The sequence below is a fragment of the Rhinatrema bivittatum genome, chromosome 16 (genome assembly GCF_901001135.1).
Source record: "Rhinatrema bivittatum chromosome 16, aRhiBiv1.1, whole genome shotgun sequence".
NCBI lineage: Eukaryota > Metazoa > Chordata > Amphibia > Gymnophiona > Rhinatrematidae > Rhinatrema > Rhinatrema bivittatum.
The window spans coordinates 3121560-3408439 of NC_042630.1; the positions used below are offsets into that span (position 1 = coordinate 3121560).

Sequence of the window (286880 nt, forward strand, 5' to 3'; positions counted from 1 at the left end):
AATGCATGGAACTGGAAGGGGAATCTTCAATTAATGACATACGTGCGATGTTCTAAAAAACACAAAGCAATCAAAGGTTTTATCGCGAATACCAATTTCAAATAATTGATTAAGCAATATTTGGTGGGGAAGCGCTTGAACACTGCACTCATATCCAGAAGACTAGTGAGGCAGCACATAAGCCAATGTCATTGATCAGACCTACAAGACCCTTTTCAGCTTTGTGCCCCTTTCTGTATAAGCAAACCAAAAGGCAAAAAGAAATGGGACTCAAAAGCATCAACTATAACAAGATCCATTCAAACGTGCAAAGCTTACAGCAAGTTGAAAATAAGCCTGATGGCGTGTCAGGCCCAGACTAATCAATCATCCACCTTCAAAGAAATAGTTTTTTTAATTTTTTCAAAAGCAAATAAAAGCAAAAAACAGAAGTGTGATCCTTTAGTGAACCCAACAACATGGCCAGTGTTTCACTGAGAAGCTTCTTCAGGGGTAAATTCAAATTTATAATTCACTGTGACTATAGAATGTAAATAAAATGGAAAATTCTACACATATCACCAAAATAATTATAAAAACAGTACGTATCTGTGTGCAGCCTCAAAAAGCCTCAAGAGGAGTGTCTCCAAAAAACCACTGAAGCCAGAAACAAGGTCTTCATATAACGCACAATCAAGACGTCACAGCCTCTTCACCTGCAACAATCACAACATGTAGTAATAACGACAGTGACACACAGTGTCAGCCTAAAAGTACACTGAGGTCTCATTTCCAGTGGTGAAACAGATTGCAATTTAAATATCCATTTCTGTTTGAGTTGTAACAGTTCTTGATTTAAGTCCCCACCAAGCCAAAAGCAAATAATTGGTCTATAAGACAAAACTGTAAATCATCGAACCTGCAATGTGCAACCAAAGGTGCATTTGGGCGATGATGAAGTAAGCTCAATCATGTGGATTTTAACCATCTGCTTGGTTTTCCCCCCACATAAATCTTGTCACAAGAGCATTTAACAAGATAGATGACATTCGATGACAGATATGAGATCTGATGCTTAAGCTTAAAGATAAAATTGTTAGTGGGTACAGTTATAGAGGTGACCCTCATAGACACCTGACAGACCAAGCAGTGACCACAAGGACGATGGGCACCACTGGAAGAAATAATTAGATCAAAAGGTTTGTATGTAAAATCTGAATGGAGTAACAGATCTCTCAAGGGTCAAGCGTCCAACACGCTTAAGGCGCTTCTCCATGGACACAAGGGTACCATACCAAAATTTGTAGAAACAAATATCCATTTTTTATTGCATATCAATAAGCAATACAGGTACCCTTGAGAGGTACAGAGTCGCAGCAATTCTCTGGCAAAATGCTCAGGAGAAGCGCTGCTCTCTGTCTCAGTTTGTACATTAGCTACCTCTTCTTTTATAGGTGAAATAATCAATCTGAAGTAAATAAGTCCCTGAATTGCATGAACCTATGGGAGTATCATGTACACAGTTTCTCATGTCAAAAAGAAGATAAATTAGGCCTATGTTACCCTGATCCCTTTCCCAAAATTTCCCAAATTGGGGCCTACTTGCCTAGTGGTCACATCAATCTTGTGTTAGTCCTTTGTCCTGTCATTTTTTTTTCACCCTCAGAGAGATCTCCAAGACTTAAACTGTTTTCACAGGTGCCACTGTAATTGAAATGTTAGCCTGTGAGATTCTGACCTTTCCCTTCTGCTCATTGTGACCCGATGACCCTCCATCACAAGTTTTAGACAGCTCCGGCTGCTGTCCAGATTTCTCCTGTAATTTCTCCAGGTCAGGCTCAGTAGGGCATTTAGAGTTCACATGGCCAGAACTGCAAGCAGGCCAAAGCAGCAGAGGATTCTGGGTCAATCACAGTCTCCATGTTGGTCTCAGACTCAGGCCCACGTATCACAGGTTACTGATTCTGGTGTATGCAACCTTTGCAAAAGTCTCAAAGACATCGTGTGCCTGTAGTATTCTCCAATTACATAGAATAGATGCATGCACTGCATGTATTTGTTGGGAAAATCGGAGAACTGATTGTGGGAGGAAAAGCCATTCTCAGCGGCTAAACCTCGCTCTCAAATAGGCTTTCCACACACAAGATTTTGGGTAGCCTCTAGCCAAAAAGTGATTACTGACAGTCTTGCCTTACACTTAAAATCAGCTACAGATGAACAAACTTGGCACAGTCTAAAAAACTGACTCACTGGAAGATTTTCTTTTAGAGTCTGTGGATGACAACTAGAAAAATGCAAAAAGGTATTAGAACTAACTGGTTTGGGATTCAATGAATGAAATAGTGAACCCAGTGGAAGTTTTACATATCAGAAAATCCAAAAAAGGGATCCAATCTGAATGTATTTAGCTGTAAAATCTAGATGACAGTCTAACAAGTTCAACCAGATAAGGGAATCATTAAAGCCAGATGTAGTGCCTTTCCATAGTTCAAAAATATCATTGATGTAGCGTTTCCAAGGGAGGATATTGGTTTTAAAAGGGAAATGAATAAGATAACGGGCTTCAAAATTCCCAACGTACAAATTAGCTAAATCGGGGGCCATGGAGGCCCCCATTGTTGTGCCACAGGTCTGTTGGTAGAACAGTTTTTTAAAGGCAAAAAAATTTTTTAAGAGCTAATTCTAAAGGCTGGACTAGATAATAAGTTGGTATCCGATGTGGTCATGGCCACTGATTGAAATAGCACGTTACTATAGCAATGGCCTCATTTTGTGGTAAGTTGGTGTAAAGAGCTTCAATATCTAAAATGATGAGAAACGCATCCATGGTGTCCAACTGTAGCTTGAGAGTCCCAAACTTAAGATGGAAGCTGAGGGACAAATGGTGCCAAAAAAAGTCTATAAAACGTGAAAGAGGTTCCAGCAAAGAATTTTTGCCAGAAACTATAGGACATCCTAGTGGACCAATAAGTCTCTTGTGAATGTTAGGAAGCACATAAAATACTGGAGTTACAGAAAATTATTTCAATAAAAAAATAATCCTCCTTAGATGTAAGATACCAGCATCACAGGCAGAAATGACTTGCTGTAATGTAGAGGTGGGATCTTGTGCCAAAATTTTGTAAAACTGGGTATCGTTAAGTTGCTGGAGTATCTCACACTCATATTGTTGTCGGTCAATGAGAACAATCTTTACCTCCCTTATCAGCTGGTTTAATAAGATCATCAGGAGCTCCCTGAAGCTCATGTAATGCAGAAAATTCATCTCGATTGAGATTACAATGCTGACTCTGCAATGGTTCAGCAGCTACATGATGGAGGTCTGTAACACCAACCAGTGAAAAGTCTTAACAGCGGCACCCTCAGCTCCCCTATGGATTATCTAGAGAAGGCAGGACTTCAGCAAAATTTATTTTTATTTATTTATTTAAAATCTTTTCTATACCGTCGTCTAGGAATGCACATCACAACGATTTACAGAGAGGCACGTAAATTTAAATTTGGTTGAGATCTTTCTAACAAGGTGCCAATAAATTTTTCGGTTACATGTTTTCATAATATAAAGTATATGATGAGTGATCTGGATCTTGTCCATTTATATGATTAATAGGATAATCCTACAAGAATTGTACTTTATACTGCAAATCTCTTATATTAGTATTTAATTATGAATAAAAAATAATAAAATATACAAGAATGCTACTAGGTGACTTTGTGCTGTGTGTAGATGTTCTTTTGCTTGTTCATTTATACTTCTTATTCTCCGTTCTCACAGTAAAATGCTTTTTTGAAAAGAGAATGAATGAACCTAAAAAGGCTGACTTCACAGGAAAATGCATCAAAACGGGGAATAGGCACAAATGAAAGCCCACATTCTAAAACCCGTACATGCAACTCAGGGAGAGGGGAAGATGGCGCCTTCCAAATGAGAGCGTCCTGGTGGTTTGTGACCTGGTCTGCTGTGAAGAAAGATTCGAGGGTCACTGGATTCGAACCAGACTCGATGAGTGCATCGAGAAGTTTTCATCCATTGTCCTAAAAAACAGATGAAGTCTGATTCGGCTTCTGAATGTCATCACGAGGGAGTGATTATTGGTCCATAAACCTGCATCGCCACTCGAATCAAAAGTCAAATTCCTGAGGGAACCCTTGGAGGAGCAATTACCCATCCAAGGGTAACCTGAACCCTTAGAATAATCATGTTCACCCTGGCAGAACTTATCAAATTTAATTTTCTATATACCCAGACTGGCTTGGTTGCAAAGCCATGGTTTTGTCTGGAAAACAGGAAAGCTAGGATTCAGGTATCTTCTCAATGATCTGGGTGAGCGCTGGTAAGTTAGAGATGGGGCGGTAATTCTTTGGAAGATCTGGATCAAAGTGTGATTTTTTAAGAACGGATCAAACAATAGCAGATTTGAGTGAGGGAGAGAGTGTACCTGTTTCTAAACTGGATACAAATCCTTAGCACTCCTCCTGCCCCTCTCTCTCTCCTCTCAGCACTTCCTGTATCTCTGCCTATTGCCCCTCTTCTATTTATTCACAAACATTTGAGCTTCTGCCTAATACTAAGAATGGCCTCAAGGCAGATTGCAATCAATTTAAATCAACAACTACAATTTGCGTCAGTTCCAGTGGTGGCAGATTCACAGCCATTACATAACTTCAAGTCCTTAGTCAGAGGTAACGGGAGTTACATCAGGGTGAATGGGGTCTCTGCTTAAAAATGCTGAGCTCTTCCCCTGCCCCTCTCTCAATCCTCAGCCATTCTTGCATCTCTGGTTACTGCCCCATGCTATTCCCTTTCCTGACTCGCTTCCCCATGCCATGCCTGCATCTTTCATTATTGCCCCTGCTTCTCTCCTCCCTGCCCCTCTCTCTGTCCCTCAGCTGTTTCTGTATCTCTGGTTGTTGCCCCTGCTTTCTTCCTCCTGCCCCTCTCTCTGTCCCTCAGCTGTTTCTGTATCTCTGGTTATTGCCCCTCCTTTCTTCCTCCTGCCCCTCTCTCTCTCCCCCTCAGAAGTTCCTGTATCTCTGGTTATTGCCCCTCCTTCTCCCTTCCCTGCCCCTCTCTCTCTCCCCCTCAGAAGTTCCTGTATCTCTGGTTATTGCCCCTCCTTCTCCCTTCCCTGCCCCTCTCTCTCTCCCCCTCAGAAGTTCCTGTATCTCTGGTTATTGCCCTCCTTTTCTCCCCTCCTGCCCCTCTCTCTCATAACATAAGAACATAAGATATACCATACTGGGTTAGACCAAGTGTCCATCAAGCCCAGTTTTCTGTCTCCAACAGTGGCCAAGTGACAAGTACCTGGCAGGTACCCAAACATTAAATAAATCCTTTGCTACTAATGCTAGCAACAAGCAGTGGCTATTCCCTGTTGAGTAATAGCAGATTGTGGACATCTCAAGAAACTTATCTAAACCTTTTTTAAACCAAGCTATTCTAGATGCCTTAACCACATCCTCTGGCAAAGAATGCCAGAGCTTAATTGTGCATTGAGTGAAAAATTATTTTCTCTGATTTGTTTTAAATGTGCTACTTGCTACCTTCATGGAGTTGCCCCCTATTCCTTGTATTATCCGAAAAAGTAAATAATTGTTTCACATTTACCCATTCAAGTCCTTTCATGGCTTTGTAGACCTCTGTCATATCTCCCCTCAGCCGTCTCTTCTCCAAGCTGAAGAGCCTTTCCTCATAGGAGAGCCGTTCCTTCTCCTTTATCATTTTCTTTGCCCTTCTGTGTGCTTTATCTAGGGTAACTATATCTTTTTTGAGATGCGGCAACCAAAGCTGCTTAAGGAACTCAAGGTGCACCCTCACCATGGAGCGATACAGATGCATTTTGACAGCCTTCATTTTATTTGCCATTCCCTTCCTGATAACCCTAAAATTGTGTTGCTTTTTTAACCACCACAGCACACTGAGCCGATGATTTCAATGTAATATCAGCTATGAAGCTCAGATCTTTTTCCTGGGTGGTAGCTCCTACTATGGAACCTAACATCGTGTAACTACAGCAGGGGTTATTTTTCCCTATATGCATCACCTTGTAATTGTCCACATTATATTTAATCTGCCCTTTGGATGCCCAATCTTCCAATGTCGCAAGGTCCTCCTGCATTTTATCAGAATCCACTTGTGATTTAAAAACTCTGAATAATTTTGTGTCATCTGTAAATTTCATCACCTCACTCATCATACCTCTTTCCAGTTTCCTAATGCTCAGATTATTGCATTGGCCTGTAAATTTGTAGCCGAGGCTATGGAGGGGGCTTGGGGTGTGAGGGATTGTAGGGAGAGTCTGATCAATAAATTCTAGCTAGGTCAAAGGGCTTGTGTTTAGCTGTGAGAGAATTCACTGCTGACTGTGCACAATGTGGATCAGATATTAACACTATCACCCCACCCCCCACCCCACCCCCCTCGGCCATCCCAGCTTTAATGAATTTACCTGACAAATATTTGGGATTTACCATAAGATCCTCCTTCTACAAACAGCTGAGAAGCAACATTTCCCCTGAATATACCCGGATAAGTCCAGACTCCTGGATTTTGCCTCCTCTCCAGCAGATGGAGACAGAGAAAAAGCACTGGGCCAAGTACAGATCCCTGAGGCACTCCAATGTTTACCCTTTTCCACTGAGAAAATTGCCCATTTAATCCTACTCTCTGTTTCCTGTCTTTTAGCCAGTTTGGAATTCACGAAAGGACATCGCCACCTATCCCATGACTTTTTACTTTTCCTAGAAGCCTCTCATGAGGAACTTTGTCAAACGCCTTCTGAAAATCCAAATACACTACATCTACAGGTTCACCTTTATCCACATGTTTATTAACCCCTTCAATAAAATGAAGCAGATTTGTTAGGCAAGACTTCCCTTGGGTAAATCCATGTTGGCTGTGCCCCATTAAATCATGTCTCTCTCTTGGGTAAATCCAAAATCTAATAGCTTCCATGATTTTTCCCAGCACCGAAGTCAGGCCTTCTGGACTGTAGTTTCCCAGATCATCCCTGAAGTCTTTTTTATATATTGGGATTAAATTGCAGTCTTCCGATCTTCAGGTACAGCGGCTGATTTTAATGATAGGTTACAAGTTGCTAGTAATAGCTCTAAAATTTCATTTTGAGTTCCTTCAGAACCCTGGGGTGTATACCATCTGGCCAGGTGATTTGCTATTCTTCAATTTCTCAATTTGGCCTACTCATCTTCCAGGTTCAGAATGATATGGGTCACGTCATCTGAATCGTAATCCTTGAAAACCACATCCGGAACGGATAACTCCCCAAATTCCTCTTCACTCTCCTCAGCTGTTTCTGTATCTCTGGTTATTGCCCCTGCTTCTCCCATCCCTGCCCCTCTCTATCCCCCTCAGCAGTTCCTGTATCTCTGGTTATTGCCCCTGCTTCTCCCATCCCTGCCCCTCTGTGTCTCCCTCAGCAGTTCCTGTATCTCTGGTTATTGCCCCTGCTTCTCCCCTCCCTGCCCCTCTGTCTCTCCCTCAGCAGTTCCTGTATCTCTGGTTATTGCCCCTGCTTCTCCCCTCCCTGCCCCTCTCTCCCCTCAGCAGTTCCTGTATCTCTGGTTATTGCCCCTGCTTCTCCCCTCCCTGCTCCTCTCTCTCCCCTCAGCAGTTCCTGTATCTCTGGTTATTGCCCCTGCTTCTCCCTTCCCTGCCCCTCTCTCTCCCCCTCAGCAGTTCCTGTATTTCAGGTTATTGCCCCTGCTTCTCCCCTCCCTGCCCCTCTCTCTCCCCTCAGTAGTTCTTGTATCTCTGGTTATTGCCCCTGCCTTTCCCCTCCTGCACCTCTCTCTCCCCTCAGCAGTTCCTGTATCTTGGGTTATTGCCCCTGCTTTTCCCCTCCTGCACATCTCTCTCCCCTCAGCAGTTCCTGTATCTCTGGTTATTGCCCCTGCTTCTCCCCTCCCTGCCCCTCTCTCTCCCCTCAGCAGTTCCTGTATCTCTGGTTATTGCCCCTGCTTCTCCCCTCCCTGCCCCTCTCTCTCCCCTCAGTAGTTCCTGTATCTCTGGTTATTGCCCCTGCTTTTCCCCTCCTGCACCTCTCTGCCACTGTCTCTTTCCTCCCTGCTGCCCACCTCCCCCCTTACACAAATGCTGCTTCCCAGCTGTTTGCAGAAGGAGGATCTTATGGTAAATCCCAAATATTTGTCAGGTAAGTTTATTAAAGCTGGGATGGCCGAGGGGGGTGGGGTGATAGTGTTAATATCTGATCCACATTGTGCACAGTCAGCAGTGAATTCTCTCACAGCTAAACACAAGCCCTTTGACCTAGCTAGAATTTATTGATCAGACTCTCCCTACAATCCCTCACACCCCAAGCCCCCTCCATAGCCTCGGCTACAAATTTACAGGCCAATGCAATAATCTGAGCATTAGGGAACTGTGTGCTGGTTTTTAGGGCACAGATTTAATTCTCAGGTTAAGATTGTTTGTAACTCTGATGCAGTAAACTAATGCTGTGCGACTGCATCGGGACTTTAGAAAAGTGCATTGAGTGTAAAATGTGTGTTCGGGAAGACGGATGGGGCCTATTATCCAGCTAAGTGGCAGCGATAAGTCCGAGATGTCTAAACTACTATTTTTCCTTTCTAGAGGATTTTAACTGCTAAGTAGTGCTGGAAAGTTAACCTGACCTCTGAGCCCGGAATTAAGGTTTCAGTTTTTGGTTATCATCCCTCTCTGCATCGAGGATACTGCTTAAGCCCTAAGGTAGAAGGTCCTATATATGTATAACCTCGAGGAGAGGAGGTGCAGGGGAGATGTGATACTGACCTTCAGATACCTGAAAGGTTTAATGATGCACAACGGTCAAACATTTTCCATTGGAAAGAACTCAGTAGAACTAGAGGTGACAGACTCTGTATCCCTGCACCCATCCCCTGATCCCTCCAGTCCTAGAGGTGACAGGCTCTGTATCCCTGCTCCCGTCCCCTGATCCCTCCAGTCCTAGAGGTGACAGGCTCTGTTTCCCTGCTCCCATCCCCTGATCCCTCCAGTCCTAGAGGTGACAGGCTCTGTATCCCTGCACCCATCCCCTGATCCCTCCAGTCCTAGAAGTGGTCTGTGCCTGTGACATGGTGAGGTGAGGGGACTGGGATGGGGGGTGGGCCTTGTTTGCTTATCTAGCCAGGATGGTCAAGGACCAAGGCAGGAGGTGTTTTTGAAGAGTGGCCGGAGGGCGAAGAGGCACCATTCAGAGTTTGCACTTCTCAGGCCAGTCATGTCTGGGGATGCTTAAGTCATAGTCTTGGACAGATATAATGAGGCAGACCAGATGGGCCAATTGGTCTTTAATTGCTAACTTCTGTCATGTCTTAGTTTCTCCTTTTCTCTGACTTTTCTTCTTGGCTTTCCCTTTCATTCTCTTGTCTCTCTGTCTCTCATTGACTGATTCCTCTTGCTGTCTCTCTCTCGATGCCAATCTATTTCTCTTGCTGTCTCTCTATTATGAGGTTTCTCTCTTAGTCGGTTTGCATTTCTTCTAGAGTCTCACTATCTTGATTTCACTCACTAATCCCCTCTCCACTAGGGCCTTTGCTTCCATTATGCAAACTAGACCATCACCTAGAGTGCCAAACGTTTGGAGGCAGCAATAGCGTGCCAGCATGAGGCCCAGAAGGGTACTGTGCCCGAGCCAATACACCAAACATAGGAACACGGTTTTGGAGTCACTGTCACCCGAAGGAGGAAATACTGTGCTTGTACTGATCTCAAAAAGTAAGTTGCAGGTGGGAGGTTTATGACCGAAGATTTGCCTAGGGCATTAAATACTCTTCCACCTTACTCTCCAGTCTCTCCCCAAAGGATACTCCACCTTTCCTCCAGGCACATCCTTGATCTACATTTTTTACCCACTCTAACGTGGGTCACTAATCCCTCCATAAGCAGAACTGTTCCATGACAGAAGGTCTGTTTGCCAAATATCAAAGAACTGCAACCAGGCTGATGTCAGCAGAGGTGGAGTCTCCCACCAGTTGCAGCTATAAAACCAGCCAGAGTTCCCACTACCAATCTACAGTCAGGAAGTCACTGTTCTGGAGCCTCTTGCCTGCTGATCAGTGTCAACAATGCACTCCATCCTCATCATCTCAGCCCTGCTAGCCATGGGACTGGCTATCCCTTTGGATACAAGGAGTAAGTAAAGTCAACGGCCACCATAGTGGAAAATATAAGGACGCAAAGAATAAAGGTGGAGGAGAGATTACAAGGGGAAGAATGATGGTTATTGGTGTGATGAATAATTGGAGGGGCCTGGGTGATGGTTCTTACTATAGAGGATATGGGGTGAGGAGTGATTGGAGGGGGCTGGGTGATGCTTATTTCTATAGAGGATATGAGGTGAGGAGTTTTGGGAGGGGGCTGGATGATGGTTCTTACTATAGAGGATATAAGGTGAGGAGTGATTGGAGGAGGCCGGGTGATGGTTATAACTATAGAGGATATGGGGTGAGGAGTGATTGGAGGGGGCTGGGTGATGGTTCTTACTATAGAGGATATAAGGTGAGGAGTGATTGGAGGGGGCCGGGTGATGGTTATAACTGTAGAGGATATAAGGTGAGGAGTGATTGGAGGGGGGCCGGGTGATGGTTATTACTATAGAGGATATGAGGTGAGGAGAGATTGGAGGGGGCTGGGTGATGGTTATTACTATAGAGGATATGGGGTGAGGAGTGATTGGAGGGGGCTGGGTGATGGTTATTACTATAGAGGATATGGGGTGAGGAGTGATTGGAGGGGACCGGGTGATGGTTATTACTATAGAGGATATGGGGTGAGGATTGATAGGAAGGTCAGGGTGATGCTTATTACTGGAGATCTGAAGGACATGGATTGAGGAGAGGGAGCAGGATGACGGATATTACTGGGGTGTAGAGAACACAGGGTGAAGAGTGATAGTAAGTGGCAGGTTGATGGTTATTTCTCAGGGTGTATCAGATATGGCGTGAGAAGTGATAGGAGAGGGCAGGCTGATTCCATTCTAGTTTTGTCCATGTGCATGCTGGGACTTGTAATTTTGCTCTAAGAAAAGCAGAAACTAGAAGACTAGAGATACTCTGAGGGGCAAACTCAGGCTGGCTCAGCCCATTATAGATGTTCTGGAGCTTGTCATGGAGGCAATGTCTTCCTCATGGGTCCTTAAGATAGCATTGTTCTCTCCCAGGGAGCAAACGGGGAGCTGAAAAGGCAGAGGGAATTCATAAAAGAGGTGAAGACAAGTCAAGGAGCAGTGAGGATCAAGGGAGGGGGTGCAAGCTTCCTGGGCTACATGCTTAGGGTATTCTAATCTTCACTTCTCTCACATTAGGTTGGAAATTTCACCCACATAGATGGATGATGACACTACTCGAGAACATAAGATGTCCACAATCTGTTTATCTCTCTTTCTTAGAGCATAACTGCTGTAGAATAGCATAGGGGAGGATTATTCTATCACAGGCACTGATCGGGCATGTCTCTCCTGGTATCTGTGCTAAAGAATAGAATAGTGGATAATTCTATTACATATACTGACCAGCACGTTTATCCTGAGGATGTAATAGATCAGAGTGATAAACTAAAACTCATCGGGACTGGATGGTATCCACCCAAGAGTTCTAAAAAACTAAGACATGAAATTGCTAACCTATTATTAATAATCTGTAACTTATCATATAAAACACTCTTGAGCCTTGAAGAAGAAGAAGGTGGCCACTGTCCCATGTGATGCCAATTTTTAAAAAGAGCTCTAGGGCTAATCTGGGAAACCATAAATTGCTGAGCATAAAATTGGTGCCATGCAAAACGGAGCAAGCCATGCTTATAAAAAAATCTCTGGCCATATAAATAAACGTAGCTTTATGAGTAAGAGCAAGGCTTTAGCAGTAGAAAATTGTTACATTTCCCAACTCACGGGCCATCAGTGCACTGGATCAGTAGATATAAGACTGGGTCGATAGATTTTTGTAACTCTCTTAGGATATAGATAAGTGAGACATAAATACTTTTTAGAAAATAAAATTAAAAAATCCTCACTGCATGTTGAGGTAGAATAGAATACTGGATAATTCCATTGCAGGCACTGATTAGCGTGTTCTCCAGGTCTCTTTGCTAAAGAATAAAATCCTGGATTGTTCAACCACTGGCACCTATGAGGGTGTTTCTCCCGACACCTTTGCACTTGAATAGAATAGCAGATAATTCTATGCCAGATACTGAGCAACGCATTTCTCTCAGTGCCTGTGGTGAAGAATAGAAAAGTGAAAACAAAAATTAAATAATTACTCTCAGACTTTACAAAAGAGGATGTTGGAAACATGCATTCTCATGAAATCTGCTTTAATGGTTGAGATTCTGAATAACTAAAACAATTAACTGTGACAATCGAGGATGTAGAAGATCAGATTGATAAACGAAAAATCACTGGGACCGGATGGCATTCACCTGAGTTCGAGAGGAACTAGTAAATGAAATTCCTAATCTATTTCTAGCAATCTGTAATCTATCAGTTAATACAGACATAAATACTGAAGACAGGATGGTTTCCATTATGACACCGATATTTAGAAGGGCTCCGGGGCGATCTGGGAAACCAGAGATCGACGAGCCTGAAATCTGTGCTAGGCAAAATGTTAGAAGCCTTCTGAAAACCAAACTCACTGGCAATTCAGATAGACATAGATTATTAGGGACAAATCAATATGGTTGTAGCAGGAGGAAGTCTCATTTTACCAAGTCTTGCAGGTAAAATAGGCATAATCTGCTAATCTCTCTCTTTCTTAAGGCGTCTGTGCAGTACAGTAGAATAGTAGATTATTCATTTATAAACAGTGATCAGTGCATTGCTCCCAGTATCTGTGGTGAAGAATAGTAAGTGAACAGAAAAAGTATATTCCTTGCCTTAGATTTTATAAAAGAGGATGTTGGAAACATACATTCATCTGAAAGCTTCTTTAATGGTAGAGATTCTGAACAACTTAAACAATTCTCTGTGAAAATTGAAGATATAGATCAGGTTGATAAATGAAAAATCACCGGGATCGGATGGCATCCACCAAGTTTGAAAGGAACTAGTACATGAAATTGTTAATCTGTTACTAGAAATCTGTAATCTATAGTTTAAAATAGCCATGATTATTGAACATAGGAAGGTTTCCAGTGTGACACCCATATTTAAAAAGAATTTGGGGCAATCCTGGAACCAAAGATCGGTGAACCTGAAATCTGTGCTAGGCAAAATGTGAGAAGCCTTTCCTAAAAACAAGCTCACTGGCAACATAATTAGACATAGCTTATTAAGGAAAAATATACATGGTTATAGCAGGGGGAAGTCTTGTTTTACCAATCATTCAACTTTTTCTGAAGGTGTAAATAAATATAGATACAAGAGATGTTCTTGATACCTTGTATTTGTATTTTCAAAGGGATGCGAGATTCCATGTGAGACTCCATGAGAGAGTGCTCAGGAAACTAAAAGATCATGGGATAAGAGGCAGTATCCTATCATGGATGGGTAACTGGCACAAAGGATGGAAAAGAAAATGGGAGCTGTATTGACATAAAGAGAGGTGCAAAGAGGGAGAGAAGTCTAAGATGGAGATAAAAATAAGCTAGAGAGTAGTGAGGATCAGGAAAGGGGTCAGGGTGATGGTAGGGGAAAGATCCTTCGGCCATAGCCTTACAGTTTTCTCATCTACTGTTCTCCCCATTAGGCAGAGTTTCAGCTGCCAGACCAAGCCTTGCAGGTAAGATGTCCACAATCTGCTAACCTCTCTCTTTCTTAAGGCATCTGTGCTGTACAGTAGAATAGTTGATTATTCATTTATAAACAGTGATCAGTGCATTCCTCCTAGTCTCTATGGTGAAGAATAGAAAAGTGAACAGAAAAATTAGATGAATACGTTGCCTCAGACTTTACAAAAGAGGATGTTGGAAACATACATTCACATGAAAGCTGCGTTAATGGTAGAGATTCTGAACAACTATAACAATTGTCTGTGACAATTGAGGATATAGATCAGATTGATAAATGAAAAATCACCAGGACCAGATGGCATCCACCTGATTTGAAAAGAAACTAGTACATGAAATTGCTAATCTGTTACTAGGAATCTGTAGTCTATCATTTCAAACTGCCATGATTATTGAAGACAGAAAAGTTTCCAATGTGGCACCGATATTTAAAAGGGCTCCGGGGCGATTCAGGAAACCAGAGATCGACGAGCCTGAAATCTGTGCTTGTCAAAATGTTAGAAGCCTTTCCTAAAAACCAAACTCATTGGCAATATAAATAGACATAGATTATTAGGGAAAAATCAGCATGGCTGTAGCAGGGGGGAAGTCTAGGATGGAGGTAGAAATAAGCTGGAGAGTAGTGAGGATCAGGATAAGTGATCTGCTTGATACAGGGAACTTTGATTTTGAAAGGGATGAGACACTCCATGCAAGACTCCATGAGAGAGTGCTCAGGAAACTAAAATCTCCTGCGATAAGAGGCAGTATCCTATCATGGGTGGGTAACTGGCACAAAGGACGGAAAAGAAGATGGGAGATGTATTGATATAAAGAGAGTTTGAAAGCATGAGGGAAGTCTAAGTTGGAGGTAAAAACAAGCTAGAGAGTGGTGAGGATGAGGAGAGGGGGATAGGGTGATGGTAGCGGAAAGATCCTTGGGCGAAGCCTAACAGTTTTCTCATCTACCGTTCTCCCCATTAGGCAGAGTTTCGGCTGCCAGACCAAGCCTTGCAGGTAAAATAGCCACAATCTGCTAATCTCTCTTCTTCTGGGCTATGGAACAGATTAGTAGATTATTCATTTATAAACAGTGATCAGTGCTTTGCTCCCAGTGTGTGAGGTGAACAATTGAAATGTGAACAGAAAAATTAAATTATTCCTTGCCTTAGGCTTTACAAAAGAGGATGTTGGAAACATACATTCACCTGAAACCTTCTTTAATGGTGGAGATTCTGAACAACAAATCAATTGTCTGTGATAATCGAGGATGTAGTAGATCAGATTGATAAATGAAAAATCACTGGGACCGGATGGCATCCACCCAAGTTTGAAAGGACCTAGTACATGAAATTGTTAATCTGTTACTAGAAATCTGTAATCTGTAGTTTAAAAGAACCACGATCATTGAAGACAGGAAGGTTTCCAATGTGATATCCATATTTAAAAAGAATTTGCACCAATCCTGGAAACAAATATCGGTGAGCCTGAAATCTGTGCTAGGCAAAATGTGAGAAGCCTTTCCTAAAAACAAGCTCACTGGTGACATAATGAGACATAGCTTATTAAGGAAAAATCAGCATGGTTGTAGCAGGGGGGAAGTCTAGAATGGAGGTTGAAATAAGCTGGAGAGTAGTGAGGATTAGGATAAAAGAGATTTGCTAGATACGGTGTATTTGGATTTCCAAAGGCATGAGAGATTCCATGTGAGACTCTATGAGAGAGTGCTCAGGAAACTAAAAGATCATGGGATAAGAGGCAGTATCCTATCATGGATGGGAAACTGGCACAAAGGATGGAAAAGAAGGTGGGAGCTGTATTGACATAAAGAGAGGTGCAAAGTGAGAGGGAAGTCATAGGGGAGGTAAAAATAAGCCAGAGAGCAGTGAGGATCAGGGGAGGGGGGACAGAGTGATGGTAGGGGAAAGATCCTTGGACCACAGCCTAACAGTTTTCTCGTCTACTGTTCTCCCCATTAGGCAGAGTTTCAGCTGCCAGACCAAGTCTTGCAGGTAAGATATCCACAATCTGCTAATCTCTCTCTTTCTTAAGGCATCTGTGCTGTACAGTAGAATAGTAGATTATTCATTTATAAACAGTGATCAGTGCGTTGCTCCCAGTGTCTGTAGTGAAGAATAGAAAAGTGAACAGAATAATTAAATGAATACTTTGCCTCAGACTTTACAAAAGAGGGTGTTGAAAGCATAGAATCACCTGAAACCTTTAATGGTAGAGATTCTGAACAACTAAAACAATTCTCTGTGAATACTGAAGATATAGATTAGATTGATAAATGAAAAATCACCGGGACCAGATAGCATCCACCCGAGTTTGAAAGGAACTAGTACATGAAATTCATAATTTGTTACTAGCAATCTGTAATCTGTCATTTAAAAGAATCATGATTTTTGAAGACAGGAAGCTTTCCAATGCAACACCCATATTTAAAAAGATTTTGGGGAGATCCTGAAAACCAAGGATTGGTGAGCCTGAAATCTGTGCTAGCCAAAATCTGAGAAATGTTTCCTGAAAACAAGCTCACTGGTGATATAGTTAGACATAGCTCATGAGGAAAAATCAGCATGGCTCTCTCAGAGGGAAGACTGGTTTAACAAATCATTCAACTTTTTCTGAAAGTGTAAATAAATGTAGATAAAAGAGATCTGCTTGATATGGTGTATTTGGATTATCAAAGGCATGAGAGATTCCATGTGAGACTCTATGAGAGAGTGCTCAGGAAACTAAAAGGTCATGGGATAAGAGGCAAAGAGGGAAGTCATAGGGGAGGTAAAAACAAGCTGGAGAGCACTGCGGATCAGGGACAGGAGACAGCTGGGACAGCAAGATACTTGGTCCATAGGCAAAGAATATTCTCATGTACTCTTCTCCCCATTAGATGATGTTTCGGCTGCCAAACCCTGTCTTGCAGGTAAGATTTCCACAATCTGCTAATCTCTCTCTTCCATAAGGCATCTGTGCGTCTTGAGGTGGAATAGAAGAGCAGATCATTCTATCACAGGCACTGATTAGCGAGTCTCTCTAGGTGTCTGTGCTGAAATATAGAAAGTGGATTATTCCACAACCTGAACCGAATGCCATCCACTCCCGAGTTCTAAAAGAACTAATACATGAAATTGCTAACCTGTTACTGGTAATCTGTTACCTATTATGTGAAACAGCCATGGTTCTTGAGGACAAAAAGGTTACAATGTGCTGCTGAATTTTAGAACTGGTTCCAGCATGATCCTGGAAACCATAGACGGGTGAGCCTGAAATCTTAACCAGGCAAAATGTTGGAATCCATTCTTAAAAACAAACGCACTGACCCTATAGATAAACATAGCTTAGTATCATTGTAGTGGGAGGGATTCTTATTTTATCAATCACTCAGCTTTTTCTGAAGGTATAAATAAATATGCAGATAAAAGTGAGCTGGATGAATCAATGTATTTGGATTTTCAGAGGGCATTTTAAAAAGTCCTCCATGAGAGATTACTCAGGCAATATTCTATAGCGGACGGGAAGTTCATTTTAAGGCTGGAAAGAGAAGATGGGAGCTGTTCTGCCATAGAGGGAGATGAGGAAAAGGTCACAGAGGAGGTAAAGAAAAGCCAGAGAGCAGTGAGGAATGGGGAGAGAGGACAGGATGGTACTGGGGGGCAAGATCCTTGGGCCACAGCCTAACAGTTTTCTGATCTACTGCTCTCTCATTAGAATTCGTTTCAGCTGCCAGACCAAGCCTTGCAGGTAAGATATCCACAATCTGCTAATCTCTCTCTTTCATAAGGAGCTGGTGCTGTAGAATAGCAACGTAGATTATGCACTGATAGGCAGTGATCAGGGCGTTATTCCCCGTGTCTGTGATAAATGATAAAATAGTGTATTATTCTATCAGAGGTAAAAATCAGGGTGTTTCTGGGTTTATTTTCATATTAATCGATCACATTGACAATAAAGAGTTGTTTACATGTCCCTAAGATTACTAGATCTATATATGTCAGTTCTTTCTGTTTTGTTTGTTTTATTTTTAATGTAGATTTTGGGGTAGGTTTTTTAAACTCTGAGGATATAGATAAGCGAGACAGAAATACTTTTAAGAAAATGAAATTCAAATTTTATATTGCATCTTGAGCAAGAACAGAAGAGTGGATCTTGCCATTGCAGCACCGATTAGCGAGTTTCTCCAGGTCTCTGAGCCAAAGAATAGAAGAGAGGATTAATCCACCACTGGCACCTATGAGGGTGCTTCTCACGACATTTATATCCTTCAAGCATTATATACTTTAAACAAGCATCGGGGTAACTTTGCTTAATGCGGCTGTTACTACCCTTAACCATTAAGCCTTAAGCTCACCTTTGATGCAACTCCAACAGGGGAGGGCAGGATATTTGAGTCTAGCGGTTACCAACAAGGGCCCTGAATTTGGTCGGTGAAACAGATAAGTCTGGGAAAATAAGTGTGGGAGCTTGCTGGGCAGACTGGATGGGCCGATTGGTCTTTTTCTGCTGTCATTTCTATGTTTCTATAATAGAATAGCAGATTATTCTATTCCAAACACTGATCATTGCATTTCTTTCAGTGTCTGTGGGGAAGAATTGAAAAGTGAACAGAAAAATTAAATGAATACTTTGCCTCAGAGTTTACAAAAGAGGGTGTTGGAAACATACATTCACATGAAAGCTGCTTTAATGGTAGAGACTCTGAACAACTAAAACAATTGTCTGTGAAAACTGAGAATATAGATCAGATTGATAAATTAATAATCACTGGGACCAGATGGCATCCACATGAGATTGAGAGGAACTAGTACATGAAATTCCTAATCTGTTACATGAAATCTGTAATCTGTCATTTAAAAGAACCATGATTATTGAAGACAGGAAGCTTTCCAATGCAACACCCATATTTAAAAAGGTTTCGGGGCGATCCTGAAAACCAAGGAATGGTGAGCCTGAAATCTGTGCTAGCCAAAATGTGAGAAGCCTTTCCTAAATACAAGCTCACTGGTGATATAGTTAGACACAGTTTATTAGGGAAAAATCAACATAGTTCTAGCAGACGGAGGTCTTCTTTTACCAATCATTCAACTTTTTCTGAAAGTGTAAATAAATGTAGATAAAAGAGATCTGCTTGATACGGTGTATTTGGATTTCCAAAGGGGATGAGAGATTCCATGTGAGACTCCATGAGAGAGTGCTCAGGAAACTAAAAGATCATGGGATAAGAGGCAGTATCCTATAATGGATGGGAAACTGGCACAAAGGATGGAAAAAGAAGATGGGAGCTGTATTGACATAAAGAGAGGTGCAAAGTGGGAGGGAAGTCATAGGGGAGGTAAAAACAAGCTGGAGAGCACTGCGGATCAGGGACGGGAGACAGCTGGGACAGCAAGATACTTGTCCATAGGCAAAGAATATTCTCATGTACTCTTCTCCCCAATAGATGATGTTTCGGCTGCCAAACCCTGTTTTGCAGGTAAGATTTCCACAATCTGCTAATCTCTCTCTTCCATAAGGCATCTGTGCGTCTTGAGGTGGAATAGAAGAGCAGGCACTGATTAGCGAGTCTCTCCAGGTGTCTGTGCTGAAATATAGAAAGTGGATTATTCCACCACCTGAACCAAATGGCATCCACTCCCGAGTTCTAAAAGAACTAATACATGAAACTGCTAACCTGTTACTGGTAATCTGTAATCTATCATTTAAAAGAACCATTATTATTGAAGACAGGGAAGTTTCCAATGTGACACTGATATTGAAAAGGACTCCTGGGTGATCCGGGAAACCATAGATCAGTGAGTCTGAAATCGGTGCTAGGCAAAATGATAGAAGCCTTTCCTAAAACCAAACTTACTGGGAATATAAATGGACATAGATTATTAGGGTAAAATCATCATGGTTGTAGCAGGGGTAGGTCTCGTTTAACCAATCATTCAACTTTTTCTGAAGGTGTAAATAAATGTAGATAAAAGACACCTGCTTGATACAGGGAACTTGGATTTTCAAAGGGATGAGACACTCCATGCAAGATGCATGAGACTGCTCAATTCACAAAAAACTCCTGGGATAAGAGGCAGTATCCTATCATGGATGGGTATCTGGCTCATAGGATGAAAAAAGAAGATGAGAGCTATTTTGACATAAACAGAGTTGCAAAGTGGGAGGAAAGTCTAAGATGGAGGTAAAAACAAGCTAGAGAGTAGTGAGAATTAGGAGAGGGGGGACAGGGTGATGGTAGGGGAAAGATCCTTGGACCACAGCCTAACAGTTTATGATCTACTGTTCTCCCCATTTGATATAGTTTCGGCTGCCCGACCAAGTCTTGCAGGTAAGATTTTCACAATCTACTAATCTCTCTCTTTCTTAAGGCATCTGTGCTGTACAGTAGAATAGTAGATTATTCATTTATAAACAGTGTTCAGTGCTTTGCTCCCAGTGTCTGTGGTGAAGAATAGAAAAGTGAACAGAAACATTAAATAAGAACATAAGAACATAAGAAAATGCCATACTGGGCCAGACCAAGGGTCCATCAATCCCAGCATCCTGTTTCCAACAGTGGCCAATCCAGGCCATAAGAACCTGGGAAGTACCCAAAAACTAAGTCTATTCCATGTTACCATTGCTAATAATAGCAGTGGCTATTCTCTAAGTGAACTTAATAGCAGGTAATGGACATCTCCTCCAAGAACTTATCCAATCCTTTTTTAAACACAGCTATACTAACTGCACTAACCACATCCTTTGGCAACAAATTCCAGAGTTTAATTGTGCGTTGAGTAAAAAAGAACTTTCTCCGATTAGTTTTAAATGTGCCACATGCTAACTTCATGGAGTACACCCTAGTCTTTCTATTATCCGAAAGAGTAAATAACCGATTCACATCTACCCAATCTAGACCTCTCATGATCTTAAACACCTTTATCATATCCCCCCTCAGTCGTCTCTTCTCCAAGCTGAAAAGTCCTAACCTCTTTAGTCTTTCCTCATAGGGAAGCTGCTCCATATGATAACATAATAGGGGTTAACATAATGATAACATAATACGGGCTAGCTACATGGTTGCAGCAGGGGAAGTCTCGTTTTACCAATCATTCAACATTTTATGAAGATGTAAATAAATGTAGATAAAAGAGATCTCCTTGATACACGGAACTTGAATTTCCAAAGGCATGAGAGATTCCATGTGAGACTCCATGAGAGAGTGCTCAGGAAACTAAAAGATCATGGGATAAGAGGCAAAGAGGGAAGTCATAGGGGAGGTAAAAACAAGCTGGAGAGCACTGCGGATCAGGGACAAGAGACAGCTGGGGCAGCAAGATACTTGGTCCATAGGCAAATAATATTCTCATATGCTCTTCTCCCCATTAGATGATGTTTCGGCTGCCAAACCCTGTCTTGCAGGTAAGATTTCCACAATCTGCTAATCTCTCTCTTCCATAAGCCATTTGTGCTTCTTGAGGTGGAATAGTAGAGCAGATCATTCTATCACAGGCACTGATTAGTGAGTCCCTCCAGGTGTCTGTGCTGAAATATAGAAAGTGGATTATTCCACCACCTGAACCGAATGGCATCCACTCCCGAGTTCCAAAAGAACTAATACATGAAACTGCTACAGAAAAATGTAATGAATACTTTCAATCAGACTTTGCAAAGCAGGGTGTTCGAAACTTATTCACACCCGAAACATTCTTAAATGGTGGAGATTCTAAACAACTAAACCAATTATCTCTCACAACTGGGGATGTAAGAGATCAGATTGATAAAGTAGAAATCACCAGGACCGGATGGCATCCATCTGAGTTGAAAAGAAACTAGAACATGAAATTGCTAAGCTGTTACTAGCAATCTGTAGTCTATCATTTAAAAGAACCATGATTATTGAAGACAGGGAGGTTGCAGCAGGGAAAGTCTCGTTTTACCAATCATTCAATTTTTTCTGAAAGTGTAAATAAATGTAGATAAAAGAGAACTGCTTGATACGGTGTATTTGGATTTTCAAAGGGATGAGAGATTCCATGTGAGACTCCATGATAGAGTGCTCAGGAAACTAAAAACTCCTGGGATAAGAGGCAGTATTCTATTGTGAATGGGTATCCGGCTCAAAGGATGGAAAAAGAAGATGAGAGCTGCTTTGACATAAAGAGAGTTGCAAAGTGGGAGGGAAGTCTAAGATGGAGGTAAAAATAAGCTAGAGAGTAGTAAGGGTGCTGCTGGGGGGCAAGATCATTGGACCATAGCCTAACAGTTTATGATCTACTGTTCTCCCCCATTCGATATAGTTTCGGCTGCCAGACCAAGTCTTGCAGGTAAGATGTCCAGAATCTGCTAATCTCTCTCTTTCTTAAGGCATCTGTGCTGTACAGTAGAATAGTAGATTATTCATTTATAAACAGTGATCAGTGCGTTGCTCCCAATGTCTGTAGTGAAGAATAGAAAAGTGAACAGAAGAATTAAATAAATCCTTTGCCTCAGACTTTACAAAAGAGGGTGTTGGAAACATACATTTACATGAAACCTTCTTTAATGGTAGAGAATCTGAACAACTAAAACAATTGTCTGTGAATACTGAAGATATAGATTAGATTGATAAATGAAAAATCACCGGGACCAGATGGCATCCACCAGAGTTTGAAAGGAACTAGTACATGAAATTCATAATTTGTTACTAGCAATCTGTAATCTGTCATTTAAAAGAATCATGATTTTTGAAGACAGGAAGCTTTCCAATGCAACACCAATATTTAAAATGTTTTTGGGGCAATCCTGAAAACCAAGGATTGGTGAGCCTGAAATCTGTGCTAGCCAAAATCTGAGAAATGTTTCCTGAAAACAAGCTCACTGGTGATATAGTTAGACATAGCTCATGAGGAAAGATCAACATGGCTCTCTCAGAGGGAAGACTGGTTTATCCAATCATTCAACTTTTTCTGAAAGTGTAAATAAATGTAGATAAAAGAGATCTGCTTGATACGGTGTATTTGGATTAACAAAGGCATGAGAGATTGCATGTGAGACTCCATGAGAGAGTGCTCAGGAAACTAAAAGGTCATGGGATAAGAGGCAAAGAGGGAAGTCATAGGGGAGGTAAAAACAAGCTGGAGAGCACTGCGGATCAGGGACGGGAGACAGCTGGGGCAGCAAGATACTTGGTCCATAGGCAAAGAATATTCTCATATACTCTTCTCCCCATTAGATGATGTTTCGGCTGCCAAACCCTGTCTTGCAGGTAAGATTTCCACAATCTGCTAATCTCTCTCTTCCATAAGGCATCTGTGCGTCTTGAGGTGGAATAGAAGAGCAGATCATTCTATCACAGGCACTGATTAGCGAGTCTCTCCAGGTGTCTGTGCTGAAATATAGAAAGTGGATTATTCCACAACCTGAACCGAATGGCATCCACTTCCGAGTTCTAAAAGAACTAATACATGAAATTGCTAACCTGTTACTAGTAATCTGTAACCTGTTATGTGAAACAGCCATGGTTCTTGAGAACAGGAAGGTTACAATATGCTGCTGATTTTTAGAAATGGTTCCAGCATGATCCTGGAAACCATAGACGGGTGAGCCTGAAATCTTAACCAGGCAAAATGTTGGAATCCATTCTTAAAAACAAACGCACTGACCCTATAGATAAACATAGCTTAGTATCATTGTAGTGGGAGGGAGTCTTATTTTATCAATCACTAAGCTTTTTCTGAAGGTATAAATAAATATGCAGATAAAAGTGAGCTGGATGAATCAGTGTATTTGGATTTTCAGAGGGCATTTTAAAAAGTCCTCCATGAGAGATTCCTCACACAATATTCTATAGCGGACGGGAAGTTCATTTTAAGGCTGGAAAGAGAAGATGGGAGCTGTTCTGCCATAGAGGGAGGTGAGGAAAGAGGTCACAGAGGAGGTAAAGAAAAGCCAGAGAGCAGTGAGGAATGGGGAGAGAGGACAGGATGGTACTGGGGGGCAAGATCCTTGGGCCACAGCCTAACAGTTTTCTGATCTTTTGTTCTCCCCATTCGATATAGTTTCGGCTGCCAGACCAAGCCTTGCAGGTAAGATGGCCACAATCTGCTAATCTCTCTTTCTTAAGGCGTCTCTGCTGTGGAATAGAATATTAGATTATTCATTTATAAACAGTGAGGAGTACGTAGCTCCCAGTGCCTTTGCTGCAGAATAAAATGGGGTATTATTCTATCATTTATGTGTTTCAGGGTTTACTTTGATATTAACATATTTTATATCATTAAAGTAATGATTAGGCAGTTGTAATGCAGGCATTTCTTTGTGCTAAAATGAGGCAGCTAAGCAATAGTGATGAAAATGCAGTAAAATTGGACACAATCACAGGAATGAGGACACAAGGTAAATCTACTGCAGCAGCATAAACTTTAAAAAGGGAAACTATGGTAGAATGATAAAATTTGTTATAAAAGAAAACTAAATGGAGCGATTGCAATGATTAAAAGTTTCCATGAGGTATGGACATTGTTTAAGGTAGTTCAGATAATATATACTGCCTGCGTTAAAAGATCAAAGCAAGCCCAAACATCTAACATCGTGGTTTCATAGTGAGGAAAATGTGTCATATAAAGCTGAGGCAACCTTCCAAATATAGAAAACAGAAAGAAATGATAAAAAGAGGCACGAGCAGAAGCACTGGTAAGTTAGATTTAAGAGAAGTTAGTCCAAGAGGGCCTTTGAGTAAAACGTTACCAGTGAGGCAAAAACCAATAATAAAACTTTAATATACTTTCCAAGTAAAAAGCCAACGAGAGAATCAATTAGGCTGCAAGATGACCGTGGGATAAGGAGTGTTCAAGGAAGAGATGTAAATAACAGAAAGATTTAATGAATACTTTCAATCTGACTTTGCAAAGCAAGGGTGTTCGAAAATTATTCACACCTGAAATCTTGGACCGGATGGCATCCACCTGAGATGAAAAGGATCTAGAACATGAAATTGCTAATCTGTTACTAGCAATCTGTAATCTATCATTTAAAAGAACCATGATTACTGAAGACAGGGAGGTTTCCAATGTGACACTGATATTGATAAGGACTCCTGGGTGATCTGGGAAACCATCGATCAGTGAGGATGAAATTGGTGCTGGCAAAATGTTAGAAGCCTCACTGGCAATATAGATAGACATAGATTATTAGGGAAAAATAAACATTTATTTATTTATTTAATAACTTATTTATACCGACATTCATGGATACATCACATCAGTTTACAAAGAACCAAAAGAAATACAGCGAACAAGGTAAAGGGGAGGGGTGCAAATAACAATAGATATAGATTAACTAATAAGGATATAAAAAAGTAAAAGAAAACAGTAATCAGATAACAGTAAACATAATGATAACATAATAGGGGTTAACAAAATGATAACATAATAGGGGTTAACATAATGATAACATAATACGGGCTAGCTACATGGTTGCAGCAGGGGAAGTCTCGTTTTACCAATCATTCAACATTTTATGAAGATGTAAATAAATGTAGATAAAAGAGATCTCCTTGATACACGGAACTTGAATTTCCAAAGGCATGAGAGATTGCATGTGAGACTCCATGAGAGAGTGCTCAGGAAACTAAAAGATCATGGGATAAGAGGCAGTATCCTATCATGGATGGGAAACTGGCACAAAGGACGGAAAAGAAGATGGGAGCTGTATTAACATAAAGAGAGGTGCAAAGTGGGAGGGAAGTCATAGGGGAGGTAAAAACAAGCCAGAGAGCACTGCGGATCAGGGACAGGAGACAGCTGGGGCAGCAAGATCCTTGGTCCATAGGCAAATAATATTCTCATTTGCTCTTCTCCCCATTAGATGATGTTTCGGCTGCCAAACCCTGTCTTGCAGGTAAGACTTCCACAATCTGCTAATCTCTCTCTTCCATAAGGCATCTGTGCTTCTTGAGGTGGAATAGAAGAGCAGATCATTCTATCACAGGCACTGATTAGTGAGTCCCTCCAGGTGTCTGTGCTGAAATATAGAAAGTGGATTATTCCACCACCTGAACCGAATGGCATCCACTCCCGAGTTCCAAAAGAACTAATACATGAAACTGCTACAGAAAAATGTAATGAATACTTTCAATCAGACTTTGGAAAGCAGGGTGTTCAAAACATATTCACACCCGAAACATTCTTAAATGGGGGAGATTCTAAACAACTAAACCAATTATCTCTCACAACTGGGGATGTAAGAGATCAGGTTGATAAAGTAGAAATCACCAGGACCGGATGGCATCCACCTGAATTGAAAAGGAACTAGAACATGAAATTGCTAATCTGTTACTAGCAATCTGTAGTCTATCATTTAAAAGAACCATGATTATTGAAGACAGGGAGGTTGCAGCAGGGGAAGTCTCGTTTTACCAAACATTCAATTTTTTCTGAAAGTGTAAATGAATGTAGATAAAAGAGATCTCCTTGATACGGTGTATTTGGATTTTCAAAGGGATGAGACACTCTATGAAAAATGCCCGAGAGAGTGCTCAGGAAACTAAAAAATCATGGGATAAGAGGCAGTATTCTATTGTGAATGGGTATCCGGCTCAAAGGATGGAAAAAGAAGATGAGAGCTGCTTTGACATAAAGAGAGTTGCAAAGTGGGAGGGAAGTCTAAGATGGAGGTAAAAATAAGCTAGAGAGTAGTAAGGCTGCTGCTGGGGGGCAAGATCATTGGACCACAGCCTAACAGTTTATGATCTACTGTTCTCCCCATTCGATATAGTTTCGGCTGCTCGACCAAGTCTTGCAGGTAAGATATCCACAATCTGCTAATCTCTCTTTCTTAAGGCATCTGTGCTGTACAGTAGAATAGTAGATTATTCATTTATAAACAGTGATCAGTGCGTTGCTCCCAGTGTCTGTAGTGAAGAATAGAAAAGTGAACAGAAGAATTAAATGAATGCTTTGCCTCAGACGTTACAAAAGAGGGTGTTGGAAACATACATTCACCTGAAAACTTCTTTAATGGTAGAGATTCTGAACAACCAAAACAATTGTCTGTGAATACTGAAGATATAGATTAGATCGATAAACGAAAAATCACCGGGACCAGATGGCATCCACCCGAGTTTGAAAGGAACTAGTACATGAAATTCATAATTTGTTACTAGCAATCTCTAATCTGTCATTTAAAAGAATCATGATTTTTGAAGACAGGAAGCTTTCCAATGCAACACCCATATTTAAAAAGTTTTTGGGGAGATCCTGAAAACCAAGGATTGGTGAGCCTGAAATCTGTGCTAGCCAAAATCTGAGAAATGTTTCCTGAAAACAAGCTCACTGGTGATATAGTTAGACATAGCTCATGAGGAAAAATCAGCATGGCTCTCTCAGAGGGAAGACTGGTTTAACAAATCATTCAACTTTTTCTGAAAGTGTAAATAAATGTAGATAAAAGAGATCTGCTTGATACGGTGTATTTGGATTATCAAAGGCATGAGAGATTCCATGTGAGACTCTATGAGAGAGTGCTCAGGAAACTAAAAGGTCATGGGATAAGAGGCAAAGAGGGAAGTCATAGGGGAGGTAAAAACAAGCTGGAGAGCACTGCGGATCAGGGACGGGAGACAGCTGGGGCAGCAAGATACTTGGTCCATAGGCAAAGAATATTCTCATATACTCTTCTCCCCATTAGATGATGTTTCAGCTGCCAAACCCTGTCTTGCAGGTAAGATTTCCACAATCTGCTAATCTCTCTCTTCCGTAAGGCATCTGTGCGTCTTGAGGTGGAATAGAAGAGCAGATCATTCTATCACAGGCACTGATTAGTGAGTCTCTCCAGGTGTCTGGGCCGAAATATAGAAAGTGGATTATTCCACAACCTGAACCGAATGGCATCCACTTCCGAGTTCTAGAGGAACTAATACATGAAATTGCTAACCTGTTAGTAGTAATCTGTAACCTATTATGTGAAACAGCCATGGTTCTTGAGAACAGAAAGGTTACAATGTGCTGCTGAGTTTTAGAAATGGTTCCAGCATGATCCTGGAAACCATAGACTGGTGAGCCTGAAATCTTAACCAGGCAAAATGTTGGAATCCATTCTTAAAAACAAACGCACTGGCCCTATAGATAAACATAGCTTAGTATCATTGTAGTGGGAGGGAGTCTTATTTTGTCAATCACTAAGCTTTTTCTGAAGGTATAAATAAATATGCAGATAAAAGTGAGCTGGATGAATCAGTGTATTTGGATTTTCAGAGGGCATTTTAAAAAGTCCTCCATGAGAGATTACTCACACAATATTCTATAGCGGACGGGAAGTTCATTTTAAGGCTGGAGAGAGAAGATAGGAGCTGTTCTGCCATAGAGGGAGATGAGGAAAGAGGTCACAGAGGAGGTAAAGAAAAGCCAGAGAGCAGTGAGGATCAGGAGAGGGGGGACAGGGTGGTACTGGGGGGCAAGATCCTTGGGCCACAATCTAACAGTTTTCTGATCTACTACTCTCTCATTAGAATTAGTTTCAGCTGCCAGACCAAGCCTTGCAGTTAAGATATCCACAATCTGCTAATCTCTCTCTTTCTTAAGGCGTCTCTGCTGTGGAATAGAATATTAGATTATTCATTTATAAACAGTGAGGAGTCCGTAGCTCCCAGTGCCTGTGCTGCAGAATAAAATGGGGTATTATTCTATCATTTATGTGTTTCAGGGCATATTTTGATAATAACATATTTTATATTATTAATAGAAATGATTAGGCAGTTGTAATGCAGGTATTTCTTTGTGCTAAAATGAGGCAGCTAAGCAATAGTGATGAAAATGCAGTAAAATTGGACACAATCACAGGAATGAGGACACAAGGTAAATCTACTGCAGCAGCATAAACTTTAAAAAGGGAAACTATGGTAGAATGATAAAATTTGTTATAAAAGAAAACTAAATGGAGCGATTGCAATGATTAAAAGTTTCCATGAGGTATGGACATTGTTTAAGGTAGTTCAGATAATATATACGGCCTGCGTTAAAAGATCAAAGCAAGCCCAAACATCTAACATCGTGCTTTACTAGTGAGGAAAATGTGTCATATGAAGCTAAGAGATATCCTTCCAAATATAGAAAACAGAAAGAAATGATAAAAAGAGGTACGAGCAGAAGCACTGGTAAGTTAGATTTAAGAGACCTTAGTCCAAGAGGGCCTTTGAGTAAAACGTTACCAGTGAGGCAAAAACCAATAATAAAACATTAATATACTTTCCAAGTAAAAAGCCAACGAGAGAATCAGTTAGGCTGCAAGATGACCGTTGGGAAAGGAGAGTTCAAGGAAGACAGGTAAATAACAGAACAATTTAATGAATACTTTCAATCAGACTTTGCAGAGCAGGGTGTTCAAAACTTATTCACACCCGAAACATTCTTAAATGGGGGAGATTCTGAACAACTAAACCAATTATCTCTCACAACTGGGGATGTAAGTGATCAGGTTGATAAAGTAGAAATCACCAGGACCGGATGGCATCCACCTGAATTGAAAAGGAACTAGAACATGAAATTGCTAAGCTGTTACTAGCAATCTGTAGTCTATCATTTAAAAGAACCATGATTATTGAAGACAGGGAGGTTGCAGCAGGGGAAGTCTCGTTTTACCAAACATTCAATTTTTTCTGAAAGTGTAAATGAATGTAGATAAAAGAGATCTCCTTGATACGGTGTATTTAGATTTTCAAAGGGATGAGAGATTCCATGTGAGACTCCATGAGAGAGTGCTCAGGAAACTAAAAACTCCTGGGATAAGAGGCAGTATTCTATTGTGAATAGGTATCCGGCTCAAAGGATGGAAAAAGAAGATGGGAGCTGCTTTGACATAAAGAGAGTTGCAAAGTGGGAGGGAAGTCTAAGATGGAGGTAAAAATAAGCTAGAGAGTAGTAAGGGTGCTGCTGGGGGGAAGATCATTGGACCACAGCCTAACAGTTTATGATCTACTGTTCTCCCCATTCGATATAGTTTCGGCTGCCCGACCAAGTCTTGCAGGTAAGATATCCACAATCTGCTAATCTCTCTCTTTCTTAAGGCATCTGTGCTGTACAGTAGAATAGTAGATTATTCATTTATAAACAGTGATCAGTGCGTTGCTCCCAGTGTCTGTACTGAAGAATAGAAAAGTGAACAGAAGAATTAAATGAATGCTTTGCCTCAGACGTTACAAAAGAGGGTGTTGGAAACATACATTCACCTGAAAACTTCTTTAATGGTAGAGATTCTGAACAACCAAAACAATTGTCTGTGAATACTGAAGATATAGATTAGATTGATAAACGAAAAATCACCGGGACCAGATGGCATCCACCCGAGTTTGAAAGGAACTAGTACATGAAATTCATAATTTGTTACTAGCAATCTGTAATCTGTCATTTAAAAGAATCATGATTTTTGAAGACAGGAAGCTTTCCAATGCAACACCCATATTTAAAAAGATTTTGGGGAGATCCTGAAAACCAAGGATTGGTGAGCCTGAAATCTGTGCTAGCCAAAATCTGAGAAATGTTTCCTGAAAACAAGCTCACTGGTGATATAGTTAGACATAGCTCATGAGGAAAAATCAGCATGGCTCTCTCAGAGGGAAGACTGGTTTAACAAATCATTCAACTTTTTCTGAAAGTGTAAATAAATGTAGATAAAAGAGATCTGCTTGATACGGTGTATTTGGATTATCAATGGCATGAGAGAATCCATGTGAGACTCCATGAGAGAGTGCTCAGGAAACTAAAAGATCATGGGATAAGAGGCAAAGAGGGAAGTCATAGGGGAGGTAAAAACAAGCTGGAGAGCACTGCGGATCAGGGACGGGAGACAGCTGGGACAGCAAGATACTTGGTCCATAGGCAAATAATATTCTCATATGCTCTTCTCCCCATTAGATGATGTTTCGGCTGCCAAACCCTGTCTTGCAGGTAAGATTTCCACAATCTGCTAATCTCTCTCTTCCATAAGGCATCTGTGCGTCTTGAGGTGGAATAGAAGAGCAGATCATTCTATCACAGGCACTGATTAGTGAGTCCCTCCAGGTGTCTGGGCCAAAATATAGAAAGAGGATTATTCCACGACCTGATCCAAATGGCATCCACTTCCGAGTTCTAAAAGAAGTAATACATAAAATTGCTAACCTGTTACTAGTAATCTGTTACCTATTATGTGAAACAGCCATGGTTCTTGAGGACAAAAAGGTTACAATGTGCTGCTGAATTTTAGAACTGGTTCCAGCATGATCCTGGAAACCATAGACGGGTGAGCCTGAAATCTTAACCAGGCAAAATGTTGGAATCCATTCTTAAAAACAAACGCACTGACCCTATAGATAAACATAGCTTAGTATCATTGTAGTGGGAGGGATTCTTATTTTATCAATCACTCAGCTTTTTCTGAAGGTATAAATAAATATGCAGATAAAAGTGAGCTGGATGAATCAATGTATTTGGATTTTCAGAGGGCATTTTAAAAAGTCCTCCATGAGAGATTACTCAGGCAATATTCTATAGCGGACGGGAAGTTCATTTTAAGGCTGGAAAGAGAAGATGGGAGCTGTTCTGCCATAGAGGGAGATGAGGAAAAGGTCACAGAGGAGGTAAAGAAAAGCCAGAGAGCAGTGAGGATTGGGGAGAGAGGACAGGATGGTACTGGGGGGCAAGATCCTGTTTTCTGATCTACTGCTCTCTCATTAGAATTAGTTTCAGCTGCCAGACCAAGCCTTGCAGGTAAGATATCCACAATCTGCTAATCTCTCTCTTTCTTAAGGCGTCTCTGCTGTGGAATAGAATATTAGATTATTCATTTATAAACAGTGAGGAGTACGTTGCTCCCAGTGCCTGTGCTGCAGAATAAAATGGGGTATTATTCTATCATTTATGTGTTTCAGGGTTTACTTTGATATTAACATATTTTATATCATTAATAGTAATGATCAGGCAGTTGTAATGCAGGCATTTCTTTGTGCTAAAATGAGGCAGCTAAGCAATAGTGATGAAAATGCAGTAAAATTGGACACAATCACAGGAATGAGGACACAAGGTAAATCTACTGCAGCAGCATAAACTTTAAAAAGGGAAACTATGGTAGAATGATAAAATTTGTTATAAAAGAAAACTAAATGGAGCGATTGCAATGATTAAAAGTTTCCAAGAGGTATGGACATTGTTTAAGGTAGTTCAGATAATATATACGGCCTGCGTTAAAAGATCAAAGCAAGCCCAAACATCTAACATCGTGCTTTAATAGTGAGGAAAATGTGTCATATAAAGCTGAGGCAACCTTCCAAATATAGAGAACAGAAAGAAATGATAAAAAGAGGCACGAGCAGAAGCACTGGTAAGTTAGATTTAAGAGAAGTTAGTCCAAGAGTAAAATGTTACCAGTGAGGCAAAAAACTAATAATAGAGGGAGGGAGGGAGATGAGGAAAGAGGTCACAGAGGAGGTAAAGAAAAGCCAGACAGCAGTGAGGATCTGGGAGGGGGGACAGGGTGGTACTGGGGGGCAAGATCCTTGGGCCACAGCCTAACAGTTTATGATCTACTATTCTCCCCATTCGATATAGTTTCGGCTGCCCGACCAAGTCTTGCAGGTAAGATGGCCACAATCTGCTAATCTCTCTCTTTCTTAAGGCATCTGTGCTGTACAGTAGAATAGTAGATTATTCATTTATAAACAATGATCAGTGCTTTGCTCCCAGTGTCTATGGTGAAGAATAGAAAAGTGAACAGAAGAATTAAATGAATACGTTGCCTCATACTTTGCTAAAGAGATTGCTGAAAACATACTCACACCTGAAAGCTTCTTTTATGGTCAAGATTCTGAACAACTAAAATAATTGCCTGCATTAAAAAGATCGAAGCAAGAGCAGGCATTATCCATCGTGGTTTAATAGTGAGGAAATGGAGGCAAATACAGCTAAGAGGCATCCTACCAAACATAGAAAACAGAAGCAAAGATAAAAAGAGGCAAGAGCAGAAGCAGTGGTAAATTAGATTTAAGAGTAGTTAGACCGGGTGAGACTTTGAGTAAAAGTTTACCAGTCATGCAAAAATTAATCAGAAACCATTAGTGTACTGTCGAAGCAAAAAGTCTACCAGAGAATCAGTTACGCCGCTCAATGACCATGGGGAAAGGAGAGTTCAAAGAGGACAAGGAAATAACAGAAAGATTAAATCAATACTTTGCCTCAGAGTTTGCAAAACAGGAAGTTCGAAACTTATTCACACCTGAAATGTTCTTAAATGGAGATTCTGAACAACTAAACCAATTATCTTTCACAACTAGGGATGTAATATATCAGATTGATAAAGTAAAAATCACCAGGACCGGATGGCATCCACCAAAAGGAACTAGTACATGAAATTGCTAATCTGTTACTAGGAATCTGTAATCTATCATTTCAAACTGCCATGATTATTGAAGACAGAAAGCCTTCCAATGTGACACTGATATTTGAAAGGGCTCTGGGTCGATTTGGGAAAGCAGAGATTGGCGAGCCTGATATCTGTGCTAGGCAAAATGTCAGAAGCCTTTCTTAAAACCAAACTCACCTGCGATATAGATGACATAGCTTATTGGGTATCATCAACATGGTTCTAGTAGAGGGAAATCTCGTTTTACCAATTATTCAACTTTTTTCTGAAAGTGTAAGTAAATGTAGATAAAAGAGATTTGCTAGATACAGGGAACTTGGATTTTCAAAGGGATGCGAGATTCCATGTGAGACTCCATGAGAGAGTGCTCAGGAAACTAAAAAATCATGGGATAAGAGGCAGTATCCTATCATGGATGGGTAACTGGCACAAAGGATGGAAAACGAAGATGGGAGCTGTATTGACATAAAGAGCGGTGCAATGAGGGAGGGAAGTCATAGGGGAGGTAAAAAAAGATAGAGAGCAGTGAGGATCAGGAAAGGGGGGACAGGGTGATGGTAGGGGAAAGATCCTTGGGCCACAGCCTAACAGTTTTCTCATCTACTGTTCTCCCCATTAGGCAGAGTTTCAGCTGCCAGACCAAGTCTCGCAGGTAAGATGGCCACAATCTGCTAATCTCTCTTTCTTAAGGCGTCTCTGCTGTGGAATAGAATATTAGATTATTCATTTATAAACAGTGAGGAGTACGTAGCTCCCAGTGCCTGTGCTGCACAATAAAATGGGGTATTATTCTATCATTTATGTGTTTCAGGGTTTACTTTGATATTAACATGTTTTATATCATTAATAGTAATGATCAGGCAGTTGTAATGCAGGCATTTCTTTGTGCTAAAATGAGGCAGCTAAGCAATAGTGATGAAAATGCAGTAAAATTGGACACAATCACAGGAATGAGGACACAAGGTAAATCTACTGCAGCAGCATAGAACTTTAAAAAGGGAAACTATGGTAGAATGATAAAATTTGTTATAAAAGAAAACTAAATGAAGCGTTTGCAATGATTAAAAGTTTCCATGAGGTATGGACATTGTTTAAGGTAGTTCAGATAATATATACTGCCTGCGTTAAAAGATCAAAGCAAGCCCAAACATCTACCATCGTGCTTTAATAGTGAGGAAAATGTGTCATATAAAGCTGAGGCAACCTTCCAAATATAGAAAACAGAAAGAAATGATAAAAAGAGGCACGAGCAGAAGCACTGGTAAGTTAGATTTAAGTGAAGTTAGTCCAAGAGGGCCTTTGAGTAAAACGTTACCAGTGAGGCAAAAACCAATATTAAAACATTAATATACTTTCAAAATAAAAAGCCTATGAGAGAATCAGTTAGGCCGCTCGATGACCGTGGGGAAAGGAGAGTTCAAAGAGGACAAGGAAATAACAGAAAAATTAAATGAATACTTTACCTCAGAGTTTGCAAAACAGGAAGTTCGAAACTTATTCACACCTGAAATCTTCTTAAATGGTGGAGATTCTGAACAACTAAACCAATTATCTTTGACAACTAGGGATGTAATAGATCAAATTGATAAAGTAAAAATCGCCAGGACCGGATGGCATCCACCTGAGTTGAAAAGGATCTAGAACATAAAATTGCTAACCTGTTACTAGGAATCTGTAGTCTATCATTTAATAGAACCAAGATTATTGAAGACAGGGAGGTTTCCAATGTGATACTGATATTGATAAGGACTCCTGGATGATCTGGGAAACCATCGATCAGTGAGTCTGAAATCGGTGCTAGGCAAAATGTTAGAAGCCTCACTGGCAATATAGATAGACATAGATTATTTGGGAAAAATCAGCATGGTTACAGCAGGGGGAAGTCTCGTTTTACCAATCATTCAACTTTTTCTGAATGTGTAAATAAATGTAGATAAAAGAGATCTGCTTGATACAGGGAACTTGGATTTTCAAAGGGATTTGAGACTCCATGCAAGACTCCATGAGAAACTCTACAGGACACTAAAAACTCCTGGGATAAGAGGCAGTTTTCTATTCTGAATGGGTAACTGGCTCAAAGGATGGAAAAAGGAGATGGGAGCTGTTTTGATATAAAGAGAGTTTGAAAGCAGGAGAGAAGTCTAAGATGGAGGTAAAAGCAAGCTAGAGAGTAGTGAGGATCAGGAGAGGGGGGACAGGGTGATGGTAGGGGAAAGATCCTTGGGCCACAGCCTAACAGTTTTCTCATCTACTGTTCTCCCCATTAGGCAGAGTTTCGGCCGCCAGACCAAGTCTTGCAGGTAAGATGTCCACAATCTGCTAATCACTCTCTTTCTTAAGGCGTCTGTGCTGTACAGAATAGTAGATTATTCATTTATAAACAATAATCAGTGCTTTGCTCCCAATGTCTGAGGTGAAGAATAGAAAAGTAAACAGAAAATTTAAATGAATACCATGAAAGCTGCTTTAATGGTGGAGATTCTGAACAACTAAAACAATTGTCTGTGACAATTGAGGATATAGATCAGATTCATAAACTAAAACTCACCAGGACCAGATGGCATCCACCTGATTTGAAAAGAAACTAGTACATGAAATTGCTAATCTGTTACTAGGAATCTGTAATCTATCATTTCAAACTTCCATGATTATTGAAGACAGAAAAGCTTCCAATGTGACACCGATATTTAAAAGGGCTCCGGGGCGATTCAGGAAACCAGAGATCGACGAGCCTGAAATCTGTGCTAGGCAAAATGTTAGAAGCCTTTCCTAAAAACCAAACTCATTGGCAATATAAATAGACATAGATTATTCGGGAAAAATCAGCATGGCTGTAGCAGGGGGGAAGTCTAGGATGGAGGTAGAAATAAGCTGGAGAGTAGTGAGGATTAGGATAAAAGAGATTTGCTAGATAAGGTGTATTTGGATTTTCAAAGGGATGAGAGATTCCATGTGAGACTCTATGAGAGAGTGCTGAGGAAACTAAAAGATCATGGGATAAGAGGCAGTATCCTATCATGGATGGGTAACTGGCACAAAGGATGGAAAAGAAGATGGGAGCTGTATTGACATAAAGAGTGGTGCAAAGTGGGAGAGAAGTCATAGGGGAGGTAAAAACAAGCCAGAGAGCAGTGAGGATCAGGAGAGGGGGGACAGGGTGATGGTAGGGGAAAGATCCTTGGACCACAGCCTAACAGTTTTCTCATCTACTTTTCTCCCCATTAGGCAGAGTTTCGGCTGCCAGACCAAGTCTCGCAGGTAAGATGTCCACAATCTGCTAATCTCTCTTTCTTAAGGCGTCTCTGCTGTGGAATAGAATATTAGATTATTCATTTATAAACAGTGAGGAGTACGTAGCTCCCAGTGCCTGTGCTGCAGAATAAAATGGGGTATTATTCTATCATTTATGTGTTTCAGGGTTTACTTTGATATTAACATATTTTATATCATTAATAGTAATGATCAGGCAGTTGTAATGCAGGCATTTCTTTGTGCTAAAATGAGGCAGCTAAGCAATAGTGATGAAAATGCAGTAAAATTGGACACAATCACAGGAATGAGGACACAAGGTAAATCTACTGCAGCAGCATAGCACTTTAAAAAGGAAAACTATGATAGAATGATAAAATTTGTTATAAAAGAAAACTAAATGGAGCGATTGCAATGATTAAAAGTTTCCATGAGGTATGGACATTGTTTAAGGTAGTTCAGATAATATATACTGCCTGCGTTAAAAGATGAAAGCAAGCCCAAACATCTAACATCGTGGTTTAATAGTGAGGAAAATGTGTCATATGAAGCTAAGAGATATCCTTCCAAATATAGAAAACAGAAACAAATGATAAAAAGAGGTACGAGCAGAAGCACTGGTAAGTTAGATTTAAGAGACGTTAGTCCAAGAGGGCCTTTGAGTAAAACGTTACCAGTGAGGCAAAAACCAATAATAAAACATTAATATACTTTCAAAGTAAAAAGCCAACGAGAGAATCAGTTAGGCTGCAAGATGACCGTGGGGAAAGGAGAGTTCAAGGAAGACAGGTAAATAACAGAACGATTTAATGAATACTTTCAATCAGACTTTGCAGAGCAGGGTGTTCAAACCTTATTCACACCCGAAACATTCTTAAATGGGGGAGATTCTGAACAACTAAACCAATTATCTCTCACAACTGGGGATGTAAGTAATCAGGTTGATAAAGTAGAAATCACCAGGACCGGATGGCATCCACCTGAATTGAAAAGGAACTAGAACATGAAATTGCTAAGCTGTTACTAGCAATCTGTAGTCTATCATTTAAAAGAACCATGATTATTGAAGACAGGGAGGTTGCAGCAGGGGAAGTCTCGTTTTACCAAACATTCAATTTTTTCTGAAAGTGTAAATGAATGTAGATAAAAGAGATCTCCTTGATACAGGGAACTTGGATTTTCAAAGGGATTTGAGACTCCATGCAAGACTCCATGAGAAACTCTTCAGGAAACTAAAAACTCCTGGGATAAGAGGCAGTTTTCTATTCTGAATGGGTAACTGGCTCAAAGGATGGAAAAAGGAGATGGGAGCTGTGTTGATATAAAGAGAGTTTGAAAGCGGGAGAGAAGTCTAAGATGGAGGTAAAAGCAAGCCAGAGAGTAGTGAGGATCAGGAGAGGGGGGACAGGGTGATGGTAGGGGAAAGATCCTTGGGCCACAGCCTAACAGTTTTCTCATCTACTGTTCTCCCCATTAGGCAGAGTTTCGGCCGCCAGACCAAGTCTTGCAGGTAAGATGTCCACAATCTGCTAATCTCTCTCTTTCTTAAGGCGTCTGTGCTGTACAGAATAGTAGATTATTCATTTATAAACAATGATCAGTGCTTTGCTCCCAATGTCTGAGGTGAAGAATAGAAAAGTAAACAGAAAATTTAAATGAATACCATGAAAGCTGCTTTAATGGTGGAGATTCTGAACAACTAAAACAATTGTCTGTGACAATTGAAGATATAGATCAGATTCATAAACTAAAACTCACCAGGACCAGATGGCATCCACCTGATTTGAAAAGAAACAAGCACATGAAATTGCTAATCTGTTACTAGGAATCTGTAATCTATCATTTCAAACTGCCATGATTATTGAAGACAGAAAAGCTTCCAATGTGACACCGATATTTAAAAGGGCTCCGGGGCGATTCAGGAAACCAGAGATCGACGAGCCTGAAATCTGTGCTAGGCAAAATGTTAGAAGCCTTTCCTAAAAACCAAACTCATTGGCAATACAAATAGACATAGATTATTCGGGAAAAATCAGCATGGCTGTAGCAGGGGGGAAGTCTAAGATGGAGGTAGAAATAAGCTGGAGAGTAGTGAGGATCAGGATAAAAGAGATTTGCTAGATACGGTGTATTTGGATTTTCAAAGGGATGAGAGATTCCATGTGAGACTCCATGAGAGAGTGCTGAGGAAACTAAAAGATCATGGGATAAGAGGCAGTATCCTATCATGGATGGGTAACTGGCACAAAGGATGGAAAAGAAGATGGGAGCTGTATTGACATAAAGAGTGGTGCAAAGTGGGAGAGAAGTCATAGGGGAGGTAAAAACAAGCCAGAGAGCAGTGAGGATCAGGAGAGGGGGGACAGGGTGATGGTAGGGGAAAGATCCTTGGACCACAGCCTAACAGTTTTCTCATCTACTCTTCTCCCCATTAGGCAGAGTTTCAGCTGCCAGACCAAGTCTCGCAGGTAAGATGTCCACAATCTGCTAATCTCTCTTTCTTAAGGCATCTCTGCTGTGGAATAGAATATTAGATTATTCATTTATAAACAGTGAGGAGTACGTAGCTCCGAGTGCCTGTGCTGCAGAATAAAATGGGGTATTATTCTATCATTTATGTGTTTCAGGGTTTACTTTGATATTAACATATTTTATATCATTAATAGTAATGATCAGGCAGTTGTAATGCAGGCATTTCTTTGTGCTAAAATGAGGCAGCTAAGCAATAGTGATGAAAATGCTGTAAAATTGGACACAATCACAGGAATGAGGACACAAGGTAAATCTACTGCAGCAGCATAGAACTTTAAAAAGGGAAACTATGGGAGAATGAAATAATTAGTTATTAAAAAAAACTAAATGGAGCGATTGCAATGATTAAAAGTTTCCATGAGGTATGGACATTGTTTAAGGTAGTTCAGATAATATATACTGCCTGCGTTAAAAGATCAAAGCAAGCCCAAACATCTAACATCGTGCTTTAATAGTGAGGAAAATGTGTCATATAAAGCTGAGGCAACCTTCCAAATATAGAGAACAGAAAGAAATGATAAAAAGAGGCACGAGCAGAAGCACTGGTAAGTTAGATTTAAGAGAAGTTAGTCCAAGAGGGCCTTTGAGTAAAACGTTACCAGTGAGGCAAAAACCAATAATAAAACATTAATATACTTTCAAAGTAAAAAGCCAACGAGAGAATCAGTTAAGCTGCAAGATGACCGTGGGGAAAGGAGAGTTCAAGGAAGACAGGTAAATAACAAAAAACAAATAAATAATTTGCATGAGACCTTACAAAGGAGGATGCTGGAAACATAACTCACATCTGGAACCTTCTCTAATGGTGGAGATTCTGAACAACTAAAACAATTACCTGTGACAAATGAGGGTATAGTAGATCAGATTGATCAACTAAAAATCACCAGGACCAGAAGGCATCCACCCTAGAGTTCTAACAAAACTAATAAAATAAATTGCTAATTTATTACTCGTAATATTTAAACTACCATTTAAAACAGTTGTGATTACTGAAGACAGGAAACTTTCAGAAGTGATGCCGATTTGTAAAAAGGGCTGCAGGGGTAATCTGAGAAATTATATAGAGGTGACCCTGAAGGCAGTACCATGCAAAATATAAGAAGCCATTCTTAAAAACAACCTCAGTGGCCGTATAGATTGACATAGCCTAAAAGGCAAGAACAAACATAGCATTAGCAGGGGGATCTCTGGTTTTAGCAAACATATAACCTTTTTCAAGGTACAAATAAAGAGGTAGATAAAAGTAGGCTGTTGGTACACAATGTTTGGATTTTCAAAGACCACTGGAGAAAATCCTGCATGAGAGGAAAATAAATGTCATGAGATAAGAGACAGTGATCTTTTGTGAACTGATAACTGGTTAAAAGGCTGGAAACAGAGGGTAAGAGCTCTTCTGCCATAGAGAAAGATGAGAAGTCATAGAGGAGGTAAGGATAAGTCAGAGAGCATTGAGGATCAGGGGAGAGAGTCCAACCTAAAGGATTTCTGATCTTCTCTTCTCCTTTTTAGATTCAGCAAATAAAGTTTCAGCTGCCAACGCTGCTCTAGCACGTAAGATATCCTCAATCTGCTAATCTATATATTTCTTAAAGTGTCCAGGCTATAGAATAGAACAGTGGATTATTCATTCATAAACAGTGATCAGCACCTTACTCCCAATGTCTTTGCTAATGTATACATGTGGAATATTCCAATATTAGCACGTATCAGAGTGTTTCTCACGACATCTGTGATGTAGAATAGAATAGTGGATTAGACAGAGAGCACTGAAGATCAGGGGAGAGAGTCCAACCTGCAGGATTTTTGATCTTCTCTTCTCCTTTTTAGATTCAGCAAATAAAGTTTCAGCTGCCAACGCTGTTCTAGCACGTAAGATATCCTCAATCTGCTAATCTATACATTTTTTAAAGTGTCCAGGCTATAGAATAGAACAGTGGATTATTCATTCATAAACAGTGATCAGCACCTTACTCCCAGTGTCTTTGCTAAAGTATAAATGTGGAACATTCCAATATTAGCACTTATCAGAGTGTTTCCCATGACATCTGTGATGTAGAATAGAATAGTGGATTAGACAGAGAGCACTGAAGATCAGGGGAGAGAGTCCAACCTGCAGGATTTCTGATCTTCTCTTCTCCTTTTTAGATTCAGCAAATAAAGTTTCAGCTGCCAACGCTGCTCTAGCACGTAAGATATCCACATTCTGCTAATCTATACATTTCTTAAAGTGTCCAGGCTATAGAATAGAACAGTGGATTATTCATTCATAAACAGTGATCAGCACCTTACTCCCAGTGTCTGTGCTAAAGTATAAATGTGGAATATTCCAATATTAGCACTTATCAGAGTGTTTCTCACGACATCTGTGATGTAGAATAGAACAGTGGATTATTCATTCATAAACAGTGATCAGAACCTTACTCCCAGTGTCTGTGCTAAAGAATAAATGTGGAATATTCCAATATTAGCACTTATCAGAGGGTTTTTCACGACATCTGTGATGTAGAATAGAATAGTGGATTAGACAGAGAGCACTGAAGGTCAGGGGAGAGAGTCCAACCTACAGGATTTGTGATCTTCTCTTCTCCCTTTTAGATTCAGCAAATAAAGTCTCAGCTGTCAAGCCTGCTCTAGCACGTAAGATATCCTCAATCTGCTAATCTATATATTTCTTAAAGTGTCCAGGCTATAGAATAGAACAGTGGATTATTCATTCATAAACAGTGATCAGCACCTTACTCCCAATGTCTTTGCTAATGTATACATGTGGAATATTCCAATATTAGCACGTATCAGAGTGTTTCTCACGACATCTGTGATGTAGAATAGAATAGTGGATTAGACAGAGAGCACTGAAGATCAGGGGAGAGAGTCCAACCTGCAGGATTTTTGATCTTCTCTTCTCCTTTTTAGATTCAGCAAATAAAGTTTCAGCTGCCAACGCTGTTCTAGCACGTAAAATATCCTCAATCTGCTAATCTATACATTTTTTAAAGTGTCCAGGCTATAGAATAGAACAGTGGATTATTCATTCATAAACAGTGATCAGCACCTTACTCCCAGTGTCTTTGCTAAAGTATAAATGTGGAACATTCCAATATTAGCACTTATCAGAGTGTTTCCCATGACATCTGTGATGTAGAATAGAATAGTGGATTAGACAGAGAGCACTGAAGATCAGGGGAGAGAGTCCAACCTGCAGGATTTCTGATCTTCTCTTCTCCTTTTTAGATTCAGCAAATAAAGTTTCAGCTGCCAACGCTGCTCTAGCACGTAAGATATCCACATTCTGCTAATCTATACATTTCTTAAAGTGTCCAGGCTATAGAATAGAACAGTGGATTATTCATTCATAAACAGTGATCAGCACCTTACTCCCAGTGTCTGTGCTAAAGTATAAATGTGGAATATTCCAATATTAGCACTTATCAGAGTGTTTCTCACGACATCTGTGATGTAGAATAGAACAGTGGATTATTCATTCATAAACAGTGATCAGAACCTTACTCCCAGTGTCTGTGCTAAAGAATAAATGTGGAATATTCCAATATTAGCACTTATCAGAGGGTTTTTCACGACATCTGTGATGTAGAATAGAATAGTGGATTAGACAGAGAGCACTGAAGGTCAGGGGAGAGAGTCCAACCTACAGGATTTGTGATCTTCTCTTCTCCCTTTTAGATTCAGCAAATAAAGTCTCAGCTGTCAAGCCTGCTCTAGCACGTAAGATATCCTCAATCTGCTAATCTATATATTTCTTAAAGTGTCCAGGCTATAGAATAGAACAGTGGATTATTCATTCATAAACAGTGATCAGCACCTTACTCCCAGTGTCTTTGCTAATGTATACATGTGGAATATTCCAATATTAGCACGTATCAGAGTGTTTCTCACGACATCTGTGATGTAGAATAGAATAGTGGATTAGACAGAGAGCACTGAAGATCAGGGGAGAGAGTCCAACCTGCAGGATTTCTGATCTTCTCTTCTCCTTTTTAGATTCAGCAAATAAAGTTTCAGCTGCCAACGCTGCTCTAGCACGTAAGATATCCACATTCTGCTAATCTATACATTTCTTAAAGTGTCCAGGCTATAGAATAGAACAGTGGATTATTCATTCATAAACAGTGATCAGCACCTTACTCCCAGTGTCTTTGCTAAAGTATAAATGTGGAACATTCCAATATTAGCACTTATCAGAGTGTTTCCCATGACATCTGTGATGTAGAATAGAATAGTGGATTAGACAGAGAGCACTGAAGATCAGGGGAGAGAGTCCAACCTGCAGGATTTCTGATCTTCTCTTCTCCTTTTTAGATTCAGCAAATAAAGTTTCAGCTGCCAACGCTGCTCTAGCACGTAAGATATCCACATTCTGCTAATCTATACATTTCTTAAAGTGTCCAGGCTATAGAATAGAACAGTGGATTATTCATTCATAAACAGTGATCAGCACCTTACTCCCAGTGTCTGTGCTAAAGAATAAATGTGGAATATTCCAATATTAGCACTTATCAGAGGGTTTTTCACGACATCTGTGATGTAGAATAGAACAGTGGATTATTCATTCATAAACAGTGATCAGAACCTTACTCCCAGTGTCTGTGCTAAAGAATAAATGTGGAATATTCCAATATTAGCACTTATCAGAGGGTTTTTCACGACATCTGTGATGTAGAATAGAATAGTGGATTAGACAGAGAGCACTGAAGGTCAGGGGAGAGAGTCCAACCTACAGGATTTGTGATCTTCTCTTCTCCCTTTTAGATTCAGCAAATAAAGTCTCAGCTGTCAAGCCTGCTCTAGCAAGTAAGATATCCTCAATCTGCTAATCTATACATTTCTTAAAGTATCCAGGCTATAGAATAGAACAGTGGATTATTCATTCATAAAAAGTCATGAGTGCATTCGTCCCAGTGTCTGTGCTAAAGTATAAATGTGGAACATTCCAGCACTAGCACTTATCAGAGTGTTTCTCACGACATCTGTGATGTAGAATAGAATAGTGGATTAGTCATTCATAAACAGTGATGAGTGCATTTGCTCCCAGTGTCTGTGATAAAGAATACAAAGTGGAACATTCTAACATGGGCACTTATGAGATTGTTTCTCACAACGTCTGTGATGTAGAATTTAATAGTGAATTATTGTGGATAGTGACGATCCACTTGATACTTGATGCCATCCACTTAAATGGAGCTTGTCCTACTCACCGTGTGAATGATAGAAGAGGAAGCTGGGAGAAAAGCCAGTGAAGCTAGCTCCAGTATATTAGCCAGCTCCTGCTCCACTGGCAGCCTGCAATCGTCCATGTTGGCAAACCTATCTTTAAGGTAAACATGCTGGGCAGCGCAGTAATACAGACAGGCATTTGGCAGGGCCATTCCACCCTTTGATTTAACTAGGCACAGCCAGGTCAATCGTATCCTACCTTGCTTAATGTTGCCAAATACACTTAGCCATTATATTATGCAATTCCAAAAAACCCTACCTGCAATGTTACAGGAAACACGTTGGAAGAAGTAGAACAGTGGAGGCACATTGTTCATTTTCAGTAGGTTACAACCAGCCGACCAAGTAATAGTTATGTCTTATGGTGAGAAAGAATCTATTTAGTTTGACTAATAGTAACTTCATAGTAGCTATGATAAAGGTTGTGATGCTGCTGTGTAACATAAATACCTCCGGGTCAATATTCAGACCTGATCCAGCAAAGTTACAAGGTATAATCAGAGGCACGGCTATAGCGCTGAATATATGTTTAGATATCTATGCTTAGCTGTATAAGTTATAACCATTAGACCTCGTCTATGGCACATCTCGCTGAGCCAGGTAACTTATGCAACTAAGACTGAATATCATTAGATAGCCACTTAAGTTATGCGGCTAACTTGCTCCTTCCTGATCTGCCCACTATACGCCCACAACTGAACGTAGGCGCAGATTCAGTGGCTGCTACTTAACCACTTTAGGGATATTTATGTGGATAAATAGCATTGAACGTGCTTTCAGTACTGACCTCATAAATAATTAAAGCCATCTTTATAAACACTAAAAAACCCATACTAGGACTAGGAGTAATTTCTCACAATGCCTGTTCTGTAGAACAGAATAATGGATTATTCCGCAACAGAAACTGATCGGCATATTTATCCAGAGTCTGTGCTGAAGAATAATATAGTACATTATTGCATCACATATAGATTAATTTATTATTTTATACAGTCTCCCTACGCCAACAAAAGGAGTGTCCTAAATGGTGTCCAGAAAATTTAAATTTCTCATGGCATCTGCGCTGTGGAATAGAATATCAGATTGTTCTGTCACAGGCACTGATCAGCACGCTTCTCTCAGTATCTATGCTATAGAAAAGAATAGCGGATTATTCCTTCACAGGCACCAATCAGCGCATTTCACATGGTATCAGTGCTGCAGAAAAGATTAGTGATTATCCTATCCCAGCATCAATCAGTGCATTTCACATGGCATCAGTGCTGTAGAAAAGAATAGTGGATTATTCTATCCCAGCATCAATCAGTGCATTTCACATGGCATCAGTGCTGTAGAAAAGAATAGTGATTATTCTATCCCAGCATCAATCAGTGCATTTCACATGCTTAGCTGTATAAAGGCGTTGCCTATATATCCTTGGTTGTAAGTTATCTGTAAACCGGCACGATGTGCAAACGGTTGCCGGTATATAAAAATAAATAAATAAATAAATAAATAAATGGTATCAGTGCTGTAGAAAAGAATAGTGATTATTCTATCCCAGGCATCGATCAGTGCATTTCACATGGTATCAGTGATGTAGAAAAGAATAGTGGATTATTCTATCCCAGCATCAATCAGTGCATTTCACATGGTATCAGTGCTGTAGAAAAGAATAGTGATTATTCTATCCCAGCATCAATCAGTGCATTTCACAAGGTATCAGTGCTGTAGAAAAGAATAGTGGATTATTCTATCCCAGGCATCGATCAGTGCATTTCACATGGTATCAGTGATGTAGAAAAGAATAGTGGATTATTCTATCCCAGCATCAATCAGTGCATTTCACATGGTATCAGTGCTGTAGAAAAGAATAGTGATTATTCTATCCCGGCATCAATCAGTGCATTTCACATGGTATCAGTGCTGTAGAAAAGAATAGTAATTATTCTATCCCGGCATCAATCAGTGCATTTCACATGGTATCAGTGCTGTAGAAAAGAATAGTGATTATCCTATCCCAAACAGCAATCAGCGCATTTCACATGGTATCAGTGCTGTACAAAAGAATAGTGGATTATTCTATCCCAGGCATTTATCAGTGCATTTCACATGGTATCAGTGCTGTAGAAAAGAATAGTGATTATTCTATCCCAGCATCAATCAGTGCATTTCACATGGTATCAGTGATGTAGAAAAGAATAGTGATTATTCTATCTCAGCATCAATCAGTGCATTTCACATGGTATCAGTGCTGTAGAAAAGAATAGTGATTATCCTATCCCAAGCAGCAATCAGCGCATTTCACATGGTATCAGTGTTGTACAAAAGAATAGTGATTATTCTATCCCAGCATCAAACAGTGCATTTCACATGGCATCAGTGCTGTAGAAAAGAATAGTGGATTATTCTATCCCAGCATCAATCAGTGCATTTCTCTTAGTTTCTGTGCTGTAGAAAAGAATAGTGATTATTCTATCCTAGCATCTATCAGTGCATTTCACATGGTATCAGTGCTGTAGAAAAGAATACTGGATTATTCTATCCCAGCATCAATCAGTGCATTTCTTGTAGTTTCTGTGCTGTAGAATAGTATAACAGATCATTCAATCAGAGGCACCAATTGGTACATTTCTCAAGGTGTCAGTGCTGAAGAATAAAATAGTGGATTAATGGATTACACTTAGTTGTTTTTTAACTATATTTCTTTTGATTGTTTCAGGGTAGATTTATAGATTTCTTATCCTTTCTATTTAGTTTCTTAGGTCACACATGAGAACTAAAATGGAAAGTAAGTATAACTATAATTTATTTATTTATTTATTTGATGAGTTTTATATATCGTTATTCGGTTGAGCCATCATAACGGTTTACAAAAGTATACAATATCTTGCAACTGAGCATTAGTAAGAACAGTAAACAGATTCTTAACAAATGTGTAGTAGTATAGAGACATTTGAACCATTGAACAGAATTAGCAAATGGATATCAAGTCCAAAAGGAGATAAAATAATGGTAGAGGGGGAGGGAAGTAGGAAAAGGGGAATAGGGGTGAAATATGGGGTAAGCAATAGGGGTTCAGTTGAAAGAATGATTAGATGGTTGAAAGTCAGTGAGGAACTTGCGGAATAATATAGTTTTAAAGTCAACTTGTACTGCCCTGTGCACACCATCAGTATTGTATAAATATAATAATACCTCATATAGCCCTGCACACGCTGTCAGAACTGTAGAAATATAATATCCCCTCATATAGCACTGCATGCACTGTCAGTGCTGTATAAATATAATAATGCCTCATAACTCTGCACACAGCAGTGTATAAATATAATAATGCCTCATATAATATAATATTATATATATAATGCCTTGTTATCATGTTTTTACTGTTCAATGTAAAGCGCCATGCCGTGCGTTTGTTTTTGCGTTACAATGTGAACCGATATGATATCCTTGATGAATGTCGGTATATAAAAATTTTAAATAAATAAATAAATAAAATATAACTCTGCACACACTGTCAGCACTGTATAAATATAATAACACCTCATATAACTCTGCACACACTGTCAGTACTGTATAAATATAATAACACCACATATAGCACTGCACACACTGTCAGTGCTGTATAAATATAATAACACCTCATATAGCCCTGCACACACTGTCAGCGCTGTATAAATATAATAACACCTCATATAGCCCTGCACACACTGTCAGTGCTGTATAAATATAATAACAGCTCGCATAACTCTGCTCTCACTGTCAGCACTGTATAAATATAATAACAGCTCACATAACTCTGCACTCACTGTCAGCACTGTATAAATATAATAACAGCGTGTATAACTGCACACACTGTCAGTACTGAGAATATGCATAGATATAACATTCATGCAATATTCATTAATTTTTTTATAGAATGATCGGCAGAGAGCAGAAGACCCTGGAAACAGAAATAGAGAATAGAATTTAGAAATAAAGAATAAAGCAAAGAAAGACATTTTGTGTTTGTTTTTTCTTTTATTGCCTCTACTGTATAACATATTTGTTTCTTTGGCCTGATGACAATTCTTAGCCGGGGAACACGAACCTCAATCTCACCATTAAATGTCAGCGTTGTGTGGGGAGCTGAGGACCTCAGTCCCTTGGAAAGATCTTCCTAAATGCTGCTTATTTCCTTTTCTGTACATGCTGTACCTGCCCGAGTGTGTAGCAGTAAGGATAACGAGAATCGGATAATGGAAAAAGACCTTTATTAAAATTTGCCCGACTCTGTCCGAGTTTCGCTCAGGGGCAATCAATGTAAGCAGGACTTATTGTACACCTGCAGGGCCGGTGCCACAGTATTTGTGCATTCAGTATAACGTACAACCTGTTTGATCATAAATCTCTACTTTGAACGTATGGTAATGCCATGTAGCACCAATTGTGAGATCACTTCATTCAATTTATATCATCAAAGCACAGATAGGAAATATGTGACTGCAGGAGTACAATAAGTCCTGCTTACATTGATCGCCCTTGAGGCAACTCTCGATTAAAGAGCGAAACTCGGACAGAGTCGGGAAAATTTTAATAAAGAGCTTTTTCCATTATCCAATTCTCGTTATCCTTACTGCAACACAGCCAACTGGATCGGCTTCCAATTTGTTTTCTGGGTCCTGCCAGAGTGTGGTCACCATTTCCTCCTGCCCTGGGCCGAATACAAATTCTTAGCTCTGTCACTGACTCTCTCTCTGTCTGACATCAGGGGAGTCACTTTATCTCCCTGTGCCTCAGTTCTAATCCCCGGCTCTGTCACTGAGTCTCTCTGTGTGTGACTTCGGGGGAGTCACTTTATCTCCCTGTGCCTCAGTTCTAATCCCCGGCTCTGTCACTGAGTCTGTGTGTGTGTGACCTCAGGGGAGTCACTTTATCTCCCTGTGCCTCAGTTCTATTCCCCGGCTCTGTCACTGAGTCTCTGTGTGTGTGACCTCAGGGGAGTCACTTTATCTCCCTGTGCCTCAGTTCTATTCCCCGGCTCTGTCACTGACTCTCTCTCTCTCTGTGTGACCTCGGGGGAGTCACTTTATCTTCCTGTGCCTCAGTTCTAATCCCCGGCTCTGTCACTGACTCTCTCTGTGCGACCTCGGGGGAGTCACTTTATCTCCCTGTGCCTCAGTTCTAATCCCCGGCTCTATCACTGACTCTCTGTGTGTGACCTCAGGGGAGTCACTTTATCTCCCTGTGCCTCAGTTCTAATCCCTGGCTCTGTCATTGACTCTCTCTGTGCGACTTCGGGGAAGTCACTTTATCTCCCTGTGTCTCAGTTCTAATCCCCGGCTCTGTCACTGATTCTCTCTGTGTGTGACCTCGGGGGAGTCACTTTATCTCCCTGTGCCTCAGCTCTAATCCCCGGCTCTGTCACTGATTCTCTCTGTGTGTGATCTCGGGGAAGTCACTTTATCTCCCTGTGTCTCAGTTCTAATCCCCGGCTCTGTCATTGACTCTCTCTGTGCGACCTCGGAGGAGTCACTATATCTCCCTGTGCCTCAGTTCTAATCCTCGGCTCTGTCACTGATTCTCTCTGTGTGTGACTTCGGGGAAGTCACTTTATCTCTTTTCTGTTCTCCCTGCATGTTTCACTGCTTTCTGTTTTCAACTTCAGATATGCAAATTAACGTGATTCTTAACTTCCAAACATTTAATACAGAACAGTAATCGAATTCACATAGAATTTCCTGTAAAATGAAATGGAATTAAGGTTAAATGTCCAGGTCTCTGAATTATCACAGCGGAGATGAATCTTTCTTAGAATCCTTTAGTTGAATGCAGGGTAAAAATACATTGCTTCTTCTAGGGGTCTCAGAGAGACAGACGGTAGATGCAAGCTCCAACCACTTCCTTTGTCTGAAATGAAAATTTCTCAGCTGAAATGCCCCAGGATCTCTAGGGGTGAATGACTGGGAAAGAAATGATACCCTGAGTCAGAAAAGGGAGCATCTCATGGCACGATATTTATTGATTTATTACTTACAGGATCCTGTGTCTTTCCTGCTTAGTCCCTGCCTATTTCACTGTCACATCTCTTGCTTGTTTATTGATCTTCCTCCTTCCTCCATCACTAACGTCCTTTTGTGTCTATTCCCACGCGCTTGAATTCTGCCACTGTTTTGGTTTCTCCCACCTCCGCTGGAAGCCTCTTCCAATTATCTGCCACGCTCTCAGTGAGGAAGGGTCTTCAGCTTGCCCCTGTCAGGTTTATATGATGACCTCCGTCTATGGTACTTTCTGGTACCTGACTGAAGCCATAGTTGTCTCCCAGTATGGATCTGTGTCTCGTTTTGTATCAGCCTGCCTCCTTGTCCAACCCTCATGGCAGTGTCCAGTCCTCTGTAATGTATTTCTCATTGCACTGAATGTCCAGAACAGGTTCAAGACTCAGGTTCCTAGTCCCTGTAGCCTCATCATCTATTTATTCTATTTATTTATTTAATATACCATCAATCTGTGGACAATCTAGACAGTGCACAATTGGTCGTAAATAGATAAAAAATTCATACTTAAAATACATAGTTAAAAGTAAATCAAGTTATAAACTATGGTTGCTTTCAAGCAAATATAAACTTAAAATAACCTAGCGAATGGTTAGCTAAAAAATAAAAATTAAATTAAATTAAAAGACAGAATAAAATAAATATCAAGTAAAACAACATCATCTCCAGCATGAGGGAAACTAGCATCATCCTGCATGTCTGACAACTATGAATTCTTTCCTCTTCTGAGCAAACGTCTTTCTCCAAGATCACAAGCAGAAGGCAAATATTATTATTGGGTGTATCTTAGTAACCTCCAAATTTTGGTTCACTACCTGGTTCTGCCTCTACACCTGTGTGAAGATGGTCAGCTGCCAATGACCTTTCTTCCTCCAATTAAGAATGTGTTTGCCCAAGATGGTGCCTTGGATTCTCCTTGTAAACCACTCTAGGAACCTTGGCCATCAACTTCTCCGTAGGCTGGAAATCCTTCAGGGAGTTTTCCAGTAACTTAACAGCCAATGTCTCCAACCATGTACCCTATGCTCGGCATTTTTCAAGTGCAGTTAAAATCTACCTCATGTTCCGTGCCTTAGCATTCATCATCTTCTCCTTCTCAGCCATGGGAGTCCTTGCCTCACTCTTTCAGACTATGAGCAGACGCTTCAAGAACCCCTGCTTGGAGGTGCATCTGAATGCAGCCAAGATAGTGACCTCTCTCCTCATCCTCTACATCATACATTTTGTGACTATAGTGATTTGGACTTCATTTGCCAGCAGGAACAAAGGGTTGTGCCACCTCATCTATACTATTGTTAGTGCTCTCACTCTTACACTGGTTTCCTCCATCTTGATCCTTGGGAGTCCAAGACAGAAAAAGGCTCAGATGGACACTCCTCAGCTTTCAACCCAGTGCTATAGACAAGGAACCTGACCTCCAGGTGCATGCTGGGATGTGGTCATGGAGTCAGCCCAGATGCATGCTAGGTATGCAACCATGTTTTTGCTCTTTTACTGGTCAAAGATACAAATTATCCAAAGAGGCTGATGTATGTGAGCTTTCCAGACCACGCAGATCCCTTTTTCAGTGCAGTTCTCAAGAATGAGGCAAATCTAAAGTTATCACAATCGTATATGCCACTCTTTCCAAACTAACGTGTTCAATGTGGATAACAGGTTAACATGCATAATCATATTACAAACACATATTATATTAAAAACATTACGAAAACCACTTTTTCACTCAAGGATCTCCTCCAGCCATAAGGATTGCCACCACCACGAAGGATTGTTTTTTTAAACTACAAGTCCTAAAACGGATGAGACCGCTCCTCCACTTCCAAGATTACCGCACCGTTCTTCAAACAATCATCTTCTCAAAAATTGACTATTGCAACGCGCTTTTTATCGGGCTCCCAGCAAATTCTATCAAACCCTTACAGATGTTGCAAAACGCCACAGCAAGGATTCTGACTAAGACCAATAAAAGGGACCATATCACACCCATTCTACGGAACCTGCATTGGCTCCCAATCAAGTTCAGAATCATGTACAAAGTCCTTATGGTCCTACACAAAGCCATCCACAACACCGCTCCACTGGACCTTACTATCCCACTTCGTCCGCACTTACCCTGCAGACCAGTAAGATCTGCCTACAGAGACACCCTCGTCGCTCCCCCCGCAAAAAGCACATTAAGGAAACGAGCTCTTTCCACAACTGGCCCGCAACAATGGAACGCTCTCCCACCAGATCTTCGGCGCGAACTTTGCCCGATTACCTTCAAAAAAAGACTCAAAACCTGGCTATTTGAGCAAGCTTTCCCTTAATTTCACTCCTGCATTCCACATCCACTCTTCAGAAGATGAGTTCCGTATACAGGTCCACTGTGTACACGACACCTTCAATTTCACAGGTTCCCTAGACATAAGACTCTTTTCAGCTTTTTAGGCACCCTTTAGGTATAGTCAGCTTGTTCAGTTCTTTATCCTCCGGCTCTCCGGAAGAGCCCATTCTTCTTTTCCCCGGTTGATCCCAGTTTAATGTATCCCTTGTTGTGATGTAATGCATTCTTACATGCCAGTTCATGTTCTATTGTAAACTGAAGTGATGTGTCATTTTTTACATGAATATCGGTATATAAAAATGCTAAATAAATAAATATCTGCAACTCTCTGACAACTTATTCAGTTTTCTAGGTTGTAATTACTTTTCCCAGGTCCACTCCTTGGTTTGGATGCATAAAGACCAGTTCCCAGTGGTTGGATTGGGTGTCTGGGGCTGGGATTGTTTGTAGGTTAATGTTCTGTATTAGTTTGAAGGAAGATATTTAGTCTCCTCATTGTTTATTTCTTTCTATTTTTGCTGTATACATTGCTTTGAGTCTTAGGGTTAGGTGAGAGATTCCTAACTAGAGAGCTCTGCATGAGTGGAGTGAGAGGGAGGGCCAGTGAAGAGTTTAAAGGTTCCTAAATGTCTTCCTGATTCCTCTGGCATAATGGTGAGGCCAGGGCGCCACCCCTCCACTAGGGAGCTGGAACTTGCTTCTCCTTCTCTTCCAGGACCAGAACTGAAAAACGAATGGGGGCTTCGTATACTGCCACCTTCTGACAGACCCTGAATACTGCATGCCCAAAGGATGGGAAAGGCTAGAATGCAATTACAGGTCACTAAAGCAATTTTCTGTGTAGTGAGGATAAGGCCCTTGGAAGAGGCATTCCTTACCAGCTGCAAAACCCCACGCTGGGTAAAAGGTGAGGCTTCTGCTAGAGTTGGATCTCTTCTTGTGGCTGAGGAAAATAAAATTATTAATTTATACCCTCCCTAATTTGTCTTCATTTCCTCAAAGCTCTCTGTGCCTCAGCTCCTCCCAGAAGGACCATCCTCAGGGTGCCAGACTGGGGTTCATCCTTTATCTTCAAGCCCCCCTCATCCTCCTCCTGCCGCCCTTCTCCTCCATGTACCCCATCAGCTCCCAGTTAGATCCCATTGCACTCAGCAAATGCATTCATGGTTCAGTTCCACTGTACCTGCCCTTATATACACCCTGGGGGATAAAGAATGGGTGCAGGAGCTCACAGACGAAAAGAAAGAAGTTGAGAAAAACAATATTTTAATTTATACTGCAAAGATAATTCTCAGCAATGTCACTGAAAAATGTCTCATGACAAAAGCTAAGAGTTTACAAAAGGGCTGGGCATTGTTTAAAAATACCACCTTAGAAGCTCAGTCCAGATGTGTTCCACACACTAAGAAAAGTGGAAGGAAGGCGAAACAATTACCAGCATGGTTAAAAGGTGAGTGGAAAGAGGCTATTTTAGCCCAAAGATCTTCATTCAAAAACTGGAAGATGGATCCATCAGAAAAAAATAGAAAAAGTATAAGCATTGGCAATCTAAATGAAAGATATTGATAACACCGGCTAAGAGAGAATTTGAAAAGAAGTTAGCCACAGAGGCAAAAACTCAGAATAAAAACTTTAAAAAATATGTTCGAAGGAGGAAGTGTGTCAGGGAGTCAGTTGGATCATGAGATGATCAAAAGATTAAAGGGGCACTTAGGGAAGATAAGATCATCATGGAAAGACTATGTGAATTCTTTGCTTTGTTGAAAAGCTTTATTTATTTATTTATGATTACTTTTATCCTGCGCCATCCTAGGTTCGGGGTGGGCTACATAGTGAACATACACAATTTTTAAGAATAAAGGAATAGAAAATACATAAATTAAAACACAACAGGTTTAAGACATTGTGATCAATATACAGCGAAGGGTAGAAAGGCGCCACTCCCCAGAAAACAATCACAGTGGAAATGCCTGGGTAAATAGGTAGGTGTTTAGAGATTTCCTTAAGAGATGCCCGTTGCACAGATGGTTTTCAGGAGTAATAATTCAGATGAACTGAACCGACTTACAGTGAACCTGGAAGTTGTAGTATGCCAGAATGACAAACTAAAGAGTAGCAAATCATCCAGACCAGATGGTATGAATCCCAGGGTTCTGAAAGAACTAAAAAGTGAAATTTCAAATCTATTACTAGGAATTTGCAACCTATCATTACAATTGTCAGTTGTACCTGAAGACTGGAGGGTGGCCAATGTAACTCCAATATATAAAAAGGGCTCCAGGGGTGATCCAGGAAATTATAAACCAGTGAGCCTGACTTCAGTGCCAGGAGAAATCATGGAAACTATTCTTAAGAACAAAAACATAGAGCATATAGAAAGACATGGTTTAATGGGTCACAGTCAGCATGGATTTACCCAAGGCAATTCTTGCCTAACACATCTGCTTCATGTTTTTGAAGGAGTTAATAAACATGTGGATAAAGGTGAATCGGTAGATGTAGTGTAATTGGATTTTCAGAAGGCGTTTGACAAAGTTCCTCATGAGAGGCTTCTAAGAAAACTAAAAAGTCATGGGATAGGAGGCGATGTCCTTTCATGGATTACAAACTGATTAAAAGATAGAAAAAAGAGAGTAGGATTAAATGGGCAATTTTCTCAGTGGTAAAAGGTAAACAGTGGAGTGCCTCAGGGATCTGTACTTGGACTGGTGCTTTTCAATATATATATAAATGATCTAGAAAGGTATTTGACGAGTGAGGTAATCAAATCTGAAGATGATACAAAATTATTCAGAGTAGTTAAATCGCAAGTGGATTATGATAAATTGCAGGAGGACCTTGCGAGATTGAAAGATTGGTCATCCAAATGGCAGATGAAATTTAATGTGGATAAGTGCAAGGTGTTGCATATAGGGAAAAATAACCCATGCTATAGTTACACGATGTTAGCTTCCATATTATGAGCTCCCTCCCAGGAAAGAGATCTAGGCATCATAGTAGACAGTACATTAAAATTGTCAGCCCAGTGTACTCCCTTTTCTCCCTGACTTCAAGTTCTGCCTCCAGATATTTCCCCATTTCTACAAAGTCTGTTTTTTGGAAGTTCAAAACTCGGGTCTTTTTTACACTTCTCCGAATCCTATTTGGAATATCAAACCATACAATTTGATGATCACTGGTGCTGAGGTGGGCATCCTCCTGGACATTAGAGACATTAGCCCCATTAGGGAGCACTAGGACAAGTATAACTCCCTCCCTCATGGGTTCCATTACCATTTGATTGAACAGAGTCCCTTGCAGGGCATCCACTATCTCTCTACTTCTGTTAGATTCTGCAGAAGGAATTCTCCAGTCCACGTCTGGCAGATTAAAGTCACCAACAATCAACACCTCCCCCTTCCTTCCCACCTTTATAATGTCTTTGATCAGATTTCTACTTCTTCCATTTGAGTCAGAGTAAAAATGGATGTACCGTCATCTTTTATTAGGACGGCCCATAATACTTCTTCTCTACCCCACTTTCCTTGCAGTTCAGTTGCTTGGATATTATTTTTGACATAAAGTGCTACTCCTCCCCCTTTTTTGTCCTTTCTGTCATTCCTTAACAAGTTATAGTCCGGTGTGGCCGTATCCCAGTCATGAGAATCCATTAACCATGTCCCCATGACAGCAACAACGTCCAAGTCTGCTTCCACCATTGAGAACATAAGAACATAAAAAAATGCCATACTGGGTCAGACCAAGGGTCCATCAAGCCCAGCATCCTGTTTCCAACAGAGGCCAATGCAGGCCTCAAGAACCTGGCAATTACCCAAACACTAAGAAGATCCCATGCCACTGATGCAATTAATAGCAGTGGCCATTCCCTAAGTCAACTTGATTAATAGCCGTTAATGGACTTCTCCTCCAAGAACTTATCCAAACCTTTTTTGAACCCAGCTACACTAACTGCACGAACCACATCCTCTGGCAACAAATTCCAGAGCTTTATTGTGCGTTGAGTGAAAAAGAACTTTCTCCGATTAGTTTTAAATGTGCCCCATGCTAACTTCATGGAGTGCCCCCTAGTCTTTCTATTATGAGAAAGTGTAAATAACCGATGCACATCTACCCGTTCTAGACCTCTCATGATCTTAAACACCTCTATCATATCCCCCCTCAGCCGTCTCTTCTCCAAGCTGAACAGCCCTAACCTCTTTTGTCTGTTGTGGAGCGCTCGGAGAGCGATCCCACTCCTGGGAGATGTGTGTGCCCTTGGGCCGCGGCTCGACGCCAGAGAGGTCTGAAGAGGTGCCGCGGGAGGCGTGGCATGCCCGAGCATGGGGTGGACGGAAGCAGGCTGAAGTGAAGACTGGAAGACAGGCCCTCCTCCGGGCCTGCACGCTTCGGAAGACCCAGCAATGCTATGTTGGTCTTGTGAACAGTCCTCCGACCGTTCCCAGCCCTTTCGGACCTGCCGCAGGGTACGGCATGAAGCAGCAGGCCGGACAGAGGCCAGGGCAGTGAGGACTGGAACATGGATGCAGATAAGACTCAGAGACGAGGTATTGGAAGTGCAGACGTAGACTCAGAAGCGAGGTGCTGGAAGTGCAACGAGGACTCAGAGACAAGGCACTGGACGTGCTGACGTAGACTCAGAAGCAAGGTGCTGGAAGTGCAACGAGGACTCAGAGACGAGGTATTGGAAGTGCAGACGTAGACTCAGAAGCGAGGTGCTGGAAGTGCAACGAGGACTCAGAGACAAGGCACTGGACGTGCTGACGTAGACTCAGAAGCGAGGTGCTGGAAGTGCAACGAGGACTCAGAGACGAGGTATTGGAAGTGCAGACGTACACTCAGAAGCGAGGTGCTGGAAGTGCAACAAGGACTCAGAGGCAAGGCACTGGACGTGCTGACGTAGACTCAGAAGCGAGGTGCTGGAAGTGCAACGAGGACTCAGAGACGAGGTATTGGAAGTGCAGACGTAGACTCAGAAGCGAGGTGCTGGAAGTGCAACGAGGACTCAGAGACGAGGTATTGGAAGTGCAGACGTGGACTCAGAAGCGAGGTGCTGGAAGTGCAACAAGGACTCAGAGGCAAGGCACTGGACGTGCTGACGTAGACTCAGAAGCGAGGTGCTGGAAGTGCAACGAGGACTCAGAGACGAGGTATTGGAAGTGCAGACGTAGACTCAGAAGCGAGGTGCTGGAAGTGCAACGAGGACTCAGAGACGAGGTATTGGAAGTGCAGACGTAGACTCAGAAGCGAGGTGCTGGAAGTGCAACAAGGACTCAGAGGCAAGGCACTGGACGTGCTGACGTAGACTCAGAAGCGAGGTGCTGGAAGTGCAACGAGGACTCAGAGACAAGGCACTGGACGTGCTGACGTAGACTCAGAAGCGAGGTGCTGGAAGTGCAACGAGGACTCAGAGACAAGGCACTGGACGTGCTGACGTAGACTCAGAAGCAAGGTGCTGGAAGTGCAACGAGGACTCAGAGACGAGGTATTGGAAGTGCAGACGTACACTCAGAAGCGAGGTGCTGGAAGTGCAACAAGGACTCAGAGGCAAGGCACTGGACGTGCTGACGTAGACTCAGAAGCGAGGTGCTGGAAGTGCAACGAGGACTCAGAGACGAGGTATTGGAAGTGCAGACGTAGACTCAGAAGCGAGGTGCTGGAAGTGCAACGAGGACTCAGAGACGAGGTATTGGAAGTGCAGACGTAGACTCAGAAGCGAGGTGCTGGAAGTGCAACAAGGACTCAGAGGCAAGGCACTGGACGTGCTGACGTAGACTCAGAAGCGAGGTGCTGGAAGTGCAACGAGGACTCAGAGACAAGGCACTGGACGTGCTGACGTAGACTCAGAAGCGAGGTGCTGGAAGTGCAACGAGGACTCAGAGACAAGGCACTGGACGTGCTGACGTAGACTCAGAAGCAAGGTGCTGGAAGTGCAACGAGGACTCAGAGACGAGGTATTGGAAGTGCAGACGTAGACTCAGAAGCGAGGTGCTGGAAGTGCAACGAGGACTCAGAGACAAGGCACTGGACGTGCTGACGTAGACTCAGAAGCGAGGTACTGGAAGTGCAACAAGGACTCAGAGACAAGGCACTGGACGTGCTGACGTAGACTCAGAAGCGAGGTGCTGGAAGTGCAACAAGGACTCAGAGACAAGGCACTGGACGTGCTGACGTAGACTCAGAAGCGAGGTGCTGGAAGTGCAGACGAGGACTCAGAGACAAGGTACTGGACGTGCTGACGTAGACTCAGAAGCGAGGTACTGGAAGTGCAGACGAGGACTCAGAGACAAGGTACTGGACGTGCAGACGTAGACTCAGAAGCGAGGTACTGGAAGTGCAGACGAGGACTCAGAGACAAGGTAATGGACATGCAGAAGTAGACTCAGAAGCAAGGTACTGAAGATGCAGACGTAGGCTCAGAAGCAAGGTACAGAAGGTGCAGACATGGAGTCAGGAACGGGGTATGATGCATACAGGAGACTCAAGGGCGAGGTACGAGACTGGCAACATGGAGTGCCCTACTCAGCCCGCCCATGGAGCTGGTCACGGACCACGACATGGCTTGCCGCAAGGCACCAGGACATCTTGAAGACACAGGAACGAGGTGCTAGCTTTCAGGAGATTCAGGAACAGGGTAGGGCTTTCTCACAGACTCAGGAACGAGGTGCATGGCTTGCATCATGAAGCGCACTACTCAGCCCACCCATGGGGCTGGTCACGGACCACGACATGGCTTGCCGCAAGGCACCAGGACATCTTGAAGACACAGGAACGAGGTGCTAGCTTTCAGGAGATTCAGGAACAGGGTAGAAGCAGGTTGCTGCACACCGGCAGCCTGAAGCAGGGTTTGCTGCACACCGGCAGCCAAAGGCAAAGTAAGCATCATGTGGAACACGGGTACCGGATTGGAAGACAGGCCAAAGGCAGGAACAGGAACAGGCAAACATCAGGGCTGGTACATCAAGCAGACATCAGGACTGGAACAGCAGGTAGACATCAGACGGGACGAGGAGCTCCAACAGAGAACCAGTAACACTGGACCTTGCAGAAGGCTGGAACACGGACAACTCCTGGAGCAAGGATGGTAAACTCCCAGGAGTGACCAACTCCTTGCGAAGGCAAAGACAGACTGACTGCTGAGCCCTTTAGTAGGGCTGACGATGACAACGCCCAGGGAGGGGCCAGCAGGGGGCCACACCTGGCTGGCCCTAGAAGAGGAGTAGAGAGGAGTAGAAAGGCGCGCGCCCTAGGAAGCTGGAGAGGCAAGCTGGAAGCTGGTGGCGTCCTCCCGGCCACGTGGAGAATCCAAGAAGACAGGCAAGCAGCGGAGCAGCCCTGCCCTGAAGCCGGAGAGGTAGCAGGCTGCTTTAGTGGCTCCCAGCCGCGAAGACTGAAGCAGGAGTGAGGTAAGCTGGCTGCAGGGACGGCTCCATGCCACGGAGGGCCCCAGGGAGAGCTGAGGGCTGCAGGGTCCGAAGCAGGAAGGCAGCCGGCGCAGCCCCGCCACGGGGCCGAAGGGAAGCAGCGATGGCAGGCTGCAGGCACCGGCAGGGACGGCCTTCCCTGCCGGCCGAGGACCCCGGAAGCGGCAGAGGATGCCGGGGAGAGCCAGAAGCAGCAGCGGGGGTCCCGACCGTGAGGGAGAGCTCGTGGCGGGTCGGCCCCGCTGCAGGGAACAGAAGGCGGATGGAGGGGGACCCGGAGGCCGTGGAGAGACAGGCGCGGCGGCAACAGCGTCAGCGGCCCGACTGGCCGCACGAGGTAAGAGCCTGCCCGTGCTCCTCGCAGGCAGGATCGCAACATTGTCTTTCCTCATAGGGGAGCTGTTCCATTCCCCTTATCATTTTGGTTGCCCTTCTCTGTACCTTCTCCATCGCAATTATATCTTTTTTGAGATGCGGCGACCAGAATTGTACACAGTATTCAAGGTGCGGTCTCACCATGGAGCGATACAGAGGCATTATGACATTTTCCGTTTTATTCACCATTCCCTTTCTAATAATTCCTAACATTCTGTTTGCTTTTTTGACTGCTGCAGCACACTGAGCTGACGATTTCAATGTGTTATCCACTATGATGCCTAGATCTCGTTCTTGGGTTGTAGCACCTAATATGGAACCCAACATCGTGTAACTATAGCATGGGTTATTTTTCCCTATATGCATCACCTTGCACTTATTGAATCCTGGCCAATTGCTCCCTAAGATTGAGGCCTGCAGGTCTGGGATTTTATTGCCCAAACTGCGAGCATTTTAGTCATAGCTTTCCAATTTGTCTCCCTTGCTATGTTGCACTTCCTAGGAACCTTTTCTGTTTTTTTGAGCTGATTGATTATGTTATTTTCACTTCGCATGTCCGTCACAGGTCTTACAGTGCCAGAACCTACTGTTATCCAATTGATTCTGTGTTTTTGAATCCTGGACGTCTGATAACTCTGCGGGGGTGGGGGTTGCTGTAAACTTGGGGAAGGTGGGTGCCTGATTGTCCCATGTCTAGTGCTCTCTCATCCCACTGTAAAACTATTTCTTCCTGTGATTCTGTAACCGCTGTGGGAGACGGGTGACAGAGGGATGTTTCAAGGAAGGGGAGGTTAATTGAATCCTGGCCAATTACTCCCTAAGATGGATCAGCTCCATTTTAATTTTAGACAGCTGAAGGCAAAAGGGACAGCCCTTGCTTCTTCAAATGATAATTCTTGCGACATAAGCACTACAATTTTTGCACTGAATTAAAGCCATTCTCTCTGATTAATTAAAATCCTAAAGATATAAGGTAAGTTATGTTTAGTCCCTAGCAAAGATTTTTAGTAGGTATTTGAACTAAAAGTATGTGTTATCCAGTAAAGATTAATAGGCAGAGTATGCAAACCAAATTAACAAGCAATATGACAGTATAAGTTATATCTAAACTGTAAGGAACTACTAAGTAATTGGGGATGAGGTAATTGAAGTTAATTATTTAGGAGACCAGGGAAGAGTATATAGGAAAGTAAAGCCAGGGGTGGGTGGGAGGGAAATAGACAATGGTTAGGAGGGCTGGCTGTTCCTTTTTCTAATTCTTAGCCCTAGAAAGCAGACAAAATAGCTCTTTTTCAGGTTTCAATTTCAAATCTGCCTCTAACAGACAAGGCACGATCTTATGCATATATAAAGCCCTATTACATTAAGCACAGGTAAATAACAAAATAAAATTGCTCTTAGTTTCAGCAAGTCTCTGGTTCATGAAGATCCCAGCTCCAAAAAGATTCAGTTTCTCCAGCACGAGACTGTGGCAAACCAAATCCAATTAGTCAATGGCATGGCTTGACTAAAGGTAATTGTAAATCTGGTGGGCCCTTGCTCTGACTCAGTTTGATAACTTCTTATGTTCTTAAGAAGCCATCCTCAGTGCCAGTATTGATTTTTGTCGCCTTCAGCTTCTCCCGGGACCCTTTCCCCAGGGACATCAGGGCTGTGGATTGCACAGTGAGCAGCAGGTGGCGCCTTCGCTCCGGAGATGACAGAATGTGCCTGCAAAGGCAGGACCAGCGGGTGGAAATGTGAAAAAAAGGATATAGCTGCACTGGAGAAAATACAAAGAAGGATGATGAAAATGATAAGGGGCATGGAACGATGCCCTGTGAGGAAAGGCTAAAGAGGTTAGGGCTGTTCAGCTTGGAGAAGAGACGACTGAGGGGGGATATGATAGAGGTGTTTAAAATCATGAGAGGTCTAGAACGGGTAGATGTGAATCGGTTATTTGCTCTCTCAGATAATAGAAGGAATGGGGGGCACTCCATGAAGTTAGCAAGTAGCTCATTTAAAACAAATTGGAGAAAATTCTTTTTCATTCAGCGCATAGTTAAACTCTGGAATTCATTCCCAGAGGATATGGTTTCATCAGTTATTGTTACTGGGTTTAAAAAAGGTTTAGATAAGTTCCTAAAGGTTAAATCCATAAATTGCTATTATGGTAATTAATAAGCAATAGTAGCTTGTGATCTATTTAATGCTTGGGTACTTGCCAGGTTCTTATGGCCTGGATTGGCCACTGTTGGAAACAGGATGCTGGGCTCGATGGACCCTTGGTCTGACCCAGTATGGCATTTCTTATGATGCATTCATTTCCGGCAGTCTGAATTTCTCCAGTTTCATTAAAGGCAGAAGTTAATGCAGGGGTGGTCGAGGTGCAGCAGTCCGGCAAACTCCCCTGTGATGTGTGCCTGAGCTGGAGACCATCATGGAGACAACAACTGACCCAGAATCCTCTGCTATCTTAGCTTTCCTGGCTATCTGAATTTCAAATGCCCTACTGAGCCTGACCTGGAGGAATTCCAAGGACACCTTAAACATAGAAACATAGAAGTGGCGGCAGAAGACGACCAAACGGCCCATCCAGTCTGCCCAGCAGCTTTCACACCTAATTGTTTTCATACTTATCTGTTACTCTGACCGCTGAGGTCAGGGCCCTTATTGGTAACTTTTTGGTTCCAATTCCCTTCCACCTCCACCATTGATGCAGAGAGCAGTGCTGGAGCTGCATCTAAGGGAAGTATCTAGCTAATTGGTTTGGGGTAGTAACTGCTGCAATAAGGAAGCTACTCCCACACTATAATTACACAATGTTGGGTTCCATATTATGAGCTACAACCCAAGAAAGAGATCTAGGCATCATAGTGGATAACACATTGAAATCGTCGGCTCAGTGTGCTGCAGCAGTCAAAAAGCAAACAGGATGTTGGGAATTATTAGGAAGGGAATGGTGAATAAAACGGAAAATGTCATAATGCCTCTGTATCGCTCCATGGTCAGACCACACCTTGAATACTGTGTACAATTCTGGTCACCGCATCTCAAAAAAGATATAATTGCGATGGAGAAGGTACAGAGAAGGGCAACCAAAATGATAAAGGGGATGGAACAGCTCCCCTATGAGGAAAGGCTGAAGAGGTTAGGACTTTTCAGCTTGGAGAAGAGACGACTGAGGAGGGATATGATAGAGGTGTTTAAAATCATGAGAGGTCTAGAACGGGTAGATGTGAATCGGTTATTTACTCTTTCGGATAGTAGAAGGACTAGGGGGCACTCCATGAAGTTAGCATGGGGCACATTTAAAACTAATCGGAGAAAGTTCTTTTTTACTCAACGCACAATTAAACTCTGGAATTTGTTGCCAGAGGATGTGGTTAGTGCAGTTAGTGTAGCTGTGTTTAAAAAAGGATTGGATAAGTTCTTGGAGGAGAAGTCCATTACCTGCTATTAAGTTCACTTAGAGAATAGCCACTGCCATTAGCAATGGTTACATGGAATAGACTTAGTTTTTGGGTACTTGCCAGGTTCTTATGGCCTGGATTGGCCACTGTTGGAAACAGGATGCTGGGCTTGATGGACCCTTGGTCTGACCCAGTAAGGCACTTTCTTATGTTCTTATTGTTATGTTGTGGAGAAAGTCAATAGTGGACCCTTGGGACGGCTGATATGGACGACGTCCACAGTTGGTAATGAGCCGGGAGGCGGAGCTTAGCTGGAGCTGAAGGATGACGTCTTCACCCTGGAAACCCGAGACCCCCCCAGGAGGGGCCCGTAGGGGTCTGAGTCGCTGGGACTTAGGAGAATCGTGAAGAAATCCGAGGATCGTGGCTGGCTGAAGGCAAGGAGAATCGTGAAGAAGTCCGAGGATCGTGGCTGGCTGAAGGCAAGGAGAATCGTGAAGAAGTCCGAGGGTCGTGGCTGGCTGAAGGCAAGGAGAACCGTGAAGAAGTCCGAGGGTCGTGGCTGGCTGAAGGCAAGGAGAATCGTGAAGAAGTCCGAGGGTCGTGGCTGGCTGAAGGCAAGGAGAATCGTGAAGTCGGAGCTGGAGTCAAGGCGCAGCAGGAACGAGCTGGAACCTGAGCTGGAAGCAAGGCACGGCTGGAACAAGCAGGAACCAGAGCTGGAAGCAAGGCATGGCTGGAACAAGCAGGAACCAGAGCTGGAAGCAAGGCACGGCTGGAACAAGCAGGAACCAGAGCTGGAAGCAAGGCACGGCTGGAACAAGCAGGACCCAGAGCTGGAAGCACGGCACGGCTGGAACAAGCAGGAACAAGGCAACTAACCACTCAAGGAGCGACCACGTTGCAAAGGCAAGGTAAGGCAGTCAGACGCTGGTTTAAATAGCCAGCCAGCGTCTGACGTCAGGAACGGGGCGTTTCAGCACTTCCGGGTGCTGGACCTTTAAGAGCCCCCTCCTCGCGCGCGCGTGCCCAGGCAGTGGGAGGAGTCAGGCTCGACCTTCGGCGGCGTCTCCACGTGGAGGGAGACGCTGCCATGCGGCCCTACAGGCCCCAGACGCGGCGGATCGCGGCAGCCCCGGGGGAGCCGGCAGAAAGGTAAGGACCCGGTCGCTAGCCTGGCGACCGGGACCGCAACAGTACCCCCTCCTTTACGCCCCCTCTTCAAAGGGCTTGGCCTGTCAGGATGGTCTTGATGGTATTGTTGCAGAAGAGTCTTGTCCAAAATGTTGCGGGCAGGTTCCCACGTATTGTCCTCATTCCCACAACCTTCCCAAGCCAACAGATATTCCCAACGTCTGTTGGCGAAGCGCGCATCAAGGACCTCTCGTACCTGGAATGTAGGATCCTCAACCGTAGTGGTGGAACCATCATCGAGCGGTCTGGGGTGAAATCTGGAAAGAATTACTGGTTTCAAAAGAGAAACATGAAAGACATCATGAATGCGTAGAGTGGTAGGGAGTCGAAGGCGATACGAGACTAAACCTACCCTCTCTGCTACGCGGAAAGGCCCACAGAACTTGGGTGAGAGTTTTTTGGACGGTTGTCTCAAGTGAATGTTCTTTGTACTGAGCCACACTCGATCGCCTGGAAGGAAAGTGAATGCAGGTTTTCGATGACGATCGTAGTGGTGTTTAGCAGTGCGTGCGACTTTATGGAGTCGATGTTGAACAGAGGACCAAAGTTTACTCAACTGATCTGCGGTAACCTGAGCGGCAGGTGAGGAGGTTGGTACTGGTAGAGGTAATGGTGGTTTGAGTTGTTTACCATACACGATTTGAAAAGGCGACTTCCCTGTCGCCGTATGTATTTGATTGTTATATGCGAATTCCGCCCAGGGCAAAAGTTCTACCCAATTGTCTTGCTTGTGATTAATGAACGCTCGTAGGAACAACTTCAATGAACGATTCATGCGTTCTGTTTGCCCATTACTTTGTGGGTGGAAAGCAGTAGAGAAACTCAACTGGATCTTGAACTTTTTGCATAAGGCTTTCCAGTACCTGGCTGTGAACTGAGGACCCCTGTCAGACACAATGTCCTGAGGCAGACCATGTATACGAAATACATGATGTGTGAATAGAGAGGCCAATTCAGTGGCGGAAGGTAATTTGGGCAAAGGCACAAAGTGAGCCATTTTAGAGAAGCGGTCCACTGTGACCCATACCACGGTTTTGCCTTGCGAAGGTGGAAGTTCCACCATAAAGTCCGTGGCAATATGGGTCCATGGTTCTGTGGGTATGGGTAATGGTTGCAAAAAACCTCTCGGAGAGCCGTTTAGTGGTTTTTGCAGGGCGCAAGTAGGACAAGAGTTGATGTAGGTGGAAACGTCACGGCGAAGGCCGGGCCACCAATAGTAGCGATTTATAAGGTCCAAAGTTCGTAGCCTACCAGCATGCCCCCCGGTCAGCGAGTCATGTCCCCAAGACAAAACTTTCTTCCGTAGTCTTTTAGGAACAGTAATTTTATTTGCGGGGGCTATGGAGGTGATACTTAGTTGAATACAAGCAGGGTCCAGGATGGTCTGTGGTGAGTCCTCCTCCTCCTCCGGCTGAGAAGTGCGAGAGAGGGCATCGGCCCGCACATTCTTCTCTGCTGGTCGAAACTTGAGGAGGAAATTAAAACGACTGAAGAAAAGTGACCATCTTGCTTGCCGCGAGTTTAGCCGTTGAGCTTGGGCTAAATACAATAAATTTTTGTGGTCCGTGTACACGGTTACCGGATGATTAGCCCCCTCTAGCCATTGCCTCCACTCCTCGAAGGCTAACTTGATGGCTAGGAGTTCTTTGTCCCCGATGCCGTAGTTACATTCGGCAGGTGAAAACTTTTTAGAAAAGTAGGAACATGGCATCAATTTGCCGGAAGCATCGTGTTGACTGAGAACGGCGCCGACAGCCAGATTCGAGGCATCGACCTCCACAATAAAGGGACGTTGTGGATCTGGGTGTCGTAGGCACGAGGCTGTTAAGAAAGCTTGTTTTAACGCTTCAAAGGCCTCCGAGGCGGTAGTGGACCAGTCATGAGCGTTAACTCCTTTGCGTGTAAGCGCAGTGAGGGGAGCTACCTTCTGGGAATAATGCGGTATGAAATGTCTGTAAAAGTTGGCAAAGCCAAGAAATCTTTGTAGAGCCTTCAGGCCAGACGGGCGAGGCCAGTTGGTAATGGCTGCCACCTTTTCTGGATCCATCTGGAAACCAGACGAGGAAACTATGTACCCCAAGAACGGAAGGGACTCACACTCAAACTGGCATTTTTCAAATTTAGCGTATAGATGATTGTCTCTTAACGCCTGCAAAACCCGTTTGACGTGTTGGCGATGGGAGGAGAGATCTTGGGAATAGATCAAGACATCATCGAGGTAAACAATGACAAAGGAATGAAGCATCTCCCGGAGAACCTCGTTCATAAGATTCTGGAAGACAGCTGGGGCATTACATAAGCCGAAAGGCATTACCAGATATAATGTCCATCTCGAGTGTTGAACGCTGTCTTCCATTCGTCACCCGGACGAATACGAACAAGGTTATAGGCCCCACGCAAGTCCAGCTTTGTAAAAATCTTAGCCCCTTGAAGTCTATCGAGTAACTCCGGGATTAGCGGCAAAGGATAGCGATCCTTCTTTGTGATGGAATTCAGGCCTCGATAGTCTATGCATGGCCTGAGGGAGCCGTCTTTCTTGGATACAAAAAAGAACCCAGCTCCTGCAGGGGAATGTGAAGGGCGAATGAAGCCCTTAGCAAGGTTTTCCGTGATGTAATCCGACATTGCACGAGTCTCTGGCAGTGACAGAGGGTACACCCTACCCCGTGGTGGGGTGGAGCCTGGTAAGAGATCGATGGCACAGTCAAAAGGCCGATGGCATGGGAGGAGTTTGGCCTTTTGTTTAGAGAACACGTCAGAGTATTCTTGGTAAGGCTGAGGAAGTTCTAGGACTGAGTGAGAGAGTACTATCTCTGAACTTGGAAGAGGATCCAGGCAATTCTGGAAACAGTGAGAACTCCATTGCACAATCTGGAGGGAGTCCCAATGGATCACAGGAGCATGTTGTTGCAACCAGGGAAGTCCCAAGACCACAGGGTGCACAGATTTCTCAAGTAGTAAAAAAGAGATTGTCTCTGTGTGAAGCACACCAGTTCGTAAGGTGAGAGGCATCGTGATTTCAGAAATGTATCCTGGTAACGGGGTTCCCCGGATAGAGGTAACCCGTAATGGGGGTCTCCGGTGCTTAGTAGGTAGTCCGAGCTGGTGTACCAGTTCTTTCCAGATAAAATTCCCTCCGGCACCGGAATCAATCAAAGCTAGCGTCTGGAAGGAACCTCCAGGATACTCCAAGGTTATAGGAACTGTACATTGAGGAGCAGGATTAACACAGCCTAGGGGAATCTCCTCATTTCTCCCTAGACTCGACCATTTCCCGGTCTTGCAGGACATTGAGCAAGGAAATGACCCTTAGTACCGCAATGTAGGCAAAGACCCTGGATGCGGCGTTGTTTCTTCTCTTCCTCGGTTAGAGGCGCCCTTCCAAGTTGCATAGGTTCCTCCGAGGAACTGCCGGTGGCCGATGATGTTTTGTGAGGTACTACCATAGACCTGGAGAAGGAAGGTGCCAAGGAAACGGGACGACGAAGCACTCGAGCCTCCTTGGTTCGTTGTTGCAATCGTCGGTCTATCCTCCCTGCTAAGTCTATTACCCCATTCAGGGTGAGGGGCAGGTCGCGAGCCATCAACTCGTCCTTGATACGACCTGCGAGTCCTTCCAGGAAAATACCCCGTAAGCAGTCATCCTGCCAAGCGAGTTCCATTGCCAGAGTACGGAATTCAATAGCATATTCTGCTAGTGAGCGGGACCCTTGTCTTAGCTGCAGGATTTCAGTGGTAGCGGTAGCTGCACGAGCTGGTTCGTCAAAAGTCTGTTTGAAATGAGTCACGAAATCCTGTAAGTTGTGCAGCATGGCGTCTTGTTTCTCCCACATGGGAGAGGCCCACAGCATGGCCCTCCCATCGAGTAAAGACAAAATGTAAGCTACCTTGACGGCATCGGACGGGAACTGCCCCGGTAATAAGGTGAAACGGATGAAGCATTGGTTCAAAAACGCCCTGCACGATCTGGCATCCCCGGAATAACGTGTAGGCGCTGGAAGCTGAGTCTGAGCGGGAATCTGAACTGCCGGTGGAGGCAGAGGTTGTGCCACCGATGGAGGATTGGCGTCCAAGCGGCTGGCTAAACGATCCACTGTAGCAGCCAAGACTTCTAGGCATTGCTGTTGCTGCTGGATTCTTTGAGCCATGCCAGGGATGGCCTGCACAGGAGAGGAGTCCGCCGAGTCCATGGCCTTTGCAAACTGTTATGTTGTGGAGAAAGTCAATAGTGGACCCTTGGGCCGGCTGATATGGACGACGTCCACAGTTGGTAATGAGCCGGGAGGCGGAGCTTAGCTGGAGCTGAAGGATGACGTCTTCACCCTGGAAACCCGAGACCCCCCCAGGAGGGGCCCGTAGACCTGCAAGGAATGAGCCTCTTCTGAGTCTAAATAACTAAAAATGACAGTGGGGTGGGTGAGGGAGGGGAGGGAAGGTGGGATAAAATCATATACATTAACATTCCTCCCTCCCTCCTCTTGAACCTTGCATTCAGGTAAAAAATAAAGTCCCTGCCCCCACATGCTCTTTAAAAGCACTTAAACAACCCTCATATCCTTAATCTAAACATACAAATAAATAAATAAATAATGCACAGAGGCACCAGATCATCCAGAGTGGGGTTCTCATATATTGTTACATTTTATATTACTTCAGAAATCAAGAGAACAGCCACTTCTAGGATGCAAGGTTTGACAGAGCCGGGAATTAGAGCTGAGGCACAGGGAGATAAAGTGACTCCCAGAGGGTCACACCCAGAGAGTGACAGAGCTGGGGATTAGAGCTCAGGATCAGGGATATAATTTGACTCTGCAAGGGTCACACATACAGAGAGACAGTGACAATGTTACGCTCTCCTCCTCCAGAGGGGAGGAGTTAGCAATCTGTTATCGCTCACCCTGCCAGGAGGGTGGAGTTAGCAATCTGTTCTGCTTTTCTCCTGAAAGGGGGAGGAGTTAGCAATCTGTCATCATCTGCTCCTCCAGAGGGGAGGAGTTAGCTATCTGTAGTGCTTACCCCGCCAGGAGGCAGCGTTAGTAATCTGTTAGCGAACTGCTGTTAGATGCTCCTGTAAGGGAAGGAGGTAGCAAACTGTTATGGATGAACTCCCCAGGGAAGAGGAGTTGGCAATCTTGTCCAATGCCACTCTTCTGAGGAGAGGAGCTAACAATAGGTATATTGTACTTTGCTACTGAGATAGCAATCTATCATGCCTCCGCTACGGAGTAGCAATCTGTTATATATATAGGCTGCTGGCAAGTCCCATAGAAAGAGGAGTTAGCTCTATATATAATACTTCCGTGAGCGGTGTTAGTGGTCGGTAGTGGTTGGCTCCCACAGAGTGATAGTAGTATAAGGAATGACCACTTGGAGGAAATGGTGAATCCCTGGGCTGATGGCAGCGCCCCCAGGAGAAGATCCTGAGAGGAACCACCGGTTTGGCTAGAATATGAAATAACACAAATAGTTCTTTATTAGACTGGAAGCTGGACCACCAGGGGTGGCAGTAGTGAGTCAATGTGTCCGGCAGGGCTGAAGTCCTTCTAATACTGGAATATAATCTCTGGCTCGCTGAGCTGTAGAGAGAGACTAGAAGTAGTGAGTAGACAGGGTATACTGGATACAAGATGACACACTTACAATAGTAGATGTCTGCAATGGTCTCTATGCCACAGAAAGTCTTCAGTACATTCAGGAACAGGAGCCGTAGGCGAGCACTGGTTCCCACAAACAGTCTGTAATAAGAACTCACAATTGCTGTATATGAAATGGCTTCTAGAGTAGAAGAGAGTCTGTAAAGGATTCTAGGAACATGGGCTCTCGTGGAGCGAGTACCGGTTCCTATCTGTAATCTTGCCAATATAACTCTCGATCTCTGTACCTGCGATAATGTCTTGGATGGAAGGGAGTCTTCAGAGCTATAGGAATGTAGGCCCTCGTGGAGCAAGTACCGATTCCTATCTACAATAGAACTCACTGTGTTTACGTCCACGATCGCTTCCAGGCAATGAGGAGTCTTCTGAGTATTCAGGAACGTAGGCCCTCGTGGAGCGAGTACCAATTCCTATCTACAATAGAACTCACTGTGTTCACGTCCGCGATCGCTTCCAGGCAATGAGGAGTCTTCTGAGTGTTCAGGAACGTAGGCCCTCAAGGAGCGAGTACCGGATCCCGTCTTGGCAATCTGAAATCAAGAAGAGAGAGAGCGGAGCCCCCGTGGAGCGGGTACTCCTGGCAAGTTTGAAAAGGCCGAGCAGTGGAGAAGGATTCCTCTCGCTGACTCGGATCGTTGTTGCAAGTATCGTGGACTGCCGAAGCAAGTCACGATGGAGTTCCTTGCTAACTCGTTAGAGGTTAGCAAACAAAGACCTTTTAAAGTGAAAATGGATGACATCACTATGGGGGGACGCCCCCGATGTTCGCGCCCTTGCTGGTACAAAGTCTGGAGCACACGCGCACGCGCACCCTTGCGTCAGGAACATGGCGGATCCATAGCGTCAGGCCAACCCGGGGACACCGGGACCAAGAGGCAGGGAGAAGCCGCGGCTGCATCTGTCCGTCAGAGCCGAAGGGAGTCGCTCCCAAGGTACAGAGGGTGGAGCGAGGGGCGAGAAGAGGCATGAACGCAACAGACAAAGCCAGGGATTAGAGCTAAGACATGGAGAGATAACTGACTCCTCAAGATGACACAGATGGAGAGTAGAGCTGAGGCCCGGGGAGATACAGTGACTCCCCCAGGGTCACACACAGAGAATGATAGAGCTGGGGATTAGAGCTCAGGCACAGAGAGATAAAGTAAATCCCCAAGGGTCATCTTCCTCCAAACCATGCACTGCTGAGTAATTGTTGGCTTTCCCCCTTGCTCTGGTTAAAAAGCTGCTCTATCTCCGGTTTACTGCCTGCCTTTCTGACTTCCTATTTAATACAAAACACACAAACCTCTGTTTATTACCTGCCTTTCTGACTACCTATTTAATACAAAACACACAAACCTCTGTTTATTGCCTGCCTTTCTGACTACCTATTTAATACAAAACACACAAACCTCTGTTTATTACCTGCCTTTCTGACTACCTATTTAATACAAAACACACAGACCTCTGTTTATTGCCAGCCTTTCTGACTACCTATTTAATACAAAACACACAGACCTCTGTTTATTGCCAGCCTTTCTGACTACCTATTTAATACAAAACACACAGACCTCTGTTTATTGCCAGCCTTTCTGACTACCTATTTAATACAAAACACACAGACCTCTGTTTATTACCTGCCTTTCTGACTTCCTATTTAAAACAAAACACACAAACCTCTATTTATTGCCTGCCTTTCTGACTACCTATTTAATACAAAACACACAAACCTCTGTTTATTGCCAGCCTTTCTGACTACCTATTTAATACAAAACACACAGACCTCTGTTTATTGCCAGCCTTTCTGACTACCTATTTAATACAAAACACACAGACCTCTGTTTATTGCCAGCCTTTCTGACTACCTATTTAATACAAAACACACAAACCTGTTTATTGCCTGCCTTTCTGACTACCTGTTTAATACAAAACACACAAACCTCTGTTTATTACCTGCCTTTCTGACTACCTGTTTAATACAAAACACACAAACCTCTGTTTATTGCCTGCCTTTCTGACTACCTATTTAATACAAAACACACAAATCTCTGTTTATTGCCTGCCTTTCTGACTACCTATTTAATACAAAACACACAAACCTCTGTTTATTGCCTGCCTTTCTGACTACCTATTTAATACAAAACACACAAACCTCTATTTATTGCCTGCCTTTCTGACTACCTATTTAATACAAAACACACAAACCTCTGTTTATTGCCTGCCTTTCTGACTACCTATTTAATACAAAACACACAAACCTCTATTTATTGCCTGCCTTTCTGACTACCTATTTAATACAAAACACACAAACCTCTGTTTATTGCCTGCCTTTCTGACTACCTATTTAATACAAAACACACAAACCTCTGTTTATTGCCTGCCTTTCTGACTACCTATTTAATACAAAACACACAAACCTCTGTTTATTACCTGCCTTTCTGACTACCTATTTAATACAAAACACACAAACCTCTATTTATTGCCTGCCTTTCTGACTACCTATTTAATACAAAACACACAAACCTCTGTTTATTGCCAGCCTTTCTGACTACCTATTTAATACAAAACACACAAACCTCTATTTATTGCCTGCCTTTCTGACTACCTATTTAAAACAAAACACACAAACCTCTGTTTATTCCCTGCCTTTCTGACTACCTATTTAATACAAAACACACAAACCTCTATTTATTGCCTGCCTTTCTGACTACCTGTTTAATACAAAACGCACAAACCTCTATTTATTGCCTGCCTTTCTGACTACCTGTTTAATACAAAACACACAAACCTCTATTTATTGCCTGCCTTTCTGACTACCTATTTAATACAAAACACACATACCTCTGTTTATTGCCTGCCTTTCTGACTACCTATTTAATACAAAACGCACAAACCTCTGTTTATTGCCAGCCTTTCTGACTACCTATTTAAAACAAAACGCACAAACCTCTGTTTATTGCCTGCCTTTCTGACTACCTATTTAATACAAAACACACAAACCTCTATTTATTGCCTGCCTTTCTGACTACCTATTTAAAACAAAACACACAAACCTCTGTTTATTTTCTGCCTTTCTGACTACCTGTTTAATACAAAACACACAGACCTCTGTTTATTGCCTGCCTTTCTGACTACCTATTTAAAACAAAACACACAAACCTCTATTTATTGCCTGCCTTTCTGACTACCTATTTAATACAAAACACACAAACCTCTGTTTATTGCCAGCCTGACTACCTATTTAATACAAAACACACAAACCTCTGTTTATTGCCAGCCTTTCTGACTACCTATTTAATACAAAACACACAGACCTCTGTTTATTGCCTGCCTTTCTGACTACCTATTTAATACAAAACACACAAACCTCTGTTTATTGCCTGCCTTTCTACCTATTTAATACAAAACACACAAACCTCTGTTTATTACCTGCCTTTCTGACTACCTATTTAATACAAAACACACAAACCTCTGTTTATTGCCAGCCTTTCTGACTACCTATTTAATACAAAACACACAAACCTCTATTTATTGCCTGCCTTTTGACTACCTATTTAAAACAAAACACACAAACCTCTGTTTATTGCCTGCCTTTCTGACTACCTATTTAATACAAAACACACAAACCTCTATTTATTGCCTGCCTTTCTGACTACCTGTTTAATACAAAACGCACAAACCTCTATTTATTGCCTGCCTTTCTGACTACCTGTTTAATACAAAACACAAACCTCTGTTTATTGCCTGCCTTTCTGACTACCTATTTAAAACAAAACACACAAACCTCTGTTTATTCCCTGCCTTTCTGACTACCTATTTAATACAAAACACACAAACCTCTATTTATTGCCTGCCTTTCTGACTACCTGTTTAATACAAAACGCACAAACCTCTATTTATTGCCTGCCTTTCTGACTACCTGTTTAATACAAAACACACAAACCTCTATTTATTGCCTGCCTTTCTGACTACCTATTTAATACAAAACACACATACCTCTGTTTATTGCCTGCCTTTCTGACTACCTATTTAATACAAAACGCACAAACCTCTGTTTATTGCCAGCCTTTCTGACTACCTATTTAAAACAAAACGCACAAACCTCTGTTTATTGCCTGCCTTTCTGACTACCTATTTAATACAAAACACACAAACCTCTATTTATTGCCTGCCTTTCTGACTACCTATTTAAAACAAAACACACAAACCTCTGTTTATTTTCTGCCTTTCTGACTACCTGTTTAATACAAAACACACAGACCTCTGTTTATTGCCTGCCTTTCTGACTACCTATTTAAAACAAAACACACAAACCTCTATTTATTGCCTGCCTTTCTGACTACCTATTTAATACAAAACACACAAACCTCTATTTATTGCCTGCCTTTCTGACTACCTATTTAAAACAAAACACACAAACCTCTGTTTATTTTCTGCCTTTCTGACTACCTGTTTAATACAAAACACACAGACCTCTGTTTATTGCCTGCCTTTCTGACTACCTATTTAAAACAAAACACACAAACCTCTATTTATTGCCTGCCTTTCTGACTACCTATTTAATACAAAACACACAAACCTCTGTTTATTGCCAGCCTGACTACCTATTTAATACAAAACACACAAACCTCTGTTTATTGCCAGCCTTTCTGACTACCTATTTAATACAAAACACACAGACCTCTGTTTATTGCCTGCCTTTCTGACTACCTATTTAATACAAAACACACAAACCTCTGTTTATTGCCTGCCTTTCTGACTACCTATTTAATACAAAAACACACAAACCTCTGTTTATTACCTGCCTTTCTGACTACCTATTTAATACAAAACACACAAACCTCTGTTTATTGCCAGCCTTTCTGACTACCTATTTAATACAAAACACACAAACCTCTATTTATTGCCTGCCTTTTGACTACCTATTTAAAACAAACACACAAACCTCTGTTTATTGCCTGCCTTTCTGACTACCTATTTAATACAAAACACACAAACCTCTATTTATTGCCTGCCTTTCTGACTACCTGTTTAATACAAAACGCACAAACCTCTATTTATTGCCTGCCTTTCTGACTACCTGTTTAATACAAAACACACAAACCTCTGTTTATTGCCTGCCTTTCTGACTACCTATTTAATACAAAACACACATACCTCTGTTTATTGCCTGCCTTTCTGACTACCTATTTAATACAAAATGCACAAACCTCTGTTTATTGCCAGCCTTTCTGACTACCTATTTAAAACAAAACACACAAACCTCTGTTTATTCCTGCCTTTCTGACTACCTATTTAATACAAAACACACAAACCTCTATTTATTGCCTGCCTTTCTGACTACCTATTTAAAACAAAACACACAAACCTCTGTTTTATTTTCTGCCTTTCTGACTACCTGTTTAATACAAAACACACAGACCTCTGTTTATTACCTGCCTTTCTGACTACCTATTTAAAACAAAACACACAAACCTCTATTTATTGCCTGCCTTTCTGACTACCTATTTAATACAAAACACACAAACCTCTGTTTATTGCCTGCCTTTCTGACTACCTATTTAAAACAAAACACACAAACCTCTGTTTATTACCTGCCTTTCTGACTACCTATTTAAAACAAAACACACAAACCTCTGTTTATTGCCTGCCTTTCTGACTACCTATTTAAAACAAAATGCACAAACCTCTGTTTATTGCCTGCCTTTCTGACTACCTATTTAATACAAAACACACAAACCTCTATTTATTGCCTGCCTTTCTGACTACCTATTTAAAACAAAACACACAAACCTCTGTTTATTTTCTGCCTTTCTGACTACCTGTTTAATACAAAACACACAGACCTCTGTTTATTGCCTGCCTTTCTGACTACCTATTTAAAACAAAACACACAAACCTCTATTTATTGCCTGCCTTTCTGACTACCTATTTAATACAAAACACACAAACCTCTGTTTATTGCCTGCCTTTCTGACTACCTATTTAAAACAAAACACACAAACCTCTGTTTATTACCTGCCTTTCTGACTACCTATTTAATACAAAACACACAAACCTCTGTTTATTGCCTGCCTTTCTGACTACCTATTTAATACAAAACACACAAACCTCTGTTTATTGCCAGCCTTTCTGACTACCTATTTAATACAAAACACACAAACCTCTGTTTATTGCCAGCCTTTCTGACTACCTATTTAATACAAAACACACAGACCTCTGTTTATTGCCTGACTTTCTGACTACCTATTTAATACAAAACACACAAACCTCTGTTTATTGCCTGCCTTTCTGACTACCTATTTAATACAAAACACACAAACTTCTGTTTATTACCTGCCTTTCTGACTACCTATTTAATACAAAACACACAAACCTCTGTTTATTGCCAGCCTTTCTGACTACCTATTTAATACAAAACACACAGACCTCTGTTTATTGCCTGCCTTTCTGACTACCTATTTAATACAAAACACACAAACCTCTGTTTATTGCCTGCCTTTCTGACTACCTATTTAATACAAAACACACAAACCTCTGTTTATTGCCAGCCTTTCTGACTACCTATTTAATACAAAACACACAAACCTCTATTTATTGCCTGCCTTTTGACTACCTATTTAAAACAAAACACACAAACCTCTGTTTATTGCCTGCCTTTCTGACTACCTATTTAATACAAAACACACAAACCTCTATTTATTGCCTGCCTTTCTGACTACCTGTTTAATACAAAACGCACAAACCTCTATTTATTGCCTGCCTTTCTGACTACCTGTTTAATACAAAACACACAAACCTCTGTTTATTGCCTGCCTTTCTGACTACCTATTTAATACAAAACACACATACCTCTGTTTATTGCCTGCCTTTCTGACTACCTATTTAATACAAAACGCACAAACCTCTGTTTATTGCCAGCCTTTCTGACTACCTATTTAAAACAAAACACACAAACCTCTGTTTATTTCCTGCCTTTCTGACTACCTATTTAATACAAAACACACAAACCTCTATTTATTGCCTGCCTTTCTGACTACCTATTTAAAACAAAACACACAAACCTCTGTTTATTTTCTGCCTTTCTGACTACCTGTTTAATACAAAACACACAGACCTCTGTTTATTGCCTGCCTTTCTGACTACCTATTTAAAACAAAACACACAAACCTCTATTTATTGCCTGCCTTTCTGACTACCTATTTAATACAAAACACACAAACCTCTGTTTATTGCCTGCCTTTCTGACTACCTATTTAAAACAAAACACACAAACCTCTGTTTATTGCCAGCCTTTCTGACTACCTATTTAAAACAAAACACACAAACCTCTGTTTATTGCCTGCCTTTCTGACTACCTATTTAAAACAAAACGCACAAACCTCTGTTTATTGCCTGCCTTTCTGACTACCTGTTTAATACAAAACACACAAACCTCTGTTTATTGCCTGCCTTTCTGACTACCTGTTTAAAAACAAAACACACAAACCTCTGTTTATTGCCTGCCTTTCTGACTACCTATTCGTAACAAAACACACAAACCTCTGTTTATTGCTTGCCTTTCTGTCTATATACTTAAAACAAATCTCACAAGCTTATATTTATTGGCTGCCTTTCTGATTATCTTTTCAATACAGACACATGAGCACACTAAATAATATACCCCAATAATTTACTTCTCCACAATAGTTTTAAGTTTAAAAAATGTCCCCAAGCAGTACATACTGATTCTTTTCAGCCACCAGCAAGGTGATCCTCTCTTCTCAGTGCTCCCACTACATGGACTGTAGATAACCCATTGCTGAGGCAAAGAGATGATGTCCTGGAGGACTCTATATAGGGCTTTAGAGATAATGTCATCAGTGAATGCCATGAGTAGTTTCCGCTATGGGCCCTTTAAGTTGCATGCATTTCAATCTACGCGCATGACTAGGAGAGCTTCAGGGAGCAGAGCAATGGGGCATCCTGCTGTGAAGAGAGGGGCTGGCTGCTCATGGTGTCAGGTGAGTGGTGCAGCTCATGGGATCTACCTGCAAGCCATGAAACATAATATTATGTGTGTGTGTGTGTGTGTGTGTATGTGCATGTGGGGGACCCTCTATGTGGATATGTCTGTTTGGGAGCCAGTGTGTTTGTATGTTTGTGTGTGCCAGTATGAGCATGTGTATGAATGTATGTGTATATAGGAACATATCTGTATATATGTGTCTGTGAGCATGTGTGTCTGTGTGTGTGAACCAGTGTCTGTCTTTGGGGGGGGGGACTGTATGTATGTATGAGTGTGTAGGGGATCCTTTGTATTTCTATGTGTTCTTCTATGTGAGTAAGTGCCTGTGTGTGTGTGTATGAGTGTGTGCCAGTATGAGCATGTGTATGAATGTATGTGTATATAGGAACATATGTGTATATATGTGTCTATGAGCATGTGTGTCTGTGTGTGTATGAGTGTGTGTGCAGTATGAGCATGTGTATGAATGTATGTGTATATAGGAACATATGTGTATATATGTGTCTGTGAGCATGTGTGTCTGTGTGTGTATGAGTGTGTGTGCAGTAAGAGCATGTGTATGAATGTATGTGTATACAGGAACATATGTGTATATATGTGTCTGTGAGCATGTGTGTCTGTGTGTGTATGAGTGTGTGTGCCAGTATGAGCATGTGTATGAATGTATGTGTATACAGGAACATATGTGTATATATGTGTCTGTGAGCATGTGTGTCTGTGTGTGTATGAGTGTGTGTGCCAGTATGAGCATGTGTATGAATGTATGTGTATATAGGAACATATCTGTATATATGTGTCTGTGAGCATGTGTGTCTGTGTGTGTATGAGTGTGTGTGCCAGTATGAGCATGTGTATGACTGTATGTGTATATAGGAACATATGTGTATATATGTGTCTGTGAGCATGTGTGTCTGTGTGTGTATGAGTGTGTGTGCAGTATGAGCATGTGTATGAATGTATGTGTATATAGGAAACATATGTGTATATATGTGTCTGTGAGCATGTGTGTCTGTGTGTGTATGAGTGTGTGTGCCAGTATGAGCATGTGTATGAATGTATGTGTATATAGGAACATATGTGTATATATGTGTCTGTGAGCATGTGTGTCTGTGTGTGTATGAGTGTGTGTGCAGTATGAGCATGTGTATGAATGTATGTGTATATAGGAACATATGTGTATATATGTGTCTGTGAGCATGTGTGTCTGTGTGTGTATGAGTGTGTGTGCAGTATGAGCATGTGTATGAATGTATGTGTATATAGGAACATATGTGTATATATGTGTCTGTGAGCATGTGTGTCTGTGTGTGTATGAGTGTGTGTGCCAGTATGAGCATGTGTATGAATGTATGTGTATATAGGAACATATGTGTATATATGTGTCTGTGAGCATGTGTGTCTGTGTGTGTATGAGTGTGTGTGCCAGTATGAGCATGTGTATGAATGTATGTGTATATAGGAACATATCTGTATATATGTGTCTGTGAGCATGTGTATCTGTGTGTGTGAACCAGTGTCTGTGTTTGGGGGGGGGGGGAACTCTATGTATGTATGAGTGTGTAGGGGATCCTTTGTATTTCTATGTGTGCTTCTATGTGAGCATGCATGTCTGTGTGTGTCTATGAGTTTGTGGAGAATCTGTCTGTGTTTGTGTGACTGTGAGTGTGTGTGTGTGTTTGTGTGGGGGGAACATGAGTGTGTCTGCCTTTGCCTGTGTGTGGAAGCCAGTGAGACAGGACTTTGCAGACGGAGAATTTTGTCTTTGCAGATTGCACCATCCAATGATCCAAGTGCCTCCTGGTGGCCACAAACAGACAATGGAGCGACAGAAGACCTTTCTATATCTTTTATAGAAAATCCATGACACAAAATGAAAAACACTTGATAAAACCAGTCAAGTGCAACATATCAAAAACCAGGAAAAATATCCGGTAGAGAATCGTCCCATCTAATAGTCACAAAACCTTTATTACCATGTGTACATTCGTCATGTAGCAATCCTTACTGACAGGATTAATAACAATTTTTATTGCATAATTATGAAAATATGAAATACAGAAAAAGAAATATGTCATAAAAGCAGAAACAAAAATTCCCAAAATGAAAGCCTTAGTATTATTGTGAACAAAACACCCCAGCTCACTGCTTCAACAGCAGGGGGATGAAGAAAAGAGGATTTATATTCAGACAACAACCAACAAGGATTAAATTGCACAGACTGGGTAAACAAATAAGCGTGGGAGTAGCTTGCTTATTGCGGCAGTTACTACCCCTAACAAATTAGGCTTGATACTTCACTTTGATGCAGCTCCAGCTCTGCTCTCTGCATCAGTGGCGTGGGTGGAAGGAAATTAGAACCAAAAAGTTACCAATAAGGGCCCTGACCTCAGCGGTCAGAGTAACAGATAAGTGTGAGAAAAATAAGTGTGAAAGCTGCTGGGCAGACTGGATGGGCCGTTTGGTCTTCTTCTGCCGGTTTCTCTGTTACATTGCCTGGTTATAGCGGGGGAGTGTGTGGGTGGGGGCGGGGGGGGGGGGGGGTAGTCAACTTTAATGCAAAAGCCCAACCCCACAAATATTAAAGGCAGGGCTACCTAGGACGTCCTATTGGAATGTAGTCCTTTTTATTTCTTATTATTTCTCTGTAAGTTGTGCTTTTCAATTTTCAATTTGTTCCAATGTATTCCGCCCCAGAGGCGACAGTTTCAGTTCCTTGTACACCGGTGCAATATGTATTTTATACAGGAATATCGGTATATAAAAACTAAAAACAAATAAATAAATATAAATAAATAGATGGCTGATATTCTGCCTAATACTAAGAATGGCCTCAAGGCAGATTGCAATCAATTTAAATCAACAACTACAATTTGCGTTAGTTCCCGTGGTGGCAGATTCACAGCCATTACATAACTTCAAGTCCTTAGTCAGAGGTAACGGGAGTTACATCAGGGTGAATGGGGTCTCTGCTTAACAAGGCTGCACTCTTCCCCTGCCTCTCTCTCTATCCTCAGCCATTCTTGCATCTCTGGTTACTGCCCCATGCTATTCCCTTTCCTGACTCGCTTCCCCATGCCATGCCTGCATCTTTCATTATTGCCCCTGCTTCTCCCCTCCTGCCCCTCTCTCTCCCCTCAGCAGTTCCTGTATCTCTGGTTATTGCCCCTGCTTCTCCCCTCTCTGCCCCTCTCTCCCCCTCAGCAGTTCCTGTATCTCTGGTTATTGCCCCTGCTTCTCCGCTCCCTGCCCCTCTCCCTGCCCCTCAGCAATTCCTGTATCTCTGGTTATTGCCCCTGCTTCTCCCCTCCCTGCCCCTCTCTCTCCCCTCAGCAGTTCCTGTATCTCTGGTTATTGCCCCTGCTTTTCCCCTCCCTGCCCCTCTCTCTCCCCTCAGCAGTTCCTATATCTCTGGTTATTGCCCCTGCTTCTCCCCTCCCTGCCCCTCTCTCTCCCCTCAGCAGTTCCTGTATCTCTGGTTATTGCCCCTGCATTTCCCCTCCTGCTTCTCAGCAGTTCCTGTATCTCTGGTTATTGCCCTTGCTTCTCCCCTCCTGCTTCTCAGCAGTTCCTGTATCTCTGGTTATTGCCCCTGTTTCTCCCCTCCTGCCTCTCAGCAGTTCCTGTATCTCTGGTTATTGCCCCTGCCTTTCCCCTCCTGCACCTCTCTCTCCCCTCAGCAGTTCCTGTATCTCGGGTTATTGCCCCTGCTTTCCCCTCCCTGCCCCTCTCTCTCCCCTCAGCAGTTCCTGTATCTCTGGTTATTGCCCCTGCTTCTCCCCTCCTGCCTCTCGGCAGTTCCTGTATCTCTGGTTATTGCCCCTGCTTCTCCCCTCCTGCCTCTCAGCAGTTCCTGTATCTCTGGTTATTGCCCCTGCTTCTCCCCTCCTGCCTCTCCAGCAGTTCCTGTATCTCGGGTTATTGCCCCTGCTTCTCCCCTCCTGCCTCTCAGCAGTTCCTGTATCTCGGGTTATTGCCCCTGCTTTTCCCCTCCTGCACCTCTCTGCCACTGTCTCTTCCCTCCCTGCTGCCCACCTCCCCCCTTACACAAGTGCTGCTTCCCAGCTGTTTGTAGAAGGAGGAAATGCTGCTTCTCAGCTGTTTGTAGAAGGAGGATCTTATGGTAAATCCCAAATATTTGTCAGGTAAGTTTATTAAAGCTGGGATGGCCGAGGGGGGTGGGGTGATAGTGTTAATAAACAAAAGGTTTCCAATAATGGCCAAGAGTAACAGACTGCCCTGCCACAAGGGAAGGAGGGAGTCACATAGCATAGTGACTGAGAGGGGACAGGAGGGGATGAGAGTGAGGGTGGGGAGTGACTGAGGAGGGGAAGGAGTGAGAATGAGGGAAGGGGAGGTGAGAGTGAAGGAAAGGGGGTTTCAGTGAGAGGGGAGGGAGGCAGTGGGAGATAGAGGGTGAATAAGACTGAGGGAAAGGAGTTTGAGTGGGGGCAGGGGAGGGAAGGGAGGTGAGTGGAGGAAGAGGGGTGAATGAGAGAGGGGAAGGGGGAGTGAGGGAGAAGAAATGAGGAAGAGTGCCATTTCTGAAAAGCAAACCGAAAAAAAATGTTTTAATGTAGCCCGTTGTTACGGGCTTAACGGCTTGTATATATATAAACAATGATCAATTTGTTGCTCCCAGGGGCTGAGCTAAAGCATAAAAATGGAGCTAGGGATATGCATTCGGTTTGACGAATTATGAAATTTGTACGATATTTCCTAATTCTTCATGTATCGGTAAACCAAAAAAACGATTGCATTTTCCCCAAATGTTCGTAAAAAATCGGTTTTTGGTTTAGAGCGCACTAACGGGAATTAGCGCGCACGAACTAGGCACGCTAACTCCTATTAGTGCGCGCTAATGGTTATGTCCCATTAGTCCATGCTAAAACATATAGAAACATAGAAACATAGAAATGACGGCAGAAGAAGACCAAACGGCCCATCCAGTCTGCCCAGCAAGCTTCACACGTTTTTTTCAAAATCAAAAATGATTCGCCATGAAAAAAAAATGCCGAACCGTGGGAGATACGAAATTTTCTGCGGTTTTACAAAACCAACAGCAGAAATGATTGCAGGTACAATGCACATCTCTACATGGAACATTCCAGCATTAGCACTTATCAGAGTGTTTCTCATGACGACTGTGATGTAGAATAGAATAGTGGATTACTCATTCATAAACAGTGATCAGTGCATTCCTCCCAGTGTCTGTGCTAAAGTATAAATGTGGAACATTCCAGCACTAGCACTTATCAGAGTGTTTCTCACGACATCTGTGATGTAGAATAGAATAGTGGATTATTTATTCATAAACAGTGATGAGTGCATTGCTCCCAGTGTCTGTGATAAAGAATACAAAGTGGAACATTCTAACATTGGCACTTATCTGAGTGTTTCCCATGGCGTTTGTGATGTACAATAGAATAGTTGTTTAGTCACAGAGCACTGAAGATCAGGGGAGGGAGTCCAACCTACAGGATTTCTGATCTCCTCTTCTCCCTTTTAGATTCAGCAAATAAAGTTTCAGCTGCCAATGCTGCTCTAGCACGTAAGATATCCACATTCTGCTAATCTATATTTCTCTTAAGGTGTCTGTGCTGTAGGATAGAATAGTAGATTATTCATTTATAAACAATGATCAGTGTGTTGCTCCCAGGGTCTTAGCTAATGTATAAACATGGAACTAGGGATGTGCATTCAGTTTTGACGAATTAGGAAATTCATATGATATTTCCTTATACGTCATGTATCGGTAAACCAAAAAACTGATTGCATTTTTCCCGAATTATCAGAAAAAATTGGCTTTCGGTTTAGAGCTCACTAACGGGAGTTGGCACGCACTAATTAAGCATGCTAAATCCTGTTAATGCGTGCTAACTCCCGTTAGTCTGTGCTAAACCAAAAACGATTCGCCATGAAAAAAAAAATGCCAAGCCAGGGAGATACGAAATTTTCCGAGGTTTTACAAAACCAACAGCAGAAATGATCGCCGGTACGATGCACATCTCTATATGGAACATTCCAGCATTAGCACTTATCAGAGTAATTCCTACTTCGTTTGTATGTAGATTAGAATAGTGGATTAGATATTCATAAACATTGATGAGTTCATTGCTCCCAGTGTCTGTGATGAAGAGTAGAAAATGGAACATTCCAATATTAGCACTTATCAGAGTGTTTCCCATGACATCTGTGATGTAGAATAGAATAGTGGATTAGTCATTCATAAACAGTGATCACTGCATTGCTCCAAGAATCAGTGCTAAAGAATACAAAGTAGAATATTCCAACATGGGTATTTATGAGAGTGTTTCTTACAACGTCTGCGATGAGGAATAGAATACTGAATTATTGTGGACAGTGGCGATCCACTTGATACAGTCTATTCTGAATTTCAAAAGGTATTTGACAAAAGCCTCCATTAGAGATTTCTGATGAAACTAAAATGTCATGGGATAAGAGGCAATGTTCTCTTGGGACACTTAACTGCTGAAAAGGCTGAACACAGAGCGTGGGAGCTCTTCTACCATAGAGATAGGTGAAGAGGGGGTGAGAAGTCCTGCAGGATGTAAGGATAAATCAGAGGCACTGAAGATCAGGGGAGGGAGTACAACCTGTGAACCTACAGGATTTCTGATCTATTTCTCTCCCCTTTAGGTTCAGCAAATAAAGTTTAAGCTGCCAACCCTGCTCTAGCACGTAAGATATCCACAATCTGCTAATCTATATTTCTCTTAAGGTGTCTGTGATAAAGAATACAAAGTGGAACATTGGCACTTATCGCAGTGTTTCTCATGACATCTTTGATGTAGAATAGAATAGTGAATTATTGTGGATAGTGGCAATCCACTTGATACAGTGTGTTCTGAATTTGAAACAGTATTTGACAAAAGCCTCCATTAGAGATTTCTGATGAAACTAAAATGTTGTGAGATAAGAGGCAATGTTCTCCTTGGACTCTTAACTGCTGAAAAGGCTGAAAACAGAGGATGGGAGCTCTTCTACCATAGAGAAAGATGAAAAAGGGGTGAGAAGTCCTGCAGGAGGTAAGGATAAGTCAGAGGCACTGAAGATCACAGGAGGGATTGCAACCTACAGGATTTCTGATCTATTCCTCTCCCCTTTAGGTTCAGCAAATAGAGTTTCAGCTGCCAAGCCAGCTCTAGCACGTAACATATCCACAATCTGCTAATCTATATTTCTCTTAACATGTCTGTGCTGTAGAATAGATTAGTCATTCATAAACAGTGTTCAATGCATTGCTCCCAGAATCTGTGCTAAAAAATACAAAGTTGTTACAGGTCCGGCCCGGGGAGGTCCACGGTCCGGCCCACCGCCTTCCTTGGGACGACTCGCAGTGGCTGCAGCATCCCTGTTGCCTGTCCCGGCCTTCCCGGCCCTTTCGCGCGGCGCTCCCTCTGCAAGGTAGTACCAACACGGCTCCTCAAATCACTATACCAGTTACCCTTGAATATCCTGGTGGTTCCTTCGCCACATTGGCATTAGTTGTCTCTGGAGCCGGAGGGAACTTTACTCTCAATGACCTCATTCAGCAATTGCAGCTTGCCGTGCAGCCCCATCTCCCTCCACTCTGAGTTTCTTCGATTCAGGGAACTGCCCTCCAGGGGAGTATCTCCACCAGCACTAAGCCCCTGACTCTCCGTACCGGCCTCCTGCACACTGAAGAAATTTTGTTTCTTGTACTAGAGAGAGCCATTCATCCTATCATCTTGGGCTTGCCTTGGCTTCAGAAGCACTCCCCAGTTATCCACTGGGATACCCTTCAAATTGCATCCTGGAGCCCATCCTGTTTTACCTCCTGCCTGGTGATGGTTCCACAACCCTGTGTTCCACTCTTGACCACACCCGTGACTGTTCCCACACACTATCTGGACTATCTAGATGTCTTCTCTAAGGAAAAGGCCGAACTCCTCCCAGAACTTCAGCCCTTTGATTGTGCCATAAACTTGGTGCCAGGCACCACACCTCCCAAGGGGTGGATACACCCCTTGTCTCTTCCAGAAACTCGAGCCATGTCCAGTTACATTCAAGAGAATTTAGAGCAGGGCTTCATCCTGCCTTCCACTTCCTCTGCCAGAGCTGGATTCTTTTTTGTGGCGAAGAAAGATGGGTCGCTCAGACACTGTATAGATTACCGTGGCTTCAACGCCATCATACGATGCGACAGATGTCCTTTACCATTGATTCCCGAACTTCTAGACCGGCTGAAAGGAGCCAAAGTTTTCATCAAGCTGGACCTCCGGGGCAGGTACAACCTGGTAAGGATACGACCAGGCGACGAGTGGAAAACTGCGTTCAACACGAGAGACAGGCATTGTGAGTACCTGGTCATGCCATTCGGCTTATGCAATGCCCCTGCGGTTTTCCAAAACCTAATGAACGAGGTGTTAAGGGATATGTTACACACTTCCATCATAGTATATCTAGATGATGTACTGATTTATTCCAAGGACTTGGCCACGAACCACCTGCACGTTCGACGAGTGCTACAAAAACTTCGAGACAATCGTCTCTTTGCCAAATTGGAGAAGTTCCAGTTCGAACGAGAGTCCTTGCCCTTCCTTGGATATATTGTATCTTCCATGGGCTTCCACATGGATCCAGATAAATTAGCGGCTGTCAATGATTGGCCTCAACCAAGGGGGGTTAAGGCTCTTCAATGCTTCCTTGGGTTCGCCAACTTTTACCACCAGTTCATACCGCATTACTCCCAGATGGTGGCCCCACTCACCGCCCTTACCAAGAAGGGAGCCAATGCCAAAAATCCATCTCTGGCAGCGCAACTCATGGCCCAACAGTTACGAAACCTTTGGGGATCTACTCAGGAAAAATTACAACGAACTGCTGCTACTGCAAAGAAATACGCAGACCGTCTGCGACGTCCAGCTCCTGTATTTCTCCTAGGAGATAAGGTGTGGTTAAGCACCAAGAACCTTCAATTACGGATTCCTTCCATGTGCCTGGCTCCTAGATACATTGGCCCATTTGTGGTAACAGAGCGGGTGGATGCTGTTTCATACCGCCTATGTCTTCCCTCCACACTACGGATTCATAACATTTTCCACGTATCTCTACTCAAGCCCTTGGTCTTGTCAGTCTTCCACGACAAGTCCCTTGAACCCACCAAACCTGCAGCTCAAGAAGATATCATCTATCCACCTCGTGGATGTTAACCCCTCCCCCAGCTGGAATACGTCACAGAAACTAAAAGAATGTGCTTTTAAATCTCCCTCTTATGCAGGTACCTTCATTTCTGCTTGTTTCTGCTTGCTCAACTGCTCTCCAAGCCAGGATCCAGGGCTTGGATTGAGATTTCTCCTGTACCCAGCCCTCCATTGGACCCTCTCCTCCTCCTCCACCTCGTGGCTGTTAACCCCTCCCCCAGCTGGAATACGTCACAGAAACTAAAAGAATCTGCTTTTAAATCTCCCTCTCACACAGGCATAGCTAAGGAGCGCGACAAAGGGGCCTGCCCCTTAGCGTTGCCCCTCTACAATCCTTACAAATAGCCTATTTTCCTCCTTTCCCTAACCTGCTTTCCTACTTCCCCCTCCCTATCTTCACCCATACCATTCCTATTAAAACTCCATATCTTTAAACATCTCAGTGCATTACTTGCAATATGCTAAACAACCCCATTCCCATACTCAAATATAACTATCGGCCATACACAGACCCACTCATGAAACCTCAACAAATGAACAGACACCTCATCCCAATCATGCTCACACCAATCACACAATTCTTAGGTCTCACGACTCTAGCTATCGTGCTGTTTAATGCGCAATCCATCCCAAAAAACCCAATATACTCCATGATATACTCACTGATATTTGCGCCATAACTGAGACCTGGCTAAAGGAAACTGATACCGCCCTACTTAATCAATTACCAAATGACACCTATGACATCTTCTCAATCCCAAGACCTAAAAAAATGGAGGTGGGTTACTACTCGCTGCAAAAAACGAATTGCAGTTAAGGTCACATCCTGTGCAAATTGCCCCAAAATTTGAGATTGGGTTATTTAAATCTCCTCACTTGCAGATCTGTCTAGTATATATTCCCCCTGGCATTCTTACAAAAAATCCTTCTCCCATAATTGAATTTATTGCCCAGAATATTGACAAACCTGCCATCATCTTAGGAGATTTCAATATACATGTTGACTCCCTCCCACTATCAAATACCTGTGAAACCTTTCTATCATCCCTCAAAGCTATTGGTTTCACACAGATCGTCACTGACCCTACTCATCAAAATGGTCATACCCTAGATCTGATTTTCATTAACAAACCCATCTTCTCGAGTGACCCTATTAGCACTGCTGTTCCATGGTCAGATCACCACCTCCTGCACACTACCCTCACCCTTAAACGAAACACCTCACCCCAACTCCCAGAACCTAAAACTATACAGATCCGCAAATTATGTTCTATCGATGAACTCACTGTTGCATTCAACAAAGAACTTCATAATCTTGAACTAGCTGACATCAACTCAGCAATCACATCATGGTACTCTTATCACTGGGAACAATGCCAACGACCTTTGCCCCTTTCGCACTAAAAAGGTTGGCCACTCCAAATCTTCACTTAAACCTTGGTACACCCCTGAACTGACAGCTCTAAAACGCACCCTCAGGAAATTAGAAAAAGATTGGCGTAACAACCCCTCCCTCACAAAAAGAAATACAGAGCAACCCTACGTATATATCGTGAGCAAACCCTAAACGCAAAAAAAAAATTACCATGCAAAAAAATGACATGACCTGCAATTTAATGCTAATGCTCTCTTCACGTATGTAACACAAATGACTAAAACCAATACCACTCCCACCTGTAATAAAGATACCCAAGCCAAAAGTGAGAACTTAGCTAAATACTTTCACGAGAAAATAGTTAAAATCATGGCACGGTTCCCTGGCAATAATCCCCTGACCGGAACCATCCCACATGATTCCTTTGCTATATTTAATGCCTTCGAACCCACCACGTCCCTAAAGATTCAAAATACCATTTAAAAAAATGAAACCTGCCACACATCCAAGTGACACTATACCCAGCAAACATCTTCTCTCCATCCCTGAAATCATAGCACCCCCAATTGCTAAAACTATCAATTGCTCATTAGCTACCGGAGAAATCCCTAATACGCTTAAACAAGCTATCATCAGCCCAAAAAAAAAAGCCCAAAGCTGATACCTCTGACCTAACCAATTATCGACCTATTTCCAACCTTCCCTTCATAGCGAAAATCCTTGAAAAAATTGTAAACACCCAGCTCACTGAACACCTAGAAAAATTTTAAATCCTTCCACCATTGCAACATGGTTTTCGAAAATTTATGAGCACTGAAACTCTGCTCATCTCTCTAATCAACACCATACTTACTGGATTCGACAAAGGTCAATCCTTCCTACTAGCCATGCTTGACATTTCCGCGGCCTTCGAGTCTATTAATCACAACATTCTCATTACACGGCTCAAGGAAATCGGCATAGCTAACACACCGCTGCAATGGTTTGAAGCCTTCCTACAAGGACGGCAAAACAAAGTCAATTTTGAAAACCATGAATCGCAACCGTACAATATAAATCACGGAGTACCACAAGGATCTGCCCTCTCCTCTACTTTCTTTAATATTTATATCCTCCCTCTTTGTCACCTACTTACAGAACTTGGTCTTATGTACTTCATCTATGCAGATGACGTACAAATTGTTATCCCCATCACTGACTCCCTTAATGATGCTCTTAAAACATGGGATACTGCCCTCACCGCCATTAGTAACCTCCTTACTAGCATCAATCTGGCCATTAACCCCGATAAAAGAGAACTTATGGTCGTTTCCCCACAGAATCACAAAAACACAATTGCTGCCACTCACACATCACTCACTCCTCCTGACATCACTAACACTGTTAAAAACCTTGGAGTCACATTAGACAACCACCTTAACTTTAAAAAGCATATCAACAACACCATTAAAGATGGGTTCTTCAAACTACACACTCTAAAGAAATTAAGACCATTACTCTACCAACATGATTTCCATACTGTACTGCAATCCCTCATTTTCTCGAAAGTTGATTATTGTAATGCCCTTCTTCTAGGCCTACCCAAAACTACCATCCTTCCACTACAAATGCTTCAAAATGCTGCAGCACGCATACTCACCAACACCAGAAAATTGGAACATATTACTCCCATACTCAGAGATCTGCACTGGCTTCCCATTGCGCAGAGAATCATGTTCAAAACCTTATCTCTAATACACAAGACCCTACACAATGAAAACATGACATGGTTCAATAATGATCTTTACTTCCACAAACACTCCAGAACCCCTAGAACACAACATGCAGCCACCCTACACACCCCCACACTTAAAACCACCACTCTTGAGTCGACTAGGAAGCGTGTGATAACATAGCCGGGCCGAGCTGCTGGAACAAAATGACACCGGAGCTACGGCAAGAAACATGCCCAATAAAATTTAAGCAAAAACTGAAAACATGGCTTTTCCTACAGGCTTATACTTAACTTTACGCTCTCCTTTCTCTCTTACTCCACAGCCTTGCCCACTAACTTACTTAAGTGTACATCCCCGTTCTCTCTCACCACACCTATCGTCTTATTGGCAACTACTCATATCTACTGTATTTCAATAGGACATAAGACTTCTATCCGATTTCTTTCTCTCAGGCCCAGCTTCTCTCTTTTCCAATTGTGTTTTATAAAACTCATTCTACTTATTTACAGACATAAGTTCAGCGAGAATTTGCTATGTACCACTATTTGATTTTTCCCTTCCATTGTTTCCACTGTTATCCCTCCCCCCCACCGGTTAAATAAGTTTATTGTAAAGCACTGTTGCATATTTTCATTAACAAGTTTATTGTAAAGTTTATTGATTATTGTAAATGTTTATTGTAAAGCCCTGTTGCATATGTTTGTTCTGGCTTGCACAGCTGCAATGTTTCTGTTATCTGTGAACCGATGCGAGGTTACTAAACAAATGTCGGTATGTAAAAACTGCAAATAAACAAACAAATAAATAAATACAATAAGTAAAGGAGGTGTTAGATGTACGGTTCCATCAAAGGCGATGGGAGTACCTTCTCTCCTGGGAGGGCTATGGTCCTGAGGAGAATACTTGGGAACCTGCCTCCAACATTTTGGATAAGTCTCTTCTCCACTAGTTTCATTTAGACCATCCTGCTAACACAAAACCCCCAGGAAGGGGGCATAGAAGGGGGGGTACCGTCATGGCCCCGGTCCATGGAAGTATGCAGACCGGCCCACCTCCTACCTCGGGATGACTCGCGGCGGCTGAAGCATCCCTAAGGCCTGTCCTGACCTTCCCGGCCCCTTCGCACAGCACTCCCTCTGCAAGGGAGACACCACCGACATTCTCCGGCTGGCTCTGCCCCCCTAGGCGCTCACGCACACAGGGGCTCCGGATTCAAAGAGACCAGCGTGGGAAGAGATGGCTCCGCCCCATGAAGGATGTCAGATGCCGGCAGGGATTTAAACCTTGCAGAAAGCCTAACTCTTCACCTTGAAACGGTTCTTCTCGTTTTGAGTATTAGTTGCTCGCTCCTGACTTCGGCTTTGGCTCCTGAATTCGGCTTTGGCTTCCTGGCTCCTGACTTCGGCACGTCCTTCAGAACTCTTGTCGTACACTTGTCCCCAGGTGACCGTTCCTAAGTCCAAGCAGCTCGGATCCTCAAGGGCTCCTCCCGGGGGGATCTCGGGCTTCCAGTGGTGAAGATTCCGTTGGTGTCCTGGGTTTGATCCACCTCCCGGCTATGACTTCCGCTGAGGGCCTCCCCTCGGTGTTGTATCATCATCTTCTAGCCAGCTCAAGTGTCCGCAAATCCAACAAAAGTAAAACATTCTAACATGGGCACTTATGAGATTGTTTCTCACAACGTCTGTGATGTAGAATTTAATAGTGAATTATTGTGGATAGTGGCGATCCACTTGATACTTGATGCCATCCACTTAAATGGAGCTTGTCCTACTCACCGTGTGAATGATAGAAGAGGAAGCTGGGAGAAAAGCCAGTGAAGCTAGCTCCAGTATATTAGCCAGCTCCTGCTCCACTGGCAGCCTGCAATCGTCCATGTTGGCAAACCTATCTTTAAGGTAAACATGCTGGGCAGCGCAGTAATACAGACAGGCATTTGGCAGGGCCATTCCACCCTTTGATTTAACTAGGCACAGCCAGGTCAATCGTATCCTACCTTGCTTAATGTTGCCAAATACACTTAGCCATTATATTATGCAATTCCAAAAAACCCTACCTGCAATGTTACAGGAAACACGTTGGAAGAAGTAGAACAGTGGAGGCACATTGTTCATTTTCAGTAGGTTACAACCAGCCGACCAAGTAATAGTTATGTCTTATGGTGAGAAAGAATCTATTTAGTTTGACTAATAGTAACTTCATAGTAGCTATGATAAAGGTTGTGATGCTGCTGTGTAACATAAATACCTCCGGGTCAATATTCAGACCTGATCCAGCAAAGTTACAAGGTATAATCAGAGGCACGGCTATGGCGCTGAATATATGTGTAGATATCTATGCTTAGCTGTATAAGTTATAACCATTAGACCTCGTCTATGGCACATCTCGCTGAGCCAGGTAACTTATGCAACTAAGACTGAATATCATTAGATAGCCACTTAAGTTATGCGGCTAACTTGCTCCTTCCTGATCTGCCCACTATACGCCCACAACTGAACGTAGGCGCAGATTCAGTGGCTGCTACTTAACCACTTTAGGGATATTTATGTGGATAAATAGCATTGAACGTGCTTTCAGTACTGACCTCATAAATAATTAAAGCCATCTTTAAAAACACTAAAAAAGTCATACTAGGAGTAATTTCTCACAATGCCTGTTCTGTAGAACAGAATAATGGATTATTCCGCAATAGAAACTGATCGGCACATTTATCCAGAGTCTGTGCTGAAGAATAATATAGTACATTATTGTATCACATATACTGATTCATCTATTTACATTTTTTATATAGTCTCCACATGCCAACAATAGGAGTGTCCTAAATGGTGTCCAGAAAATTTAAATTTCTCATGGCATCTGCGCTGTGGAATAGAATATCAGATTGTTCTGTCACAGGCAGTGATCAGCACGCTTCTCTCAGTATCTATGCTATAGAAAAGAATAGTGGATTATTCCTTCACAGGCACCAATCAGCGCATTTCACATGGTATCAGTGCTGTAGAAAAGAATAGTGATTATCCTATCCCAGGCATCAATCAGTGCATTTCACATGGTATCAGTGCTGTAGAAAAGAATAGTGGATTATTCTATCCCAGCATCAATCAGTGCATTTCTCGTAGTTTCTATGCTGTAGAATAGTATAACAGATCATTCAATCAGAGGCAGTGAGGCACTAATTGGTACATTTCTCAAGGTATCAGTGCTGAAGAATAAAATAGTGGATTAATGGATTACACTTAGTTGTTTTTTAACTATATTTCTTTTGATTGTTTCAGGGTAGATTTACAGATTTCTTATCCTTTCTATTTACTTTCTTAGGTCACACATGAGAACTAAAATGGAAAGTAAGTATAACTTTAATAACAACTTGTACTGCCCTGCGCACACCATCAGTGTTGTATAAATATAATAACACCTCATATAGCCCTGCACACACTGTCAGTGTTATATAAATATAATAACACCTCATATAGCCCTGCACACACTGTCACTGCTGTATAAATATAATAACACCTCATATGGCCCTGCACACACTGTCAGTGTTATATAAATATAATAACACCTCATATAGCACTGTACACACTGTCAGTGCTGTATATATATAATAACACCTCATATGGCCCTGCACACACTGTCAGTGTTATATAATTATAATAACACCTCATATGGCCCTGCACACACTGTCAGAACTGTATAAATATAATAACACCTCATATAGCCCTGCACACACTGTCAGTGTTATATAAATATAATAACACCTCATATAGCACTGTACACACTGTCAGTGCTGTATATATATAATAACAGCTCATATAGCCCTGCACACACTGTCAGTGCTGTATAAATATAATAACACCTCATATGGCCCTGCACACACTGTCAGTGTTATATAATTATAATAACACCTCATATGGCCCTGCACACACTGTCAGTGTTATATAAATATAATAACACCTCATATAGCACTGTACACACTGTCAGTGCTGTATATATATAATAACACCTCATATGGCCCTGCACACACTGTCAGTGTTATATAATTATAATAACACCTCATATGGCCCTGCACACACTGTCAGTGCTGTATAAATATACTAACATCTCGTATAACTCTGCACACACTGTCAGAACTGTATAAATATAATAACACCTCATATGGCCCTGCACACACTGTAAGTATTATATAATTATAATAACACCTCATATGGCCCTGCACACACTGTCAGTACTGTATAAATATAACACCTCATATGGCCCTGCACACACTGTCAGTACTGTATAAATATAATAATACCTCATATAGCCCTGCACACACTGTGGGGCGGATTTTAAAAGCCCTGCTCGCGTAAATCCGCCCGGATTTACGCAAGCAGGGCCTTGCGCGCCGGCGCGCCTATTTTCCATAGGAGTGCCGGCGCGCGTAGAGCCCCGGGACTCGCGTAAGTCCCGGGGTTTTTTTGTCGGGGGCGGGGCCGATCGACGCGACGTTTTGGGGGCGGGATGCGGCGTTTCGGGGGTGGGCCCGGGGGGCGTGGTTTCGGCCTGGGGCAGTCCGGGGGCGTGGCTGCGCCCTCCGGATCCGCCCCCGGGTTGCGTCTCGGCGCGCCAGCGGCCCGCTGGCGCGCATGGATTTACTTCTCCCTCCGGGAGGCGTAAATCCGTGGACAAAGGTAGGGGGGGGGGTTTAGATAGGGCCGGGAGGGTGGGTTAGGTAGAGGAAGGGAGGGGAAGGTGAGGGGAGGGCGAAAGAGAGTTCCCTCCGAGGCCGCTCCGATTTCGGAGCGGCCTTGGAGGGAACGGAGGCAGGCTGCGTGGCTCGGCGTGCCGATCCAGGATTTTATAAGATAAGCGCGGCTACGCGCGTATCTTATAAAATCCAGCGTACTTTTGTTTGCGACTGGTGCGCCAACAAAAGTACGCGAACACTCATTTTTTTAAAATCTACACCTGTCAGTGTTATATAATTATAATAACACCTCATATGGCCCTGCACACACTGTCAGTACTGTATAAATATAATAATACCTCATATAGCCCTGCACACACTGTCAGTGTTATATAAATATAATAACACCTCATATAGCCCTGCACACACTGTCAGTGCTGTATAAATATAGTAACACCTCATATGGCCCTGCACACACTGTCAGTACTGTATAAATATAATAATACCTCATATAGCCCTGCACACACTGTCAGTGTTATATAAATATAATAACACCTCATATGGCCCTGCACACACTGTCAGAACTGTATAAATATAACACCTCAATTAGCCCTATCACACCATCAGTGCTGTATAAATATAATAACAGCTCGTATAACTGCACACACTGTCAGTACTGAGAATATGCATAGATATAACATTCATGCAATATTCATTAATTTTTTTATAGAATGATCCGGCAGAGAGCAGAAGACCCTGGAAACAGAAAATTAGAAATAGAATTTAGAAATAAAGAATAAAGCAAAGAAAGACATTTTGTGGTTGTTTTTTCTTTTATTGCTTTTTATTGCCTCTACTGTATAACATATTTGTTTCTTTGGCCTGATGACAATTCTTAGCCGGGAAACACGAACCTCAATCTCACCATTAAATGTCAGCGTTGTGTGGTGAGCTGAGGACCTCAGTCCCTTGGAATGGCAGGAACATGCATACACTTGAAATATTCACGCCTTTAGTACATCCTTACTTTCTATGAGACTCAAATAAAGTGGATCACACTTGCTTTGGTCAAAGATCTTCCTAAATCGCTGCCCCCACCCTCTGGAACTCCCTCCCCACCCTCCTACGCCAAGAGACGTCCCTGCAAATTTTCAAGAAAGGAGTCAAAACATGGCTATTCCGACAGGCCTATCCCGACACAAACCAAACTTAATTTCTCCCCACCCCCCTCTGTTCGAATTTCCCCCACCCCATCCTAAGTTTCCCCCCGCCCCTCCCATGGATACCCTAGAAGAAACAACATTCCCCCTACGGCTTAATTTAATTTATTTTTTGATCATGATCGGCTAATGTGTACTTTTGTAAGAAATAGTATGTTGTTCCAAGGTTACATTGTTATGGTTTTACTTTATTTTATTCTTCATACATCGTTTTGTTTTAATGTTTTATTGTATCGCCCATCTGAGTTCTTTGTAAACCGGCATGATGTGCTGCACGAATGTCGGTAAATAAAAGTTAATAAATAAATAAATAAATAAATAAATAAATGCTGCTTATTTCCTTTTTTGTACATGCTGTACCTGCCAGAGTGTGGTCACCAATTCCTCCTGCCTGAGCCGAATACAGATTCCCAGCTCTGTCACTGACTCTCTCTGTGTGTGACATCAGGGTGAGTCACTTTATCTCCCTGTGCCTCAGCACTAATCCCCGGCTCTGTCACTGACTCTGTGTGTGACCTCAGGGGAGTCACTTTATCTCCCTGTGCCTCAGTTCTAATCCCCGGCTCTGTCACTGACTCTGTGTGTGACCTCAGGGGAGTCACTTTATCTCCCTGTGCCTCAGCACTAATCCCCGGCTCTGTCACTGACTCTGTGTGTGACATCAGGGTGAGTCACTTTATCTCCCTGTGCCTCAGCACTAATCCCCGGCTCTGTCACTGACTCTGTGTGTGACCTCAGGGGAGTCACTTTATCTCTCCCCGGCTCTGTCACTGACTCTGTGTGTGACTTCGGGGGAGTCACTTTATCTCACTGTGCCTCAGCTCTAGTCCCCGGCTCTGTCACTGACTCTCTGTGTGTGACCTCAGGGGAGTCACTTTATCTCCCTGTGCCTCAGCTCTAATCCCCGGCTCTGTCACTGACTCTCTCTGTGCGACCTCGAGATCTGAGTGATATCCATGAAAGAGTGACCAGATCAACTGAAGGAAGAGTCAAGGGGACCTAGACTTTGAAGGAAAATATTTAAAGGTGCACAGTGACATCACACATCAAGGAAACAAACCATTATAAAGAAGGAGGTAGAGCAGAAGAGTAAGGGCCATAGAAATTCAGCTGCTTTCTCTGAAGGAAAACAATTTTATGGAAAGAGATTCTCAGGGAAGACTGGAGTAATTCAAAAGCAGCAAGTATTTGGAGTCCCAACATACACTAACAGTTCCGTTCCACTAAGTCCCTGAATCAGGATCCATGGTTGTCTTGCAGCATGCTTACCGGGTCAGGCACCATGGTTATATCCTGCACCCAGGTCGCTCTGGTTCTTTACCAGCATTCCCCAGTGCTAGGCTCCTACTCTGCAGTAGCACTGATGAGAATCTCAGACCACGCCTTCTTCAAATTGGTTGCCCAGGATCAAGATGATGCACTTCAGGGCTGGAAAGGCAGAAACAAAACCAAAATAAGAGTGATTGCTTTGTAATAGAGGTTAGGAAAAACAATATTTCAGCTAGATAGAAGAAGTAAAGGAATAGAAGGAAGGTCACTGTTTTGGCTGCACCAAAATGAGCCTCTAGATGGGGTTCCTGAAGCTGCCCACACTCTTCTCTATACACCTTACATGCCTGAAGAGCGAGATGAGGATGACCATGGCTAAGAAGAGAAATATGATACAAGCAAAGGAAGATGCTAGAAGGTACATGATTATTGTGCAGGAGCAGAGGCTCTTCAGCTGGTGCTCCTTCAGCATGCTGCTGGCCAAAACACTGATTATTGAGTTGGTCATGAATGGAGGGCTAATAACCCAGATTACCAGGAAACTGAAGGTGAAAGATACTACTGTGGAAGTCAGTAGAACCTAGGGCTCCATCTTGGGGAATGCCATCCCCAGGCAGAAGAAGAAAGGCTGGCTGCATCTGATGATCTTCAGGAAGTAGAAAATACCAAGGCAGGTGGAGAGGTAGAGGAGAAAGAAGTAAAAATTATGCTCACAAAGGTTCATTGATGCTGTTCTGGAAGAAGAGGTCATCCCTGGCCATAGAGGCAAAAACGCATAATAAAAACATTTTTAAATATATCCAAAGCAAAAAACCTGTCAAGGAGTTGGTTGAACAATTAGATGACAGAGGGGTTAAAGTGGCTCTTAGGGAAGAAAAGGCCATTGCAGAAAAACTAAATGAATTCTTTGCCTCCATGTTTACTAATGAGGATGTTGGGGAGATACCAGTTCCGGAGATGGTTTTCAGGGGTGATGATTCAGATGAACTGAATGAAATCACTGTGAACCTGGAAGATGTAGTAGGCCAGATTGACAAACTAAAGAGTAGCAAATCACCTGGACCAGATGGTATGCATCTTAGGGTACTGAAGGAACTCAAAAATGAAATTTCTGATCTATTAGTTAAAATTTGTAATCTATCATTAAAATCATCCATTGTACCTGAAGACTGGAGGGTGTCCAATGTAACCCCAATATTTAAAAAAGGCTCCAGGGGTGATCCAGGTAACTATAGACCAGTGAGCCTGACTTCAGTGCCGGGAAAAATAGTGGAAAATATTCTCAAGATCAAAATCGTAGAGCATATAGAAAGACATGGTTTAATGGAACACAGTCAACACGGATTTACCCAAGGGAAGTCTTGCCTAACAAATCTGCTTCATTTTTTTGAAGGGATTAATAAACATGTGGATAAAGGTGAACCGGTAGATGTAGTGTATTTGGATTTTCAGAAGGCGTTTGATAAAGTCCCTCATGAGAGGCTTCTAAGAAAACTAAAAAGTCATGAGATAGGAGGCGATGTCCTTTCATGGATTACAAACTGGTTAAAAGACAGGAAACAGAGAGTAGGATTAAATGGTCAATTTTCTCAGTGGAAAAGGGTAAACAGTGGAGTGCCTCAGGGATCTGTACTTGGACTGGTGCTTTTCAATATATATATAAATGATCTGGAAAGGAATACGATGAATGAGGTTATCAAATCTGCGGATGATACAAAATTATTCAGAGTAGTTAAATCACAAGCAGATTGTGATACATTACAGGAGGACCTTGCAAGACTGGAAGATTGGGCATCCAAATAGCAGATGAAATTTAATGTGGACAAGTGCAAGGTGTTGCATGTAGGGAAAAATAACCCTTGCTGTAGTTACACGATGTTAGGTTCCATATTAGGAGCTACCACCCAGGAAAGAGATCTAGGCATCATAGTGGATAATACTTTAAAATCGTCAGCTCAGTGTGCTGCAGCAGTCAAAAAAGCAAATAGAATGTTAGGCATTATTAGGAAAGGAAGGGTTAATAAAACAGAAAATGTCATAATGCCTCTGTATCACTCCATGGTGAGACCGCACCTTGAATACTGTGTACAATTCTGGTTGCCGCATCTCAAAAAAGATATAATTGTGATGGAGAAGGTACAGAGAAGGGCAACCAAAATGATAAAGGGGATAGAACAGCTCCCCTATGAGGAAAGGCTGAAGAGGTTAGGGCTGTTCGGCTTGGAGAAGACACAGCTGAGGCGAGATATGATAGTGTTTAAGATCATGAGAGGTCTTGAACGAGTAGATGTGAATCAGTTATTTACACTTTCGAATAATAGAAGGACTAGGGGGCACTCCATGAAGTTAGCAGGTAGCACATTTAAGACTAATCGGAGAAAAGTCTTTTTCACTCAATGCATGGTAAAGCTCTGGAATTTGTTGCCAGAAGATGTGATTAGTGCAGTTAGTGTAGTTGGGTTCAAAAAAGGTTTGGATAAGTTCTTGGAGGAGAAGTCCATTAATGGCTATTAATCAAATTTACTTAGGGAATAGCCACTGCTATTAATTGCATCAGTAGCATGGGATCTTCTTAGTGTTTGGGTAATTGCCAGGTTCTTGAGGCCTGGTTTGGCCTCTGTTGGAAACAGGATGCTGGGCTTGATGGACCCTTGGTCTGACCCTGCATGGCAATTTCTTATGTTCTTATGTTTAGATCAGGCACTCAGCACTGATTTCCAGCACAAGGCATCTAACCTAGGGGCTGAAGGTAGACATAGTGGGCCTACATCTAAGAGCCTCGGTTTTAGGGTCCTAAAATGTGACCCCTCTTTTCTGATCAAAACATAGACTTCTAGCTTTAAGCTCCCATACTAGGTATATTTCAGACAATTTATGATGTTCTTATGTTGTTAAGCATAGGGAAGTCATAATTGTCACACACTGGAAAAGGACATTGGAAACCCTGAGGCTGTAGAGGCTGCATGGGCCCAGACTTTGGTCTGTTACCCAGCTGTGGAACGTTGCAGACACAATGAAAGTATTCTCTGGCAGGCCACTAGTCAGGGAGAAGACCCATTGTAAGACTAGGATTAGGGTGTAGTTAGGGAGAAACATCTTGTGACACTCCATGTCAATATCCCTGTGGTTTCTCCTGGCTTCTTCAGCTTATTTGTCTAGGGCTGAGCTCTCTTTTTCTTTCTTGCTCCTGAACCTGTATAAAAGGCTGCAGAAGACTTTTCAGTAGTGCTGGCTTCAGATCAATCTCAGAAATGCAAATTCAGTTCATATATCATGTTGCCTTGGTCTGGCTTCCTATGGGTGTGGATTTCATGTAAAGTATTTGAATGCACACCTGGGATGGTCTTTATTCCCTGCACCATGTCATACAGAGAGAAGCCTGGGAATGATCTTTTATTGGCTGAAACTGTGATATCAAAGAAACTGAAATGTCTGAGGATGGACTTTATTCCCTTCACCATGTGATTCAGTGAAGGGAATAAAGACTTGCATCATATAATACATATTATCCTGGAGATAATCTTCATTCCTTGCACCAGTGAGGTAGAATATAATATAAATCTGTGGACCAAACATATGGCCTCCTAGATCTTCCTGCAAAACCTGCTAGACAGATGCAGCTTCAGTATGTCAGTGTGTGTTTCCAGTAGGACTTCTACTTATTTCTGTGTTTGCAGCATACCAGACAGACTATGTCCATGCCTCGTGCTCGTCACCCTAAAGAAGTTTAGATACCTTCCAATCCGTATTCTCTTTGACTCCATCTCTTCCAGGCCCATTTCATTTCTCCATATTCTCCTAGGGATGATATCTGTTGTTGAGGCCTTTGCTAATTCCTATTATGTGTGAGTCTCTTGTCACCTCCTAGGAGAATCAGAATGAGATGCGGAGGAGGTACGGCTCTCGTCTCTACGTTACAGTTGGTTTGAATTGATCCCATCTCATTCTGCATATTCCCATCCAGTGCACATGTACCCCCTTCATTGCTAATCCTAAATGCTCTCACCATCTCCTGACTCAGAAGGGATAGAAGTGGGATGTGACCTTGAAATGAAACTTCTCCCGCTTCATTTAAATGTCTCATTTAATCACTCGTTCCATAGGGTGCATTTAACATTCCCGTAGTTAATGTTTCACCAGGAAAAGGATGGAACAGTTATAAACTTAACAAAGTAACATGATGTAATTAAACTACCTGCTCATACCTGTCACCTCTGACCTCCCAATGGCCCTGGGATTAGAACAGTGTGTTACTGCTAATTGGAAACATTGGAAAACAGGTTTTTATCAAACTTAAAAGCCCAAGGAATTTTGGGGCACTGGAACTGGATAAAAGCAGTCAAAAAATTTCTCTAAAAAGGCAGAGAGCTCAGAGATTGAAAATCCCAAAGAGAAAAAGAAAGGACAAGAGTGACAGAGAGAGGAAAGGGGGGAGAGTGTGTTTGCCAGGGAGACTGGTAAAAAGAAGAGTCATTATCTAATAGCAGGAGCTCAGATAACACAGCTTTAGCTTTCTATTCCATTGCTGATGCATAGTATTCAAAAGTGAAAAATGTAAAAAGTGGTACCAATGAGCTACTGATGGCAGGAAGGAGAGCAGCCAACCCTGGGGTGTACGGTAATGTGTTTCCTTTTCTGCACAGGGGTTTGCATGGCTCAAAGCCTCAGTCAGTTCCTAGAGGCCTCCTGAATATTCATGAGCTGTGTGTAATGATGCAGCGGACACATGTAAGCAAGGCACGACATTTCTCTGGATGACCAAGCAGCAGAATAACTTAATAGCACGATCTACAGTATCTGCTAGGAGATGAGTCCTTTATTCCTGGGCCTCTGCTCACTCCTTTGGGATATGGATCCTTCGCTGTCGGGAGGGCAGTAAATGCTGGTGCAGAGATGGTCAGACCCCCTGCACCTTCTCTCCACTCCTGTGTCCCTCACTGCTCAGAACAGAAACCCTTATACCTTCAGACAGGGAGGTTTGTCCTGAGGTGAAGAGCAGCTTGACCTCTACCTTTAACAGGTATTCAGAGACTGTGAGCGATGGCAGGGGCTGGGAAGTACATGAACTCTCTGGCTTTCTCTCCTGCCTCTCACTTCCTATCTGTGTGTCGGTCTGTTCTTCCCTGACTCTGTATGTATGTATGTGCTTCTCTTTCTGCCTGTCTCCCCTATCTTTCACTCTCTCTCTCTCTGTTTGTCTCCCCTGTCTTTTATTGCTTGAATCTGTGTGTGTGTGTCTCTCTCTCTCTCTGTCTGTCCTGCCTTTCATTGTCTGGATGAGTGTGTCTCTCTTATGCCTGTCTCTTATTGCTCATGTATATGCGTGTGTGTTGTTTGTATGTCTCTCTGTCCCTCCTCTCACTACCTCTGTATTTGTTTCTTTCTGTGTGCCTCTCCACCTGTCTGCATGTGCGTATCTGTCTCTCTCTCTCTGTCTGCCAGTCTTTCATTGTCTGGATGTCTCTCTTTGTCTCCTGTCTCTCACTACCTGTACATGTATGTGGATTTGTGTTTCTCTGTATGTCTCTCTCTCAGTTTTCTTGTGTGTATGTGTCTTTCACTCTAACTTTGGTCCAAATGCACAGCTCAGAGAGCTGCTAATTCAAGATGAAATAGACCCACTCCTCCATTGGTCCCCCATAGAGTTACCTAGAGTTTCTTACTGCACCTTGTTTTCTGATCTCTATACAGCTTAGGGCAAGTGTTTCTTACAGATAAAATTAATCATCATTGTCTAGTAAGGCCCTTCAATCTTTAAGCCAAAATGTGGTACTCTCTATTTTATACCACTGTAAGAGGAGCACTTTTAACTCGGTGTGGGGTTTGGGGGTGGGGTGGATTTGGGGAGGCAGTTTTACTTACATGGTCAGAGGTACGAACAGCAAAGTTGACATCACTGAAGATTTTCTATCAGTTGATGTTTGACGTACCCCCTATTACAGTGGTATGAATAGAGAGTGGCATATTGATTTCTATACAGAGGCGCTCTCTCTCTCCCCCTCTCCCTCTCACCTTGAACGGCATGTGCGGCAAAATGTTTTCGTTGTAACGCTCCTTGTGCTGTATTAATCAGCGCATGAAGTGAAAAATAGCGCAGGTGCAATATATTTATCGCGCCTTGGGGAAATTGCCTATGCGATGCGGGAGCAGGGTAATTAGCCTAACCGTGCCAGTTTTTTCTCATGGGTGCTATTTCCGCTATATTTATAGCATTTTGATAAATCTAAGTCTATGTTTGTTATGTTGTTTGCTATGTTTTATTTAGTTAGTTAGTTAGTTTACAATTATTTATATCCTGCGCCCTCCAAAGTTTGGAGTGATAAAATAAAAACATTCATAAAGTTGAATAAACAAACATACAAAGCAAACAGATAGAAAGGACTGTATGTGTATTGTTTTTATTTTATTATGTATTTTATATTGTAACCTACCCTGAGCTTAGGAGGGTACAGGTAAGAAATACTAAAAACTAAATAATTCAAAGTGTAGACCATTGCCTTTCATTCCATTAAAATACATCAGGAGCAAGGGGCCTGTTGAAAATGGCCCTGTATGTTTGGAACACACTTCCTAGAAAAAGAAATCCAATGGGAATTATATGCTGTTTTGGCACTTGGTAAAAACTTGGTTATTTGACCAAATACTAGCCAACAGTTTACAATGATGTCTAAATGATGTGTGGCATTAGATGGGAATGATCTGTTATGATACTCTATTTTATTACTGTGTTTATTTAGTATATTTTAATATGTTTTTATTTTGCATTTTTGTTTTTGTATTATATTATTCAGTTTTAATGTTTAAGTTGAAATTATATTTTTGATTTAAATTCTTAATGTACTTTTTCTTACCTTGTCTTTAGGTGTTTTTTTTATTTTAAATTATACCGCACTCCAATTGGTACTAATAATGGTTGGAGAAAGCAGAGTATAAATTATTAAATTAAATCTCTCCTGTCTCTGTCTTTCATTGTTTGGACATGTTGTGTGTTTTTGCATCTGTGTTTCCTGTTTATCATTGTCTGAAATATACCTAGTATGGGAGCTTATAGCTAGAAGTCTATGTTTTGATCAGAAAAGAGGGGTCACATTTTAGGCCCCTAAAACCGAGGCTCTTAGATGTAGGCCCACTATGTCTACCTTCAGCCCCTAGGTTAGATGCCTTGTGCTGGAAATCAGTGCTGAGTGCCTGATCTGGCCCCAGCAACTTTATAGATACATACATTTAGGGGCTCAGGGAAAGGACATTTTCATTTTTGGCTGATCTAGGCTCCTAACTCCAGAAGTTATAGGCCTAGATCTTTTGAACAGCTCCCTTTTAGGTATTGCTTTGGCAACATTTTTACCAATTGTCAAGTAAATAAAGTTTCCTGAATTTGAATTTAAGAGAGTGAAGGAGAGAATGCAAGAGACAGAAAGAAACAAATAGAGAAACACAAAAGTAGAAGCCATAGGTCATACAAATTCTTGAAGCTCATTTCTTAGTTTGCAGGTGATTTTAATGTTACAGTTTGTTTAAGGTCCCAGTTCAGTGTAACTCATCTACCTCCTCTTCCCTTCCCAGGCTGCAGACTGATAGCAATGTTCAGACGTTGAAACCACAACTCCTGCTGACAGTGTGGTATAATGCACAGGAGAAGGTGCTACAGTGGGTTAGCAAAGCCATGAGACGGGGCATCGTCATAAGAAGCAGAAAGCCCTCCTCCATCCCCATGGCCCTGATCTACCTCTTCTTGGTTAGTAATTTACCTTGCCAATAATTGTATGACTAGAACTATGGCTCTTAAGTGATTTAATAAATACAAATAAATAAAATAAGAAATGTAATTGTGGTTTAAAATTAGGTCAGAAACAAATGATCTCAATCAACATTCAACCTAAAATCACGTACTCTTTTTAGAGGAGGGACTCCAGGTACTTTTGAAGGTCTAATGGAGAACTGCCTTTTCTGTGCTGTACATCAGACTGGATACAAAGCATGAGGTTATCTCCGTTACCACCAGCGGCTGGAAATGCTTGATAGAAAGCAGCCTGTGCCCTTCAGGAGAGATCCCCAGGAACAGTTATTTCTGAGCAGGCAGAGAGCAGCAGAACAGAGAAATCTGGTGCTCTTCAAGTCCTTTGAATGGATGTCTTGTCTTCTCAGGAAGTTATTGAAAGGATCCGTGAAAAATGAAAGGGTTTTTGTCTCACTGTTAATCCCTTGGACTATCCAGTGCCCCACCATCTCCTTGTTTTAACCCTGGGAAGTTTGTTATTGGAGCAGACAGAAAGGAATAAAGGTGATTAAAATATTTCACCCTCCATGATTTCTTTTTGTAGTTTCCCCAGGTGAGGTGTGGCAGTGGCTGTGAGAACACTGAGCAGTGAGTATAATGATTTATTCCTGCACAGAGCTCTGCTCTTCAGCTGTCTGTGCTGTATTCATGCTTTATGTGTATCAGTGTGATGCCTGCATGGGGCTCTGATGGAGCTCTGCTTTTCAGCTGTCTGTGCTGTATTCCTGCTTTACATGTATCAGTGTGATGCCCTCATGAGACTATGATATATATAAATATATATATCTGCTCTTCAGCTGTCTGTGCTGTATTCATGCTTTACGTGTATCAGTGTAATGCCCTCATGAGACTATGATATACATAGATCTGCTCTTCATCTGTCTTTGCTGTATTCATGCTTTACATGTATCAGTGTGATGCCTGCATGGAGCTCTGATGGAGCTCTGCTCTTCAGCTGTCTGTGCTGTATTCATGCTTTATGTGTATCAGTGTGACGCCTGCATGGAGCTCTGATGAAGATCTGCTCTTCAGCTGTCTGTGCCGTATTCATTCTTTACGTGTATCAGTGTGATGCCTGCATGGGGCTCTGATGGAGCTCTGCTCTTCAGCTGTCTGTGCTGTATTCATGCTTTACATGTATCAGTGTGATGCCTGCATGGGGCTCTGATGAAGATCTGCTCTTCAGCTGTCTGTGCTGTATTCATTCTTTACGTGTATCAGTGTGATGCCTTCATGAGACTATGATATACTGCATGGGGCTCTGATGGAGCTCTGCTCTTCAGCTGTCTGTGCTGTATTCATGCTTTACATGTATCACTGGGCTGGGTTTTCTGCTGACAAGCAGCACCCATACATTTTCTCTGAGTGCAGCTGAGCAGATTTTCAGGAAACTCTATAATGATAAGTTATCTCCTTGGAGAGAGAAGTAAGAATTACTACAATCTTAGTGATTCAATTTGTTCTAGTCATAGCCAAATTATCAAAACATTTTTGATTGCAATAACTGATTTAGATAAAAATTGTGATCGGTAGAAAAGATATGAAAGCCAATGCAGGCAGACTATGAAGACATGGTGTGCAGGCTCTAGGGACCAGAGACTTCTCATTGCTTTCCAGAGTTGAAAAATCCCTCCAAGCAGAGAGAGAAAAATGTAAGGAAAATAGAATGGCAGGAATGTAATTGTTTGGATAAGAAACTGAGGAGTAACTGCATTTCTTCTCTCCCCCTTGCCTGAAATGGCAGCTGCTACAAGACAGACTGGGTTAACCTATGGTACATATGGTAAGTGTCCAAATTCCTCTTATTCAAAGAGATATCTCTACATTTGCTTCTAAGTCACCTCAGGGTGAGGAAAGCTTGTTAGTAACTGAGCAGAGCAGGTCAGCTCTTTCCTGGATGAAATGTTTGGCTGCAACACATGGGGAAGATCATAATCCTCAGCCTCCCCCATATCTCCTTCCTCAGTATACTTTAGAAACACAGACACACAGATCCACTCATTGTGTGCTATGAAGTATCCTCCCTCAACCTCTCCCCATGCCCAGACATTGGGATTATCTGGGGCAGGAAGAGCATTCAAGCTTAAAGAGTAGAATGGGATACAGACCATGTCTATTCCTGTATTCTTCCCACTGGCTATACCACCTGAAACTAAGTCCTTCTGCTGAGATTAAAAGCCATCGCTGCTTTGGAGCAAGGAGAGGGAATCTGCAACGTCCCAATTTTGTTTCCCCCTACTTGAAATGAGACATAAAGCAGTTGCCTAACCTTCCCTTCTGCCTGCTTGCCTGACATCCCGTGACTTGTCCCCCGTCTCCCCCTTTCAGGCTGATTGTGGTGATTGGGGCTCTCCTATTACTCTGTGCCATCACCTGCGCCTGCATAAAGTGCTGCTGCTTGGGTCAGCACCAGGCTGAAGCGGAGGCGGGCACAAGGGCCTACGAGGTGACCGTGATTGCCTTTGACCAGGACAGCACCATCCAGAGCACCATTACCTGTGAGTATGGGAAGCCAGGTCAGGGGGCACGGCTGGGTGAGAGCCGATGGCAGTGGTGGCATTGGAGGTTTTACATTCCCCAGGGCTGAAAGTCGCACAGATAAGGGGGATGGAATAGGGAGCACCTTGGAAACTCTGAGGGATGGGATTTGAAGCTGGGTCTGCACGTTATCATAGCAAACCTTGATCAGGTCAGTTAAATATTTACCTCTTTCCTGTCTCGTTTTTCAGCACTCCAATCTGTATTTGGCCCTGCTGCCCGGAGGATCTTGGCTGTTGCTCATTCTCACAACTCCTGCCAGATGTCTCCAGTTGCCTCCATGCCCACTGGTTTGGAAACCCCTCCCTGCTACGAAGAAGCCCTTCATATGAACAGATTCACTGTAGCCAGGAGTGGCCCAAGAGCCCCAGAACTGGCAACTGTCCTGGAGGAGAAAATGGAGGCAGCAGCAAAGGACCCCATGCAGGAAGATTGCAGAGCGCTCTAATCCCGGGCTGTCTCACTGACACGCTCTGAATGTAACCTCGGGGGAGTCACTTTATCTCCCTGTGCCTCAGCTCTAATCCCGGGCTGTCTCACTGACACGCTCTGAATGTAACCTCGGGGGAGTCACTTTATCTCCCTGTGCCTCAGCTCTAATCCCGGGCTGTCTCACTGACACGCTCTGAATGTAACCTCAGGGGAGTCACTTTATCTGCCTGTGCCTCAGCTCTAATCCCTGGCTCTGTCACTGACTCTCTGTGTGTGACCTCAGGGGAGTCACTTTATCTGCCTGTGCCTCAGCTCTAATCCCTGGCTCTGTCACTGACTCTCTGTGTGTGACCTCAGGGAGTCACTTTATCTCCCTGTGCCTCAGCTCTAATCCATGAGTCTGTCACTGACTCTGTGTGTGTGTGTGACCTCAGGGGAGTCACTTTATCTCCCTGTGCCTCAGCTCTAATCCCTGGCTCTGCCACTGGCTCTGTGTGTGTGACCTCAGGGGAGTCACTTTATCTCCCTGTGCCTCAGCTCTAATCCCTGGCTCTGCCACTGTCTCTGTGTGTGTGATCTTGGGGGAATCACTTTATCTCCCTGTGCCTCAGCTCTAATCCCCGGCTCTGTCACTGATTCTCTGTGTGTGACCTCGGGGGAGTCACTTCATCTCCCTGTGCCTCAGCTCTAATTCCCAGCTCTGTCGCTGACTCTCTGTGTGTGACCTCAGGGGAGTCACTTTATCTCCCTGTGCCTCAGCTCTAATCCCTGGCTCTGCCACTGTCTCTGTGTGTGTGATCTTGGGGGAATCACTTTATCTCCCTGTGCCTCAGCTCTAATCCCCGGCTCTGTCACTGACTCTCTGTGTGTGACCTCAGGGGAGTCACTTTATCTCCCTGTGCCTCAGCTCTAATCCATGAGTCTGTCACTGACTCTGTGTGTGTGTGACCTCAGGGGAGTCACTTTATCTCCCTGTGCCTCAGCTCTAATCCCGGGCTGTCTCACTGACTCTCTGTGTGTGACCTCAGGGGAGTCACTTTATCTCCCTGTGCCTCAGCTCTAATTCCCAGCTCTGTCACTGACTCTCTGTGTGTGACCTCAGGAGAGTTACTTTATCTCCTTGTGCCTCAGCTCTAATCCCCGGCTCTGTCACTGACTCTCTGTGTGTGACCTCAGGGGAGTCACTTTATCTCCCTGTGTCTCAGCTCTAATCCCCGGCTCTGTCACTGACTCTCTGTGTGTGACCTCAGGAGAGTTACTTTATCTCCCTGTGCCTCAGCTCTAATCCCCGGCTCTGTCACTGACTCTCTGTGTGTGACCTCAGGGGAGTCACTTTATCTCCCTGTGCCTCAGCTCTAATTCCCAGCTCTGTCACTGACTCTCTGTGTGTGACCTCAGGAGAGTTACTTTATCTCCTTGTGCCTCAGCTCTAATCCCTGGCTCTGTCACTGACTCTCTGTGTGTGACCTCAGGGTGAGTCACTTTATCCCCCTGTGCCTCAGCTCTAATCCCCAGCTCTGTCACTGACTCTCTGTGTGTGACCTCAGGGGAGTCACTTTATCTCCCTGTGTCTCAGCACTCATCCCTGGCTCTGTCCCTGACTCTCTGTGTGTGACCTCAGGGGAGTCACTTTATCTCCCTGTGCCTCAGCTCTAATCCCAGCTCTGTCACTGACTCTCTGTGTGTGTGACCTCAGGGTGAGTCACTTTATCTCCCTGTGCCTCAGCTCTAATCCCCAGGTCTGTCACTGACTCTCTGTGTGTGACCTCAGGGGAGTCACTTTATCTCCCTGTGCCTCAGCTCTAATCCCCAGCTCTGTCACTGACTCTCTGTGTGTGACCTCAGGGGAGTCACTTTATCTCCCTGTGCCTCAGCACTAATCCCTGGCTCTGTCCCTGACTCTCTGTGTGTGACCTCAGGGGAGTCACTTTATCTCCCTGTGCCTCAGCTCTAATCCCCAGCTCTGTCACTGACTCTCTGTGTGTGACCTCAGGGGAGTCACTTTATCTCCCTGTGCCTCAGCACTAATCCCTGGCTCTGTCCCTGACTCTCTGTGTGTGACCTCAGGGGAGTCACTTTATCTCCCTGTGCCTCAGCTCTAATCCCCAGCTCTGTCACTGACTCTCTGTGTGTGACCTCAGGGGAGTCACTTTATCTCCCTGTACCTTAGCTCTAATCCCTGGCTCTGTCACTGACTCTCTGTGTGTGACCTCAGGGGAGTCACTTTATCTCCCTGTACCTCAGCTCTAATCCCTGGCTCTGTCACTGACTCTCTGTGTGTGACCTCAGGGGAGTCACTTTATCTCCCTGTGCCTCAGCTCTAATCCCCAGCTCTGTCACTGACTCTCTGTGTGTGACCTCAGGGGAGTCACTTTATCTCCCTGTACCTTAGCTCTAATCCCTGGCTCTGTCACTGACTCTCTGTGTGTGACCTCAGGGGAGTCACTTTATCTCCCTGTACCTCAGCTCTAATCCCTGGCTCTGTCACTGACTCTCTGTGTGTGACCTCAGGGGAGTCACTTTATCTCCCTGTACCTCAGCTCTAATCCCTGGCTCTGTCACTGACTCTCTGTGTGTGACCTCAGGGGAGTCACTTTATCTCCCTGTGCCTCAGCTCTAATCCCCGACTCTGTCACTGACTCTCTGTGTGTGACCTTGGGGGAGTCTCTTTGTGTCTCGCTTCCATAGCCAACTGTCACTGATTCTCAGGAGAAGTGTCTCCAAATGGGTTAGTTTTATTCTGTGAGTGATCCTGAGAAGTTACTTTATCTCCCTGTTATCATGTAATTTCCAAGCTTAATTTGTTTAATTTGTTTTATGTAAACCGGTATGATGTCCAACTAATACCGGTATATAAAAAAATTTCAAATAAAATAAATAAATCTCCCTGAGCCTCAGGTTAACCAGTTGTAACTGAAGAATAATAATATCACATATCTGTTCTCCCCTTTGCAAATGTTCTTGTTCTCAAGGCACCGCCTGGACATCTACCCCAGAAGTGACTGTCTGTTGGATCTCTGAAGTCCAGAACTGTTTGTACATCATTTTTGAAAGGCAGACACTGCCCAAAGCTTACCATTAATGTATATCTGTAGTTTTTCATGCCATATTGTCACTGCTGCAGCCACCTAAACTTAATAAACCTCACCTTTGCACTGTGCAAACACCAAATCCAGACTTCAGTTATTTATTGGAAAGTTAATCACTTCCTTGGGGCGGGCGAATACTATGAAAGCCCCTGCAGTTCTGCAAGAGGAAACAGGATGGCAGCAGTGCACCACGCATAGCAGAGCCCGGCCTAAGACCTCCGCAGGGACTAATAGAGAGACGTACAGACAGAAACAGACCCGGGGATGCCCACTCCCACTCATTTCTTTTTGTTCAAGGCTAAGATACTAAGCTCTTTCATGCAGGGACCTCTTCTTACCACCCACATGATTTGTCTTTACAAACTGACAACAGATTTAATATTAACAAGATTTGGTCAAATCTGTACAGTTGCCAGCGTTTGCTGTAAGCTTTCTGGGGAAGGGAACCCCTCCTTGTGGAGATCCTTCCAACCTCTGGCCAGCACCCCATGTTCTTGTTTTCTTTTCTTTTGCTGTATGGCCTTTGTCAGTTGTTCAGGGGCTGCTAGTGTTATCCTTGGGAATAGCCGAGGGGAATTTCCCAATGAGTAAGCTGGTCACAAGACTCCTGTCGCTCTCTGCCAAGCCTGCTCTTGTAATAAACACTGCAAAGGGAAGGGAAGCCAGCCTGGGCAGGAAACTTGCAAAGATCTCCAAAGCTCTCAGGGCTGACAAGAGCAGGGGGAGAATCCAGCAAAATGCGGAGAACCCAGGCGTGAAAATACTAAGGGGCGACGCCAAGAAAATGAAGAGAGTGCAAGGGCTGAAAATAGCAGGAATAGCAGGAAAATAGGGAGGAGGCCAGCAAAATGCAGAGAGTGTAGGAGAGAAAAATACCATGAGAACCACTGACAAAATGCAGAGAGCTCAGGGGCGGAAAATAGCAAGGGAGACTCCATCAAAATGCAGAGAGCATGGGAGCAGGGGCTGAAAATACCAGAGGAGATTCTAGCAACATGCAGAGAGTTCAGGGGCTGAAAATAGCAAGGGAGACTCCAGCAAAATGCAGAGAGCATGGGAGCAGTGGCTGAAAATACCAGAGGAGATTCTAGCAACATGCAGAGAGCTCAGGGGCTGAAAATAGCAAGGGAGACTCCAGCAAAATGCAGAGAGCATGGGAGCAGTGGCTGAAAATACCAGAGGAGATTCTAGCAACATGCAGAGAGCTCAGGGGCTGAAAATACCAAGGGAGACTTTACCTGTTTAAAGTCATTATTCCTAAAGTCCACAGGGGAGGCTTCAGGTTATTTACCACATTTATTTTTGCGAGAGGGAGGGGTAATTTGCCATTAGTGGCCCCTGAGTGGGAATTAAACTCTGTCTTCCCTGGTTCAGAGTCCATTGCATTGACCACTAGGCTACTACTCCACTCCTGCAAAGGGCACTGAAACTAACTACAAGTCCCATCATGCAATGGGGTAAACGCCTAGCTGGCTCAACCTATCCCTCCAGACCCGAGAGCGCCTGGCTGTATTTCTCTGCATCTTTGTTCTGATTATAGCCTCAGCCCCTTTCTTCTTCCTTATGCAAAGAGATTAAGGAAGGGGAGGAGTCACGAAGACATGGGGGGGAGGGCGAGGAGGGGTCCTGGTGGTATTACAAAGCTGCAAGGTTTCATTCAGGAAGATTCCATAGATGTATTTGGGGGAGGGGGGGCCCTTAAATTGCCAGGTGAGGCCAGACATCTTCCTCTAGTACTCCTCCCCTTCTCCAGCCCCCTCTCCTCCCTCAGGAAAGAGGAGGGATTATTGTATGATTGTTAACAGGAAGAGACAGAATAGCAGAAGGAGAAGGACACAGAAAGACAGAGACAGACAAGGCAGAGACGTACATAGAGACAGACAGAGATCCAGACACCTATGTACAGAGAGAGAGAGATGCAGTGACAGAGAGACACAGAGATCAAGACACCTATACAGAGAGAGAGATACAGACAGACAGATATCCAGACACACATATACAGAGAGACATACACACATACATAGGATAATTACCGATCTATACACAGACAGACGTAAAGAGAGAGTCAGAGCGACAGACAGCGCTGTGCGCTGCAGGAGCTGCCATGAAGTTCCAGTATAAGGAGGACCACCCTTTCGAATACAGAAAGAAAGAAGGGGATAAAATCCGGAAAAAGTACCCTGACAGGGTGCCTGTAAGTACCCCAGGCAGCGGCAGAATATTCTGGGGCAGGAGGATGCAGCCTGCAGGGGGATGTCCAGGACTACCATGCAGCTCTGACAAAAAAATGGTTGATTTCTAAAACCCAGGCGAGGGCCAATATGGCCAGGATACAGAAAGAGGAAAGCCCGTGTTTGTCCTTGGTCTTGTGCAGTGAGTCTGCAGAGGGAGGGAGGGAGGGGACTGAGGAAAGGAGAGACAGAGGGAAGGAGAGTGAGAGAAGGAGGCAGAGGACGAGCGATGAGAAAGAGAAATGGAGAGATGGAAACAGAAGGAGACAAAAAGAGAGAGACAGATAGGGAGAGAAATGTTTCCTTACTTGTCAGACAGACTCTGCTGTTTCTTCTGGGAGTCGGAATAATGCAGGAAGATTCCCCGGGAAAGGAGAAGGCTTAAACCCCTCTTCCCCACAAGACCCCTCCTAAAGGTTTTGTGGATGCAGAGTCCGTGTAGGTAGCCTCGGTGTGATGTCCCATGGCATTAAAAAGGGGTTGAGGCGGGGGGTGAGGGGAGCAGACGTTATTCCCTGAGCACCCCCACGTTCCCCAGGGACGTAGGGAACCAGCGAGGCAGAATTTCAGCTGGTAAGACTGGAAGGGGCAATTGTTTGTTATTTGTATGTGTAACCCGAGGACCAGTCCCTGAAAATAACATTTTTTATTCCATTCTTAGCCAGAAATGAATTTGATTTGCCAATGTAAAACAATATTCACCGTGGAGCCTTTCCAGGTCTGCCCGCCTTCTTTCCTATGGCATTTGGATACGGGATTCATGTGTCATAATCATTCCCATGGGATAAAGGGATTTGTGCACATCCATGAACGTGCCACATCACGTTTGCTGTCGAGACGTGGGATGGGGAGGACCTAATTCCCCTTCACCCCCACCCTGTACTTCTTCACGACTGGAACTAAGGATTTTGGCCTCCAAAAAGAGATCCAAACCCAGCTTCAGTGCACCTGATGGAGAATCTCTGTTGACTGATCTGGTAAAGATCCTCTTTATCTCTTTTTCCGGCAGGTCATCGTAGAGAAAGCGCCCAAGTCCCGTGTGCCGGACCTCGACAAAAGGAAGTACCTAGTGCCCTCTGACCTGACAGGTAACCAAGGCTGGACTTAGGAATGTGCATGCAATATAGGCCGTGGGCCTAGGCTGCCAAATTCTGAAGCTGCCCAAAAATTGGAAACTCTCGTCCTGTTCTCTGATTTCCAGGGTCAAAAACCCCCACCTGCAATTTTCTGCCATAGTCTTAAATCCACCCCTGCAAGTACAGCTGCTCCCTTCCTCCAAACAATTCCACTAGAGTTGTGCAGCGAATCGTGATGAATGCAAGCAGCCACCTCCCAGGCAGCCCTCAGTGTCTCAACCCCCACCTGTGTCTCTCATTGAGAGCATACAGCACCTCCTACGGCACATGGGGTGCCTCACATCCTGCATGGATGGCAGCTCACACTCGCTAGGAGTGGCATCTCTAGATGGACACAGTGTCCCCTCTCTCAGTATGATACTCATGGGGGAGCAGCACATTCAGGACATGGCATATCATACTCATGTAACGCCCCCTTCACCACTTACCTCATGGGGCGTTCCTGGGACCGGGACCGACCTAGCGAGAGCCCCCGCTAGGGCAGACTCCATCAGCACTCACTTTCTTGGCGCCTGGTCCCTCCACCTGGAGAAGAAGGTGTAAGTGGGTGAGATTTCCCTCCCTTCACCCAGGAAAACAAATGAGACTATGAACAAGGCTGGCAGTATGTACAAATATATACAAGTTTATCATACTATACAAGCATATACATTTCTACGTGACTATGTTCATCGCTAATAAGATGTCATACAGCACATTTATATACTCCTGGTTATAGTCTCAGGCCACACAACTATATACATTTCTACGTGACTATGTACATCGCTAATAAGATATCAAACAGCACATTTATATACTCCTGGTTACAGTCTCGGGCCACACAACTATATACATTTCTACGTGACTATGTACATCGCTAATAAGATATCATACAGCACATTTATATACTCCTGGTTAATAGTCTCAGGCCACACAACTATATACATTTCTACGTGACTATGTACATCGCTAATAAGATATCAAACAGCACATTTATATACTCCTGGTTAATAGTCTCAGGCCACACAGCTATATACATTTCTACGTGACTATGTACATCGCTAATAAGATGTCATACAGCACATTTATATACTCCTGGTTAATAGTCTCAGGCCACACAGCTATATACATTTCTACGTGACTATGTACATCGCTAATAAGATGTCATACAGCACATTTATATACTCCTGGTTACAGTCTCGGGCCACACAACTATATACATTTCTACGTGACTATGTACATCGCTAATAAGTTGTCATACAGCACATTTATATATTCCTGGTTACAGTCTCGGGCCACACAACTATATACATTTCTACGTGACTATGTACATCGCTAATAAGATGTCATACAGCACATTTATATACTCCTGGTTAATAGTCTCGGGCCACACAACTATATACATTTCTACGTGACTATGTACATCGCTAATAAGATGTCATACAGCACATTTATATATTCCTGGTTACAGTCTCGGGCCACACAACTATATACATTTCTACGTGACTATGTACATCGCTAATAAGATGTCATACAGCACATTTATATACTCGTGGTTAATAGTCTCAGGCCACACAACTATATACATTTCTACTTGACTATGTACATCACTAATAAGATGTCAAACAGCACATTTATATACTCCTGGTTAATAGTCTCAGGCCACACAACTATATACATTTCTACATGACTATGTACATCGCTAATAAGATGTGAAACAGCACATTTATATACTCCTGGTTAATAGTCTCAGGCCACACAACTATATACATTTCTACATGACTATGTACATCGCTAATAAGATGTCATACAGCACATTTATATACTCCTGGTTAATAGTCTCAGGCCACACAACTATATACATCTCTACGTGACTATGTACATCGCTAATAAGATGTCATACAGCACATTTATATACTCCTGGTTATAGTCTCAGGCCACACAGCTATATACATTTCTACGTGACTATGTACATCGCTAATAAGATGTCATACAGCACATTTATATACTCGTGGTTAATAGTCTCAGGCCACACAACTATATACATTTCTACGTGACTATGTACGTCACTAATAAGATGTCATACAGCACATTTATATACTCCTGCTTATAGTCTCAGGCCTCACAACTATATACATTTCTACGTGACTATGTACATCACTAATAAGATGTCAAACAGCACATTTATATACTCCTGGTTACAGTCTCAGGCCACACAACTATATACATTTCTACGTGACTATGTACATCACTAATAAGATGTCAAACAGCACATTTATATACTCCTGGTTAATAGTCTCAGGCCACACAACTATATACATTTCTACATGACTATGTACATCGCTAATAAGATGTCAAACAGCACATTTATATACTCCTGGTTACAGTCTCAGGCCACACAACTATATACATTTCTACGTGACTATGTACATCGCTAATAAGATGTCATACAGCACATTTATATACTCCTGGTTATAGTCTCAGGCCACACAAATATATTCATTTCTCCGTGACTATGTACATCACTAATAAGATGTCAAACAGCACATTTATATACTCCTGGTTAATAGTCTCAGGCCACACAACTATATACATTTCTACGTGACTATGTACATCGCTAATAAGATGTCATACAGCACATTTATATACTCCTGGTTATAGTCTCAGGCCACACAACTATATACATTTCTACGTGACTATGTACGTCACTAATAAGATGTCATACAGCACATTTATATACTCCTGGTTACAGTCTCAGGCCAAACAACTATATACATTTCTACGTGACTATGTACGTCACTAATAAGATGTCAAACAGCACATTTATATACTCCTGGTTAATAGTCTCAGGCCACACAACTATATACATTTCTACAACGTAGCAAGAACATTTAATATTTGGCAATTTGGGGTTGTTGGCCCCCACAATATATCACCATACAGAAGGGACCTCTTGAGTTCCCACTTAATCAAGTGTTATTATTATCCTCCCGCCTTTATCCCAAGTCTCAAACATGTGAAAAGATGCAACTGGGCTGCTGGGCAGTGTTGGCTTAGGGTGGGGGGGGGGGGAGGTCCATTGTATCTAAACCACTGCCATCTCCCGGTCGGTCGCTGGAGTCCACATCCTCCTGGGGGACCTGACAGCCTCCTGGAATGCTGCTGAAATCCAGGCCCTCCTGGGGGACCGCTCAATCTGCGGCTGGGGTCCCCTTGCTTAAGGGAGACGCAGGGTCACCTCCCAATCTGTCACTGTCCTTCAGTGCCTCTCCCTTGATAGAAGGGCTTTTCCTGGCTTGGGTTTATGGCTTATTTAGCGTTCAATGATTCAGGCTCTCCGCAGTCTCAGCTTTCAGTGGTACCCAGCTTGGCTGGGTCATCTTCTCTCAGCCAAAAGGCCAAGACCCAGGCAGGACCATGGAAAGAGAATATGCACACACCCTTCCATCCTGCCTGGCTTTTTTCTTCTTCTCTTTTGTCTGAGAACAAGGTACCCAAAGATCTGACTCCCCATGTTAGTCACGGTGATAATCTGTTTGCTTCCTAGGACTGTTGTTTCAGTACATTTCTCTCATAAATCCCTCTCTCATTCAGAATTCTCCAGTGTAGGACTTTTCCAGTCATAGTTCTGTATGATTTAAAGTGATATTTCACTGCAAGTTACCAACAGCAGTCCAGGCTGCTGTGACATGCAAATTCCCTACCTGAGTCTCTGACTCATCTATTCAATGGTCATTTAATCAACTTCACAGTAAGGGGTCTGGCAACCTTTTCAATCTCATTCTGTGTTTCCTGGGCTGGCGGCTCATTTACATAGCTGCATTGACCTCTTTTTTCCCTGCTGCAGTTCACTTAAATGGTAGCATGCTCTTTACCCCTCTCTCTCTTGGGAGGGGGGGTTTCACTCAGTAAGAGCGATATCTCATGCCCAGAACATGGCACATCACATTCAGCATGAGTGACATATCACATTCAGCACTCTTCTCACTGCTTCTCTCCCTCTTCCTCTGTCTCTCTGCCGTTGCAGTCGGACAGTTTTACTTCCTCATCCGGAAGCGGGTGCACCTGCGGCCTGAGGATGCACTCTTCTTCTTCGTCAACAACACCATCCCCCCAACCAGTGCCACCATGGGTCAGCTGTACGAGGTAAGGCTGTCAGTAGCTTGCGCCTGTTTACCTGACCATGTCCTGCTAGACCTTAGCCCCACAGTTATACTGAACACTGGCTAATATGTATGTATCACTATGTCACACTACCGCACTGTATCATAGGATAGCACTATGCCCTGTCACAGTATAACACTATTTCACTGTAAGTTACCTGTTCATCTCTCTCCTTGTCAGGACAACCATGAGGAGGACTTCTTCCTGTATGTGGCATACAGCGATGAAAGTGTCTATGGGAAGTGAGCTCCTGCCACTGGATGAGAAACATGAGGAGGATTTCTGGCGTGAAAGAAGAGAAAGGGGAGAATAGAGAGGGTCTGGGGGATGATTCACAGCATGAGCAACGTTTCTGTTCTATAAAGACCCATGGCTGCTGCTTTCCACAGTTCCCCATTTTCCATCTGGTCCTTTCCTAGTCCTGTGATACAGCCATGGGTCCCGTTGGCAATCCTTAAAATATCTCAGAAAAAGATGAACTGGAGAATCAGTTTCTGCCAAACAAGCCAAAAAAAATCCAGAATGCATGGTCAAATTATTATTTCATGACTATTGTGCATAATGCTAGATGTACATTTAATCAATGGGGACATAGTTGTAGACAGCTGCATCTTCAGATAATTTCCCTCGTTGTAGAAGGCCAGCACACTGTATAAGGGCAATTACTCTGGTTGCTTCATTAATTTGATTAATGATTAGTCTATAAGGATATGGGAGAAACCACACACCCACATTCTCTGCATTCAGTCAATTCCACAGTGCAATGAACAAAATAATTCCTTCCTAACCTGAAATATGGTAATCAACTTATGTCCCTAAATTACCATTCTTCCCAAGAGATGAACTGTATCATTGTACGCACCTCCTACAGCTTGCAGAACTCTGCTCCTCTGGTGATGGAACTTTCTTCCCTCAAGACTTTAGAAAATGGAATTTGGGCAAAAAATTGCAAAAAGATATTTAAAAAAGCAACTTTCTATAGGGGTAAAAGCCTGGTTTCTGCTGCCATTTGGACTGCAGAGCTCCGATACCTTTCTAGCATGAGATGGAGCTTGCTGCATGGAAGTTGTAGCTGATTAGCTGTGTTTCCAGATATTGGGAAGGCCTTTTGGAGCAGGTGGCCAAAAAGTGCACACCTTTGGATAACACTCCCTTGCCCCTCTGATCTTGCGTTCAAATGTTGCCTTTTGCTGAAGACATTTTACCTCATCTACATTCCTGCAGATATATTTTAATGTTAATGAAGTTTTTGAAAGCTCCTCCTTAGCTCCTCCTGTTGTTATGATTCTGAGAAATTTGGGGAGAGGGGAGAGTGCTGTTGTGCAGATCATACTCAAAACCCCCAAGAAGACATCCTATTAATACATGTAATGCATGACTACAGCATAGCCTCAGGGAAGGAGATTTTTGAAACAGGGCATAGCAAAATAATATAAAAATATAATATATCAAATATGTTAGGGGCACAGTAAAGAATGGGGACCTATAAATTAGATAAAAATATGAAATAGAAATAAGAACCTGGCGTCTTGTTATTTTGAGAAATGTAGCTAGTACTGCTGCCGTTGAGGTGCCACGAGAGATGACTCTTATGGTCTACAAGAGTCATACTCCAGATCTTAGTTTAGATAGAAGCACCCGTCTTCTCTCCTCCCAGAACGGTATATCATGATATCTGTAGGCATATATTTTGCTAATGAATTCTCCCTTCTCCACAGGGCTAGCCAAGAATACAGAGTGGCTAGAAGGGGGAGGGGCCTTCTCTGACAATGGAGGCCTGTGTGGGAGGAGCTGAAGGACCTCATGAGCAAATGTGCAGAGAGCTAATCACTGATTAGTTGCAGCTCATGATACCATCTTAAAGTTGTTGTTTAAACTGTTGATGTTTTTTCCTATGTTTGTTGGTGTCTATATATGTACATAGAATTATTTTAGCTCATTTCTTCTCTTTCATCAAAAATAATTTGTAAGAGACATTTCTGATTCCTGCCATCTGTTCTGTAAATGAATGTGGGACACTGTCTTGTAAATCAAAAAAATTAGTTTTATTGTGTGAAATAAAGATTAAATAAAATACATGTGACTTCTATAAAAAGGTGTTGGAGATGGCTGTTGCCCGCTCCTGATACGATACAGATGTGAGCACGTTTTCTGGTTACAGCCTGGGCAAGGGTGGAGATCTGGAGGTGTGAGGCTGAGGTGGAGAAAATGCAGCCAGGGCAGGAACTGGAACCCTCCAGCGTCAAACGTAGGCATTTTTGTCAAAGTGTCGGGGAAGGCCTGGACCCGTTTTCCGATCTATTCCGTGGTCTGGATCCTTGCGTCGAGATGACTTTACAGAGGCGGCTCCGTTGTAGGAGTATCCCATCCTGAAATGTATTCAAATGCACACACACATACAGTACATATGCACATAATGTAATTATTACTGGGATAAGAGACTGAAACTCATGAGTCTAATAAGCGGCTCCATCACTGTCTGAGTATGATCTCAGGGGACTCATTGTCTCCCTGTGCCTCAGCTCTAATCTCTGGCTCTATCCTTGACGCTCTGTGTGTATAACTTAAGGAGACTTACTGTCTCCCTGTGCCTCAGCTCTAATTCCCGGCTCTGTCCCTGATGCTCTGTGTGGAACCTTGGGGTAAGGGAAGGGAGGATTTCACTGTTTCCCCTGTAACTCAGTTCTATCACTGACTCTGTGTGTGTGTGTGTGTGTGTGTGTGTGTGTGTATGTGTGAGAGAGACCTTAGGTAATTCACTGTCTCCCTGTGCCTCAGCTCTAATTCCCGGCTCTGTCCCTGATGCTCTGTGTGGAACCTTGGGGTAAGGGAAGGGAGGATTTCACTGTTTCCCCTGTAACTCAGTTCTATCACTGACTCTGTGTGTGTGTGTGTGTGTGTGTGTGTATGTGTGAGAGAGACCTTAGGTAATTCACTGTCTCCCTGTGCCTCAGCTCTAATTCCCGGCTCTGTCCCTGATGCTCTGTGTGGAACCTTGGGGTAAGGGAAGGGAGGATTTCACTGTTTCCCCTGTAACTCAGTTCTATCACTGACTCTGTGTGTGTGTGTGTGTGTGTGTATGTGTGAGAGAGACCTTAGGTAATTCACTGTCTCCCTGTGCCTCAGCTCTAACTCCCGGCTCTGTCCCTGATGCTCTGTGTGGAACCTTGGGGTAAGGGAAGGGAGGATTTCACTGTTTCCCCTGTAACTCAGTTCTATCACTGACTCTGTGTGTGTGTGTGTGTATGTGTGAGAGAGACCTTAGGTAATTCACTGTCTCCCTGTGGTCAGCTCTAATTTTCATCTCAGTCCCTAGCGCTTTTTCTGAGACCTCGGGGGAGTCACTTTATCTCTGTGCCTTAGCTATAATCCCTGGCTTTGTCATTGACTCCCTGTGTATGCTGGAGTGAGTCATTTTTTCCTAATGCTCTAATGTATCCTACTCTTAACAGGGTGATAACCATGGCTTTCTCACTGTATGAAAATAGGCACTATCAATTCCACCTCAGCTATGGTTGCAGGATAGATTTGCAAGCATTTGTTAACAAAACAAAATCTGGATTTGGAAAGGAAATGCTTTATAATACTGAATTACTGCTATTTTGCAATGTCACTCCTTTCACCTCCCCCTGGATTTATTTAGTGCTTTTCCATAGCACTAATCAGTATTAGCAGGATAAATAGCATTACCTGGGACCCCCACCCTCCTCCAACATGGAGAAGCAGAAGGCGGCGCCACCAACAATGCACAGTGAGGAGCCTGCCCAGCCGATGAAGAGCGCCGCGCCCAGCTCATACTTCTGCGCCAGGAAGGTCGGGTCAAAGAACTCCGAGGTGATGCGGTGAGCATAGAGGGAGACCCCAGACATGGCACAGAGACCTGCATGCGGAGGGTAGAGGTAACATTAACAGTACTTCAGTTCCTGGATGGACTCCATGCATGTAACAGCACATGCCGTAGATCAAGGAGATGGCCGGGTATAGGCCAACAACAGCTAAGGAACTTTTAATGGGGGGGGGGGGGGGGGGGGGGGTGTCTAAACAATTTGGGGAAGGTGCTCCAGATTTTAATATGATGTCTGAACATCGCAGACTTTTTATCTGCACAGACACTTGATCTTTGAACAAAAACTGTGCAAGTACTGGTTGATTGATGATCATGTTGGTTTGTGCGGGCTGAAATGTAGGTGCAGACTTTGTCTATAGTCACCTTATTGGAAATATATGCCAAAATGTACTGAGTTCTCCAAGTATGACTACTGCACTGTGTGTAGAAAGCACGCATACAATTTCACACACTCCTACCATGGATATGCACACAAAGATATGCACGTCCAGAGGTACATGCACAGACATAGTCTGTCCTCTCTGTCTTGCCCTGTTTGTCTCTCTCTGACTGGCCTTTCTTCTCAGTCTCTTCCTCTCTTTCTTTCTCTCTGTCTTGCTCATCTGTCTGTCTGTCTGTCTCTCCCTCTCTCTGCCTTGCTCTGTCTGTTTCTGTCCTCCCCTTTGGATCTCATGCACCTTACCCTCTCTTCCAGAATTCCTGCTCTTCACTCACCACAGAATATGAATACGATTCCGGCAAAGCAAGTCACCTTGGCTTTGGTGGAGTCTGAGCCCCCAATCTTGGTGCATTTCATCCCCACCAGGGCAAAAATGGAGCCAAAGAACCCCAAACTGACGGCAGCAATCATCAGACCTCTGCAGGCTTGGATATACCCTGGACAAAACAGAGAAAGAGACATTCCAGACATAAGAGAGATTTCATTCTAGTAACACAGTAGTTGATGGTGGTAAAAGATCAATTTGTCCATCCAGTCTGCTCAGTTATTCCTGACCACACTGCAGAGATATATCCCAGCTGTAGATGTTTAACCGCGTGCAGGATATCACTGCTTTGCCAGTCAGCTTTCTTTTATTCCTCATAGGTTCTCCACTGTCCTAGATAGATGGGGAAAAAGCAAGGGCTAAATTCTTACCACATAAGAACATGCCATACTGGGTCAGACCAAGGGTCCATCAAGCCCAGCATCCTGTTTCCAACAGTGGCCAATAGGGATGTGAATCGTGTGCCATATCGTCTTAACGATTGAAATTGTGTGGCAGGAGAAGAAAATCGTGTTTGGCACGATTATTTCGTTGAAAAAATCGTTAAAAATCGTTTTTTCCGATTAGTGCGCACTAACTCCCAGTTAGTGTGCACTAACGGGAGTTAGTGCGCACTAATCGGAAAAAACGATTTTTAACGATTTTTCAACGATTGTTAAGATGATATGGACCGGTAGCCAGGTCAGTTAAGGTCAGTTTAGGAATGAATATGTATTCCTATTGGCTGCCCTCTTATTTATTCATGTTACCAAGGTTCCCACTGACAGTATATGGGGGATGGGAAATGGAAACAGTTGGTAGCTTGACAAAAAAAGTAATGTGATCAGTCAATGTGACTAGAACTTGTGCCCTAACCCTGATACCAGGGGTGTTGTGATCTTCATGTACACACAGTGCCCTATCCCTATTAATACCAGGACTGTTGTGATCTTCCTGCACACAGTGCCCTAACCCTGACACCAGGGGTGTTGTGATCTTCCTGCATGCAGTGCCCTATCCTGCCTGCATTAGTGAGAGGCTGGCTTCACAGACAGGGGGGAGCTGCCTGACTGTAGTAGATTGAATAAAGATCTGATGTTTCTGCTCTCCTCACACCAAACAAAAGCAACACACAAGCAGAGAAGCCCTTCTTATAAAGTTGAGCTAGTGAGTTAAGTAGGAGGAAAAGTAAACATACTGGTGGCCAGTGTGGCTACTTAAAAAATACAATTACCAACAATCAATTACCACATATATCTGAACTGTGTATAATAGTTCCAGCCAGGACCACCTTTCTAAAATGCACAGTGATTGGCAAATTCAACATGCACTAGCATTTCACATGCCTGCTAACAAAAATAATAAACAAACAAGTTCTAGTCACATGAGTGATGATCATCACATTACTTTTTTTGTCAAGCTTCCAACTGTTTCCATTTCACATCCCCCCAACCATTACCTCAGTGGGAACTTTGGTAACATCAATAGATAAGAGCACAGCCAGCCAATAGGAATACATATTCATTCCTAAGTGACCCTTTACTGACCTGGGAAGTGTCAACACTTTGTTTCATTTTCTGTTGGTGTTCGTGAGTTTCCAGTTCCATTTCCCATCCCCCCAACCATCACCTCAGTGGAAACCTTGGTAACATCAATAGATAAGAGGGCAGCCAGCCAATAGGAACACATATTCATTCCTAACTGACCTTTACTGACCTGGAAAGTGTCAATTTGTATCATTTTCTGTTAGTGCGCACTAATGGGAGTTAGTGCGCACTAACTCCCGTTAGTGCGCACTAACACGATTTAACGATTTTTAATGATAAATCGTTAGAATTTCTATTGTATTGTGTTCTATAACGATTTAAGACGATATTAAAATTATCGGACGATAATTTTAATCGTTGAAAAACGATTCACATCCCTAGTGGCCAATTCAGGCTACAAGTACCTGGCAAGTACCCAAACACTAAGAAGATCCCATGCTACTGATGCCAGTAATAGCAGTGGCTATTCCCTAAGTAAACTTGATTAATAGCCGTTAATGGACTTCTCCTCCAAGAACATATCCAATCCTTTTTTAAACCCAGCTACATTAACTGCACTAACCACATCCTCTAGCAACAATTCCCGAGCTAAATTGTGCATTGAGCGAAAAAGAGTTTTCTCTGATTAGTTTTAAATGTGCTACTTGGAAACTTCATGGAGTACCCCCTAGTCCTTCTATTATCCGAAAGAGTAAATAACCTATTCACATCTACCCGTTCTAGACCTCTCATAATTCTAAAGACCTCTATCATATCCCCCCTCAGCTGTCTCTCCTCCAGGCTGAACAGCCCTAACCTCTTCAGCCTTTCCTCATAGGGGAGCTGTTCCATCCCCTTATCATTTTGGTTGCCCTTCTCTGTACCTTCTCCATCGCAATTATATCTTTATTGAGATGCGGTGACCAGAATTGTACACAGTATTCAAGGTGCGGTCTCACCATGGAGCGATACAGAGGCATTATGACATTTTCCGTTCTATTAACCATTCCCTTCCTAATAATTCCTAACATTATGTTTGCTTTTTTGACTGCAGCAGCTCACTGAACCGACGATTTCAATGTGTTATCCACTATGATGCCTAGATCTCTTTCTTGGGTGGTAGCTCCTAATATGGAACCTAACATTGTGTAACTACAGCAAGGGTTATTTTTCCCTATAGGCATCACCTTGCACTTGTCCACATTAAATTTCATCTGCCATTTGGATGCGCAATCTTCCAGTCTTGCAAGGTCCTCCTGCAATTTATCATAATCCACTTTTGATTTAACTACCCTGAATAATTTTGTATCATCTGCTAATTTGATGACCTCACTCGTCGTATTCCTTTCCAGATTATTTATAAATATATTGAAAAGCATGGGTCCATGTACAAATCCCTGAGGCACTCCACTGTTTACCCTTTTCCACTGAGAAAATTGACCATTTAATCCTACTCTCTGTTTCCTGTCTTTTAACCAGTTTGCAATCCACGAAAGGACATCGCCACCTATCCCATGACTTTTTAGTTTTCTTAGAAGCCTCTCATGAGGGACTTTAAATGCCTTCTGAAAATCCACATGTTTATTAACCTCTTCAAAAAAGTGAAGCAGATTTGTGAGGCAAGTCTTCCCTTGGGTAAGTCCATGTTGACTGTGTTCCATTAAACCATGTCTTTCTATATGCTCTGAGATGTTTATCTTCAGAATACTTTCCACTATTTTTCCCAGCACTGAAGTCAGGCTCACTGGTCTATAGTTTCCCGGATTGCCCCGACACCCTTTTTAAATATTGGGGTTACAATGGCCACCCTCCAGTCTTTAGGTACAATGGATGATTTTAACTAATAGATGTGAACTTTCATTTTTTAGTTCCTTCATTACCCTAGGATGCATACCATCTGGTCCAGGTGATTTGCTACTCTTTATTTTGTCAATCTGGCCTACTACATCTTCCAGGTTCAAAGTGATTTGCTTCAGTTCATCTGACTCAACATCCTTGAAAACCATCTCTGGAACCAGTGTCTCCCCAACATCCTCATTAGTAAGCACGGCAGCAAAGTATTCATTTAGTCTTTCTGCTTGGCCTTATCTTCCCTAAGAGCACCTTTAACCCCTCTGTCATCTAATGGTCCAACCGACTCCCTCATAGGTTTCTTGCTTCAGATATATTTTTAAAAGTTTTTATTATGAGTTTTTGCCACTATGACCAACTTCTTTTCAAATTCTCTCTTTGCCTGTCTTATCAATGTTTTACACTTAGCTTGACAATGCTTATGTTTTATCCTATTTTCTTCAGATTGATCCTTCTTTAAATTTTTGAAGGATGTCTTTTTTGGCTAAAATAGCCTCTTTTACTTCACCTTTTAACCATGACGGTAATCGTTTTGTCTTCCTTCCACCTTTCTTAATGTGTGGAATACATATGGACTGCGCCTCTAGGATTGTATTTTTAAACAATGTCCAAGCCTGTTGAACACTTTTAACCTTTGCAGCTGCACCTTTCAGTTTTTTTCTAATTATTTTCCTCATTTTATCAAAGTTTCCCTTTTGAAAGTTTAGTTTTAGAGCTGCAGATTTACTTATTGTCCCCCTTTCAGTTATTAGTTTAAATTTGATCATGTTACGATCGCTATTGCCAAGCAGCCCCACCAACCGTTACCTCTCTCACCAAATCCTCTGTTCCACTAAGAATTAAATCTAAAATAGCTCCCTCTCTTCTTGGTTCCTGAACTAATTGTTCCATGAAGCAGTCGTTATTCCACCCCTGAATAATGCACCCAAAATCAATGTAATTATAGAAAAAGAACAAGTGTTCTAATTGAATAATTTAAAATTTCAACACAATGAATTTTCCCATACACTTTAAAGTGAGTGTCACCTCTATAAATGATCTTCAAATAAAATATTATTTAAGTGAAAAAAAGGCTAGCTCATAAAATCCCAACTCCATTAAGTTTTATGAGACCAAGGTGGCTGGAGAGATGACTGTGGGAGGTCAGAAAGCAGTCAGGGCCAGTGGAGTCTGGGAAGGTGAAGGTGGTCTGTTAGGAACATGGGGGTAACTTGTATGGAGCTGTAGTTAGTTACTACCTTAGGAAACTTGTTGCGAAGGCTGAATGGAACCTTTGGTCTTTTTCTGCCATCATTACTATGTTACTGTGTTAGATTGCAGCCAGAGCCAGACAAGGTCAGAGAAGTGAGTGGAGAGGTAACTGAAGGCTTCAATCTTTTGGATACATTACTGGGATTTCCAGAAGCTGAGATCCCCTTATCCCATGAAAGAGTTACTACCTGCAAACTTTTGCTCCCTGACTGCTATAATTTAGTGAGGCTATTTAGGTGTTAATTAACTCATTAAGGTGCTGGTGAATGGGGCAATTAACCCTGAGGAATCTATAAAGCATGATTTATGGACTCTCTCCCAGGGAGAGCAGGAACACTCCTATACCCAGAAAACTAGAGGGAAAAGCAAGAGGGTGAGAAAGGAGACCTGCTCTTTCTTCAGATCGGGATCAGTGTGCCTAGGCTCATTAAAGGAGACCTGCCTTTTCCTCCAGCTGGGGTCAGTGTGTATGTAGGAGTCTGTGTAAGACAAGCAATCCTTGTTACAAGAACACTCTCCTTAGAAGATCCTCTTTCCACAGCTCCCACCACCATAGGGTGTCCCACTGAAGTGGTGGTATTGCCTGTTTATAAGAACTGTTCCTTCATAACAATAACTTTAAGACCTTGAGCACATGTTGCAAATAATTTCCTTGAATCATAACATACATATCTTTTCTAGAGTAAATCCCCAGTAGATGCTAGATTGAATGAGCTGGATATGCATACATAGAAGAGACACAGCATGGAGAATATTATTCTAATAAGAATTCATTCTAGAGTACCATTCTTTCTGGGCATTCATGAATTTCTGACTCTCCCCTCTCCCACCATGATTAAAGTCTCCGCATAAGGATGATCCCTGTGGGTGCTGTCCTTACGGGACTCTGCCTGGCTCCCATCTGCCTCCGTTTCCTGCTTGTGCACCACTTTTTCACTCACTTACTAAAGGGTGGCAATGGAAAAAGAAGCTCAGGGTGTGAGCTGCACTACCGGTATGAAAGTGTTCTTGTGATGTTGACAAACCCTATGTAATCCGCTTTGCAGTGCCTGAAAGACAGAATAGGAATAGAAAATAATGATTTTTCCTTCTGCTCCTCAACTCTACCTCAATGTACAGTTTGCTGGACACTCAGCTCCCGCAGAGAAGAAATGAACACTGTAGCCTTGGAGGTACCTGTTCTGTACACAACTAGCCTGGCATCTCCCACTGACACTCCTTGTGACCTTGGAAAATTACTTCATCCTCCATTGCTTCAGGTACTAACTTAGATTGTAAATTCTCTGGGGAAGGGATTTATCGTACCTGAATATTTCTCCCCATTGTACAGCACTGCATATGTCCAATAGCACTATAAAAATTGTAAGTATTATTATTATCATTAAGTAATGTCCCATTGTCCGGCAACGTCACTTTCAGCTAGAATGCATCCTGAGGTTTCCATTCCATTGCTGCCCTGCTGGATCCCAGCATGCAGAAAAGCGACTGAAACCAGTAAAAGGGATGGCAGACTGAGAAATGCCCTCCTACATACCCTCTAGGGCCAGCATGGAGGGGAAGTCCTTACAGTTGGAGACTCCAGTGGAATCAGTCACGCAGGTCTTCCAGAGGTTGGACCAAAAGGTGGCTGTAGTAATGACCGTGCCATCGATGGAGGAAACCTTCCAGTAGTCAGTAGGCAGGGTGGAGCAGACCAGTACCCAGCCCGAGACAGCGAGGAGAAAAGCCAGGATTTCACAGGTCATCCGAGCCATTGCTGGAACCAGAAGCCTATCTCGAAGGCTGTTGAGATTTACATGGGTTTCCTTAAAGTCCTGTGTCCTTCAGTGACTGCCCGCCTTCTGCTGGAGGGAGGTGGTGATGATGGTGGGGGGTAATGAAGGCTGGTTTCCAGCCCTTTCTCTTTTCCCCTCCCTCCATCATACAGGGCTGGATCACTTTGAAATAGGTCTCCACACTCCATTAGGCAGGGAGGAAAGGGAAATTAGGGAGAGTATACTGTGTGCTTGTGGGCATGTCTGTGAGACAGTACATGAGTCTACGTATATGTTGTGTATGATGATGGTGTATGTGTGTGAGTCTGTGTTAAATATAATTGCATTACGTCAGGATCTCAAAATACCCTCCTGCCTGCTTTTGTGTTTGATTCTTTTACTCTTATCTCTAGTTCTCCTTTTTGGGTTTTGTCTCAAGAGATTTTTATTTCTTAAATTATGACTTTGTTAGAGAATGAGTGTGAAGTTTTGTATTCCGACTGCACCAATCCATCTCTCCCTTTCTCTCTCCCCTTCCACACCGATATAATCTTTGGCATCTCCTGGACAAAGCTTTTGATGAAGGGACTGGTGACAGCAGGCAAAGGTCATTATGCCCTCTTACTCCCACAGATCAGCTCCATTCTCAGTCTCTGTTTTTTAAATGCATTCGCTCCTTGGCCCAGTTCTTGTGTCTCCCACACTATCCAGAGTTGCTGTCCTATTCCTGGAGTTTCCTTAGATCTTTCGACCTCTTTGGAGAATCCCTATAATACAGCTGTGATCTAGTGTGGCAGTGAAATATCTCAGAGGAGGGTTGCAATAGCTGGATCCCCTCAGCCAGTGAGTGGCATTTTCTTAGGCCACCTCTAGTGCCTGTACTGCCAACTTCTGGACAGTCTGAATGGGCTAATTGGTCTTTATCTGCTGTCATATATTATGTTACTCTGATTTCAAAGGCAAACAAAATAGCCTTTGAAATCCATAATGCAATGGGGAGGCAAATGCAAAACCCGATCTGGCCTAATACCTGTAAACTGGGCTGGGTCACTTGGCAGCTCTGTGAATCTAACTCACGCCTCTTTAGTCGCTAATTAACTCATTAAGGGACGATTAACCACCAGGAATCTATTAAGCTTATGCTGAAGTTGAACTCCCCTAAGGTTTATAGCCTAAACTAGGGGAAGGTGTTAGGAGGAAGGGCTTGATTTAAAGGGAAAGGAGGGGAGACTTCCCTGGTATGGAAGCCTTGGAATCCCTTTTTTAGAGAACAAGAAGTAAGCCTTGGAAATCAGAAAACAACTTGGGCTAAAACTCACGTTTTTGGTAATGCACAGAATAATCAGACCTTGAATTTTCTAATTGAAATTATAAGACCAATTATTCGAAGTGAAATGCTTCCACTCACTTTATTTGTTTTGGTTTTTAAAATTTATTTTTACCTTTTGAATGAAGGAGGACCTCAGCTGTGAAAGCTGGAACCCCACAGATGGTATTAGCAGTGGATTCCCAAACATTGGCTCTGGAGAGAGAGGCTGACTGACTTGTTATCGAGACAGCTGTTCCCCTCTTGACAAGGGAAAGGAAGAACCAACCAGGCTGGAATAATGAGTTCATTTCCACCCCAGCAGCCCAGCTAAGAGAGCTCTTTCTTCCGTTCAGTGAGAGGACAGTTTAATTTGAAGGCAGACGGTGCTTGACCCTGGCATGCAAAATCTGAGCCCAGTACTGGGGGATGTTGTAGGGCGAGGGTAAGCCCACTACCCCTTCCCCACCCCAGGATGCATCCCTAGACTAGAATCTTGAAGGCACATCTCAGCTCCTGCAGTGGCACTGCATGGCCAGCAGGAGGCACCAGTGATCGCATTAAGTATCGCAAATAATCCATAAGATTGTTGGTTTCCTATTTACATTTTAATTAAAACTTCATTCAGCTGCTGACAGACAACAAAGAAAAAATAAACTTTTCCCTTTTTCTGTACACAATATCAGTTCATAAAATATGAAAAACATCACTGCAAGAACTCAAATTCAGGGACAAAAATGAGCTAAAAGTAAGTGAATAATTAACATTTTATTTTCTTTTTCTAAGCACAAGAGGCAGGAAGAAGTGGCCTCTGAGGGAGAGGAAGAAGCAGGGAGAACAGGTGGGATTATGGGAGGGAGAGAGGGGCATCATGAGACGCAGCAGAGAAAGAAAGCATTGGGGGAGTTTGTTAGCCTGAATTTTAGCTCAAACATGCACCTACATCAGAGCAGCAAGTTGAAAAAGAAATCCTTCATATTCAATCAGTTGAAAGGGTTATTTCAACCTCCCAGCAGAAGAGCAGCCGCTAATTTAATTTTCCTCACAGTGGCAAGGTCATGAGGATATTCTCCTCATTGTAAACAAGCATCAGTGTGCCCTGCACTCCTGCTGCATCGCCTCCAGGTTGTTACCACAGTAACAGAATCATCCTGGTATTCCCACGGTTGTTATTCTGACAGTAGCAAGGCCACAGTGTTATTCCCATCACAACGAGCAGCTGGATCTATTTACTGAAAAAGTAGTTCCTAGGGAACACAAACCATCTGCTCTGACCAGAAAGCCCAAATCCCAGTCTTACAAAGTGTCAACTGCTGAGTTTCTTCAGCACACTTTTGCATCAGTTAAAGGTTTGAAAAAGCCCAATGCAAAGAAACACCAGGGCGGAGGATGCCAGTAAACGAAGGGTCCACCAATACCTCCCAGAAGCAGGAGGCATTTTTAACTGTAATTCTTTATTTCACTACTCCAGTGCGCTGTGCCTCAGCTGAACATGGCATCTCCACCAAAATTATTTACCAAGAAGTAGGAAGTGGTGAGGAAGTCTCTGGCAGTACACGGGGAAAAGAGCTGTCAGGAGAACCAACTGCCTCTTGAATCTCCACCTGTCCCTACATTGCTTCAGAGGATGGTGTAGTCATTCACCAGGGTTGAGGGGTCGACGCCGGCCACATGAGCATACAACTCTGGGACCACCAACTCGGGGACCTGCAAAACCATGCGATCATTGGCGGACTTCATCCCTGCCTGCAGGCGCTTGCGCAGATCAGGCAGCAAGGGGCGGTTTTTCTCCTTCCAGGCCCAGCAGGCCTTCATAATGCCATACCTGTGAATTGGAATGGAAGATGGATCAATGGGAGGTCAGCAAGGGTCAAACCAAGAGATGGTGCAGGAGAAGGTCAAGGCTGTGGGGATTCCAGTCCCTGGGCAAGATTCCAGTCACATTATGAGGCAAGATTTACAGAGACGTTCTCGTCTAAAAGCTACACAGAGGTGTGCCTCTTATTGCTAAAGATGCATCAACTCTTATTTATATTTTACCAATACACATGGTGAAGAACATCAGGTCATATGTAAATATATTTAAAAATTACCATCTCTCAGCTGAACTCTTTATCAAGGGGTCAGTGATCTTTTGCGTTGCAAAAACAATTTTGGAAGTATATTCATATTTTTAGGAAGTCACACATGATAAGAAGGGGACAATTTTTAACAGACAGTGACTACTCACAGCCCTGGCTGGCATGAGGAGGGTCTCGCCATGATGTACCCTCTCTGAAGATGCATCAGAATATCGGAGGGGGGAATTTCGGGATATGGTGGGGCTCCTGCAAATTAAGGCAGGAAAAGAGTGAAACATCAAGATAGCACTAGAAGTACGCATTTACCTAGCCCATAGAGCAACTCGGAGCGGAGAATGAGGAGAGAGGGACTTTGCAAAGAAGCACTCTGAATCTCACGGGCTCATATAGAAGTGTTCAAATCTAATGCAAAGCAGGAAGCCAAACTTTCTACATTTATTTGTTTGTTTGTTTTTATATACCGGTGTTTGATCTGAAATATCACATCGGTTTACAGTGCAACTGGGGTTCTAAGAACATAAGAACATAAGAAATTGCCATGCTGGGTCAGGCCAAGGGTCCATCAAGCCCAGCATCCTGTTCCCAACAGAGGCCAAACCAGGCCACAAGAACCTGGCAATTACCCAAACACTAAGAAGATCCCTAACACTAAGAAGGCTTCTTATTTTACATTGTAACTTCATATTATTTCTTACAGTATATTTTAAAATGAAACGGGAGCAACATTATATCCTACAGAACATCTTACAGTATAACAACATAATACAATATAACTTATGATATATTATAATATAACTTCCAGTTTAGAGTAGCATAGATAGAGTATAGCGATTTTGACATCGAATAGAACAAGTGTCTGCAGATTGCCATAGTGGAATTTGCAAAGTTTAATAAGGTCATTCAGGTGGAGATGAGGTTGGTTATTGCTATGCATTGCATATGTGTGTGTTAATAGGGAATCAAGGAAACCCTTGTCCTCTTACCCCTGCAGATTGTATATTCTCTTTATTTTAATTTTTACTGAGCCACGTCAATGCAGAGTGGCCATGGAATGAAAAACTTTGTATGTGTTCCCTCTGAGGCTGAAGACATCAGAAAACAGGACAGTGACGGTCTTACAGCGTCAGATAATGGCCCAGCGATGGCCGTGGGTGAAAACATATCACAAGGTCTGGACTCCACTGCCAGCAAGTAGCAGCACATACTATAGTAGAACAATGTGTAACCAGAAAACTGAGTATATTAATTAGCAGACGCTTACCTAACGTAATCATCTCATACAGGAGAACGCCAAAGGACCAGCTAAAAAAAAAAAAAGGAAGAAAGCAGATCAGCACCATTGTTATTTTGATTATTAATTCCCAGTTAGTGCTCTTGCACCTTGATACAATTCACTCTCATTTCCCTTTTATCAAGGTAGGGCTTATTTGGAAACAAGGCTATTGTGTAGCCATGTGGCCCTGGAACATAAAACAGGTGAGACAACTGGAGAGGGCCAAACATTTTATTCTGAGGTACATTTCTGGAAAAAGCGTAGTGAGGAATAATGCTGCCAAAGATTTCTTAGAAAAATGTGAACGATGAGTCGACAGATGCAGCGGAGTGAGGTGGGGAGGAAGAGAGGAGAGAGAAATAAAGACTAATTCCATTTGTCCTGGAATTGTTGGCAACCTTAGCTGTCATGGAAAGACATTGGAAATTGAACTGCATGCTGGGTTACCAAGTAGCTTCAGGTCGCCAGGAACAGTTTGTGCCAATCCTGATTTTATTGCATTGCATTGATAGATTTGTAGTTCAGATTTCTTGTGAGGATTGCAGCAACTACAATGTATCTGATGGCCAATTAATTCATAAATAAATACTACAAGTCCATTGATTCTTTCCCCCGATAAACCTAATGGAAAAAGAGTTATCTTTCAAAGGCAGATCAAGGTTATTCCAGCAGTTCCTCTTCCTTGTCTACTTCCTAAGGGGCATGTGTGCCTGTGACATGGGGGGAATGGGAATCAACCTTTCGGGGAATTGGAAGACAGGAATGACAAGATGGGATTGTGGGAGTGAGTCCTACACACTCACATGTCGCTCTTGGTGCTGGCAGGGTTTCTCAGGATCCTCTCAGGCGCCAGCCACTTCAGGGGCATGATCCGTCGACTGGAGGCAGCGCCATGAGCATAAGACTCGTAGACCCTGCCCAGTGCCCCCAGCTTGGCAGTGAAGCCACGCTGAACCAGGATGCTGCGGGCTGCCACATCTCCATGGATCAGATTTCTTTTCTGCAGGAACTCCTTGGGTTGGGGTAATTGTTAAGGGGTCGAGTTAGCAACATTCATCATTGATACAGCGAAACAAGTACAGCAGGATAATGAAAGTAAAGTCAACGTGGCTTGGACTCACAAGGGCTGCCAGGACCTGCAGTGCGAGAGAATACACCTGCCGTTCTGTAAGGTCATAAGGAATTCCTTCCATAGTCATCACATCCTGTAGCCAGGGCAAGAGGTGGAGGAAGAGAGGGAAGGGGGGAATAAAAAAAGAGAGACAGAATAGAGATATACACAGAAGCAAAAAATGTGTATATTTTGGACACAGACACCTGAATTCATATAGTAAAGCATATAGTATTTAATTTAATTATAACATTACATCATTTGCTCCACAAGTGGCTGCATACTAATGAGTGAAAGGGACTCGTCAAAATTATCATCATCATCTGCTGCTGCTACTAATCATTTCTAACCTGCTACTAGACATATGCAGCACTGTACAGATACACATAAGGGGCAGTCGCTTCTCCATGGCGCTTACGATCTAAGCAAGAGAAGCATACATGGCAACCAAGAGCCTTTGGGAAGGGGCTATGTCTAGCCTCGGGTGAAAGTTTACTTTCAAAAATCATAATAAATAAATAAGCTTGAATGTAGAGAAGTGGTTAGGATTTAGAAGCTTTTAAACTAGATTTGAATATGGTCAGAGAGGGAGCAGGACACACTGACTCAGGAAGTCAAGTCTAACACCGCAATATAGAGAAAGAGTGGAGCAGGGAGCTAGTGGTGGAAGAGAGCACAGGTAAGACAGGACAGCCTGATGAACATAGTTACGAGGAAGGGTAATGATAATATTTATTTTGATTAACTGATTTTCATCATAACTTCAAAACAGTATACAATTAGAGGGAGAAGATACAACAGGTAATGAGGAGGTGCAGAGTGAATACCCTCATAGGTGAGTAGCAGAAGTTAAATATAAGTAGAAGTGAATGGGGATGGGGAAACAATATAGCAAATGTAGAATGTAGAAGAGGGATTTCAAGGTCACAGTGACATTGAAGAAGTTATGCAGAAAGATGATTGGGCAGGAGCCCCCTGGAGAGCAAGTTACAGTGGTCCAGGCGGGAGGTGATATGAAAGTGGATAAGTGGTTATTTGCTATTGTTATGTATGTTGTGAATCTTTTTGTGTTTTGTATTTTGTAAACCTGCCTGGAGCCTTATTTAAATTGGGCAATATATAAATTGATGTTTTAGAGGAAGAAAGAACATGCTTTAGCACTGTGTGTAGAGAAAAGACATATTTTTTATGTACATCACTTTGATTTAATTTTAAGAAATGCAATTAAGCAAATACACTGAAATTGTCAGGACGGATGAGAGTGCAATCCACTGTGGCAGAAAAGAGAGTTGGGGAAAAGACAAGAAATTCTCTCTTGGACATGTTGAGTTTAAGGTGGCGATGGGACATCCAGGCAGCGATGTCAAACAAGCAAGATGAGCTTTGGGATGGGGATACTTGGTGAAATGCCTGGTGTTCAGATGAAGGTTTGGAGGGGATTAAAAGCTGCTCTGCAAGGGTCACCCAATCACTCACCCTCCGGCATGTCCAAAGAAAGGTCAGCAGGTCCCCATGCTCCACATGCTCCATGATCATGTAGAGGGGAAGTTGGTCCGAGCAGCAGCCAATGAGCTGTACAAGGTTCTGGTGGTGGTCCAGGTCCTGGTAGAACTTCATTCGTTTGAGGAAATCCTTCACTTCCTGGGGACCAGCAGAGTCTAAAGGGGAAAGGCCACAGGGACAGCGTATTCCATGCTCTGGGCTGAATCAGCACGGGTGCACACTTACAACAGGGAGGGATTCCAAAATGGCTAGGGGGTACGTTTTCAAAGACTTAGGAACCAGGTAAAAAGAGAGTTAGGAAGCCTAAGTCAGCCCTATCCACACAGGAAAGAGGCATTCGGGGGCAGATTAAGAAACTACAAGTGGACAAGTCTAAAAATGTACCATTTATTTATTTAGAGCTTTTTCTATACATATAACAAGGGGGTGTGAACAATAAAACGAAACATTAAGAGACATGCCATTAAACTGTCTACCTGACACCACTGGTTTGAAATATGTAAGGATAAGTGCCTATGTTTGGCTGCAGAACTCAATATTCAAACACGGTCTATGAGGAAACCTTCTGTTTGAAGATGAGCTGGGTTTATGTGGTCTGAAGTCTGCACATAGTAACAAAGTAAAGGTCAGCACATAAAGACCAAAATGGTCCACCTGGTCTAGCCAGCAAGGTATTTAAGGTTGTGACTTCTGTGCCTTCTGATTAGGGAACATCCATGAACAAATACTTCCCGACGTGGTTTCTGAATCTACCTCTTTGGAGCTTCATATTATGACCCCGAATTCTACAGCATCCTTTTCAGCAGAAAAGGTTTGATTCTTGTGCGCTCTTAATATCCTTCAGGAATTTGAAAATCTGTATCCTATCCCCGCTGACTCTCCTCTCGGGTATGTTTATTTCGACCCTCAGCTCGCATCTTACAGGCCTTTTGGTGCAGACCCTGTACCACTTTGCCTGCTTCTATCCTCTCCCTGTCTTTTTTAAAACACGAACTGAACACAGTACTCCAGGTGAGGCCTCACCAAGGACCTGTACAAGGGCATCGTCGCCTCCTTTTTCCTTCTGTGAATGCCTCTCTCTGTACAAACCTGCATTCCTCTGGCCCAAGTCACTTTGTCCCACTACTTTGCTGCCTTCAAAGTCACCCAATCTGCAGTCAGGCACAGCAATGAAAATGTACCCTTGGATGTCTAAAACCCCCATTTGAACATCAGATCAGAAGCTCAAGAGGAGCTGGGTCAGACATTTTAGTGCCCGGTACCAAACTAAATTTGTGATGTATCAGATCCCTGAGATTCTGATAATGAGCTCAGTGGGCCTAACATTAGACCACAAGACAGAAATATAAAAACAGAGAGGGAGACGGACAAGCAGACACACAAAACAGGTATATGTGCACAGAATGAGAGACAAAAGTAAAAGCCAGTCCAACTTCCTTAGCACAAATAGTCCATATAATGGGAAGGACCAGTAACAAAAACCAGGACCCATTCATACAGTAAGTGCATGTTATGGGTATTAGGGATGTGAATCGTTTTTCAACGATTAAAATTATCGTCCGATAATTTTAATATCGTCTTAAATCGTTATAGAACACAATACAATAGAAATTCTAACGATTTATCATTAAAAATCGTTAAATCGTGTTAGTGCGCACTAACGGGAGTTAGTGCGCACTAACAGAAAATGATACAAATTGACACTTTCCAGGTCAGTAAAGGTCAGTTAGGAATGAATATGTGTTCCTATTGGCTGGCTGCCCTCTTATCTATTGATGTTACCAAGGTTTCCACTGAGGTGATGGTTGGGGGGATGGGAAATGGAACTGGAAACTCACGAACACCAACAGAAAATGAAACAAAGTGTTGACACTTCCCAGGTCAGTAAAGGTCACTTAGGAATGAATATGTATTCCTATTGGCTGGCTGTGCTCTTATCTATTGATGTTACCAAGGTTCCCACTGAGGTAATGGTTGGGGGGATGTGAAATGGAAACAGTTGGAAGCTTGACAAAAAAAGTAATGTGATGATCATCACTCATGTGACTAGAACTTGTTTGTTTATTATTTTTGTTAGCAGGCATGTGAAATGCTAGTGCATGTTGAATTTGCCAATCACTGTGCATTTTAGAAAGGTGGTCCTGGCTGGAACTATTATACACAGTTCAGATATATGTGGTAATTGATTGTTGGTAAGTGTATTTTTTAAGTAGCCACACTGGCCACCAGTATGTTTACTTTTCCTCCTACTTAACTCACTAGCTCAACTTTATAAGAAGGGCTTCTCTGCTTGTGTGTTGCTTTTGTTTGGTGTGAGGAGAGCAGAAACATCAGATCTTTATTCAATCTACTACAGTCAGGCAGCTCCCCCCTGTCTGTGAAGCCAGCCTCTCACTAATGCAGGCAGGATAGGGCACTGCATGCAGGAAGATCACAACACCCCTGGTGTCAGGGTTAGGGCACTGTGTGCCCTAACCCTGACACCAGTTAGTGCGCACTAACTCCCGTTAGTGCGCACTAACTGGGAGTTAGTGCGCACTAACTCCTGTTAGTGCGCACTAATCGGAAAAAACGATTTTTAACGATTTTTCAACGAAATAATCGTGCCAAACACGATTTTCTTCTCCTGCCACACAATTTCAATCGTTAAGACGATATGGCACATGATTCACATCCCTAATGGGTATAAGCAAGCCGGGAAGACGTGTCAGACCTCATTAAAAAGAGGTTCCCCAGACTACTGAATCACTCACCCATTTGACCCCCAACAGGGTCAAGTATTTTCAGTTGCATGTAAAAAGCAATATTAACATTAAACTGAATGCTTCCCCTGGAAAATAATAGCAGCGCACCATGTGTAGCAGAAAGGTCAGCACAACCCAGATGTCAGTTGGTGTTTTGGACAAACTGCATCAGGGGGAACTTATCTTAATAATGGATCGCTCCATGATGTAACATCCAACCTGCACATGTTAAAAGAAGGTCCCTGTTGTGGGCCAAATGGGTAATTGATTGCATAGTCCATGTTCTTAAAGAGGTCTGGGACGTCTTCCTGGCTTGCTGATACCCATAGTACTCTATGCACTTACGAATGGGCCATAGTTTCGCCTTCTAGTATTTGTTACTGTTCCCTCTCATGATGTGGACACAGATGTACACAGAGCAGAAGAGAAAAGGGAGGCAGGCTGTAGCAGTTAAGCTCTCCCTGACACAGACATTCCCCCTCAGCTCACAGCGTCACCACTGTGATGGTTCTGACATACCCCGTAAGCCCTTCAGTATGACCGTTTTCCCTCTCGCGGACTCCTCCACGCTGCACAGCTCAGTCTTGTAGACAGGCCCAAAGCTCCCTTCCCGCAAATGCTCCATCTTCTTCAGGTCTATCCTCGCCCGTGGGATCTCCAGCTCCCTCAGGGACGGGTTCCGGGCCACCAGCACGTTCCGCATCGAGGTCTCACACAGAGGAATGTCCGAAGGACCAGTCTCCCGGCTGCCGGTCTCTCTCTTCTCTGCTCGGGGAGGAAGGAACAGCAATGGGAAGAAATAAAGCCACGGAAATGGCCGATCAGTTTGGTTTGTACAGTCATTCTCAGGAAGGCACATTATATGGGCTTCGAGAACAGGGAGCGCAGCCTTCTCCAGCGTGGAGGGCTTTGGCAGCACATAGGTGCAGGCTGGACTTGCAGAAAGTTTCCAAGCGGCAGAGAGGAATGAGTAGAAACGCTGTTGTTATTGCCTGAGGTGGAAAACTCCCAGGTGACAGAGTGGCTAAAATTTCTGGTGCTTGCTGCTGGGAGAAGCTACTGCTGCTGTGATCTGGAGCAACCGCTTACCACTGGACCACAGAAAAAAAGCCACTGCTGCCTCAAGCCCACGTGCAACAAGCCAAACGAAAGAGAAGAGGTTGGCAGAGGAAGGAGAAAAAAGACTGGAGAGGGAATATGCTGCTGAGGGGGGAGGGAAAGGCATGGGTGAGGGAAGACGTGAATGAAACATGGCATCATAGAACAAGACCACAGATAGAGATCGTACAGCCAGTACAGTCACTCATCTACTCAGCTTTATAGTCCCTTCCTTAGGGACCTTCCACGCATATCCCGTGCTTTACTGAAGTCTGGTAGTCTCCTTGTCTCCATCACTACCAGATGGAGGGTCTTAGTGGTGGGGCAAGGCTGGGAGAGGTCAGGGATCAAGTAGGCTCTGTGGCAGCACAGACGTAAGTGCTAAGGCAGGCTTGGTGGGCCGAGGGGTCCTTATCTTCTGACATCTTCTAGATTTCTAGACTATTTCCCAATTAAGAGTAAAGAGAAATGCACTAACATTCATCAGACTGTGTCCTCTTTCCCCTGCGCTAATGTTTTCATACATCTCTCAATGCTTCAACAACTGATGTGCCAAGTTTCTGCTGGGTCTCAGGTACGGTGAGGCTGAGAACAATATCGGCACAGGGCTCGTTACCTTCAACCCGGGTCTCGTCTTCCGGGCGTTTCAAGCTTCGGTATCTGAGCCATAAAATGACACCAAGCAGGATAAAGGAGATGCCAGTCAGTAAGGTGGGCACAATGATCACTTCACTCTCGAACCTCTTCACAACTGTAAGGGGGAGGAAGAGAGATATGAGGAGAGAAAAATCCCGGGAACGAGGAGCTGTGGAAATGCATACATGAACAGCAGCAGCAATGTGGTGGCACAAAGGGATAATCTATGCCCCATGGCCTCTACAAGGCGTCCACAAAATTGGGCAGGACTTGGAGGCATGGCCTCCCAACAGGCACACATGCCCTTCAATCCTGTACCAAGCACTCAAGCCCTGATGCCCTGTCCTATGTATCTCATCCGGTATTTGGATGGGTGGTTTCAGGCATCCCATGCAGATCCAGAATTCCTTTCCCCTATATTCCATGCACGCAAAATGTTAAGACACCACCCGTTTGAGAACGGAGGCTGATATGTTCATTAATCGTAACATTTGGATTGGTGCTGGGGAGGGGTCAGGACAGACACGGTGAAAAGGTGACTAACCCCAGGAGAATGGTAGCTTTCGCACAAGCTATGCTGAGGCTGCTGCATGGATAAGGGGAGAGTTTATGTAGTGCGTACTTACTACACAGGTTGTCCCCACTGTCACATTCCGGTAGACTGCGATTTGGGGATGGCAGGCGTTCCTCCATTTCTCCCTGTACCTCCAAATCTAAGGATGAAGAGAAGAGATTGAAAACTCGCCATCTCCCCTTATTCTCCCCAAGCAAATACCACAAGGCCCAAACACCTTTTGCCCGTTTTCATGTCCAGCTGCCATACCAAACGTCCATTTATGAGGATCCTCTGTACCCATCCCAGGCTTTACCCTTCATGCCTCCACTGATGTCAGGTTTTACCCTTCGCTACCCCCAGCACTGAGGATCTTCTGTGCCTGTCCTAAAATTTCTTGCATTCTAATACATTGGGAACACAAATACTGTGAAATTTAGGACTGGAGAGCTCAAAGGATGTGCACAGGGATACAGAGCCTGTCACCTCTAGGACTGGAGGGATCAGGGGATGGGTGCAGGGATTCAGAGCCTGTCACCTCTAGGACTGGAGGGATAAGGGGATGGATGCAGGGATACAGAGCCTGTCACCTCTAGGACAGGAGGGATCAGGGGATGGGGGCAGGGATACAGAGCCTGTCACCTCTGGGACTGGAGGGATCAGGGGATGGGAGCAGGGATACAGAGCCTGTCACCTCTAGGACTGGAGGGAGCAGGGGATGGGAGCAGGGATACAGAGCCTGTCACCTCTAGGACTGGAGGGAGCAGGGGATGGGAGCAGGGATACAGAGCCTGTCACCTCTAGGACTGGAGGGATAAGGGGATGGATGCAGGGATACAGAGCCTGTCACCTCTAGGACTGGAGGGATCAGGGGATGGGGGCAGGGATACAGAGCCTGTCACTTCTAGGACTGGAGGGATCAGGGGATGGGTGCAGGGATACAGAGCCTGTCACCTCTAGGACTGGAGGGATCAGGGGATGGGGGCAGGGATACAGAGCCTGTCACCTCTAGGACTGGAGGGATCAGGGGATGGGTGCAGGGATACAGAGCCTGTCTCCTCTAGGACTGGAGGGATCAGGGGATGGGAGCAGGGATATAGAGCCTGTCACCTCTAGGACTGGAGGGATCAGGGGATGGGTGCAGGGATACAGAGCCTGTCACCTCTAGGACTGGAGGGATCAGGGGATGGGTGCAGGGATACAGAGCCTGTCACCTCTAGGACTGGAGGGATCAGGGGATGGGAGCAGGGATTCAGAGTCTGTCACCTCTAGGACTGGAGGGATCAGGGGATGGGAGCAGGGATACAGAGCCTGTCACTTCTAGGACTGGAGGGCTCAGGGGATGGGAGCAGGGATACAGAGCCTGTCACCTCTAGGACTGGAGGGATCAGGGGATGGGAGCAGGGATACAGAGCCTGTCACTTCTAGGACTGGAGGGCTCAGGGGATGGGTGCAGGGATACAGAGCCTGTCACCTCTAGGACTGGAGGGCTCAGGGGATGGGTGCAGGGATATAGAGCCTGTCACCTCTAGGACTGGAGGGCTCAGGGGATGGGAGCAGGAATACAGAGCCTGTCACCTCTAGGACTGGAGGGATCAGGGAATGGGTGCAGGGATACAGAGCCTGTCACCTCTAGGACTGGAGGGATCAGGGGATGGGAGCAGGGATACAGAGCCTGTCACCTCTAGGACTGGAGGGATCAGAGGATGGGAGCAGGGATACAGAGCCTGTCACCTCTAGGACTGAAGGGCTCAGGGAATGGGAGCATGGATACAGAGCCTGTCACCTCTAGGACTGGAGGGATCAGGGGATGGGAGCAGGGATACAGAGCCTGTCACCTCTAGGACTGGAGGGATCAGGGGATGGGAGCAGGGATACAGAGCCTGTCACCTCTAGGACTGGAGGGAGCAGGGGATGGGAGCAGGGATACAGAGCCTGTCACCTCTAGGACTGGAGGGATCAGGGGATGGGAGCAGGGATACAGAGCCTGTCACCTCTAGGACTGGAGGGATCAGGGGATGGGAGCAGGGATACAGAGCCTGTCACCTCTAGGACTGGAGGGATCAGGGGATGGGAGCAGGGATACAGAGCCTGTCACCTCTAGGACTGGAGGGATCAGGGGATGGGAGCAGGGATACAGAGCCTGTCACCTCTAGGACTGGAGGGAGCAGGGGATGGGAGCAGGGATACAGAGCCTGTCACCTCTAGGACTGGAGGGGTCAGGGGATGGGTGCAGGGATACAGAGCCTGTCACCTCTAGGACTGGAGGGAGCAGGGGATGGGAGCAGGGATACAGAGCCTGTCACCTCTAGGACTGGAGGGGTCAGGGGATGGGTGCAGGGATACAGAGCCTGTCACCTCTAGGACTGGAGGGATCAGGGGATGGGAGCAGGGATACAGAGCCTGTCACCTCTAGGACTGGAGGGGTCAGGGGATGGGTGCAGGGATACAGAGCCTGTCACCTCTAGGACTGGAAAGCTCAGGGGATGGGTGCAGGGATACAGAGCCTGTCACCTTTAAGACTGGAGGGATCAGAGGATGAGTGGAGGGATGCAGAACCTGTTACTTCTTGGATTAGACAGCTCGTGGATGGTCATAGTGCCACAGACCCTGTCATTTGGAGGACTGAAGTGCTCAGGGGATGGTCACAGGGACTCAAAATTGGTCATTTCTAAGACTGGAGGACTGTTCCAGTTTTATTCTGTAGATATGGTAAGGCACATTATCCAGTATCCTGAATCACAAACAAAACCAGTGTCCTACTGGCCCTTCTCCGCAAGATCTGCTGCCCTAACATTATTTATTTATTTATTTTGAAGGTTTTGTATTCATTAGGAAAACATCAATCGGTTTCCATAGAACTATAAAATAGCCAACAGGGCTTTACAATGAACCTGATACAATAAACAATAAACAGGGGAGGGGGTAAAGAAGGAGGGGGCGGGGAGGAGGGGGAGATGGATTAGAGGGTGTGGGAAACCAGGGTTATACTGTACATATGGGGTATTTATTATTAACATATTATTAACATATTATTAACATAGTATTAACATATAATTAACATATTATTATTTATTATTGTTATTATATATTATAATTATATTATTTATTATAATTATATAATTATATATTATATAATTATATTATATATTATAATATAATTAACATATTATTAACATATTATTATTTATTATTATTAGGCTTGATGAATCACAATTCTTGCATATCAATGTGATGTACATAAATTAAAAAATAAACATATCATACATTAAAGCTAAAATACAAATTATAGATTCAAAATCTAAAACTAAAATTAAAATATCGACAAAAAATAATGAAATAAAAGAAGATAAAAAACAGATACAAACTATATTAAACTATAGAAAGTAACATTAAATATATAGCAATGACAGCAGAAAAAGAGCAAATGGTCCATCCAATCTACCCAGCAAGTTTCTTAGGGTAGTAACTGCCGCTCCATGCAGGTTACCCCCATGTTTCTGTTAAGGGCAGTAACTGCCGCTCCGTGGTTACCCCCATGTTTCTGTTAAGGGCAGTAACTGCCGCTCCGTGCAGGTTACCCCCATGTTTCTGTTAAGGGCAGTAACTGCCGCTCCGTGCAGGTTACCCCCATGTTTCTGTTAAGGGTAGTAACTGCCGCTCCGTGCAGGTTACCCCCATGTTTCTGTTAAGGGTAGTAACTGCCGCTCCGTGCAGGTTACCCCCATGTTTCTGTTAAGGGCAGTAACTGCCGCTCCGTGGTTACCCCCATGTTTCTGTTAAGGGCAGTAACTGCCGCTCCGTGGTTACCCCCATGTTTCTGTTAAGGGCAGTAACTGCCACTCTGCGCAGCTTACCCCCATGTTTCTGTTAAGGGCAGTAACTGCCGCTCCGTGCAGGTTACCCCCATGTTTCTGTTAAGGGTAGTAACTGCCGCTCCGTGCAGGTTACCCCCATGTTTCTGTTAAGGGCAGTAACTGCCGCTCCGTGCAGGTTACCCCCAGGTTTCTGTTAAGGGTAGTAACTGCTGCTCCGTGCAGGTTACCCCTAAAGAGTAGTAATATTTACAATCAAAACCAAGCAACTGTCAAACCTATAACAAAATTACTGCTAGCAGCATTTTTGCGGGGTGAGCAGCCTTCCTGATAATTCAGACAATGCTGCTCGAAAGTCCTATGCTTTTAGACTTGTCTGTAGAAGCAGGCCTGTACTTTTTCCCTAATTTCTGAGAATCAGTACCCCAGACCATAAAAGTCAGGGCCCAGTATTGGCTGCCAACAAAATCCAATTCCCCTTTTTTCCCCTGCTATTGAACATAAATGAAGCCAGTATCCTGCATGCCCCCTTCCTGACAGAATCTGCTACCCAAGCACTTCATGTCACACTCACTCACTCACACTCAGGCAGATTCCAGGAAAAGCAGTATTTTTACTACTGTTAAGTTATGCTCCAGGAAGCAATACAGCAAAGGTAATATACAGATAGAACAAAGATAATAGTTGCAATAATGTAATATAAATACTTTTCTTGGAATTATTATGAGGGCAGCTGAAAGTTCAGGATTCTCTGTCTGTGACTCTGCCATCTCTCTCGCCTGCTTCTGTTAGCTATATCCTTTTTGTCTGCATATCTGAAAGCATGTTTTGAGATAGAATAGCCAGAGTGAGAACTCGCCTCCATCCCTACAGGGCCTGCTCTTCTGTTTACTTCTCCTATTTTCACAATTGTTTTACAGTCACATGATGTGGGTTCCATGCAAGAACACTGAGTCTAATGAGACCTACCTTCTGGACACATGCTAAGCAGAGCTTGTCAGACCAAACAATCCCATTTTTAGGGCTCAGGGGATAGTCACAGGGACTCAGAGCCTATCTTTTCTAAGACTGGAGGGCTCAGGGGATGGGCATAGGGACTATCTTGCCCAGCTCCCATTCTCCTACACTCCCACAAGAGCTCTGATCCTTCTAAATGTTGAGAATGTTTGAAGCCAGGAAGCACTGGACACAAGAATCAGGCATTACACCTTTAGCAGCAATCACAGACAAGATGCTCCTGTATATGGGTGTGGTGTTTCAGCAGAGTGCCAGGAATCACATACATTGCTTATGCTCCTTTTCCCCAACACAGGAAGTGGTGAAATACCCAGGCAGGCATGAGAGAGGAGGCAGCTGTACTACCACCTCAGCTCTGGAGGTTTCAGGTCCAGAGAAAAGTTCCATTAGAACCATGTTCTTAAACTGGGGGGAGGGTCTTTATCAGAAGTATGTATTCAAAGCAGGTGTTCTAGATGAACAATACTGTTATACCATAGGACATTGAAACGATGGCAGAAAAGGACCAATGGCCCATCCAGTCTGCCATGCAAGTTACCCCCATGTTTATTTATTTAGAAACTTTTATATACCGGTATTAGTGGGGACATCATACCGGTTCACATAATAACTGAAAGCTTGGAAAATACATTTCAACAAGGAGAATGTAACTGGGCGGGGGGTAAACCAATAGTCAGTGCTGCGTTACGTGCTTTGCTTATGGACTTGGCCATAGAAACAGTCCTGTAATTTTTTCATTAATATCTGTGCATCAGTACTCCAGACTGTAAAAAAAGTCATGGCTCATGTTGGTTGTCTCTGAATCCAAATTGCTTCCCCTCTAACCTTCGAAGCAGAGACAAATGTTGCAGTAGCATCAGAACTTATTGGTTAAGGGTAGTAATCCATGCCTTCTGTTAAGGGTAGTATCTGCTGCTCTGTGCAGGTTACCCCTTTGCTTATCAGTTCTCCAGACTGTAAAAGGTCAAGGCCATTGTTGGTTGCTATCTAAATCCAATTCCTCATTTCCCCTACCGTTGAAGCAGAAAGCAGTGATGGAGTTGCATCAAAAATATCAAGAAGTACCAGAAGCTGTAGAAGCAGAATATTCTTATATCAGGACTTCTAACAGCAAAATGTTTTCAAGATCTAAAATCTTTCATTGAAAAGGAACAAAAATTGCAGGAGGACCTTGTGAGACTAGAAGATTGGGCATCCAAATGACAAGTGAAATTTAATGTGGACAAGTGCAAGTCGTTGCATATAGGGAAATATAACCCTTGCTGTAGTTACACGATGTTCGGTTCCATATTAGGAGCTACCACCCAGGAAAAAGATCTAGGTATCATAGTGGATAATACTTTAAAATCATCATAAGAACATAAGAAATTGCCATGCTGGGTCAGACCAAGGGTCCATCAAGCCCAGCATCCTGTTTCCAACAGAGACCAAACCAGGCCACAAGAACCTGGCAATTATCCAAACACTAAGAAGATCCCATGCTACTGATGCAATTAATAGCAGTGGCTATTCCCTAAGTAAACTTGATTAATAGCCGTTAATGGACTTCTCCAAGAACTTATCCAAACCTTTTTTGAACCCAGCTACACTAACTGCACTAACCACATCTTCTAGCAACAAATTCCAGAGCTTTATTGTGCGTTGAGTGAAAAAGAATTTTCTCAGATTAGACTTAAATGTGCTGTGGCAGTCAAAAAAGCAAACAGAATGTTAGGAATTATTAGGAAGGGAATGGTTAATAAAACGAAAAATGTCATAATGTCTCTGTATCACTCCATGGTGAGACCACACCTTGAGTACTGTGTACAACTCTGGTCGCTGCATCTCAAAAAAGATATAATTGCGATGGAGAAGGTACAGAGAAGGGCGACCAAAATGATAAAGGGGATGGAACAGCTCCCCTATGAGGAAAGAGGTTACAGTTGTTCAGCTTGGAGAAGAGATGGCTGAGGGGGGATATGATAGAGGTGTTTAAAATCATGAGAGGTCTAGAATGGGTAAACGTGAATCAGTTATTTACACTTTCGGATAATAGAAAGACTAGGGGGCACTCCATGAAGTTAGCATGGGGCACATTTAAAACTAATCGGAGAAAATTCTTTTTCACTCAGTGCACAATTAAGCTCTGGAATTTGTTGCCAGAGGATGTGGTTAGTGTAGTTAGTGTAGCTGGGTTTAAAAAAGGTTTGGATAAGTTCTTGGAAGAGAAGTCCATTACCTGCTATTAATCAAGTTGACTAAAAAATAGCTATTGCTATGGATCTTAGTGTTTGGGTACTTGCCAGTTACTTGTGGCCTGGATTGGCCACTGTTGCAAAACAGGATGCTGGGCTTGATGGACCCTTGGTGTGACCCAGTATGGCAATTTCTTATGTTCTAGAGCAGTCATTGTATTTTTCGAAGAGGTATGATCTTATGACTATAGTTCTAGAAGGAGAACACTCTTCTGACTGTAGCTCTAAAATCAGATTGGTCTTATGACCATAGTTCTAGAAAAGGAATTTTATCAGCCAAATGTCCTTAAATTAGTTTTATAAGTAAAGCATCCTTCTATTTATTTATATTCTGCTTTTTCTTCTACCAAAATTTCTATTGACACCCCTGAAATTAGGAGTTCTACAAGCAGAATGATGTTGTTAGAAAAACATGAGATATAGAATGGACTTGGAACAGGGGCTTTACATTATGGGGCTTCTCTTCTATAAGGAATTGCATCAGTAGAATGTTCTCTAGAAACCTTTAAAAGCCACAGCTCTGTACAAGAATGACCTCCTGTTAGGCAGCTCCTGTATGCAGGCTGCTTTACCAGAAAGCAGTTCCCATATTTCTATAGATGCTGGGTTCATAACATTGTTTGAAGGTCTCAGACACATGCCTGGCACCTCATGGGGACACGTGGAGCAGTTTGCCTGGATTGCTCTGCTAAAGGGACTTACACTCTACTTCTTTAGTACCTGTATGTGGCCTAGTAATAAAGAGAACAGGGAATCCAAACTAATGAAAGGGTGAGGTCCCTGTGCTCGGGAGCGATGAAGTCACTTCAAGCCTGGGAATGAAGAATTCACATCCCAGCTCGCATTTCTCCCACTACTACCTGTTACCGCATTATATGTTTGTCATATTACAGAGAATCAGAGAAAAAAGAAAGAAATGAGGACAAATGTAGGGAAAAACAGAGAGATAGAGAGAAAGAGAAACCAGGGAAGATAGAGATGAAAAGAAATAAAAAAAGAAAAATACAAAAGACAGAAAGGATTTGTAATACTTAGGGTTACGGATGTCCTTAAAAGACAGAATCCAGTTCGGTAAGTGATTCTTATAAAACCTTCCCCTTTCAGGAACATCTTTTCATAGTTCCAGCATGACCCTTCTGATAAATATTTTCACATTCCTTTGTCTGCCAACCTCCATATATCTTTTGGCATCTCCTTACCTGATGTACCCTCGTTCCTCCCATGAAAAGGATGGAAAGACAGGTCCCTCTGAATTCTCCTCCTGCTGTTTTTTAGCTACCGAGCTGATAAGGGTGATAAGGGCACTATTTTTCAAGGGGTTTCCCCCACTCTGTCGATGTGCCTCATTCTCTCGATTTCCTGCTGCTGTGGATACACAGCCTCTCCCCACCCAGGCTGTAGCATGCGATCATATTTCTCTGCTGTGTTCACACCTGCTAAACAAGTTCACCTGGCTCAACTTTTAACGCATTTCCCCAATCCCTTGCCTTCTCTTTTCCTCCCTGACACACAAAGACTAGAAACTTATAATCAAAATATCTCTCACACACACACACAGAGTATTATTATTTATTTTATGTATTTATTTAAATTTTATTAATTGCCTAACAGAGGCTCAAAGTGATGCACATTAAGCAAAACAAAATTTTACAATATCAAAATAACAATACCCAAAAAGATTAAAATAATAGTCACATCATGACATCAATAAAACATAATACCGGATCAATAACCAAAAGTGCTTAGCAGCAGGACAGAAAGCTTAAAATCCAACTGGACAGACAGAACTGTAAAACAAAAGCACACAAAGTGTTCAGTTTCGGTAGCTTAATATGACCAACTGTGCAGTTTCTTTTTCAATATGTATCTAGGGCTCTCTTCATTTTAGTCCTCTATGAGGGGTGCTGCTCCTGTAGCTGAAGCTTTTTGTTACTACTACTAAACATTTATCTGGTACTATAGGGTGTACACAGCACTATACAGAAACACATACGAGACTGTTGCTGCTCAGTGAAGCTTACAAGCTTCACTGAGCAGACAATTAAGCATCTGGGGAGAAGCAGGGGTAAGTCTCAACGTAGGTAACTAGGTGGAGTTTAATTGTAGACAGGGCCCACTTAACCTAATTGGGTAAATCAGCAAGCATATGAACCTGAACCAGAAACAATTTCTGTTTAGGTTCCTCAGAGCCCTGTCAGGATGACATCAATAATAATAGTCAAAATGATTCCCTACAGGTCAGTTGGACTGAAGTGACAAATGTTACATAAAAATCTTGATTGTGGAATGTATCTTTACTTGAATTAGTTCAATGCCCATTGGTTTTATTTAGTTCATATCAGTTCTTTGGGGGGTTTTTTTTAGCACAAGATTTAGTCCTCCTGCTTTGCCGATGATCATTACATCATCAGGTCCCCTAATGGGGTCAGGTGGCAGGACCTCCATCCACCATTTATATGGGTTCTCATTGTTGCAGCCAAAAGGCCAAAAAGGGGACCGCCCTCGGCTCAGAGCTCAGACCCTGCCCTTGGATCTTGCTTGAGACGCAACCTCCCCTGTACTTATTAATTCTCTTTGCATGATGCTGACGTGTCACATGCCACAAGGTTAACATACACAAGTTAACAGGTTTTGCTGCTTTGCTGGTCAGGGCTATGGGCTCAGGTATTGAGTAAAAAAGGTGTGTGCCTCTATTGTACACACATCACATAAATCCCAGGACACAGTGCTGCTAAAACAGCTGGAAATGTTGTCATGCAACAAACAATATTTGTTTTTCAGGCATTTCAGAAAGGTAAGATAAAAAGTTATTTAGATGTACGTGAGAATTAGGAGTGCAGTTGCCTCTCCAGCGACTCCCAGCTTAGTTCCTCTCAGTTTAAGACTACCACTGTTTTACACACTTGTCTATTGCAATGAGGCAATAGCAAAGATCAGGATTTGATACTTTTTCCCCTCTGTGGAAAAATGGCAGAAGAAAGAGAAAATATTCAGTCCACCATCACTGCATAGTCAACTGATCCAGAAGTGAAAAAAAAGCTTCATCTTCTTAGTAGTATGTCAAAAAAAAAGAGAAGGGAAGCAGGACTCCAAAGGAGGACAGGAATAGAGACAGAAAGAAGATAATTAATATTTGGTGTTAACAGTTACACTGTCCACAGCTCAAAGGTGAAAGACAGATCAACCTTCTATGGGCTTATCAGGATCAGTTAGAGCAGGGATTCCCAACCTTTCAGGGAACGTGGATCCCCTTTTCAGCTTCAAACAGTTTCACGTACCCCCACACACCTCTCTATTTTTGTACGCCATAACAAAAGAAGTAATTATATTCACTTCAGAATCATTCATAATGTATAAAACTTTGATCTAAACTGAATATGTAGGAAGGGCACATTCCAAAGCTATTTAAAAACTGCCCTTATAATTGAGGGTTGAGTCCATTCCATCTTCCAATCTAGCTGCAATGGGGAAAAGGAGGCAAGTTCAAAAATGTTCCAGATTAGCAACTTGGTATTCCCTGGCAAAAAATCAGCACTGGTACCTGCAGCCTGCAATCTAATTTTCAAAAGGAAGCTGCCTGTGTTGTTTCCTTTTGAAAACTCGGGCTGGTAGGAGAAAGCTTGAAGCAGGTACAAAGTACATGCGTGAAAGTATGCACGAAGATTTCAAAATTAAATCCCCACATGTACTTTCTCTCCCCCAACCTAGCCCTGCTCCTGTTTTCTCTGCTGGTAAAAATCTGCATGCTGTCCACAGCTAAGTATTTTTATCCTCAGTGGCAGGGAATAGCAATTTTCAAAAGGGCCTTTTTTCGTAGGTAAACAGGTGCTTACCCACATACATAAGTTTTAAAACTTATGCTCCCTGAAAACTGACTCCCTTTTAGCCTACTTTTCTTTTATATCTTATTTTCTTTTATGATTCTTACAAATACACACAGAAAATGATAGTCTCAGAATAATTTAATTTTAGAAAAAGCAAAACTATAGCCTGCTTCTAAAAGGGAAGAAGGCTCCATGTCTATGTATCACCCTAAATAACTTATGTGTTTAATGCCATATCCACATCTGGCTGTCCTCACCCTCCCTCCTCCTTGATCTTTGGAGGTTATCTTTCTCTTCTTCCCTCCTGAACCATGGTGGTCCTCTATCCCTCCCTCCCTCCAGCCTTCCAAGGGGTCATCTCCTTCTCTCCCCTGATAGGCTGTCATCCACTCTCACACAAAAATATGTCAAATCATTCTTGAGATAAGGGTCATCACTTCTAAATTGAATGGTAACCCCTGAAGCAGGAAGCAGAGTTCATGTCGGGTGTTGCGATTTTGGAGTTTACAGTGAGGATGTAGAGGGAGATCATGTAGTTTAAAGATAAGTAATTAAGAGTTTTTTCTAATGGGGTGGTGGTGTGATTTTGGAGTTCATATTGATGACACACAGTGAGATCTTGGGGGTTTTGACATAAGCAATTAAAGTTTTTTCCATGAGGTTTCAGGTAGATATGATAGTAAAATGTAGTTATAAAACTTAAAAAGATTATTCTTTTGAACTGGCAGATGAATGAGATTTGAGGTGTCCATTGCTGATACCGCTTGGGGCCCATTGCGTAGCGAGAGGTGGTGGTTGTAAATTTGGTTAACACCATTATTTCTGATGCCATGTTCTGAATAGTTTAATAAATGAGTCAAAATGGAAACAATGTTATTTTTAACAGTATTTTGATCCCATGATTTGTGTTGAAGTATTAATGTGATGTCTACATGGGGCTCTGATAATGATCCCCTCATCAACTGTATTCATATTTTAGTTTATTGTAAGATAATAGATAATAGCAGATAAAGACCACATTAGTCCATCCAGTCTGCCCAGTTCAAATTTTTCCACTTTACATAGTGAACATAAGAACATAAGAAATTGCCATGCTGGGTCAGACCAAGGGTCCATCAAGCCCAGCATCCTGTTTCCAACAGAGGCCAAACCAGGCCACAAGAACCTGGCAATTACCCAAACACTAAGAAGATCCCATGCCACTGATGCAATTAATAGCAATGGCTATTCCCTAAGTAAATTCCTGTATTGAACTCAACACAATCACCACCCACCATCTTGTCTTTTATTTGACCTTCCAACCCTTTTCCCACTACTGCCCTCCATGTCGATCACAAGCATGCCCAAATCAGCTAGAAATGCTGTCCTCTACTCCCATCCAGTAGGAGGCCTTCTCATCTTCAATGTTGATTCTTATGAGACCAATACTTAATCCAATATGCAGTCCCCTCCATTGTTTAACCATGTTCTTTCCATGCAGGTTATTCCAGCTTTCTTGAATGCCTGATGATGCTGCATCATCTCTATTTAGTGTTGTACCAGCTGCTCCATGTAAGTTATCCCAGCATTTCTTTAGCATACACGTTAACACTAGGGATCATCTGTGCTTATCTGATGCTTTTTTAAATTCTGTTACTGTTTTTGTTTCCACCACCTCTCTGGGAGTCTATTTTATTGATACTTTGTGCACAATAAATACTGTCTGTTGTTGCTCCCTTTGAGCCTCATACCATAATCTCTTCTTCTAGAACATTCTTTCTTTGGAAAAAGATTTGCTTCTTGTGCCCAAATTCTACCTTTGAGATATTTAAATGTTTCTATCATATCCTTCCTATTTCTCCTTTACTCTAGGGTATATATATTTGGATCCCTAAGTCTGTCGTATGGCTTTACCTCAGATGCCGCAACATTTGATAACTTTTCTCTGAACCACTTGAGCCTCTCTATATCATTTCAGAAGAATGGCTCCCAGAATAAGACAAAATATTCCAGTTGTAGCCTCACCAATGACATATACAGAGGCATTAATACCTCCTTTTTACTGCTGGTTATACTTGTCATAATGGGCAAGCAAGATGCATGGTCCTGCATATGGAAGATATTATCATACTTGGGGCTGTTAATCCTGTTGTCCATGGGGTACACCAGTTACGAGTAAGGACTCTTTCCTTCCTTTTATTCTAGAACCTCTTTACTATTAGCCACTGCCTAATCTCAGTTTTGCTACCTTGAGATCATTAGACACTATCACCCAAGCTTTTGCTCCTGGTCAGTGCGTATTAGCTTCTCACCACCACATTGTGTATTACTAATAAAAGCAGAAATATCCCTCTCAATACAGAGAAATCAATATCAAATACTAATCAATTATTCAGATACAGAGAAAAGATGTAACCAAAAATACTTGAAGAGACTATTAAAAATAAGATAACTGATCTTAAATATGATAATGCCGCCTCAGCTTTTGACGGCTGGGATAAATTAATCAATGAAATAGCAAGACCTTATGCCCAGTCCAGAAAAAAAATGTTCTAAAAAGAATGCAACACCTCAAAACAGAAGAAACCTTGGTATAATGAAGAGCTAAGACACATTAAACAAACCCTAAGAAAATCTGAAAAGCAATGACGGAAATGCCAATCTATGGACCCCCTAGAAAAATACAAATCCCTATTAACAAAATACTGTTAACAAATCAATAATGCAAAAAAAGGCTATTACGCTAAACAGATTCACAGAGTAATATTTAACTCCAAACTATTATTCGAATATGCCACATCATTGCTAGATAAAGTCAATAGGCTGAAAACAGAAATCTCTACCTGCGTACCAACAAAAGAACAAGAAGAAATACCTGAGCAAGCAAAATGGAACACATTCAACACAATATCAATACTTGAAACTAACCAAATCATTTCTAAAATTAAACCTGCTATCTTCCCACTGGACCCAATCCCCACATGTTGCCTGAAATCAGTACACAGCGTAATAACTCCAACAATCACAAATATGATTAACTACTCACATTCAGATGGTCTCAGCAAGAGCAAAACAAGCTGTGATTAAACCAAGCCTAAAAAATAAAAAACTGGAAGAATTGGTGATTGCGACTATTATAGACCAATATCCAACCTTCCTTTCACTGCTCAAGTCCTAGAAAAAACAGTGCTATCACAATTAGAAAGCTACCTAGAAGACAATAATATTCTATACCCAACCAATTTGGTTTCAGAAAGACCGCTCAAAGAAACCCTACTCATTTCCTTAACCAACCCAGTACTACAGGGGTTTGACAATGATTACTATTCTGGTACTAATTGATCTTATAGCAGCTTTCGACCCCGTAGACAACACCCTGCGGTGCCATCAATTGAGAAAAATTGGAATAGATGGAAAGATCATCGACTGGTTCTCTTCCTTCCTAGAAGATAGATCCTTCCAAGTCAAATTAGACAATCACTTATCCGACACCCTCCCCATCGATACAGGTGTTCCCCAAGGGTCAACACTCTCAGCTACACTATTCAAGATATATATGCTACCCAATGTACATTACTAGCAGAACTAGAAATCAACCCTTTATGCCGAAGACATACAATTCTACATACCACTCAACAAATCATTTGAAAAAACTGCTTCAACCCTGTCCATCTACATGAAGGCAATACAACAAAAACTATCTCAGCTGAAACTAATCCTAAACACAAAAAACCTGAAATTACAGTATGTGGTTAAGGAGAAATTCCATGATAATCAAACTGCCAATCGTAGACTTAGGAAATTTTAACCTTACAACCTCAGATCAAGTACAAGACCTAGAAATACAGATTGATGAGAACTTTGCAATGAACAGCATATAAGCAAATAAATTAAATCAGGATACACCAGTTGAGAATACTACATCGGCTGAAACTATTGCTAACAATACAAGACTTCCGCACTGTTCTACAAACTTTAATATTTTCAAACTTAGATTATTGCAACTCCCTACTACTAGGCCTACCCTCAGGACTACTAAAACCACTACAGTTACTACAAAATGCCTCAGCTAGACAAGAAAATTTGACCAGATTACCCCTTCGCTGATAGAACTGCACTGGCTTCCTGTACAATTCAGAATTCATTATAAAAGTGTAAACCCTAATTTTTAATATTATCAACAACATTAATCCATGTTTAATAGGAGTAACTCTTCAACCACACACCCCTCAGAGAACAGTAAAAATCGCAAAACAAAGGACTTCTAAAGGTGACAATAACACAGAACACACACCTAACACAAATATGAGATAGAATGTTTTCCATAGCAGGTCCTAAACTATGGTACTCTCTTCCAGAGTCTCTATGCCAGATAACAGAAAGAAAGAGTTTCAAATGAGAACTGAAAAAATGGTTCTTTAGAAAGGTATATGATCTAATGTAAAACTCCAAAATGCCAATAACATCACTGTCAAAACCTATGACTGCACTAAGAGATAAGAAAATTACTTCTTACCTGCTAATTTTCGTTCCTGTAGTACTAGGATCAGTCCAGACGGTGGGTTATGTCCCCCGTCCAGCAGATGGAGTCAGAGTAAAACTTCGAGGGTGCTGGTATATAAACTGGTGCACCCTCCTAAATCCTCAGTATCGAGAATATCAAAGCCAAGCCAGAAAAAACTGGACAGACCAAGGATGATGGATCAAGCATGAACTCAACCAAAAGATTGAAACTGTGAACAAATTTATGCAACATGCAATGAGAACTGTCAAACATAACAACACACAAAAACCCCTACCCCCCGAGAGGGAAGGAACAGCGAACAGAAGGACAGTAGAGAATAGTCGAGCAGGTTCATACCGGGTGGGCGTCTGGACTGATCCTAGTACTACAGGAACGAAAATTAGCAGGTAAGAAGTAATTTTCTTTTCCCTGTACGTACAGGATCAGTCCAGACGGTGGGATGTACCAAAGCTTCCCTACACCGGGTGGGTCCCTGAGAACCCTGCTCGAAGTACCCTGTCCCCAAATGAACCAGACTCCGTCCCCGGTACATGGAGTCGGTAGTGTCTGGCAAAAGTGTGGAGAGACTTCCAAGTTGCCGCCCGGCAGATTTCTTGTATGGAGACCAGCTGAGACTCTGCATGGGAAGTGGCCTGGGCTCGCAACGAATGCGCCTTGATACCCACCGGAGGAACCTTCCCGGAACCAATGTAAGCAGCAGCCACCGCCTCCTTGAGCCAGCGAGCGATGGTAGTCTTGGACGCCTGCCGGCCCTTTCTAGCACCAGACCAAAGTACAAAGAGATGGTCGGAGAGTCGAAAGTCATTCGTCACCTCCAGATAGCGAAGAAGCGCTCGTTTGACGTCCAGGCACCGAAGCATCGCAGGGGCGTCTCCTGAGAAGGCTGGAAGTTCCACCACCTGGTTCATGTGAAACGAGGAGACCACCTTAGGCAAGAACGAAGGAACCGTCCGCAGGGAAACCCCGGAGTCCGTGAACCGCAGGAAGGGCTCCCTACATGACAACGCCTGTAGTTCGGAGATACGCCTTGCCGAGGCTATAGCAACCAGGAAAACCGTCTTTAGGGTAACGTCCTTGATGGTAGCGTGACGTAAGGGCTCGAAGGGTAGCTCCCCCAGGGCCCTCAACACCAAGTTGAGATTCCAGGAAGGACAAAGAGGTCGCACCGGCGGCCGCAAGTGTTTAACTCCTCTGAGGAACCGGGAGATATCCGGATGAGACGACGGATCCGGCCTACCTGAGGCGCGAGCCAAGGATGCGAGGGCTGACATCTGCACTCGGAGCGAATTGTAGGAAAGGCCCTTTTCCAGCCCATCCTGCAAGAACGCCAAGATGTGATGGCGGGAAGCTGCGGTCGCGGGGGTCCCCCGCGCCGAGCACCAAACTTCAAATACCTTCCAGACCCTCACGTAGGCGACCGACGTGGAAGTCTTACGCGCCCTGAGAAGTGTGTCCACCACGGGAATAGCGTAGCCCCTGTTCAGGAGTGCCCTCCTCTCAAAAGCCACGCCGCAAGACAGAAGGGTTCCGCCTGCTCCAAAAATACTGGACCCTGATGCAGAAGCCGTGGAAGGTGCGCGAGTCTGAGTGGGCCGTCCACCGACACGCCGAGCAGGTCCGCAAACCACGGGCGCCGTGGCCATTCTGGAGCCACAATGATGACCTGACCGTGGTGCCGTTCCACCCTCCGAATCACCTTTCCCACCAGTGGCCAGGGGGGAAAGACATAAAGTAGGATCTGAGTGGGCCAGGGGAGAGCCAGAGCATCGACACCTTCCGCGCCGCGCTCCCTTCTGCGGCTGAAGAACCGAGGAGCTTTTGCATTGGCGGCGGACGCCATGAGATCCATCGCCGGTGTCCCCCACCGACTGGAGATCAGCGACATCGCTTCGTCGGAGAGTGACCACTCCCCCGGGTCCAACGCTTGACGACTCAGGAAGTCTGCTTGAATGTTGTCCACCCCGGCAATGTGAGATGCCGCCAGCTGATTCAAGAAACGCTCTGCCCACGCCATCAGGCGCGCGGCCTCCCACGCGACCAGTTGGCTCCTGGTGCCCCCCTGACGGTTGATGTAGGCCACCGTCGTCGCATTGTCTGAGAGAACTCGAACCGCGCGCCCCTTGAGCAGCGGCAGAAACTGCACCAGGGCTAGGCGAACCGCCCTCGTCTCCAGGCGGTTGATTGACCAGGTAGACTGATCCCCCGTCCACGTGCCTTGAGCCGAGCTTCGGAGACACACTGCTCCCCAACCGGACAGACTTGCATCGGTAGTGACCACTACCCAGTCCGGCGTTTCCAGGGAACATCCTTGAGCTAGGTTCCTGGGGTCCAGCCACCACTCCAGGCTGGACCGAGCAGCCTGGGGAAGTGGGAGAATCGCCTGGTAATCCTGGGAGACTGGTTTCCATCTCGAGAGTAGGGCCATTTGCAGGGGCCGCAGGTGTGCAAAAGCCCAGGGAACCAGGCTGATCGCAAACGCCATGGAACCCAGGACTTGAAGATAGTCTCTCGCCGTGTGTGTCGGGAGAGACGCAAACCGGGTGATTTGATCCCGCAGCGCTTGAGCCTTGTCCGGACGCAGGAAGACCTTGCCCAGAGCCGTGTCGAACCGCGCCCCCAGAAAATCCAGCTGTTGGGCTGGCCGCAGACTGCTCTTGCTGAAGTTCACCACCCAGCCGAGTGACTGAAGGAAAGACACCACCCTGTCGACCGCCGCCTGTCCCTGAGACAGGGATTTCGCGCGAATGAGCCAGTCGTCCAAGTAAGGGTGAACCAGAATGCCTTCCTTCCGGAGTGCGGCCGCTACCACCACCATGATCTTTGTGAAGGTTCTGGGCGCGGTTGCCAGGCCGAATGGTAGCGCCTGGAACTGAAAATGTCGACCCAAGATCTTGAAACGAAGGAATCTGTGATGAGCCGGATGAATAGGGATATGTAGATAGGCCTCTGTGAGGTCGAGGGAAGCTAGGAACTCCCCTTGATGCACCGCCGCAATGACAGAGCGGAGTGTTTCCATACGAAACTTGGAGACCCGGAGCACCTTGTTGATTTCCTTGAGGTCCAGAATGGGACGAAAGGCTCCGTCCTTTTTGGGAACCACGAAGTAAATGGAATAATGCCCCGAGCCCACCTCTCCTAAGGGGACGGGCGAGATGGCTCCCAGGGTCAGCAGCCTGTCCAGCGTGTGTTGCACTCCCTGTCGCTTGAGACTTGACCCGCAGGGGGAGAAGACGAATCGATCCTTGGGAGGCCGCACAAATTCCAACGCGTAACTGTCTCTTACAATATCCAGGACCCACCGGTCCGTGGTGATGTCGGTCCATTCCTCGCGAAACAAAGCGATGCGACCTCCAATCCGGGGCAGCGAGGAGTGGACTGGCCTGACATCATTGTGAAGGCTTGCCGGAGGCTCCCTGGGAAGAGGAGTCCCTGGCCGGTCTGCGCCCTCGAAAGGGCCGCGTCCACGTCTGCGACCTGGTGGAAGGCGTCCTAGGGCTCTGTGTCCTGGAGCCTCGGTACCGCCTCTGGGCGCGGTAACGATTCCTGGCATTCCCAGAGTATGATCGAAAACCACGCTGCCGGTCCTCAGGCAACCTGTGGACCGAATTTTCCCCCAGGGTCTTGATGATCTCATCGAGGTCTTCTCCAAAGAGAAACCTGCCCTTGAAGGGCAGAGCTCCCAGGCTCGCCTTGGAGGAGGCGTCCGCCGCCCAATTCCTGAGCCACAGAAGTCTTCTGGCAGAGACGGCCGAAGCCATGGTCCTGGCCAGGACCCTCAGCAGGTCGTGCAGGGAATCCGCCCCGTAAGCAATGACCGCCTCCAGACGGTCAGCCTGAGCCGCCTCCTCAGGCGGTAACTGCTGAGAGGTGAGGAGCTGTTGGACCCATCGAAGCCCGGCTCTCTGGGTCAGCGAACCGCAGATGGCCGCCCGGACCCCCAGCGCCGAGACTTCGAAGATCTTCTTGAGGGCGACCTCCAGCTTTCTATCCGAAACATCTCGCAGTGCGGTGCCTCCTGTGACTGGGATGGTAGTTCTCTTGGTGACGGCAGACACCGCTGAATCAACCTTGGGGACCCGGAGCAGGTCCAGAAAGTCCCCCGGAAGCGGATAGAGCTTGTCCATCGCCCTGCCGACCCGAAGGGACGCCTCCGGGTTATTCCATTCCCGCACCAGAAGATGGAGAAATGAATCATGAATGGGAAATGTCTTCGCTATGGGACGCAGACCCGCCAATACAGGGTCACCCTTGGAGGTAGCCGAAGCCACGGAGGGAGCCGGGGGCCCTGGGGGTGCCACGGGAGGGTCGAGGTCCAATTCCTTGAGAACGTGTGGGAGAAGATCCGCCAATTCATCCTGGCGGAAGATGCGAAGGACCCTCGGATCATCACATTCCAGATGCGCTGATAAGGGCAAATCGTCATCCACCTGTAACAGTGGGTCGCCCCCGAGGTTCGGCGAGGGTGACGGGCCCCCCAGGGAGAGTGGTATACTCAGGGGCAACCTGGCGCCGCCCCCTCCGGTCCCCGGTACCGCAGCCGTAACCCCCGAGGGCCTGGGAACCTTGGCGGGAGGAGGAGCGAGAGCTGCCCCCCCCTGAGAGCTCAGGCTCTGTAAATACGCCTGGTGCATCAGCACCACAAAGTCCGCTGAAAAACTGAGCGGACCCGCCGAGGGAGGGGGCAGGAGGTCCCTGGGGAGTCCGGATGTGGAAGGCAGAGGCCCCGAATCTGAGGTCGGGGGGGCGGACGGCAAAACATCTTCAGTGGGCTCCTCCGCGTCCGAGTCCGCGCTGCATTCCAGGTCTAAGATGGCCGCCGCTCCCGCCAAAGACGGGGGCGGGGCTAGCCCTCGAGGCCCGCGGCGCTCCGGGCGCGGCGGCGAAATTGTCGGCGGGGCAGCGCTCGTCTCCCCCCCGGGGAGACAACGCCCGCATGGACCGTCCCTCGAAGCGCCCTGGCCCGGGCCGCCGCAGGACGGGCAGCGCGCGCGTTGCATCGCGCGAGGGCTAAGTCGGGTGTAGCACGCCGGGAGGAGCCCCCTCCTCGGAAAAGCCTAAGATCGCGGCGCGGGAAGAGCGGGCTCGCCGTGCCCTTGGACACTCGCCCAAACACTCTCAACCCCGGGGACGGCAGGGGAATGGGACCTCCGTGCCGCCTGCAGCCCTGGGGAATGAAGCGTCGCAGGGCCGCGGGGGAGGTGAGCCGCCGCAACGGAAAGGAGGGGAGAGGCTGGCCCCACCAGCATCCACCTCCGAAGGTGTCCAAAACCTGCGCTGAAAGGAAAAAATAACACAAACTGAGAAAACTACCCCCAAGCTTACCCCTGAAGATCACAGGAAGAGATAAATGAGGTAAGAGGCAGTCCTTATGGCAGGCTGATCAGGGGAGCCAAGAACCCCGGCTCCCTTCTGACAGGAACAAAAGTCTTTTTTTTTTTTTTTTTTTTTAAATAACTTGATCCATCAGTGAAAGAGAGAATAATAATATAGATATATGTAGAGTAATAAACCCTAAGTTGGGGAAACAACGAGATCCCCTCTCACATCTGCTGGAGTCAGAGAGATACTGAGGATTTAGGAGGGTGCACCAGTTTATATACCAGCACCCTCGAAGTTTTACTCTGACTCCATCTGCTGGACGGGGGACATAACCCACCGTCTGGACTGATCCTGTACGTACAGGGAATGAGCAATAAGTACTAAGCACTTTTCTATATATACCAATTTAAACATGAAGGATAATGAAATGGTAATCATTGGTTATAATTCCTCATCAAAGCATCCTTATGTTGTTGTTGTTGTATCAACTCAGAATACACAATTGCTGTTGAGATGAACCAAATTATGTATAAAAATGAACTAGAAATATATTTAATGTTAACTGACCTAGAAATTGAACATTGAAACAGAATGGGATTGTCAACCCTGTAAATGAAAGCTACTCTTGTAAACTGCTGTGATCTAATTTTGGAACGACGGTATATAAAACACCTTATTAAATAATAACTAAATAAATAAATACCCTTAACATAAGGCTTGGGGGTTACCTACATGGAGAGGCAGACTGGATGGCCCATTTGTTCTTTTTCTGACATCTTTACTATGTTACTATGTGGACTGCATTATTTTGCATTGAATCTTAATTGCCAAGCTTTAGACCATTCCTCAAACTTTCTTATATTTATTTATTTATTTATTTAAAATTTTTATATACCGGCATTCATGTTGCAAACACATCATGCCGGTTTACATATAACAGGGGTGTACAGTGAACAATTCAATAACCTATTTGTGTAGAAGGAAGCAGTTACAAATAACAAGGTAAAAGAACTGGGAGGAGAGAAGAAAAGGGAGAGAATAACATTAGGTATAGGTATTTATATCACTTCTCATTTTGTTTATCTTATTAGGGGTGCCCACTATGTTACAGATTTTAGCATCATCTACAAAAAGGTAATCTTTTCTTCATAATCCCTCCGCAATATCACCCCCAAAGATGTTGAACAAAACTGTTCCCAATACAGATCCCTGAGACACTCCACTGATCACCTCTTTTTCCTCAGAGTGAATTCTATTTACCATTACCCTCTGCTTTCATATTATTCAACCAGTTTCTAATCCAATCTACCACTCTGGGATGCATTCATGTTCTACTACTATTACTACTACTACTACTTAACATTTCTATAGCATTACAGGACATAACGCAGTACTCTACATACATGTTCTTAGTTTGAGTATCCTGTGGTGACAATATCCACAGCCTTGCTAAAATCCAGATAAGCCGCATACAGTGCACATCCTTAATCTATTTTTCTAGTTAACCAATCAAAAAAATTCAATCAAATTTGTCTAACATCTCCATGCTGCCTCAGATCCTGTAATCCACTAGATTCTAGATACTTTATTATTCTTTCCTTTGGTAGTCTCCATTATTTTTCCAACAAGTAAAGTAACACTGTCCAGCACACTGTTTCCAACCTCTTCTCTATTATCACTTTTTTTTAATAAAAAGAGACATCTTCTTCTAACTAGAACAAGAACCACTCATCAAAGAATGCCTGCAACGAATATACCACTTATTTGGTAGAAAAAATAACTTGACTAAAAACTCAATTCTCTACCTGCTCATCAACCATAGAAGATGAAGAAAAATATGAACCAGCCAAATGGACCGCTTTCGACAGAGTATGTAAACTACAAATCACTCAAATCATTACTACAATTAAACCTGCAAATCATCCACATAACCCCATTCCAGCTAACTCCTTAAAACTGGGCAACCACATGTCCGACACCTTCCCGATAGATGCAGGTGTCCCCTAGGGTTCAACTCTCTCAGCAACTTTATTCAACATCTCCTCTATGCAGATTTCTATTTGATCTAGGAATCGCCTTCTACCTATACGCCGATGACATTCATTTCTATATACCATGCACCAAATATATTGAAAATGCAAGACTAACTCTAGTGACACACATGAAGGCTATACAACATAAACTATCCAAACTTTAACTAACTCCAAACACTAATAAAACTGAAATCATTCTACTGAGAAGAAATCTACCTATAGCGACTCCTCAAACACTTGACATAGGTAACTTCAACAACACACCCTCAGCCCAAGTACGGAACTTAGGTATACAGATTGACAAGAACCTATCAATGGAAAAGCACGTAAATAAATAAATTAATCAAATCAGGATATGCCAAACTGCACCTACTACATAAAATGAAACCACTGCTGACTCACACAGACTTCCGCACGGTCCTGCAGACCCTCATCTTCTCAAACTTAGACTACTGTAACTCACTTCTACTCGGAGTTCCCAACTGTCTTCTAAAAAAACTACAATATTACAAAATGCCGCAGCTAGACTCTTAACAGGTTCAAGGAAATTCAATCACATACCACATTCACTGATAGCTCTTCAATGGCTACCTGTACAATCCCGCATCAACTACAAAGTCCTAACATTAATATACTCCACTATCCATTTTCATAACTCTGGTTTACTAGATGTAGCTCTTCAATCATGCAGGCCACAGAGATCATTAAGATCTCAAAACAAAGGACTACTAGCTGTGCCATCATTACAGAATACTCACCTAACAAAAATAAGAGACCGCATGTTCTCAATAGCAGGCCCAATGCTATGGAATTCTCTACCTGAGTATCTAAGACTGACTCCAGAAACAAAGAAATTCAAACGTGACCTAAAAACATGGTTATTTCAAAATGCCTATAACCTAAATTTAAAATCACCTGAACACAGAGCATGCACCCTCAAGGACAAAGTCATTAAGAACCTATCTCCTGAACTAAATATCTTATCCCAAGTATGTGTCAATTTTTAAATTGTATGTTTGACCTCATTAAATCAATGTACCTGTTGATGTATAATATGTACATCATGTTCTAAACCGTTGTGATCTTTTTTTACCTCATTAAGTCATTGTACTTGTGGATGTATAATATGTACGTCATGTTCTAAACCGTTGTGATCTTTATTTGGAACGATGGTATATAAAATGGCTAAATAAATAAATCTGTCCTTCTCCAGTGGCATGGGACAACTCCCACCCCTAAAAGTCTACTGAACAAGTCCTTCAGTGGAACCACCAAAATCTCTCTGAGCTTCCTTAATATCCTAGGTTATATATCATCTGGCCCATGATTTTGTTCAAATTCATTTCTGCTAATTCCACAGATACTCTTCCATAAATGGAGTGCTATCTTCCCCACTGTGTGTTGGCTTTTTCTTTGTCCCTTCCACATATTTCTCCTGCACTACTCTTATCTAAAAATTCCAGTTCTGACCTTCTTCCTTTCACTGATATACCTGAAAAAGCCTGGTCACCTCACTTTCTGTCTCTAGCTATCTTTTCTTCCATTTGTATTATTATTCTGACTTCTTTCCCTACCTCTTTCAACATTATCAGATATTTTTGCCTGGGTTCTTCTTTTTAAGATCTTTTGTACTTTTTGAATGCTAATCTTTTTTCCTTACATTTTCAATCACCTCTTTGTGAAGAACCATAGCAGTTTCTTTTCCTCTTACTTTTAGTTACTTTTCTTTCCTAAAGACAGGATGCCATTAATATTGCTTCTTTTAGTTTAGGCCACTCTTGTTTCATTTCACCAAAGTCGGTATTTTTGAAATCGAGGAATTTGAGCTTTGTGAAATGCCCTTCTGCATTTGCTGCTATATCAAACCATAGCATCTCATGATCACTGGCACTCAGGTGGCACCTACTTGGACATTTGAGACATTTTCTCCATTTCTAAGTTCCAGTATTACCACCTTCCTCCTGGGTTCCATTATCATTGGTGTGAGGAGAGCTCTTTGATATTATTTTTTTCATGCCACTCATCCCTCTTTTCTGCCACCCCTATACTTCCTAAACTAATAGTTCAGTATCGCTCCATGGTGAGACCGCACCTTGAATACTGTGTACAATTCTGGTTGTCGTATCTCAGAAAAAGATATAGTTACGATGGAGAAGGTACAGAGAAGGGCAACCAAAATGATAAAGGGGAAGGAACAGCTCCCCTATGAGGAAAGATTAAAGAGGTTAGGACTGTTCAGCTTTGAGAAGAAACGGCTGAGGGGGGGTATGATAGAGGTGTTTAAAATCATAAGAGGTCTAGAACGAGTAGATGTGAATCGGTTATTTACACTTTTGGATAATAGAAGGACTTGGGGGCACTCCATGAAGTTAGCAAGTAACACAGTTAAGACTAATCGGAGAAAGTTCTTTTTCACTCATCTCTGGAATTTGTTGCCAGAGGATGTGGTTAGTGCAGTTAGTCTAGCTGGGTTTAAAAAAGGTTTGGATAAGTTCTTGAAGAAGTCCATTACGGCTATTAATCAATTTTACTTAGGGAATAGCCACTGCTATTAATTGCATCAGTAGCATAGGATCTTCTTGGTGTTTGGGTACTTGCCAGGTTCTTATGGCCTGGATTGGCCACTGTTGGAAACAGGATGCTGGGCTGATGGACCCTTGGCCTGACCCAGTATGGCATGTTCTTATGTTCTTAAGCCATATTCCATTTACAGGAGTCACTGAGCCACATCTCTACAGAGTCTTATACACTACACTTGATCACCTTACGCTGTCACTCCTGTACCTATTTTCTATACCCATGGTTTGCACCTGTCAGTCTATCCTTTCTAATCTGCTGAAGCGTTTTTGGGAAAAAAAAAAAAAGGGGGGAATATCAAACCTTTGGAAATAAATAAATATAATAGCAATAATATCCAGGCTGAGGCTTGTCTGGGGCTCTGAAGAAGATTGTGCTTCTATGTTAATTAGTACATTGTATTATTCCCCAATGTATTATTTATATAATTACTATTGCCCCTTTTACCGTAGCAACAATGGCCAATACTATTTTTTTGTATGGATTGTTCCACTAGAGCAGGCTCCTTCAGTTTTTGTCATATTACTTGTGGTGCGCCTTTCCGCCCGCCCGCTCCCCGCCTCTCAGCAGCGGCTGCCACAGCACTTTGCCGCGCTTTCTCTCCTCCTCCCCCGCCCCTCGTGAACGGCAGAGGCGCGCGAGCGCTGGCGCCCCAAGCCTCGCGAGGACTCCTTCCCGACCCTTCCAGCTGCACTTCCGGTGGACGTGCGCCCCAAATCCCGCCCAGTCCCTCCTCGCGCGCGCACCCCAAATCCCGCCCAGTCCCTCCTCGCGCGCGCGCCCCAAATCCCGCCCAGTCCCCGTCCCCCCCCCCTCGTGCGCGCCCGCTGTCATTTTGTTTCTGGCAGCAGAAGAAGCCACACACGAGAATGAGAATTTAAAAAGAAAAAAAAATGAACAATTAAAAAGTAAAATAAAACAATGAGGAGAACCGCATTTCAATCTCTCAGCAGCCGCCTCAGGGCTTTAAACTGGGCTAGGCTGGCCAGGGCGGGATGTAATGCCTCACCTGCTGCTAATTCCCCTCTTCCCTGGGCAGATTGGGGGTCGGGGGGCACGAGAGCCAGCATGATCTGCCCCGGGAGCGGGGCCCCCCTCCCCCAGCCGTTAGTGCGTTTCCCGCCTTCTGCCGTTTAACGGCCGCGGGGGCGGGGCCTGGGAGTCACTGGAAGAGGAGGAGGAGGGTATGAGACGGAGAGGGACGGAGGGAGGGAGCGGGGTAATTCCCGGGTGGGCGTCAGGCAATTACCTTTTTAACCAATACTCAAAGACACTGCTTGTATTGGGAAATATGCTGAATTGTACAGAATTTGAAACATTTGTGTCCAGAAGTCCCCCGTTATCCCCTTCCCTTTCTATCCTGCTTTCCTTTTGTACCCAGCCTCTCCCCTTTTACCCTATTCCTGTCTCTCCCCTTCTTTAGAGGCAGACAACCAGGAAACGATGCGCCTCTTCCTGTACCCAACACTGACTGGAGTTAGACCACAGCAACATTAACCATGGATGGGGTTTTTCTGGGGAGGGATCTATCGACCAGTGTCTGTTCAATCTAACAAACAAATCTTGCAAAGTTTTCTAGAGGTGGAATGGATCTCAGGAGGTCATCTAGAGTCAGAGAAAGATGGGGCTGGGAGGGACCTGGGGAGGTCATCTAGAGTCAGAGAAAGATGGGGCTGGGAGGGACCTGGGGAGGTCATCTAGAGTCAGAGAAAGATGGGGCTGGGAGGGACCTGGGGAGGTCATCTAGAGTCAGAGAAAGATGGGGCTGGGAGGGACCTGGGGAGGTCATCTAGAGTCAGAGAAAGATGGGGCTGGGAGGGACCTGGGGAGGTCATCTAGAGTCAGAGAAAGATGGGGCTGGGAGGGACCTGGGGAGGTCACCTAGAGTCAGAGAAAGATGGGGCTGGAAGGGACCTGGGGAGGTCATCTAGAGTCAGAGAAAGATGGGGCTGGGAGGGACCTCTGGAAGTTATCTAGAGTCAGAGAAAGATGGGGCTGGGAGGGACCTGGGGAGGCCATCTAGAGTCAGAGAAAGATGGGGCTGGGAGGGACCTCTGGAAGTTATCTAGAGTCAGAGAAAGATGGGGCTGGGAGGGACCTGGGGAGGTCATCTAGAGTCAGAGAAAGATGGGGCTGGGCGGGACCTCTGGAAGTCATCTAGAGTCAGATAAATGATAAAGGGAATGGAACAGCTCCCCTATGAGGAAAGGCTGAAGAGATTAGGGCTGTTCAGCTTGGAGAAGAGACGGCTGAGGGGGGATATGATAGAGGTGTTTAAAATCATGAGAGGTCTAGAACGGGTAGATGTGAATCGGTTATTTACTCTTTCGGACAGTAGAAAGACTAGGGGGCACTCCATGAAGTTAGCATGGGGCACATTTAAAACTAATCGGAGAAAGTTCTTTTTCACTCAACGCACAATTAAACTCTGGAATTTGTTGCCAGAGGATGTGGTTAGTGCAGTTAGTATAGCTGTGTTTAAAAAAGGATTGGATAAGTTCTTGGAGGAGAAGTCCATTACCTGCTATTAATTAAGTTGACTTAGATAATAACCACCGCTATTACTAGCAACAGTAGCATGGGATCTTCTTAGTGTTTGGGTACTTGCCAGGTTCTTATGGCCTGGATTGGCCCCTGTTGGAAACAGGATGCTGGGCTTGATGGACCCTTGGTCTGACCCAGTATGGCATGTTCTTGTGTTTTTAGAGAAAGATGGGGCTGGAAGGGACCTCGGGAGGTCATCTAGAGTCAGAGAAGGATGGGGCTGGAAGGGACCTGGCGAGGTCATCTAGAGTCAGAGAAAGATGAGGCTGGGTGGGACTGCGGGAGCTCATCTAGAGCCAGAGAAAGATGAGGCTGGGTGGGACTGCGGGAGCTCATCTAGAGCCAGAGAAAGATGAGGCTGGAAGGGACCTGGGGAGGTCATCTAGAGTCAGAGAAAGATGAGGCTGGGAGGGACTGCGGGAGCTCATCTAGAGCCAGAGAAAGATGAAGCTGGAAGGGACCTGGGGAGGTCATCTAGAGTCAGAGAAAGATGGGGCTAGAAGTGACCATCTACTTTTTTTTTTTCTATAGATGTCTGAAACAGAGTCTGGGGAGCACAGCTATGACAGTGTGTCAAAAATGCTGCGGGACCTGAACAAAGACCTAGAGAAAATGCTAGAAGAGATGGAAAAGATATCAGGTAATGTGACTGCCTGGGGCTTCAGAAAGAGCAAATCAAAGATGGGGTGAAGTAGAAATGCTTTGTTGGAGTTCCCCCATCTAGGGCTGGAGGACTCAGGGAATGGCTGCAGGGGCACAGAGCCTGTCAGGTCTAGGATTGGAGGGCTCAGGGGATGGACTCAGGGATGAGGCATATTGATAGTATAATGTGGAAAAGTCTTTAGTGCCACTAATCTATGCTGTGCTTGTTCTGTGGTGGGGGAGTTGGGGGAAAGCTTGCACTGCCTCTGCCTGTGCTATACATAAATGAGGGACAAAAGCTGCCATTCTGATACTTGTCACAAGCACTGAATTCACTAGGATTAAATTCTTGCTCGTTAAATAGCCCTTTTTAAAAGTCTTAGACCAAACTGGCCTGTTTTATTTTTCATATATCTTACTTGCTGACATACTGAGTGGAGGCATGACTGCTTGGTTTATTCTATCTGAACTGAATTAAAAGTCTAACTGCTTTCAGTACACTGGAATGGCTGTCGTTGCAGATGACTTGTAGAGGACTTTCACTGCAAGCTTGTTTGGCTGCCAGCAAGGGGAATGGATAGGAGTAATCCAGCCTTTCTGCAGTGACAGCTTCAAACAGGCCCTGATGTAATCAGGCATGAGTAAAATATCTATGCTGAACTTCAGCACATATTTTCTTTGCTCATACACTAAAAAAGCTAATTATATGCTAATGCATCAGTTTTAAAAAGGTGCGCTAACCCAAAAATGTGTACACAAAGACATGCTTGACATGCATACACTATGTTTTCTAAACAGAAGACATATGTGCCCAAATCATGTTTCTTCCTCCAGTTCAGATAAGTAAAGACAAAACATGTTTGCTGACATAACTCTATATGGGATCCTGTACACTTCCTCTAAACACCCAGTGCTTGAGAGACGAGGTGCTAGACAAGATGGACCTTTGGCTTGACCCAGTTTGATAGTTCATACCTGTTGGCAAATTGTTCAACAATTTCCTTACCCTTGGAAGAACCTCTTTTTCTAAAGGTGCTGAATCTATGGCTCTTTCATGGCGTGTCCACCTGTCCAGTACAAAAAATAAAAATCTGCCAAGAAATCCCTGTGTCATCCCATAAGGCTGCTAGCCAGATTTGCCTTGTGTCCTGGAGAGATCTCACCCACCATTTTTTCTTTGCCATCCTGGCAGTGCAGGCGACATGGATGGCCTACGATATGGTGGTGATGCGGACCAACCCGGCCTTGGCGGACTCCATGAGGAGGTTGGAGGAGGCCTTCCTCAAATGCAAGGAGGAAGTGGAGAAGAACTGGCAGGACATCCTGAAGGAAACCGCCAAGGAGAAGGAGTAAGAGGCCTACCCTGTCCCTCCCCTCACCCCAACCCTTCTGCATGCCACTTGGACACTCTGCCATCTGAAACTTTGTCCGGAGGTGCTATTCGTTGACAAACTTTAGCATATGAAGAGTCTGTACATGAGTGAAGTGCCCCCAATTTTCCCCCTCATTGGCTTTTATGTACAGAAAACTGAACAACTTCATTAAAAAAAACATTTAGTTTTTTTTTTTTAAAGTCTGCCCCAGAGTCTTGTGTTTTTAATTCATAAGCTATTTATGTTTGACTGTTGCAGTGATAACAGCATTGTCCCTGGATATATTTCTTTTCAAAATCAAGTCACTGACGCAATAGTCCTGAGGCTGGGAGCCATGTACCTAGGGTTCCTTAAATCCAGTTATCAAATGTCACCCTTAATGAGGGTCATGACCCTCTTCCCTGCCCCAGGCACTGTGAATGCTGCCTCTGCAGCATTCCTTGCCCTGGTTGCCTCATGATGCAGTAGAGCTGCTCTGGGAACCTTCTGCATGGAGGTGCACAGCACTTGATACTCAACCACCTGGTCAGCCCACAGTTTGCAACACGTTGACATGGGATGTGATATTGTGGTCATATAAGATGTGGTTTAGTTGCTGGATAAGCAGGGAAGGCATCTGATCAAGGGCCAGGCAAAAGGATCAGGGAAAAGTATGAAAAAGTACTTAAAGCTGCAAGCTAGTGGACTGTATAGTTTAGAAACTAGATTTAATTTTCTACAGCTTCTGGAAGAGGAAACAGTTTTATTTGTTCTTTACATTTAGCTATTGGAGAACTCCTACAGTGCTATTTGCACTCTTATGTGCCCGCTCCTTAAATCTGTGACATTAAACGCTTTGTGCAAAAATCCTGCAAATTTTACCACTCGTGCAATTGCAATCTTAATAAGGGGAATGGAGAGTAGCAGTCATTGCTGAATGGTGACATTTACTGACCAGATCCCTATCTGGAGGGGGCTGGGTAGCCATGCTCGAGGATTGACGTCTTTGATGGCTGGGTTAGATGAGAAGGAATAAAATAAGTGGGGGAAACTGGGGGTACTTCACACAGAAGGCTTATGATGCCAGAAGTCCAGAGAAGCAGGAGGAAACATTTCCCAGACCTTGTTCTGCTCTATTTAAAGCTGGAGAAAACACGGTGAAGACCTCCATCCTAAGACATCCACTCTGGCTCTAACCAAAGTTGGACAAAGCCAAAAGACAAATCTAACAAGAAGGACCTAACCAGATGTAAACTAGAGGAAGGAAAAAGGGGGTATAGGCCATAACCCAGACAGAAAGGAATTAGGGGTGTATGACTCCCAATACTCATGGAGGGCAGGGACTTCTCACTGCATCTATACAGACCCATCAAGCCTGCCCACTGAAAATTTATATTGTGAGTGACAACTGGAGCAGCCTACATTTCAAACTCAGTAATCCTTTGGAAGCTAGAGTCCAAATTGCATCCTGGGGAGCAGAAGAACTGACCCGGAAATCAAACCCATCCAAAGCTCATCACAGATGGTTTAAATTCGTCCAATGAAAAAGTCTTATCTACAGTTCATTTGCTGATCTTTATTTGTACCAAAATGCAGCAGATGATTTTTTTTTGGTGCAGTTTTGAAAAGCACAAGTTTTTCCTGAGGCATAAATTTGGCATAAGGCAAAAACTTGTGCCAAAAGAGAGAATTTGCACTCATTAAAAGATACAGATGAAGTTCTGTAGGACTTTCTGCCTGATCTTTAATTCCTATTCAACAACCAACCTCGGTTCCTTAGTACAACAATTCTGCAACCTCCAAAAGATCAAGGAAACCTCTTGATGTGTGGTTTTTGTGCGGTTGCTATCTATGGATCAGCCACTTATCTTAGCTGGCCCATTAGGATAGCTCCTGTGTTTTATTCTTTAATTTTCTTGACAAACAATTTTCTTTTTCTGTTTTTCAGTTTTACAAATCCTCTTTAAAACTATGTGCTTCTGTTCTCCCGATGTGCGGTACGACCCATCATTTATTATTATCTTTTGTAAAAAGGTTAACTTATCTTTTAACTGCTCAATTGCTGCCGCTACTCATGGGTCCGACTCCGCTCGCCCGACACTGGCCATGTTTCGGCAGTAATCTGCCTGCTTCAGGGGCCACGGGAAAGGTTTTGTTATCTCCGTATCACGGATCCTCCGTCAGAAATCCTTCTAAAACGTATAGAAAACTATTAAATCTTATCACCTATACTAAACAGTGTCCCACTACCCAAGTTCAAAATACTTACTATTTTTGCATATTAACTCGTCAACGTAAGCGGCGCCTTCATGTTTGAATCCGGCGTCTCTCTCTATTCCTTCGTTTATATAGCTCCTCTAAGCCACTCGCTGGACCAATCACATTGTCTCCCTTGGGTGCCCTACGATCATACTGATTGGTGACGTCACCTGTTGTGTCTTCTTTCTTATTTTGCTAATGTATCCTACATATGTGTCTCTCTAGATGTATGTTTTGTACTGCTGAAATGTTTCCAAACTCAAATTATTGTGTTTAATGTATACTTTATCTATTTTAAAGCTCGATCGTTCCAATCGGGGACATTTTCTTTTCGGCGGACCTGATGGAGACCGGCTAGATGCCTGCTTTCTCAAGGCGGCACCTCTCTCCTATGCACAACGGACGTGATAGTGAACTGACCTGTCTCTACTTTTTCAATTAAGTTTCTATCGCTCGATCTCATTAAAGTACTTCCTGATTCATTTATTGCCTTGTCTGTATTTTTTCTCACTTATTACCTCTATGCTGCTGTTGATTTTCTAAACCTGATTTTATACCTTAATTAGTTAATTACCTTAACTAACCTTAAGGTTAGTTATACCTTAATTAGTGACGTCACCAATCAGTATGATCGTAGGGCACCCAGGACCCAAGGGAGACAATGTGATTGGTCCAGCGAGTGGCTTAGAGGAGCTATATAAACGAAGGAATAGAGAGAGACGCCGGATTCAAACATGAAGGCGCCGCTTACGTTGACGAGTTAATATGCAAAAATAGTAAGTATTTTGAACTTGGGTAGTGGGACACTGTTTAGTATAGGTGATAAGATTTAATAGTTTTCTATACGTTTTAGAAGGATTTCTGACGGAGGATCCGTGATACGGAGATAACAAAACCTTTCCCGTGGCCCCTGAAGCAGGCAGATTACTGCCGAAACATGGCCAGTGTCGGGCGAGCGGAGTCGGACCCATGAGTAGCGGCAGCAATTGAGCAGTTAAAAGATAAGTTAACCTTTTTACAAAAGATAATAATAAATGATGGGTCGTACCGCACATCGGGAGAACAGAAGCACATAGTTTTAAAGAGGATTTGTAAAACTGAAAAACAGAAAAAGAAAATTGTTTGTCAAGAAAATTAAAGAATAAAACACGGGAGCTATCCTAATGGGCCAGCTAAGATAAGTGGCTGATCCATAGATAGCAACCGCACAAAAACCACACATCAAGAGGTTTCCTTGATCTTTTGGAGGTTGCAGAATAGATCTTTAAATCCAGCTTGAAAGAAAATAAAAGCAGTATGTGTATCACCCTTCTCTGCTCTAGAAATATGTCTAAGGTTTGATGTTTGACCGTTTTATTCATTGAACAGAGTTCTCTTATGAAAGATTTGGTTTCCAGATGCTTACACACTTGCGTTTTCTCCACATTAAATTAAAACAGTCTAAGAAAATATTTACATCTGAGGTTTCTCCTCCCTGTAACTTACATTTTGTCACACTTCCTGTTCCAATAATTGGACAACTGTGAAACTCAAAAAAATAAAATTCACAAACACGAATCTACCAAAGCAAGACTCTCTGCAGTGATAAATCACTGGATAAAAATGACCTGTGTATGTGTGTCTGCTCTGTGACTCCAGGTGAGAATTGAATCAGTTCACATGTAACTTTTTCATTCAGATACTGCAGCGTGCCAATGGAAGAGAAAGCTCAGAATGGGTTCTGTAGTGGTATTAAAGTTATCCTGCCCTGCCTTGAGTGTAACAGCAGACCCTTTAGATAATGCCTCTGTGTTTTTGCTGCTGTGATTTCCTGGCTTAGAAGATCTCATTGTTTATAAGTTAGTGAGCACAATTAATGCTGAGTGGGAATGGATTTCAAAACTCGGGAGGTTTTCTGAACATCCTTATAGCTTATCAATGTGTTCTCCTTGCTGTTTTCTGACAATAGCATAGTTTGTCTAATCACATCTGACAGTATCAGCAGCACAGAGAATAAAGCTTAAACGTGGAATTCCATTACCACTGCAGCAAGTAAGTATGTAAATGGAGAAGGCGAATAAAGAAATTGTATAACCAGGGAAGGTGAAAACATATCTGAGCTGAAGAGTCATGGGTAACTGCACACATACAGCCATTAGCTGAGGGATCATTATTACATAAGGACTTTCAACACCAGGGGAAGAGTTTAACAGTAACACAACAGGTTTCAAAATTACTCTTCCCTTGCTGATGTGCAATAACTAAGTGGAAAAGTGATGTCTGATGAGGAAACAGAGGCAGATCTGAGCCAGACATCACAAGAGGAGAGATACACATGGGCATCACCAAAAAGAGGAGCATTTTATATACAGTAACTTGATAACCAGAAAGGTAGTAGTGTGACACTCTTTCCTCATCCTTACTCCCTGATACCAAGAAAAAGGCTAGACTTGTCATAGTAAATGATGATTGGATGGGTCCGTTGGCCTTTTTCTGTCTGTCATTATTCTGTCCATACTGGTAAGGATACATCCCAGCTGACAGCCATAGATCTTAACCTATTGTAAGATATCATTCCTTATCCTAGAGTTTTTGCTGTCTTCTTCACCTGTGGTCTGCTATGTTAGATCCTTAACTTAGTTAGAACCACTGCCTTCCTATGTCTAATCACAGAGTTTAGTAGTAATCTAAATGGCTGCCAATATCAGTGTGGTTATCATCTGACCTCCCAGGATACCTGCATAGCCTGCTAGACAGAGCCGACTACTTGAGCGCCTGGGTTGGGTTAGGCTGCAAGTACTGTAATATCGGACAGACCAAGCTGCTAGTTAATTTTATCTTTGTCTTTTATTTTAAAGTTTGATCGTTTGGCATTATGGGGGCTTGTAATCCTGTAACTTTCCCTGTTAAAAGCATCCTCTCAGATGATAAACATCCCCCTGTGACACTGAGATGTCCTACTGATGCTGCTGATTCTGTTGCTCAGGCCTGCCTCACCTGGCTAAAAAGAAAAAGCTTCATTCAGAACTAATGGCACCTACTTTCTTGCCTTAGGCTGTGTATCTGGATCAGAAATGAAATAACTCATATTGTATCCCCATGGGTCCCCAGCCATATCCTGAAAAATTGGTAGTGTTACTAAATCCAAAAGTTATTAGGGACTTTAGAAAGTAGGCTAAAAAATATAGTTTTACACATTCAGAGCCTGCAGCATGGCAAAGGCATGTAAACACAAGATGTGTTTGTCTATAACTGATGCAGCTGACTGCATTAGTCCATGGCTTCAGCTGCCATTCTCACAGTACAGTAACAGCGTGTCAGGGAATGCAAGGGTTTCTGCTCAGTAGCACTGTGTAAGTCACAGAGTGGCAGTAAACTGGTGTGAGCAGGTTGTCTCATTTTTACACAGGAATTTTCCATGGATCACCTTAAATTTCATTTTCAAATTTAGAAGTGTACAAATCTTAAAAATGTGCTTTGTTTGCCACCTGGTGTTGAAAGAGGAGAACTGCACATCCCTACTGTTATATCCACACCTCCTCTGCTGCTCTTAGGTTCTAGGCCTTCTTTCCCTTCAAAAACAGATGGTCAGTCAAAGTGTGTACACAAGGTGCATATGTAGAGTGATCATACAAATAAGATGTGTACATATATGCCCCTGGAGATGTTTGTGCAAAGTGCATGTGATCATACAGAGGTAATAGGGAAATACAGTACCTGAATGTAATCTGCTTTGAAGTACCTGAAAGGTGAAATATAAATCAGACAAATAAATAACAATGTGTACAAAGTGCTTGTGTGTGTGTGGAGAACCTGGCCCTCTTCTACCAATACAGTACTTAACTATATTTACATTCAAGTGCCACAGAATATTTACTGTCTTCTCTGTTTACATTTTTTATAGTGTATTTTCAGAGTCACAAATTTCCTATATGCCATAAGTTGCCAAATCGTATGAGGGAGAGAGAGGCTGGGGAAATTGAAATAGGCAGAAACATGACTCCTCTTTTACTGTGTCTTTTTGAAAAGGAAGTTGGGGTGGGAAAAGTACATTCTTAGGACTAGGCATTATGACCACAGGATGTGGAAAGTCTGTTATCTCTTAGGGAAAGATGATGTTCTGTGTTAATCAATGGTATTCACTCACTCCTAGCCCTCAAGGGTCACAAACAGGTTGGGTTTTCAGGATATCTCTAATGAATATGCATGGCATGGATTTGAATGCCTGACCTGTTTAAACTAGAGGTATTTACTCCTAGCCCTTAAGAGTCACAGCTATCAGATCTAACTTGCTACATAATTCTGGTTAATGTTTAAACCACCTCCAAAAGTAAAGGCAAGTGGAGGTGGTCCCTATTAACTCTTGCTGATAGAGCAATGCTAAGCCCCTAAATTAAGAGAATGCAGAGGATGGTCCAACATGCTCAAAGTCACTGCCTCTTTAAATGAAAATTTCAGTGCTCAAAGAGTGAAAAATATAGACCTGGAATCTGCACATAATGTCCTCAAGTGTAACTGACCAGACAATGTCGTCTTTTTGAAAGGGGCCATGAATTTAAATCAGTTTGACATTGGCAAGATGTTCAAGGTTTCTTGAGGAACTGGGCTATTTGAAAGCACTGGTTCCACAACTGGTTGTTCTAGTGGAGGGATACCCTGCCCATTACTGTCGGCCAGTGCTCCTTATTGCTTAAGTGTCACTGTGCAGTGTGCACGCTCTATTTTTCACACTGGAGTCTGAAAGGTACCAAACTGCGGCAAGGACAGTACAAAAGGACACAGGATTCCTCCTGCATTGCTATCAGAGAAGGGGCATAAGCTTTTTGACTCAAACCTTGGAGGTCTTTCATTGGCCAAAAATCTGGCAGTCATTTTCTTGTTCAGGCAATAGATGGTGTCACCCAGGACAGTGCAGCGGAAAGGCAGTGAGGACCCTAGGTATAGACTGGCGCTTTCATTCCACACCTTGGCAATAGTATTATACTTGAAGACACTGACCCCAAAGTCACGGTGAATGTCAAATCTGTAAAGGAAGCTGCGGACTGCCACCATGTCACTGGAGCGCTTCCTACTGGTATTATAGGGGCATTCCTCCCACAGGTCTCTAAGAGGGATGTATCTGAAGAGGCGATAGAAAAGATGGCCACCAGATATGTAGATGTCACCATTGCAGGCAGCAGCCTCATGAGCCACTGCAAAGGACCCCTTGGGCAAGGATGCTCTAAAAGTCCATTTGTTAAAACGGGGATCATATCTTTCCACTGTGTAAAGGCATTCTCCTCCAATGGCATAGAGGTAGCCATCGACTGAGACAAGCTTAAACTGTGATCTGGCCTGATTCATAGGGGCCACTTGGCTCCAGATTTCAGTGAGGGGATTGTAGCAGAAAACCTTGTTGGAGCTTTCTGTGTTTAGGCCCTGCCCTTGAATTCCACCAGCTAGGAACAAGTAGTTGTGCATTGTGCAGACACCACAACCTTTCAAGTTAGCTTCTTCAGGGACAGGGGTCAGTGGGTGCCAATAGTTCTCCTCCACGTGAAAGATATACAGCCAAGCTTTCTGCCCTGAACCAGTGGTGGGAGAAGAAGGTGACAGCTCATGTCCCGATGGGCAGCTCTGGCTACTGCTTCTCAGGCCGTAGATGTTCTCCAATGTCAAAGTGCCTAGTACCTTCTTTCCCCTCAACCTTAGCTGTAGGATCTGGTCACGTTCGCTTCCATTGAGTTGTCCATAGAGGCTTGAATCTCTCAGGACCTGAAAGTAATTGTCACTCATAACAGCATAGGCTGCAGCCTGTAGGTCGACTGAACCATGCTTCTTGGCAAGCCTGAGAAGTTCCAGACAGTTGCCCAAGGTCAACTGCAGCTTCATGGCATCTACTGTTTCCTGAAGAGTCTCTGGGATATGGATGAAACTGCCCTTAGATACAAACTGTACTAGCTTCTCCTGCCCCTTGGAGCAGTGGGAGTAGTTCTCTGTCAATAAACATAGCATGCTTTGTGCTTTACTTCTCTGGTTTATCTTTTCTCTTGGCATGCTAGATAAAATGTCTTCACAGCTCTTTGTTACAAGCGATGGCTTTGGTTTACAGTCAGAGATGGTGCTCTCATGATACCTTAACTGTGGATTCTCAGCAATCATGGATATGCTTCCCTTTCTTTGCAGGAAGCATCTCCCTGATGGTACCTTGCATTGCCCTTGGATAGCAGAAGTTGGTAAAGTATCAGAAGCGAGACTGAGGGCTGGTGGGCGCATGGGTTCTCTTGTCTTTGTCCTTATGCAAGCAGAGTCTGTTTGAATTTCTTGTTTTGATGTGTCTGTTGAACTCATTTCACACAAGATGTTATTAAGTAAAGCAAGTTCTCTAGAGATTCCACTGGTGCTTGGCCATGATATTTCTACACTCCTGTTATCAACACTTATGGAGCTCAGTGGAATTGGTGCAAGGACTTCCTCCTTATCAAATCCACTTTGAAAATCTTCTGTTACATGTATGTGAGAGAAATCAGAAGCCATGGTTTCTAAATATGTCTCTCTGATTTGCTTATTTTTGTACTCCTGATTGTTTCCTCGTCTCTCTCTCTCAATCCTGGCATTTGCAACTTGAGATTGTTTAGTGATTGTTTGGTCTCCGGCCACACAAAGTGAAGTCCTTTCACTGAAAACTTTTGAAAAACTTTGATTTATCGTTTCATTAGGCAGCAGACCATCATGGAAAGGATCATCTGCATGTAAATATTTGCTTTTGTTTTCAAAGGAGATCTTTGTGGATTCAATTTTCCTAGGTAATGGTTCTTCAGAAAGCTTCTTTGACATATGTTGGTAGGTATCTACTTTCTGTCCTTCAGATGGCATGATAATGTTACCGCCTGCCTCTTGTGTTTTGTTCAAATTCACAGGCCTTGCAACTACTGGCTGAAGGGTCTTGTTGGGTTTGTTTAATTCACCCCCAAGCCAGGAGTTAATGCCAACAAGATGAGCAATGGCATCAGTGCATTTTATATCCAGGTCACTAGCTATAGATCCATCATTATTGTTAACTGACTTAACTTCACAATCAGACTCCAGTGCATAGTCACTGTGCATTACATCTTCAGTCTCATAGGCATCAGTGAGATCTACATTGTTTGTTATGTGACATGGATGCTTTTGCTTATGCTGTTTGCCTGCTCGCTTAGTAACTCTTGTGGAACATAGCATGGTCATGCAACTTGCTCCTTCCCTGCTGTAGGATGTTTGTGCTGTGTCCTTGAAATTCCATGGTTTCCTTTGTTTGGTAGATTCATGATGACCTCCCTTTTTATCTTCTAAACAATAAGCTTGAATATCCAAAGGTTCGTGGGAAAATAGATGACAATTGCAATCACTTTCTTTGTCCTTCACATTTTGAATACTGTTGTTTGTTGTATTATAAGGTAGAATCTCTAAGCCGCTTCTCCCAATCTCTAAATTTTGAAACATGAAAAGAGAATGGGATGTAGAATGTTTGGCCTGTCCCATGTTTCTTTGGGTTGGACTGTTCTCATCATTTGTAACTGTAAGCTCCAGGCTTTGTTCTTGAAACGCCACCTGGCATTCAGTAATAGTACCATTACTGGGTTCTGCAATACAGTCTGTCTGTTGATGGCTGATCCTACTCACATCTTGACTGTACATGCCCAAAGATGACCAAGTTCTGGCTTCTGTTGTTGGGGTGATATTTTCACTGGTATATCCTGATTCACTCGTTTCAGGATAATGTGTAGCAAGGCTGTCTGTACAGCTCATGGTATTGATCATAAAGACCTCTTCCTCTGCCATCTGCTTTTTAGGAATGCTATTTAGTGAAATTTCATGGTTGCTTTGACAGAATCTGTTCTCCTCAATACATTCATCCTCTTTCACTTCTTGAATGTCCTTGCTGTAGTATCTCTCCTCATTATGCCATGCCTCTGAGTTGAAGGTCTGGTATTTTGTGCCCATTTCATAATGAGCATGATCTACAGCTAAGTTTTCCATTTCAAGAACTGTTATCTTGGAACTACCATTCATTTCAGCACAGTAAGGATGTGGAACATCTGCATGCATATCATATGATGAATCTACATTTTTCTTGGCAAACACACCCTGTCCTTCATTGCATGCCATGAAGGAGATTTGAGGCCCTGCCTTCCATTTTTTATAGTCCTTATTAACAGGACAGAGAGAATTTTCTCTTGGTGCGCAGTAGTTTGGGTTGATGTTGGATTCCATGCTTGGAAATTCTGCACTGGGGACTGATACTAGTAGGAAGTCTTCTCCATCAAGCAGAGATGGATCCATGTATTCTCTAGAACTTTTAGTCACACTCTGGACATCTTTGTTCTTTGTTGATTTCTTGGGCTTTGACGGTGCACGTTCCTGCTCTTGGACTCCTTTCTCTTTATCCAGGCATACAACCAAACCACTATCATCGTTTATCAATTCAACATTGCTGCTTGCTGCAGTGGTGAGGTTCTCCTCATTGAGTAAAGATACTACCACCTCGATGTCCTTTTCAAGTAGATTTGGTCCTCTGTTTGGGTTTTCATTCTGAGTTGTAGACTTGGTTTCAGAACTGCTGGAATCACTGTGGCTATCCTTTTTGTTCTCTGGAAAGTGAATTTCCATGGTTTGTAGGCTGTTCTTTCTGCTTTTCGCATGGGTTGTAATGAGCAAAAGATCTTCTTCAGGACTTCGAGATGGCTTGCTCAGGCACTGACCTACAGAATATGGATGGGTCATGTTGATTTTGTCTGTGGTTTCTATGTTCATCTGTTTCGCAGCCTGAAACAGTGCTGTCCCTGCCATTCTGTAAACAGGCAGAGATGCTTGCCATTGTAAAACTCACATCTTTTTTTCTTGCAGAAGTAAAGCAATACTTAGCCTCCACTAACCAGTCAGCTCTTCCTTCTGTACATATCACTGAGCCACTGGTTTGTTTCATGCCTGGCTCAGTTTGTAAGGACCAGTTAGTGTCTTCCTGTGGAAAAGATAGCAGATGAGTTTTGAATTTCTTTGCATCATCTTGGTACATTCCCACAGCAGTAAAGAGATTCTCATTGTCTGTCCTCCTCCTCCCCGGGGATGCCGCCGCCTCCTCCTGCTCATAGCAACAACGTGTATGCTGGTTGCCTAGAGCTCTAGCTTCTAAACCCATATCATCTTCCCTGATGCTGTCTGATCTCAAGCAGGGTCGGTTTTCAGGGCTGGTGTTAACATTGCTGCTATCTAGTCCTTTGTGGGCATGGTGCTGAGCCTGGTCACTGTTTATGCCCTTAGTTTGTCTCAGCGGCCATGGGAAGAGGGAATCCTTGCGCAGCCCAAGGTTATCTGTTGACACAGTCTCTTGTTTTTGAAACAGTGGGGAGGGAGTGTTTGCCGGGTAGATGGTGTCCTGCCTTTCTCTATCTTGGACTAGCATGGTATTGTCTCTGTATCCCCTATTTCCCTTATTAGAGACAATATCCCACTCTTGTGGGACGTCTTGCATTTGGCAGCTGTCACACACACATATAACCTTTAACACATCAATTCCACAACTGATGCAGCTTGTCTTTTCTCTGCTTCTGCTACTGACCTTTGAAGCTGGTGCTGGTGGGCTGATAGATTGCTCCTGTTGACCTGGAAGACCACTGAAATGTTCTTGTTGGTTGCCATGGCTTTCTTTCCTCCCAGGACTTGGCTGTACTTCCTCGGATTCAGAATCTCCCCCTGGCTTCTTCCTCTGGCCAGAGAATAGCCACCTGAGGGCCACAGTTGTGGCTGCAAGCAAGACCAGGGTTAGTACCACCTGAGTTGCCCCAGGCATCTCTAGTCCCTCACCCCTGGCTTTTCCATTCATGGTTGCCTCTTTGTAGTAACCGTTAACTGGTAGAAAGGCTGGTGTGGGCTTGAAGTCGAGTATGGTTCCTAAAGGAGAAGTACTCCACTTTTCCATACAATCCCAAACCAGTTCTAGGAGCCAAAACGTCTTACCCTGTGATCTTCCTGTAGAGTTCTCAAGAGGAGTTCCTGTGAAAATTTTGGACTCATTCTCTGAGATAGCACTGCACACTGACAACTAAGGCACTTTTCAGGCTAATGATCCTTGCTAGCTGCTGATTCTCTCTCTCTCTCTTTTCTGTTACACAGACGAGTTCTGGCAAGATGCCAGCTCTAACAAGCGCTACAGAAAACAAGTTAATTTAAGGTGGATCTAAGTCATGGTGAGCTGCTCCTCTTCCCAGGGAGGGATGAGAGCAAAGGGACTGTCATTTAGAGCATAAGTGTGGGATTTTGTAAATTGCTACATATGTGGATTTCTTTAATGTCCAAGAAACTGATGTGGTATTGCAAGTGGAACATACTACGTAAAGCTGGAGTTACTGGGGCAATTCCATGAGATCCCAGAGGAAAAGCAGGCATAATAAACACAAACACAGGAACTGCTAAGGGCAGGGAGGGGGAAAGTAGGAGCATTATTTATTACCAGAGATACAGGAACTGCTAAGGTGGGAAAGGGGAAAAACAGGGGCAATATTACCAAAGATGCAGGGACTGCCGGAATGAGAGAACAAAAGGGCAATGACCAAGCTTAACTAATTGTAAAGAGATGAGCGTTAAAGGGGTAGAGTTCTTTTTTCCTATTCCTTTTACAACTTTCAGGGGAAGTTCATTTTTGAAGTAAACTGTAGCCAATTCAAAAATTGTAAGGCATATTTAAAAAAACAAAAAAGTGTTGGGTTGTTCCCCTCTCAGACCATCAGGGACAACCCCCTGTGGGGAAAGTGATAAATATGTAGGCTGTGATAGGTTTCTGTGAGCTAGCACCCAAAGATGATGGTCCTGAGCTTTCCAGACCACTTTGGTTCCTTCTTCAGATGAAAAAGTAATAATATTCACACACAAACATACTATGTACAATCAAAGCCAGTACAGACCCACATTTCTCATTTGGGGCTGGGCAAGAATAATGAATGTGTGTCCCTTGGAAAACTGCCTGGTTAAGAGCTGAGTGTTGTGTTCCACCTCACTGCATGGATCTCTTGTGGCTCACCTTAAGCAGGTGCCCTGACAGCTGCCGTCATAGCACGCCTACGCAAGCTGCACAGGTGGAGGGATGTACCTGCTGCTGCTCCACGCCCTCCCTCTTGGTTAAGGTGTTCACAATTATTTATCTGTCATAAAGCTTCCCCCCTCATAGCACAGAAGGCAGGACCAGGAAGGAGGTTCACTCACTTCTGAGCAGTGGAAGAGTGATAAAATAAGCAGATAAACATATCCATTACTTCCAGTTATTTTCCAAAAGACCTTGTGATTTAAACTGGACATTGATTCTCCTGCAGCCACAGGTGAATATATGAGAGATGGGTGGAATGAGTATTGCATATGCATATTGGATACAGCTCTGTGTGTGTGTGTTGAGATTCTGCATTTCACGCTGGCTGTTTCAGAGACAGCCAAGGTGTGTGGTGTGGGTTTCTGGATCTCTTACATCATCCCTTTCCACGTCTCAAAAGAACAGAACCAAAAAAACTTTCCAAGACACACTGATTTTCTTTCCCTGCTCTTTTTTTTTTATTATCATTCTCAGGTGGGAGGAAGCTCCCCACAGCTCTGCTAGCTCCCCTCCGCCTTCCGGTTATTTCTGCAAACAGCAACACGATCAAAGCGCGGCAATGGTCTCACAGCACGAAGCGCGGGCCCAGCTTATCCCCACGCCTTGTCACAGAGTATGCCCAGTACAGGATTTGGCAAATAAAGACAAAGTTCTCTCTTGGGATGATCAGCAGCAGGTCAAAGAAGCAAAAATCGTGATCACTTTACATTTCATCCCCAAAAGCTGATAGGTGGTGGGGGATTTCGAGCTGAGGGTGAGATGGAGAAGAATGATTTTTCCTTCTTTCTTCCCCCTCCTGTTTTATTTTTCTTTAAGAACTCTTCCCCCCAGGTTCCCCTCTCTGCAGATTGGCAGGAGATAGGAACGCAGGGTTTCTGCTCTCAACCAAATATTTCTCTAAGCGGTGAGTTGACATATCCGGCTGGTTGCATTTTTTTTTATCGTCTTTTCAGATCTTTGATGATTGCTGGATGTTTTCAGTTCTTTTGTGGATTACAAGACACCTGCAGAAAATGTATAAATTGTAGCATGAAAGGCTAGGAATTGTAAGTTACAAGCTGGTAATTGCATCCACAGAATCCTGTCACTTCTAAGACCTGGAGGGCTCAGGGGATAGGTGCAGGGATAAACAGCCTGTCACCTCTAGGACTAGAGAGCTTAGGGGCAGAATTCCAGTCACCTCTAGGACTGAAGGGCCCAGGTGTATGTTCCCAAGCACATACATCTTGTCATCTAAAGTAGTGGATGCCTGGAATGCCATCATGGAGATGGTGGTGACAAAAACAGTAACAAAAATCAAAAAGGTGTAGCATAAACTTAGGATCCCTAGTGGCAAGAGGATGGTAATGAAGCACTGGACTAATCAGCACAGAGAAGTATTTACAACCCTGAACAAAAGACATGAGGATTGTAACTGCCATTCTGTGCAGGTCATCCACCCCCCCAAAACACTATACTGGGCAGATGGATGGGTCCTTTTGGTCTTAGTCCCTCTAAAACTGCCATCTTACCTGATGGATGGTGGAGGTGCTCAGAGGAGCCAGGTGTCATGCAGCCGTGCTCTGCTCATTAGCTGGAGTGCCACTATCGGCCGAGGTTTCTGTCACCTTGGTCTGAAAGGTGAATGGTTTGTAAGGTTATTTTGGTGCAGAGCTAGGCAATTGGGGGTGTTTTTAATATCCTACCACTAAGAGTATCTCCCCTTTGTTCCCATCTGGCTGGCATCCAGGAGCTATTATGTACAGCTTCTGTGTTCTAACCCATGCAACCCTCTCATCAGGAAGCCTTCTATGTATTGGACACTGCAGCATATTTCTACAGCTCCCACGAGAGAGCAGGCTTTAGTTACTTCCAATCTACTTCTGCTATTTCTCTATGATCAAACTGGATTTATCCTGCTCCTCTTTCCACCCACCTACCAGAGGACTATGAACTCTGCTGAAACCAGAGCCCGGTCAAGCCGGAGGTGGAATCCAAATTCCCCTGTCTGTGCAGAATGCATGAAACAAACAATCATCAGTGTGGCAGACCTAACATCCATGACCTGGATGGGACCAAACTCATTGCACCTACTAAGGAGTGGGTCAGCCTTGAGTGGTGATATCACTGGGTATTAAGCACAGCTACCTCTTTTCCATCTTGTGGTTGGGTACTCGGAGCATTTGGCCGACGTCGGTAATTGTAGGGGCGCCGGTAACCACGGCGCTGTGAGGGCTGGTCACGAGCGACGGCCTCATTCGGGATGTCTTTGGTCTCCCCCTCTCCGGAAACTGGGGCGGGCCCGGGACGAGGAGGCCCCCTGGAGGGGGGAAGGAGAAGAGCACAGCTAAGGTATTTTACATCACGCCACAGGTTCACAAGAGGAGCACAACATTTGCTTTGCTTAACCTCTCCCAGTTTTCCTTTATTGATAAGACGGGAAGCCATCACTGTACATCTCAGCAATTTGTAATTACCTTAAGGGCATGGTCATGCCTCACAATTACTAAGTACATCACTTTACCAGCCAGCCTGGTACACATTACAAAGGATATAGCTGGGGATAGAGTATTAAAAGATGATTTCTCTTACAAAAGAGAAATATATTCAGATATTAGACATCAAAGAAATAATAAAACCCTAGAAATTCATAGTACTTGTGCCACTGATGGAGCCTATGTGCTGTAAGTGGAGGCATGCTTGCTCCTTCCCCATGACTAGTTGGGAGAAGGGATGCTTTAACAGATTTCTGGGGTCCCATGCAGCTCCCTCTCAGTACTTAGCAACAGCCAGTGGAGGGTTTCATGGCACAGGTGCTGAAGGGACAGACAAAAGAAGAAAGAATGGAAGATGAGTGAAGTGGAGGAAAAAAGCACACCCACACACTATACCTGCGATAACGCCCACGATATGCAGGAGCCTGGCGATCTGACTGCTGGACATGAGTGTCCTCCGTAATGCCTTCTTTGATATCATCTTCTCCACCCTGAAGGATCAGCAGAATATAGACAACAGTGAGAGACTGTTGCAGTACCATTGTCAGGAAATTGTAGTCTAAGTGGTTAAAAAGTTGTTAGACCTATGGCTTCTAGTCCATGATAAGCCATTGACCCTGACCCATGGGCAAGCCTCTTTCACACCTGGAGGCTGAAGACTGTCCTTTCTGGGTCTGTCCCTCAGCTCCTAGAAACATGTACCCATTGCCACCAAAAAAAGCTAAATTCCTCCGCACTCAGGCAGGCCAATCCACACCAGTGGGCTATGCACTCCTACCAGCAGATGGAGATGGAATAAAGCTGACTTGCTGAAGTCACTGACATATAGCCCTGCCCTGCCATCAGCCTGCCAGTATTCTCCATCTCCATTAGATGGTGGACATGTATCCCCCTAGTGGGGATTGCTTGTGATAAAAAAGAGAGAAAGAGGAGAAGATTCAGATGCACCACTTGAGTTCCTGATGGTCCCTCAGTTGAGCGCTTTAAGTTTGGAAGCCTGGGCAGCTGTAGAATTTAAAAAAAACAACCCAGAAGAGGATGAGGGAGTGCTCGGCGGTGAAAGCTCCAGCCACCCCACAGCTGGTGATCTGATTGTGCTCTCAGCCAGAAGGCTGAGCTCAGGTAAAAAAGAGTTAGGAGGGAAGTTTCTTTACTGGGTCCTACTTTCCCTCCGAGTCTCTTATCCCCTTTTCCCTCTCACTTCTCGGGGGAGTTGGTGAAGAGTGGGTGGGTTCAGCAGCTTTTGGATATGGCCCCACCTTTCAGGCTCTGCCCTGTCAGCCGTGTGGTAGGCCATGGCGGTGTTTTTTTACCCATGCATTTAGGTGTGTGTGCACACATTCTCACCGCACAGTGGTGTACTGACCTGTATGCACACCTGCACGGGAACTTGTGCACATTAGGCCGCAGCCTAGATTTTATCACGTATATGCATGGGGTATACCCAGGCACCATTGATGTGCATGCAGGAGGCCACCTGGAGCACAGTTCAGGAAAACTATGAGGGCAGAGACAAAATAAAAAGGTAAGCACCTTACTATCTGTGAAGCTTGCCATATAAGGGCAATTCAGACATCGTACTCTCTATGCCAGAGTCAGCGCTGATTTGGCTACTACAGATTTTGTTGACATTGGGTCTATGGTGGCTCTGGAGGGGAGTGGGTTGAGAGGCGACACAGTGGACAGTTCCCCTTCCCCCTTGTTCTCGATGGCAGAGGGCTTATGGCCACACCACCCTGAGTGCGCCTGATCTTGGAAGCTAAGTAGGGTTGGGCCTGGTTAAGTACTTGGATGAGCATCCCCAGGAGAGGGATTTGAACAGTGCCAGGTTTGGGTCTAAGAGCCCCGGTATGAATCCATCCTCCTGGGTGGAATTTTGAGGTCTGCAGGCTTTTCTGCAGGGGTGTCCAGCAGAGGCAAAGCACCTTACTAAGAAGGGATCACATTCTTGGGCCTCCCACTTATCATCCACTACAGGCAAGCACTGCAGAGAGACTATCCCTGGAGCTGTTCAGGGGGTGTGGATCATAACATGTCGAATGATTCCAATGGGGAAGAGGGAGAAATTACACCTGATTTGGAGCCACATTGGACTCTACTCCGTTTTTTTCACAAAGATGAGTTGTTGAGTCTGTTGACTCAGATCCTGAAGACGCAAAGTTTCCTGTTTCTTCACCCTCCTGGATCCAATTCAAGAATTAATTGACCAGGAGTGGAATGCCCCAGAGTCAAGGTTTAAAGGGGGGCGAGTTTGTATCCTTTAGATCCAAAAACAAGGGAACAGCTGTGATTCCCGAAGGTGGTTGCCTTGGTATGCACTGTCACCAAGTGACCCCTCATCCAGGTTGAAAGAGGGGCAGCTCTAAAGGATGCTCAAGATTGGAGGATTGAGGCCATCTGAGACCATGGCAATGAATTTGCAAATTGCTTCTTGCTGCTGCCTGGTGCTTGGGTTGGTTTGCGTCTCTCTCAGGAGACCCAAGGAGCAGGGTCCAATGGCAGATCAGTGATGGAATTGGGAGCCGCATTCTTAGTCAATGTGGGCTGTGACTTGGTGCGGATGGCTACCAGAGGGGTGGCTTCCATGATAGCGGCTAGGCTCCAGTTGTGCCTGTGAAACTTGTCGGCAGACACTACTTCTAAGGCCAATTTCACAAGGTTCCTCGATTGCCGGAGGACAAGAAAGTAGTGTCATGTCCTTTTGGGGCCAAGGGTCACTCCAGGGCTTCCCATCTGTTTCATTTTTGCATAGGAGCAACTACTCCAAAATCTCGTCCTTCAGAAGCTTTCAGTCTTTTTGCCTAAAAAGCCTCATAAGGATGCGGGTTCTGGGTCCGGAGCATCTTGATATTCACAATGAAGGGGTGGTGCTCATCTACTGAATCAGGAAATAGGCAGGCATCTATTTCTCTTTTATCAAAGGTGAGCCCAGATTATGACGGCTCATTGTGTCCTGGAGGTGGAAAGGGATGGCTATGCTCTAGAATTTCTCAGAATTCCTCCAGATGCATTTATGGTCTCTCCACAGAAGAGAATGGCAGTGGAGACTACGTTAAGGAGGCTGTTGGATTTGAAGGACGTAATTCCAGTTCGCAAGAAAATACGGGATGCAATTGCATTTATTTTGTTGTTCTCAAGAAGGAAAGGGGTCCTTTCAGCACATCCTGGCTCTGAAGGGAGTCAGTCGACATTTGCATGTGACTCACTTCTGGATGGCAACTCTACATTCCGTAATTATGGCTGTACATAAAGAGGAATTTCTCACATCTTGATCTGATGGAGGCCTATTTACATAGTCCCATTTGCCAGGATCTTTGTTTCCTATGCTTTTCCGTTTTGGGACGTCATTATCCATTTCAGGCCCAGTCCTTTGGGCTGGCTACTGCACACAGGACCTTCTCCAAGGTCATGGTGGTAGTAGAGGTGTCTCTGCACAAAGAGTGCATTCTGGTCCATTCATATATGAACAACTGATTGATTGAAGTCAAAAGTGCAAAAGAGTCATTTGGCATCTTGCAAGGTGACCTCCTTGCTTCAGGAGCTAGGCTGGGTGGTTAACTTGGTCGAGAGCAGTTTACAGCTGTCTTAAACATTAGAGTATCTCAGCGTGCGATTCCTTATGAAACACAGCAGATTGTTTCTGCCAGAAAAGTCACATTCAGAAATTACTTTCTGAAGTTCAGGCCCTGAGAAGGACTATTCACCTGCATTGAATGGCAGCCAAATTGGACGTAGTTTCCTGGGCAAGGGCGCACATGCAGCCCCTTCAGCACGTATTGCTCTCCCGGTGGAATCCGCAGTCACAGAAGTACATACAGACTCCACTTACCATTGGAAGTGCGTGCAATTCGACTGGCATGCTTACAGTTCACTGAGCATCTGGAAGCTCAATCGGTAAGAATAGTTTCGGACAATGCCACAACAGTGGCCTACATCAATCAAGGCAGAACCAGAAGCCAACAGGTGTCTGTTGCGATAGATGCACTTAGGGTGTGGGCAGAACATCTTGAGGATATATCCACCTCCCACATTGCCGAGAAGGACAATGTACAGGCCAACTTCCTCAGCAGACAGGTCTTGAACCCAGGAGAGTGGGCGTTGTCAGACAAGGCCTTTCAACTCATAGCGATGCATTGGGGCTGGCTGTACCTAGATTTGATGGTGAGCTCCAACAACACAAAGGTACCAAGGTTCTTCAGTCGCAGAAGAGATCCGAGAACGTTGGGAATCGATGCCCTTGTTCAGGTTCGGCTGCGGAATGGGATGTTATATGCTTTCCTTCCATGGCCAATGATTCTAAAGATTGTGAGTCAGACTGAAACCATACTTCCGGTGGCTCCAGATTGGCCCTGGAGGCCGTGGTATGCTGATCTTCAGAGGCTACTGGTGGACAGTCCTCTCAGACTGTCATTCAGGAGGGATCTCCGGAACTGCACGATGATCCGGATCTGTTTTGTCTTACGGTTTGTCTCGAGAGGGTTCAGTTACTAAAGTGTGGTTATTCTTGTGCAGTGATTTCCACTTTGCTCCGGGCCAGGAAGTTTTCTACATCTCTAGCTTATGTTAGGGTTTGGAGAGTGTTTGAGATCTGGTGTGAGGGGCGAAGTTCTCACCGTCTTAAAGTTGAAATTCGACTGATATTGGATTTTTTTGCAGGAAGGTTTGGTTAAAGGTGCAGGTAGCAGTTATCTCTCGCTATAGGGGATGGGTCAATGGTAGATCCTTATCTTCTCATCTAGATGTGTCCAGGTTCTTGAAGGGAGTCAAGTATTTACGTCCTCCCTTGCGGCTACTAATGCCTCTGAGACCTTAATTGGGTCTTGCATTTTCGTTTTGGCCACCGCATCATTTGTCTTTGTGGCTGCTCACCTTGAAATCAGTTTTTCTGGTAGCAATCTGTTTGGCACAGCTGGTCTCTAAGCTGCAAGCTCTTTCTTGCTATGAGCCATTTCTACCATGACTCCTTGGACAGTACAGCTTAGGACTGTACTTTCTCTTTTGCCAAAAGTGGTTTCGGAGTTTCATTTGAGTCATTCTATTTCCATTTCCATGTCCATGCTGGACAGGGATAAAGATGAGCAAGATTATCGTCTTTGGCATACCTTGGATGTCAAGTGGCATCTGGTTCTGCACTTGAAGATAACTCACTCCTTCAGGAAGTCTGATCGACTGTTTGTGTTCCATGGTGGAGTTAAACAAGGAGAACTGGAAACATAGGCGACTATGGCCCGTTGGGTGAAAAAAATCATCATGGCCGCCTACGTGGGTGCAGATGTCCCATTATCTAGACAGGTCAGGGTGCATTTCTCCCGAGTTCAGGTGGTTTTGTGGGCGGAGCTTCGGTTGTTCCCCATCAAGATTTGCCAGGCAGCAATGTGGTCCTCACACTTTCTCCAAGCATTACCGCTTGGACGTTAGGGCTCAGGAGGATGCAGCTTTTGCGTGTGTGCTGTTAACAGGACTGTGGGCAGTCTCCCACCCTTTTTGGGAGTAGCTTTGGTACATCCCACTGGTGTGGATTGGCTTGCCTGAGTGCAGGGGAAGGAGAACTTACTACTTACCTAATTTTCTTTCCTCTAAGGAAGGCAGGCCAATCCACAACCCACTCTGGGCTGCCTACTTGCTTTTAGTTTATCCTTTATATGCGGACAATGTTATTTCTGTTCATTCGTTTGAAAGACTGGCAAGTGACATAACCAACCCAAGATTAGTTGATGTGAACCATTTTTGCTGAGCTCACTGTTTCCAGTTGGATGGAAACATAAGTGCTTGCCTGTTAATAGTCACATTCAAGTATAATCAATTTGTCCACAGTTTCGCTTTTCTACAGATACTGACAGGCTTATGTCGGGGCAGTGCTATATGTCAGCAAGTCAGTTTACTGTCTCCATTTGCTGGTAGGCATGCATAACCTACTGGTGTGGCTTGGCCTGCTTTCCTTAGAGGAAAGGAAATTAGGTATGTAGTAATTTCTCCTTTAACCCTCTGCCAGGAGTGGCTGGTTATGAAAATGGCCTTTTTTGCTCAGATGACCTCCCAGCTCCACGATACACATCTTTGCAAGGTAGCATAAGGGTTAACACAAAAAAAACTATGGAAAAAATATAATAAAAGAAAAGGAGAAGTAGAAATGAGACAAACAGATGCACGTAGAATAGAGCCAGGTTGGTATTTTGAAGGCCACACGATGGCACTGTTGCTTTAAGAGGGAAGGGGGTGTAAGATTTCATCCTCATATCTTTGCAGTGCTAAAATTGTTTGCCGGCCAGTCGGATCATTCAGTTCCAGTGTTCCCTCTGGCATTGCCAAATATAAATGCCAAGCATTGTGCAACGGAAGAAGGAAGGAGGTGCAGTGCTATGGGATGACCATCTACACATTGGTGTTGGGGTCTCAAGCCAGGTCTCATGCAGAAAGTGGCATGTGAACTGAAGGCTTATACCACTGCCAGAAGGACAGGCTTCCTTACCCCGGTTTGAGACTCTTCTCCTTACCCTCGCACTAGCTGAAGCAAAGATGCAGGGAGCTGGAGAGATGGAAGGTTAATGGTGTACAAGATAGAGATAAAAAGAAAAAGAAAGAAGAGAGAGAGAGAGTCATCCTTCCACAGAGACAGTGGGTTTTTGGATAAAAAGGAAGACAGTGAAAAACTGGAGACCTTCCTGAGATTTCATTCATTAAAATTCTACTTTCCACTTTTAACCATTATGAAAAATGAAATACCATTGTGACCCGCTTACATAAACAAGCTCAGGACAAAAGTGAACTGCCAGGGCTCCATGATGCTTCAGCACAGAAAAACCATCAAAAAGGAACATGGAGCCCTCTCATATAAAGAGTATCAGCTCCTGAAGGCAGTTTGCTTACGCTACGAGGAACTCCACGCCGGCGGCCAAAATATCCTCGCCGATAGCGCCGACGGTCAGCAGCATAGCGGCTTCCCTGCACATGTGCTCCCTCTGGACCAGTCACATTGGCTGCCTCAGCCCCCTAAAAGAGAGAAAAGGGAGAACAGGAGAGTGAGAGCAGCAGAAGAAAGAAATACAGAAACTGGAGGGCTTAGGGGAATGGTGCAGGGATTCAGATCCTGCCACCTCTAGGGATGGGGAGAAGCGAAGGGATACAGAGCCTGCGACTTGTGACTCGTACTATCTTCCCAGCAGACTGAGGATTAGAACCCCCTGCCCATGATGTCTTCCATCTCAGAAGTCTCCATGGGCTCCCAGTGGGAGGGAAAGAGGATAATTTACAACCAGCATTCACCAGCATGTCCATACAGTTTTTGCTCTCACCTTCTCTCCCGCCACAACATCGAACTCCACTGTCTCGCCATCGCCCACGCTGCGCAGGTACTTCCGAGGATTGTTCTTTGTAATTGCAGTCTAGGTACACAGGAAACAATGCAAACCTTGAATCTAGCCAGCTGAGCTTTGTTGCAAAAAGCAGCACAGGACTTGACTAGTCCTTTAAATGTACCCCTTCTGAAATAAAGTCCTATGACACTTTGCACATCTTTTGCTTTGTGTTGCATTTTTCCCCCCTTCCAGTAGATGCAGGAAATTAAATAACTGGGCAAAGAGGCCCACCATTTCTAAATTCTTCCAGCACACTGACCTGCAGGCTTTGTGTGCTAGTTCCTAAAATCCATCCCTAAGAGAGATCTATGATTACAGGGCTTTATAAATATATTTGAGGACTAGACACAGATTTGTATGAGGGACTTATCAAGGTGGATGGAAATGGTGAATTGGAAGGCAGAGGTTATAGCTCAGGGAGAAATGTACTTTCAAAACTGAGAGAAAAAAAATGTTTAAGTGTGGATGATAAGGCTCCAAGGATAGTCTAATGTCAGATCTGGCTGAAAAGTGTGCCACAGAGATATTTAGATAAATACTTTACCATCTCATGTCAGTGAGTTAAGAGGAGTGTATAAAAAGCAAATTCAGATGGGAATGCTTGGGATACAGACTGAATGTCAGTATAAAAGGAATTCACATACCCTAGCCTGTTTATCTGATCAGTTTAAGGTATAAAAGAGCTGTATGCCAAGACTGAAAAGCAAGCCTATCAAGGGTCTAAATCTGAAATGGCTGGTCAGCTGTTATAGGCCCGACCCCCATCCCCAGGGTGCACTCATCACATCATTTTCAGCCCACATGACTGATAATTTTAGTTCTTAGTTCATATCTCAGGTTACGGACTGCAGTTGAGTTGTGGGGTACTATTTTTAACTCAAAGGGTCATTCTGTGGTAGCAATGCGGTTGGGAGATGTGGGACAGACCAGTTCAATGATCTCTTTCTGCAGCTGTTTCACTGCGACAGGTGATGGCCAGAGGGTGATGGGAGGATCAGGGAAAAAACATTCAGAATTCATAATAAAAAGGGAAGGGAAAAATATGGGATTTTCATGAAAGCCTGCTGGAGGTTAGGAGAAGGGAACAGATGCATCACCTAAACTTAGAACAGTTACAACATCCTGCAGGAGTTGAGACCAGAGTTACCACATGCTTATAAGTCATAAACAGGTAAGCTCTTAGTTTTGTTTCAACTCTCATTTCAAAGTCCTCTGGGAGATTCTGAATTGAAAAAACAGAACCTAAAATCTGGAATGAAGTACCACTAATCTTTCGCCTTGAACCGTCCACTTTCCAAAAGAAACTAAAGGCATGGCGTTCAACCAGGCCTTCCCCCAGACTGTGAGGAAGAAATATCCACTATGCCTGGAAACAGACTCAATGATAATATCACTTCTGTATCTATTAATCTATACTTATTTGATTGTAATCCGCTTTGAGACCATTTTGGAAAAAGGCAGACTATCAAATGTTTGGAAGTAAATAAAATAAATATAGCCAGGTGGTCATCTACAGGGCATGAAACAGCTGGACACCTTTCTCCTAGAAGACCGGTATAGACAAGGCAAGGAAGATCTCTTTTGGAAGATGGAGAATGGGCTTAGGTTTGGATACACAAATAAGAAAATTAAGGTAGAGATAAGATGAAAATTAGAAAGGATGGACAATAAATAAAGATAAAAAGATAAAGAGAAGGAGAAAAACAGATGATGAATAAAGATGCACTAAGTCAGAAGCTGTTATTTTTAACCTACCAATGCATAGTAATGGTAAAACCAAACCGCCTAATATGTTCCCAACAAACAAGCTTAACATACACACTTAGTTTATAATTATGAATTGTTACCATACTATGATGGCACATAACCAATTTGTAATCTATACCACCCATATGTTTCATTGTTGTTTTAGTGTTGAATAGATTGTGGATTGGAAGTATGGAAGTAGACTAAATAGTAAAAATGAATGCTGGAGGAGTTATGAGGGTTAGAATGGATGATGGATAGAGGTTGGGTTGTGGATGAAAATTAGAATTAATAAACAGAGAAAGGCTATGATGGAGATTGGAATGGAGAAACTTTATAATAAAAAAAAGGGGAATTATAATGGTGGTTCAAACCAACGGTGAGTGACGTTTAGCATAGACAAAGCCAAGGGTGAGCAATGGACAGAATTCAAGACATAGATGACTGGATGGGTGGAAGGATGCTCCATATTTCCAGATATTTTGTGTATGTCCTGCACATATTCTTACCCTACATTCACTCACCTGGTGTACAAAGACATCTTCCTTGGTGTCATTCCTAGAGAGAATTTGAGAGAGACAAAGATGAGGAGGGAGATATAGGGCAGTGAAGGAAACTTTGTGAGAAAAATGGAAATAAGCAACTATCAAGCATGTATGAATGTGAAGTCATAGATTCTTTATGGTGAGTTAATGAATGCTTTACAGAGAGTGCGACGAGATAGAGTAAATGAGATAGAAATACAGGCAGTGAGAGAGACAGACAATGAAGCAAAGACAGAGAGATAGATGAAGCCACATCAAGACTACAAGAGCCCATTTATGGCCCCACAAAGTACCTGCCTGCTCATCCATACCCTGGGGGGAGACAGAGCAAGTAACCACAGGATGGCTGCATGTTTAGGTTCAGCCCAGGTTTTCCCCATCGCATGGACCAGGAGACGGAGCAAGATGTCTGTAAAGAGTTTTATCCTGCTCACTAGACTACTGCAAGATGGCTTTAAAAACTGATATAAAAATACTTTAGCTTCTTTACTTGTTAGACCACCTTTCCCTTAGCCATTTGATATATAATATATAAAACTAAAATAATATATCACAATGCATTAATTCAAAACATATCCAATGACGAATGCATCAAATATAAAGCAGACATGCAGTCTGATGTCTGAGCAGATTGAAAATTAAGGTCAATAATAAAAGCGAAAGGCAGTTAGATGTTCTAATTACCAAGTGACGAGCCACTTTTTGATTTCTTTCTGGAGTCATTTTCTTACTTAAGACCAAGAGGGAGAGAGTTCCATAATAGCAGAGCAAAAACAGCAGCATGGCTAGCTAGATTGTTCACAAAATATCAACCTGCCTAGCCTCTTGTGGTCTTATTCTCAGGTCTGCTTTCTTGTTTTGTTTAAAAAAAAAAAATTAAAATATCAAGCTTTAATTATTGCCTCAGCCCTTGCTTTTAAAAATCTGTATCTCTAAATTAATTTGTCAGCATGGAGGCTCTGATAACAGTGCCTTTGAAAGTACTTTGTTTCATAACAGGGAAGGCAAAAATATATTGAATCAGGAGTTTTCTAATAAACTTTAAACACTAATATCTTCTCAGGAATGAGACATAAAACCAAAACCCAAGGGGGGTGGGGGCAGCTGAATTATGTAAAAGAACTGTCTTTGCCAAGTGACTTAATATGTGGCTGTCTTCAAAGTTAGGCTCTCTCTGGTAGTGAATGGAAACAGACTATAAGTGCATATAATAGAGTCATCTCAGAAGAGAACATACCGGTTAATGAAGCCATAGCCGTTTCGTACGTTAAACCATTTCACCGTGCCCTGGACTTTAGATGCTAAAAACAGATAATAAATGACAAAATTGGAGTAGTTAAATATATTATTGTGCTTTGAGCCTCTCCCAGCATCCCTTTTCTCCTCCTTAGGCCTGAGATTTCTGAGGACGCATTCTCTTCACAGAGATTCCCTAAGTGTGGGTTGTTTTGCTCCCAGGACATTTTATAAGTATGAGAAGAGAACATGTTTAAGGTATTTCAACAAGCTTTCCCAAGCACGCGTTGAAATGCAAGAGTCCACACCCTGGACTTTATCCCTGATCTACCTGCCACTGCCTCCAGGGAACTAGAAGCCAGCAAGGATGAGTCACAACCTTTCCTGGGTTCATATACTCCCTAGCATTACCAAGTCAAGCTAGGTCACAAAGGAGGGAGAGGCAGAGTCAATCCTGACTTTACCCCACTGCATGCCCGGATTCGTAGTTCTAATTTTCTTTGGGAAATCAATGGGACAATGAGGACTACAAGGCCATGCATGCACTGGGGCAAAATTAGGACTGGTTAAGCCTGTTCTTTATGACATGAAGCCAAGCAGCAACCCTGTACAGAACCAGGAAGCTCACAGCCAGAATACATGTGGATGTTACTTAACAGTTGGAGCCAATATCCATAGAAATGATGGCAGAAAAGAACCAAAATTATCCACCCAGTCTGCCCAGCATGCTTATGCCAGTATCTGCTGCACTGTTCAGGTTACCCGCAGGCTTATCAGTTTCCCAGATCATACGTCAGGGTCCTTGTTGGATGATGTTTGAATCCAATTTCTCTTCACCTTTGCCGAGGAAGCAGAGAGCAATGTTGAGTTGTATCAAAAGTATCAGGCTTTCTGGTTAAGGGTAGTAACAGTCACATCAGCAAGTTACCCCAAGCCATAAAAGTCAGGGCCCCTGTTGGTTGCTTCTGAATCCAATTCCCCTTTTCTCATTGCTGTTAAAGCAGAGAGCACTGATGGAGCTGCCTTAACAATATCAAGGCTTATTGGGTAAGGGCAGTAACCACCACCCCAGCACGTTAGCACCATGCGCTCTTTTCTTCATCTCCATCCTCCAGCCTTTAGGGATCCACAGTGCTTAGCTCTCTCCCCTTTGAAATCTTTCACTGTTTTCATCTTCACCACCTCATCCAGAAGGGCGTTCCAGGCATCCACCAGCCTCTCCGTGACAAAATATTTCCTGACATTGATTCTGAGTCGTCCTTCCCGGCATTTCATTTCAGGATCCCTAGTTCTATTGATTTCTTTCCAATGGAAAAGGTTTGACCGTTGTGTATCATTAAAACCTTTCAGGTATCTGAAGGTCTGTATCACATCTCCCCTGCACCTCCTCTCTTGCAGGGTGCACATAGTCAGGTCCTTCAGCCTCTCCTCATAGGGCTTCCGATGCTGACCCCATACCAATTTGGTCTCTTCCTTGGATCGCCTCCATCCTGTCTCTATCCTTTTTGAGATATGAGAACCAGTACTGAACGCAATACTCCAGGTGAGGCCTCACTGAGGGCCTGTACAAGGGCATCGCCACCTCCTTTTTCTTAATGGTTATTCCTCTTTGCAGCCAGCACTTTTCTGGCTTTAGCTATCACCTTGTCACATTGCCAGGAAGTATTTCTTCACGGAGAGGGTGGTGGACGCCTGGAATGCCCTTCCGGAGGATGTGGTGAAGACCAGAACTGTGAAGGACTTCAAAGGGGCGTGGGATAAACACTGTGGATCCATAAAGTCAAGAGGCCGCCAATGAAGAGTGGGTGACTGGCCAGAATGATGGCTACTGCCTGGAGACAATACCCTTATTAAATAAACATACACATGCTTACTGTGACTCCAACATCGCTCTAAGCTTCAACAGCAAGAGGAAATGTGGAAAAAAGGATTCACACTCACAAAGAGGGGAGTAGCTGGCTTGTTACGGCGGTTACTACCCCAAACCAAATAAGCCTGATACTTCAATTTCTATGGATATACAGCATAGTTCTCTGCTTCAACGGCAGGGGAGAAGAAAAACTGATACTTCACACATCCAGCAGAGCTCTCTGTTTCAACGGCAGGGGAGAAGAAAAGAGGGTTCGCACTCACAAAGCGGGGAGTAGCTGGCTTGTTACGGCGGTTACTACCCCAAACCAAATGTGTCTGATACTTCACTTTCGATGCATATCCAGCATAGCTCTCTGCTTCAACGGCATGGGAGAAGACTGATACATCACGCATTTCCAGCATAGCTCCCTGCTTCAACAGCAGGGGAGAAGAAAAACAACCAATAAGGGCTGTATAACATAGTCTGGGTAAAACAAATAAGCATGGGTGTAGCTTGCTTATTGCGGCGGTTACTACCCCTACTACCCCTAACTAATCAAGCTTGATATTTCAATGGTGGGGGTGGAAGGTAAATAGAACCAAGAGCTAAGAGAAACAGATAAGTATGAGAGAAAAAATGTGTGAAGCTTGCTGGGCAGACTGGATGGGCCGTTTGGTCTTCTTCTGCCGTCATTTCTATGCTTTGCTGCTTTCAGATCACCAGACACTGTCACCCCAAGGTCCCTCTCCCAGTCCATGTATATCAGTCTTATATCCCCCATCATACAGCTCTTTTGGATTACCGCACCCCAAATGCATGACTCTGCACTTCTTGGCACTGAATCCCAGCTGCCAAATCCTCAACCAGTCTTCAAGCGTCCTTAAATCACTTTTCATTTTCTCTACTTCTTCAGGTATGTCCACTGTGTTGCAGATCTTAGTATCATCCACAAATAAGACACTTTACCTGCTATCCCTTCCACAATGTCACTCACAAAGATATTGAGCAGAACTGGTCCCAGCACCAATCCTTGTGACACTCCACTTAACTCCGTTCTCTCTTCAGAGTAGGCTCCATTTACCATTACCCGCTGTCTCCTGTCAGTCAACCAGTTTGCAATCCACGCTACTTCCTTGGCACCCACTCCCAAGCTTCTCATTTTATTCACGAGTCTCCTATATGGGACCGTATCAAAAGCTTTACTAAAATCCAAGTAAATCACATTGAATGCTTTTCCCTGATCCAATGCTCTAGTCATCCAATCAAAAATAATTCAGATTAGTCTGACAGGACCTTCCCCTGCTGAATCCCTGCTGCCTGGGGTCCAGCAAGCCTCCTGATTGTAGATAGGTCACGATCCTTTCCTTCAGTCTCCATTACTTTTCCCACCACCGAGGTGAGGCTAAGTGGTCTGTAGTTCCAGCCTCCTCTCTGCTCCCACTCTTGTGAAGCGGGACCACCACCGCTCTCCTCCAATCTCTTGGCACCGCTCCCGTTTCCAGGGATCTATTGAACAGGTCCATGCAGCGGACCCGTCAGCACCTCTCTGAGCTCCCTCAGTATCCTGGGATGAATCTCATCAGGCCCCATGGCCTTGTCCACGTTCAGTTTTCCTAGCTCTTCTCATTCATTCTCTTCTGTAAACGGAGTTTCATCTACTTCACCCCCATCCACAGTCTTGTTATCCAGCGACGGTCCTTCTCCGGGGTCTTCTTTAGTGAACACCAAACTGAAGTATTTGTTTAATATTTCGGCCATTTCTTTGTTTCTCTCCACACATTGATCTTGGTCATCTTTCATTTTCACTATTCTACCCCTAACCTCCCTTCTTTCTCTGATACATCTGGAAAATGTTTTGTCACCCTGCTTTACCTCTTTGGCAAGCCTTTCTTCTGCCTGACTTTTTGATTTCTTAATTTCTTTGTCTCCCTCAATTTCACCAGATATTCTTCCCTGTGTTCCTCTTTTTCGTATCTGTTATATTTCCTGAATGCTGTTTTTTTTTTTGCCACCTCCTATGAGAACCAGGTTGGTTTCTTATTTCTCGTACTTTTGTTACTTTTCTAACATATAGATTTTTTACCTTTGTAAATGCTCCTTTTAGTTAGGCCCACTGTTCTTCCACCTTTCATTTTCTCCCAGGTACATCCCCATTTCGAAAAAGTCCATATTTTTTAAATTCAAATCTCCAGTCTTCGTGTGACCTCTCTGTATCCTATTTGCTGTATCAAACCATACCGTCTGATAATCACTGGTGCTGAGGTGGGCACCCACCCAGACATTTGAGATATTATCTCCGTTAGTGAGCACTAAATCAGGTATAAACTCCCTTCTTACATCCGGCAGATTAAAATGTCCAATGAGCAACACTTCCCACTTCTTTTCTCCCTACTGGATGTCTTTAACCAGATCTCTGCCTAGTTCTTCCAGTCAGAGGCCTGTACTCCAGTAAAAATGGATGCACCATCATCTTTTTTTTTTAGGACGGCCCATAATGCTTCTTCTCTACCCCATGTTCCTTGCAGTTCCGTTTTTTGGATATTGTTTTTGACATAAAGAGCCACTCACCCCTCTTTTCTGTCCTCTCTGTCCTTCCTTAAATTATAGCCTGCTATGGCCATATCCCAGTTGTGAGAATCAGAGAACCAGGTCTCCATGAACAGCAACAGTCCAAGTCCACCTCCTCCATTAGGGCCTGCAGGTCTGGGATTTTAATGCCAGACCTGCAGGCATTTGTGGTCATAGCTTTCCAACTTGTCTCCCTTGATTTGTTGCACTTCCTAGGAACCTTTTCTGCTTTTTTATTTTCTCTTCTCACTTACTGTATTGCTTGGGCTTGACATGCCAATTTCATTGGCCATCTCCTGCCACCCCTATTCTTTAGTTTAAATGTCTGACTATACAACCTCCCACCCACTGAGTGACGTAGGTGTTTGGATGTCAGGGCCAATCTATCGTCTTGTTATACATTTGGGAAAGTGCTGAAATACCATTGTTGATGGTGATAACATTGCAGCTTCTGATACTTGCTCTTTAACAGGCTTGGCACCCATGGGAAAAGCAGGGCTGCAGCTACTGGGCTCTGGCAAAGAAGAAACCACAACTTGTTCTGATGGCATTTCTGGCTCATGGAATTGATCACCATCTGTCCAACAGCCATTGTTGCAGTGAATCAAGCTAGTTTTGTTCTTCTGTGATGGTAGCTATAACCCACTTTGGTCCAGAGCTGTAAGTACACAGGAAAACTGGATCATCCTTTTTGCACTTCTATTGTGCCCCGGCAAAATCTTTTCACTAGGAAATGCAGCCCACTATATGGATGTCAGTGATCCACACAAGCATTCAGATTCATAACTATCTCTGCTGGTGCTTGGCATAATACATTCTGTGATGAGGACGTAAGTAAATCAGATCCACCAATCTCTACCTTTGATCTTCGGCAAATCTATGTTCATCAGCGCCATTCACTCTGGTTTCAGATATCAATAAGCCTGGGTCAAAATCCACTTTAGCAAAAGGTTCCCTCCTAGGATTGTCAACAACAGCCTGAAGACCTTTACCGATGGTGTCCTTGCAGTCGCCACAGATCTGTGTGCTCTGTTCTGGTTTTCCAGCTGAGACATAAGAAATGTCAGTAGATTTTGGAAACCTGATAGGAACAGTGCATTCAGTCTATGCATCAAGCCTCAGCCTTGGCACACACAGAATGTTCTGAATTTTCATTCTGGTTGGTATCACTCATGGGTCCAACTTTAGCAAGGCTCTTGGTAAGCCTCTAGTTCTTCCATGAGGACCATGATGGCAGTGAACCTTGATATGAGCCATATTAAACACAAGCAACATTCATTACCCTTGCAATCAGCATGGATCTGGTATATGATTTCCACCCCAGCAGAAACACAATGACTATTTGGCTTCTTTGGGGGCTGGTGGGAGATTTGATCTGCAGTCTTTGCTGTACATCTGCTGACAGGGTTGAACAAACTTCAGCAGGCAGCATTGGGTCAGTCCTGACAGGGAGGCAATGTTGAAGAGTTTCACCGCAGATGGCACATTGATCTCATGGCTGGACTCTGGTTTTGCCAGAGGTGAGGGCTCTGCCAGGTGACAAGGTAAGGCATTGCATGCTAGGCTGCTTTCAGTGGGGCATTGTGCCCTCTTGCGGAATGGAACACTCTGGACAAGGTCAGACAATGTGGGCAATGTGTTTTCAGCACAGCAGCAGGTCTCATCATAAGATTTCTGTGTGGGGGGACACTGGTGAGACCGCCTGGTATGTAGCTGGGTCTGCAACATTCAGCAGAGCAGCTTTCTTTTGCGTTCACTTGAATACGAAGGAAATATGCCTGATGCTTATTTGAAAGGCCAGACTCTTCAATATATCCCAGTGTTGCCATCTTGATAAATCTTGAATTATCAGTTTGAGAAGAGGCTCATTACTGTCTTATCGTGAAAATTTTGTACCAGTCTCACAGTGAATTTTGGCACAGTCAATGCACTTCCCGCACCATCAAGAGGTTACCCCTTTGGTTGATTTCCCTTCTAATTTTCACTTCTTGCTCACATACCACCCTCATTACCAAACATGAGCAAGGAGAGGCAAATAGCACTAATAAACCCTTGTGGAGATAAAAGGCCTGCACTTTGTGTCAGGTACACAGAAACAGAAAGCAGATAGTCCTCGCAGCACATGGACACCAACAGATACAGGGATACGCTTGTGTCTAAAACCAACATGCTCATATGCTAGGCCTAATACATAACAATTAGTCCACTGGCCCCACCTCCAGTCCTCGAGAAACCCTTACAGGTCTGGTTTCCAGGATATTTGCAATGAATATTCATGAGAAAAAGCTGCAGCTAGTTCATCTCAGAACCAAGTTAATTACACATGTGGATTACCTTGAAAAGTAAATCTTGTAAGGGGTGTTCAAGGACTGGATTTAGGAACCGTCATGAAAATGACCAGATGGCTTCAGGTCATCAGGGACAGGCTGAATTAGGCCAGCCCTGCCCCCTTTACTTCCAAGGACTTGCAGAGATCCATATTCAGCACATTTGTCCGGCTAAGATTGACACTTAGACGGACAAATGCTGTAATTTGAAAATTCCTCCAGTCTGACTGCTCGGTAAACTCTAAAATGTTGCCAGTGACATTCCTGGGGACATTTTCAGCTGGCTAAAAGCTTATCCAGCTATTTATTTATTTATAACTTTTCTATACCGAAGTTCAAATAACAGCGTTACTTATCACTACGGTTTACATTGCAACCATAAAACAGACAATGAACAAGGAGGAAATAAACTTGGATACAACATAAGCAAGGGGAAAAGCTAAAAGTGTCAAAACTAGTAAGAACTGGATTATTGGGGTAGTGGCCAACGGGTAGGGAGGTTGACTGCTGGAGGGGGTGAGGGAAGATGGTTATTACAGCTTTATTGGAAATCAGAATTGTACTGCAGGGAAAGTCACGCTTGAGGTGCTAAAAGTGATCCTTCCCTTGCACGGGTGCTGCAGTGTGACCCCACTTCTGAGCACCACAGGGTGGGGGCCTCGGGAGAGCAGCGTCCTGTGCTCCTTAGTGGGAAGGGGCACGGATTCCTTCTCACCCATGAGCTCTGGCTTCTGGCTTTCAGGCGAAGCTTGTGCCTAGCAGGCTGGAAATTCACCTTTAATTCTTACAAAAAACAAACCCTCACACCACTGCTACTACTGCAGGTTAGCGTACAGGAGCATTCCAAGGCAGAGCAGTAAATTAGTCAGATAACACTGATTTTCAGCATCCAGTAATGTAGCCGGATACCTTTAGGGCAACCAAAAACAGTCCTAAAGTTAGCCAAATAAACTTATCTGGCTAACTTTTAAGCTAGCTGGGTTTATTCAGTGGCACATTCATACTACGGGATATAAGGCCAATGCAAGAGTAGTTGAACCTTCAGTCTTTCACCCCCTCCCCAAACTTCCTTATAGGTGGCAGCTCCAGCACAGCACTCCCCCTTTGTTTTTTAAGCACACAGCACCCCTCTGGACCTCTTGCTAGCTAGATTTTACCACCCCAAAAGTTTTGGCACTCTAGATGACTACCTAGTTTGCTAATGGAAGCAACAACCCTAGCTGAATATTCCAGCTAAGTTAGCTGGATAAGTATCACCCAGTGGCTGAATATGGACCTAGTGGTTTCCAATGTCTATGAGACAAATAAAAATCCAATGGAGAGCCTGCAGGAAAAACCAAGACCAGCATAGCCTGTGCTTCTTGACATGGGGCTGTCTCCCCTTGTCTAACAAGATTGCAAATACATCCACAACCAGTTTCAAATCAGTTTGAAGCATTTTTGATTTGGATGAAATTTGTGCAGCTCTGAAACTAGTTCTGAAAACCTTTGTAGGTAGCTGAGAAAGGGACAGGCGCTGATTTTAACAAGTTAAGACGCTTTCAATGTTTCTTCCATCTAAATATTTTCCTTTTTTATTGTATTTTTCAGGCTCATCTGTTTTCTTCTGCTCCTTTGGGCTTCGGGCTCAGCTGGAACTATACCTTGAGCCCTTCGTTCACAAGTGCCCAGGGATTTCTCCCTAAATTTTATAACCTTTCCCCAGCCCAGTCCTTGGCCAGAGGCCACAGACCATGGCTCCTTCCAGTGCCCAACGCCAGTCTGTGTCACCACTGAGCAGTGGCTGGGGCTCCCTCTTCCTCCCAGGGGTTGTAAGTGCTACCTCTGCAGCATCCCCAGCCAGCCTGGCCCAGGAGCTGAACTCAGGTCTTCCACACAGAAACATTTTAACTATTTTATATACAAAATCGTCTCTCCTAGTGTGGAGTTGTGGATGATATAGATAAGGAAGGAGCACAGAGTCAATACAGCTCTAGGGCTGGTGCTTAGTGAATAGAAAATCCCAAAGGTCACTTGTCCCTTATCAGCCTGTGGCTCTGCCACCTCAGCATGTAAACTCTTGAGAGCAGAGAAGTCATTACAAAGCAAGGTTTCTATTTGAAAAAGCAGACTCTGCAGAGGGGACCCTGCACTGTAATGGAGAATTTGTTTCCCTTCTTCCACTGAAAAGATCCGGGACAGAAGTTAATCGCTGACGCACCTAACATTTAAATGCTGGGGGCTATGCAGCTAATTCAGAGATTAAGCTGAAGTGAAGCCTGGTGGAAGCAAAATGATCTCCTCCCGCCCTCACTCGTCCTTCCCAAAAATGAAAAGTTTCAAAGTTGTATACAGGAGATTTTGCTCCCAAGGGAAGAGAGACTGGGAGTGCAGACAGCTGTTGCAACCTGCAAGCTCTGTCACACCAAGCTGGGAGGATATAGGGCGCAAGTTTTTTCTCTCTTTTGTTCAAATTGGCTTGAAATAAAAAGCCTTAGGCACGAGTGACTGGCCAGAGGCATTACCTTAACTAGAGCTGGTCTGGGTTTGAAGTGGGCAATTTTTGGATTGCCAGGGGTCCCTAGCAGCTTGCCTATTTAAACGTGTGTCCGAGACATTGCCTGGCCACCGGCTTCCGATGTTTGTCTTTTGTCTGGCAAAGGCAGCTCCCTGAAGGTGAAAGTTTCACCCTGCTCCAACTACTTAGCCAAGTTTCCTGGTAACTGCTTTCGTGCTCTGGCGCTGCGCTCCGGGCTCCCCTGCAGGCTGGGTCACGTCACCGTCCCACTACCTGCCACTTACCAAGAACTTGCTTACTGGAGGGGGCACTGGAGGGTTTCCCTTTGGCATCTTGGGGGGCAGCTGCTGCAGGTGCTGAGGAAGGGATCGTCTCTTCTCCCACCTCACTCATGGCTTGCCCCTTTCTCCCTTCAGGTGAGCGGAGGGGGGCAGGGGCCCGCTGATGGTACTTAAGGGAGGAGGAGGGGGTGTCGGTGGTCTCTTCTCTTTTCTTTTCTGACTCCTCTCTGGATCTTACTGCCTTAAAATGGCTTCTGGGATGTTTATATACTGGCTGTGGCTGGGCTGGGTGCTCCCCTGCCTGCCAGCAGAGGAATTAACATTTAAAGGGCCAGCCACGACATTTCTGTGACGGGAAATGAGGATTTTAAAAATCACCAAAATCGGTGTATGGTGATCTTATTATTGGATTAACTCAATACATTTCCTCAAATCGCTTTCAAGTGCTCACACTCTCTCAGGTCAATATAGAAGAAGTAGATCAGAGCAAAAACAAAACACAAACTTAATGAAAAACTGCATTGTGAACAAGGATTCCAGGAGACAACACTGCCCCATTAGGCCAAACCAAACGACAGCTGAACGATAGAACTTTATAATTTACTTCTAAACTTGCTCTCCTGGTGCTCCCAGGAACTGAATGATGGAGCTTTATAATGTGCGTCTAAGGCTGTCCCTGAGAGTCCTTGAGCTGAATTATAGAACTTTACAACGTGTCTACTAAGGATCTCCCTGAGGATCCCTAGAACGGAACGATAGAGCTTTATAAAGTATATGAAAGGTGCTCCAAGGATCCATAGAGCTGGATGATGGAGCTTTATAATGTGTGTCTAAGGCTGTCCCTGAGAGTCCTTGAGCTGAATTATAGAACTTTACAACGTGTCTACTAAGGATCTCCCTGAGGATCCCTAGAACGGAACGATAGAGCTTTATAAAGTATATGAAAGGTGCTCCAAGGATCCATAGAGCTGGATGATGGAGCTTTATAATGTGTGTCTAAGGCTGTCCCTGAGAGTCCTTGAGCTGAATTATAGAACTTTACAATGTGTCTACTAAGGATCTCCCTGAGGATCCCTAGAACGGAACGATAGAGCTTTATAAAGTGTATGAAAGGTGCTCCAAGGATCCATAGAGCTGGATGATGGAGCTTTATAATGTGTGTCTAAGGCTGTCCCTGAGAGTCCTTGAGCTGAATTATAGAACTTTACAATGTGTCTACTAAGGATCTCCCTGAGGATCCCTAGAACGGAACGATAGAGCTTTATAAAGTGTATGAAAGGTGCTCCAAGGATCCATAGAGCTGAATGATGGAGCTTTATAATGTGTGTCTACTAAGGCTCTCCCTGAGGATCCCTAGAACGGAATGATAGGGCTTTATAAAGTGTATGAAAGGTGCTCCAAGGATCCATAGAGCTGAATGATGGAGCTTTATAATGTGTATCTAAGGCTGTCCCTGAGAGTCCTTGAGCTGAATTATAGAACTTTACAACGTGTCTACTAAGGATCTCCCTGAGGATCCCTAGAACGGAACGATAGAGCTTTATAAAGTATATGAAAGGTGCTCCAAGGATCCATAGAGCTGAATGATGGAGCTTTATAATGTGTGTCTACTAAGGCTCTCCCTGAGGATCCCTAGAACGGAATGATAGGGCTTTATAAAGTGTATGATACTTTACTTTCAATGCATATCTAGCAAGGCTCTCTGCTTCAACGGCAGGGGAGAAAGTCTGATACTTCACTTTCAACGCATAGCTCTCTGCTTCAACGGCAGGGGAGAAAGTCTGATACTTCACTTTCAAAGCATAGCCAGCATAGCTCTCTGCTTCAACAGCAGGGGCAATGTAGAAAAGAGGACCTAAATATAGACAACAACCAACAAGGACTGAATTACATAGTCCAGTAAACAAAAGCATGGGTGTAGCTTGCTTATTGAGGTGGTTACTACCCCTAACTAAGCTACATATTCAATTAGATGCAGTTCCAACACTGCTCTCTACATTAATGGTGGGGTGGAAGGGAAATAGAACTGAAAGGTACGAAGTGCCAAGTGTAACAAGTAAGAGGGGGGAAAAAAAGTGCATAGCTTGCTGGGCAGACTGGATGGGCCGTTTGGTCTTCTTCTGTCGTCATCTCTATGTTTCTATATCCGAGAGTTGAATGTTGGAGCTTTATAATGTGTATCTAAGGCTTTCCCTGAGTATCTGTTGAAGTGAATCTGGGAGCTTTGTAATGTGTATCGAAAGCATCTCCTATGTATCCATTGAGCTGAATGATGGAGCTTTATAATGTGTATCTAAGGCTTCATCTGAGTATCAACAGAACTGAATGTAGGAGCTTTATAATGTGTATCGAAGGTTTCCACTATGTATCCTAGAGTTGAATGTTGGAGCTTTATAATGTGTATCTAAGACTTTCCCTGAGAATCCGTTGAGCTGAATCTAGGAGCTTTATAATGTGTATCCAAGGCTCCCCCCCTATGTATCCGAGAGATGAATGACGGAGCTTTATAATGTGTATCTAAGGCTCCCCCTATGTATCCGAGAGTTGAATGATGGAGCTTTATGATGTGTATCTAAGGCTCCCCGAGTATCTGTAGAGTTGAATGATGGAGCTTTATAATGTGTATCTAAAGCTCCCCGAGTATCTGTAGTTGAATGATGGAGATTTATAACGTATATCTAAGGCTCCCCCTATGTATCCGAGAGTTGAATGATGGAGCTTTATAATGTGTATCTAAGGCTCCCCCTATGTATCCGAGAGTTGAATGACAGAGCTTTATAATGTGTATCTAAGGCTCCCCCTATGTATCCGAGAGTTGAATGACAGAGCTTTATAATGTGTATCTAAGGCTCCCCCTATGTATCCGAGAGTTGAATGACAGAGCTTTATAATGTGTATCTAAAGCTCCCCGAGTATCTGTAGTTGAATGATGGAGATTTATAACGTATATCTAAGGCTCCCCCTATGTATCCGAGAGTTGAATGACAGAGCTTTATAATGTGTATCTAAGGCTTCCCCTATGTATCCGAGAGTTGAATGATGGAGCTTTATGATGTGTATCTAAGGCTCCCCAAGTATCTGTAGAGTTGAATGATGGAGCTTTATAATGTGTATCAAAGGCTCCCCGAGTATCTGTAATTGAATGATGGAGCTTTATAATGTATATCTAAGGCTCCCCCTATGTATCCGAGAGTTGAATGATGGAGCTTTATAATGTGTATCGAAGGCTTCCCCTGAGGATATTTAGAAGTGAATGAGACAGCTTTATAATGTGTTTCATGATGTTCTCTGTGACTGGATGATAGTGCCTAGACTGAGCTTGTTTTTTCTTTGAGGATTAGAATTCATTCTTGGAAACTTCCCCGTTTGATTCCCTTTCAGAGAAGATTCTGAGGAACAACAGGCACAGAAGTGGAGAGAAGAAACCACAAGAGGCATGTTTGCTGTAAATTAAATTTTTTATCTACTGTGAACTACATTTTTTAAACAAAGTGAAAGTCATGTTATAATGCAGGGGAACCACATCCCTCTTACAAGTAGAAGAAATAGGCTGGAAAGCTGAAGCCCAGGAGGGTAAGGAGGGGTGAGAAAAGGAGCTGTGTGCACAAGAAAAGAAATGAGAGAGAGAATGGGGCAAATGAAAGTGAGGAAAATAAGAAGAGAAAGTGTGAAAATGGATAAAGGAAAGGGACAGGCTAGAACTAAGGAGATGGGTTAAAGAAAGAGGGGCTGATGTGGATCCGTGCCACGAGTTCCGCCCGGGCTCCTGGTCCCTGCAATCCTGGGCTGGAGCTCCAGGAAGATCAGCTTTCTGCTTCCTTCCATTCTGTAATTTTGTTTCCTGTTTCTCCTTCCTCCACGGCTCCGTTTTCCATTCACTCTTTACATATGAGACTTAGTTTTCACCACAGGCAGGGGTCCCAGCCACTTCTCTCCTGAAAAGAGGAAAAGGGACATAAGCCATGAGGCCAGAGCGACAGAGGTGCCTGCTGGGTTTTTCTAGGCCTTTCTGGCTCCCATGCACCCACCACCCTTTCTGTGTGAGAAACACTTTAGTGTCTTACTCCTGGGTTCATGCCTTGTTGTTAAGCTTCCTTTTCACTGAAAAATACGTTTCAGGTATCTGAAGAGCTATGATCCTGCCCCTTTGCCTTTTTTGTAGGGGAAACATATTAAGGATACTAGTTCTTCGGAAGGGCAGAGGCTAACCCCACTTCACTCACCCAGAAGATTGGCCAGAAGTTCAAAACGGTCTGATCCAAAGTAGAGATGTGGTTCCCCTTTCACGTGGGCCACAATGGTGGGCATGCCGAAGGCCTGTAATCAGCAGAGAACTCATGATACGACTATGCTGCTGAGAGACTGGTTATTGCCGCAGCTGCACTATGAAAACATCTTACTTTGCTATCCAGTCCTAGAGGTTTCAAGTTCTGTATCCCTGGGCCCATCCCCTGATCCCTCCAGTCCTAGAGGTGACAGGCTCTGTATCCCTGCTCCCATCCCCTGATCCCTCCAGTCCTAGAGGTGACAGGCTCTGTATCCCTGCTCCCATCCCCTGATCCCTCCAGTCCTAGAGGTGACAGGCTCTGTATCCCTGCTCCCATCCCCTGATCGTGACAGGCTCTGTATCCCTGGGCCCATCCCCTGATCCCTCCAGTCCTAGAGGTGACAGGCTCTGTATCCCTGCTCCCATCCCCTGAGCCCTCCAGTCCTAGAGGTGACAGGCTCTGTATCCCTGCTCCCGTCCCCTGCTCCCACCCCCTGATGCCTCCAGTCCTAGAGGTGACAGGCTCTGTATCCCTGCTCCCGTCCCCTGCTCCCTCCAGTCCTAGAGGTGACAGGCTCTGTATCCCTGCTCCCGTCCCCTGCTCCCTCCAGTCCTAGAGGTGACAGGCTCTGTATCCCTGCTCCCATCCCCTGATCCCTCCAGTCCTAGAGGTGACAGGCTCTGTATCCCTGCTCCCATCCCCTGATCCATCCAGTCCTAGAGGTGACGGGCTCTGTATCCCTGCTCCCATCTCCTGATCCCTCCAGTCCTAGAGGTGACAGGCTCTGTATTCCTGCTCCCATCCCCTGATCTCTCCAGTCCTAGAGGTGACAGGATCTGTATCCCTGCTCCCATCCCCTGAGCCCTCCAGTCCTAGAGGTGACAGGCTCTGTATCCCTGCCCCCATCCCCTGAGCCCTCCAGTCCTAGAGGTGACAGGCTCTGTATCCCTGCTCCCAACCCCTGATCCCTCCGGTCCTAGAGGTGAGAGGCTCTGTATCACTGCTCCCATCCCCTGATCCCTCCAGTCCTAGAGGTGACAGGCTCTGTATCCCTGCTCCCATCCCCTGATCGTGACAGGCTCTGTATCCCTGGGCCCATCCCCTGATCCCTCCAGTCCTAGAGGTGACAGGCTCTGTATCCCTGCTCCCATCCCCTGAGCCCTCCAGTCCTAGAGGTGACAGGCTCTGTATCCCTGCTCCCAACCCCTGATCCCTCCGGTCCTAGAGGTGAGAGGCTCTGTATCATTGCTCCCATCCCCTGATCCCTCCAGTCCTAGAGGTGACGGGCTCTGTATCCCTGCTCCCATCCCCTGATCCCTCCAGTCCTAGAGGTGACAGGCTCTGTATCCCTGCTCCCATCCCCTGATCCCTCCAGTCCTAGAGGTGACAGGCTCTGTATCCCTGCTCCCATCCCCTGATCCCTCCAGTCCTAGAGGTGACAGGCTCTGTATCCCTGCTCCCATCCCCTGAGCTTTCCAGTCCTAGAGGTGACAGGCTCTGTATCCCTGCTCCCATCCCCTGATCCCTCCAGTCCTAGAGGTGACAGGCTCTGTATCCCTGCTCCCATCCCCTGATCCCTCCAGTCCTAGAGGTGACAGGCTCTGTATCCCTGCTCCCCTCCCCTGATCCCTCCAGTCCTAGAGGTGACAGGCTCTGTATCCCTGCTCCCATCCCCTGATCCCTCCAGTCCTAGAGGTGACAGGCTCTGTATCCCTGCTCCCATCCCCTGCTCCCTCCAGTCCTAGAGGTGACAGGCTCTGTATCCCTGCTCCCATCCCCTGATCCTTCCAGTCCTAGAAGTGACAGGCTCTGTATCCCTGCTCCCATCCCCTGAGCCCTCCAGTCCTAGAGGTGACAGGCTCTGTATCCCTGCTCCCATCCCCTGAGCCCTCCAGTCCTAGGGGTGACAGGCTCTGTATCCCTGCTCCATCCCCTGATCCCTCCAGTCCTAGAGGTGACAGGCTCTGTATCCCTGCTCCCATCCCCTGATCCCTCCAGTCCTAGAGGTGACAGGCTCTGTATCCCTGCTCCCATCCCCTGATCCCTCCAGTCCTAGAGGTGACAGGCTCTGTATCCCTGCCCCCATCCCCTGATCCCTTCAGTCCTAGAGGTGACAGGCTCTGTATCCTTGCTTCCATCCCCTGATCCCTCCAATCCTAGAGGTGACAGGCTCTGTATCCCTGCTCCCATCCCCTGATCCCTCCAGTCCTAGAGGTGACAGGCTCTGTATCCCTGCCCCCACCCCCTGCTCCCTCCTGTCCTAGAGGTGACAGGCTCTGTATCCCTGCACCCATCCCTGATCCCTCCAGTCCTAGAGGTGACAGGCTCTGTATCCCTGCTCCCATCCCCTGAGCCCTCCAGTCCTAGAGGTGACAGGCTCTGTATCCCTGCACCCATCCCCTGATCCCTCCAGTCCTAGAGGTGACAGGCTCTGTATCCCTGCTCCCTCCAGTCCTATTTTATTTATTTATTTATTTAACATTTTCTATACCGACCTTCAAGGTTGAATACCATATCAGGTCGGTTTACATCGAACAGGGGTAGATCAGTATAACGTAACATAACATAAGGAGCAAATTTTGTGGTAAGAGACAAGAGCAGAGAAGCAAAAAGTTACATAATAACAAGGACCTTGAACTTGGAAGCTGGTTCAGCTGGAAAAAGAGAAGCCTTAAGAAGGTATTAAATTAAGTACATTGTGATATGTCCAAACTAGTAAATGAGGTGAATATTGGCGGGGCGAAGTTCCATATTCAAAAGCTGAGTAGTTATCTAGTGAAAGTTTGATGGATCAGGGAAGGCTTGTAAGAAGAGCCAAGTTTTGAGTTTTTTTTTAAATGTAGTTAGGCACGGTTCCATTCTGAGTTCTGAGGGGAGGTTGTTCCAGATGGTTGGACCTGCTGTAGAAAAAGCTCGGTCCCTGGTAGAGATGAGTCGTGTGGCTTTAGATGGTGGGGCTTGTAGAGTTCCTTTGTAGGTTTCCCTCATTGGTCTGTTGGAAGTGTGGAGTTTGAGTGGGAATTCGAGGTCGAGATGGAGGAGGTTATGAATTGATTTGTGGATTAGAGTTAGCGATTTGTGTAGAGCCCTGTGACTGACTGGTAACCAGTGTAGATTACGGAGGATGGGCGTAATATGGTCTCTCTGGTTGGTGCTTGTCAAAATTCTTGCTGCAGCGTTCTGTATCATCTGTAAGGGCTTGGTTGTAGAGCTTGGTAGGCCGGTGAGGAGAGCGCTGCAGTAGTCAATTTTGGCAAATATTAGGGATTGGAGAACAGTCCTAAAGTCATGAAAATATAGGAGAGGTTTGAGTCTTTTTAACACCTGAAGTCTGTAGAAGCACTCTTTAGTTGTGGTTTTGATCATATTCTTTAGGTTAAGACGGTTGTCGATAATTACTCCAAGGTCTCTCACATGAGAGTGGGTGAGAAGGTGTTTGTGATGAATCTGAGATGAGAGGTTTTCTTGGTTGGAGGGAATGAATAGGAGTTCAGTCTTAGATGCATTGATGACCAGATTTAGACTGTTGAGGAGATTAGTGATGGCTTGTAAGCTGTTGTTCCAGAGTGCGAGGGATTTGTTAATAGATTCTGTTATGGGAATCAAAATCTGAACATCGTCTGCGTAGATGTAGTGAATGAGGTTAAGACTAGTTAACAGTTGGCAAAGGGGAAGGAGGTAGATATTGAAAAGGGTAGGTGATAGGGATGAACCTTGTGGTACGCCAAGAGCGGAATTTGTAGATGGTGATTCCTTATTGTTGATTTTGACTTTAAAACTCCTGTTACTGAGGAACGACTTGAACCAATTGTGGACTGTTCCCGAGATGCCTATGTCTGAAAGGCGATTCAAGAGGATGAAGTGGTTGACGGTGTCGAAAGCCGCCGAGATGTCTAGAAGGATTAGGAGAAAGGAGTGTCCTTTGTCTAGCCCCATAATAATATGGTCTGTTAGAGATATGAGTAGGGTTTCAGTGCTGCGAGATTTGCGGAACCCATATTGGGAAGGGAAAAGTAAGTTGTGATCTTCTAGATAATCAGAAAGCTGGGTGTTGACCAATTTCTCAGTGAGTTTGGCTAAAAATGGTAGATTCGAGATAGGGCGGAAATTAGCCAGAACACCAGGGTCTAGGTTATGTTTCTTGAGGAGTGGTTTCAGGGAAGCGTTTTTTAGACTATCTGGGTAGAATCCTTGAGTTAAGCAGCAGTTTATGATTTTGGTTAAGGGACCAGAGATTATATTTGGGATAAGTAGCAGTAGCTTGGAAGGTATGTTGTCCGATGGGTGGCTAGATGGTTTTTGCCTTTTGAGAATGGATTCGATCTCTTTGGTCGATGTTAATTCGAATTTGTCGAATTTGATTCCCTTAAGAATGTAGGTGTTATCGAATGAGGTGGTGTAGTCAGTCTTGGTTGGAAGGAGAGCAAGTGTATTTGAAATCTTCTGCTGAAAGAATAGGGCTAACTCATTTGCTTTGGTTTGAGCTTGTTCGTCAGGAATTGATGGTGGGAGAGACTTTGTTATTTGAGAGACAAATGCAAAGAGGGTTTTTGCATCAAATTGGAGATCATGGATTTTATTACCGAAGTATTCTCTTTTTGCTTAGAGGTGACAGGCTCTGTATCCCTGGGCCCATCTACTCAGCCCTCCAATCCTAGAGGTGACAGGCTCTGTATCCCTGCACCCATCCCCTGAGCCCTCCAGTCCTAGAGGTTTCAAGTTCTGTATCCCTGGGCCCATCTACTCAGCCCTCCAGTCCTAGAGGTGACAGGCTCTGTATCCCTGCTCCCATCCCCTGATCCCTCCAGTCCTAGAGGTGACAGGCTCTGTATCCAGCTCCCATCCCCTGATCCCTCCAGTCCTAGAGGTGACAGGCTCTGTATCCCTGCTCCCATCCCCTGATCCCTCCAGTCCTAGAGGCGACAGGCTCTGTATCCCTGCACCCATCCCCTGATCCCTCCAGTCCTAGAGGTGACAGGCTCTGTATCCCTGCGCCCATCCCCTGATCCCTCCAGTCCTAGAGGTGACAGGCTCTGTATCCCTGCTCCCATCCCCTGATCCCTCCAGTCCTAGAGGTGACAGGCTCTGTATCCCTGCTCCCATCCCCTGATCCCTCCAGTCCTAGAGGTGACAGGCTCTGTATCCCTGCTCCCATCCCCTGCTCCCACCCCCTGATGCCTCCAGTCCTAGAGGTGACAGGCTCTGTATCCCTGCTCCCGTCCCCTGCTCCCTCCAGTCCTAGAGGTGACAGGCTCTGTATCCCTGCTCCCGTCCCCTGATCCCTCCAGTCCTAGAGGTGACAGGCTCTGTATCCCTGCTCCCATCCCCTGATCCCTCCAGTCCTAGAGGTGACAGGCTCTGTATCCCTGCTCCCATCCCCTGATCCCTCCAGTCCTAGAGGTGACGGGCTCTGTATCCCTGCTCCCATCTCCTGATCCCTCCAGTCCTAGAGGTGACAGGCTCTGTATCCCTGCTCCCATCCCCTGATCTCTCCAGTCCTAGAGGTGACAGGATCTGTATCCCTGCTCCCATCCCCTGAGCCCTCCAGTCCTAGAGGTGACAGGCTCTGTATCCCTGCCCCCATCCCCTGAGCCCTCCAGTCCTAGAGGTGACAGGCTCTGTATCCCTGCACCCATCCCCTGATCCCTCCAGTCCTAGAGGTGACAGGCTCTGTATCCCTGCTCCCATCCCCTGATCCCTCCAGTCCTAGAGGTGACAGGCTCTGTATCCCTGCTCCCATCCCCTGATCCCTCCAGTCCTAGAGGTGACAGGCTCTGTATCCCTGCATCCATCCCCTGATCCCTCCAGACCTAGAGGTGACGGGCTCTGTATCCCTGCACCCATCCCCTGATCCCTCCAGACCTAGAGGTGACGGGCTCTGTATCCCTGCACCCATCCCCTGATCCCTCCAGACCTAGAGGTGACGAGCTCTGTATCCCTGCTCCCATCCCCTGATCCCTCCAGCCTAGAGGTGATGGGCTCTGTATCCCTGCTCCCATCCCCTGATCCCTCCAGTCCTAGAGGTGACAGGCTCTGTATCCCTGCTCCCATCCCCTGATCCCTCCAGCCTAGAGGTGACAGGCTCTGTATCCCTGCTCCCATCCCCTGATCCCTCCAGTCCTAGAGGTGACAGGCTCTGTATCCCTGCTCCCATCCCCTGATCCCTCCAGTCCTAGAGGTGACAGGCTCTGTATCCCTGCACCCATGCCCTGATCCCTCCAGTCCTAGAGGTGACAGGCTCTGTATCCCTGCTCCCATCCCCTGCTCCCTCCAGTCCTAGAGGTGACAGGCTCTGTATCCCTGCACCCATCCCCTGATCCTTCCAGTCCTAGAGGTGACAGGCTCTGTATCCCTGCACCCATCCCCTGATCCTTCCAGTCCTAGAGGTGACAGACTCTGTATCCCTGCTCCCATCCCCTGATCCCTCCAGTCCTAGAGGTGACAGGCTCTGTATCCCTGCACCCATCCCCTGATCCCTCCAGTCCTAGAGGTGACAGGCTCTGTATCCCTGCTCCCATCCCCTGATCCTTCCAGTCCTAGAAGTGACAGGCTCTGTATCCCTGCTCCCATCCCCTGATCCTTCCAGTCCTAGAGTTGACAGGCTCTGTATCCCTGCACCCATCTCCTGATCCCTCCAGTCCTAGAGGTGACAGGCTCTGTATCCCTGCACCCATCACCTGATCCCTCCAGACCTAGAGGTGACAGGCTCTGTATCCCTGCTCCCATCCCCTGATCCTTCCAGTCCTAGAAGTGACAGGTTCTGTATCCCTGCTCCCATCCCCTGATCCTTCCAGTCCTAGAGTTGACAGGCTCTGTATCCCTGCACCCATCTCCTGATCCCTCCAGTCCTAGAGGTGACAGGCTCTGTATCCCTACTCCCATCCCCTGAGCCCTCCAGTCCTAGAGGTGACAGGCTCTATATCCCTGTGTATATCCCCAAGCTCATCCCTTTTCTTATCTCTAGAGCTATCCATTACACAATAAGAACATAACAACATAAGAAAATGCCATACTGGGTCAGACCAAGGGTCCATCAAGCCCAGCATCCTGTTTCCAACAGTGGCCAATCCAGGCCATAGGAACCTGGCAAATACCCAAAAACTAAGTCTATTCCATGTAACCATTGCTAATGGCAGTGGCTATTCTCTAAGTAAACTTAATAGCAGGTAATGGACTTCTCCTCCAAGAACTTATCCAATCCTTTTTTAAACACAGCTATACTAACTGCACTAACCACATTCTCTGGCAACAATTTCCAGAGTTTAATTGTGCATTGAGTAAAAAAGAACTTTCTCCGATTAGTTTTAAATGTGCCCCATGCTAACTTCATGGAGTGCCCCCTAGTCTATTATCCGAAAGAGTAAATAACCGATTCACATCTACCCGTTCTAGACCTCTCATGATTTTAAACACCTCTATCATATCCCCCCTCAGCCGTCTCTTTCCAAGCTGAAAAGTCCTAACCTCTTTAGTCTTTCCTCATAGGGGAGCTGTTCCATTCCCCTTATCATTTTGGTAGCCCTTCTCTGTACCTTCTCCATCGCAATTATATCTTTTTTGAGATGCAGCGACCAGAATTGTACACAGTATTCAAGGTGCGGTCTCACCTTGGAGCGATACAGAGGCATTATGACATTTTCCGTTTTATTAACCATTCCCTTTCTAATAATTCCCAACATTCTGTTTGCTTTTTTGACTGCCGCAGCACACTGAACCGACTATTTCAATGTGTTATCCACTATGACGCCTAGATCTCTTTCTTGGGTGGTAGCTCATAATATGGAACCTAACATTGTGTAACTACAGCATGGGTTATTTTTCCCTATATGCATCACCTTGCACTTATCCACATTAAATTTCATCTGCCTTTTTGATGCCCAATTTTCCAGTCTCACAAGGTCTTCCTGCAATTTATCACAATCTGCTTGTTATTTAACTACTCTGAACAATTTTGTGTCATCTGCAAATTTGATTATGTCACTCGTCGTATTTCTTTCCAGATCATTTATAAATATATTGAACAGTAAGGGTCCCAATACAGATCCCTGTGGCACTCCACTGCCCACTCCCTTCCACTGAGAAAATTGCCCATTTAATCCTACTCTCTGTTTCCTGTCTTTTAGCCAGTTTGCAATCCACGAAAGGACATCGCCACCTATCCCATGACTTTTTACTTTTCCTAGAAGCCTCTCATGAGGAACTTTGTCAAACGCCTTCTGAAAATCCAAGTACACTACATCTACCGGTTCACCTTTATCCACGTGTTTATTAACTCCTTCAAAAAAGTGAAGCAGATTTGTGAGGCAAGACTTGCCCTGGGTAAAGCCATGCTGACTTTGTTCCATTAAACCATGTCTTTCTATATGTTCTGTGATTTTGATGTTTAGAACACTTTCCACTATTTTCCTGGCACTGAAGTCAGGCTAACCGGTCTGTAGTTTCCCGGATCGCCCCTGGAGCCCTTTTTAAATATTGGGGTTACATTTGCTATCCTCCAGTCTTCAGGTACAATGGATGATTTTAATGATAAGTTACAAATTTTTACTAATAGGTCTGAAATTTCATTTTTTAGTTCCTTCAGAACTCTGGGGTGTATACCATCCGGTCCAGGTGATTTACTACTCTTCAGTTTGTCAGTCAGGTCTACCACATCTTCTAGGTTCACCGTGATTTGATTCAGTCCATCTGAATCATTACTCATGAAAACCTTCCTCAGTACGGGAACCTCCCCAACATCCTCTTCAGTAAACACCAAAGGAAAGAAATAATTTAATCTTTCCGCGATGGCCTTATCTTCTCTAAGTGCCCCTTTAACCCCTCGATCATCTAACGGTCCAACTGACTCCCTCACAGGCTTTCTGCTTCGGATATATTTAAAAAGGTTTTTACTGTGAGTTTTTGCCTCTACAGCCAACTTCTTTTCAAATTCTCTCTTAGCCTGTCTTATCAATGTCTTACATTTAACTTGCCAACGTTTATGCTTTATCCTATTTTCTTCTGTTGGATCCTTCTTCCAATTTTTGAATGAAGATCTTTTGGCTAAAATAGCTTCTTTCACCTCCCCTTTTAACCATGCCGGTAATCGTTTTGCCTTCTTTCCACCTTTCTTAATGTGTGGAATACATCTGGACTGTGCTTCTAGAATAGTATTTTTTAACAATGACCACGCCTCTTGCACACTTTTTACTTTTGTAGCTGCTCCTTTCAGTTCTTTTCTAACTATTTTTCTCATTTTATCAAAGTTTCCCTTTTGAAAGTTTAGCACGAGAGCTGTGGATTTGCTTACTGTCCCCCTTCCAGTCATTAAATCAAATTTGATCATATTATGATCACTATTGCCAAGCGGCCCCACCACCGTTACCTGTCTCACCAAGTCCTGTGCTCCACTGAGAATTAGATCTAAAATTGCTCCCTCTCTCGTCAGTTCCTGAACCAATTGCTCCATAAAGCTATCATTTATTCCATCCAGGAACGTTCTCTCTCTAGCGTGACCCGATGATACATTTACCAGTCTATATTGGGGTAATTGAAGTCTCCCATTATTACTGCACTACCAATTTGGTTAGCTTCCCTAATTTCTCTTAGCATTTCACTGTCCATCTCACCATCTTGACCAGGTGGACGGTAGTATACCCCTATCACTGTAGTCTTCCCCGACACACAAGGGATTTCTACCCATAAAGATTCAATTTTGTATTTAGTCTCATGCAGGATGTTTATCTTGTTGGACTCTATGCCATCCCGGATATAACGCACCACACCTCCTCCCGGGTGCTCCTCTCTGTCATTGCGATATAATTTGTACCCCGGTATAGCACTGTCCCATTGGTTATCCTCTTTCCACCATGTCTCTGAGATGCCAATTAAGTCTATGTCATCATTCACTGCTATACATTCTAATTCTTCCATCTTACTTCTTAGACTTCTGGCATTAGCATACAAACATTTCAAAGTTTGTTTTTTGTTTGTATTTTTATTCTGCTTTTTAATTGATAGGGATAAGTTAGAATTTTTTAGCTCAGGTGAGTTTTTAGTTACAGGCACTTGGACTACTTTTCTTATTATTGGAACCTCACTGTCGGGATGCCCTAATTCTAATGCATCATTAGTATCCTTTAAAGATACCTCTCTCCGAACCATGCGCTGCTGAGCGACTGTCGGCTTTCCCCTTTGTTCTAGTTTAAAAGCTGCTCTCTCTCCTTTTTAAAGGTTAGCGCCAGCAGTCTGGTTCCACCCTGGTTAAGGTGGAGCCCATCATCCCTTTACACTGCTGAAGGGCAAAAAACAGCTTCCTCACCCCATATTTAAGTGCTTCTTCTGTTGAGCCTTTCAAGCGATTCTTCACCTCCGGGGAGGAAGCCATTTCCAGCAGTTTTTGTGCCTCTTCTGTGGGAAGCCCAGCTTTCTCTGCAGCCTGAAACGAGAGAGCCTGCAAGATTTTACTGTCTCTTAGTGAATTTTATATTTATGAGAAATTGTAATTTTTCCTTTCTATGTTAATTTGATGTATAAATTGTGAACCGTAGAGATGGACTTTTGTCTAATCAATGGTATATAAAAACTGTTTAAATAAATAAATAAATTTTAAAACTGAAGGCCCCAGTTTTTAAATTGGAGTCCTGCAGTGTCTATGCTAAAAGGACAAGACTCCAGCAGCGCAGCCCTCCCTCCCCCAGTACTAATCTGCAGTATCACCGTGCATGGACGGCCCCTCCAGCAGTGCAGCCCCTCCCTCCCCCAGTACTAATCTGCAGTATCACCGTGCATGGACGGCCCCTCCAGCAGTGCAGCCCCTCCCTCCCCCAGTACTAATCTGCAGTATCACCGTGGATGGACGGCCCCTCCAGCAGTGCAGCCCCCCTCCCCCAGTACTAATCTGCAGTATCACCGTGGATGGACGGCCCCTCCAGCAGTGCAGCCCCTCCCTCCCCCAGTACTAATCTGCAGTATCACCGTGGATGGACGGCCCCTCCAGCAGTGCAGCCCCTCCCCCCCCCAGTACTAATCTGCAGTATCACCGTGGATGGACGGCCCCTCCAGCAGTGCAGCCCCCCTCCCCCAGTACTAGTCTGCAGTATCACCGTGCATGGACGGCCCCTCCAGCAGTGCAGCCCCCCCCCCCCCGTACTAATCTGCAGTATCACCGTGGATGGACGGCCCCCTCCAGCAGTGCAGCCCCTCCCTCCCCCAGTACTAATCTGCAGTATCACCGTGCATGGACGGCCCCTCCAGCAGTGCAGCCCTCCCTCCCCCAGTACTAATCTGCAGTATCACCGTGGATGGACGGCCCCTCCAGCAGTGCAGCCCCCCTCCCCCAGTACTAGTCTGCAGTATCACCGTGCATGGACGGCCCCTCCAGCAGTGCAGCCCCCCTCCCCCAGTACTAATCTGCAGTATCACCGTGGATGGACGGCCCCTCCAGCAGTGCAGCCCCTCCCTCCCCCAGTACTAATCTGCAGTATCACCGTGGATGGACGGCCCCTCCAGCAGTGCAGCCCCTCCCTCCCCCAGTACTAATCTGCAGTATCACCCTGGATGGACGGCCCCTCCAGCAGTGCAGCCCCTCCCTCCCCCAGTACTAATCTGCAGTATCACCGTGGATGGACGGCCCCTCCAGCAGTGCAGCCCCCCCCCCCCCAGTACTAATCTGCAGTATCACCCGTGGATGGACGGCCCCTCCAGCAGTGCAGCCCCTCCCCCCCCCAGTACTAATCTGCAGTATCACCGTGGATGGACGGCCCCTCCAGCAGTGCAGCCCCTCCCTCCCCCAGTACTAATCTGCAGTATCACCCTGGATGGACGGCCCCTCCAGCAGTGCAGCCCCTCCCTCCCCCAGTACTAATCTGCAGTATCACCGTGGATGGACGGCCCCTCCAGCAGTGCAGCCCCCCTCCCCCAGTACTAATCTGCAGTATCACCGTGGATGGACGGCCCCTCCAGCAGTGCAGCCCTCCCTCCCCCAGTACTAATCTGCAGTATCACCGTGGATGGACGGCCCCTCCAGCAGTGCAGCCCCCCTCCCCCCAGTACTAATCTGCAGTATCACCGTGGATGGACGGCCCCTCCAGCAGTGCAGCCCCCCCCCCCCCAGTACTAATCTGCAGTATCACCGTGCATGGACGGCCCCTCCAGCAGTGCAGCCCCCCCTCCCCCAGTACTAATCTGCAGTATCACCGTGCATGGACGGCCCCTCCAGCAGTGCAGCCCCTCCCTCCCCCAGTACTAATCTGCAGTATCACCGTGCATGGACGGCCCCTCCAGCAGTGCAGCCCCCCCCCCCCATTACTAAGTCTGCAGTATCACCGTGGATGGACGGCCCCTCCAGCAGTGCAGCCCCCTCCCCCAGTACTAATCTGCAGTATCACCGTGGATGGACGGCCCCTCCAGCAGTGCAGCCCTCCCTCCCCCAGTACTAATCTGCAGTATCACCGTGGATGGACGGCCCCTCCAGCAGTGCAGCCCCTCCCTCCCCCAGTACTAATCTGCAGTATCACCGTGCATGGACGGCCCCTCCAGCAGTGCAGCCCCTCCCTCCCCCAGTACTAATCTGCAGTATCACCGTGGATGGACGGCCCCCTCCAGCAGTGCAGCCCCTCCCTCCCCCAGTACTAATCTGCAGTATCACCGTGCATGGACGGCCCCTCCAGCAGTGCAGCCCCCCTCCCCCAGTACTAATCTGCAGTATCACCGTGCATGGACGGCCCCTCCAGCAGTGCAGCCCCTCCCTCCCCCAGTACTAATCTGCAGTATCACCGTGGATGGACGGCCCCTCCAGCAGTGCAGCCCCTCCCTCCCCCAGTACTAATCTGCAGTATCACCGTGGATGGACGGCCCCTCCAGCAGTGCAGCCCCCCTCCCCCAGTACTAATCTGCAGTATCACCGTGGATGGACGGCCCCTCCAGCAGTGCAGCCTCCCTCCCCCAGTACTAATCTGCAGTATCACCGTGGATGGACGGCCCCTCCAGCAGTGCAGCCCCTCCCTCCCCCAGTACTAATCTGCAGTATCACCGTGCATGGACGGCCCCTCCAGCAGTGCAGCCCTCCCTCCCCCAGTACTAATCTGCAGTATCACCGTGCATGGACGGCCCCTCCAGCAGTGCAGCCTCTCTTCTAGTACTGCCCTGCAGCATCAGCACTGCTTCAACAGAGCCTTCACAGTGTAGTCAGTCACTTAATATTGCCCTGTAATATCGCTATTGATGATGAGCTGCCATTTTTTAAGCAAGTTTAGGAAACTCTGATCTCCATGTCTTTATACAGACAGGACTTACACTTAAAATGCTTTCTGGCTGTGTGATGTCTTCATCCTGAAAAAAAAGAAATGGGATAAGAATAAGTTTTCATTATATGCCACATCAGCATCCAGAAAGCTCTGAAAGGTACATGGCCCTTTCCCAAAGAGCTTACATTTAAGTTCAGAGCAAAAGGAGAAGATGCAATTTACGGAAGTGTCTAGAATGAGAAAAAGACAGGAAGCAGAGAGAGTGAGAAAGAAGGGCAGAGGGGACGGCAGTGAAGCTAAGAGGAGAGATGGAAAGACTCCGCATCAACTACAGGCCCTGATCAGAGGGGAAGACACAGAAAAGGTCAGAAAGAGAGAGAGGCAGAGGTACATATGTATGCTCAGCACTGACCGCAGACCAGATTCGCTTCCAGAGCTCCCGCGAAACAGGCTCCACAAATTCGGGGTGCTGCATGTCCACCGCCGTGACAAAGCGCATGGCGGGCAGGCTGCCTGCAGTGGGAACAGAGACGGGAGATGGTGAAGGCAACATCATGGGACTCCTAGTCTGCAGCAAGAGTGGCCAGCGTGCCCAGAGCACAGGCCCATTCCCATATGTGGGGGTCCCGCTGCTTTTCTGCTTAAGAACGAGACGACCTACCTTTCTTGATGACAGCCTCAAAGAAATCCCTTGGCTGCTTGAGTGGAACCTGGTAGTAACTGGCCAGCCTCCGGAGGTCCTGCTCCATGTAGACTCCCTTCCTGGGAACCAAGGCAGGAGCCTGGTTTCCTGTTTCAAAAGAAGGTCATGAGAAGCAGCTCTCTCGGCTGGACCTGCCATTGCCTGGCATCCTCACCTTACCCGGCTGACCTACCAGACTCCTTCATGATGCCCCCAAGGAACCCAGGCCGCAACCGGACATCTATGTTCCAAATACTGCGGTATCTACATAGGACCTGTAAGATCCACCAAGGAGACGAAAGGAGGGCAGTGTTAGTATCAACGCCATTAGACCACATGGGGCAAATTTAATTACCAAATGGCAAGGATTTGTTGGAGTTATGTGACTGGCCCTATGGGTGTGCGCGCTCTTAGATTATCATATAATGGTTTGGAGAATCAGAATGTAAACATTGGTGGGATGCAGGCCTTTTACAGTCCCTGTGCTCTCTGCATTTTTTCAGTGTCCTCTAGTATATTCAGCCCCTGCACTCTCAGCCTCTGTGCTTTGTGCATTTTGAATGTTTGCTGGTATCTCCTAATCGTATGTTTTTAAAACGTGTAATATTGTCTAATAAACTTCCTCCTTCCTTAGAACAAATAACTCTCCTTAATCAGTTTGTTACAAAAAGTCATCTTAATCTCACCAGAGAAGAAATTTTGTGTTTTGTTCTTTTAATTTTAACCTGGAGGCTATTTCAGGGCCTGGGACCAGAAAGGCAGTCCAAGGCTGGCTTCCCTGCACCTCTTTCAGGCTTCAGCAGTCAGGAAACACTGAGGATTCTCTGGGACTTCCAGGGGCCTTTATGCAGCCAAAAACACACAGAAAGCATGATAAAGATATCATGGCTGTTCTGTCTGTCTTCAAATAAATCACTTATTTAAGGGGGAAAAATAGAAAGCAGTCATAAAGTAAATTGTATAGCAGGTTGTATTTCACTTACATTTTTTATTAAAGTTAATTAAACCCTGCAGAAGAAAGCAATTCAGGATAACCTGCAACCAACTTGGAAATTTTTTTTAATATAACTTTTTAGCCCTTCCTTTCAAGCTAAATTCTGCATGATTTTAAGGGTAATTTAGTTTATTTATAAACAAAATATTTACATATATACAGTATGAGCACTCCTAATACGGTCACAATTAAAGACAGCTCATCAAATCATATAATAATCCAGTCGTTCAATTTTTCCGGGATCTGGGGGAGCCAGATGCTTTTGAACTCAGAAAAACAAATCTATATATGCATATTTATAATTATAGTGAGCATCAGGCAGCACTAATTGCTGTCAAAGAAACGTTGTCTCTTAGTCTTTAAGCCAGGGTACTGGTTGATTTCATGTCATCTACCACCTTTCCTGCTTCCCCCAACCCCTTAAAGTGCATGCTGGGAGTTGTAGTTCCTCTTTTTTCCAGGAAAACCAGATCTACAGGTCCATGCATGCACTGGGGAGAAGTATAACCATGACTTGCAAAACCTTGCCACCTTACACCAGGTCAGCTGAACCTGGTTTTGCCCTATTGCCTGCGCCGATTTGTTAGTCTAAGTTTTGTAGGGGTATCAGTTCAGGCAATGGCTCAATCTGTTGAGTTATCCTGGAATAAGGTAGCAACCCTGGATCTGACTGGTGACCTCTCACCTCAAAGCCCAGCCAGGAATAGGGGGACACCACGTCGTAAAACAGTTCCACCAGCTTTCTGCCACTGCCGCCACCTCCTCCAGCCATTCTCCCCCTGGCCTCACCCGCACCTTTTAAAAACGAAAAAGGGTCAGAAAGAAATGTGCACAGCGCCTGCGAGCTAACCTTTGTCCCCTGGCTGGTGACCTCTCGTCGTAGGGAGGGGATTTGACACAGTGCTCTGCTGCTATCTACTGGCTGAAGCCTTAACGCAGCCTTCCGCCCCCTTTCTTAACCCTTAAACTGCTAACCCAGCCACGGAAAGCTGCAGAGCTCGGTCTGCTGCTCCACAGGCGGAGTTCAGTTCCCTGCTCTCTCCTAACTGCAGTGGGGTAAAACCAAGACTGGATCAGCCTGTCCCTTAATCTAGAGGGTGGGCTACCTTTTCACATTCCCTGTCCCCAGAGGACTTACAATCAAAGGGCAGTGATTTAGCAAGGCAGGGCTGGCCAACCTTTCAGGCACCAAGAGCCAAGAAATCAGGATGCCTGGTACATTTTCAAAATATGAAACTTGTGGGGGAGACCCCCTCTCCCTCTCTCAGTCCTGACACCAGTCTCTTTCTCAATCCCCCTACCCTGTCAATCTTATTCTGCTCCCAATCCTCCCATCCTGTCCCCACCTCCTTTCTCTCCCCTTATGCTCTGCCCAATCTCTCTCTTATCCTATCACTCTCCCTCAGCCAGCCCCAGCATAACATTTCCCAAACCTCACAAGAATGACGACGGCTTAGTGGCTCCAACATTACTAATCACCATCCCTGGCTCTCTTACACCTCCACCCCATCACATCTCTTAACTTCCATTCCCCCGTGCTATTACTGCTTCTGGCTCTGTTACCCTCTTCCTTTCCCTTTTCACCCCCTCTAGCTGTCTCTCCCGCTCCCTCCCCTTTCACCCACTCCGGCTCTCTCACACACTCACTCATCACCACCACCCCCGTCCCACCCTGACTCCATTTCTGTTTTTTTCACCCTCCTCCCAGTCACCACTGCTGGATTTCTTACTCACATACCCTCTTCCTGGCTTTCTCACAGCCTTTGCCCTTTCTTTCAAGCTCCTTCTACCCCCATCCCTGGCTCTGCCATGCCAGCTTCAGTCCTCCCGCACGGCTCTCATACAACATGACCCTCCCTTTCTCTCCATTTCCCCTATCCAAGCCCTGGTCCCCTAGCACCTGTGGCAGGATAGACCTTAGGGAGGAATAAGGTGCCAGGTAGTCCAATTCTACTGCTGACTTCAGGGAGATGGGGAAGGAAACATCTTCTCGTCAAACAATAAGGGTAAGAATACGCACTCATTAACAATGTTTTTATTTATTTTAAACAACTTGTGTACCAATTTATACCAACAGCTAAATACAAATCAGCTTATATTTGTATATCAAATGTTTATACAGCAAAATCTAAAGAATATCATACAAATGTATGATATAAATGTAAATATTACAACCTTATTGCCTCTTGTAAAATTGTAAATAGTACAACCCTGTTGATTTATATAAAAACAAAAATTACAAAAAATAAACTCTGAATACATGCAGCCTTTCAATAGCACTAACAATCTGCAAGCTTTCTCTTGTATATGAACTATTCTTCAAAAGGCAACCAAATTTTCAAGCCAAGGCCCTGAACTTTGGAACAACTAAGAACCACGACTCACAAGAAGAAATTCAAACAAGATCTGAAAACGTGCCTGTTCCAAAATGCATTCAACTCAACACAAACTGATTGAATGATTACTTTCTCACCCTAACTCTCTTCCCATTTTCACCCTTACACCCCCTTCTCTCCCCCTAATACCCTCCCAAGCTACCACCCAAATACTCTACCCATTACCCTGTAACTAATAATGGTGTATGTTATTGATGTACTCCCTGTTCTCTAATACTTATGAATGTTAATGTCATGGACCATGGTGAACTAGTGATTTTCACTTGGAATGACGGTGTACAAGACTTCTAAATAAATAAATACCTAAATAAAAGAAATAAATATGTAAATCTTCATATAGAAAGAAATCCCCAAATCTTCATATAAGAAGAAATCCCAACCCAACCCAAGTTTCACCGTGAGAACGAGGCTGCTTCAGGGAACAGCTTTAAATATATCATGCCAAAGACTGAAGGTAATATTTAAACCAATATCGATCAAAAGAGAAAACTCCTTTGAGAACATGGGGCTCACTATTAACCTTTATTGCACCAAAGAACGCATGTTGCCAAAAAGAAATGACAAACCTCTATCCGGGCAGCAAAATATATCAAAATGTTGCAGACTACACCCAGACATCCCGACTGAAACCTCTGCAAGGAAACAGTTTCTCCTTAACATAAGCTCCTCCTTGTGCTGTTCTCCCCAACTCTTTTCATGTCACTGCCCTCAGAAGCATTCACCCCTTTTTGCCCCACTTCTCTGTTAAATGATCACTTGATAACTGCTCCTCCAATTATTCATTAACTACATTCACCCCCTTCTCCCCTTTAGCGTTCACTTCCTCTGACTGGATCTGGGTGACGCCCTCCTCCCCGTCTGCTGCCAGCTGAATCCCCAGGTCATGGGAGCACATGGAGCTGCTGGGCCTGGAGCAGGGTGCACTTCAGCTCTTCCTCTCCAGACTGCAGATCAGAGAAGAGTCCTCTACATCAGGCACTAGGTGGGGTGCGGGTTTGGACAGGATGGGGAGGGCTGGAGCAGAGAGCTGACTGGCTCTTCTGTGCTGTCCTGTCAACTCCAACCTCACCCCCTCCTGTCTTCCAGTGTTGCTGATTTCAGATGGTGGGGGGAGAAGAATCCAGGTGAGTAGTAGAGAAGGGATAAGCAGAGAAAACCCTTTCATCCAGTCAAGTCAGGAGGGGAGGAAAGGCTGGAGCAGAATGGCTCATCTGTTATGTACTATTGTATATTGCCTTCTGCCCTGCTAGTCAGTTGCCAGAGGGCAAATGCCACATTTGAAAGAGTCACATGTGGCTCCCGAGCCACAGGTTGGCCAACCCTATACTAAGGCTTTTCCCCAGGTCTGTGTTTATGAGAAAAAAAGCTTAATAAATCAGGCCCTGGGTTTGTTCTTGAGGCAATAGAGGATGCAGTGGCTTGCCCATGGTCACCAGAGAAGGATTTGAACCCTGGCTTCTCTAGTTCTCAGCCTGCTGCACTAACCACTTACACAACTTACACTAACTTACACAACTTACACTAACCACTAACCACTTACACAACTTACGCAACTATCGGATTATATAGAAGAACACAAAATTCTATTCCCTACTCAATTCGGTTTCAGAAAAGCCTCAAATACCGAATCACTACTCATATCACTGACGGACTACCTGACTTTGGGCCTTGACAAAGGACAGGCCTTCCTTTTGATTTTATTAGATCTATCTGCAGCTTTTGACACTGTAAACCACGCCATATTACTAAACCAACTGGCTAACATCGGTATTGCAGGATCAGCGCTGACTTGGTTTAAGACTTTTCTAGAAAACAGAGGTTTCAAAGTCAAAATCCTGAACAAAGAATCCCATAGATACCCATCATCACAAGGAGTTCCTCAGGGCTCCTCTCTCTCACCTACACTCTTCAATCTATACCTTCTCCCACTTTGCCAACTTCTAAACAAATTGAATCTAAAACACTTTATTTATGCCGACGACGTCCAGATTGTGATCCCCCTCCAAGAATCCATTAATAAAACTCTAAAACTGTGGGAAAACTGTTTCAAAGAAATTAATGACCTCCTATCCAGCTTAAACCTAATTCTAAACCAATCAAAAAGTGAATTCCTGCTAATCTCACCGGATAACTGCAAAATCACTACGAACCCGCCAGCCAACTTACAAATATCAAAAGTAAGAGATCTAGGAGTATCCATAGACAACAGACTAAACCTAAAAGCATTTATTAAGCAAACAACTAAAGACTGCTTCCACAAACTACACACATTAAAAAGAATAAAACCCCTATTTCATTTCCATGATTATAGAACAGTGCTCCAAGCAATAATCTTTGCGAAAATAGATTATTGCAACGCTATACTACTAGGCCTCCCATCATCCCATACCAAACCTCTCCAAATGATTCAAAACACGGCAGCAAGAATCCTAACTAACAAGAAAAGAAGAGATCACATCACGCCGGTCCTTAAAGACCTTCACTGGCTGCCAATCCACTTCAGGATAATCCATAAATCCCTAACCACAATCTTCAAAAATATCCATGGACTAGCTCCACTCCATCTACAAATAGCACTTAAAAAACACTCCTCCAACAGACCCACTAGAGAAGTGTACAGAGAACTTCTACAGGTACCACACGCCAATACCACCCAACACATAACCCTGAGAGACAGGGCCTTCTCTACAGCAGGCCCCCCACTATGGAACTCAATCCCCTTAGAATTACGACAGGAACCATGTCTTCCAACCTTCAGAAAGAGACTTAAGACATGGCTGTTCAAGAAAGCCTTTCCGGACTCTGACTGATGATCTCACCAAATACAGAAAGACGGTCTATCTCCCACTAAACTGATACGGACATACCAAACACTACACGTTCTTATTCTTGTTAAATTTCTATCGTCTTATTCTTCTTCTTTTCCCAGTTAGAACCATCCTTGTTTTATTGTAACTGATTTTTTCTGCGCACTGTTATAACTTTTTATAATTTGTAAATATATAAAATGTATACTCATGTTATATTTATACACGTTTATAATGTATTGATCACCCCTGTTTTATGTAAACCGACATGATACGAATCTCCGTGAATGCCGGTATAGAAAAACTCAAATAAATAAATAAATAAATAAATCTCCCCACTGGTGTGGATGAGTGTCTGGAGGGTGACATTTTCAGGGACCTATAGACACAGCCTAGGTCGGGATCTTTATACCATGCCAGCAGAGTATAGGCATTCATGCATGAGAGAAGCCACTGTTGTGGAAAGAAATAGTGCAGAAGCAGAGGAAACGTGGCACCTGAACAGAAAGGGTTAATAATAGCTACATTTTTGTTCAAGTCTCCTCCCTCACCATCCTTCTAGATACTCCATATTACCCCTGCCTTTATTTATTTATTTAGGAAATATTTATGAAGCTATTCCAATGGTCATGGTGATTTCAATAAAAACATTCATAAATTTTGATCTGTATCAAATATGGCTGAACAAATCTACTAAAAAATAAAAAAAATAGGAAAAGCAAATAAATAATAGTAAAAACTAAGCTCAAATAATATTTCCCCTTCCTGCCCCTCTTCCCCATCAGCAGTTCCTGTATGTCTGGTCGTTGCCCTGATCCCTCCCACCCCTTCAGCAGTTCCCATAGCCTTGATATTGCTCCTGATTTTCCACTTCCTGTTCCCTCATCATAAGAGCATAAGAACATGTCATACTGGGTCAGACCAAGGGTCCATCAAGCCCAGCATCCTGTTTCCAACAGAGGCCAATCCAAGTCACAAGTATCTGGCAAGTACCCAAACATTAAATAGATCCCATGCTGCTAATGCCGGCAACAGTGAGTAGCAATTCCCTATTGATTAATAGCAATTTATGGACTTCTCCTCCAGGAACTTATCCAACCCTTTTTTAAACCCAGTTACACTAGCTGCCTTAACCACATCCTCTGGCAATGAATTCCAGAGCTTAATTTTGGGTTGAGTAGACAATAATTTTCTTATTTATTTATTTATTTATTTAACTTTTTGATATACCAACATTCAAGACGGTGGTCCCATCATGCTGGTTCACAAGAAACAGGGGTGCAATTATAATAAACTTTACCATTTAAACAATAGTGCAGAAAAGCAGTTACATATAACAAGGAAAACAATAACTTGGAAAGAGAAGGGAAATGAAGATCAGATAGTTATATATATGTATAAATAACATTGTAAGAGGTGGCTTCTTCTTGTATCTCCTTCTTCTTCTTGTATCTCCTTACTGCCCCTGCTTTTCCCCTCCCTGTCCCTCTCTCCTCAGCAGTTCTCTGTTCAAGCATTTTTTAATAGTTAAATATCTTCCTGGGGTAAGTCCTTTATATGGTGCAGACACTCTGTCCATTCACTTCTCCTTTGCACACATGCGCAGGGCTACGTCAGGGAGAAGCTGTAATTCAAAGCTCCGGCTTTGCCTCTGTCAGCCTCCACGTGGGGGCGGCCTCTGCTTGGGAAATACTTCCAGCGGTAAGAGAGTGGAGGAAATGGCTTTAAACAGTGTTCATTGTTAGGACCTTTATATGCGAGCTGGAAGAGCCCTCCTTGTATTACGGTCCCAATTAAAGCCAGCTTTAAAAAAAAACAACTTAAATAATCAGGAGAACTGATTATTTAAACTTTGAAAAGTTGACAATAAGCCATTGCTCAACAGTGATGCTTACTGACCTGACGCAGAGTGACATGTGCAGGGTTCAGGGGAGAGCGGCCCGGGATGTGGCCTCTGACCACGGAGAGTCGCTGCAATGGATGGATGAGCTGGGGGAATACAGGGAGTCGTTGTAAATAAAAGTCAATGGCATCAGGTCCAAGCCTTGAGCTGGAAATTCAAAAGAGCAGGAGGAAACTGCTGGGTCACTATAAAGAGAAGCGCAACGTGCAAACAGCCTGCATAAGGAAGCCTGCACCAGAATTCAAAGCAGACTTACACGCACACGTCTGCTTTGAAAATGATCTGAAATCATGCACACAAACTCATGCTGTTTGCATGTCCTTTTACACAAATACTTTCTAAAATCAAAATTATGCACAAAACTCCAGACTCAGCCCTCCTCTCGCCCTGGAGCACCTTTTTTTAGGTCTTGTAAAAGTATGCACAAAGTTACACACGGTATTTTATGCACATAAATGCCTTTCAAAGTTACCCTCAAAATATGGATGTGTGGAACAAACCATTTGACATCCAGAGAGCTGAATGGGAGAATCAGCACATGGAATAAATACAGAGACATAAAAAGAGACATCAAAGACAAGAAAGGATTCATTTTTACTTTCATGTAATTCTATTATTTTGCAAGTCTCAGGGAGGAAGGGCGAACAGAGTCCAGACCGGCTCCCTAATCCAACAATCTCCTGAAAAGCAAGAAACTGAGCAAGGAAAATAAATAAATCATATGTAGAAAGAGATAGATACCTCCAGATCCATCTAATCTCTGCTCCTTCTCTCTTCCTACCATCACAGTATCATAGACCTTCCCTAATATCTGGTGTTACCTCCTCGCTTCCCCACCACTGAGGATCCTCTGTGCCTGTCCCAGGCTTTACCCCTCACTCCCCCAGCTCTGAGGATCCTCTGTGCCCGTCCCAGGCTTTACCCCTCACTCCCCCAACTCTGAGGATCCTCTGTGCTTGTCCCAGGCTTTACCCCTCACTCCCCCACCTCTGAGGATCCTCTGTGCCTGTCCCAGGATTTACCCCTCACTCCCCCACCTCTGAGGATCCTCTGTGCTTATCCCAGGCTTTACCCCTCACTCCCCCAACTCTGAGGATCCTCTGTGCTTGTCCCAGGCTTTACCCCTCACTCCCCCACCTCTGAGGAGCCTCTGTGCTTATCCCAGGCTTTACCCCTCACTTCCTGACCTCTGAGGATCCTCTGTGCCTATCCCAGGCTTTACCCCTCACTCTTCCACCTCTGAGGATCCTCTGTGCCTGTCCCAGGCTTTACCCCTCACTCCCCCACCTCTGAGAATATAGTCTTCTAAGTGTGTTTGTGAAGCAAAGATATATTTCATGAGATAGTCTGACCACAAAAAAAAACCCAAAAGTAACAAGACATGAGGAACCTCAAAGATATCAGTACAGATAATTTTACAAAGGCAATACAATTCGGTTACATTAAATGAATTTCAGACCTGGAATTTTGTGTGTCTGTGCAAACAATGGCTAATTGCAAAATAAAGTCTTGAGTTTCACTGATGTGACCTGCATTAGGGGTCACATTCAAGGGCATGCAAACATCTGCGGTTTCACAGTGCAAAAAGAAGATATCGCTCTGTCTTGATCAATGAAACAGTAGGGGTGTGGACAAGCTGGAGCCCACCCTAGCTATAGTAATGGGTTTGTGCCCATTCATCAGTTCATGGTTACTCGTACCCACTGGGCATAGGGAAGTCCTTCCAAACCAGATTCATTAATTCTCTCTGGCACTCGCCCTCCCAGTGAGGAGGAATGTATATATATCCATCCAGCCCTTTCCATAAATACATCAGCAGGTAATTAATTAACATTTCAGTGGTGCAGGGTTTGCCTATTTTACCTACATTCAGCTGTCGCTGTAGATTTTCTGGAGATGAGCTCTGCTAGCTGGTTTGCATCCCTCCACCTCCACCCAGAATAACTAACAGAAGAAGGAAGACCCTCTGAGATGTATGGATGGTGTACATTAAATCTAAACAATGCTGGCAGAAAAGGACCAAACGGTCCATCCAGTCTGCCCAGCAAGCTTATGGTAATATCTGCCACGCTGTGAGATTACCCCAGTGCTTATCGATTTCTCCGACTGTAAATGTCAGGGTCCTCGTTAGTTGCTGTCTGAATCTCATTCTCTTTTACTCCTTGGCACTGAAGCAGAGAGCAGTGATGGAGCTGCATTAACAGCAGGTAGGCTTATTGGCTAAGGGCAGTAACTGCCGCCCCCATGCACTGCTCTCATTTCCATCCTGTAGCCTTTAGGGATCCACAGTGTTTATCGCATGTCTCTTTGAATTATTTCACTGTTTTGGTCTTCACCCTCTTCCGAAGGGCATTCTAGGCATTCACCACCTTCTCCGAGAAGAAATATTTCCTGACGTTGGTTCTTTCTGGAGTTTCATTTTGTGACCCCTATTAATACTGATTTCTTTCCAACGGAAAAGGTTTCACGATCGTGCAACGTTAAAACCTTTCAGGTATCTGAAGGTCTGTATCACATCTCCCCTGCACCTCCTCTCTTGCAGGGTGCACCTATTAGATCCTTCAGCCTCTCCTCATAGGGCTTCCGATGCTGACCCCACACTATTTTGGTCTCTTCCTTGGACCGCCTCCATCCTGTCTCTATCCTTTTTGAGATATGAGAACCAGTACTGAACGCAATACTCCAGGTGAGGCCTCACTGAGGGCCTGTACAAGGGCATCACCACCTCCTTTTTCTTAATGGTTATTCCTCTTTGCAGCCCAGCACTTTTCTGGCTTTAGCTATCACCTTGTCACATTGCTTTGCTGCTTTCAGATCACCCAAGGTCCCTCTCCCAGTCCATGTATATCAGTCTTATATCCCCCATCATACAGCTCTTTTGGATTACCGCACCCCAAATGCATGACTCTGCACTTCTTGGCACTGAATCCCAGCTGCCAAATCCTCAACCAGTCTTCAAGCTTCCTTACATCACTTTTTATTCTCTCCACTCCTTCAGGTATGTCCACTCTGTTGCAGATCTTAGTATCATCCACAAACAGACAAACTTTACCTTCTATCACTTCCGCAATGTTGCTCATTTACCTTAAATCTGACTCCGAAAGAAGCAGATCTGATTTAAGGCAAAATCCCTACAGATGTTTAAGAGGAGGATGAATGCGTTTCTGGAGAATAAAAGATTAGCAGGTGTTTGGATCCATTTAGAGTTTAGGAGGTGATCCAAGGAGATCCCATTTTTATGGTTAAGAATGCAAATTATCCATTTATCTGAACCCCATGCAGGCATCACACTGATTCATGTAAAGCATGTGCTGTGTATGTCGTGTAGCGCTATAGAAATGTTAAGTAACAATCTTAATCAGAGTCTCATGCTGCTGTCTGTGCTGAATTCCTGCTTATTCACACATAAAGCATGAATGCAACACAGATCTTCATCAGAGCCCCATGCAGGCATCACACTGATACATGTAAAGCATGAATACAGCACAGACTGCTCGTGAGCTGTCTGTGCTGTATTCATGCTTTATGTGTATCAGTGTGACGCCTGCATGGGGCTCTGATGAAGATCTGTTCTTCAGCTTTCTGTGCTGTATTCATGCTTTATGTGTATCAGTGTGACCCTGCTTGGGGCTCTGAGGAAGATCTGCTCTTCATGAATACAGCACAGATAGCTCACAAGCAGATCTTCCTCAGAGCTCTATGAGACATCACACTGATACACATAAAGCATGAATACAGCACAGACAGCTCACGAGCAGATGTTCATCAGAGCTCTGTGAGACATCACACTGATACACGTAAAGCATGAATACAGCACAGACAGCTGAAGAGCAGATCTTCCTCAGAGCCCCATGCAGGCATCACACTGATACACATAAAGCATGAATACAGCATGGACAGCTGAAGAGCAGATCTTCATCAGAGCCCCATGCAGGCATCACACTGATACACAAGTTCCTCCAGGAATCTGTTTAAGTCTTTTAAACCCTGCTATGTTGGATGCCTTGTCCATGTCCACTGGCAACAAATTTCATAGCTTGATTGTGTGCTGAGTGAAAAAGTACTTTCTACAATCTGTTTTAAATCTGCTGTTAGATTCATAGTGTCCCTTTGTTTAGATAATCATCCTTTATTTACCCGTTCCACCCCACTCATGATTTTATAAAATTCTATCGTGTCCCCTCTCAGCTGTCTCGTCCTCAAGCTGAAGTGCCCTAATTTGTGTAGTCCTGTCATCTCAGGGGGACTGTTCCAGCCCCTTTATCATTTCTGCTTCTTTCTTTATATTTTTTTCTAGTTCTGCTAGGTTGGTACAGTTCAAGTGCAATCTTGGGGAGGTCATAGCACATTATGATGTCAAGGAGCATTTTTAAAACTGCATTGCAATTGACTGACTGTGATCTTTTTTTAAGCTGTTCTACTACTGGTTAGAGCCTGTAGTCATCAGCGGACTCCATTTGTTTACTTAGGAAAATTCATCTGTAATGTTTAATGATGTACTTATTACACAAAACTTCACGTAACGAACATGGTCATAACCTTGTGCAAATTTCTGTACCAAAAAGGAAACAAAGGCATCTTGATGTGCTTACAGATTGTATGCTCTGATGTGATTTATTCACCTTCATTTATAGAGGCAGAGAGTCAGACAGATGTGCAGATAAATGCTACCAAAGAACAAAGGCTTAAATGTTTGTAAATCAGACGAGGGAAATTAAAACATAAAGAGACCAGAGAAATGTATTAGTGTCAACCCTGAGGTCACATACACAGAACTGGGTCAAGCACACAGAGAGTCAGTGTCAGAGCTGGGGATTAGAGCTGAGGCACAGGGAGATAAAGTGACTCCCCTGAGGTCATGCACAGAGTCAGTGACAGAGCTGGGGATTAGAGCTGAGGCACAGGGAGATAAAGTGACTCCTCTGAGGTTACACACAGAGAGTCAATGACAGAGCCGGGGATTAGAACTGAGGCACAGGGAGATAAAGTGACTCCCCTGAGGTCACACACCCAGAGTCAGTGACAAACTCATGGATTAGAGCTGAGGCACAGGGAGATAAAGTGACTCCCCCAAGGTCACACACAGAGAGTCAGTGACAGAGCTGGGGATTAGAGCCGAGGCACAGGGAGATAAAGTGACTCCCCTGAGGTCACAAACACACAGAGTCAGTGACAGACTCATGGATTAGAGCTGAGGCACAGGGAGATAAAGTGACTCCCCCAAGGTCACACACAGAGAGTCAGTGACAGAGCTGGGGATTAGAGCCGAGGCACAGGGAGATAAAGTGACTCCCCTGAGGTCACACACAGAGAGTCAGTGACAGAGCCGGGGATTAGAGCTGAGGCACAGGGAGATAAAGTGATTCCCTGAGGTCACACACAGAGAGTCAGTGTCAGAGCTGGGGATTAGAGCTGAGGCACAGGGAGATAAAGTGACTCCCCTGAGGTCATGCACAGAGTCAGTGACAGAGCTGGGGATTAGAGCTGAGGCACAGGGAGATAAAGTGACTCCTCTGAGGTTACACACAGAGAGTCAATGACAGAGCCGGGGATTAGAACTGAGGCACAGGGAGATAAAGTGACTCCCCTGAGGTCACACACCCAGAGTCAGTGACAAACTCATGGATTAGAGCTGAGGCACAGGGAGATAAAGTGACTCCCCCAAGGTCACACACAGAGAGTCAGTGACAGAGCTGGGGATTAGAGCCGAGGCACAGGGAGATAAAGTGACTCCCCTGAGGTCACAAACACACAGAGTCAGTGACAGACTCATGGATTAGAGCTGAGGCACAGGGAGATAAAGTGACTCCCCCAAGGTCACACACAGAGAGTCAGTGACAGAGCTGGGGATTAGAGCCGAGGCACAGGGAGATAAAGTGACTCCCCTGAGGTCACACACAGAGAGTCAGTGACAGAGCCGGGGATTAGAGCTGAGGCACAGGGAGATAAAGTGATTCCCTGAGGTCACACACAGAGAGTCAGTGTCAGAGCTGGGGATTAGAGCTGAGGCACAGGGAGATAAAGTGACTCCTCTGAGGTTACACACAGAGAGTCAATGACAGAGTCGGAGATTAGAACTGAGGCACAGGGAGATAAAGTGACTCCCCTGAGGTCACACACAGAGAGTCAGTGACAGAGCTGGGGATTAGAGCCGAGGCACAGGGAGATAAAGTGACTCCCCTGAGGTCACACACAGAGAGTCAGTGACAGAGCTGGGGATTAGAGCCGAGGCACAGGGAGATAAAGTGACTCCCCTGAGGTCACACACAGAGAGTTAGTGACAGAGCCAGGGATTTAAAGCTGAGGCTCAGGGAGATAAAGTGACTCCCCTGAGGTCACACACAGAGAGTCAGTGACAGAGCCAGGGATTAGAGCTGAGGCACAGGGAGATAAAGTGACTCCCACAGGGTCACACACAGAGAGTTAGTGACAGAGCCAGGGATTTAAAGCTGAGGCACAGGGAGATAAAGTGACTCCCTGGAAGTCAAACAGAGAGTCAGTGACAGAGCTGGGAATCAGAACTGAGGCACAGGGAGATAAAGTGATTTGTAAGAGTATATTGGAAGACAATGTCCATCTTCTGAATGTGACCTGGTCCCTGCTGAGAATGAATGTCCATTGATCTTCTTCATTCGCTTTCTCTTGCAAATCAGAAAACTGCCTTCCTGCTATCATGAATCACAGCTGAGGACATGCGAACAATCTGATCACTTGGCTGTACATTACAAACGCCCACCTTCAGTTGTCAGGGCATCAGGACCTGTTTTCTGCATTGATGGTGTGCAATAGAATATCTGGGAGAATTTGCAATTTACTAAAGACCATTAGTCCCTGTACAGAAATCAGATCCGTTTATGGTCTTATGCAGAATGTACCTCCTTGTCTGGGTGGCATTTCCCTATAAGCACCTGTCTACAGCTGAAGAGTGGTGACCAGCAGACATCTTTAACAAGATCCAGAGACAGATCCAAGGATGTGTCTGTGTCAGATGTCATGGTCAGTTTCCCCAGCTGTGTCCCACATCCATCTGGGTGAGGCTTCACGGTTGTGTCCCGTCATGCACCTGGGTCAGGCTCGTTCTGCAGTACCACTTGGCCATAGCCTGGGGCTCCCGGGTACCATGATAATAGCATGCAGGGTTGGAAATAAGGTGATTTCACTGAAAAATATTGTAAACCAGATAATTCTTGGTTGGATCATGTATGATATCAAGAGGATCTTAGACAGATATAAGAAATGAAAAGAAGAAGGAGGGAGGTCACCATCTTGATCACTCCTTGGTGAGCCTCCAGATGAGAGATCCTGAAGCTGCCCGTGCTCTACTCTACACATTTCACATGTCTGCAGAGCAAAGCGAGGATGACCAAAGCTGAAGAAGAGAAGACTGTGAAGGCCAAGGAGGAGACCACCAGATAGATGTGCAATAGATAGGAATTGTTTTTCTGGACAGTCAGGACAATCAAGGTGCTGTTGCCTGCATTGTTGCATTGGTTGGGGAGTCCTTCCTAAAGTTCCAGGCTATAGAGAGGTGGATGGTCAAGAATCCCAACATAGACCCCAGGAGCATGGAGACTACCATCCTGGGAAACCTCATGGTCAGTAGAACAAAGAAGGGCCGACTGCAGCTGACTATCTTTAGGCAATAGTTGAGGCAGAGCCACGTGGAGAACCAGAGGTAGGAGGAGACCAGAGGGTTCCTTATGACGACAAACGATTCAAAGACATAATCCAGAACATAAAGCTTGTTCTAGAGGATGTAGATGAAGTGCATAGCATTCCCTGCAGGATAATGTTGGAGACCCCCAGGCAGGAAATGATGAGGTCGCAGGTGGCAACACCCTAGCTCTTGGCCCTATCCAGGAAGTTCACTGCTACAATAAAAGCAAGTTTGCTTACCGTAAACGGTGTTTCCGTAGATAGCAGGATGAATTAGCCATGCTGTAATGGGACCTGTCCGTCAGGCACAGGAGGCGGAGCTTCCAAAGAGAAGTCAGAGCTGTGCTCTGAGGCTGCGCGTGGGTTCCCGCGCTGGAAAAACGACTCTCCTCAGTCTGTAAAATAGCAAGCGTGAGCACGTAAAGACGACTGACAGGGAGGTGGGTGGGTCAGCATGGCTAATTCATCCTGCTATCTACGGAAACACCGTTTACGGTAAGCAAACTTGCTTTTTCCCGTCGATAGCAGGCTGAATTAGCCATGCTGTAATGGGAGTACAAAGCTCTGCATCACGTAAAATTTATTAATTTTTTTTTTTTTTTTTTTTAACGTGATGCCAAGTGTGTCAGTCGAGCTAGTTGTTTTTCTTCAGTAGAGAGTTTAAAACTGCCTGTCCCAGTCTTGTGTCTTGAGACGTGTTCTGGTCTAGGCAGTAATGTGCAGCAAAAGTATGTAGAGATGCCCACGTAGCTGATTTGCAAATATCCAAGAGAGGCACGTTAGAGAGGTAAGCTGTGGACGTTGCCATCGCTCTTGTTTGATGTGCTTTTGGTTTAGAAAGTAGCGTGCAATGTTTCTTGTTGTGACAGAATTGTATACACTGGGCAAGCCAACTCGCTATGGTTCTTTTTGCCACAGGTTTCCCTGGGGCGATTGGATTAAATGTAAGAAACAATTGGGAAGGACGATTAGGAGATTGAGTTTGCAAGGTGTACAGCTCCAGTGCTCGTTTACAGTCCAGAGTGTGTAATCTTCGCTCTTGGTCTGAAGCGTGTGGTTCAGGAAAGAAAACTGGCAGATCAATTGATTGGTTTAGGTGGAAAGGCGTTACTACCTTTGGGAGAAAGGTGGGGTGGGGACGAAGAACTACCTTTTGTGGGTAGAATTGTAGGTACGGCGAGTAATGCACCAAGGCTTGTAGTTCGCTTACTCGTCTTGCCGAGGTGATGGCTACTAGAAAGACTACCTTCCATGTGAGGTATTTCGGGTGAGCCGTTTGTAAAGGTTCGAAAGGAAATTGCATCAATTGCTCCAATACAATGTTGAGATCCCATGGTATTGGTGGCTTTGCAATTGGGGGTCTTAAGTGATTTAAGCCTTTCAAGAATCGTGATATTGCAGGATGTAAGGAAATGGACTGCCCTTTGTAGAGCCTGTGTCTCGACGCAATGGCACTCAGATGAACTCTTACCGAAGTAGGTGCTAGACCTGAGGTGTACAAGGTATGTAGGTAGTCCAGAAGTTTGGCCGGAGGACATGACAAGGGTTCTAAACATTCCGCTGTGCACCAGATAACGTACCTTTTCCATTTGAAATGGTAGTTTTTCCTTGTCGACGGTCGACGTGATTCTAGAATCACATCTTGAACGACTAATGATATACCTTGTTCTGTAAGTAGGATCCGCTCAGTCTCCATGCTGTAAGGTGTAGAGAGTTCTGAAGCGGGTGAAGAAGTGTGCCCTCGTTTTGCGATAGCAGATCTATTCGTAGTGGAAGGCGAATGGGTGTCTCTATTGACATGTGTAAGAGGTGTGTGTACCAGTGCTGGCGAGGCCACGCCGGTGCTATCAGAATTAGTTGCGCTGAATCCAGAATGCATTTTTGTAGCGTACGTGTGATCAGCGGAATAGGGGGGAACGCGTACATGAGATGTTGTGACCACGGAAGTAGGAAGGCATCTTGTGTTTGACGCTGTTGACTGGGCCAAACCGAACAGAATTTCTCTACTTTCCGATTGTGTTCGGTCGCAAAGAGGTCTATGGCAGGATGGCCCCATTGGTGAAAGATGGAGTCCGCTACTTCTTGATGAAGTTCCCATTCGTGTGGATGAAAAATTCTGCTGAGCCTGTCCGCTTGGACGTTGGCTATCCCTGGAATGTAGGTGGCCTGGAGGTGGATGGAGTGCTTGCACGCCCATGTCCATATCCAAATCGCTTCCCTGCATAATGGCCAAGATCCCGTGCCCCCTTGCTTGTTTATGTAGAACATCGCGACTTGGTTGTCGGTATAGACCATAAGCCTGCGGCCCTGGAGATACGGAAGGAAGGTGCGTAGAGCGTATCTTATCGCTCGTAGCTCTAGTAGGTTGATCTGAAAGGACTGTTCTGCATGAGACCACAGGCCTTGTGTTTGGAAGGTGTCCATATGGGCTCCCCAACCCTTCCTGGAGGCATCCGTCGTGAGTACTGCGTTGTGCGGAAGAAGGGTGAAGGATGCTCCTTTCAATAGGGTATATCGATGGAGCCACCATTGTAGTTGGGTAATCATTGCCGTCGTCATATGAATCTTCCACGATAATGGTTGGGAGTGTTGTTTCCATTGACGACGGAGGTGCCATTGGATTTTCCGCATTTGAAGACGTGTATTCCTTACAGCGTGAGTTGCCGCCGCCATATGACCCAGTGCTACCAATACTTGGCGGGCTGTTGGTCTTGGCGATGTCTGTAAGTTGCGAAATATGTTTTTCATCACCGCTATTCTTTCTGGGGGAAGAAAAACTCTGTGTTTGACTGTATCTAGGATGACCCCTATAAACTGTATAGTCTGGGTTGCTTGTAACTTGGACTTCTGGTAGTTGACAAGAAGACCGAGGTTGTGGAGGCAGAGGATTGTTTGTGAGAGATTGTGGTGTAATAAGTTGGGGTCCGATGCTATCAGGAGCCAGTCGTCGAGGTATGGAAAAACTATGATCCCTTTCTGACGAAGGTGTGCCACCACCACTGCCATGCATTTGGTGAATACTCTGGGTGCCGTGGAGAGTCCGAATGGTAGCACTCGATATTGATAATGGGTATTCAGGGCTTGGAAAGACAGGTACTTCCAAGATGAGGGGTGCATCGGGATGTGAGTGTAAGCGTCTTTGAGATCGATGCTGCACATCCATGCATTGCGATGAATCAAGGGTAAGATCGATTTGAGGGATATCATTTTGAATTTTTCTTTGAGTATTAATTTGTTGAGCTGTCGGAGATCTAGGATCGGACGTAAGCCCCCTGATTTTTTTGGAATGAGGAAGTATGGGGAATAAAATCCTGTGTGCCAGACTTTCCGTGGCAGGATTTGTATTGCTTGTTGTTGTAGCAACTTTTGTAACTCCTGTCTCATCTCTCCCGAGGTATCCTGGTATACCCTGGAAGGGGGGTGGGGAAGTGTTGGTAGCTGATGAAAGGGAATTTTGTACCCTTGCTGTATGATGCTGAGGACCCAGCGGTCCGTAGTGATAGCTGTCCATTGATGATAATGTAAGGCTACTCTCCCCGCCTGCAGTGAAAGTGGTGATGGCTGAGTAAGTGCTAAAAAGACTGGGAAGGCTTAACTGACGTCTGCTGTTGTTGTTGTTGTTGCTGAGGTCGTTGTGAACGTCCACGTCCTCTGCGAGGTTGATTTAGTGGAATGTTTGGCCTGGTATAAGGTTGATAGGCCGGTGTTCGGTAAGATGGGTATTGCCGGTACGGTCTCCGTTGGAAGGGTTGTCTTCTATATTGTGGAAAGTATCTTCTGTTCGATTGGTAGGTTGGTTGTGTTGTCAGGGATTGCACCGCCGCAGATTGTTCTTTCAGTTGGGCAACAGTTTCTTGCAATTTTTCCCCGAAAAGATTATCTCCTTTGCAGGGAAGGTTGGCAAGTTTGGTATGCACATCCTCTCTAATGGAGCTTGCTTTTAGCCATGCCAGGCGTCGCGCCGCAATAGCACTCGCTGAAACTCGAGAAGCGGTGTCAAACCCTTCGTAGATTGTGCGTAGAAGGTGTCTGATCCCTTCTTCTAAGTCTTGGACCGGGTCGAGAGTCGGAAAATCTGTTTCAGCTTTCAGGCGTTGTACACATCCATAGAGATATTGTACCAAATAGAATTGATGGTGGTGAATGCGCGTACCTAACATAGAGCCCTGGTAAGCCCGCTTTGCAAAATCGTCTAAAGATTTCATGTCTTTTAACGGCGGCGATGCTGAGTGTAATTTCGTTTTACGAGCTTTCCCCATCGCTGATTCCACTACTAGAGAGGTATGAGGAAGCTGTGTGGAAGAGTAATAATTGGATTTTTGTAGTTTATACTTAATATCTATTTTCCTGGATACCGCTGGTACCGTAAATGGAGTGTTCCAGGATTGTTCTAATAAAGAGTCCAGCACTGCGTGCGGAGGTAACGCAGTTGGTTCATGAGGAGTATCGAAAATTTTTAGAATATCCAGAGTTTCTGCTCTAGGATCTGGTAGCTTTTGAACTGTGATGTTTAGTGCTCTACCCATTTTTTCAAGAAATTTTGGGTATGTAAGATCCTCCGGTGGAGAGTGAGGTTCAGTATGTTCAGATTCCGGATCTGACGGGTATCCAATGGAGGAGTCTGCTGTAGCATCAGTGTCAGGAGGGGGTTGTTCACTTCTAGGAGAATCTGGTGGCCCTCCTGGTTCGTTATTGGAGAGATCCCTGTCCGATTTAGCTGGAGAGGAATTTATGGGTGAAGGAGTCGAAGGTGATCTAGACTCCACGGTTGTTGTATGCGGGCTCAAACTCCTGGATGAGGAGGTTTCAGAATGGGCGGGAGAAGGGAGGTCTCTCTCTCCCGGGGAAGTGGGAAGGTTGTACGTCTGAGTTACCGTTTTATAGAACCCTGCCAGAGCGTACGATAAAGTTGTAAAAGCATCCCTGGTGTCTGGTGGCATGTTTAGCTTTTCACCAGAGGTCTTATGAAATGTAGGGGCTACTGACTGTGCAAGCTTTCGCCGTTTAGCTGACGGTTCGTGGACGGTATGTAAGGTGCTTTGAATACCAGTGTTATTGGACTGGTGTGCAGAAGATGGGAAAAGGGGGGTGTCTGTAATCTCCCCTCCTGCGGTCAAGCGTTTAAAGCTCTTTGAGAGCGGATTGGGGTGTAGCCTTTTTGTATTGCCTAGCCCCTGTTGTAATTTACTTGTTTGTGATGGTCCTACCTTCGTGGCGATTCGTCCTGAAACCGTAGATTTTTTCTCCTTGCGGGCGAGGTTCGGACGCGCCGTAGGGGTGTCCGTGAAGCGCGGCGCCTGCGGCGTATCCCGCTGAGTTTGCGGCGCCGAGGCGCGCCGCTCCGCTTCTGTTGAGGCGCGTCGCTCCGTTGAGTCGCGCCGATGTGTACGCGCCGTGTCGCGCTGCTGAACACGTCCCTGCTTAAGTTCCTCACTGCGTCTTGCGTCGCGGCGCTTCGTGCGTCCTGAGACGTGGTGGGTCACGTGCGCCGCGCCGTGCCGGCTGTGGTGCGTCTCAGTCGACTTCGTGGGGGCCGCATGAGAAGGTGGAGATTTGTTTGCGCCGTGTTCCTGCAACTTGTGCGGGGACTTAGCTGAGAGGTTAGTTATTCTTTTATTAGCACTGGTTTGCGGCATGGAATCTTTCCGTTTAGGTGACATTAAGCCCCTTATGGAAGAGTGCCGGGACCCCGAAGAATTCCCTGATTGGATTCTACTTTTATTATTATGATTTTGTTGTGGGGTTAATTCAGGCAGAGAAGCTGGAACGTTTTGTTTTTTATATTTTGGCGCCCTGTCACCTTTTCCGTTGGTACTGTGTCTTTTCCTTTTTTGTGACGGGTCAGACACTGAAGGACCCGGGGAGGATCTGGTGTCCGATGCCGCTCTGGAAGTGTCCTGTAGGGACCGCAGAGAGTCCATACGTTCAGAACGGATCCTTCGAGCCCTTGGGGACATACGGCCACACGATTCACAGTTCGGTATGTCGTGATCAGGGCCCAAACATCTATAACATTTGTCATGTGTATCGGTAATAGACATGACTTTCCCGCAGTTGCAGGGTTTAAACCCCGACGGTCGCGGATTATCTTTTCTATGTGAGGTTGACATTCTTACTGTAATGTAGATAGAAGCTGAGGAGATGCGAAGCTCCGCGTGCGATTCCTGCGCGCGGAAAAACAGACTGAGGAGAGTCGTTTTTCCAGCGCGGGAACCCACGCGCAGCCTCAGAGCACAGCTCTGACTTCTCTTTGGAAGCTCCGCCTCCTGTGCCTGACGGACAGGTCCCATTACAGCATGGCTAATTCAGCCTGCTATCGACGGGAAAACATATTTCCTGTCAGTCCCATCAGGCAATAACATGTGAAAGACCAAAGTTGGAATATTATTTAATAGCAACATTTTATCTACCCCCTGCACGCCACGCTCGGCAGTGCCTTCACAGTTTGAAGGATTTTGAGGTGGTTCCTCCAGATGGCACTGACTTGTTTCCAGGTTTTGTCTAGTCCTCATCCCTATAGTCCAAGCACACATCTTTCAGACAATGCTAGATATGTGTTGGTGGGGGCGGAGTTTCCACACCTTGGTAAGGAGACACATGAAAATGGCGAACATATCATTTTGCTTTTGATTGAAGAACCGTTGATGGGAGAAGGTCTGCAGATCGTATTCTGGATCATGCTGTCATATTTACAGTTACTAAGACATGTCCAAGTTCAAACACAGTGTCCGTGGCAGAGACACTGTCCCAATAAGGGAGGTGTTATCTCTTCTAGTCTCCCATAAGCCACAATGGTTGGAGGGAGATGCATTCTGCCCATCTGATTATGTGACAGTACATTACATGCATCCATCCTTCAGCAGTCTGAGCATCAGGGCACTGTATGCAACAGAATATCTGGGAATTCTTAGCAACTGGACAACTCCGTTTAAGATATCATTCAGCATGCAGCTGGGACAGTCCCATGGTTGTGTCCTGCATTTATCTGGCCCTGGCTTCATGGCTGTCTTCCAGTAGGCATCTGCGTCAGGTTCCAAGTCTGTGTCCCAGCATGAATCCAGGTCAGGCGCCATGGCTCTTTCCCATCATGCACCTGGGTCCCTGCATACCTCTGGGTGAGGCATCATAGTTCTTTCCCCAGCATGCATTTGAATCAGGTTCCATGGTTCTTTCCCATCATGCACCTAGATCGAGTTCATTCTCTGCAGTATCAATAGCTCTTTGCCCTGAGGAAGAAATCTATTCAGAGCTTTCTTCAGCTTGGCACTTCTGTGGACCAAGATAACAGAGACAGTGTAGTAAAGAAGGAGATCACAAAGTAAAGCAGTGTATAGCTGTCAGTGCCTGGTCTGATCACAGATAGTTTCAAGAGCATCTGCATAGATAATGGAAGATGTAATACAGGAGAAGGGAAATCACTGTTTTAGCTGCTCCCTGGTGAGCCTCCAGGCTGGGGTTCTTGAAGCAGCCTATGCCCTGCTCCATTTGTTTCATGTGCCTGAAAAGAGAGACAATGATTAACATAGCTGATGAGAACAAGATCTCAAAAGCCAAGGAGGACACGAGAACATAGATATGAAATGCACAGGAGCAGCTGTGCTCAAAGGCCCAGTGTGCCCTGCTCTTTTTGCCTGCAGCATCCATTGCATTGATTGAAACTTGTTAGTAGGAACTGCTGATTACAGGAGACAGCAGCGTGGAGCCCAGGAGCATGGGAAGCACCAGCTTGGCAAACCTCACCCTCAATCGAACAAAGAAAGGACAACGGCAGCTGATTATTTTCAGCCAGTGGCTACTGAACAGCAGAAAATACTTGAAGATGATAAATGTTGTATGTCCTGCAGGATTCACTAGCAGAATGCCCTGCAGGATTCACAAGCCGTATGCCCTGCAGGATTCACAAGCAGTATGTATGTCCTGCAGCATTCACAAGCAGTATGTCCTTGCAGGATTCACAAGCAGTATACCCTGCAGGATTCACTAGCAGTGTGTCCTGCAGGATTCACAAGCAGTATGTCCTGCAGGATTCACAAGCAGTATATTCTGCAGCATTCACAAGCAGTGTGTCCTGCAGGATTCACAAGCAGTATGTCCTGCAGGATTCACAAGCAGTATATTCTGCAGCATTCACAAGCAGTGTGTCCTGCAGGATTCACAAGCAGTATGTCCTGCAGGATTCACAAGCAGTATGCCTTGCAGGATTCACAAGCAGTATGTCCTTGCAGGATTCACAAGCAGTATACCCTGCAGGATTCACTAGCAGTGTGTCCTGCAGGATTCACAAGCAGTATGTATGTCCTGCAGGATTCACAAGCAGTATATTCTGCAGCATTCACAAGCAGTGTGTCCTGCAGGATTCACAAGCAGTATGTCCTGCAGCATTCACAAGCAGTATGCCCTGCAGGATTCACAAGCAGTATGTCCTTGCAGGATTCACAAGCAGTATACCCTGCAGGATTCACTAGCAGTGTGTCCTGCAGGATTCACAAGCAGTATGTCCTGCAGGATTCACAAGCAGTATGTATGTCCTGCAGGATTCACAAGCTGTATGCCCTGCAGGATTCACAAGTAGATTGTCCTGCAGGATTCACAAGCAGTATGCCCTGCAGGATTCACAAGCAGTATGTCCTGCAGCATTCACAAGCAGTATGTATGCCCTGCAGGATTCACAAGCAGTGTGTCCTTGCAGGATTCACAAGCAGTATATTCTGCAGCATTCACAAGCAGTATGTCCTTGCAGGATTCACAAGTAGATTGTCCTGCAGGATTCACAAGCAGTATGTATGTCCTGCAGGATTCACAAGCCTTATGCCCTGCAGGATTCACAAGCAGTATGTATGTCCTGCAGCATTCACAAGCAGTATGTCCTTGCAGGATTCACAAGTAGATTGTCCTGCAGGATTCACAAGCAGTATGTATGTCCTGCAGCATTCACAAGCAGTATGTCCTTGCAGGATTCACAAGCAGTATGCCCTGCAGGATTCACAAGCAGTATGTCCTGCAGCATTCACAAGCAGTATGTATGCCCTGCAGGATTCACAAGCAGTATGTCCTGCAGCATTCACAAGCAGTATGTATGCCCTGCAGGATTCACAAGCAGTATGCCCTGCAGGATTCACAAGCAGTGTGTCCTTGCAGGATTCACAAGCAGTATGTCCTTGCAGGATTCACAAGTAGATTGTCCTGCAGGATTCACAAGCAGTATGTATGTCCTGCAGCATTCACAAGCAGTATGTCCTTGCAGGATTCACAAGTAGATTGTCCTGCAGGATTCACAAGCAGTATGTATGTCCTGCAGCATTCACAAGCAGTATGTCCTTGCAGGATTCACAAGTAGATTGTCCTTGCAGGATTCACAAGCAGTATGTCCTTGCAGGATTCACAAGCAGTATGTCCTGCAGGATTCACAAGCAGTATGTATGTCCTGCAGGATTCACAAGCAGTATGTCCTTGCAGGATTCACAAGCAGTATGTCCTGCAGGATTCACAAGCAGTATGTATGTCCTGCAGCATTCACAAGCAGTATGTCCTTGCAGGATTCACAAGTAGATTGTCCTGCAGGATTCACAAGCAGTATGTCCTTGCAGGATTCACAAGCAGTATGTCCTGCAGGATTCACAAGCAGTATGTATGTCCTGCAGGATTCACAAGCAGTATGTATGTCCTGCAGCATTCACAAGCAGTATGTCCTTGCAGGATTCACAAGTAGATTGTCCTGCAGGATTCACAAGCAGTATGCCCTGCAGGATTCACAAGCAGTATGTCCTGCAGGATTCACAAGCAGTATGTATGTCCTGCAGGATTCACAAGCAGTATGTATGTCCTGCAGCATTCACAAGCAGTATGTCCTTGCAGGATTCACAAGTAGATTGTCCTTGCAGGATTCACAAGCAGTATGTCCTTGCAGGATTCACAAGCAGTATGTCCTGCAGGATTCACAAGCAGTATGTATGTCCTGCAGCATTCACAAGCAGTATGTCCTGCAGGATTCACAAGCAGTATGTATGTCCTGCAGGATTCACAAGCAGTATGCCCTGCAGGATTCACAAGCAGTATGTCCTGCAGCATTCACAAGCAGTATGTATGCCCTGCAGGATTCACAAGCAGTATGTATGTCCTGCAGGATTCACAAGCAGTATGTATGCCCTGCAGGATTCACAAGCAGTATATTCTGCAGGATTCACAAGCAGTATGTCCTGCAGCATTCACAAGCAGTATGTATGCCCTGCAGGATTCACAAGCAGTGTGTCCTTGCAGGATTCACAAGCAGTATGTATGCCCTGCAGGATTCACAAGCAGTATGTATGCCCTGCAGGATTCACAAGCAGTGTGTCCTTGCAGGATTCACAAGCAGTATGTATGCCCTGCAGGATTCACAAGCAGTGTGTCCTTGCAGGATTCACAAGCAGTATGCCCTGCAGGATGAAGCAGGAGAACCACAGGCAGGAAATGATGAAGTTGCTGGTGGGGATGCTACGACTCTTGACCCAGTCCTGGAAATTCACTGCTACAGTAAATCCATTTCCTGTCAACCCCATCAGCCAGGAGAAGCTGTGAAAGACCAAAACTGTGATATAAACTGAATCCAACTTTTTCTTTACTGCTGCAGGGCACACCCAGAAGTCGTTTCACAGTTCTTGAGAAGTTTCCAAGCTTCATCTTGTCCTGCGGGCACCTGTATGATTTGGACAGCAAATCTCTGGGTTCCTGCACCTGTTTCAGATGGTGTTGGCTGGTTTGTGCTGCGTCGTGTTTTAATGTTGTTCACCTCCGTAATGAGACTAATGCAAATGGTGAAGGTAACATTTTGCTTCTGAGGGAAGAGCCAGGGAAGGGGGAGGGTCTGGAGATCATGCTCTGTGTTATACGGCTATCACTAATCGAGTTAATAAAAAGGGGAGTGAAGAAGACTCAAGGAGATCCTGTAGATTACTCCTCCCATGACGCAGGCAGCTCCTTCCATTGCCTGACCTGCCTCACAGTTAGCAAGTTTGTCCTGGGATTAAAGCCCCTGACCTGGTGTCCCTTCCCCAGTGGAGTTCCCTATCCTCCCTTATTGGAAGACCCTTCAGTCTGCTTTTTCCTGGGCTCCTTCGCCCTCTCTTCATGGATCATGGATCATTTCAGAGCCTTGCTCGGGCAGTACCCGGGTTACTGCTGGTAGACAGGCTGGATCCACCCAAGTGGATTTTCAGCAGGCACTTTCTTAGCCCCCCAGACGTTCGCCACATTAGAAAGAGGCAATCCAGGGGTGTTTTGGAGAGAGGGTTGAAAGTGCGCATACACTTTCATTTTCAAGAATGCACCCGCACAGGATAATGCAGGCACTTTACACCTTATTTTATTTTTTGAAATGTGTAGCCTGCACATATCCTTTATTTGGGTGGGGGTAGAAATCAAAAACACACAAAATTAAAACATAAAATTATCTATTAAATCAATGCGTGTGCTTCATGAGTGCAATCTTCAAACCTTTCCCCCAGTAAAAAGGGTTTTCCTGAAAACTCTTCTCCCAGGGCCCGGTGAAGGTCCGGGGGGGCTTCCATAGTGCCTGGAAGTTTAGTCGGATGGAGAGGAGGCCTGGTGGGGTTTGGATGTTATTTTCACAAACAGCAGCTGCAAAGTCCGCGAGTACTTTTAGCCAGAAGACCTTTTAGGAAATTTTCAAAGGGAAGTTACCCCGTCGTTTCTTTTTCTTAAATGAGCTAGTCTCCGTGGACTTTGCAGCCTCGCCGGCTGTTTGAATTTGCCCCGTTTAGCCACATTAACGACCCAGACTTCAAGCACAGGCTAGGCGAAGAACAGATTGTGTGATATGGGCTGTAAGGTGCACATGTACATTGCTAATTTGGCAGCTGTTCTGTACCCCATGTCATGTTCACTGCTTTCCTCTGGGTTTCTTCAGCTTCTTCTGATTTCTCGTGAAACGTGGGACCCAGTACACTATTCGTACAGTGGGGTGGAGATCACAGAATCCAGGGACAGAAGAGCAGAGCCCTGACCAGAGAGACTAAGGCAATCGCTGGTACAATTCCTAGTGCATCCAAGATTTGCGCTCCAGGCTGGGATCAGAAGAGAAAGCCAGGGGCCCAGCACCAACCACCTATCTTAACTCCTGCATAATGACTTGGTTGTGGTTAACCCTGTAGATGCCAAGCATTCTCCTCTAGTAAAAGCAACATTAAACCTGAGCCATGTAAGTCTTGGATGTTACTCAGCAATCACTGGAGACCACAAGTGTGGTCTCCAGTGATTGCTCCAGTGATTGCTCCAGTGATTGCTCCAGTGATTGCTTCACCTTCAATGCATATACAGCATAGTTCTCTGCTTCAACGGCAGGGGAGAAGAAAAAAGGGTTCGCACTCACAAAGCGGGGAGTAGCTGGCTTGTTACGGCGGTTACTACCCCAAACCAAATGTGTCTGATACTTCACTTTCGATGCATATCCAGCATGGCTCTCTGCTTCAACGGCTTGGGATAAGACTGATACATCACGCATTTCCAGCATAGCTCCCTGCTTCAACAGCAGGGGAGAAGAAAAACAACCAATAAGGACTGTATAACATAGTCTGGGTAAAACAAATAGGCAGGGGTGTAGCTTGCTTATTGCGGCGGTTACTACCCCTACTACCCCTAACTAATCAAGCTAGATATTTCAATTTTGGGGGTGGAAGGTAAATAGAACCAAGAGCTAAGAGAAACAGATAAGTATGAGAGAAAAAATGTGTGAAGCTTGCTGGGCAGACTGGATGGGCCGTTTGGTCTTCTTCTGCCGTCATTTCTATGTTTCTATGAGACGCATGATAACCAACTAAAAAAATGAATGAAGTCAGTCACTATATTGACAGCATCATTCTCCCTGCCCCACCCCCGCCCTGAGCGAGCCTCCAGATGAGAACTGCTGAGCTGACGCTGCCTGCGTTCTGCATCCATCCACCTCAAAGGTCCTCAAGGCTCTAGAGGAGAATACGACAAAGGCCAAGGAGGAGCCTGCAGTTTGTACCCGGAACATGGAGGGGCCTAGAAGTATCAGCCAATCTGTGCACATCCCGACATTTCAGAGAGGCTAGTGATTCCAGGTTCCCAGGCCCTGAAGCCAGGATCAAATGGGATCCCATCCTAACCTGAACAGAGGTTGTAAAGGCACAAATGAGACAGGTGGAGAACCCGAGACAGGACCATAGTAAGACCTAACTGACAAACATGAATAATGTGTCCTAAAAGAAAGTGTTCCAGGCAGAGGAAACAGAGGGATGCCTGCAGTGAAGCAGCATTGAGAGGTGAATGTTGTAGATCCCGTCCCAGACCTGGAACTTCATCATCCAGATGGACTTCGTCCCACAAGCCCCTGAAAGAGAATAGGGGGTCACCGTGCTACTCTCTTCCTGCCTTCCTTCCAAAGTCCATTGTTGATGGTAATTAAAATCCATGTAATGTTCATACAAAAAGGAGAGGGTAGGCAGATTTGGTTCTTTGCTTTAATTTAATTGTTTCAATGAGAGCTCAGAGGAGTGAGAAAATGACAAGGCTCCAGCTGGCAGGGCTAAGACATCAGAAGGCATCTGACTCTGGAGAAGACTTGGAAGCAAAGGCAGATCTGATAAAAGTGAGAGCAGGAGCTCAGTCTATAGCCAGAAAAGCAACAGAAGCTGTAGTGTGCGGAGAAAGAGCAAATGGACCTTCATGATGCCTGCACTGCCCCTCCGAGCAGGGATTATACTCTCTCAGCACTGGCCAGTGTATTTCTCTGGGCATCGGTGCTAGAAGGGAACAGCACATTTGGAGATAGGGGTGTTGGGGGATACAAGTTTTGCAAAGTTGTGATCCCATTCATTAACGCAAAAGGAGAATTATCCAAAGATGTTTGCCCATGAGTTTTCCAAGTCTTCTAATGGTGCCTTCCACTCGGAGCCCACACCTAACGCAAATAAGAGAGCGAGTGTTCTCCATAGCAGAGTCACTGCCTCAGATAACTGAAAACATGCTCTTTAGAAATGCGTACGACTTAATGTAAAATACCAGTATGTGGATAACTGCTACATCAGTACCAGAGATAATGTTAGTGGAGGAGCAATACGTAATCATGGATGTAAAGAGCATTGTTAGTACAGCTGGAACGTGTATTTACTGAAAATGAATGAATATGAACGAGATTATACAGTAGCCAGTGTGAAATCCTACAATATATAGGATTATGTTTACACTATGGTGGTGACACACAGTATGTGATCAGTGACCATGAATATGAATGCAGGTATTGTAAACCATTCTGATCTTATATAAAACACTAAATAAATAAATAAATAAAATAAAATAAAGTCAAACTTGAGTATCCGCTCAGGAAATGACCTTATCAAGGTCACATTCCAAAAAAGGATTTGTGTGTGGGCCTCAAAGCTCATGTAGAGCAGCTTTAGGTAATTCTCCTGTTGGGTCATTAAAAGGGGTCACAACTTGAAAGCTTCCAGATTCCTCCAGGAGCTGTTTAGCTCTTGGGTTATCTAAAACGTTTTTTGTTTTTTTTGGTGGGGGTGGTTAGTAGTTGAAAGATTGGTGGGTAGGGGAATATTTTCTCACCTCCTCTCCTTACATTACACTTGCATGAAAGCTTGAATCCCTCAGCACTTGCAGAAGCAAAAGACCAGAGCAGTCCCGCCTGGCATAGCAGAAGGAGCTGGGACGGGAGCTGGGCAGAGCCAAAGTTAGGAGCTATCGGTGTCCACAGGTCTGCCCCCGTGAGTCTCTGCAGGGGATGGGCCGTTGCTGAGGTCAAAGGAGGTGTCATCACAGGGGCCCAGTATGGGAGGTTCAATGTCAGGGATCAGCCCGGGCTGTGATAATCTGGTCCCCTAAAGTCAAGAGAACAAAACCTGGTTACCTTCAAGGGGTTCCTGTTACGTGCTCAACGTTGTGACAAAGCCATGCATACACTTAGTCTGGTTTTTATGTACGCTTTTCAGTTTAATATCCATATACCATCAAAATCAGATATTTTTGCTCTTCCATCATCCTATAGGGCCCAGTTCTGTTACAATAACCTCGGGAAGGGACTCCTTCCTCTGCCACTGGGTCTGAATAAAGATTCCTATCCAAGCCGGCTCCAATCTGTGACTTATCCGCTGAGTAAAACATAGAGTTACTAGGGGTGCTGTGGATGATAACATGGATCTGTGTATATTCCAAATGGACTCAAGTGGAGTTCAGTTTTAGTTTAGTTTAGATAGCAAAATCATTTACCACATCAATGAGGTAATTTATCTGACCAGATTCATGGCCTTTTTCCTAATATGACTATTTATCCAAAACTGCAGCCCCACTGCCCCTCCCAAAACATAGGACTAGTCAGAAAGGAAAAGGAAATGAGAGTAGGAAGGGACCCTCTACCAATTTCATTCCATAAGTGGGTGCCAGACGACTGAAGGATTAAACCCTGAAAGCAGGATGAACAGAAGACTCCTTGCCCTCTCCCCCTCCTGCTGAGACTTGTGATTCCTTCTCTTCCTAGGGGAAATCAGAGCTCCTACTTATCCTTTCCGTAGCTCTACTAGATGTACGCAGTGCTGTCCCCAGATACACATAAGGGACAATCCCTGCTCATAGACGTGACAAATAAGAGGCTTCAGAAAATAGGGTTAAAATCAACACGGCTCTTATCAGATTTAAAAGCAGCCTCAAAAAGGTGGGTTTGTAGATGGGATCTGAATACAGCGAGAAAGGGAGCCTGTTCCAGCAAGGTGACCTGTAACTGCAGAATAAATAAATAAATAAATAAATACATATGGCGCTGGGAGTTGGCAACGGAGGAGAAGGTCACTTTCTAGGGTGTAAGAGAAGATGAGGATATAGGTAGGAGCTGCTTGAACTGTATGTGGACGCAGATGGGGAGACCTTGTGACTTGAGAAGAGGGGTTATACAGTCTTAACAACACTGAAGGAAGATAATTTGGATAGATTGTAGTGCACTGGGAGATCTGAGAGGACATATTGGAGTAGTCTAAAGAGGAGGTGAAGAGAGAGAAGATAAGGGTTTTGGATGGATTGTAGTGATGTTACAGAGAAAGAAACCACACATTTTAGCACTATTCCACAGAGACAGAAAAACAGGGCAGTGGTGTGAGTGGGGAGAAGATCTTCTGCCTTGGTCTTGTTAAGTTTAAGGTGGCCATGGGCTATCCAAGTAGCAATGTCAAAGAACCAGTGAATTATGGGTAGAGGTTCTGGGGCAGAGAGATAGATATGGGATTCATCAGAATAAAAATAGTAAATGAAGCCACAGGAGGAAATCAGAGCACCAAGGGAATAAGAGAGCAGAGCCTTAGGGCACACCAATTGGGAACAGGATAGCAGTGGAGGAGCATCCATCAAAAGATAGATTAAAAGTGTGACGGGAGAGTCCCAAAATCCATGTGAGGACAGAGTGTCAAGGAGCAGATGATGATCAATAGTGTCAAAGCGGAGGATAAGTCGAGGAGGATTGATGAAAGGCCCCCTGGCTCTGGCCATGAGGAGGTCAGTGGAGACTGGCAAGGGCTGTTTCCGGGGAATGTACAGGGAGGAAGCCCGAATGGAGTAGACTGAGAATGGCTTGAGAAAACCTAGGCAATGAAGCAGAGCAGCGTGTTCAAGTAGTCTGGATGCGAAAGGGGTGGGCGATACCCAAGCAGCACAAGCAGGGCCCAGTGAAGGTTTTCTTGCAATGAGGCAAACCCAGAACTCGCTGGGATTAGCTTGCCCTCAAATCATGTGGCCATGGCAACACAGAGCCTTCGGAAAGGTTCCCTGGCACGGGGAGCTTGGCATGTGCCTGTAAAGATGCAGAGCGGCGCGGGGAGAGGAAGGGGCAATTCCTGTGGGGGACGGGGTAGAACTTCTCTCTCTCCTTCTGCCCACATTTACCTTCCTGTTCTGGACGATAACCGTCTGCACCGCCTCCTTTGAAGCCTTCTCTGCCAGACGGATTGTCTCGTTATCCCATTCCACGTAATTCAGGTTCATCACGGCCTCCATAATGCTGCAGAGGAGGAGAAGAACATGGACGGTCAGCGTCCCGAGACGTCTCCTGGCCCATGCAGTCTGTGTCTCTGTGCACATTGTTCCTCATTTCAGTACACACACACCCCCCCCCCTGCCCCTCAATGCTCTGCCCCCGACTCACTCGGTGGTGTGCTCCTGCCCGAGGATGTCTGTTACGTACGGCAGGTCTGTGTAACTCCAGCAGGTGGAGATGTTGTTCCTGGGGTAGAAGAAGAGGAAGGCGAGGCACATCTCGTTCAGCGTGCTGGGCCCCCCCTACAAAGAGAAGCCAGACGCAGGGAAGAACCACAGGTGGGAAAAGGCAGCCGCAGCAGCAGTCTCCCCTGCTCTTTGCACTGTGAGTGGGTTTCTTCCCAATTGATTGGTACAGGCGTCAAGGTCTGGGCAATGTCTTTCTGTGACAGGTGACCTTACTATCAAATTACCTAAAAGTCTGGGCATCACAGATGGCTCAGTCATTGCCTGTGATGGCATAATCCGCTACGGATGTTCTTTCCACTCTGCACTGAACACATTTTGGAAAGTTGTGGAATATAAGAAATGATAAATAAATAAATAAATAAATATTCTGTCGTACTTCTTTAAAAGTCTTGCACTTCCAGTCACGGGTTTCCCTAAAAGTCGAAGGCCCAAGATATATACCCTGGCTATCCTTAGGCATGTGGACAACCAGATGCTTGCCAGGGATGAGGTGGGGAGCTGTCCCCCTCTGATGAGTTGCACTAAGGAGCAGCTGCTCGACCTTTGGCCAAAAGCAGTAGCATCGCACTGGAATCCCCATGTCCTGCCCCTGCTGACCACCCTGTACTCTGGCAAAGCAGCTGACCACACCCCCTGGACAACTGCCTACTCTGACCATTACTAAATCTGCCCCTGCAAAGGCCACTCCCCATTGCTCCAGTCGCAAACTTCTATGAACGTCCCAAACACCCCCATGAAGTCCATCATCAAACCAGAGTGGTGACTCTCCCTTCCAGGGGTTGCATAGTGTGCTTTCCTGCATCAGCACCAAGGCCTACAGAGTTTGCTGCACTCACTAGCAGGAGACACTCACATAGGTAACGTCATCTCGGTCCATCGTGTTGGCTGTGCATTCCACCAGGACCTCATCTCCCTGCGGAGAGAGCAAACACGGTGCATGTTACTTGGGAGCTTCAGTCTAGCAAGGGGACAGAGGTGACTTCTCTCACCAGTACAACACCAGAAAATTCCCTTGTTTCCAGGCTGCTTCAATAAAGTGCGTTCAGCCCACCCTTGAATGGACATTTTATGAGCGTAAACCTTACTGCCGGTACAGCGAGGAGTTTTACACTCAAAGTGCAGTCAGCCTAGCGCAGGGATTTACACACGGTTGGGCGTGCATTTTGGATGTGCAAGACTGGTGCCGGATGCAGTAAGGAGATTAGCACATCCCTAACAAACGCGAACTGATAGCACCCGTCAAATTTTAATTGCATGTAGATGAGGACATTAGCTATCACCCCTGCGCCTGATGCACACTTTTTAACATGGCAAATTGAACTCCAGCCTCACAGGTGGAGTAAAGTCAGCTTGCAGTCAAGGGTCCATGTAAGTCATTAAACAATAGATTCCCTGTGTTGTGATTAATGTGTCCTTCCCCTTAGTATCATTGTGACACTTTCATTTACTGCTTTTGGTGGAGAAAACTAATTGAATGCTTTCACTTTATTTAAAAAGCAAACCACTTTTCTTATTTGCCATAACATTTGGACATGCAGCGCTCTGTGGCAGCTCCCCCGAGTTAAATGTGCATTCAGCCTATACTGAACGCACATTTGCCAGTCTGCCCCCGTTTTTTTACTCTTGATGCATTAGCATAGCATTCGCCTTCTGCATCGGGAATTTAAAAAAACATTTAAGCTGAGTGTTAAGAAACTGTACGTTGATTTACAGCACACAGGTTTAACACTTATCGGCCTGTTCACGGGTTCACTTTTTCCATTTTTGTTTTGTAATTGTTGACAGTGGCTGAGAAAAGCGGGCAGACCGCAGCACTACCTACGTGAAAGCAGCAAATTCTAGCGCCTCCCCACCCTACCCAATCAGATATCAATGGATTGCTAAGGCATCAAGCAAAGTTGCCCACATTGCAGTCTGGGCAGAGATGAACTGGGGGAGGAGCCTTCCCCCTAATCAATCCTGAAATATTTTTTGAAAGATGGAAAGTCCCCCTTTGTCTCTGTCAGCCTGGTTCCCTCCTGCGCAATCGCCTCTCTATTCCAGCCATCTTGTTCTGTGGGCCACAGTGGGATAGGGGGACATACCACATTGAAGTCAATGGTATAGCGGTGGTGCCGTGACTCTTGCAGACGGAAGTCATACTTGTCATCTTGACCCAGGACCCCGATCTGGGTGCCATTCCTATGGTGAGGAACAGAGGAGAATATTAGGAATGACAGTAGCAGGATACTGGGTTAGAGTTAGTGACTGGGTTTAGGGATGGAGGTTAAGGTTTGAGGTTAGGATGAGGCTATAGAGGATATAGGGTTAGGAAGTGAGTTGGGACAGAGTCACAATTAGGGGGTTTAGGGTTGAGGATAGGATTGGGTTATGGTTGAAGGTTAGGACTAGAGTGAAGTTATAGAATCTGGGTAGAGTTGGGTTAAGAGCTGGAGCTAAGAGCAGTTAGGATTGAAGGTTAATATTTAGAGTTGGGGTAGGATTCAGGTATAGGGTAGGGGTCCCCAACCTGTGGGTTGGTTCCAGATTTCCTAGCCCGCCATACTTTTCCTTCCTTCAACTGGATCTAGCCTGTGAAGAAAGATTTTCCTTTCTTCTTGTGCAGGGTGGGGGCAGGGGCAGAAAGACTGATGTGGTTTCCAAGACCCCGCCAAAAGAACAACAAGATGAGCGGCGACAGAAAGGCTGGTGGCATTTTCTAGGCCCCTGACAGTTGAGAAGATGCCCAAGGTGAGTGAAAGTGAAGGGGGGAGGGGAATGGAGAGAGGAGTGAGGGAGTGAGAGAGAGGGAAGGGTAGGGAGGGGTTGAGGGAGTGCACTATGCACACCCCTATATCTCCCCCCAGCCCCCGAGATTCAGATGCAGAGGAAGAATTTCTGGGGATGTAGAAGGATTGCCAACGTCTGAAAAATCTAGAAATATTATTACTGACAATTTTACTATCTGCTCTACTCTTGGGAACTCTGCCCCCCATGTCTCTCCCCTTTGCATCAAACTCTGTCTTGGTGATTTGAAATATCCTATGTCACCTTTCTCTTGAAAAGTTTGGGGATCCTTGGAACAATGATTAGGTTTACAGGCTAAGAGTTGGGGTTAGAAGGAATCCCCCTCTTTGGGAAATGAATTTTCAGAAATTTCTGTAGAGGATATCGTTCAGATTATCCAATTTGCCAATAATCCAATATGACCAAATATGACCAAAATTCTGGTTTTAGGTCTTCGTCCTCCTTTTACTATCCCTGAGTCTCCCCAAATTTTGGGGGACCATATTCTAATTTGCTCTTCAGCACGTCATTTGGACATCATCTTAGATACCTCCCTTTCCATGGCACCTCAGATTAAAACAGTTGTTGAGTTCTTTCTTTAAGTAAAAAATATTGAGACATCTTAAACCTCTGCTATTTCCTGACAATTTTCGCACAGTTTCACAAGCCCTCATTTGTTTGCCTTCCGTAGACTATTGAATTCCCTCTATGCTGGTCTCCCTCAGGATTGCCCTTGGTTTTCTTCAAATCATCAAACTTCTGCCCCCCGTCTACTTACCAATACCCCCCATTCATCATCATATCATCATCATGTCTTAAAAGATTTGCACTGGTTACCCATTTCCTCATGCATAAAATAGAAGCTTGCCACCTTAATCCATAACTTACTTCACAATGTCAAATCACGTTGGATAAGCTCAGTTTTGCGTATTCACACCTCTTCTATCCTCAAGTCAATTTCTGCTCCACATTCCCCCTCCGAAGGCAGCACGTTTGGCCTTAACTAGTCAGCGCTCCTTCTCAATCTTCAGCCACGCCCTCTGGGATTCCCTTCCACTATCCATACGCCTCACCAGTGATTCTAAACTGTTCAAAAAGGCTCTCAAAACCCACCCTTTTTGTAGAAGCTTCCCAATAATTCTATCTTGCTCAGCCTCAGTATTGATTTTGTTTTGTCTCATCGTTTTAGTTGTTATAATTCTTTTTTTTTTTAATTTTTAATTTATGCATTTCCATTATACAACAGGCAATCATCCATGAATCAATACAGATGGGAAAGAAAAAATTCAAGAATATTAACTTTTATCTCACCATTAATATTTCTATCCAATATTCATATCTAGTATTCAAATATGAAGTAAATATCTCATGAAGTTATATGTAATAGAGCAATATCTGAGGACATTCTGGGAGGGTTACCTTCAACCAGATGAACAACTGAAATAATGAGTTTACAAACAGGTATCTCTCTATTTAGCCTCTAGTTCTACAGCCACAATCTCTTGGGGGCGCGAATCTAAGAAGACCCGTAGCTGTGATACTTCAAATAATATAAATTTCTGTTGCTGAAAGACAACTTCGCATTTACAGGGACATTTTAATATCATTTTTCCACCCTTCGTTTCTACCTCTGTTCTTAAATCAAGAAATCTTTTCCTCCTATCTTGAGATTGCTTAGAAAGGTCAGGATATATCCATATTCTGCCTCCAAGAAAAGGAACCATCTCTATCTATGGCAAATGAAAAGGATACATGCAATACTGATCTATTTGTAATAACTGTATCTATAGTTGATTCGATTACCCCTATTAGATTCAAAGAATTTTGTCCTTCACTATTAGCTTGTAAAGTTGTTCCTTTTGGATTTACATAATAAATCTTTGAGATAGTGTGAATGGCAGATTGAGGAATTTTTAAAATTTCCACTAAATACTCTTTAAGCATATCATATGGAGAAATCAAATCAAGTTTTGGGAAGTTTATTATTCTAAGATTTAGATATTTAAATTAATTTTCCCAAACTTCTAGTTTCTTATCATAAATTATCTCCACTCTAGCAAACTTCTGCTGCCATACTTCTAGTTATAATTCTTTTTATCACTGTTCTCACTGTCCCCTGCCCCCGACGTTGGCGGGGCGGGTAATAAATACTTTTAAATAACTAAGTAAATAATTTCCATCCCAGGATGTGGCTGCAATAATCAGCAATAGAATGCGTCTCTCTTACCGGTAATGAATCACTTTAATCCCCCGAGCAGTCAGGTGGGAGTGGAGCAGATAAGCTAAAACTTTCATATTCTCCACTGGCCACCCATTCACCTGGAACAGGAAGGAAGCAACAGAAGTAGCATTGCCACAGAGAAACTAAAGACTTCAGTAACAGCTTCTGCAGTGCAACAGATCTGTCAGTGATAAGAAGAACTAGTTATAATAATCCACTACCCTATTGCACAAACACTGTGAGAAACGCACTGATCAGTGCCTATGACAGAATAATCCCCTATTCTAGTTTACCACCCAGACACTAAGAGAAATGCACTGATTGCTACCTGTGACTGAATAATCCCCTATTCAATTTCTCAGCCCAGACACTGGGAGAAATGCCTCTGTTAGAATAATCCTCCATTCTATTCTACAGCACAGGCACCATGTGAAACATTCCAGTTGATAGCACATTGCCACGGCTCTCACCTCATGGAATTTTTCCGTCTTGCACAGTCCATATGATTTATAATTCTCAGCTCCGGGGGGGATGAAGTGCATGGGGAAAGTGAAAACCCCCACTTGAAGGATGCCTGCATCATGTTTCCGTAGCTCTGGCGTGTAGAATATTGTAATTCCTGAATTATCAAATATTCCTGAAACAAAGCAACTGGGGTTAGATACTATAACCTGAAACAGATCCAGATAGGGTGATATAACCCCCAAATATTATCTGATGCCATGAGAAAACCATTACATATTGGCTGAGGTGGTAAAATGATCCTGAATTCAGTTGTGATACCGTGCAATAACCCAGCTAATATATAGATATCGCTTGCTGGCGTGAGAGAACCTTCCAGTATCAGAGGGTGGGATGACGTACCCTTGCAGCAAGCATCACACTGTTTTCAGAGCCCAGGCATGTCTGTTTTAGAAAGAGAAAGATGCACACATAGAGCAAGTAAGATAAAGAGATAGGACGCAGAAGACAGGTATGAAGAGAAGCTTTACTGAAGTGAGCTGCCACCCTATTCCCCAAACTGCTGGAATAAATAGCACGTCGACCCCTCTCTAACACCCCACACTACCCAAAACTTGAATCTTTCTTCCTTTTCCCACCCAGGAAATGCTCATTTTGTGCTAATCCTTCAAGATACATTTAAAATATCAGATTGCCAGCAATGTTACTGAGAGATATTTGTTCTTTAAGTGAATAAAGGTTTGCTTTGCCCACATTGCTAATTATGACGTGCCCATGACACAGTCCCAGGATCTTTTATCATCTTTTTGTGGTCACTGAGTTTAATCAGATTAACATTCCCATAATCTGCTAATTCTGCCTTCCCTGCTAAACTCTTTTCAGCAGCTTTCCTAGGAGATATTCATCCCACAATAAAGCACTGTTAATCTATAAGAGAGAATTATCAGAACCTCCATACCAGGGGCAGAGAAACTAATGGTAGGGAAACACCTCCAGGCCCTTCCAATCTCTACCCACTCTCCATTTCCATTGCAACAACACAGACTCTCCCAGACCCAGCTTAGACCTTGCTGAGCACTAAGGAACCTTTCTCCCAGGCTTCATCCCTCACTTCCCTGCCAGGTACCTGTGACCTGGAATGGCCACTGTTGGAAACAGGATGCTGGGCTTGATGGACCCTTGATGCGACCCAGCATGGCATGGTCTTATGTCCTTATGTCCCTCCACTGCTGAGAATCACTCTGTGCCCATCCCAGAATGTACCCCTTTATCCCCACTTCTAAGGATCTTCTGTCCCAGGCTTTACCGCTCACTCCCCCACCTCTGAGGATCCTCTGTGCTTATCCCAGGCTTTACCCCTCACTCCCCCACCTCTGAGGATCCTCTGTGCTTATCCCAGGCTTTACCCCTCACTCCCTCACAGCTAAGGATCCTCTGTGCTTATCCCAGGCTTTACCCCTCACTCCCCCACCTCTGAGGATCCTCTGTGCTTATCCCAGGCTTTACCCCTCACTCCCCCACCACTGAGGATCCTCTGTGCTTATCCCAGGCTTTACCCCTCACTCCCCCACCTCTGAGGATCCTCTGTGCCTGTCCCAGGCTTTACCCCTCACTCCCTCACCGGTGAGGATCCTCTGTGCCCGTCCCAGGCTTTAATAATTTCTGATAACATATTATCCAGCAGAATTAAAGTTTATCTATTGTGTCCAGAGCAGGCACTGCAGACCAGAGACGGTGGCTGTTTATCTGCTGATGTTCAGTTTATTTCAGGAACAGGAAAGAGAAGCTAAGACATGAGAGAAAACGTCCAGTGAAAGGTTCGGAAGGATTCTGGGAATCCTGCTCCTGGTCTTCCTTAACTGTGTGTGTGATCCATGCTCCTCCTTTGACAAGGCCTTTTGAAAGAGTTGGGGACCGTGAATGATCTGATTCAGGAATGTTATGTGCCTTGCTCTTTGCCCACCACCAGTGCCCTACCTGCCTCTTGAAAGCAACCCCCACCTTCTTTGGCGTCAAAGTTACTGAAGTGAATTTCCAGTCTGATGTAGAGGGGATCCAGCGAAGTGCCCAGCGGGATCCCCACGTCCTTCGGGAGGTGAAAGGCCTGGAGAAGGAAGGGAAGTGGAGAAAGTAACCAGAAAGCTTGTGTTCCTATACCAGCGTGTGTCTGCCAGGGCTGCTTCTCCTCGTGATGCCCCTGAGCCCAAACACGTCGACGAAACGCACCTTCCTGTTCTCGCCTACTTATGCCTCCTGCTGGAGGCAGCCACAGTCCCTGCCTTTTAGCTAGAGGATTGTTTCTGTGATGGATGGACACAAGAGCCAGGAAAATAAAATGGGGAAAAGTCCCATCTAGAATCATGAAAAACAGGGCTAGAAGAGCCCTCAGGAAGTCTAGAATCCATCCCCAGCTTCCAGACAGAATCCTCTGCATCTGATTCATCCCTGTCAGACGCGTCTCTAACCTGCTGCTAATGTTCTCTGGTGACAAAGCTTCCATCGCCCCTGTGGGTAACTTCTGATTCATTTTCTTCAGAGCTGCGTCATTGGCAAGAAAAAAAAAAAGCATTTCCATATCTGCTTTCTGCTTCTAGACTTACCGAGCCCCCAACAGCCCAGCCGAAGATGACCTGGCTGCACTGGGAGAAGGTGGGGTCAGAGCCGTAGCAATCACCCACTTCTGAGGTTACATTGGTGTTGTTTGCACAGGCGTAGACCAGGATGTGATGGACCAGTCCAGCGCTGTTAGGGTCAATCCGGGGGTCGTACTAGAAGCAAGAGAGACATTAGCACACACACATACACATAAGGTGTTACTGACTGCCGAAGTGAATTGCCCCTCTGACTCTCTCCAAACCCATCCCCACCCCATAGCCTGAAATACAAAACAGCTGCAAATGAGAATACAAAACGGAAATTATTCTGAAACATTTGGAAATGTCAATTTAGCAGGTGCATTATAATAACTTCCAGTTATTTGAATTCTCCATCCAAAATTTCCACAGCTCTAGGCGGCTTACAGAATTAATATTCATAAAATAAAAATCAAACAAAACAATCTCATCTTCAGGGCAACAACCCAACTTGCCAGATTCTGCTCCTGATCAAAAAAGTTCTCGCTCTGTTGGAATAGAAATGTTTTAAGAATTTCTCAAACGTTTTTGTGCAGCCTGTAAGATGCAGGGCCCCGGGTAAGGAGTTCCAGAAGAGAGAGCCAGACTGAAAGCATCCTCTCCTGTGATCTCCTGTATACATTTTTTCAATAAATAAATAAATAGGAAGCACACAGCCAACAGACCCAGCATGTTTGGAGGTTGTACCTCTGCCTCTCCAAGAAATCAGGCCAAGAGGACATTTTACCTTGCTATGGTCACCTTTCCATCCCCTCACCTGAATCTGGGGACTTACCAGGAAGATGTGGTGTTTTTCGTTAACCGTTGGCATGGGGATAAAAGTGCAGGCATACGTTGTGTCCGTCACAGGTATGGGGAACTGTCATAACAAAGAGAGAATATAATCACCTTATATCACCTCACGCTGCAGGGGGCTCTGTCAGAAAGTCATGCAAGCGAGGTGGCGTTTCGGATGACCCTTCCCATCTAAAGCCGCACTTACGTTATTCAGTTTGATGTCGTAGGTGAAGTAGGTGCTTGGCGTATCTGTCACGGGGCTTTTCACCATCAGGTAGATGGACTTCACATATTTATGCTCCTCTTCATACTGCAGTGAGTCATCCAGGCCATACAGGGAGATCACGCGCATGGTATCGTTCTGTGGGAAACAGAGAATCATACATTAACCTCTCTCTGCAATGTATGTTTTACAGCCCGGAGGCTGGGGATGGACAGTCCCGTCTTTTCATGGCTCTCACAACCTCCTGAGCCAGCTACATTTTCCTGTGACTCTAGATGAAATTTCATGTCATTTATTTATTTATCTTCCTATATCTCTAGAAAAAATACCCAGGCTGTGTGGAGAAGCAACCACAAGATGGCAGCAGCACTGCAGGAGTGGCAGTCTTAGGCTCCCCGAAGAAGCAGTCCCTTTAATACAGAGAAATCTATTGGACAATTACTGGTTCATAATCCTGCCAATGATGGTTTCAAGATATTGCTATGGGACACGACGGACTTTCTGTTGGAAGGGTATAATGCTGGAGTTAGGGGGGGTATTTGCGGTAGAGAAAAGGAGTGGTGTCCACATGGACCACCAGGGCATCTTTATGTGCTGTCACATTCTGGGCATTTAAGGATATTTTGGCTTTTTTGGATTTATACATCCAGAGGAAGCTCTGAATGGTATAGCAGTCACACAGCCTTCAGAGATTCATCTTCCACTGTAGGGAACTGGGCAAAGGGGGTCCTGCTGGTAACCAATTGGGTGTCTCCTTACTGTGATATCTTGGTCATCGGGGTCACAGGTGCGTAGGGCACGGCGAAACACCATGGTGGTGGTGGTCTCATTCTGCGTGAGCGACAGCAGCTCATAGTTCTGCTTCTCGTCCACCTCTGGTGGCCATTCCTCCTTCATGTGCCTGTCCTGAGAGCAGAGGTCTATGTGTGAGACACATACGCACACAGAGGGAGATAGTGAGGGATGAAGACAGAAATACAGAAAAAGAGGAAAAGGCGCTCACCGAGAAAGAGAAAAGGCAGTGACAGACAGAGGAGCAGACAGAAAAAGTCAGTGAGACGGAGAGAGAGAGAGAGAGGGAAATATTTGTAAAGTCAGACTGATAGACAGATCAGAGAATGCCCTTAACCCCAGCTCCCTCCAGCCCCGGCACTCACTGAGAAGTAGATGGACTTGTCAGAGTGGACCCCTCCGATCACCATGTCACTCCCTTCCAGTTCACCACTGGGGCTTAAACCAAACCCAATCCAGCCTATTGTCTTCACCTGCAGCTCAAAGAGAATCACTTCCTTGTCATGGTCAACCCCCCAGCGTAACTCAACAGACCCCTTTGGAGGGTCCAGAACCCTTGAGAACTGCAAATGGAGAACTGGGGTGACCTCTGCTCCCACTGTCCAGAGGAGACATAGGAGAAGAAGTCGGTGCCTCATCATTAGCTCAGGAGGACAAGCAAGCAACAAGCACACTGCAGGTCCGGATGGCTTATATGCTGATACTAATGAGGTAGGAGGAGGGCTTCCTCAAACACATAGATTACCTGATGCCAAAGGCAGATTTCAGGGAAGCTTCGGGACAAAAACACACAGCCAGCATTATCAGGAGAGGGGAGTGAGCAGAACCTCCTCCTGGCTTTCTACAAAAACTGGTTCTCATCTACAGATCTTAGAGCAAACATTTTCCCAGGTCATGGGAGTCAGCTTTAAGCTGGTTGCAGTCTGGCCTCTGATTTCAGTTGCTTTGGGCTGGATTTCTGGCAGCGTGGACAGATTCACCACAAGCGATGGATGCAATGTTTAGTATGAGTATTCATACCTGAACGGAGAGAGGGTCGGCGCATGAGCTCATCCCTGGTTTGATCTCTGAGTTGGGTCTTCTGCACCCTGGGTCAGCCGGGGTTCGGATTCTCTGGCGGCAGCGTTCACGGTGCCTGGGGTGGGACGAGAGAGGGAGTCATGCTCATTGTTAAAGGCGACACCTGGTGGCCAGATTTAGAGGGGCTGGTAGAAGCCCTGGTGCAAATACCCAGTCAGGGTTCCAGCTGAGGAGAAAGAGCCAAAAACTGAAAAAAAAGAAGAGAATCAGATTTGATTCGAGATCATTCCAGTTTGTTTCTGACTCTTGGAACCTTCCTTTGGTTGTGATGGATTTCAAATTTAATCTAAATTGGATCCCCCCATCCTTATTTATAGGGAAAACTTGTTTGGAAAGTATTGGAGCTGCCAACAACACAGGATTTTAAGAAGGATGCTTGGTTATAAGAACATAAGAACTGACAAATTGGATCAGACCAGAGATGCGACTCACTTAGTGTCCCCATTTCCAAGAGCGGCCAGCAGTAAGGGCACAGAGTATGCGTAGAAGGAACCAGATTTGTAGAAGGGGCCATCCCCCATCACAGCTCTCCAGTTTCCAGCCGTGAACCTCGGGTTGACAGCCCAGACCAGGTCTGTCATGCATAAATCTACCTAAGAAGGAAGGGAATGACTGCCAGAAAAAGAGAGAGAGAGGGAGGAGCACTCAGCCTCGGGAGGCGAAGGCCTTCTTCCAGAGAAATTCAGCAGCTAAGCCTTATCCAGCCTGCATCAATAAAGAACTCCACGTCGCGTCTTCCTATCACTTTCCCCGCTTCTGCCTTCACTACAGACCCCAGAATGCACCCGGGTACGCAGGGCGCTGTGCCAGGCACTTGGTGAAATGCTGAGAAATAGACTCCCTGGCTAATCCCAGGGATTTAAGAGAACAGAAAAGAGGGGTGGACAGGAAGCAAATGCCAGCGCCAAGAGGAGATTAAGGAAGAGAAGGTGTGGAAGAAGTGATGGGCAGGAGGGTGGAGGGGATCAACGCTGGACCCCCGGGGAATAAAGGAGCACTATGCGGGTGATACTGGATACCTCGTTAATGGAAGAATTAAGTGTCCCTCACACCAAAAGGATTACTTAGAGTGTGGAATTAGGAGAGATTGGACATCCTCTAGCATTACACAACAGGAAGGGGGCTGGGGGCCAGCTCTCCCACAATGCACTGCGGTGCAGCCAGCTGGCAACAATCCTGGTACTACCCGTTTACCCAGCTCCTATCTTCAGAACAGGAGCCCTAAACTGCTTTGGCCAGTAGGTGTCAGTGAAGGCATGTCCGGATATGCATCAGCTCTCATCAGGGAGCCATCAGGAATAGCCTTTCTCTCATCACCCTACCCAGGTCTCATCAGGGAGCCATCACACACACAGTCTCTCTCCTTCCTCCACACTACCCAGCTCTTATCATGGAGCCAGTGAGCACTCCCTCCCCATTTAGTCTCCTCAGGGAGCCATCGCACTTGATCTTGAAGTAAAGAGAGGGACTTTACAGAAAAAGATTTTTAAAAAAACAACACAATTTCTTATCTAAAGATCAAAACCGGTTTGTTTTTCAGGCAGAAAGGGCTTGTGGTGGAGGGGGTGTCAGGCGTAGCTGTGGTCTGAGCAGGAAACAGTTGCAGAATGGCTGCTCGGAAGCCAGCCTGAGGAGAGTTCAGTAACCATGCACCTGCTCCTGCTCCTGCTCCTCGCTCTGCCCTGTAAGTACCGTCTCCACCTCCGAGCCAGCCTCTCTCATCCGTCCCCGAAGACCATCCTTCAGATCCAGAGGGAGCAGTGTCCCAGGAGCGGTGGCAGACCTGGGGAGAACCTGGGACCTGCTTGTGGTCTCCAAACCTTATCATCTGGAGATGATCCTCGTGCGGGTGCAGTAATGGAGAATCCTGCTGTGTGGGTCGGGAGAGACTTTTCAGATATAGTTAGAATGGTTTCAATCCTAAAATAATGTGCGGCTTTGGATCCCCTCAGTTTATTTTCCTGAGATCTGAGCTTGGGATAAGGGAATCTTATCTATGGGTCCTGGCTTTCGTCGTGTTATCCAGGGGAAAAATATTCACAGGAATTGGGGGTGCCCAGGGAGTTCTATCAGTGCTGCCCCGATACAATCTCCTTCTATCAGACTGGAAGTACTGAGCCCAGAATGTCATGCCCTGCCCGCTGCTCACCCTACGACCTTCACCAAGGTCACTCATCGCATTTCAGCTTCAAAGTACAAGCTAGCAATTGGGTAGATTTATGTATACTCTGTGTCTGTTTCTCTTAATTTTGTTGGACTAGGTTCCGTGTCCCAGAGGATCCACCAGCCCAGGCGGTTTCTGATGGCCATGGTGTCCCAGCCGGTGCAGCTGGACTGCTTCCAGAGAGAATCAGACCAGCCACTGATGTACTGGTACCGGCAGCTCCCAGGGCAGAGCCCACTGCTCCTGATCTCCCAGTACCGGCAGGAAGAGCCTGAAGTCTTGCCTGGTTTTAAGGAGAAGGGCTCCGCAGAGAGGGGAAAGGATGGTGCTTATCACCTGCGGCTGAAGGCAGTGGAGAGGGAGGATTCGGGCTGGTACCTCTGCTCCTGCAGTGATGCACCATGAGAGAAGTGCTGGGGACATTGATGCAAAAACTGGGGCACTCACTGCATAATGCCAGGTGCTCCCAAGCAGATCAGAGGGCCACACTGACAGCCAAAAGTGTGTACCCTTGGCTTTTCTTAAAGCCAAAGAAAAGAGCCAGGCTGGCAGCTCAGTGGCACTGGTGTACACTGCCTCGGGGAGCACCTGGGTTCGAATTATAACTCAGGTCCTGCTCCACAAACTAGCAGGGTTGGGGGATGCTGTGGAGAGGTGGCTCACAGCTCCTGGGAAGGGAGGGTGTCCCAGTTATTGCTGGATGCCCACACCCAGTCCCCTGATTGCATGGCCCCCAGCTGAGATCTATAGCTGGGAGAGGGTATAAAATAGAGAAAATCTCTGCATAGTTGTGAATGAAGGCTCATGGCACTCATCCAATCAAAGGGGCAGAGTTCTCCAAAGCTCATCAGAAATGGACTGAGTTATGCCAGTAAAACCTTCTCACAAATCACTGACTCTCCATACCCCTCCCCTGCCTCCTGCACATGCTGCCAGGGTTATAACCACAGTGTTGTTCTACAACCTGCATCACCTTCCATGTCTTCTGCCTCTCTTCCTTCCTCTTTCCCTCACTTTCTGCGATTGGCCTTACTCCTAGGTCTCCTTTCTAGAACATAGGAGCATAAGAACTTGCCACGCTGCGTCAGACCCAGGGTCCATCAAGCCCAGCATCCTGTTTCCAACAGAGGTCAAACCAGGCCACAAGAACCTGGCAATTACCCAAACACTAAGGAGATCCCATGCTACTGATGCAATTAATAGCAGTGGCTATTCCCTAAGTAAACTTGATTAATAGCAGTTAATGGACTTCTCCAAGAACTTATCCAAACCTTTTTTGAACCCAGCTACACTAACTGCACTAACCACATCCTCTGGCAACAAATTCCAGAGTTTAATTGTGTATTGAGTGAAAAAGAACTTTCTCCAATTAATCTTAAATGTGCCACATGCTAACTTCATGGAATGCCCCCTAATCCTTCTATTATCTGAAAGTGTAAATAACCAATTCACATTTACCCGTTCTAGACCTCTCATGATCTTAAACACCTCTATCATATCCCCCTCAGCCTTCTCTTCTCCAAGCTGAAAAGTCCTAACTTCTTCAGCCTTTCCTCATAGGGGAGCTGTTCCATTCCCTTTATCATTTTGGTTGCCCTTCTCTGTACCTTCTCCATTGCAATTATATCTTTCTTGAGATGCGGCGACCAGAATTGTCCACAGTATTCAAGGTGCGGTCTCACCATGGAGCAATACAGAGGCATTATGGCATTTTCCATTTTATTCACCATTCCCTTCCTAATAATTCCCAACATTCTGTTTGCTTTTTTGACCGCCGAAGCACACTGAGCCGACGATTTCAATGTGTTATCCACTATGACACCTTGATCTCTTTCTTGGGTTGTAGCACCTAATATGGAACCCAACATTGTGTAATTATAGCATGGGTTATTTTTCCCTATATGCATCACCTTGCACTTGTCCACATTAAATTTCATCTGCCATTTGGAAGCCCAATCTTCCAGTCTTGCAATGTCTTGTAATGTATCTAGCTGACCCTCATCATGGCGTTAGTTAATTTATTTATTTATTTATTTATTTAACATGTTTTGTATAACGTCATTCGGTTTCGCCATCAGAACGGTTTACAGAATTGTGAAACAGGTTAGACAGACATCATCACAGCAATTTATCATGTAGTTAGGACTGTGACCCTTCAAACTGGCTTCCAATTAAAGCATGAATTGAAAACAAATCCATGACCATCTTACATAAAATTCTAAACAATGAACATCAAGGACTAAATGGCTTAAACATAACCCCCCAGAATCCTCAAAGAAACCTACGCTCAAACAACTCAGGATGCTTAAATGTCCCCTCCATCAGAGATGCGCATTTGACAACAACTAGAGAAAGAGCCTTCTCCATTGCCTCCCCTAAAATTTGGAACTCCCTCCCAAAAGATCTGAGAACGCAACCCAACCTTAAAACTTTCAAAAAAGACCTAAAAACATGGCTGTTTCGCAAAATCTACGTTAACATTCATACTTCTGATCATCTTAACACCCAATCGAACTTTCAACCAAAAACCACAAAATAACTTGTCTCCAACCAGCACCAAGCAAACCCTCCTCTCTCAAAAATGATTCTTTTCTGGACTAGAAATGATTAACCTCTGTTTAATATGCATGCATCCTGTTATACCTATTTTTCACAGTTGTTAAGAGAATTACAATTTGAATCTTGTAAACCGTTATGATGGCTTCACCAAATGACGGTATATAAAACCCAACAAATAAAATAAATAAATGAATGAATCCAATTGTCAGCCCCACCACCGCCACCAGTTCTCATTGTGTGGCCTTCCTGTGCTGCATTAACCTTTAAGCAGGCACCTTTTAGCCATGTGATGTATGAACACTAGCAGCCTTGAAGGGAGAGTCACCTGACAAGCTCCCGTGATGATAAGACTGTGTCTGTAACACGCGTCTCTGACTTCAGAGCACCTGGAGCTCACATAGAAGAGACGGGGATGATTCTAATCTTGAGCCTGCTGTGTATCACAGCCTCCTGTAGGTACCAGGCTTTACTTCCTTAGTATAAAGTTATATGTGTAACTTGTGTATATGGGACTGGGAGAGAAGTGGCAATGTTATCCTTAATATAATGTTATAGGTGAAACTTGTGTGTATGGGACTGGGAGAGAAGTGGCAATGTTATCCTTAATATAATGTTATAGGTGAAACTTGTGTATGTGGGACTGGGAGAGAAGTGGCAATGTTATCCTTAATATAATGTTATAGGTGAAACTTGTGTGTATGTGGGACTGGGAGAGAAGTGGCAATGTTATCCTTAATATAATGTTATAGGTGAAACTTGTGTGTATGGGACTGGGAGAGAAGTGGCAATGTTATCCTTAATATAATGTTATAGGTGAAACTTGTGTATGTGGGACTGGGAGAGAAGTGGCAATGTTATCCTTAATATAATGTTATAGGTGAAACTTGTGTATGTGGGACTGGGAGAGAAGTGGCAATGTTATCCTTAATTTAAAGTTAGATGATGTAACTTGTGTTTGGGGAACAGTGAGGGGAATTTTATCCTTAATTGGCATTTAATTAAAGGCAATGGCCAGGAACCGGGTTTTATTCATCCCCTCACGAGTTCACACTGCCCCAAAGCTGGTGGGACTGGGTAACGTGAGCTGGTGTCCTTTGCATGGTAGGTGGCACGTCCCAGTTTGTGCAGCAGCCCCGGCACAGCCTGGCCAGAGCGGGTCAGAGCCACGAGATCTCCTGCCTGCTGCTGGACTCCTCCTGCTACTTCCTGTACTGGTACCGGCAGGCGCCGGGGGGAAGCGGGATGGAAGCCCTCTTCCTCTCCGGCTCGGAGAACTCCGTCACTGAGTACGTGACCCGGGAGAACTTCACGGCGGAGAGGCCGGCCCAGGAGCGGTTCCTGCTGAGGATTCCCAGCGCCCACAGCTTCCACACTGCCCTGTACCTCTGCGCCTGCAGCAAAGGGACCCACAGCGGGAGGGAGGCACAGACATGCAGAACAAAAAGACTGCTCTCCTCAGCAGGGGCAGGCTGGACTTGTATCCCTTTATCCCTGGGACAGGAGAGGAGAGATCCCTGGGACAGGGCAGGAGAGATCCCTGGGTCAGGGTGGGAGAGATCCCTGGGACAAGGCAGGAGAGATCCCTGGGTCAGGACAGGAGAGATCCCTGGGACAGAACCGCACTCTGTTTAATGACCCCCCAGCTATGGCTCTGTCTTCTATCTTCCCTGTTTCTTTCAGTTGCTGGAACGACTCTGGTGGATCAATATCCACAGTATGTCATGGTGACTCCGAGAGGCAGTGCCCGTCTCCAGTGCCTCCTGAGGGATAAGGAGTACCCCTGGCTGAGCTGGTACTGGCGAGAGCCCCAGGGAGTCATCCAACACCTGTTTGCTTTAAGAAGCACCGGAGATAAAGAAAAAACTTCAACCAAGGGAGGATCCTACAGTGCTGAGCGGGTCAGTGAGACGGAGCTGGCTCTGAACATTAAGAACATCAGCCTGCCTCAAACCATCTACTGCACCTGCAGCAAAGCACAGTGCAGGAAGCCGGATTCACATCAGTAGCAAAACCCCTCTCTGACTGCACAACCCTGACCTTAAAGAAACAGGGAAATAAAGTGACTCCCTCAGGTTCTCACACAGAGAGTCAAAACAGAGCAGAGGATTAAAGCTGAGACACAGGCACTTCTGCGGTCACACACAGAAAGTCAGTGACAGAGCTGGGGATTAGAGCTGAGGCACAGGGAGATAAAGTGACTCCCCCGGGGTCACACACAGAGAGAGTGAGTGACAGAGCAGGGGATTAGAGCTGAGGCACAGGGAGATAAAGTGACTCCCCCAGGGTCACACACAGAGAGTCAGTGACAGAGTTGGGGATTAGAGCTGAGACACAGGGAGATAAAGTGACTCCCCCAGGGTCACACACAGAGAGTCAGTGACAGAGTTGGGGATTAGAGCTGAGGCACAGGGAGATAAAGTGACTCCCCTGAGGTCACACACAGAGAGTCAGTGACAGAGCTGGGGATTAGAGCTGAGGCACAGGGAGATAAAGTGACTCCCCTGAGGTCACACAGAGAGAGTCAGTGACAGAGCTGGGGATTAGAGCTGAGGCACAGGGAGATAAAGTGACTCCCCTGAGGTCACACAGAGAGAGTCAGTGACAGAGCTGGGGATTAGAGCTGAGGCACAGGGAGATAAAGTGACTCCCCTGAGGTCACACACAGAGAGTCAGTGACAGAGCCAGGGATTAGAGCTGAGGCACAGGGAGATAAAGTGACTCCCTGAGGTCACACACAGAGAGTCAGTGACAGAGCTGGGGATTAGAGCTGAGGCACAGGGAGATAAAGTGACTTCCTGGTGGAGTTACTCCCTATCTCCAACTCCTGGGTGAGACAGAGGTGTCAGTATTTTTTCTTCATTGGGGGATGGTGAAGAAGGTGAGTGACCTTCACCTCTGGACTCTTCCTAAGTATCAGCTCCCTCCTCTCACCCACCCCATCCCAAGCCACAACCCCCATTTCTTTCTTCCATCTCTCAGAAGAGAGAGTTAGCTGCTTTGGGTCCTGAAAACATAGACTGGGAATGAAGGAGAAAAAGGGAGAATTTGGGAGCAGAAGTCCCTTCCAGCCTCTGCCCCATGTACTTCCAGCTGCAATGCCAGAGACCTCTCAGGACCCCTCTTCACTCCTGGGGAAAACCTTGCGACCCCCAAAACCCAGGGCTCAGTGTCTGCCAGCTGAGAAATTCAGAAAGAGCTGTGAGACCTCCGACCTTAGCTACAGACAGCTGAAATGGGGGCCCGTCTGCTGATCTGGCCAGCTCCTCTCCTCTAATGTCAGGCTTAGGATCTGGCCAGCTCCTCTCTAATGTCAGGCTTAAGATCTGGCCAGCTCCTCTCCTCTAATGTCAGGCTTAGGATCTGGCCAGCTCCTCTCCTCTAATGTCAGGCTTAGGATCTGGCCAGCTCCTCTCCTCTAATGTCAGGCGTAGGATCTGGCCAGCTCCTCTCCTCTAATGTCAGGCTTAGGATCTGGCCAGCTCCTCTCCTCTAATGTCAGGCTTAGGATCTGGCCAGCTCCTCTCCTCTAATGTCAGACTTAGGATCTGCCATTGACTATTGTGGGAAGAACTGTCATTTCTTTCTTTACCATTTTGTAAATAAATTGGGTGTTATTTATGATAAGCACATTATAATAAAATCTTTTGCTAACAATCAGTGCATAAATGAATCCTAAAGGAGGAATACATTATATGGGTAAGAATTTGTATATTTATAGAAACATAGAAATGACAGCAGAAAAGGAGCAAACGGTCCATCCAGTCTGCCCAGCAAGGTTATGGTAGCATCTGCTGCGCCACCCAGGTCACCCCCATGCTTATCACTTTCCCAGACTGTAAACGTCAGGGCCTCTGAGTCCACTTCCCCGTTTATCTCTTGCCGTTGAAGCAGAGAGCAGTGTTGGCGTTTCATCACAAGTATCAGGCTTATTGGTTAAGGGCAGAACAGCCGCATCAGCAAGTTACCCCCATGCACTCGTTACTTCCAATTATAGAGCCTAATTGGGAGCAAAATGGTAATGCATTCATTTCTTTCGTAATGACACAGTGAATTAATTACTCATCATTAGTAAATACATCATAACTCTGCGAATAATTAGAAGATTAAGACTTTTTCATATCCAAATTATAATTTACATATTTCAGACTTTACAAACAAATTAATTGTAATTACCCTCCCCCACTGTAATTTCTTACTAATTAGTAAATAAGGTAATTTGTTTAGATGCTCATTTCTGCTGGTTCAGGGCCGCGTGAGAGGCTGAATCAGCAGTGGGGGCCTGGGGTGCATCTGTCCTCAGCCCCTAATCCATGGGCTGAGTTGGCGAGGTGCTCCATTGCTGGTCCTGGTCCTCGCTCTGCGTCACGGGTGCTGGTAGCTTGCGGTAGGTTGACCAGATGCCTTTGGTGGTAGATGGCCAGGGCCAGGTGAGGTCACATTCACCGTGCCCTGGAGGACCCTGCTTTTACTTGGATATTCTGCTACAAGAAAAGACCCGGAAGGGAGCTCCAAGCCCTTTTTATTCTGGGAGCTACTGTGCAGAGAGACCCAGCGAGGAGACCGTCAGCCTGACCATGTGCCCGGCCTTGCTATCCTGCACGCTTGTGGAGCCCCATGTGTCGGGCTGACATGGAAAGGAGGGGAAGGAGGAGCTGTGTCTGGCTCTGTGCTGGGTCTGGCTCTGACTGCCCTTATTTGTGTCTGTGACTTGCCTCTGGTCTGTAGGTGGCAGCAAACACTGAGCAATTGAAAACATAAAAGCTGTCAGAAGGAGAGAAGAGACGAGATAGAATGGGATGTATCGTAGGTAGCCCAGGGTGTCCCGAGTAATCTGCCACAGTGCCCAAGGCTGGCACCTGCAGGAGCTGCCCTCCCCAGGATCTTTGCAGACTCTGTTCCCCAAGGAGAGTTCACCAAGAATTGCCTTAAGCTCCCCTGGCCCCCTGGAAGGTTTCAGGCAGCTGCTGCCCAATCCTTGGGTAGAACTGGAGCACTCCACTGTGTGGTTCTGTTCAGAGGTCCCCTAAGGAGTGGGAGCAATGAGAGGTTGAGTCTGTGCTGGTCTGATAGTGAGGGCCTTGCCTCCTTGTTAGCATCTGACTGCAGCCCAACTCTGGCATTTCCTGCTGTCCCTTATACAGAGTGCTGCTGCCAACCCCTCAGCTGAGACAGGGGCAGAGAGACCAAGACAGCCGGGGATTAGAACTGAGGCACCAGGAGATAAAGTGAGTACCCCTGAGGTCACACACAGAGCTGGGGATTAGAGCTGAGGCACAGGGAGATAAAGTGACTCCCCTGAGGTCACACAGAGAGTCAGTGACAGAGCCGGGGATTAGAGCTGAAGCACAGGGAGATAAAGTGACTCCCCTGAGGTCACACACAGAGAGTCAGTGACAGAGCCAGGGATTAGAGCTGAGGCACAGGGAGATAGTGACTCCCCTGAGGTCACACACAGAGAGACAGTGACAGAGCCGGGGATTAGAGCTGAAGCACAGGGAGATAAAGTGACTCCCCTGAGGTCACACACAGAGAGTCAGTGACAGAGCCGGGGATTAGAGCTGAGGCACAGGGAGATAAAGTGACTCCCCTGAGGTCACACACAGAGAATCAGTGACAGAGCCGGGGATTAGAGCTGAGGCACAGGGAGATAAAGTGACTCCTCTGAGGTCACACACACAGAGAGTCAGTGACAGAGCCAGGGATTAGAGCTGAGGCACAGGGAGATAAAGTGACTCCCCTGAGGTCACACACACAGAGAGTCAGTGACAGAGCCAGGGATTAGAGCTGAGGCACAGGGAGATAAAGTGACTCCCCTGAGGTCACACACAGAGAATCAGTGACAGAGCCGGGGATTAGAGCTGAGGCACAGGGAGATAAAGTGACTCCTCTGAGGTCACACACACAGAGAGTCAGTGACAGAGCCAGGGATTAGAGCTGAGGCACAGGGAGATAAAGTGACTCCTCCAGGGTCACACACAGAGATCAGTGACAGAGCCGGGGATTAGAGCTGAGGCACAGGGAGATAAAGTGACTCCTCCAGGGTCACAGACAGCTGATCCACAGCTCTGGGACACCTTTCTAGAACAACTTCGGAGAGAACCAAGCTTTGCCACTTTCAGAAAGAGGTGAAAACTTTAGATCTTAAAACGGAACTTATTGTATCTGATTGAAGGTCATCTGGTTTTTCTACTTTTTAAAGAGTCTGCTGTATCATCTCTGGCGTTTGCTGCTACTCTTTAATAATTAACTGAGACTCATGAGCTATTGTTGTCAAAGCGGTGCACGTCCTGATTTCCATCTCTTCAGCGGACATCTTTCCATTTTATACTGTTTTATGAATAAGTTGCAGATGTAGGGCCTAGGACAGTGCACGCTATAAATGTTTTAAATAAATAAAGTGGCAGCGGCGGGGATTAGGACTGAGACGCTGTGAGATAAAGTATCAGGCCTGTGCCTGAGAGCTCAGCTCCACCTCCTTCCTGCACAGCCTGAGAAGGCTTCAGCACATTTCCTGCAAAAGAGGGCAAAACCTCTGCAGGTGCATTCCCCTCACTCTGAGAAAAACTAGAGAACCCTGCCCAGCCCAATCGACAACTCTGAGACAGACAGACAGACGGAGCCCATGAGCCTCTTCTCCTGCTCCTTTCTTTACCTGGCTCTGAGAATGGGTAAGTGAAAAGGGGGAGAGCCCGCTCTCATCCAGCTCTGACTGGGACCCAAACACGAAATCCATTCCAGATTCTGAAGGATCCAGGTGAGCCCTGCGAGAATGAAGCAGACAGGAGCTGAAGCTTGCAGCTTGGTGGCCGGATTTCTGTGCTCTCAGGTCATTCCTTATTCACCTTGCTCACAGACCCTCTCTTCTTCCTCCAGGTCTATCCTGGTCCCTCCTGGTGCACCAGTGGCCAGAGAGAGTGGCGGTCAGGCAGCAGGCGAAGGTGCTCCTGGCCTGTTACCAGAACCAGAGCGACCACATCTACATGTACTGGTACCAGCAGCGGCAGGCAGGAGGGGAGCTCCGAGCGATAGTAACCAGTGTTAGCGAGAGCTCACCAAGGTTTGAGAAAGACTTCCAGGAGGGCTACACGGTGCTGAGACCCCAGAACAAGCAGTGCACGCTGGAGATCCAGCGTGCCAGCCTCGGTGACACGGCTACCTACTACTGTGCCACCTCTGATCCCACAGCGATGCAGAGCCAGGGCTCCTGAGCACAAGATCTGCAGCCCCAGAGAGTCGGGGCTTACGGCCCACCATGTACTCTCCCCTTAACGTGGGCATGAAAGGGGATTAGGGCCCATCGTGTCCCCCATTCCCTGTGAGAACTCTCTCTGTAACACACGAGACAGAGCCTTTTATACCCTCACGGCAGGGGAACAGTAACAAACCATAGCACTGGACAGGGTTGAGGGGAAAAACGAAAGGGCAGGGGTGGATTTAAAATTCAGAAACACTTAGAGATCAGCAGGTGCTTTACACGCAATTAGTGCATGCTTTCCGGAGGGACCTCTTAGGATATAAGAGTGCTTCCTGAGCATTAGGGGAGTTGCTCTGCTAGCCCACCGTGTCATTTCCTGCTTTCTCTTGCTCTTGTCACTTTCTGCCTCTCTCAGTCCTCCAGCAGACATGGCTTCGGGAGGCTGGTTCCTCGCTGCAGCGCTCTGCCTGCCCTGTAGGGAATGCTCCTCGCTCAGCCAACCCTTTCTCCAGGCGATTTCCCCTTTCTTTCATTGTGACCTGACCTCATGCCATGAATCCTTCCTCCCACCTTTCCTTCCTAAATTGTGGCTCTTTTTTTTATTCCCCACTGCTGAACACTTCACTCCCTCCACCCCCAGCCCACGTGGAAAAGGCACCTCATGCTCTGCCAGGGGCTCAGCGGGATTCTCACCCGCACCCCGAGCCATGAAACCGGGGGGCCTATTATTTCTTTATTTATAAGCATTTGATATTCCAGCTTTTCTTAGTTAGGGAAGGCACTAGGCGGACTGCAGGAAATGATTTTAGATGCATTTGGGTACAGGGAGGGGGAATGGAAAGCTTCTGGTGTTTCACTTGATGTTATTCCCATCTCCCGACAGGTCTGTGCAGTGCTGCTGACGTGACCCAGTCACCCCCGGTCCTGAGCGCTGCCCTGGGGAAGGACGTGGAGCTGCACTGTGTTCACCAAGACCCGCAGTACCACCAGAAGTTCTGGTACCGGCAGGAGAGGGGAGGAGGCCCCCTGCAGCTCATTGGGTCCTCTTACACTGGCTCAGATCCCTCGCTGGAGGAGGCCTTTCCAAACAGGTTCTCAATCCTCAGGGAAAGTACAGAGAGGACCTCGCTGAAGATCGCACAGCTCGGCCTGACAGACGGTGGCATGTACTGGTGTGCCAGCAGTCAGCACACAGTGCCACCCCCTTCCTGCCCCGCCTGGCAAAAACCTCAGCCAGGGAGGCCACAAACTGCTACACCTGAGGTGGGAGCACAGGAAGAAGACCCCTGGGGAGTCTGAGGTATCTGTGAAGGGTCCATGGCGATTCTCCTCCCCGTCTGTCTCTCTCTGACCTTCTTCCCACCTCATCTATTGCTTTCTCTCTCTCCTCCCCTTCTCTCCTTCTCCCTAGCTCCTCCTCAAACTCATCCAGCTAATTTTGGCTGGCCAGAGCTGACTCCCAGCACCCCCACTTTCTGCAGGGGGAAATTTTGTGGGTAAAGTTAGTTGGCCAAAATCTCTGGTTTTGGCCAACTAACTCCAAACGTTAGCTGGACAAACTCTTTAAATATCAACTTCATAATATACTTTGGTGCCAGGTCTGCTAAAATCCTGTGCTAGAAAATGTAAACCAGACTCTTTTTTAAATGACTGGGTCAGTGCTGGCTCAGAGGGAAGAGTGACCCCTAACACCATGCTGGGACACAGGGTCAGTGCTGGCTCAGAGAGAAGAGTGACCCCTAACACCATGCTGGGACACTGGGTCAGTACTGGCTCAGAGGGAAGAGTGACCCCTAACCCCATGCTGGGACACAGGGTCAGTGCTGGCTCAGAGGGAAGAGTGACCCCTAACACCATGCTGGGACACTGGGTCAGTACTGGCTCAGAGGGAAGAGTGACCTCTAACACCATGCTGGGACACTGGGTCAGTACTGGCTCAGAGGGAAGAGTGACCCCTAACACCATGCCGGGACACTGGGTCAGTACTGGTTCAGAGGGAAGAGTGACCCCCTAACACCATGCTGGGACACTGGGTCAGTACTGGTTCAGAGGGAAGAGTGACCCCCTAACACCATGCTGGGACACTGGGTCAGTACTGGTTCAGAGGGAAGAGTGACCCCTAACACCATGCTGAGACACTGGGTCAGTGCTGGATCAGAGGGAAGAGTGTCCCCTAACACCATGCTGGGACACAGGGTCAGTGCTGGCTCAGAGGGAAGAGTGACCCCTAACACCATGCTGGGACACTGGGTCAGTACTGGCTCAGAGGGAAGAGTGACCCCTAATCCCATGCTGGGACACTGGGTCAGTGCTGGCTCAGAGGGAAGAGTGACCCCTAACACCATGCTGGGACACTGGGTCAGTGCTGGCTCAGAGGGAAGAGTGTCCCCTAACACCATGCTGGGACACTGGGTCAGTACTGGATCAGAGGGAAGAGTGACCCCTAACACCATGCTGGGACACTGGGTCAGTGCTGGCTCAGAGGGAAGAGTGTCCCCTAACACCATGCTGGGACACTGGGTCAGTGCTGGCTCAGAGGGAAGAGTGACCCCTAACACCATGCTGGGACACTGGGTCAGTACTGGCTCAGAGGGAAGAGTGACCCCTAACACCATGCTGGGACACTGGGTCAGTACTGGCTCAGAGGGAAGAGTGACCCCTAACACCATGCTGGGACACTGGGTCAGTACTGGTTCAGAGGGAAGAGTGACCCCCTAACACCATGCTGGGACACTGGGTCAGTACTGGTTCAGAGGGAAGAGTGACCCCCTAACACCATGCTGGGACACTGGGTCAGTACTGGCTCAGAGGGAAGAGTGACCCCTAACACCATGCTGGGACACTGGGTCAGTACTGGATCAGAGGGAAAAGTGACCCCCTAACACCATGCTGGGACACTGGGTCAGTACTGGCTCAGAGGGAAGAGTGACCCCTAACACCATGCTGGGACACTGGGTCAGTACTGGTTCAGAGGGAAGAGTGACCCCTAACACCATGCTGGGGCACTGGGTCAGTGCTGGCTCAGAGGGAAGAGTGACCCCTAACACCATGCTGGGACACTGGGTCAGTGCTGGCTCAGAGGGAAGAGTGACCCCTAACACCAAGCTGGGACACTGGGTCAGTACTGGTTCAAAGGGAAGAGTGACCCCTAACACCATGCTGGGACACTGGGTCACTGCTGGCTCAGAGGGAAGAGTGACCCCCTAACACCATGCTGGGACACTGGGTCAGTGCTGGCTCAGAGGGAAGAGTGACCCCTAATCCCATGCTGGGACACTGGGTCAGTGCTGGCTCAGAGGGAAGAGTGTCCCCTAACACCATGCTGGGACACTGGGTCAGTACTGGCTCAGAGGGAAGAGTGACCCCTAACACCATGCTGGGACACTGGGTCAGTACTGGTTCAGAGGGAAGAGTGACCCCTAACACCATGCTGGGACACTGGGTCAGTACTGGCTCAGAGGGAAGAGTGACCCCTAACACCATGCTGGGACACTGGGTCAGTACTGGTTCAGAGGGAAGAGTGACCCCTAACACCATGCTGGGGCACTGGGTCAGTGCTGGCTCAGAGGGAAGAGTGACCCCTAACCCCATGCTGGGACACTGGGTCAGTGCTGGATCAGAGGGAAGAGTGACCCCTAACACCATGCTGGGACACAGGGTCAGTGCTGGCTCAGAGGGAAGAGTGTCCCCTAATCCCATGCTGGGACACAGGGTCAGTACTGGTTCAGAGGGAAGAGAGTCCCCTAACACCATGCTGGGACACTGGGTCAGTGCTGGCTCGGAGGGGAGAGTGACCCCTAACACCATGCTGGGACACTGGGTCAGTGCTGGCTCAGAGGGAAGAGTGACCCCTAACACCATGCTGGGACACTGGGTCAGTACTGGCTCAGAGGGAAGAGTGACCCCTAACACCATGCTGGGACACTGGGTCAGTGCTGACTCAGAGGGAAGAGTGACTCCTAACACCATGCTGAGGCACTGGGTCAGTGCTGGCACAGAGGGGAGAGTGACCCCTAACACCATGCTGAGGCACTGGGTCAGTGCTGGCTCAGAGGGGAGAGTGACCCCTAACACCACGCTGGGACACTGGGTCAGTGCTGGCTCAGAGGGGAGAGTGACCCCTAACACCATGCTGGGACACTGGGTCAGTGCTGGCTCAGAGGGGAGAGTGACCCCTAACACCATGCTGGGACACTGGGTCAGTGCTGGCTCAGAGGGAAGAGTGACCCCTAACACCATGCTGAGGCACTGGGTCAGTGCTGGCTCAGAGGGGAGAGTG

General features: G+C 44.8%; 10 protein-coding genes, 1 long non-coding RNA gene and 3 gene segments (V, D, J or C); 8 read left to right on the plus strand and 6 right to left on the minus strand.

Moving 5' to 3' along the window:
• Nucleotides 1-10025: 10025 nt before the first annotated feature.
• On the plus strand, nt 10026-16634 carry LOC115078248. Its single transcript, XR_003853101.1, has 5 exons — nt 10026-10132; nt 13687-13719; nt 14690-14722; nt 15685-15717; nt 16602-16634. It is a non-coding gene; the product is annotated as an uncharacterized LOC115078248 (long non-coding RNA).
• A 20424-nt stretch (nt 16635-37058) lies between these two features.
• LOC115078390 lies at nt 37059-96578 on the plus strand. The gene is made up of 16 exons (XM_029581299.1): nt 37059-37093; nt 37782-37814; nt 38740-38772; nt 38932-39083; nt 40346-40387; nt 40664-40705; nt 40982-41023; nt 41432-41473; nt 42068-42109; nt 42518-42559; nt 42836-42877; nt 43154-43195; nt 83941-83982; nt 85092-85133; nt 94028-94053; nt 96106-96578. The coding sequence occupies exons 1-14, from the start codon at nt 37059-37061 to the stop codon at nt 85109-85111; spliced, it is 651 nt and encodes a 216-aa protein (XP_029437159.1). The 3' UTR covers nt 85112-85133; nt 94028-94053; nt 96106-96578.
• A 5669-nt stretch (nt 96579-102247) lies between these two features.
• Nucleotides 102248-108773, plus strand: TMEM52B (transmembrane protein 52B). The gene is made up of 6 exons (XM_029581966.1): nt 102248-102321; nt 105428-105599; nt 106186-106229; nt 107386-107424; nt 107970-108139; nt 108371-108773. Exons 2-6 carry the CDS (start codon nt 105528-105530, stop codon nt 108625-108627), a joined length of 582 nt encoding a protein of 193 aa, XP_029437826.1. The 5' UTR covers nt 102248-102321; nt 105428-105527; the 3' UTR covers nt 108628-108773.
• A 4654-nt stretch (nt 108774-113427) lies between these two features.
• GABARAPL1 (GABA type A receptor associated protein like 1) lies at nt 113428-121286 on the plus strand. The gene is made up of 4 exons (XM_029581003.1): nt 113428-113894; nt 114941-115019; nt 119074-119192; nt 119391-121286. The coding sequence occupies exons 1-4, from the start codon at nt 113805-113807 to the stop codon at nt 119454-119456; spliced, it is 354 nt and encodes a 117-aa protein (XP_029436863.1). The 5' UTR covers nt 113428-113804; the 3' UTR covers nt 119457-121286.
• On the minus strand, nt 121237-130390 carry LOC115078224 (claudin-10-like). 3 transcript variants are annotated; one of them, XM_029581002.1, is made up of 4 exons: nt 129963-130390; nt 123809-123933; nt 122901-123090; nt 121237-121579 (listed from the first exon to the last, which is right to left on the minus strand). In XM_029581002.1, the coding sequence occupies exons 1-4, from the start codon at nt 130180-130182 to the stop codon at nt 121545-121547; spliced, it is 570 nt and encodes a 189-aa protein (XP_029436862.1). In that variant the 5' UTR covers nt 130183-130390; the 3' UTR covers nt 121237-121544. The 3 variants fall into 3 exon arrangements, with proteins under 3 accessions (XP_029436862.1, XP_029436861.1, XP_029436860.1); XM_029581001.1 differs by having other exon boundaries at nt 123772-123933; nt 129996-130388; XM_029581000.1 differs by having other exon boundaries at nt 123772-123933; nt 129963-130384.
• A 1849-nt stretch (nt 130391-132239) lies between these two features.
• On the minus strand, nt 132240-168900 carry STYK1 (serine/threonine/tyrosine kinase 1). Of its 2 annotated transcripts, none has more exons than XM_029581042.1 (10): nt 168820-168900; nt 142561-142647; nt 141915-142049; nt 140720-140965; nt 137430-137611; nt 135964-136047; nt 135646-135854; nt 134831-134871; nt 133719-133815; nt 132240-133313 (listed from the first exon to the last, which is right to left on the minus strand). In XM_029581042.1, the coding sequence occupies exons 1-10, from the start codon at nt 168878-168880 to the stop codon at nt 133109-133111; spliced, it is 1347 nt and encodes a 448-aa protein (XP_029436902.1). In that variant the 5' UTR covers nt 168881-168900; the 3' UTR covers nt 132240-133108. The 2 variants fall into 2 exon arrangements, with proteins under 2 accessions (XP_029436902.1, XP_029436903.1); XM_029581043.1 differs by lacking the exon at nt 168820-168900 and adding an exon at nt 150753-150941.
• SYCE3 (synaptonemal complex central element protein 3) lies at nt 168630-172574 on the plus strand. 2 transcript variants are annotated; one of them, XM_029581045.1, is made up of 3 exons: nt 168630-168718; nt 170886-170994; nt 172189-172574. In XM_029581045.1, the coding sequence occupies exons 2-3, from the start codon at nt 170886-170888 to the stop codon at nt 172347-172349; spliced, it is 270 nt and encodes an 89-aa protein (XP_029436905.1). In that variant the 5' UTR covers nt 168630-168718; the 3' UTR covers nt 172350-172574. The 2 variants fall into 2 exon arrangements, with proteins under 2 accessions (XP_029436905.1, XP_029436904.1); XM_029581044.1 differs by lacking the exon at nt 168630-168718 and adding an exon at nt 168821-168994.
• A 6009-nt stretch (nt 172575-178583) lies between these two features.
• LOC115078739 lies at nt 178584-182370 on the minus strand. The gene has a single exon (XM_029581748.1). The coding sequence runs from the start codon at nt 182363-182365 to the stop codon at nt 179312-179314; it is 3054 nt and encodes a 1017-aa protein (XP_029437608.1). The 5' UTR covers nt 182366-182370; the 3' UTR covers nt 178584-179311.
• Nucleotides 182371-186118: 3748 nt separating this feature from the next.
• Nucleotides 186119-208809, minus strand: YBX3 (Y-box binding protein 3). The gene is made up of 9 exons (XM_029580352.1): nt 208569-208809; nt 199042-199105; nt 197784-197817; nt 195451-195540; nt 195026-195148; nt 188555-188649; nt 187812-187983; nt 187196-187297; nt 186119-186688 (listed from the first exon to the last, which is right to left on the minus strand). The coding sequence occupies exons 1-8, from the start codon at nt 208675-208677 to the stop codon at nt 187232-187234; spliced, it is 753 nt and encodes a 250-aa protein (XP_029436212.1). The 5' UTR covers nt 208678-208809; the 3' UTR covers nt 186119-186688; nt 187196-187231.
• Nucleotides 208810-212004: 3195 nt separating this feature from the next.
• GSTK1 (glutathione S-transferase kappa 1) lies at nt 212005-228572 on the minus strand. Its single transcript, XM_029581275.1, has 8 exons — nt 228418-228572; nt 226932-227013; nt 226718-226846; nt 226469-226569; nt 226106-226141; nt 223131-223247; nt 212789-212882; nt 212005-212500 (listed from the first exon to the last, which is right to left on the minus strand). Exons 1-8 carry the CDS (start codon nt 228502-228504, stop codon nt 212448-212450), a joined length of 699 nt encoding a protein of 232 aa, XP_029437135.1. The 5' UTR covers nt 228505-228572; the 3' UTR covers nt 212005-212447.
• A 27399-nt stretch (nt 228573-255971) lies between these two features.
• LOC115078391 (putative DBH-like monooxygenase protein 2) lies at nt 255972-271264 on the minus strand. Its single transcript, XM_029581300.1, has 15 exons — nt 271116-271264; nt 270624-270738; nt 269969-270166; nt 269571-269717; nt 268794-268949; nt 268587-268670; nt 267779-267946; nt 267180-267282; nt 265187-265353; nt 264723-264814; nt 261814-261910; nt 260583-260642; nt 259650-259783; nt 259391-259505; nt 255972-257343 (listed from the first exon to the last, which is right to left on the minus strand). The coding sequence occupies exons 1-15, from the start codon at nt 271262-271264 to the stop codon at nt 257197-257199; spliced, it is 1932 nt and encodes a 643-aa protein (XP_029437160.1). The 3' UTR covers nt 255972-257196.
• A 1066-nt stretch (nt 271265-272330) lies between these two features.
• Nucleotides 272331-273252, plus strand: LOC115078392. The segment is given in 2 exon segments: nt 272331-272367; nt 272945-273252. Coding segments are annotated over 2 exon segments (345 nt in total).
• A 2522-nt stretch (nt 273253-275774) lies between these two features.
• On the plus strand, nt 275775-277606 carry LOC115077926. The segment is given in 2 exon segments: nt 275775-275858; nt 277087-277606. Coding segments are annotated over 2 exon segments (366 nt in total).
• A 4379-nt stretch (nt 277607-281985) lies between these two features.
• LOC115077925 lies at nt 281986-284298 on the plus strand. The segment is given in 2 exon segments: nt 281986-282074; nt 283485-284298. Coding segments are annotated over 2 exon segments (462 nt in total).
• The last annotated feature ends 2582 nt before the right edge of the window (nt 284299-286880 follow it).

What these genes read in the sequence shown, in the direction of transcription:
- LOC115078390 (XM_029581299.1), top strand. Translation starts at nt 37,059, where the DNA reads ATGACCGTGGGGAAAGGAGAGTTCAAGGAAGACAG. An exon ending in TGTCAAGCCTGCTCTAGCAC is followed by an intron (nt 41,474 to 42,067) that starts GTAAGATATCCT and finishes TCTCCTTTTTAG; the next exon opens with ATTCAGCAAATAAAGTTTCA. An exon ending in TGCCAACGCTGCTCTAGCAC is followed by an intron (nt 42,878 to 43,153) that starts GTAAGATATCCA and finishes TCTCCTTTTTAG; the next exon opens with ATTCAGCAAATAAAGTTTCA.
- TMEM52B (XM_029581966.1), top strand. Translation starts at nt 105,528, where the DNA reads ATGAGACGGGGCATCGTCATAAGAAGCAGAAAGCCCTCCTCCATCCCC. An exon ending in CCCTGATCTACCTCTTCTTG is followed by an intron (nt 105,600 to 106,185) that starts GTTAGTAATTTA and finishes TTCTTTTTGTAG; the next exon opens with TTTCCCCAGGTGAGGTGTGG. An exon ending in GGCTGTGAGAACACTGAGCA is followed by an intron (nt 106,230 to 107,385) that starts GTGAGTATAATG and finishes CTGAAATGGCAG; the next exon opens with CTGCTACAAGACAGACTGGG.
- GABARAPL1 (XM_029581003.1), top strand. Translation starts at nt 113,805, where the DNA reads ATGAAGTTCCAGTATAAGGAGGACCACCCTTTCGAATACAGAAAGAAA. An exon ending in AGTACCCTGACAGGGTGCCT is followed by an intron (nt 113,895 to 114,940) that starts GTAAGTACCCCA and finishes TTTTTCCGGCAG; the next exon opens with GTCATCGTAGAGAAAGCGCC. An exon ending in CCATGGGTCAGCTGTACGAG is followed by an intron (nt 119,193 to 119,390) that starts GTAAGGCTGTCA and finishes TCTCCTTGTCAG; the next exon opens with GACAACCATGAGGAGGACTT.
- LOC115078224 (XM_029581000.1), bottom strand. Translation starts at nt 130,182, where the DNA reads ATGGCTCGGATGACCTGTGAAATCCTGGCTTTTCTCCTCGCTGTCTCG. An exon ending in AATCGTATTCATATTCTGTG is followed by an intron (nt 123,091 to 123,771) that starts GTGAGTGAAGAG and finishes CTCCGCATGCAG; the next exon opens with GTCTCTGTGCCATGTCTGGG. An exon ending in GAGGAGGGTGGGGGTCCCAG is followed by an intron (nt 121,580 to 122,900) that starts GTAATGCTATTT and finishes AATACATTTCAG; the next exon opens with GATGGGATACTCCTACAACG.
- STYK1 (XM_029581042.1), bottom strand. Translation starts at nt 168,880, where the DNA reads ATGCTGGCTCTCGTGCCCCCCGACCCCCAATCTGCCCAGGGAAGAGGG. An exon ending in TGCAGGTCCTGGCAGCCCTT is followed by an intron (nt 135,855 to 135,963) that starts GTGAGTCCAAGC and finishes CCCCAACCCAAG; the next exon opens with GAGTTCCTGCAGAAAAGAAA. An exon ending in GCCAGCACCAAGAGCGACAT is followed by an intron (nt 134,872 to 135,645) that starts GTGAGTGTGTAG and finishes TTTTTTTTTTAG; the next exon opens with CTGGTCCTTTGGCGTTCTCC.
- SYCE3 (XM_029581045.1), top strand. Translation starts at nt 170,886, where the DNA reads ATGTCTGAAACAGAGTCTGGGGAGCACAGCTATGACAGTGTGTCAAAA. An exon ending in AGAGATGGAAAAGATATCAG is followed by an intron (nt 170,995 to 172,188) that starts GTAATGTGACTG and finishes CCATCCTGGCAG; the next exon opens with TGCAGGCGACATGGATGGCC.
- LOC115078739 (XM_029581748.1), bottom strand. Translation starts at nt 182,365, where the DNA reads ATGATCAATACCATGAGCTGTACAGACAGCCTTGCTACACATTATCCT.
- YBX3 (XM_029580352.1), bottom strand. Translation starts at nt 208,677, where the DNA reads ATGAGTGAGGTGGGAGAAGAGACGATCCCTTCCTCAGCACCTGCAGCA. An exon ending in GGCTATGGCTTCATTAACCG is followed by an intron (nt 197,818 to 199,041) that starts GTATGTTCTCTT and finishes AATTCTCTCTAG; the next exon opens with GAATGACACCAAGGAAGATG. An exon ending in AACCACAAGATGGAAAAGAG is followed by an intron (nt 187,298 to 187,811) that starts GTAGCTGTGCTT and finishes TTCACCTTTCAG; the next exon opens with ACCAAGGTGACAGAAACCTC.
- GSTK1 (XM_029581275.1), bottom strand. Translation starts at nt 228,504, where the DNA reads ATGGCTGGAGGAGGTGGCGGCAGTGGCAGAAAGCTGGTGGAACTGTTT. An exon ending in GGGCATCATGAAGGAGTCTG is followed by an intron (nt 226,847 to 226,931) that starts GTAGGTCAGCCG and finishes CTTTTGAAACAG; the next exon opens with GAAACCAGGCTCCTGCCTTG. An exon ending in TGAGGCTGTCATCAAGAAAG is followed by an intron (nt 226,570 to 226,717) that starts GTAGGTCGTCTC and finishes TTCCCACTGCAG; the next exon opens with GCAGCCTGCCCGCCATGCGC.
- LOC115078391 (XM_029581300.1), bottom strand. Translation starts at nt 271,264, where the DNA reads ATGACAGACCTGGTCTGGGCTGTCAACCCGAGGTTCACGGCTGGAAAC. An exon ending in CCGATGACCAAGATATCACA is followed by an intron (nt 268,950 to 269,570) that starts GTAAGGAGACAC and finishes TGTTTCCCACAG; the next exon opens with AACGATACCATGCGCGTGAT. An exon ending in ATACCATTGACTTCAATGTG is followed by an intron (nt 260,643 to 261,813) that starts GTATGTCCCCCT and finishes CTCTCTCCGCAG; the next exon opens with GGAGATGAGGTCCTGGTGGA.